The sequence below is a fragment of the Dendrobates tinctorius genome, unplaced genomic scaffold, assembly GCF_039654945.1.
Source record: "Dendrobates tinctorius isolate UK_male_01 unplaced genomic scaffold, ASM3965494v1 ptg000396l, whole genome shotgun sequence".
In the NCBI taxonomy this organism is placed as follows: Eukaryota; Metazoa; Chordata; class Amphibia; order Anura; family Dendrobatidae; genus Dendrobates; species Dendrobates tinctorius.
In genome coordinates this window covers 2585220-2830361 of record NW_027362062.1, presented here as the reverse complement: position 1 = coordinate 2830361, position 245142 = coordinate 2585220, and the positions used below count along the sequence as shown (strand labels likewise).

General features: G+C 43.8%; 2 protein-coding genes across 4 annotated transcripts; one reads left to right on the top strand and one right to left on the bottom strand.

Moving 5' to 3' along the window:
- The first annotated feature begins 49200 nt into the window (after window positions 1–49200).
- On the top strand, window positions 49201–241542 carry LRP8 (LDL receptor related protein 8). Of its 3 annotated transcripts, XM_073563707.1 has the most exons (19): window positions 49201–49382; window positions 50439–50561; window positions 142899–143027; window positions 173979–174107; window positions 213791–214159; window positions 214244–214366; window positions 214874–215002; window positions 215719–215838; window positions 222795–222920; window positions 226119–226290; window positions 226659–226886; window positions 227188–227306; window positions 227505–227644; window positions 228405–228546; window positions 228653–228805; window positions 231192–231425; window positions 232543–232611; window positions 233453–233631; window positions 234756–241542. In XM_073563707.1, exons 1-19 carry the CDS (start codon window positions 49307–49309, stop codon window positions 234792–234794), a joined length of 2799 nt encoding a protein of 932 aa, XP_073419808.1. In that variant the 5' UTR covers window positions 49201–49306; the 3' UTR covers window positions 234795–241542. The 3 variants fall into 3 exon arrangements, with proteins under 3 accessions (XP_073419808.1, XP_073419809.1, XP_073419810.1); XM_073563708.1 differs by lacking the exon at window positions 50439–50561; XM_073563709.1 differs by lacking the exons at window positions 49201–49382; window positions 50439–50561 and adding an exon at window positions 63253–63464.
- LOC141076304 (uncharacterized) lies at window positions 188712–196882 on the bottom strand. The gene is made up of 2 exons (XM_073563711.1): window positions 196738–196882; window positions 188712–190729 (listed from the first exon to the last, which is right to left on the bottom strand). Exon 2 carries the CDS (start codon window positions 190726–190728, stop codon window positions 189055–189057), a length of 1674 nt encoding a protein of 557 aa, XP_073419812.1. The 5' UTR covers window position 190729; window positions 196738–196882; the 3' UTR covers window positions 188712–189054.
- Window positions 241543–245142: the final 3600 nt, after the last annotated feature.

Below are 245142 nucleotides of genomic sequence, written 5' to 3'. Positions count from 1 at the left end.
TCAGTGCGCTATACAGTAAATTCACACTGACAGTTTTAATAAAGAAACGAAAGAATATATATATACATATAGAATACATATATTTATATTTCATAGAGTTCTTCATAGAAGAATAGCCACTAATTCAATTGCCAGTTTTTGTCAAATCATTCCCCAACCTGACATGAAATGACACATGGTTTACATACAGTAAACCATTTCATTTCATGTTTTGTTTTGTATGTCTTTCATTACTAATGAGATGAGGGTTGATGTGTAAAATTTGGGAGGTGTAGGTGTTCATTTAAGGGGTTAATTCGTTGTTAAAAAATGTGTGGGCTCCCGCATTGACAAATTACCGCGGGAGCCCACACATTTTTTTTCAACGAATTAACCCCTTAAATTAACACCTACACCTCCCAAATTTTACACATAAACCCTCATCTAATTACTAATGAAAGACATATAAAAAAACATGAAATGAAATGGTTTACTGTATGTAACCATGTGTCATTTCATGTCGGGTTGGGGAATGATTTGATAGAAGCCGGCAATTGAATTAGCGACTATTCTGCTATGTCAGAACTCTGTGAAATATAAATATATATAAATGTGTCTCCATGACATGCATGTGTGTGTGTATATATATATATATATATATATATATATATATATAATGTGCATTCTATGTGTCTATATCTATTCTTTCGTATCTGTTAGAAACCCTGTCATAGGGCTCCATTATATGTCCATTTTGCAAGCCGGCGAGAAAATCTCAGCATACGGATTACATACGGATTACATACGGATGCAGACATGCGCAAAATACGCAACCACACCTTGCTTATTGATGACATACGGAGCACTATTTAGGGGTCATTCATCCGTATTACGCCTGTAAACTACGGACCGTATTTTGCGTCGGTTAGTGTGACCCCGGCCATACTGAAAAAAACGGTACCGGAGCTATCCGTGTCTGTGTGAATACGTAGGCCATCTGTGTGCTATCCATATGTCCGTGTGTACCATCCGTGTGCTGTCCGTAAGCTGTCCGTGTGTCCGTGTATTGGAAAAATTAGTTTCAATGTTAACCCTTTGACTTTTAAAAACGCACACGGATCACACACGGACGCCATCCGTGTGCGGTACGTGTTTACACGGACCCATTGACTTGTATCCATTGACTTGTATGGGTCCGTGTGATCCGTGCTGTTGCACAAAAACGGACATGTCTGCGTGTTTTGCACACGGACACACGGTCTGTGAAAACACGCTGACATCTGCATAGACACATTCATTAGAATGAGTCTACATGTGTCAGTGTCTCCGGTACGTGAGAAAGCTGTCACTACACGTACCGGAGACACTGACGTGTGAAACTGCCCGAAGGAGAAGGCTTAGTGCACCCTTCGTATGCTGCAACGTGCTGATAGGACCCCATTCACCCGACGGTGGTCAAGTGTGTTGGTTTTTTTTGTGCAACATTCAATGCCTTTATTTCTTTTTTTGTATCCTTTTTGTTCCCAAGCAATGATTTATCGTCTTAATTTTTTGGATAACTCTTCTTCGGTAAACCCAAGAATATTAGTGAACTGGAGCCATTTGCCCATGAGGAATGGTCTAAGCTCCCTCAGTTTTGCTGCTAGAACCTGGTCTCTGGCCATACATCCGGCTTGCAGGTCATAACAGCCAGAGGTGCTCTACTAAGCACTAAAGATGCTGCTCATGGAGGGGGGCAGGAGTCAGTAAAAGTGGCATTTTGTGCTGAATTTAGAGAAACCTTGTTCAATTTCTTTATATTGAGGTTGTTGACGTTGATGTTATTTTCTTGCTTTTATTGCAAACAGCAGAAAGTTTGTACATTTTGAAAATAAACTTGATTTTCAGTGCAGGGAGGAGGGTGAATGATTTGATCTGTATAAGTCCATGAGTCTGATAATTTGGAGACCTGTGATGGGGCCGGGTATTGTGATCTAAGCACGGACCTGTATAATATGGATGATATTTCCAAGAAGAATACTATTATGTATACAGGAGGACCTCTCATAAATGTGGCTGCACTGAGCAGAGCCGTGGCTGTCATTCACACGGTGCATCCGTTTGCTGCTCTCGCCTCTCTATCCAATCCAGCACTGAGCACCCAGCGCACGTGTGGCGCCCCTGAGGGTTCAGTCGCCACAGAGGTACTGCACCTCCTCCTGAGGTACCTTTGGTGGCTCCCTGCTTGGAACACGAAACGTGCTGGGAGGCGGGTGGAGCTTAGTCTGCACCAAAAGAGCAGGAGAAGATTAGGACTAGAGATTCAGAGAAGATCCCCTGAGTGGGATGGATGGAAGGAAGTGCTGCAGCCGACCTCAGTGACCTGGGTCCGCTGGCACAGGAAAGAGAGATATAGAAAGCCTGACTCTCCAAAAGGAAGATAGTTTTGTACTGAACGTAAGGAGAAGAAGAGAACTAAGGACTAGGGTTAGAGCAGAGCCCTTCCTCAAGTTCTAGGCGCATGGCCGGGGTCTGGTCCCCGACGTTGTATTGATACTAATGGTCCTGCAGCAGACACCGGAGGAATAGAAGTTGTCACCACTTTATTCCCACACAAGACTTGGGGGCACAACAGCAACGTGAGTGAGCCGGGACTTAGTAACAAGGAGTCCCCGAAGCAGGCTACAGCTGTCTGCCGTACAAGTAGAGTTCATAGGAACATCTGAAAGGAGGAATTCCAGTGTAACTCAGTACTGTGAGTACCTCAAACTAGGGATGGGCGAATCTACTCGTTAGGACTCGTTATTCTGCGAGTAGTAGGGGACTCGCAGGAGTCGGTACGCTGCGAGTTTCCAAGCGATTACTCGCACAGTAACGAGTCCAATGCAAATAAGGCTAAGTGCACACGTACCGGAACTCTCGCGGAAATTACCGCGAGAATTCCGGAATTCCATTCCACGGGAAAATCGCATTTTAAATTCCCGCGATTTTCCCGCGGAAAAACTAGCATTTTGCAAGCGTAATTAGCTTGCAAAATGCTAGCGTTTTCCAAGCGATCTGTAGCATCGCTTGGAGAACTGATTGACAGGTTGGTCACACTCGTCAAACAAAGTGTTTGACAAGTGTGACCAACTTTTTACTACTGAGGCCGCCTATGCGGCATCAGTAGTAAAAGATAAAATGTAAAAAAAAATAAAAAATATTGTTATTCTTACCCTCCGATGTCCCGCGCAGCCTTCCCGCCTCTCCACGCATCCGTTCCCAGTAATCCTTTGCGAAAATGCCCGCGATGACGTCCGTTCTCACGGGATTGCGATGTCTCGCGGTAATTCGCGATGACGTCGCGCAAATGACCGCGAGACTTTGCGATCCCACGAGAACGGACGCCATCGCGGGCATTTTCGCAAAGGACTACTGGGAACGGATGCGTGGATAGGCGGGAAGGCTGCGCGGGACGTCGGAGGGTGAGAATAACAATATTTTTTATTTTTAAATTCCATTTTTTACAGGGATATGGTACCCAAAGCCCGGAGGACAGTCTCCTCCTCTCCTCCGGACCGTGGGTACCATCCGCAATTGTTCTGCTTACTCTCCGCATGGTGTGCACAGCCACATGCGGGAAGTAAGCGGAACAAAAAAAATGGCAGCACAGGAATCGCTGCAATACTCGCATCCCCATTCATTAACATTGGACTCGCTAGACTCGCAACGAATAGCGAGTTTCCGAGTCGGACTCGTTAGAGTCTAGCGATTCCGAGTATTTCAGGATTCGCCCATCCCTACCTCAAACAAGCGCTTATGAGGAGACGTTCAGAGAAGGCACATGTTGGCGGAGTGGTGGAACGGAGTACTTCATCTTGCCTGGAGGCTGACTGAACTCCTGACCTGGAGGACACGGCACGGATGCAGGCACCTGTATGTACAAGAGACTGTGAGTAAAGCTTTGGAACTACATGCCCTGGTGTCCTTCACTTATTCCCGCACCAACCTGTCCAGCACTGCTACATCTCTGTGACTAACACTACACCGTTCTCCCCTCCTCCCTATCTCTTCACCTACACTGCCCTGGGACAACAGCCCTGCCTGTGGAGGGCCACAACATCATTGCTGCACCACACCATCTGTCCCAGAGGATCTGTCTGCAGCGTCGGCTTAACATCTTCATTGCCGAACACCACAGATGGCGTCACGAATCATCCACTTATAAACTTTAATCATCAGTCACACAATTGCCTTTTACATGGACCCCCAGGGCCACGGACCGGGTCCCTGCTGCTGTGACAACTCCCATTGAAATCCACCGAGCCCGGCTCCGAGTACCCCACGGCCCTGGCGGGCGATCCACACGCGCCTCTCACTTATACCTCCGGTCCAAGTCCCAGTAGTAGGAATCAGACCCACAATTAATTTAATTTTTTGCACAGAAACCCTAATCTGACTTTGCTTTGCTGCATATAAAATCACCATTAAATCAGAATAAATGTCATGACAAGCAGTTTGCCATAGATTTTGCAGTTTCAGATCTTGATACCTTCCTCCGCGCCCATAGATAATGTGAAGCTGAAAATCATATGACCTTGTGATTCTGATTATCTTATACTGGTCTGAAACTAACAGAGTAAGATAAGATCCGGAAGATGCGAGAACGTTGTTTCCTTCCTGTCGCTTCTGCTCCTCAGCCTTATAATGCAGTATAAAGTATAATTATAGATAGAAATCCTGCCATTAATCAGATTATCAGAAATATGCATCATACATTGTAACTCAGACACTGGTTAATCTCTCATCACTCACATGTTTTACTACAAAATAATGGGGGAGGCACAAAATCCTAAATATCCTAAAAAAACAGTGAATGGGACCTGAGCTGCAGTACCTAAGAGTGGCCACTACACAATGTGAGGCGCTGCACTGGTCTGCTGCTTCCAGATGCAGTCAATCAGCTGATCATTTACGGAACCAGTGATGGCCGCCCTTTTACTCTGATCTAGGGATAGATCAATCATTGATGTTATAGTCCTGCACAAACGCCGCGTTTCCCTCTTTATTCAGGAAAATCCCATGTTCTAATGTTTTTACATTTAATGTTATTGGAGATTTGGATAAAAGGCGTTGCAAACATTATCCCATATTTATCAAAAAATGGCATAACCTGCGCAAAAATCTTCATTCTTTTCACTTCAATGCCGCCGCATCGTATTGATCACGTCGCGCCTTAATGATAAATTGGGTGCAGAATAAGTCAGCAAAACTTTTTGAACACTTTCCAATGTTGGATAAGAGCTGGAGACCGATGTGTCAAATGTGACCAATTTGTTTTGCACGGATATTGCAACTTTTTGTTAGAAAAGAGCAGCGGAACAATGTGTTAATGTTGCTCCTTCATGTAGAATTCTGTGCAAAATGTTGCAATTAAAAATGTATTCATTCCTCGCCTTCTTTAAGTCTGCTATGGCCTATGTAAAAAATGTAAAAAAAAAACTATTTTAAAGAATCGTATGTCGAAATGCAATCAAAAATATGTCTTACTTTGCCAAAAGTTTAACCCCATCTCCTTCTCTCATCATTTTTAAGTTTTGAAATGTCCCGATTTGTGCAAAAGTTTGGTGCAGATTAAATAATCCCTGTCCCCCAATGTGTATGAGCGGAGGCTCGATCAGGCATGGCGTCATCTTCAGTTAAAGTTATATGATAGAGACAGAGCATGGGACCAATCCCCTTATACCCACCTGACCACTGCAGACAAGCACTAGACTCAGCGGTACATTTCTCAGGTCAGTGATTGGTTGGAGCAACCAAATGGACAATTAGCCATCACCCCAGGAGATTTATAAAGCGAGTAATGCAAAGTACTACATCTGGGCAATAAAAATGAAAAAAGCATATACAGAATGGGAGGAATAGGGCTAAGCAACAGCACATGTGAAAAAGACTTGGGTATACTAATAGATCACAGACTGAATATGAGTCAACAGTGTGATGCAGCAGCAAAAAAGGCAAATGCAATTCTAGGATGTATTAACAGAAGCATACAGTCTAGATCACGTGAAGTCATTATTGCCCTCTACTCCTCTTTGGTCAGACCTCATCTGGAATATTGTGTCCAGTTTTGGGTGCCACATTTTAAAAAAGACATCAACAAACTGGAGTAAGTTCAGAAAAGAGCGACCAGAATGGTGACCGGTCTGCAAACCCTGTCTTATGAGGAAAGGTTGCAGGATTTGGGAATGTTTAGTTTGCAAAAGAGAAGACTGAGAGGAGACTTAATAGCTGTCTACAAATATCTAAAGGGCTGTCACATTGTAGAAGGATCATTTTTATTCTCATTTGCACAAGGAAAGACTAGAAGCAATGGGATGAAACTGAATGGGAGGAGACACAGATTAGACAGTAGAAAAAACTTTTTGACAGTTAGAGTGATCAATGAGTGGAACAGGCTGCCAAGAGAAGTGGTGAGTTCTCCTTCAATGGAAGTCTTCAAACAGAGGCTGGACAGACATCTGACTGGGATGATTTAGCGAATCCTGCTTTGAGCAGGGGGTTGGACCAGATGGCCCAGGAGGTCCCTTCCAACTCTACGATTCTAATGAGTCTTTTATTATTTTACACCTCCCTAAAAAAAAATGCAAAAAAAAAAGATGATAAAAAAAAAAAAAGACGATCAAAACGTCATCCATAAGCCAAAAACGTTAGCAATAAAAAGCAAAACCATGAGCTCGCCATGCAAAACATGAAAAAATGCAAAAAAAAGTTACTGGTCTGAGAAAATGGTGAATGATCACATTCTTTTTCACAATTTTTTTTTTTTTTTAAACTCACCACTTAAAAAAAAATAATACAAGTTTAGTATCGCCGTTATTGTACGGACCGGAAGAATCAAGTTGCCGGGTCATTTTTACTGCACACCGTTAAAGTCATACTTGCATTTATTTCCCCATTTTACAACACTTTTTGTTCCCCCTTTTACCAGTAGTACATTGTATGGTATCTTTCAAAAGCACAAAAAAAAACCCAATAAAACAAGCCGTCATGTGGTTATGTCGAGTTATGACTCTTGGAAGAAGGGGAAGAAAAAAAAAGGGCAAAAATTAAAATTTGCTGCAGTTAAACAGGACAAAAGTTTGGAAACGAGACTTTGCACATTTGATTTACGAAAATTTCCGTTCTTGCGTCCTCTGATTTCCGGGCGTGCGTTGCATTTCTATAGGTATTTTTCATTTATGGAGCATTTTAACCACAATTCATTTCTCCATCATTAGTGTTTTATATATTTACCACCCACCTTTCGTGTCTGCCTCTTTCCTCATAGACTGTAAGCTTGAGAGCAGGGCCCTCATTCCTCTTGGTATTTGTTATGATCTATGTGATTATTGTTATGCTGTAATGTCTATTGTCTGTACAAATCCCCTCTGAAATGTAAAGTGCTGCGGAATATGTCAGCGCTATAGAAATAAATATATTATTATTATATATTGGCAGTAATATAGTAATTGCAGTATGCACACAATATCCGCATGATATAACATTTCATGTGTCGGTGGATGGCGGGAGCCTCGTGAACACTGCGCAAACAATAACTGTGTAACCCGGCATTTAATGTGCGTCTAGTCAGTGGGAACATCATTCAAGGACAGCTCATCTCTCCGCACAATACCGCTTTGTCTCCAAGCCTAGCAGTAACTTTCTCATTAATTCAAATAGAGCAGAACTTATCTTGCATTTTTCAGGGATATCTGTGAAAACACCACTTGAAAGCTCCGGAAGCATGGACAGCAAATTGTCTTTGGTTCCTTTTTTTTTTTTTTGTTGTAATTTAATGGGTGCATTCAGCTGAGCATACGTCAATCACATTCACTGAGTTCTGCCACATATGACATGATCGATGATCATGAAAACTGTATATATTGTCATATTTTACCATAGGAAAAATATGAAAGTGGGGGAGGTAAAATGTAAGTGCTAATATTTACCCCCTTGCAACAAAACAAATGCTCTGATTGCATGGAGAAACACTGTTTATTGGGGTGTTTCGTGTGATATTGAACATATACTTGCAATGTTACTTGTTGCCACTAGATGTCACTGTAGTACCATAAACTATAAAAAGAGCTGAGCAGCAGGAAGTCAGTTAGGATGTGGCTGCAATCACATGGCATCCTGCTATCTCTGGAAAGGCAGACAGAATTGGTGGTGCCTGCACCACTTGAGTGGGTGCAGTCTGAGAAACTTGCTGCATATGCTGTAAGGGTGTCACACCTGTACACTCCCAAAATATGGGAATATGCATTAAGATCAAACCATCTTTTCCTCAACCCAAACCACACATATGAGCATGCAGGTCTTTGAAATATAAATCAATTGGAACATTTAGATTTTCTATATGCTGCTACATTCCGGCGTAAATAGCATTTTGATGCATAAGCAAATTAGTTGTTAAGTGCTCTGGTGAGGCATGACACAGCACTTCCCAGATCTATGCCTCCCAAAGTTCTTTTCCCATCCATCCCCAGCCTCTTTAGCTTGATTGGTAGGTGATAAATGTGTGATCATTGGGGGAGTTTCACCACTGGGACAAATACCCAAGAACAGGGTGTGATTCATATAGTAGTGCGCATGCTCGACTACAGCGTCATTCACTACTTTGACTGATGAAGACAGCAGTTCTGTCAACCTCATAGATGCACGCAGGAGACTTTGGGACCCAAGATCTCATCATCAGCGGGGTCATTTACCACCCAGAGACAGACAGACCTTGCATAGCCTAATAACTCATCATAATGCACCTCTTTATGTGTCTGTGCAGCTTTAGAAGTAAAATTGGGCCCCCTTACCTTTTGGACCCTTGTATGGGTTCTACTTACCTTTTGGGCCCCTGTATGGGTCCTTCTTACCCTTTGGGACCTTGTATCCTTGTATGGGTCCCCCCTTACCTTTTGAGCCCCTGTATGGTTCATCCTTACCTCTTGGGACCCTTTATGGCTCCCCCTTTCCTTTTGGGCCCCTGTATGAATTCCCTTTTACCTTTTGGGTCCCTGCATGGGTCCCCCTTACCTTTTGGGTCCCTGTATGGGTCCCCCTTACCTTTTGGGACCTTGTATGGGTTCTCCTTATCTTTTGTGACCTTGTATGTGTCCCCCTTACCTTTTGGGACCTTGTATAGGTCTTCCTTACCTTTTGGGCCCCTGTATGGGTCCTTTTTACCTTTTGGGCCCCTGTATGGGTCCCCCTTACCTTTTGGGACCTCGTATGCACCCCCTTACCTTTTGGGACCTTGTATAGGTCTTCCTTACCTTTTGGGCCCCTGTATGGGTCCTTCTTACCTTTTGGGCCCCTCTATGGGTCCCCCCTTACCTTTTGAGCCCCTGTATGGTTCATCCTTATGGGTCGCCCCTCACACCCAGGGCAGCGGGGTACTCTGTACCGGGCCGGTGTCAGGGGGATGTGTCACAGCAGCGATGACCCGGTCCGTGGCCCTGGGCACCCAATATCAATGGCGGTGATGTTACTAGTGTAATAGTTTATGGAATAGTTCGTGACGCCACCCGTGGTGTTTGGCAAATAAGATGTTGAGCCAACGCTGCATGCAGATCCTCTGGGACTGATGGTGTGGTGCAGCAAAGATGGTGAAGCTCCCCACAGGTGGAGCTGTAGTCCCAGGGCAGTGTGGGTGCAATGGATGAGGAGAGGCGCAGAATGGTATAGATGCTGGTACCCAGATGTAGCGGTGCTGAAGGTGTTAGCGGCGAATGAATGGAGGACACCAGGGCTTGCAGTTTCAAAGCTTTACTCATAGTTCATGGTACCCACTGGTGGCTGCCTCCGTGCCGTGTCCTCCGGGGTAGAGACTCAATCAACCTCCCGGGCAAGTCAGGCTTCTCCTCTCCAACACTCCGCCAACATGTACCTTTCCTGAACGACTCCTCTATTGCGCCTTTTAGTGTGAAGAGCTCCAGTACCGTGGTTACTCTGAAGTTCCTCCTGTCAGATGTTCCTAACAACTCTACTTGTATGACAGACAGCTGTAGCCTCTATCGGGGACTCCTCTCAGAGTCCTGGCTCTCTAATCAGTTGCTGTTGAGTCCCAAGTCTTGGATGGGAGTAGTGCATTTACAGTCAACTACTCCACCGGTGTCTGCTGCAGAACCATAAGTGTCCATACAACCTCGGGGACCGGGCCCCGGCCTTGCGCTGAGAACCTATAGGCAGGGTTCCTCTTCCAACCCACAACTCCTCTCTGTTCTCCTACTCCTTCGTTCCGCGCTGTTCCTTCTCTCTCTTATGGAAGCTTAGGTTGCAGGTCTACGTCCTTCTCTTTCTCTTCTCTTTCCCGTGCCAGCTGGCTCAGATCACAGAGGCAGCTGCAGCACTCTTTCTAAACTGAGCTCAAACTGAACTCAATACTAACTTCAGAACTGAACTCCTCTCGCCTGACCTCCCGTCAGACTGACCTACAATTCTCAACTTTCCCTCTCTTTTATACTAACTCCACCCACCTCCCAGCTCATCCCGTGTTACGGAGCAGGGTTCCACGAAGGGTGCTCTGCTACCCCCAGCCTGAAGCTGCTAGGTGGACCTACTGAACTGTCCTCTGTGTGGGATGCAAGTGTTGGAGTGTGGAAAGAAGTTCCCAACTTAACTAGGCGGTGGGGCACTACACCTTAGGAGAAGGTGCAGTACCTCTGTGGCAACTGAGCCTCAGGGGCGCCACACTTACCTCTTGGGACCCTTTATGGTTCCCCCTTTCCTTTTGGGCCCCTGTATGAATTCCCTTTACATTTTGGGTCCCTGTATGAATCCCCCTGACCTTATGGGCCCGTGTATGGGTCTCCCTTACCCTTTTGCGTCCCTGTATGACTGCGCTGGTTGCACCTATGACGTGTCCGCCCTTTACCACATGTACCATGGACAGGATGATGGATCGTCATTCAGTGTGAATTTTCACATGACTGAAATCTCTTGGAGTGAAAATCCGCCTCATTCATCTAAATTAGAAAGTGTTGGCGGCAGTCTCATGGATTTCTGCAAGTCCCGTTCAGATTGTGACATATACCTGCTACGTGTGAATATACCCATAAAGTGATGACCGTCATTTCAGGCAGGTAATACATTTTTCACAGTGAATGCTTGCAGTACAGATTCGGATGATTCGGGTGAGCGGGTGGGGGTTGTAGTCTCCGGAGGGTGACGGGGTGTGTGTGTGTGATCAGACAGCCGGGTGATAAAACATATTTTATAATGAAAAAATTCCAGAAATATTAAACCACAGAACCCCGGACAGAGCCCACATCTCAACGAGCTGATCAATAGGATAGCCACGCCGGCCCAATACGTCTTCTTGTCAGCCGCTAAATGGTCGGAATACTAAAAATCTCAACTTCTGGTACTAAAATGAAAGAAAATGTGTAAAGAAAATGCCTAATATTTCAGGATAGAAAGCAATGAAAAGAAACTGGTAAAATTATTTGAAAATGTTCACAAACGGATCAGATTTAATAAAGTGAAATTATGGAGAGATCTGGTTCTTGAGTGCAGATCTTGCAGTTACATCGTCATTTACAGAATATTTACATAGGTACTGCTGAATAAAAGACATTCCATGATCAATGTCAACCTCTGTCCGACCTGTTAGTTCCAAAAATGACGAAATATACTGTATATCATAGCTGTAATTTGATTTTGGGCCGGTGCAGAGGGCCGTAAATTCTTTCATCCTAGAGAATTGGGCTCATTAGGCAAATGGCACTCTGATCAGAGAGTGATCACAGTGTGATCCGTTTCTCTCCTATGAGAAGATGGAGAAACAAATTTCTCGATTTTCTCCATTCTGTGAGGCCGCAGAAATCGGACTGCACTCAGATGTCATCCAAGTGCAGTTCGATGTTTCCCACACACTCCTTGACTTCCAAGGCCGAGTGTAATCCGAATATCAGATCTAATTTGGGCGTTCAGCGATTTTTTTTTTTTCCTCAGACAGACATTGCCCAAGGAATAAATCAAATATCGACATGGTCCTATAGAATAACATTGGTCAGGATGCCATCTGATGATTTGTCCGATCATACTCGGACCAAAAATACACTCATTTGCATCTACCCTTTCAATGAGCACGTACTGCTCCTTTGTAGGAATAATGGCTCTTGCAGACACCTGTATTTTTGGTCGGAGTGCAATCCTACAAAACACTGGATCGCATCTGTACCAATTTTATACTATGGGGACATGCACATATCCGAAAATTTGCTGCATGCCCAAGTCTGATCCAATATTCGATTTTTGCGCACAGACACAATGGAGAAGATGGAGAAATTTTGTTCTCCATCTTCTCCTTATCCGACAGAATCAGATCACACTATGCCGACACTATGATCAGAGTTTGATCAGAGTGTCATCTGTACATTTGATCCGATTCTCTCGGATGAGAGAATCTACGGCTGTCGGCAGCTGCTCTTAAACAGTAAAAAAGTTACATGCGAGTTTTCGTCCTCTCGCCCCTGGTATGACTCTGAGCACAGTGTGCGCTACTAATGTAATGAATAAAGAAATACAGATGTCTGTGATCGTTGGGACTGTTACCCTTCAGGGCGGTGGTTGGTAATGTATCACAGTTGCATTGCTTTTTTGACAGCTCCATGTGAGATACGCTGGGTGCTGCTAGACCCTCCAACCGGATTCTGGCACCTTGCTAAGGCTGCAGAGATCTTTGCACTTTATCTCATAGATGTGGCGCTTCTATCTCTCAGCTTTGCACGCGCTCAAGCCTACAGACAATCATTCTTCTACGACCTCGACTTTGCCACACCATACACATTAGTCTAATGTTGGCTGACTAATCTATATGGGGGCGCCGGACAACTGGAGAGATGGCCGATTTCAGATTGCCAATCCCATTTTTCTGCCTGGGATCAGCCGCTGGCCAACGTGTATGGGAGAATCAACCAAGATGGCTGTAGGCCGAACAATCGGTTGATGCATCCGTTCAGTCTGCTGCCATCAAATGTGTATGGCCCCCAGCCTAGTGGCAACTTCACTCTCACAGTTGGTCGTTCTCCGACACCTGAGACAGTCATGGAGGCAATCACCCCTCCACACTACTACAGCATCGCAGGCTATCTCAGATTGCGTGGCACCCACCCACTGCTCAAGCCTTCTGCCACTGACTCTGCATGGTGGGCCGGCAAACACCTCGCTATAAGCCCTTAGTGACGCTCTCCACATGCATACTCCGCATAAAAAAGTCATGTCCCTTACTCGCACCTATCCACTTGACAAATATGTGAGCCATTTGGGCCCCTCACAGAATAACTCCCATGTGTTTTACTTCAGGACTGCCCATGTACTCACATAGAGAGACCGTCCGGCAATAAATGCCCATCAACCAACGTCTGTCACTCACCCCATTATCCCAGGGTATGTCTCCCAATAGCACACAAAACAACAGGCAATATATTAAATACAAACAGTGGGTGACACCATAACGAAGTAAAGCGCTGTCCTTGGAGTGGAGGACGTTCTTAGGTTCTGCCATGTGAAGCCTGGTGAGAAAGTCACTGTGTGGACAGTGAGCTACAAATGAGCGCCGATGGCTGGAGATGTGCTGCGCAATAAGTGAGACTTGGTGAGTTCCATGTAAGAAGCCACCTAACCAGTGATGGCTGAGGTGTATTGTCAACCCAGAGGTTACCTCTGTAAGTCTGGGGTCTGGAGGCACAATTACCAATTAGCCTTGTTAGGAACCAATCTGGCATCTTTTATGAGGTGTTTCCGAAAACCCTTGTTTGTCAAAAGGGACTATAGAAGAGGTTAGGTTGCCCTGTAGGTCTCAGGCATGGCCTACAGCAATAGGCCTGGACTGAACTTTACTTTCAGTTGGGTGGACCATGAGAGGTGAAGCATGCTTAGAGCCCTTGAGAAAGTCAGAGTCTCAGCAGTAGGTTGCCTGGTTGTCTATGCCCGTTTTGAGAAGAGTCCTGAAAAGAGGTCAAACCGAGTCTTTGGAAACGTTACTGTGGCGCCCCTGAGGGTTCAGTTGCCACAGCGGTACTGCACCTCCTCCTGAGGTGTGGTGCCCCACCATCCAGGTAAGGTAGGAACTCCTGACCACGCTCCAACACTTGCATCCCACACAACACAGTAGTTCAGCAAACCCACATTGCGGCTCCCTGCTTGGAGTGTAGCAGAGCACCTTTGGTGGCTCCCTGCTTGGAACACTAAACATGCTGGGAGGCGGGTGGAGTTTAGAATACATAAAAGAGTGGGAAGGTGTAGGATTTCAGGTCAGTCAGTCGAGGAGTCACTCAGAGCGGAGTGAGGAGAGAGGATCCCTGGAAGAGGGATGGAGGAAGGATTGCTGCAGCTGCCTCAGTGACCTGAGCCAGCTGACACAGGAAAGGAAAGAAGGAGAAAGACATTGAACGGAAACCTGATCTTCCATAAGAAGGAAAGAATAGTACGGAACGTAGGAGTAAAAGGGAACAGAGGACGTGGGTTAGAGGAAGAACCCTGCCTAGAAGTTCTAAGCGCAAGGCCGGGGCCCGGTCCCTGAGGTTGTATGGACACTAATGGTTCTGCAGCAGACACCGGTGGAGTAGTGGGCTGTAAATGCACTACTTCCATCTAAGACTTGGGGGGCACAACAGCAACTTTGATAGTGAGCCGGGACTCAGGATTAAGGAGTCCCCGAAGCAGGCTACAGCTGTCTGCCGTACAAGTATAGTTCTTAGGAACATCTGTCAGGAGGAACTCCAGTGTAACTCAGTACTAGGAGATCTTCACACTTAAAGGTGCTATAGAGGAGACGTTCAGAAAGGCACATGTTGGAGGAGTGTTGGAAGGGAGCGTCCTATCTTGCTTGGAGGTCGACTGAGTCCCTGACCCGGAGGACACAGCCCGGGGGCAGGCACCTGTGTGTACTACAGACTGTGAGTAAAGTTTTGGGACTACAAGCCCTGGTGTCCTCCATTCATTCCTGCACCAACACACCTGGTACCGCTGCATCTGGGTACCAGCTTCTACACTGCCTGCGCCTCTCAGCTACCCCTACACCTACACTGCCCTGGGACTACAGCTCCACCTGTGGGGAGCTTCACCATCTTGGCTGCAACACACCACCAGTCCCAGAGGATCTGCATGCAGCGTTGGCTTAACATCTCCCTTGCCGAACACCACAGGTGGCGTCACAAACTATTCATTCAAACCATTACATTTCACCCCCTTTTGCCATGGAGCCCCAGGGCCACGGACCGGGTCACAGCTTCCGTGACAACTCCCATTGAGATCAACGGGCCCGGTACCGAGTACCCCGCTAGCCCTGGCCGGGGCGCTCCATTTTGGCGTCACGAACAGGATGACGAGACCCGATGCCATCGGGTTCTGTGTGCCTAAGATTTGTTGGACTTAAAACTTTTGAGAATGTGCAGAAGACCCAATTTGATAGACTGTGAAATGAATACTAAAAATGGCCGACAGCCTGGAGAAGAAGGGCGTGATCATATGGGTGGTCCTAAGAAAAGAGCGCGGACTGTCCTGGGCCTCCCCTGTCTAAACGTCTATGCGACAGCAACATGGCCCACCCCCCGATGGGTTCGTATACTGGCTTGGTATGGAGGAGTTGGAAGAAGACGCCGCCCCCAGGAGGAGGAGCAGAAGCCAGTGGTGGGAAGGAAGCCGAGACAGGAAGAAGAACGCCAGAACGCCATGATGGAAGAAGAGGGAAGGAGGCCTGCGGAGCGCGGGGAGGTTGAGCTGGATCTCCCTGGTGCCATGGCTGAAGGCTCGAACCCTGCTTCTAGGCTGAATCGACGGCAGCTGGAGGAGGAGATTGCCCGACTAACCCAATGCTTGCGGCTGAGGCAGGAGGCCTTGTGGAGGCTGAACTGGCAGCACGCCCGGGAGGGGCCTACACCTGCGGTAACCGCCGCTGCTGCACTGGAGCTTCCCCAGGCAGACTCCACGGAGCCTGCAGCCGCCATCACACCACCGGCAACATCCGGAACCCCTTCGCTGCCGCCACAGGAGGAATTGTATGAGGCACCGGGAGCCGAAGCGGAGGAAGAGAAGCTCCCGCCCGGACCTGACGCGGCTGCGCAGGTCCCACCAGAGACCCCCGTGGGCCCGGAGCCACCATCCGCGCCGCTGTGGTCTGCTGCCACCGGCCAGCTCCCACCTGCACCGGAGCAGAACCCACACCGCCATGAGGCTCCAGGTATGTTTGATGTCCCTGCACCTGGGAAGGCCTTGGGGTATACCGCGGTCGCAGCGGCTGGCTAGGTCATGCTAGATCTGGTCTGGGACCGGGATACCAGCCCCCGGGGGGAAACACCAGAACCCCTGATAGTGGCGCCGCGGTACAAAACTAGTCTGGATCGGTCTCGGGAGGAACGGGAGGACGAGGAAAACTGGGCTAGCTGTCAAGTGACTATCCGGCAACTGGCAGCTGAACACCGAGACAGAGAGCGGCGACGGTTAGCTGTGCTGGGCCCTGATTTGGACTGCAAAGAACAGGTCAGAGCCAGTCACTACGGCCCCGAGATGCAGCAGGCTGGGGCCACGTCCTGAATGCCAATCATGAGAGGGAGGTTCGGCTTCATCCATGACCCTAGCCGAATCTCCGATCTGTTCTTCAATTGGAGGGACGTGGAACCCCACTTGAGAAAAGGACACCCTGCCAGAAACCTAAGCCCGGGAGATCATGTGACCTTCACCAGACATGAAGGATTGAGAGGCTGGTACGTGATAAATATCAGACGGGTCCCGGAGGATCTCATCAAGACCTGCAGGCAGAAACCGCCTACTGCCGCCATGTGCCAAGCTGGATCAACACAAGTCCCACAGCCAAAAGTACAGAAAACCACAAGTTTGACCCCACTGGAGGAAGAATACCTGAGGACTGCCAATGCGTTTCTCTCATCTGGAAGCAGTTCCAGTCCAGAAACCCCAGGAGGGGACAATCACTAGTTAAAACGCTCTTCACTTTAACTCTCGTTACCTAGGAGGGTATTTGCACAGTTGTGCTTTGTTTTCTATTATGTTTTAGTTTTGGTTTTCCAGTGTTGCCCTGTTTTGTTGGCAGCCTTCACACCTGAACTGTGGAGATCATGAGCGCTGAATGGTCCAGAACTGTTATTGTACATAGTTTGCACCTCTTTAGGTGCTCTCTCTTGGTTTTACATAGGACTCTCTTCATAAAAGAAGACCTACAGTACCTCGTTATAGGGACATTTCCAGACACGATGGCCGGACTAGTGTCTACAATTGCACTTATTGATAATGCTTAATGTTATTCTTTGAATGGAAATGAGAAAATTTGTATAATGAAAGTATTATTGACAGATTTTATGGAAATATCTTGAGAAAAAGACATAGTGAATATTTACAGAACTTTGAATAAAGATGTTGAGTATGTGAATGTAGAATCGAAAGTACAGGTGACGAACCAGGTATCCACGGTTGTCGTCCTACGTCTAGAAGAGACAGTAGAAAGAGGAAAATGTGAAAGGAGATGTGTTGCTAGCAAATGTGAATTGATATTGAGTTTGCTTATATAGCACTTTAAATTAGGTAGCATAATTTAAAATTTAGACAGCTAATTTGTTTGTAACATTCAAGAAACCGTGCCTCCTATATTAGGAAGTTTAGTATAAGAAATGTTTATTCAGCATTACAAAATTTTGTATGTTCCTGTATTGTTAACTCTTTTTAACTTGCAGCCCGCAGACGTGCTGTGTTTAACGGGGGGGAGTGTGGTGCCCCTGAGGGTTCAGTTGCCACAGAGGTACTGCACCTCCTCCTGAGGTGTGGTGCCCCACCATCCAGGTAAGGTGGGAACTCCTGACCATGCTCCAACACTTGCATCCCACACAACACAGTAGTTCAGCAAAGCCACATTGCATCTCCCTGCTTGGAGTGTAGCAGAGCACCTTTGGTGGCTCCCTGCTTGGAACACTAAACGTGCTGGGAGGCGGGTGGAGTTTAGAATACATAAAAGAGTGGGAAGGTGTAGGATTTCAGGTCAGTCAGTCGAGGAGTCACTGAGAGAGGAGAGAGGATCCCTGGAAGAGGGATGGAGGAAGGATTGCTGCAGCTGCCTCAGTGACCTGAGCCAGCTGGCACAGGAAAGGAAAGAAGGAGAAAGACATTGAACGGAAACCTGATCTTCCATAAGAAGGAAAGAATAGTACGGAACGTAGGAGTAAAAGGGAACAGAGGACGTGGGTTAGAGGAAGAACCCTGCCTAGAAGTTCTAAGCGCAAGGCCGGGGCCCGGTCCCCGAGGTTGTATGGACACGAATGATTCTGCAGCAGACATCGGTGGAGTAGTGGGCTGTAAATGCACTACTCCCATCTAAGACTTGGGGGCACAACAGCAACATTGATAGTGAGCCGGGACTCAGGAGTAAGGAGTCCCCGAAGCAGGCTACAGCTGTCTGCCGTACAAGTAGAGTTCTTGGGAACATCTGTCAGGAGGAACTCCAGTGTAACTCAGTACTAGGAGATCTTCACACTTAAAGGCGCTATAGTGGAGACATTCAGAAAGGCACATGTTGGCGGAGTGTTGGAAGGGAGTGTCCTATCTTGCCTGGAGGTCGACTGAGTCCCTGACCCGGAGGACACAGCACGGAGGAAGGCACCTGTGTGTACTACAGACTGTGAGTAAAGCTTTGGAACTACAAGCCCTGGTGTCCTCCATTCATTCCTGCGCCAACACACCTGGTACTGCTGCATCTGGGTACCAGCTTCTACACTGCCTGCGCCTCTCAGCTACCCCTACATCTACACTGCCCTGGGACTACAGCTCCACCTGTGGGGAGCTTCACCATCTTGGCTGCAACACACCACCAGTCCCAGAGGATCTGCATGCAGTGTCGGCTTAACATCTCCCTTGCCGAACACCACAGGTGGCGTCACAAACTATTCATTCAAACCATTACATTTCACCCCCTTTTGCCATGGAGCCCCAGGGCCACGGACCGGGTCACAGCTTCCGTGACAACTCCCATTGAGATCAACGGGCCCGGTACCGAGTACCCCGCTAGCCCTGGCCGGGGCGCTCCATTACCCTTAAAGGGGTTTTTCAGCGTTACGCCGGGGACACACTTGCGAGTGTGATGCGAGAAACTCGCGTGAGTCTCTCGTATCAATACCCGACACTGCCGCCGGCACTCAGACCGGAGTGTATGGCTGCACAGAAATACATACAGCTGCACACTCCAGTCCCAAGTAACGGCGGCAGTGCCAGATATTGATGTGAGAGACTCGTGTGAGTTTCTCGCATCACACTCGCAAGTTTGACCCCGGCCTTAGACTACAAATCTGCAGTCCCTCTATCTGACTGCAGTCTTGTTAATCCTCACAGTGCGCAGTGTACACACTGTCAGGATTTGCCTGTAAGCGGGTGGTCATGTGATTTGCAAACTTCTGGCCAAATTCCAGCTAGACGTGTCCAGCATTGCTCAATACACTTGCACCACGTCTAGTCGACACATGACCATATGTATGCAAATCATATGCTTGCGGTAATGTGCCTGCCGCTCCTGGCACCAGCGCCGGAGATTCACAAATTTGTAGTCACATAGAGTGACGGCAGACTTGTAGCCTAATACCGGACAACCCCTTTAAGACACAGGCAGCACAGATATAGAGACATAACTCTTAAGACTTACAGAACCGTGCTACAAAAAAGTAGACCGAAATCCTGGAGGGTATGGCCTGGGTAAAGGAGAAAACACTTTATGGGCTTGTTCACACACTGAGTTTTTTTCCCAGTACCAGCAAAATGAGTGAAATTTCTGAAATCTCCTGCACACGCTGCTTATTTTTTCCAGATTTGCATCTGCATCATATAAATTCTTTCTGGGTTTTGGCAACATTATTCAAATCTATATATATAAAATTCAAAATCAGTAGTGGCCCGCTCTATATAAATCCACAGTTCTCTCCCAATTTGGGTGAAATTTGGTACGCCCTCTCTCCACCCACAGGAGCAGAATACTGCACACGTTACATCTCGCTAGCGTCCCCCCGTCATGAGATTGGGGCCCCCGAAGTTAGGCCCTATACATCTAATGGAGAAATGTGAAGGTGAATGTAAAAGTGTTGAGAGGAAAACAACAGTTGTGATTGACAGGGACGGATTATAGCGACGGCGCCAAAGAGTCGCTGCTAAAGGGGCCGCATCACCACACGCAAACACCATACAAACATCACCAGGAAAGATCTTTGAACAAATTATTAAACAACATGTGTGTAAGTACCTGGATAAGAATGAAGTGATTAACCAGAGTCAGCATGGGTTTGTAACTAATAAGTCATGTCAGACTAACTTAATTTCCTTCTTTGACAGAATCACTGACTGGGTGGATCAGAGAAATGCTGTAGATATAGAATATCTTGACTTCAGTAAAGCATTTGGCAAAGTATCTCACACAATCCTTATTGAAAAAATGGCTAAGTATGGAATGGACAAGGCAACTGTTAGGTGGATTCATAACTGGCTTAGTGATCGGACCCAAAGAGTGCTTGTAAATGGCTGCACATCCAGTTGGAAGAATGTCTCAAGTGAGGGATATCTAATACTAGAGAAGAGAGAGAGAGGATTCAGAAAGATATAAATAAACTGGAGCAGTGGGCAGCAACTAACAGAATGATTTTTAACAGGGAAGAATGCAAAGTACTACATCTGGGCAATAAAAATGAAAAAAGCATATACAGAATGGGAGGAATAGGGCTAAGCAACAGCACATGTGAAAAAGACTTGGGTATACTAATAGATCACAGACTGAATATGAGTCAACAGTGTGATGCAGCAGTAAAAAAGGCAAATGCAATTCTAGGATGTATTAACAGAAGCATACAGTTTAGATCACATGATGTCATTATTGCCCTCTACTCCTCTTTGGTCTGACCTCATCTGGAATACTGTGTCCAGTTTTGGGCGCCACATTTTAAAAAAGACATCAACAAACTGGAGCAAGTTCAGAAAAGAGCGACCAGAATGGTGACCGGTCTGCAAACCATGTCTTGTGAGAAAAGGTTGCAGGATTTGGGAATGTTTAGCTTGCAGAAGAGAAGACTGAGAGGAGACTTAATAGCTGTCTACAAATATCTCAAGGGCTGTCACATTGTAGAAGGATCATCTTTATTCTCATTTGCACAAGGAAAGACTAGAAGCAATGGGTTGAAACTGAATGGGAGGAGACACAGATTAGATATTAGGAAAAAAATTTTGAAAGTTAGAGTGATCAATGAGTGGAACAGACTGCCACGAGAGGTGGTGAGTTCTCATTCAATAGAAACCTTCAAACAGAGGCTGGACAGACATCAGGCTGGGATAATTTAGCGAATTCTGCTTTAAGCAGGGGGATGGACCAGATGGCCCAGGAGGTCCCTTCCAACTCTAAGGCTGTGTGCACACGCTGCGGATTTTGCTGCGGTTCCGCAGCGGTTTTGGCTGCTGCGGACCCGCAGCAGTTTTTGCTGCGGTGTACAGTACCATGATTCCCTATGGGAATCAAAAACCGCAGTGCAGACGGTGCGGAATTTTCCGCGCGGATTATCTGCGGTTTTCAATCCGCAGAAAGAATTGACATGTCAATTCTTTCTGCGGATTCTCCTGCGGTTTGCCATCTCCTCTATTGAGGAGATGAAAAACCGCAGGACAAAACCGCAGAGCAATCCGCAGGTAAAACCGCAGGTCTTTTGACCTGCGGTTTCACCTGCGGATTTTACAAAATCCGCGCGGATGAATCCGCACATAATCCGCAGCGTGTGCACACAGCCTAACATTCTATGAGATCATAGATGCAAGATATTATGTGGAGAACACACTATAATGCTTCTATGATCACAAATATTTTCTGCGAGCGAAGCCGCGGGTATTCTACTAGTAAATCATTAAAAAAGTATGGATTTTACGCAGCGTTTTTTCTGGGGTTTTTTACTGCAGAAACTACTCAAGGTGTGCACATATGCAAAGGGCAGAAGGTGTACGGTAACTGGCGCCTGGTAAATGGTGAGAACAAAGAGTGAGGGACAGTGTGAGGAAACGTGGTGGGAGCGAGGATTTTCTTCCTTGAAGGGCAATATCGTTCGCCTCCAAATACCAATCCAGAGCATCTGTGGACGAGGATGGAGTATGGGACTCAGCTTACTGCAGTACGGAGGATTAAATAATCATCTTTCTGAGCACGAAACAAAGTTTGCGTCAAAGTTTAATCCTAGATCCATTCTGTCATCTCTCGGCGAAGTCCCACAATCTGGCGGCATCAATCACTGATCTGTCACGGACCCCCTGTTTAACGCATCATAAAGCCAACAAACTGGGGCAGATTTACAGCATCAGCCGCGCGATCTCTTCCTTTTATCAGATTTTCAGATGTGCTGATAACCAGACACAATCTTATTATCCGTTATTTATGCAACCAATACATTCCCCGGCGCTGTGCACAACATGTATCGCTCACATCGGGGGGGTCACAATTTCATTTCTCCCAGGGAAAACCATGCTATTTCTACAGTAGGTTTGACATGTATAGGATTTTTTTTAAACTTGTGTGTTTTTCGTATTTAATGGAATAAAGCTCGTTTTAGGGTATGAGAATCCTTTTGGATCCACACAACCGATTTTCGCTTATGTGTTCTATCATTTTTTATTGTGGATAGAAAAAATACCTATTCTAGTCTATAAGCCTCTACATTTATCATTTTTTGCGGACCATTGGTCTGCAAAAAACAAAACGGAGACATATCCGAATATGATCCAATCAATGGACCAAATTAGCACACATCAATGAATAGATCTGTGATGTATCGGAGAAACAGGGGATGGAAACTCTTACTGAAAAGGAGAGGAAACTAGAGTGTAAAATAGCCCCGGTCTATAACAATGACAAAAACTGAAAAATAAAATAAATAAATACTTGTAATGCAAAAACCTGATTTAATAAACAGTGGGTTATTTTCTGACAACACATTTCCTTTCTGGTGCCTGCAGACGAGCATATGAAAAATCATCAACATTTGGATGATTTTTTTCTAATTGTCACCAGATTTTCATCCGTGTGTCCGTTTTTTATGTCCTTGTTACATTCATGTGCTGTGTACGATCAGTGTTCATACAACTACATTAAATCGTGTACGAGATCACATCCAGTTTCCTCGGTTTATAATAGAAATGGATCTTAAAAATTGGATGCCGCTCTGATGGTCCGTGTGTGATCCGATTTTTTTTTTTTCTCACACTCATAGACGTAAATGTGAGTCTCATCCAAGACACCGATGCATTGTAAACTACTTAGATTAGAAAGCCTAAAACCATGGAGAAATTATCATTGGATAAATTTGGCACACACCTACTGGTTGGCTTACCGTACTTTGCCCCAATTTTTGCCTTTATTATTTTGGAAGAATTTGGCACATTTGGTCGCATTTAAGCTAGAGATCCTTTCCAATTAGCCACACCTTATTGCCAGACAAGATGCAAAAGTGTCTAAAACGTATTATAAATAGGTAAAAAAAAAAAAAAAACAAACTTGAAACACGTAATAGGTCTAGAAATTGACGGACCAATTTGTGCCAAAATTGTGATTGTATTCGGCAAATGGCGCCTGCAAAGTAGTGGCACAGAACCGGATTTGTGTTGTACAGACCCATAATAAACCACCCATAGCCTGTTACAGGGCCCATACTGTACCCCCACATGCCTGAAATTCCACATGCATGCAGTACAGGAGACCATAGTAGAAGATTTGCTTTCTGGAGATGCTATTTAGCGGTACACAAAGGGCCTTCAGTTACATGATATGGAACCACAAGGCTTCGAGCTTCTTTGCCACGTCACTATGACAGTGGCCCAAAGGTGCCAAATGTGAGGCTTTAATCAGACCACCGAACACCTGTAACTGTATGGGCAGGTATAACACCTGTATATTTTCCTTTGATGATTGTCATACTAAATCCCGCTCCTTTGTGGAGCAGATACAATTTCTATACTGTAACTGGGCTGGTCGTGGGAGGCAATGCAGCAGGTTCCAAGTTTTCTTGCCATGTGGAGAGATTTATGCCGGAATTAAAGCGTATTAATGAAATCCTCAGATAATAAGAAATCTAGTCTTTTGTAACCGGAGTCTGCTCAAACATAGGCTTATTGTGGTACAAACATAGAAACAATTGTTCCTGCTAAGCAGCTTGGGTCTCTTATCCACGTGTTGGCGTCTGGAAAGCGAAATCTCTTATGTATGGATGGTCAAGGTGCACATTACCTCCAGCATTAAGGGTCTCTATGGCCTCATGCACAATATTGGGCATAAAAAGGTCTTTGCAGGTCCTTATTATGTCCCTGCGTCACTATATGGTGCCATTGTATGGAGCCACACACTCTCTGGTGGTGTAGGGAGAATATCAGGATACAGCTTGTTGATGGGAATATACAAGATGGTAATACCCCTTTCACAGTTGATTTCTGAGGGTTACAAAGACTGGACAGCACTCCGACTCAGAACTTATGGAATAATTCACACATGCATATATTTTTTTTTTTTACAGAATCACATGTCTATTTCGAGAGCATGTTTCATTCGCTGCCATTTTTGCAGATCAGACTCTTTTGCGGATCAGCCATTCAAGTCTATAGAGATCCATACAAAATGGATGAAAAACAATAAGCATACCCGTTCTTTACACAAGCATTGTTGTCCTGTTCAGACTATTTACGTCCTTCACTTTTTAAAAAAATAGATGAGAAAAAACTGGATGCAAAACCGAAAGAAACGCCCATTTGTGACAGATGTATAACCGAAAATGGTTGTATAACTGGAGCCTTAGTTGTGACATGATCAAAAACAAAAGAAAAATAAGTGCCCACTACATAACAGAAAAAATCCAGTGGCCTAAATTTAATTGACTTTATAAAATATATTATATTATTATTAAAAAGTTACTGTTGCTTTTTACATGCGGTAAATCAATAGTACATGTGTCAATAGGTATTAAATATCATATTGAAGACATCTGATTATTTCTACTTCTGGACTGTCCTTTCATTCTCAAAATTCTCAATTTACAAGTGCAGCATGCATGGCTTATAAGTCTCCTCCCTCTGACATGGCATGTTTGGCTTATCTCTCTCCACAAAGAGAAATGTTACCCCTTAGACCGCAATTTACAGGTAAAATGTATCTTCAGTGAACACAGATTTTCCCATTACTGAGAAAGGAGATGACACTTGGTACTCATAACGTTCTATGGAGAACTGTATCTATTTGCAGAAGTATGTCTGTATCTGCCTCTAGCTCCTCCGTAGAATGTGTGTGTGTTCCTCTAGCTCCTCCCTAGAATGTCTGTGTCTGCCTCTAGCTCCTCCCTAGAATTTCTGTGTCTGCCTCTAGCTCCTCCCTAGAATATGTGTGAGTTCCTCTAGCTCCTCCCTAGAATGTCTGTGTCTGCCTCTAGTTCCTCCCTAGAATTTCTGTGTCTGCCTCTAGCTCCTCCCTAGAATGTCTGTGTCTGCCTTTAGCTCCTCCCTAGAATGTCTGTGTCTGCCTCTAGCTCCTCCCTAGAATTTCTGTGACTGCCTCTAGCTCCTCCCTAGAAAAGGTGTGAGTTCCTCTAGCTCCTCCCTAGAATGTCTGTGTCTGTCTGCATCTAGCTCCTCCCTAGAATGTCTGTGTCTGCCTCTAGCTCCTCCCTAGAATGTGTGTGCCTGCCTTTAGCTCCTCCCTAGAATGTCTGTCTATGCCTCTAGCTCCTCCCCGGAATGTCTGTGTCTGCCTCTAGCTCCTCCCCTCCATAGAATTTCAAAAGCACCAACTGTCATCTATCTCGGTAATGGTAAAATCTGTCTTTACCGAACACAAATTTTGCAGATTTTACCCAAAAATTGAGAGTGAAAAATCAGTCCAGGAGAAGAAATATTACAAAGTTGCTTATTTTCATGTGTACTATTGATTTATAGCGAACAAAAAAAAAAATGATGGTTACACTTTGAGTTAACGTCATGTAGAAATACATGGAAATGTAAATCAATCAGCCCTTGTGTAAGAAAACCGCAAGGTTATATTCTCTAACAGAGGGGCAGCAATTTATGCCGTCAAGCAGCGTTTGAGTGACAGGCTACATAAAAGGCTGTGGTAGGTCACGGGAATTGAAGTTTATAATTTGTCCTAAGCCTCCGCTGATTGTCTCGTGTCTCAGTCACAGCTGAAATTGCAATATGTATTCATCGGCTTTCTATGGTGAAAAAAAGCAAATGCAGAAAGAATCTGGGCTGGAACAATGGGTGGTATCAGGTGTTTGCCACCCAGCACAAGAGGGACGAGAAGCTTACAAGGAAAGCCTTATTGTTTAAATGTGATTTTACAACTACTAATCCCCCCTAATCCTGACATTATAATTGTACATCAGGGACTTAATGACACAGGACACAAAAAAAAGTTAAACCCACTTTATTTTAATGAAAAAGGAATTAACTGACTTTTCCTTAAAGCGACCCTGGTATGACCTGAGATGGTGCCAAGATTCCTGTGGTCGCTGGCCTTATACCACACCGTGACCATGAACAGGCAAAAGAACAAAGGAGGTTATTCTTCAATGACGGAGACATTTTTGCTTACATATTTATTTTTTTCATGCTGCCTATAGCGATAACATATTCCATAGTGCTGTATAAACTACACTTCGGTCCCTGTCCTCAATGGGACCCATCATCTATTACCTGTAGTTACTGGAAGTTCTTGAGTCGCAATCGGGTCAGAAATAGTGGCTACAACACATGTTTGAACATATGGACTCTACTGTATATAGGCGTGTGGATTAGGTCTAAGGCTGCATCCACACATTGCACTTTTTTTCTTGCCTTTGCAATAGTACTGCAACGTTTTTGCAGTCCTTACCGCTGGGATCCTGTAAATGAAAGGGCTGCAGTACCCAGTTGTCCCTGCGCTCCAGTGCTTGCAGCCACCATTTGTGCAGGGAGGTTTGACGTCCTCTGACTATTCAGCTTCGCCACAAAAATAACTGCTGCATTCCCTGCCTCTGCTTTTATACAGTCTATAATAGTCTTTCTTGATTGGCTGCACTATACAATATAATGTGACAGCTGTAAGGCATTATAGGTGAAGCCTGCCTGATGTGATGTGTAATTTGCGCGAGACCATTTTTGACAATTTAATGCACCTGACTCCAGGACCCTAAGGGGTCCTAAAGATACCCTAAGCCCATATAAAAAAAGACTATTTTTATTAAAAATCTGCAATATTTGGGGTCCGGACCATGTTGGAGATTTTGCATTGAGGACCACGCTCTTCAAGTTTCACCACCACAACATTTTGTTGTGTTTCTTTCATGATGTGAAGTTTGCAGTGAACTATTATGAAGACGTGACGTCAGGAGGAGCCTCCGACAGCTTCTTAGATGCATTTAGCTCCAAGTTACAGTAGAAACCTGCACGGCACAAAAGAATAAAAATCAATCTCTTGAGTGTTTACAACTCAGCCCAGCGCCGCCGAGGCTCCAGGAGACTCCGAACATATTAGAAAGATTGTCGCCAATAATTGGAGTGTTCAGTATAAATAAATGATTTACAGGAGTTATTGATCTGTGTGGTAGCTCTAGAACAGATCTATCACCATCTCAACGTCACAGGTTTCCTTATCACAGTATTATAAAGTAATCCTGCATTATCTCATATAATTAAGTTACTGTAACCACACACCCTGCAGCGCTACATTGACACTGCCGGTCATCTGATCATCGGGGATCTAGATTTTGGTGATCTATCAAGCGATGATACCTTTCAAAGAGTTATCCAGGGATTTTTTTTTTTACTACAGGCTATATGCTAACTACGCCCCTATTGTGACTGATGCCGATCTCCGTGGCACAGAGCGATCACAGACCTCCGTTCCTGCTGGTTAACAGAGTAGTGGCTTCTCTTCTGCTCTGCTCTGTTGACTGGGCGTGACTGCTGAGAAGTCATGCTGATTGACAGCTGGCTCCCCACTGCCTTACTGCGGGAAGCCAACGGCCATCAACATGACGCCAGCATTCATGCCCCATCCACAGAGCAGTGAGAAAGAGCTTCTCTATTAAAGGGGAGCAGCTAAAATGGTGGCAGGAGCAGTCATGACCGCTCTGAGGTGACGCCGGAAAGAACAGGGAGGTAGTTGTTATTCGTTTTTAGGCTCATAGATAAAAAAATAAAAAATAGACAACCCCTTTGAATGAATGTCTGTCCATATAATTAGTGGCCATGATGCACGATATATATGGTCCTCATGTCCTGTTGCTTTGCAGCCACTCTGACTTGGCCCAGGGTCACACGTGGAAGAAATCCGCACAAGTCTCCCATCTCAATACCTGGCACTGCCGCCGGCCGGCATTCGGGACCGGAGCGTTCAGCTGCATAGAAATACATGCAGCTGAGCGCTCCGGTCCCGAGTACCGGAGGCAGTGCCGGGTAATGAGATGCAAGACTCGTGCGAGTTTCTCACAAGTGTGACCCCGGCCTTACAGTGGGTACAGAAAGTATTCAGACCCCTTTAAATTTTTCACTCTTTGTTTCATTGCATCCATTTGGTAAATTCAAAAAAGTTCATTTTTTTCTCATTAATGTACACTCTGCACCCCATCTCGTTTGAAAAAAACAAACAAACAGAAATGTAAAATTTTTTGCAAATTTATAATAATTCTGTAACCAGGTAATAAAGTGACAGTGACCTTAAAACTATGGTTGCTTGTTACAGATTGACAATTTTTAGACCAATATCTGACGTATTCTGACATCTTGTGGTTCGGGAGATTATGGTTGAGTGCCCATAACCCCCAGTCAGATCTGTATAGGAGGATTATTGATTCCCTGGGAAGGAAATACTGTGACACCTACTAAGCCAGAATGATGACAGGTGCCATCTACCACTGCTGTATAAAACTTTGCAGACAGAGCTGTGAGCTCGTAACGCAGGGTGCAGTCCATAAGATGGCGCCATTGGGTCCTGACTTGCTCGGTCATAGCCAGTTTGTCTCAGAGTATTAGGATAACGGCTGCCAGGCTGGAAAGAGAGGAACAAAAGAGCGCTCTCTGGGGTTGTACTGTGCAACCGAGAGGAAAACCTTAAAGTGATGTGTATACCTACATCCGCTGTGCCAACGCAGCTACATCTCTACCGCAGGCAGATGGAGAAACGGTGAATGATACGTTATTGAATAAAAAGTGATTAGAATCCACTGAGAGAGAATATTTTTGCATTTCAGGTGTAGACAACGTCTACCTGGTGCTGAGTGATGCGGTGCACAACTTGGAGCTTTCATTTTGACACGTGCCTCTCCTGTCCACCATTAAAAAGGCTCAATTTCAGCCATAGACGTTAATATGGAGCCAGTCCCCACTTTACAGATATAACATCTCCCGCTCTTCAGGGAAGGATTTCTACAAAATTTTGGAGATGTTTGTCAGAATTTTTGTCCCTTCATCCAGAAGTGCGTTTGTGAGGTCAGACCCTGATGTTGGGGAGAGGCCGGGCTCACAGTCTCCATCCTAGTTGATCTCAGAGCTATTGGATGCGATTGAGGTCCGGGGTCTGTGCGGCCAGTCATGTTCTTCCAGACGATAGTCACCCAACCATGACTTTATGGATCTTGGGCACAGTCATGGGGAACCGGAAAGGGTCTTCCGCAAACTGTTCCCACAAAAGTGGAAGCTACAATTGTCCAAAATGTCTTGTGCTGCAGCATTAAGATTTCCCTTCACTGGAACTAAGGGAACTGATAACAGCTCATAGCATTATCCTTCCTCCACCAATCTGTACAGTGGGCACAATGCAGTCAGACGGGTATTGTTCTCCCATTATTCAGCAAACTCAGACTCCTCCATCTGATGCCAGATAGAAAAGTGTGATCCGTCACTGCACAGAATATGTTTCCTCCAGAGTCCAGTGGTGGCGGCTTTACACCACTCCATCTGACGCTCGGCATTGTGCTTGGTGATGTAAGGCTGTAGCAGCTGCTCAGCCATAAAGCTCCAGGCCGGGGCGCAGTGTTTGTGCTGATATTATACCAGAGGAGGTCTGGACTTTGCAGTTATGGGGTCAGCAGAGTGTTAGTAACTTTTTTTGCTCTCTGCTCCTCAGCATTCGGCACCTCACTTTGAAGCGTTACGTGGTCTCGATTTCGTGGCTGAGTTACTGCGGTTTCTTCCACTTCTCAGGTGATGAGGGAAGATTTAAGAGGAAGAAATGTCATGAATGGACTTGTCACCTCGGTGTTTGCTATCAACGAGATCCTGTAATATCAGTGAGCTCTGCACCACCGGCCAATATGCCACATGTTAGTAAAGGCAAACAGCAGGGCAAGGGGCGGGATGTTACACACCGGGGGTCAATGGACAGGATGTTATACACCTGGGGTAACGTGGTCAGATTTTACGCACCAGGGGGCAATGGGTGGGATGTTATACACTGGAGGTGACGTGGCTAGATGTTATACACTGGAGGCGACGGGGCGAAATGTTATACACTGGAGGCGACGGGGCAGGATGTCACACACCGGGTGCAAAGGACAGGATGTTATACACCTGGGGTGACGTGGTCAGATGTTACGCAACAGGGGGCAATGGGTGGGATGTTATACACCTGGGGTGACGTGGTGGGATATTATACACCAGGGGCGATGGAGCGGGATGTTATACACCGGGGGGCAATGGAGGGAGATGTTATACACCGGGGGTGACGTGGGCAGATGTTATACACCGGGGGCGACGATGGTGTGGGATGTTGTACACTGGGGGTGATGGGGCAGGATGTTACACACCGGGGGCAATGGATGGGATGTTATACACCGGGGGGCTGACGGGGTGAGATCTTATACACACGTGGCCATGGAACTGAATGTAGAACCTGAATTAACTGATTAGGACATGCAGCCCAATACTTTTACCCAGTATTGGGAAAAACCTCTTATTATACCCAGCTGGTATTAGCAGTTCCTACTTACTGATAGTTTCCCCTCTACATATCCATATCTCTGCTTATCTAAAGTTTTGTGCAATTACAGATAATTTTTCCTTCCGGTTGAGAGCACATGACGATCATAAAATAATCTAACTGAAATATTACCTTCTTTGTCATAGAGAACTGACTAATCACAGGTTATGGCTGGGTTCACATGTTCAGATTCTTTACTCCGCTTTTGAAGTCAAAAGCCTGAAATGAATTCAAGAGAAGTCTTTTTTTGTTCTTATCTTTCCATGCGCCTTCCACGTATGAACCGTAGGTGCGCTGATTCCAAAAACTGCACACAAAAAAGCCTTGACCTTAAGGCTGTGTGCACACGCTGCGGATTTTGCTGCGGTTCCGCAGCGGTTTTGCCCGCTGCGGACCCGCAGCAGTTTTTGCTGCGGAGTACAGTACCATGATTCCCTATGGGAATCAAAAACCGCAGTGCAGACGGTGCGGAATTTTCCGCGGTTTTCAATCCGCAGAAAGAATTGACATGTCAATTCTTTCTGCGGATTCCCCTGCGGTTTGCCATATCTTCCATTGAGGAGATGAAAAACCGCAGGGCAAAACCGCAGAGCAATCCGTAGGTAGGATTTTACAAAATCCGCGCCTAATCCGCAGCGTGTGCACACAGCCTAAAAGTGAAACCCCAAGATTCGGCCCATCAGATAACCGGAGATAACACTTCTCTAGGTTCATTAATCCAATCCCAACAGTCACACCTCCTCTTTGCATCTCTAAAGTTGCAATAATTTGCTTGAAAGACAGCACCCCACCTATCCATAGGTTGTGTGTCATATTGCAGCTTCGCTTCATTGAATCGAATGTGGTTGATACCATACAAATCCTGCAGTCAGAGGTGTTTTTGTATGAAAGCAGATATATTTATCTATTCCTGTACAATTTAATGACTTTTTGGCCTCCGATGATTTTTGCTGCAAAATAACTGTAAAACCTCCATAGATTTGATCTATGACTTACCCATAGACACAGCAGGCCTCTGCCTATAACGGACAGCACTTCTACGGTTTGCAAGAGCAAACATTTTTTTTCTACCTGTCTTGAGGAATCAGGCATTGAAGCCACCATAATCAAATCAGTCCAGAATCCCCCTTGGGGGCGTGTCTGTGCGCTCTGATTGAGTGCACTGACACGCCCCCTGTGCACTTCCAAGAGGACTTGCATATGGTTTCTAAGCCGGATTTCCCATGACTGGCGCATCGGATCTCATCAAAAAAGGTATCATTTTTTTATTGGGGAACAAGCGCCTATAAAAGTCATATGTAAAATGCGCTGATGGTTTGATTGCTATGTAGAATGACACCTAACAGCCTAAGAGAAAAGAACAGTGAATATTTCCACATTATTCTGCAATACTGAATATCCCCTCCTCCTCCTTCCTGCATTGACTCATCAGGGACGGCGTTAATCGGATATGTTATTACATTACGGTATATTAGTTGCCTTAAACACAGTCACTGAGAAGAAAGAAACTTCTATGATACTGATGTCGTGTCCTCCCCACCGCAGACATCAGCTCCGAGGCGACATTTTCCAGTCTACTAAGCAGCCGGCTTAACTGCAATTGTTAGGAGTCTATGGACCCAAAAAGTCACTGACTAATGCAATGTTACCCAAATCCCCGGAGTTATTATCAGCAAACAGGATGTGCGAATATTCAGTCACAGCCCGATCGTTTCTGACTCTTCTCATTTTATGTTGAATCTATTTTATTGAAAAAGAATTTAACATATAACATACATGACAAAAAGTACAAGATGCAAGTTTATACACGGATATGCACCAAGCCCTACTGAATCACAGCAATAGTGGTTCGTATTCAACAACCGTTTGCACATAACCTGTGAAGGTGTGTTGCAATACCCAAGAGAGAGAAGAATCAGAGAGAGAAAGAGAACTCACAAGAGGTATAGATATAAAAAGAAAGGAGAGAGAGACAGAGAGAGAAGAAAAAAAGAAAAAAAGGGGGGGGGGGAGGGGGGACAGGGGGATGGGTTTCAGACCTCCGAGCCGGCCTCTAAGAAGCGTTTTCCATCAGTCTGAGTAGTCCAGGCGTCTCCCTGAACACCAGCCAGGGCTGCCACGTTCGAATCAAACGGGAATTATCACCCTCCAATTCAGCCATCAACTCCTCCATACGAAAGATGTCTATAAACTCTGATAACCACTTTGCTATAGTTGGCTTTGTCGTCGTACGCCAGTGGCGTGGGATCACCATCCTTGCTGCAGTTATACAAAACCGGAGAAGGCTCTTCTTTTGCGTGGATATGGAACCCGGGAGAATTGACAAAATGGCAATTTGTGGGGAGGGAAGGACACATTTTCCAGAGATCTCCTGGTAGGCCCGGAACACCCCTTCCCAGAAGGGTCGTACAGCAGGGCATTGCCACCATATATGGTATAGCGTGCCCCTCTCCATTGTACAGCGCCAGCATATATCATCCACTGTTGGGAAAATGGACTTCAATCTAACGGGAGACAGATACCACCTAGTCAGTATCTTATAATTTTTCTCCTGAGCGCCCCCGGCCGGAGATATTTTATGTGTAAAAAGAAAGGCTTTGTTAAGGTCTTCCGTCGAAAATTTGCAACCCATCTCCTCCTCCCATGCGCGGATGTAACTTGGAACCCCCTCCGAGTCCCCCGAATGAAGTTCCTTATATAAAAAGGAAATCAGGTGCAAGGGAGGATCCTGCATTTGTAAGAGGGCTTCCAGCCGCATCATGGGAGGATGAGAGGTACGGTCGACCAAACGTCCCCGTATAAACGATCCCAACTGGTTATATTCCAACCAGGAGAGCGACCTATTGGGGAACTTTTCCCGTAAGGCATCCCATGTCGGAAACTTTCCGTCTACTAGTATCTGTCCCAGTCGTAAGTCAGAACTCCTATGCCAACCCAAAAATCGGTCTCTGTGACATCCTGGAGGAAAGTCCAGATTACCAAATATCGGTGACAGTGGGTTCAAATTGCTGATCAGTTTCGTTTTATATTTAACACGATTCCAGGTCTGTAGAACCTCTCGAGTCAAAAAGCCTGTAGGTTCCTTATAGTCATTTGCGACCTGTTCAGTACGCCTGATCCACGGGAGATGACGCAGTGGGACGCCGAAAGACGTCTGTTCCAATTGAACCCATTGTTTAGAGCAGTGGCCGAACTGCCAGTCAAACAGACGTGCAAGTAGGGAAGCTCTATGATAGAGTTCCAGGTCAGGGAGGCCCGCTCCACCTCTGGGTTTCGGGGTAGTTAGAATAGAATATTTAAGACGAGGTTTAGATGCCTGCCAGGTAAATCGGATTAACGCAGATCTAATGGTCTGAAAGAATGACCTCGGCGGCACAATCGGGACCGCCTGAAATAGGTACAAGAACCTAGGAAGAATGTCCATTTTAAATGAATTCATCCTGCCAAACCATGAGATGTTCTTCCGTCCGTATTCCCTCAACCGTTTCAGAGTCGATTCCAACAGAGGCACATAATTTAATTTATATAAGTCAGTCGTGTCAGTAGGGATTTGAATGCCTAAATATTGAATGGCCCCAGTCTTCCACCGGAAGGGGAAATTTCCCATAAGTCTTGTAAGTTCTGTCTGTCCTAGGGATATGTTAAGAGCCTCTGTTTTCTGAAAGTTAATCTTAAAATTACTGACCGCTCCGTATTTTTGGAACTCTTCCATCAATGATGGGAGGGTAATATGTGGCTGGGATATATACAGTAAGAGGTCGTCCGCATAGAGAGAGACCTTATAATGAATATTATCTACCCATAGACCGTGTACACCAGGGTTCTTCCTGATCGCCACTGCCAAGTGCTCCATAACTATTGCGTATAAAAGGGGCGACAAAGGGCACCCTTGCCTGGTACCGTTTTCGATGGTCAGAGCGTCCGAAATTGCTCCATTTACCCTGACCCTAGCCGACGGGCCAGAGTATAGGGCCGCAACCCTATGCAGGAAGCGGTTTCCCAGGCCCATCTGTCGTAGGGCCGAGAACATGAAGCCCCAGTGCACACGGTCAAAGGCTTTCTCCGCATCCATCGACAGTACGACCAACGGTTTACTTTTTGATTTAGCATAGGCAGTCAGGTTGAGGGTCTTACTAATACCGTCTCTCGCCTCCCTTCCCCGCACAAACCCCACCTGATCTGAATGTATTACCGAGGGCAAGAGAGGAGACAGTCGATTCGCCAGGATTTTGGCATATAGTTTTACGTCAACATTAATGAGAGATATTGGGCGGTAATTTGTTACTAATTTAGGGTCCCTCCCCGGCTTCGGCAACACCGTAATAAAAGCCTCTAAAGACTGTGGGGTGAACGGGGACTCAGCTGTGATAGAGTTAAACACCCACGTCATAATAGGGCTAAGTTGTTCTTGAAACATCTTATAAAAATGAGGGGAAAACCCATCTGGTCCCGGGCTTTTACCAGCCGGAGTATTCCTGATGACTTCAACAATCTCCCCTGTCGTAAAGTCCGAGTCCAGCGGGACAGTCAACTCTGTGGCCAGTGTAGGAAGGGCGGTGTCGTGAATATAAGATTCTATGCGTGGTTGAGGATCCAAGGGTGACTGAGGGGGACAATCTCCACCAATATTATATAATGCATGATAGTAACGTCTCATTATGTCCAAAATTTCTGTCGGGTTTGACGTCGTCCGACCCCCTTTTTGCTGGAGGGATGAGATGTATGTAGTCTGGTTACGTGGATGCAAGAACCTGGCCAGTAGACGTCCGCATTTGTTAGCTTGACCGTATAATATACTTTTAAAGCGGTTTCTGTGCTGTCGGTATTTTTCACTCAGTAGGGACTTCAGATCATCTCTGTATTTAAGCAGGTCAGTCAGCGTTTCCGTATCCTTGTCCGTCTTATGCTTCGTCTCTAACGTCAATATCTTTTCTGTCAAGTCTATAATCTCTTTACTTTTTATTCGTTTCAAGCGAGATCCATGCTTAATGAGAACCCCTCTAAGAACGCATTTAAGGGCCTCCCATTTAACAGGGGTGGCAGTAGTCTCTTCTCATTTTATAACATAAGATTCACCTAAAAAATCTGATCCCCCCGAGACCTGCAGTTCCCCTGATCAACTCTATTCCTGAAAATAATAGGAATGTTGGTATCACCACTGGTAGAAAATGGACACTTGGTCTTCACCAGGACCCTAAAGAGAAGGACACAAAAATATTGTTAAAATTCTACCTCTATCTTAAAGAGGTTCTTCTGTACCATGTTTGGTAGATGTGTGTCCATGTGCTGTGAGCAGCTTTTACCTAAAAAAAAATGGCCCTCGTTGGGATGGAGAAGTGGCCGCTTTACCATTTCCAGACCTCCGTGCACAATGGGTTCCCGTTCTCAAGAAAGATTCCTGAATCAGGCGCTGTTTTCTTTTTGTTCCTGACATGTGGTCCCCTTTTCCCTGTATATAAATCTAGTCTTCTTAGGCTAGTTTCACATTAGCGTTTTTTAGCGCTGCGCTTCGCGCAGAATAGAATTGCATACAAAAAAGGCATCATGCATTTTGTATGCGTTTGCTTTTTTTAGGCGCATGCGTTTTAACCAGTTTCTATCCATGTTAACTCTTAACCCGCATCCCATAGACTGTAATGTGATTTTTTTTTGCGCATTCCGTGCACATGCGTTTTTTTGAGACAGGTCGGACAGACCAAAAATGCAACAGGTTGCGTCCAGCGTCCAGCGTCCAGGTACTGCCTAGGTGCACACTACAACAAAAGTATGCGCACGAAAACGCATACGAACGCGTGCATACGCTAGACCATGCGCCCCCATGTTAAAGATAGGGGCGCAGGACGCATGCGCATGGACGCGCACGAAGTGCAGCGCTAAAAAACGCTAGTGTGAAACCAGCCTTAGGCTGAGTTCACACTGTGTGTTTTTGAATGCTTTTTTTAAGCTAATTTTCAGCTGCATTTCACAATACCAGCTATATCTATGAGATTTCAGAAATCTCATGCACACAGCTTGGTTTTCCTTTGTCATCGGTATTTTGTGCTTTGCTGCGTTTTGGAGAATGTCACTTCTTTCAGTGTTTTTCACCCATTGAATTGAATGGAAAAAATGCACCAAAAGCCCAGCAAAAAAACGCAGCAAAACCTGCGTTTTAGTTGCAGCTTCTTTCCTAACACACACTCAGGTTTTCCTGCAAAAAAAAACACAGCAAACGCGCCCAGTGTTTCACTGTCGAGATAGCTAAACTACACAGTGTAAACCATGGAACAGGGCACAATCACATTTTTCTTAAAGTGCATTCCACCTTTGCAACTATTTTTCATTTCTCCATAGCATCTAAAATACAAAATGAAGCAATGCTGTACATTGTCTTGGCTATAAATCTACCGTTTTGTGTACACAGCTCCAATGCAAACTTGCATCTGTTGGAGAAAACAAAATCTGAACAAGTGTACATTTTTTAAGGGACCGAGAGAAGGGAGGATGACTACAGGATTCAGCTGCATAAGGTTTGTAGTCTGTAAACGTGGAGACATATAGGTATGCGTAGGAGCTGTATACACAAAATGGTAGGTTACAAAAGGGAACTTGTTATGTCCCAAAACACTATTATGCTACTGTATATGTGGCGCCCCTGAGGCTCAGTCGCCACAGAGGTACTGCACCTTCTCCTAAGGTGTAGTACCCCACCATCCGGGTAAGGTGGGAACTCCATTCCACACTCCAACACTCGCACCCCACACAAAAGGGTAGATCTGCACAACCACATTGCGGCTCCTTGCTCAGAGGGTAGCAGAGCACCTTTGGTGGTTCCCTGCTTGGAACACTGGATGTGCTGGGAGGTGGGTGGAGTTAAGATACATAAAAGAGTGGGAAAGTGTAGGATGACAGGTTCAGTCTGACAGAAGGTTAGTCGGGTAGGAAGTCACTCAGACAGGAGTGAGGATCCCTGGAAGAAGGGATGGAGGAAGGAGTGCTGCAGCTGCCTAAGTGATCTGAGCCAGCTGGCACGGGAAAGGAAAAGAAGGAGAAAGATATAGAACTGAAACCTAAGCTTCCATAAGAAAGAAAGACAAGTACGGAACGAAGGAGTAGAGAGAACAGAGAGGACGTGGGTTAGAAGAGGAACCCTGCCTATAGGTTCTCAGCGCAAGGCCGGGGCCCGGTCCCCGAGGTTGTATGGACACTTATGGTTCTGCAGCAGACACCGGTGGAGTAGTTGGCTGTAAATGCACTACTCCCATCTAAGACTTGGGGCACAACAGCAATTGGATAGAGAGCCAGGACTCAGGAGAAGAGAGTCCCCGAAGCAGGCTACAGCTGTCTGCCATACAAGTATAGTTCTTGGGAACATCAGTCAGGAGGAACTCCAGTGTAACTCAGTACTAGGAGATCTTCACACTTTAAGGCGCTATAGAGGAGTCGTTCAGAAAGGCACATGTTGGCGGAGTGTTGGAGGGGAGAATCCTAACTTGCCTGGAGGTTGATCGAGTCTCTGACCCAGAGGACACGGCCCGGAGGCAGGCACCTGTGTGTGTGTACAATGGACTGTGAGTAAAGCTTTGGAACTACAAGCCCCGATGTCCTGCATTCATTTGTGCGCTAACACATTCAGCACCGCTACAGCTGGGTACCATTCTCCACACCGCCTGCACCACTCCTCTTCCATTGCATCCACGCTGCCCTGGGGCTACAGCTTCACCTGTGGGGAGCTACACCATCTAGGCTGCAACACACCACCAACCCCTGAGGATCTGCATGCAGCGTCGGCCTAACATCCTACTTGCCGAACACCACAGGTGGCGTCACGAACTATTCCATTAACTTCATTCCACCATTTACATTCCCCCATTGATTTGGGCGCCCAGGGCCACGGACCGGGTCACCGCTGCTGTGACACATCCCGCTGACACTGGCCCGGTACCGAGTACCCCATGGCCCTGGGAGGGCGACCCATATAGACATGGGGTTAATCTCCAGGTTAGTAGCATTCTAAAGTTCTTCCTCATTTAGTCATAGGGGTGCGGCCGGCACGGCTTCAGTCTTCGTTCGGTACATAGTCACCAGCGGCTGTAACCATGGCACTGCCAGGTTGGTGCCCAGGATAAGGGACATGTATACCAGGATGGGGAACATACTTTATATACCAGGGTGTGCCCAGGATGGGGGACATATATATGTGGCGCCCCTGAGGCTTCAGTCGCCACAGAGGTACTGCACCTTCATGACCACTCCTGACCACGCTCCACACCTGAATTCCACACACAGGATAGTTCAGTGGGGCCACCTAACAGCTTCAGGCTGGGGGTTAGCAGAGCACCCCTCGTGGAACCCTGCATCTTAACACGAGATGTGCTGGGAGGCGGGTGGAGTGAGATGATATAAAAGAGTGGGAAGAGTGAGAGTTAGAGGTTGGTTGGTTGGTTGGTTGGTTGGTGGTTAGAGAGAGAAGAGAGAAGATGGGTGTCTGAAGGACGTGCTGCAGCAGGTCCCAGTGATCTGAGCTGCTGGCATGAGAAAGACCAGAGAAAGAGACTGATAAGATTGATAACCTAACCTTCCATAAGAAAGATAGAACAGATCGGAATGAAGGAGAATAGGACGGTGGGAAGTTGGTTGATTGGATTTTTATGTCCGGCAACACACACCGGAGGAGTAATGAGCCGCTAACGCCTTGCTCCCATCATAGACTTGGGACACAACAGCAACTGAATAGAGAGCCGGGACGCAGTGAGGAGTCCCCGAAGCAGGCTACAGCTGTCTGTCATACAAGTAAAGACTAGGAACACGTAGAGAGAGGCATTCCAGGGTAACTAAGTGCTGCAGTGCTTCGCACCTAAAGGCGTATTGGAGGATTGGAGGAGTCGTTCAGAAAGGTACATGTTGGCGGAGTGTGGAAGGGAGAATCCTATCCTGCCTGGAGGTTGGCTGGAGCCCTGACCTGGAGAACACAGTACGGAGGCAGGCAGTTGTGTGAACTGAAAATAGTGAGTAAAGCTTTGGAACCGCATACTCTGGTGTCCTCCAGTTATTCCCGCACCACTACACCTGGGTAATAACATCTATACCATTCTGCGCTTCTCCTCATCCATTGCACCTACACTGCTCTGGGACTACAGCTCCACCTGTGGGGAGCTACACCATCTTTGCTGCACCACACCTTCAGTCCCAGCGGATCTGCATGCAGCGTTGGCTCAACATCTTACTTGCCAAACACCACGGGTGGCGTCACGAACTATCCAAATAAACTATTATACCATTAACATCACCGCCATTGATATTGGGCGCCCAGGGCCACGGACCGGGTCACCGCTGCTGTGACACATTCCCACCTTGACACCGGCCCGATACCGAGTACCCCGCTGCCCTGGGTGTGAGAGGGCGACCCATATACCAAGATGGAGACCAGGGACTTTACTACATAATGGGGGAGGGGGTGTTACTCGTATGTCCTTATAGGGTTTAGAACGCCCATACATCGGACCAACATGTGGAGGGTCGAGGGGGCCAGGTCAAAATTTTCTACTGGGTCATTGGATTCTAGTTGCGCCACTGGCGCTGACCGCACCTCAATGACTGAAAGCCAGAGGCCCCCGGGAGGAATAACGTTCATTTCCTCCTAGCAGCAAGGCTCTCAGTGCAGCGGCAGCACAGCTTTAGAATGCTATTAACCTTTAAATAACCCTGCTGGTTAATAGCATTTTGTGACATGACAGGTTCCCTTTAAAGGGTGCTTATCAGCTGATTCATGCTGCCCAAACCACAAGCAGCATAAATCAAAGTCTGGCTGCATGTAGCGTCAGCGTCCCTGCACGCTTTCCATCCTTACCTCCTCTGGCAGGGACGTCGACTCACTCACAGCCGAGGCCCCCATCCCACACTTACTCCTCCTGCTGCTACCCGGGGTCTGCGTACGGCTCACAGATCTACGAGCACTATGCTTAAGGCGTGCCATATCCTGGTCTCTTCAAGGTACAGCTCGCGCCATCCTAAAGTGTCCCCAGCGAATGGCTTCGAGACACTTATTATTTAAGGCACCTCCACCTATTGGGACATGCATGAGCAACGTGTATACACTGCTAGCCTGAACGCTTGCTAGTTCTCAGGTCCTCTGTCTGTTATTATCTTCTGCTAGTACCTGCCAGTATGTTCCAGTACTCGCTTGTTCTTGCTCGTTATTTCCTGTCCCTGCTTGTGACTTGCAGCATCTGCCTGCACTTGCCATGCCTGCATATCTACCAGCCGTACCTGTCTGCACCTGCCTTGCCAGTTTGTATTTCAACCATACCTGCCAGTTGTGCCTGTCTATACCTGCCTAGTTTTCCAGTATTCCTCCTGTGCCTGCCTGCACCAGCCAAGTCTACCCATTCCAGGCCGTTCCAACTCCCTGCTCCTTTGGGGCTCAGGTGCAGTGTCTCCAAGGTCTGTCCTGGAGCATCAGGTGGTGTCCATTCAAAGCTAAGGGTAACCCCACCATCAAGAGCTCCCCTAGTCACACCACTTCAGGCTGCCCTCGGTCCATGGCACAGTGGTTCCACCACTATGCCCATTACACTGCATGATCGTAGTCAGGTATATTGGTTAATGCTGCCCCCACCGCTTTAGGCAGCATGATTAGACTGACCGGTTGCCTTTAATTTCTCTACTGTCCTTATACAATGGATTTCTCTCATTGCGACAAAACATAATATGAACATATTAGGAATAGAACATTCCTTTTGTAAAAATGCAGTTTTTTGCCAGAGTGGTACCAGTTTCGGAAGCAGGCTTGTGTACTGATAAGTATTTTTGAAGCTGGCTGTGCTGCGGCCCCCTTGGCCCTACTAAATAATGAGTGAGCCCCCTACTGCTAGTGGAATAGCAACAGATAGCAACAGGGGTGAAAGCATTACCAGCCGCCTGGAGCAGTGGTGGCACCGCTGCGCCTCCATATACTGCACGCGCTTAGATCTGCCTCCTCGCTTCACTCTATTTGAGATCAATGATGCAGCGTGACAGCCCATTTAACATTTATAAACGCTGATCTTGTGTAGATCTAGCAGAGCCGACTCGGTGACATTCTAGTTCACTTCTCTAGGAACCGAGCGGATCAGAGACGTGACAAGCCATCAGCGCCACTTGGGGACTGGTAGGTAAAGGAGCCTCGGTTACCTTACAGGTGGCTTCCTACTATCTGTTCTACAGAAGGTGAATGCCATTAACGAATATCATGGCTCCCGACTACCGGTGATATATGATAAGCGAATCTGACAAAAATTAAATTTTGCAGATTCACTTGAATATTGTGAAAGCATAAGAAACGTAGGGTAAAAAATAAAATACTCACCTCTTCCCGGGCATCACCTTTTCGGCGGAGCCCCACACGTCTGGTCCGGTCTTCAATCACCGGTTACCCACCTTCTTCATGCCATGGATCCCAACATGCCAACAGGTCTTCGTGGCCCACTGCAACATAACTTTTAACATCCGATTTCCCCCCCATGTATAACAACCGGCCCCTCGCCCCCCGGTGTATAACATCCGCCCCCGCCATGCCATTTACTAACATGTGGCAGAATGGCCGATGGTGCAGAACTCACTGATACCAGCACGGTCCGGGGTAACAAGTTTGTTCATGACATTTCAGGCAACCCATGCATATGAGCAGGGGGTTGGACCAGATGGCCCAGGAGGTCCCTTCCAACTCTACGATTCTATGATTCTATGTTGCGTCTGTCAAACAGCAGCGAGACATGCAACCGCGGGGACTCGATATGTTTCAAGCACGCCGAAGACCCTCCGTTAGCACTCGAGCATACTCAGATAACACCTTATCCCAGCACGGTCGCTCATCACTGGTCCACAGCCATCTGCAGCATGAGATGTGTAGCTTGCACCAAACTTGGGTAAAGATGGTGCCACGCGATATGGGAAAAACGAAACATTAGGATTTTCACACTTCTGTACGCAAACAGGTTGACAAAAGCCGTAAATTGTGACCTCATTAGTCACAGGCAATCCATTAATACTACGCTATTAAGAACAAGTTACGGCGATGAGCCTTATATTAATGTAATTGGGAAGATTTTAAATATTTATCAGGAAATCATGAATGAGATAACCTGCGACAGGAACATTTAAAGGCATCAAAATCCCGTCTCATACTCGTCCTTTGATAACGTTCGCGCGTCACTTCAAAAGGCAATGGAAGCTTTCGCCACAATAAAGTAACTAATACACGTTTACTTGAAAGAGAGAGAGAATTCTCCGTCTTTTTTAATCTTGAAAAAGTAAATTTCAAAGTAATTTTTAAGAAAAGAATGGAAAGCGCAGAATTGTATCCAGGAGCCGCAATGAGCGTTAGGGTACGTGCACACGCTGCGGATTGCTCTGCGGATTTGGCCTCGCGGATTTTGTAAAATCCGCAGGTAAATCTGCAGGTCAAAAGACCTGCGGTTTTACTTGCGGATTGCTCTGCGGTTTTGCCCTGCGGTTTTTCATCTCCTCAATGGAGGAGACGGCAAACCGCAGCGGAATCTGCAGAAAGAATTGACATGTCAATTCTTTCTGCAGTTTCAAAACCGCAGAAAAAACGCGCGGAAAAATCTGCACCGTCTGCACTGCAGTTTTTTATTCCCATAGGGAATAATGGTACTGTACACCGCAGCAAAAACTGCTGCGGACCCGCAGCGGCCAAAACCGCTGCGGAACCGCAGCAGAATCCGCAGCGTGTGCACACAGCCTTAGAATTGTCTCATTTCGGAAACCGAGTCTCGAGATAAAGTAATTGCGAAAAATCAGAAATTCAAAAAACTTTGACAGTAAGGGCTCATTCCGACATCAGTTTTTTTAGCACAAGTTTTATCCGTGTCTTTACTGATAGTCTATGGCGCTGTTCACATGCCTGTGTATTTTTGCGGACCGAGTGGTCTGTACAAAATTGCAGAGACTTGTCCGATTTTGATTGGAGTCTCTAATTGAACTCGCCATGAAAAAATCGGACAGCACTCGAATGCCATCTATGTGCGGTATGTTTATCAAGGACTTTTTGGTAGGAGAAGGTACAGAAACCGGCTCCAACATTATTTTTTTTCATCTGAGAAAAAAAATGGATTCACTGATCCAACACTGATGATACTCGTTTTGCGTAAGCGAAAAATCACTGACGTCTGAACGAGGCCTTACTGAGCAGCTGAGTAAGGAAGAGCTCAAAGCCACCATGACTCACGGCTATGACCAGGTTCCATGTGATTGCTCACATCATCTAAATCCACAGAAGGATTAAAGGGGTTGTCTGCTACGTTGATATTGATGTCGGACCCCAACGATTCAATATAAAAATAGCAGAAACCCCATTATTCCACTATTCTGCTGAGTGGCCATCTGCCTCCTGTTGTATGGGCGACTGTAGTAATGGTGAGTAAAGATTTTATTGGAGCCAAACATTTAGGTTGGAAGAGACTTGGCATTTACGTTCCATGGGTTAGGGGGACCCAAAATATTTGGCTTGCCTCAAGCTCAGACACCCTAAGATGTGCCTCTGTAAAGCCATATCCAAATGTTCATACAGATCCACTTTTGGTCTCAGGAATAATATTCTTACTCTCTTGTAAATGTTAACAGTGAATGCAAGCTCAAATGAAGCAGCTGTGCATGGGTATGCTGGAGGAAAAAGCTGACAGTCATTACTGAGCCACCCTTAGGCCTGATGCTAGGCATCAAGTTTCCCCCACTGCACAGGGGGAATCTCAAGCCATGTCCTCTGTGGTCTCCCATTCTTCTGCAGCCACAGAGTGTCCTGCTCAACAGAGACGTCGGTCCAGGCATCTTGCCCAGACTAATGCTAAGTGTCTTGTTGCTCCTTCAGGCTCTTCCTTAACACCATGCTTGAGTCAGCAGTGAGCAGGTGCTCCTGGGACTAAGTCCTGTCTTTTCCCTACTGAGCATGCCCGTGGGACGACCTCTCATTGGAGGTCGGAGGTCACATGCGCAGGTCCTGTTGCTGCTCCGATTGGACCACTGGGAAGGTCCCGGAAGGAAGCCCCTATAAAAGCTCGGCCATGCGCTAGTATAGACTCTTACTGCTATGTGTGTGATGATAGATGCGTGAATCTGGTGACTGACTCATTATAACTCCCCTCCCTTGGATACGCGTGTTTGTAGGGTTTAGAGTCAGCGCCTACTAGTGGCTCCATCTTGTGCCACTGTGCTACCGTCTCACAGCACCTCACTCAGCACCATGCGGTGCCATCCTGCTCTGGGCACCTGTCATGATCCAGGTGGGATCTGACAGATTAAATGCACAAAGTAACCTTTTTTTTTCCTTTGGCTTTGTGCCAAAGGTGGTTTGGCCCCTGGTGGCCATTAGGGTCATTGCACTGTGGTGGTTCAGTTGTAGTTTTCCCCCCGGTGGCCATTAGGGTCATTGCACTCTGGTTACCTTAGTTTGTGCACGTGATTATGTAACAGCTGTGATTGCTCTATAAAAGAGTGTCAGGTGTGTCAATCACGGTTGGTGAAAGTTCCTCATTTGCAAGCAAGCCTGGGTAAAGAATGGAGCTGAAGGAGAGTCACGGGCAGCCCAGTCAGAGTGCTGGAGTAGCAGCTATGGTGTCTGCAAGGAGGGCTGGGATGGATTGGTGGAGTGTCAGCTATGGTGTCTGCAAGGAGGGCTGACATTGCTTGGTGGAGTGGCAGCTATGGTGTAGAGCTGCACTCAGGATGCTGGACTCGGTTGCGGAAACTGGACTCAAAATGTTGGACTCTTTGGCAGAAAAGCTGGACTCATTTGCTGGACTCTGTTTCTGGACAGCTGCACGCAGGTGTGGACTCTGTTTGCTCCAAGGCTGCCCTATGGTGCTGAGAAGAGTCCAGGACAACTCAGTCAGAGTCCTGAAGTGGCAGCTATGGTGTCAGCGAGGAGTTCGTGGAAAGCATGGTGGAGTGACAGCTATGGTGTCAGTGAAGAATTCTTGCAAAGCTTGGTGGAGTGGCAGCTATGGTGTAGAGCTACACTCAGTTGCTGGACTCTTTTGCTGAAGCTGCACTCAGGTGCTGAACCCCGTTGCTGGACAGCTGCACTCCGGTGCTGGACTCCGTTGCTGGACAGTGCACCCAGATGTTGGACTCGGTGGAGGAAAAGATGCACGCAGGTGGTGGGCTCTGTTGCTGGGAGTGTAAGCAACAGAGCAAAGCTAAGTGGTGTTCCCCTGTTTTGTCACTTTTCCTTATGTGTGTTTAGTGCAGTGGTGGGATTAGTTTCCGCCCCGACCAATTCCCTAGTGAGGGTTTAGGTGCAGGGCGAGTCAGGGTTTTTAGGTTCCTGATCGGCGCCCGGTGTGGAACCGGCCTAGGGTACGTTAGGAGTGTAGAGACACTGACTCAGGGGAGTGCAGGAGGTCTCCACTTCCTCGTTACCTATCGCAGGGCCACCATTGTTATTGTTACCCAGGTTTTCCCTATCCCCTTTGTCTTATTGTATTAGTTACCGGCCTGCGGGCCGCGTCACATAGGACAATTACACGTGCCGCGTCCTGTTGTATTAGTTACCGGCCTGCTGGCCGTGTCACTCAGGACGGGGCACGTGACAGCACCTCAGTACCGCATTAAGCGGTTGCATCCCCAGTGCGGCACTGTGCGCAAGTCTAGCGCTTTCCTCCCCAGTCCGGGTGGTTAGTGGCGGCCATCCGACCGGTGTAGTATGCACGTGGTGCACTACATTTCTGTTATCTCTAGTTTGCTCTGCAGTTGCGGCCCTGAGCGCTAGTGGTCTAGAGGGACTCTAATCCTGGGTCCTTGGGGTAGAGTCCTGTGACTATACACTAGCGTTCACCTTGCCGAGCTCTGTGAGCGTTAACAGGCTCCGGCGCAGGCCCGGATTGGCCATTTACCCAACCGGGCATTTTCCCGCTGGGCCGCCATTTTCAAAAGGTGATGGGCCGCTGGCGGCGGCGGCGGATCGGCCTCTTTTTTTCCTGCCGCCGGCCCTTTAAATTTTCTGGCAAGGCGGCAGGCAGCGGGGGTTAAACACGTGACGCGACGTGGTGACGCTGACAAGGCCCCGCCCCCGGACCGCAGCAGGAGCAGAGGAAACCTGGCGGCCGCGGCCATTTGTAATGAGGCAGCGGCACCGCTTGGCGTGGGTGGCGGGCGTCTGGACTGGGCGAGTCGGAGTCGCCCTGGGGCTGGGGCCGGGCTGCCTGGCGCTGGTGGCGGGCCCATGATGATGTGAGTGAGTGACTCTCTCTGTTGATAAAAAAATACTGCCCTGGGCTGGCGCTGGGCCGCCTGACCCTGGCCCTGCTCCGGCGTTTATTTCCCGCGGCTCTGTGCAGTAATAGTCCACCTCTGTACACATTGGGTGAAGCTAACCCGCCTGTGTTCAGTTAGTACAGTGCTATTTAGTCTCCGCCATTACCGAGCAGCAGATTACATCTCTGCACAGTGGACCCCGGCCTGCGAACGCACCTTGATACCATCTCTTATTACTTGGTGCGTTCCGCTAGCCCTAACACCCGATCATTTGCATGATGGGCCCCAATCGTGCCCGACCCTACATCTAATAATGGGCCCCTATGACTAATAATGGGTTCAATGAATAATAATTAGCCCCTATAGCTAATAAATGGCCTGATGACTAATAATAGGCCCCTATGACTAATACTGTGCCCGACGACTAATAATAAACCCCTGCAACTAATAATGGACCCCAATGACTAATCATGGGCCACAACCAACCAATAATGGGACCCTGTAACTAATAATGGGCCCTTGCTGACTAAAAATGGACCCCTGTGACTAATAATGGCTCACTACTTGAATCATAGTGGGCCCCTATGAATAATAATAGTCCACTACAACTAAGAATGGGTCCCTACCACTATTAATGGAGCCCTACCGACCAGGCTCGGACTGGCCCATAGGGTAACAGGGGAATCCCCCGGTGGGCCCCTGTGCAGATCTGGGCCCCAACCCCACTGTATGAGTAGTGCCTGGCATAATTCAATTGATTTTGTATAAAAAAAGGCAACATGTTGTCTTTCATTACTCAAACTACCCAGTTTATTATTATATAGAGACATAGGTAAATTTGTGAACGAGGGTAGTGTAATATTTGTATGCAGGTGGTCCCCTACAGTCAGTGTTACTGGTGGGCCCTTGGCACCCCAGTCCGACACTGCTACCGACTAATAATGGGTTCCTATGACTAATAATGGGTTCCTATGACTAATAATGCTCCTACGCTGCAGGCTCGGAGTGCCCCACAGGGTAACGGGGGAATCCCCGGTGGGCCCCTGTGCGGATCTGGGCCCCCAGCTCCACTGTATGGGCAGCACTTGTCATAATTCACTTGATTTACCCTGTACAGAAAAAGCCGCATCTCCGCATTCAATAACTAAACTACCTATCTTATTATTATTATTTAGAGATGTAGGTACATTTGTGAAGGAGGGTCGTGTAATATTTGTATGCAGGTGAGAAGTGGGCCCCCACAGTCAGTGTTACTGCTGGGCCCTTGGCACCCCAGTCCGACGCTGCTCCTATGTCTAATATTTGGCTCGGCCAAGCTCTCTGTCATGTTGCAGGTATAAGCTGCTGCACACTAAGGCTGTGTGCACACGGTGCGGATTTTGCTGCGGTGTACAGTACCATGATCCCCTATGGGAATCAAAAACCGCAGTGCAGACGGTGCGGAATTTTCCGCGCGGATTATCTGCGGTTTTCAATCCGCAGAAAGAATTGACATGTCAATTCTTTCTGCGGATTCTCCTGCGGTTTGCCATCTCCTCCATTGAGGAGATGAAAAACCGCAGGGTAAAACCGCAGAGCAATCCGCAGGTAAAACCGCAGGTATTTTGACCTGCGGATGAATCCGCACCTAATCCGCAGCGTGTGCACACAGCCTTAGAAAAAAAAATTCCCCTTGAATGTTTGCAAAATATTTAATGAAGATCCAAAAGAATTTCTAATGGGAACACCTGTTACAGTCCCGCAATGTTCCTGACTGATGCACTCAACACTGCAGTTTTCTGACATTTTACATGTGCTGCTTTCTTCACGATTTTTCCGAGCTCTCCTCTCCGACTGCTGAGACTTTTAGTCCGTGCAAAAAAAAAAAAAAAAATTATATCTCGGATGCTAAAGAGTTAATCCTACGGGATTTTTTTGCATTTCCTCCCTTTTCCCCGCCCTCGGAGGGGCGTGGCACACTGAGCAGGTTGACAGCGGCCACGCCCCCTTTTCTGATTGTGCACCGACGTAGCGCCGCCCACTCTATACGTGTAACCGCTCGCAGGTTCCTGGAGTCCCCGCCCCCATAGGACACACCCCCATTGGGCGGAGCCTTGGCCGTCAGTGCTCAGGCTGCCGGCTCCATGCGCTCCGGGACCCGGCGGAGGCACCATGAGGAGCGGCTGCAGCGGCGGGGCCCTCCCGGGTCTGCTACTGTTGCTGGTGCTGGGGAGCCGCACTGCTAGAGGTAAGGCCGCGGGAGGGGGACGGGGTCACTTGTCATTGTCATGTTCACCGTGCGGTGTCTCCTCCTCCATCACGTCCAGGCCGGGCTCCATCAGCAGCCGCTTCTCACTCCGACACCCCCCATCTCCACCATTATCACCAGTGGCTGCCTGTCAGGCACTAACCCTTCTCTGTCTGCGCGCATCTCCCTGCACCCTCTCCCCACACAGCTCAGGTCATATGATGCGACTTCTCCTGCGATTCCAGCAGTGCGACTTCTCCTCATCTCCATACATCTCTATGGGAAGGCTCCATCTGCACTGACTCCTATGGAATAGGTGGCTGCGAAATGGAATAGGTGGCACCACAATGGGCCAAGCTTGTGCCAGTGACTGCCCTCCGGATCCCATTAATGCCGCCATATGGTGCAATGTTGTACCTGGTACCTATGAGTGGCACAATATGGCGATATAGATTGATTTTTAACCCCTTCCCCACCATCGCTGACGCTTGCACCTTTTTCGGCTCCTCTCTGACCCCATCGTCCTCCCATAGTAGTGACCGGAATGTCTATAGGAGGGATGTATCGTTATGTGTAGTCCGTTCTGCGTTTCCGTTATTGGCGTCAGATTGATGAAAGTGGCGCGAGATGTTTGATAAAACGCGGTGCAACTTATCTCCAGAAAATAAATATATAATTTAAAAAAAAAAAATAATTTTCCCTTTATTTTAAATTAATAATTGCGACCAACTTATAAATGGTGCGATATATAGCAATAAAAAAGGCAAAATAGTTTTTGCATCGTCTTATGCAGACTTGTGCCCGGCGTTGGTCAGTTGACACATATTCCTCGGCTTGTGCCCATCGTTTGCCACTTGCATCAAATCGTTGCCCCGAGCCTGACTGCCCAGTCTGTACTGGGTATGTGACCACCCCACGTTTTCTCATCATCATCATCATCATCATCCTCATCACCCCCATCATGTACTTTCTTTCCATCACAAGTTGGCACATCCTCCATTCACCCCCCCCCCCCCCCAGCCTGTACCCCACTCACCCTCTGGCTTTTTCCCCCAGCGCTGCCTCCCTCCGATTGTGAGGAGAACCAGTTCCAATGCTCGAACCAGCGCTGCATCCCCAGCCTGTGGAGATGTGATGAGGATGATGATTGCTCCGATAACAGTGATGAGGAGGGCTGCCGTGAGTCTGGGGTTTTTGGATATGAGTGGGGGGGGGGGGGGGGGGTTAAGAATTTTTTTTTTAGTAATTATGGTGTAACACTGCTTCACCACCCAAGATGCTGCAGAACCTCTTGCGTAGAAATGCATCCAATTCAGTGTGTGCATTCCTGCATGAACTGAGATCTCCTTAGAGGCCAGTCATTATGGCACACAGTAGGACGCTGTTGGCACCGCATTGCCCGTATGGGCATATGTGCCGCTGTGGCACGCTGCATTGATCGGCGTGCAGCAGATATTACACTGATGAGAATGCGCAGGACGAGGCTCTTAAACATCTGGTGCAGAAGCTCGAATATTCCTAATTACATTCTGGGCAATTCCCTGAAATACTGTCACAATCTGGAGGAGATTGAGGGAGAAACCAATTCCCCATGGTCGCCCTCGGAACCTGTCGCCAAACGACAGCGCGCCATTTATCACTGCCCATACTGTGTCTGTGGGATGTAGAATAGAGACTGATGGAAAATTGTCTGTAGCCTGATTGCAGGAGATGGCTGTCGTTTTGTGTATTCAGGACTCCTGACAAATAATGTGGCTTCCCAGAAGAGGAGATTGGGCAATGGATTGTGATACATATCTGTAATATACTCTGAGATGACTTGCTAGGTGTCACTTCGTTGAAAAATCCTGAGTCAGAATTTTGCGGTTAGTGATCATCATAGGATTTCAGCACATTTCCAATTGATACAGATGGCGGTATGTTTCCTTGTTACGATGTTTCAGTGTTATTTGTAAATAGAGTTTACATGTAGCAAAGGTTCTGTTACATCTCAGTTTCAGGAGTAGACAAATGATGTATCCTTGCCATCAGAAGTGCAAAGAGAAGCATAGGGGTCCTACTGATTGATGTGGGGTCCACCTGGGTTGATTTTTTTTTAGTTTTTGAAGACGTTCTGCATGCAGGCCTGCTTTTCCCAATCTAAACAACAAACACTAAATGCAGTCCATTAATCAATGGGGCCCCTCTATTTCCATTTGCCTAATTGATTATTCCATTTGTCTTTTCCTGAAACAAAATTGACAATGGAAGTATGGATATGTGAACAGAGCCTTAGAGGGAGTGGCAGGAGGGCATGTGCCCCTGGAACAGCAGCCGTAAGCTATTTTCTCTTTTCAAGTGTATTCAGACACAGACCTAAGGCCGCGTTCGGTATTTGGTCAGTATTTTACATCAGTATTTATAAGCCAAAAACGGGAATGGAACAATCAGAGGAAAAGTATAATAGGAAAACGTCACCAATTCTGCATTTTTCACCCGCTCCTGATCTTGGATTACAAATACTGATGAAAAGATACTGATCGTGTGAATGTGGCCTTTGGCAGCAAATTGAACAGGGATTATATTGGTGAAATGAAGAATCGCCACTTGCCTGTTAAATCCGCTCTTTGTTTACTTGCAGTGATAACGTCGCATACATCTATGTGACCGCTGCAACCAGTCAAAAGCATCAACGGTCTTGTGTCGTATGCACTTGCATCCGCAGTAGTGGATGTAGCGATGTACAGTTAGATCCATGTATATTTGGACAGAGACAACATTTTTCTAATTTTGGTTCTAGACATTACCGCAATGAATTTTAAACAAAACAATTCAGATGCAGGTGAAGTTCAGACTTTCAGCTTTCATTTGAGGGTATCCACATTAACATTGGATGAAGGGTTTAGGAGTTTCAGCTCCTTAACATGTGCCACCCTGTTTTTAAAGGGACCAAAAGTAATTGGACAGATTAAATAATTGTAAATAAAATGTTCATTTCTAGTACATGGTTGAAGACCCTTTGTTGGCAATGACTACCTGAAGTCTTGAACTCATGGACATCACCAGACGCTGTGTTTCCTCCCTTTTGATGCTCTGCCAGGCCTTCACTGTGGTGGTTTTCAGTTGCTGTTTGTTTGTGGGCCTGTCTGAAGTTTAGTCTTAAAGGCTGTGTGCACACGCTGCGGATTCATCCGCGCGGATTTTGCAAAATCCGCAGGTCAAAAGACCTGCGGATTAGCCTGCGGTTTTGCCCTGCGGTTTCACCATCTCCACAATGGTGGAGATAGGAAACCGCTGCGGATTCCGCAGAAAGAATTGACATGTCAATTCTTTCTGCGGTTTCAAAACCGCGCGGAAAAATCTGCACCGTCTACACAGCGTTTTTTTTTTTTTTTTCCATTCATTTGAATGGTACTGTACACCGCAGCTAAAACTGCTGCGGGTCTGCAGCGGCCAAATCCGCTGCGGAACCGCAGCAGAATCCGCAGCGTGTGCACCCAGCCTAACAAGTGAAATGCATGCTCAGTTGGGTTGAGATCAGGTGACTGACTTCTTTGCTTTAATAAACTCCTGGGTTGCTTTGGCTTTATGTTTTGGGTTATTGTCCATCTGTAGTATGAAACGACGACCAATCAGTTTGGCTGCATTTGGCTGGATCTGAGCACACAGTATGGCTCTGAATACCTCAGAATTCATTCGGCTGCTTCTGTCCTGTGTCACATCATCAATAAACACTAGTGACCCAGTGCCACTGGCAGCCATGCATGCCCAAGCCATCACACTGCCTCCGCCGTGTTTTACAGATGATGTGGCATGCTTTGGATCATGAGCTGTACCACGCCTTTGCCATACTTTTCTCTTTCCATCATTCTGGTAGAGGTTGGTCTTGGTTTCATCTGTCCAAAGAATGTTCTTCCAGGACTGTGCTGGCTTTTTTAGATGTTTTTTAGCAAAGTCCAGTCTAGCCTTTTGATTCTTGATGCTTATGAGTGGCTTGCACCGTGCAGTGAACCCTCTGTATTTACTTTCATGCAGTTTTCTCTTTATGGTAGATTTGGATATTGATACGCCTACCTCCTGGAGAGTGTTGTTCACTTGGTTGGCTGCTGTGAAGGGGTTTCTCTTCACCATGGAGATTATTCTGCGATCATCCATCACCGTTGTCTTCCGTGGGCGCCCAGGTCTTTTTGCATTGAGTTCACCAGTGCTTTTTTCTTTCTCAGGATGTACCAAACTGTAGATTTTGCCACTCCTAATGTTGTAGCAATTTCTCGGATGGGTTTTTCCTGTTTTTGCAGCTTAAGGATGGCTTGCTTCACCTGCATGGAGAGCTCCTTTGACCGCATGTTTCCTTCACAGCAAAACCTTCCAAATGCAAGCACCACACCTCAAATCAACTCCAGGCCTTTTATCTGCTTAATTGAGAATGACATAACGGATTGCCCACAACTGTCCATGAAATAGCCTCGGAGTCAATTGTCCAATTACTTTTGGTCCCTTTAAAAACAGGGTGGCACATGTTAAGGAGCTGAAACTCCTAAACCCTTCATCCAATTTAAATGTGGATACCCTCAAATGAAAGCTGAAAGTCTGAACTTCAACTGCATCTGAATTGTTTAAAATTCATTGTGGTAATGTCTAGAACCAAAATTAGAAAAATGTTGTCTCTGTCCAAATATATATGGACCTAACTGTAAGTGATATCAGCACTGCAGCAAAGTGTATAAAACCATTGGGGACCACCATTTTACAGATAAGCATTAATTCATTATAACATATTTGTGTCCATACTGGACTAGGGATTGTGGAAATGCTTTGGGTTTGCAGTAGTTTTAACCATTTGCGTTTAATGTGCAACGAAAGTTCGCAGCTTCTATTGACATAATGCAGATTTCATATATGTAGCGCTGGTCAGATTTTCCCTGTGTCGTGTGGATCAGATTTATGGCGTTTCTGCCCCCTTTCAATATATTCTAAAAGTTAGAAGTACATCCAGTATCCCCAGGCGGACTGTGTGTGCACCCTGAGGTCATGTAGTGTATTCCATGGGAAGCTCAGGCTGACGACCCAGGACACGTGCTGATCATCACTACTTTATCTGTGGAGTATATTTCTGGTGTCACATGTATCTGAACCGATAATTGACATCCTGGATGAAATGGATTATTTTTTTTCTTGTGCTTTACTAATCAGCAAAGTCCATTAGTTCTCTCTTTGCGCTACATGTGACGAGCAGCGTTCATATGACCGCCTGGTGACGAGACACCTGTTGAATACCGCTTGGACGCTCTGCGGCATCCACCAGGACGTGCGCTTCGTCTTACGCACCACCTGATATCAGTGTTCATCAGATCCTCTGGATATAGCCGCTCATTCTGAATGAACACGATCACCCCGGACTCATTGGCTGCGGTACGGCATCAGATAAAGTCACATGTAGCCGAGGTGCCCAGTCATTACACCGAGTCTGTATACACACCCTCGACCCTGTATACCAGAGGGTGTTTCCAGCATTAACCCTTGTGAGCTCCTTCCTTCCATCACTGATCTAGGAACATGCATAAGACGACGATGGCGGATGACCAGCAGCATGTAGAGCGTCCATCACCCGGGCTTATACATCGCCTGTATCCGCAGTGATGTATCGCATTGCTGCTCCTGTGGTCGTCTTGCACGTCTCCTCTGTGTACACACTAACACTGCAGTTTCTGGTTACACGAGGAAATGAATGCCTGTCCTGCTTTGTCATGCTGTCAGGGCATTGTCAATCGCCACGCCTCATGGTGACATATGTGGCATTAATGCAGTCACACGTCCTCATTAGGAAGCTTTGATGATGTAATTTGCTTTTACATTTGCAGGATTTTTCCGTGTAATCTACTGATCTGTAATATATAATGTGCAGATATATTCTTCTACTTTACATAGCAATGTTATAAATTGGATTTGTGAGTGCAATGAGATTGTAGCTGGAACATCAGATTTCCTTTCTAGACACGTAAACTTGGTTCATTTAAGTGGGAAGAAAATGGGCATCAAGATGCACCTCGGCGCCGCTTATCCTTACTTGAATGGCCACTTTATTATATTTCCTTCTTCCATCACCTAGGAAGTGTTTACATCTCTTACTCATTTGATTATTGCAAAACCAAAGAAATGAGACGGAGCACAAGTTAGTATACAGGCAATGTATAAGAAGGATAGGTCCATTGGTATACATGCAGTGTATACTAGAGGATAGGACCATCCCAATTGGGGACACCCTTATCACGGTGGGATGGCTCTTACACTTTTTTTTTTTTTTAAACAAAAGCAGTATTTATCAAGTACCCTATGTTGTATACATGTACTGTTACAATGTATTTTCTTACTGTAGGTTATATTCTCATTTTGTTTGCATCTTAGCTTTTGGCAGATCAAGCCACAAATAATAGCCCATCTTCCATCAGTAAATTCACAAACTAGGATGCACCTTATGCAATTTGTTATGTTGCTCATAGTTCTTACACATCATACTGTATATAAGAGATTAGTTTTCCCGTATGTCTTTTAAGACCACAAACAATTGGACCTTGTGATATAAAGGTTCTTAGATAATGTCAACAAGTGTGTGGCTTGAGGGGGCAATTGGCCTCTGCTGCATGATGGAATGCCAGGATTTATTTCTCTATAGTGATATGTTCCTATTTATAATCCCAATGCTGCGATATTACTGAGGGCAAATGTTTACCCCTACTGTGGCCTCGCTGTGAGCCATCTTTTTGCCCCTCCCGTGACCTTCCTCTGGCCGTCTTTTTGCTCCTCCCGCTGCCTTCCTCTGGCCGTCTTTTTGCCCCTCCCGTGACCTTCCTCTGGCCGTCTTTTTGCTTCTCCCGCTGCCTTCCTCTGGCCGTCTTTTTGCCCCTCCCGTGACCTTCCTCTGGCTGTCTTTTTGCTCCTCCCGTGGCCTTCCTCTGGCCGTCTTTTGGCCCCTCCCGTGACCTTATTCTGGCCGTCTTTTGGCCCCTCCCGTGACCTTATTCTGGCCGTCTTTTGGCCCCTCCCATGACCTTATTCTGGCCGTCTTTTGGCCCCTCCCGTGACCTTATTCTGGCCTTCTTTTGGCCCCTCCCGTGACCTTATTCTGAAAGAGGGTGATCACACTGTCTGTACAGTATAAGGCATGTAAGGACCACAAGGTCTGTCACCTGAGGTTGCTCTGTACAGTATAAGGGATACAGAGCAGGCAATACAAGATGTTCTCTGGTCATTACCTAAAATTTCCTTCTTCATTGCTGCCAATATATGAAAAAGATCAAGAATAGAGGGGTCCCCACACTTTTATTTATTTAAATAATTATAAAAAAAAAAAAAGCATGCTCCCCCACCCCCATTCTTGACAACCAGCCAATCTATAGCAGGGAGCTGGAGGCTGGTATTCTCAGGCTGGTAAGGGGCCGTAAATGTTGCACCCCGCAGTGGCCACTTAAAAAGGCGCATCTATTTGACAGTTGTGAAATAGCAAACTTGTAAAAAAAAAAAAACTTTTCATGTCAACCATAGAGACCATAGTCTGTGTATAATTTGTATATTCATCATCAGAATCTGAACTTTTAATATTTGTAGACAAGATCATTGACCAAAACCACCTCTATTAAAGAGACCTGTTTGCACGTTTTTAGATATGGAAGTAGTGGTATGGCTGTATAGGCGCTTGTCCCCCAAATATAAATGATACCGTTTTTGATGAGATCCGATGTGCCAGTCATGAGAAATCTTGTGTAGAAACCATATTCAAATTGGATTGGAAGTGCACTGGGGGGTGTCAGTGCACTTGGAAGAACCGTGCAAGTGCACAAACACTCTCCCAGTGCACTTCCAACTTGATTTTCAAATTACTTCTATACTAAATTTCTCATGACTGTCACATCTGATCTTTACAAAAAAGGTATCATTTATATTGGGGGGATAAGCATCTATACAACCATACCACTACTTTTTGTGTAAAAAAAAAAAAAAAAAAGTGCAGACTGGTTCCAATTAATTCATACTGATGTTTTACTGTGATAACTCTGAAGTGCGGAGACTAGATGAAGCCTCAGACTTCTTGTGGAGATATGTGAAGTTATAATGCAGTCAGAAGGGGTTACGGGAATGTTAAACTGAATTATTAATGTGCGCTTCACTTGTCTGTTGGCTGGGCGTACCACTAATTGGTATTGGGTTTTAGGATCTGAGAGGAGATTTCTTTATGTAGAATTTTGACGTTGCTTGTGATGGCTCTGTATGTAGTTCTGCTTGGTGTGCAGTTATCGGATGTAAATATCTCGCTCTTCCATCTCGGCAATGGCGGATAATGGTAAAATACATCAAATACAGGAGGGAAATATGCAGATGGGCTATAGATGGTAATGTCGGGTGCTATTTTCATACTGTATAACTAATGTTACGTCTAAACTGTGCTAGTGGTACGCTTAGATCTGCTACATGGTGGAGCTGAATCAGCACCGTGCACAGAGGACAGGGCTTACATTGCTCCCAATGACTTCATTCTTCCAGGATTTAAAGGAACGTTTCTGAGACAATACATCAATATGTATTATGCAGAGATCTCATCTCATATATAATAGTAATAATAATAAAAAAAAAATCAGGTAGGCATTAATTGGTGTTCACAGGCATGGCGGTTTGGTCCAAATGTGCAGTTTTATTGCTTTCATAAAACTCCAGGGGATTCATAACCAAAAATGGCCTCTTCTAAACACAAAGGTATAATGGCAAATAAATGGTTCATTCAGCAGGCATATATGTCTGTGCGGGCTTACCCGAACAGATTAGTAATTTCTTCTGGAACAGACTGTACACACAGAAGAGGTACATGGTACCAGTTTCTGTATTCCCTTCAGCCTGTGTTCCAGTACCAAACAGAAGTGTTCAACTCCAGGCACAGTTCACACTGAACAGGCTGCAGCTCCAACACACAGACTGCTCAGCTTTCCTAGCTGACACAAGCAGTTTCTATTCAGAGAGGGTTCCTGGTTTGTCTCTCTCCCAGCTCACATTTTGGCTGGTCAATTTCCAGTAGTCTGACACAAGGTGAACCCGTTTCCTGGTTCTTGGTTAAAACTAGTCAGGTGCATCTAATTAAAGGGAATCTGTCACCCTTTTTTTTTTCGGCTTGCAGCTGCCGGCATAGACATCGGGGGCTTATCTACAGCATTCTGTAGTGCTGTAGATAAGCCTCCGATGTAACCTGAAAGATAAGAAAAACACGTTGTATTATACTCACCGGGGTGGGCGGTCCAGTCTGGTGGGTGTTGCGGTCCGGTCCGACGCCTCCCTTCTTCATGCGATGACATCCTCTTCTCCCGTCCTGTAATGGCTGCAGCGCAAGCTCACTGCTCTGCCCTGTTAAGGGCAGAGCAGAGTCCTGCAGTGCGCAGGCGTCGGGAGAGGTCCGGACCGCCCACCCCGGTGAGTATAATATAACGTGTTTTTCTCATCTTTCAGGTTACATCGGAGGCTTATCTACAGCATTACAGAATGCTGTAGATAAGCCACCGATGTCTATGCCGGCAGCTGCAAGCCGAAAAAAAGGGTGACAGATTCCCTTTAAAGCCTGCAGTACTAGAATTTTATCTCTGTCCAAACTGGCTTAGATAGATAAGATTTAGGAGTTCATGTGTTCAGATAAGTCATGTCTTCAGAGTTGTCCATGTTTGACAAACCCATTTTTGGGTATGCCATCACAGGATATCACTTTTGGGATGCCCATTGACCAGCTATAATTTATGATGGAGCCTGGTACAACATATTAAATTTAGAGCTGCGCCGACACAAGGGAACAGCGGCATAATTTTTAATTCATGGACAGAAAGAGATATGCTTTTTGTAGCTGCTCTGCATTGTTAATACCCACAAACCTTTTAAAGGGAGTCTGTCTGCACAAAATGACTGTTCAAACCAAGCACAGGTGCTCGGTGCACCCTTGGTGTGGCCAAGCAGTTCAGTGCACCTTCCCACCTACTTGTTTTTCCGTCTGTCTCCTGTAATGACCGTGCTGTCAATTAAGGAAAAGGGTGGAGATAAATGGAAAACAAGTACTGTATTTTTCAAACTATAAAGATGCATCGGACCACAAGATGAACCCGAAATTTTCAGGAGGAAAATAGGGGAAAAATTTAATGCGTCAAATGGGGGTCTGATTGGTTTGAACAGTCACTTTGTGCTGACAGACTCCTTATCACTTCGGATTCCCTGATTGGGTATTAGAAAATAGTTGCTCTCGTCTGATAGAGGCAAAGTTAGTGTCCTTTCCATTTGTCATCCATCATGTGCAGGTGATTTTTTATTTTTGCACTATATGGGCAAAAAATTACAGCGATTTAAAAAAATAAATTGTCTAGTTGCATCTTTTAAAAACAAAAAAGAAAACAAACCGTTCCTTTGACATGACACTTACATCTATGTTTGCCTTCCAGGCAACGCTTCAGTAGATCCTTAGCTTGAAGCCACTTCGGTGATGTGTGTCCGGTGTGGTTGTATGATGATACGTAGTGTACTACACGGCATGAATGCTCTGTTGCCGCGCCTACAGATAGGATTGTAAACTATTCTAAAATTCCAATTTTGTTTATTTTTTTTTCTAAAAATTAACCTTCTGCAAAGTCTACATAGAAAGCCTTTTGTCAACTGGCATCCTGTGATTTATATTGCTGAGGAAGGTATGCAAAGTCATACCCCATGTGTAGAAGTATATATTGATTTGGGAGACCATATTGTTGACCGATGTTGTGCTCCTACTTTTTTGTGCATTTGTTAGGCCAGGGGTGTAAAGACTGCTGGGCTGCTGCGTTCCACCATGCCGTATGAAAGTTGCCGATCGTCAGAAGACATAGTTTCCTGGCAGTTGGCTTGCAAGAAGAGATGCCAGTGACCGCACAGGCCCAGCAGAACCAGACGATGACCTGGTAGTGTGCATGGGGTGCTGTGCTGCAACTTTGGTTGAGAGAAGGTCATGTAGAAGGAACGCGTGTCCGTGCAGTATGACCACGTTGGATACCTGCAGAAGCCTGCTCATAGTTTGTGTGATGTAGTCCGGCATCCAGCCACTGAGGAGTGTGCCAGTGGTAGGCAAAAAGAAAGGTCTAACAATGAGACAAAGTGGCGTTCAAACCAGTTTTTCCAGGATGCACACGTAACCTGTAGATGGAGTCACTGCCGAATGCCGTGTGGACAGCCCATTGCTGTTACACGTGTACTATTGCATTGCTTGTTTTACAAATGTTAGGTGGTCCTAGACAGTGTTGAGCGATGGGCAGTTTCCATATGTCACTGTGGGTAGTTTGACAATTTCATTAATGGACGTAGCTTTGTTAATATCAGGATCCATATGGAGTGACTTGCGCCACCGCACAAGAATTGCCTATGCTGCATAATCTGTAGCAAGAGTTATTGCCTCCTGGTGATCCACCGTGGCACGTTTAGACCAGCAAAAGCACTGGTTGACATTTTAGAGTGCCTCTTGGTCCCCAGTCATGGTCGGAGACCATTTGGATACTGTTCCTACCTTCAATTTTGTTCATGCAACCATCAAGTCTACTGTGCCTCTAACAGTCTTCTACAACCATTAAATACATGCCACTGATGTAAAAGAATAAAGGTTTTTCTGTTTTATTGCAATTGTGTAACAAGTTTCCTAATGGTCGCCATCAGTGTGTGGAGGCATAGTTTGGTTTCCTGTTGCCAAGTGGCTCCCTCAATTATTAGCTGAAGATCCTGAGCCTAAAACACAGTGACGGACACAGACAAAAGAGGGCTCCTCTGCAAAAAGAGTACATAGGCGCTTTGCAGTCCAATAGATCACCATAATGCACAATTCCATCTATTTTACAGCTGAAAGTGGGCCCTCCTTACCTTGTGGTTTCCTGTGCAACTGCATAGGTTGCACCAATGCTAGGTTAGTCTGAGTAGAATGCCTAAAGCCCCCGTTACACATAGCGATATCGCTGTAAAGTCACCGATTTTGTGACGTTGCAGCATGTGATACTTACCTCCGACCGGCTCCCCCGCGAGAAGCTCCTGGACCATTCCTCGTCGGTCACTTCCTGCGGCGCCGACGAGCGACGCTTGGACGGGAGGACGCAGGATCGCCGCGTCTGACAAGTAAGTAGCGATCCCCGTCCCCAGCGATGTCGCTGGTGAGATCTGCCTGTGTGGCAGCTCACTAGCGACGCACCAGCGATCCTGACCGCGTCATATCGCTGGTGCATCGGTACCCTAAGAAATAACATTTCTACCATGTGCATTTAGATGGCCTCTTTTCCTCAGCAGTTCTCTTTTGTTGTGAACCTTCTGTTAGGTGTCGAGTTTCCCCTACTACACAGGGGGAATCTCAAGTCATGTCCTCTGCGGTCTCCCATTCCTCTGCGGCCGCAGAGATTCCTGCTCAGCAGAGACGTCGGTCCCGGCGTCTTGCCCAGGCTGATGCTAGGCGTCTGATTGCTCCTTCAGGATCTGCTGTAACACCATGCTTAAATGAGCAGCAAGCAGACGCTCCAGGGACTAAGTCCTGTATTTTGCCTACTCAGCATGCCCGTGGGACGACCTCTCATTGGAGGTCGGCGGTCACATGCGCAGGTCCCGTTCCTGCTCAGATTGGTCCACTACTGGGAAGGTCCCGGAAGGACGCCACTATAGTAGAGCCGCATGGCCGCTCGGCCATGCGCTAGTATAGACTCTCGTTGGTATATGTGTGAGTGATGATGGATGTATGTAACAGGTGACTGACTCATTATGATCCCCTCCCTTGGATACGCATGTGTTAGGTGCTGACTCTACTAGAGTTCCCTATCCCTATCAGTGGCATTGCCTTTGTGAAACAGTGCTTCCACTCACAGCACTCCACTTAGCACCATATTGTGCCAACTAGCACAAGGCACCTTTGTACAGCCGCAAGTAGCTGCAACTGCCAATAGTGGCGCCGTGCGCAAGCTGTGTGCTTTCCTGTTGTTCCTCCTGGCACTGCAGTTGCGGTGTCGAGCACTAGTGTGTCTAGAGGGACTCTAACCCAGCGTCTCAGGGGCAGAGTCCTGTGACTATACACTAGTGCTCATACTGCCGAGCTCTGTGAGCATTAACAGGCTCCGGCATTTATGTTTCAGCGGCTCTGTGAAGTAACAGAGTTTGCTCCTGTACACACCGGGCCAGCGGTTAACCCGCCGGTTTTCAGTTAGTACTCCGCCATTACCTAGCTGCAGTTTCCCATCTCTGCACGGTGGACCTCTGGCTGCGAACACACCTCATACCATCTATTTTAGTCGGTGCGTTCCGCAAGCCCCTAACACCTGCTTTCTTAATTTTTGCATTCTGGTCTTGATCTGAGGTTAGCTCCCATGGACCAGGCATCTGCTTTTGCTGTCCTTTTCCAGCGGTATCTGACTTCCAAGCCTCAGGTTAGGACTTTCCACCTGGGTAAGGTGAATTTGGGGGCCCATTGGATCCAAAGGACTTCAGTCTGGTCCTGGATGCACATCAGTCCCCTCTTTCGAAGACTATCAGAGACATATCTAGGCTCCGGTTTTCTGTCAAGGTGATTCTCTCTTGGTGATCTCTTCTCTATCAGGCGAAACTCCAAAGGGTGGTTTTTGCCTGTCTCTCTCCTTCACCGAGATAGAATGGATTTTGCGTCCAGCACCCTCCTTTTCTCTCACAGCTCCCTTCAGTCGTTCGAATGGTCTGACTGCCTCTAGAGCTGCCACAGCTGGCTGATTTCGATTTGTCTTTTCTGGAAATCGGGCTAAGCCAAGGGAGCCGCCAGCTGGTCACAGCTCTCGCCTCCCAAACTTGAGAAACCTCTGGAGTCGTAGATCTCCTGGTTTGTGGTCTTCTCTGTAGGGCTACTTATTGTTCAGTCCTCCTCTTTGCAGAGCTCTTACCTTTGTGTCGGCGATTTAAGTCTTGGCAAAAGGGTACTGAAAGTGTCAGTCACTCGGGTAGTAACCAAAGGTTGCTATTCCTCGACATTTATTAGGTTTTCCACCCCAGAGACTGTTTGTTTTTTGGACGTCCGATGGTTTTCTGTGTCCCCCTCTTCCCAATGACGGCTATGAGAGAGATTTTACGGTGAGTACCAAAAATTCTCCTTTTTCTGTAGAGGACCGCTCAAAGAAAATAAATCTCTTCAGGATATTTTTCACTCTTAAAGATACGGAAATTACGTTTATGTAACTTTTTTTTTTCTTAATTTTTAATTTGCAAAGCAGGACAAGTGGCTTATCGCTTCATATCCTTAAGCGGATTTGCATCGACTTGACTAGAAAACGCGGATAGAGTATTCTGTTTACCTAAAGATCTGGCAATTTCATTCTCTATTTATTTAATCCAATTTAATGTGCAGTTTTATAATAACCTTGTTGAATAATTTAATCCAATAGAGATTTTAAAAAAAAAGTGTGTGGTGCGCACATATAGTATATACCCAATGCGAAACATAATTAAGTCAACCTTTACCCCCCCAATGTTTCTATATTGGATTTTTTTTTTTCTTTTTAATACTCTCTGATCTATTTGCTGCGCTTGAGATGAGGCGTCATATAATCTGGAGTACTGCTTTTCAACTAGTTTTAGGTTAATATTTATAAAATCTGGCAATTTTGTTAGTACCGTATTTAGGACTTGTAAAAATAGGCCAACACTTGTCATCCAGGTTGTGCTGTCGGTGAGGGTGCCACGTGGATGCAGCAATCACCCTTCACCTTCAAGTAACATAATAATTACTTATTTAGAAGGGAGAGAGGTGGCTGGAATTTTGCTGCCACTAAGAACATGTCCCAATTCTCTCAATGTTCAAGGATTGGTAGTAGAAATGGGAGGGCGATTGGTCAAAAAAAAAATTTTGTATTTGGAGTTTGAGGGGGACAACTTCTCATTGTGTGTGCACAATCTACACTAACATCTCATTCTTGGGTTAAAAGCTTTCCAGATATTGGGATTTGCTTAATTGCCTAAAGCAAGAAACAAGTTTTGTTACTTTTTTTTATCACCTATGGTTTGGTGATTAATGTATATATGAATAATGGTGAGATGTACTGTATGTACCTGGAGAACGCCAATTTTTAATATATATTTGTCCCTCCCTAGTATATAGATGTGGACGCCTGACGCCGATCTTGCTGCACTTTGGTCCCCTGTGAGCATCTTTTTTTCTGAAGAACTTCTCTTCCATTAGTGAGCTTGTCTCTGAGGAAACCTATTCACCTGTATTTGTGCCATTAGTGGTCCTCGGTGAAGGACCCTTAGAACATGTCATGTGCATTAGTACACTTTAGTCTTGAGTAAAGATTGTGAATATCCCTTCACCCTTTCCTTGTACTTTACACTCAGATGACTGCCGTCAAATCAACATTAGGAGCGGGTAGTAACCAAAGCCAGAGACTTTGATACCGATGTTCAAAGAGACATCGTAAGTATTAAAAATAAATAAATAAATAAATTAAAAAAAAAAAAAAAAATTTTTAGAAATACAAAATAATCATAATAGACCTAGATTATAATTAATAGCATAAGTATATTTTGCACATGGAGTTCTGTTTCTAACAAACCGACAATCCCTGCATGTGTTGTGGCCGTCGAACAGCGAGACATGCAGCTGCGGGGACTCGAACATATATACAGCTCTGGCAAAAATTAAGAGACCACTGCAAAATTTTCAGTTTGTCTGATTTTTCTCTTTATGTTTTTGAGTAAAATGTAAATTGCTCTTTTATTCTATAAACTACTAACAACATGTCTTCGAATTTCCAAGCACTAAATTTTGTATTTATTTTCAGGAAATGAAAACTGGTCAAAATAACACAAATGCAGTGCTTGCAGACCTCAGTGCTAAGAACACAAGTTCATAATCATTTAGAAACCACAATATTAATGTTTTAACTCAGGAAGAGTTCAGAAATCAATATTTTGTGGAATAACCATGATTTTTAATCACAGCTTTCATGCGTCTTGGCTGCTTTCCTCCAGTCCTTCACACTGCTTTTGGGTGACCTTATGCCACTCCATGTACAAAAATTAAGCAGTTCTTCTTTGTTTGATGGCTTGTGACTATCCATCTTCCTCTTGATTACATTCCAGAGGTTTTCAATGGGGTTCATGTCTGGAGATTGGACTAGCCATGACAGGGATTTGATGTGGTGGTCCTTCATCCACACATTGATTTACCTAGCTGTGTGGTATGGCGCATTATCCTGCTGGAAAAACACAGTCCTCAGAGTTGGGGAACACTGCCTGAGCAGAAGGAATCAACTGTTTTTCCAGGATAACCTTGTATGCGGCTTGATTCATACGTCCTTCGCAAAGATTAACCTGCCCAATCCCAGCCTTGCTGAAGCATCCTCAGATCATCACCGATCCTCCACCAAATTTCACAGTGGGTGCAAGACAATGTGGCTTGTACGTCTCTCCAGGTCTCCGTCTAACCATTGGATGACCAGGTATTGGGCAAAGCTGAAAATTAGACTCAGAGAAGATTACCTTATTCCAGTCCACTATGGTCCAATCCTTATAGTCTTTGGCAAACTTCAGCCTGGCTCTCCTTTATTTCTCATTGATGAAAGGCTTTTTTCTATCTTTACATGACTTGAGCCCTGCCACTAGGAGCCTGTTATGAACTGTTCTTGCCATGTACTTCACCCCAGCTGCCATTTGCCATTCTTTTTTAGGTCACTTGATGTCATCCTGCGGTTGCTGAGTGACACTCGAATAAGATGACTGTCATCCAGGTCAGTGAAGCGTCGTTTTTGCCTTCTGCCGGTCTGTAGCTTTGTTGTCCCCAATGTCTGCTGCTTGACCTTGTTGTAATGGACTGTCGTCTTAGAAATTTTAAGGATGGAGGCAACATGAGGCTCACTGTATCCCTCTGCTATTAAAGCCAGAATTGAGCCCTTCTTTTCCTCACTCAAGACTTTTCAACTCCTTTGGCATGGTTAAAAGTTATTTTTTCATTCCTATTACTTTTGGGATATTACTAGCACTTGTTTTGCCATCCAGCTTGTCCTATTGCAAGAGGATTGTGAGCACCACAGCAGGGATTTTATACTTTCCTTTGTTAAATAAGATTTGGTTCAGGTGATCACCTAATTAGAAGCACATTAAGTAGAATGAGGTGTACTCTGGTTGGAATTCAACTGACACTGGAATGGAATGGCTGTCAGACATGTGGAGAAGCTGATTCTTATAAAACTGTGCAGTGGTCTCTTAATTTTTGCCAGAGTTGTATTACTCGAGCACACTGAAGTCACTCGGTTAGCTCCCGAGCATGCTCAGATAACACTTTCTCCGGTCACATTCGCTCATTACTTGTGATCAGTGATCATAAAAGCTCAGCTATAGCACTCTGCCAGGATTCGACAATCTGCACTCTTGTAGAGGGGTTGTAGAAGTTTACGTTAAGCTCGTAAAATCACATTAATCAAGGAAAAGTCTGTGGGTGCGCCCCATCCTCAGAATAGCCTCCTATTCCCCATGTAAACAGTAGCTGCTTCTTGCGCGGATGTTCACACGTGGTGTTTTTGCTGCATATTTTGCACAATGTATTGGGTGTGTAAAATATGCCTCCTTTTATTACAGTTCTAGCAAAATTAGATTTCTGAAATCTCATGGAAATGCTGCATTTTTGCTTAGATGCTGCATGTCACTTCTTTCAGTGTTTATGCATTACATTTCATCCATTAAAATGATGGCAACAAACAAACAAAAAAAATGCATATTGTCCGCAGTGGTCTTTCTGCAACCGCTTTTTTTTTTTTTAATGCAGAAAAAACAGTGGAAAAACACAACATGTGAACATATCCTTGGCAAGTGTACAGTGAAATATGTATTGCAGCACATCTGTCCGTTCAATGGGCGTAATCTGCATAGCAATAATCTGTCTGCCGTTCTTGTGGAACCTGTGATAAGTGGCATGGCACATATTTTCTTGAGGTTTTTTTTCTTCTTTTTTTGTGCGCAAATAATTTTCATTGCATATACGTAGACGGTATTGTAGAAACCCCACTCTTGTGCTTGGGATACTGATTGGGGTTATATTTTACATGGATTCCACTTTAAAAATCTGTGTCAAATTTCACATGTGTGAACACTGCCTTACAGTTTATTTGCGTGCCTACAGAATAATATATGGAACCTGTTGTAAAAGTTATGAGCCAAGAAATCTCTGATACAAGCATAAGAAAACTCGCCACCTAGAATAATGTAGACGTCATTGATGTGCCGGCGGTGGACCTTGCGACAGAGCTGTTCTCAATAAATATATATATATATATATATATATATATATATATATATATATATATATATATATATATATATATATATATATATAAAAAACTGAATGTATGTATGTGTGTATCACCAACCGATCACGAAGCATCTTTCATTTCACCAGAGCTGTTCAAAAGAAGCTGAGCTGTGATTGGTTGCTATGAGCAACAGTTTTCCTTGCAACCAATCACTAAGCATCTCTCATTTCACCAGAGCTAGTTAAAAGAAGCTGAGCTGTGATTGGTTGCTATGAGCAAGTTTTCCCACTTGACAACACCTCAGCAGACACTGACTGGGTGGGAGAAATCTGGCATCCCTGGGAACATAAGCTCCCAGCCATTGTCTTCCCCACAGAAAGGAGCATAGAGCACTTTGGTTTTGACCCCAGGCCTCTCTTAAATGGATCCCTGGTATGAAAGTTAAAACCGTTTCACTCAGCTCTGTGGTTCTGACTCCAGGGTCTCTTGAAGGGATCATTGGTATGGAAGTTAGGGCAAATCCACTCTGTGCTTTGGTACTGACCCCAGGCCTTTCTTAAAGGGATCTCCAGTATGGAAGTCAGGGTAAATCCATCCAGCGCTTTGGTTCCGACCCCAGGCCTCTCTTAAAGGGATCCCTGGTATGGATGTCAGGGCAATTGCCTTCAAATGCTCTGGTTCTGATCCCAGGCTCTCTTAAAGGGATCCCCGGTATGGAAGTCAGGGCAAAGCCACTCTGCGCTTTGGTACTGACCCCAGGCCTCTCTTAGGGTATGTGCACACGCTGCAGATTCACCTGCGGGTTTTTTCCCGCGGAAACGCAGGTAAAGTGACCTGCGGTTTGGCCTGCGGTTTTGCCCTGCGGTTTCACACCTCTACTATGTTAAAGGTGTGAAACCACAGCAGAATCCGCACAATTGACATGCTCCAGAAAAAAAAAAACGCAGCTTTTCCGCAGGTAAAAAACCGCAGCGTGAGCACTGCGGTTTTGAAAACCCATAGGCTAACATGGTGAAGTGCCATGTCTGCGGAACTGCTGCAGTTCTGCAGGGCCAAAACCGCAGCAGAACAGCAGCAAAACCGCAGCGTGTGCACATGGCCTTAAAGGGATCCCCGGTATGGAAGTTAGGGTAAATCTCTCAGCGCTCTGATTCTCACCCCAGGCCTCTCTTAAAAGGATCCCTGGTATGGAAGTTAGGACCGTTCCACTCAGCGCTCTGGTTCTGACATGGAAAAAGGTTATCCAGCTCCACGATGTAGTGAAAACAAATTTTTTGTATTCACTTCAATCGATACAGGGTAGTGGTTAAAATGCCAGCATAGAAGATATAGATGTTTGCGTTCTCAATGCGTTTCTGGTGTCTTAGTTACTATGCCCGGGCAGCGCCGGGCTCTTAGCTAGTACTTGATATTTATCAGTTTTGTTTGCAACGTCTGGGGAGATTTTGCACTGTAGTCATGAATTGCTGGAAGCTTGCATAAGGTGAAAAATGCAGGAGGGATTACCGGCTCCTTATAAATAAGCACTAGCACTATGGCGGAGCTCTGCGGCCATCACCTTTATCAATATGATGGTCCCAATGTGGGTTTTGAAAGGTGAACTGCGTTTTCCTAGAAGAAACCCCAGTACAGCACCAACTGTTCTGTGTTCCATGCTCGTTAAAGACCTCTCAATCTGCCATCCGATGATTGCCCTGATCCAGATCTGGAACTTGAATTGAGATTATTGGAATGAATATATATAGCAAATTGTCTAAAATTGCGGCCTCCCTAATGGGGCAGATGTGTATTTCTAGAATGGGAAAGCTTCTGACGAGATCCACTATTCACTGGGCTGGCTTAATTAATCAACCCTTTGGATATTTATTGTCTCTGGACTTTAAGGCTATGTGCACACAGTGCAGAATTACCTGCGGGTTTTTCCTCGCGGAACCGCAGGTAAAACCGCAGGTAAAGTGACCTGCGGTTTGGTCTGCGGTTTTGCCCTCCGGTTTCACACCTCTACTATGTTAAAGGTGTGAAACAATTGACATGCTGCGGTTGTAAACCGCAGCAAAACCGCACGGAAAAAACCGCACCGTGAGCACAGCGTTTTTGAAACCCCATAGGGTTTCATTGTACTGTACTTTGTCAGCGGAACTGCTGTGTTTCCGCAGGGCCAAAACCGCTGCGGAAACGCAGCAGAATCCGCATCGTGTGCACACAGCCTAAGAGATCTTCAGTGTCTTCCTTGAAAGGCGGTACAACATGTCAATGGGACTTTTTTCATTGTTCCACTCCGGGTTTGGCGTACAAATACTGAACGTGTGAACATGGCCTGACAATCGGAATATTACCGTACATTGTTAGACCGAAAGGACTTGTAGTACTCACCAAAGTTCTGTGCTCCTCCAGTCTGACTTTTTTTTTTTTTTTTTTTAGGTGGACACCCTTGAGAAAAGTTTTAACAGTTTTTTTTATTATTTTTTAAATTTTTTTTATACCTTTTACCCCAACATAGTCCCGTGAACAGAGGAAGGGGTCACTTTGAATATGTATACCATTGCAGGTATTTCCTCTTTCACTGGACCTCCCCTCCTTTTTGTGAACCCCCCCAGCACTTTAACATATTATTTGTGATGTTTTACGCATTCTTTTCCAATTTCAGACCTTTTCTTCTTCGTTTGACACTATTGATGAAACCTCTGTTTTTATCCCGCTGTCTCTTTTCAGCTGTAAGTTCCGCTTCAGGGTGTGTGACCCCAAATGGCTTTTGTTGTGGTGTGAAATCACTGATGATCCGTTCTACTGGGGTACAGACACAAAGGCTTTCATGGAGGAGGTCTGTGCCTTGGGACGTCTGTGAAGAGAAGTGTGAATGAATGGGCCTAGGTATTGGAGAATGTACCTCATCGTTGGTTTTCTTTTTTTTTTTCTTTTCTGTACGCTGCAGAATTATTGTTGCGTCTTTTTAATTGGTTCTTCTGTTTTACAGATTAGCAAATTGAATTTCTTATATTTTGCTCCTTTTTTAGTTAAACTAATTATCATGGATAACGCCATCCTGCTGGAGGAATCTTCAGTACCGGGATGACTTAAGATGTGATGTGCGCCTTTCTTTAGTATTCGGTCTCGTGATTCACGGAGGGATACTCTTACCTTGTAGCTGTCGTGCATTATTAGTTTTAATAAGTGGCGGCCTGCTTTATTAATGGTGGGACCAGCTACTTTTCTCCTAGATCAGGCTAATGTAGAAGGAATCATTGTCTCTTACTGATGCTTTATTATCCAACCATGCAAAACTAGAGCTGATCCAACGCTGTTACACATCGACAAAAGTATTTTTGCATTAACGTTCTTCTTTCAGAACCTGATAAGTGGTGTTATATAGGCGCCGCTTATCCCCGCCGGCCGCCGCATATCCCCTTCTATAGAATAGGTTGGTCACTGCTGGCTCGTGCAGTATTTTTTTTTTTTTTTTTTTCTCCCCCTGTATCTAAAACTGATTAAGTAATGTTTTTGCTCTCTTTATAGAAAAAGGTTCTTTAGCAGATGCACTAATTTATTATTACTTTTAGGTGTTTTTTTTTTTTTTTTTTTTAAATTATTTTATGTGCCTAATAAACATAATGTAGCAGTGGGCACCCTCAACTAAGAGGTGTGGGGAAGTGATCTGTATACAGCAGTGTAATTTGGGCCCGTCCTAGGCTCCAAGGCCAAAGTGCAGCTTTCTGCCCCTGGACATCATTTAGTTACCTCTCCGACTAAAGTGTTAATTCATCTCCGCTTTCTTGCACCATCTTGCATTGGGTATTAAAATACGCAGGTGAGACCTGTGCGTGAGGCTCCTCGGACACATACAGCGATAATTTCCTGGATTATTCTCCTCCTAGAACTTTATGGCAAATCTAAAGAAAGAAGAGGGTGCCATCTCTGGGACCTACAATTATTTCTAGAATACTGTAATTTTTTGCCAAGTGATGACCTCTTCACTTATAGCGGCCAAAGGCAAAACATGTCCCACACTTAAGACAAGCATCGGTCTTTTAGATATGCCATAAATGTCTAAAATGAGCGGACCCTTTTAACTACAATTTTCAGGGTGGCAGCAACATTTTTCACTTTTATTGATATCTTAAACAACTGTCAAAAGCTCCCCTATTGACATGTTTTACAGATGGAAGTAGGAGTATGGCTGTACAGGAGCTTGTCCCTCAATAAAATCTTTTTTTTTTTTTTTGCTAGTGCCAGTCATGAGAACTTCTCAGCTAGTTGAGTGCACAGGGGTGTGTCGGTGCACCTTAGAGATGCAGTCCAAGTGCATTGGCCCACCCCAAGTGCACGTCCTGCCTGATTTGCACTACAAGCATTATGAATAGGATGCTAAGAAATCTCCTCCAAAAAGTGAAAGCTGCTGCATTTTTAAACCAAAATCTGTTATTTATTTTCTTCCCCCTGTGGATTTTGCAGCTGTGATGACTTTTTAGCAGATAACTCATATGTATATGTAACCTAAGCGTGATGGCACGGGTTTGTATATTTTATGAGACATCAAGGGGAACTTTCTCATTATTCATGCCTTATGCCTTTTATTTCATGGGAAGTTTTTTTTTTTTTTTTTTTCCCAGTACAGTAAAGGTTAGAATCCTGGGGCGCATATGATTAGTATTTTTTTGCTAGGATCAGTATTCCGTTCCCGTGGTTCGTTCTCTTGTTGATCGTCCTCCTTTCCCTTTAACTTTCGGCACATTTTGCCTTTCCCACCGTAACTACCTGTTCTGGTATTCCTCCTGGTCGCACAGTCTGCTTTTTGTTTTTCCAGGGAGGTTATTTGGAAGGGGAAATGCACACAGGACGAGAGTTCCTCTTGTTTTATCTGCTGGGCTGTTAATAACAGTTCCCACATATATCCTACAATGAACAAGAAACTCCCCGCCGGGATAAATAAGGAGTGATGGAGATAGTCTCTGCGGGCGCTCGAGCAAAGCAGAACTTCTGAAAAAAAAAATGGAAGGATTATATAGCGGTAAGCATGCAGAAAGTCTGGAAATATTAGGGAGCAATGCCCGGCCGTTGTGGGTATTCTGCGCGGTCTTTTGTTCTCATATAAAAGCCTTAAAATCTATGGATCCTACATTTCCCACATGGTTTCCATGGGTGGTTCCTTTGTCCACGGCTTATGTGCCCACTCTTTGCACGATTATTATGCCCACGTCAGGTGTTTAGTTTCCCTCTTGTTGATTACAGTAGTAGCCGTTATATACATTGTTGCGGTTTGTCTAGATGTTTCTCTTAATTTAGTTTTCCTCTCTATGGATTACCAGTGTCACGTCCAAAATTGTCGTGCAGCCTAAATGGTTTAATCACAGACAAACCATTTAGGCTATGTACCCACGCGCGGATTTTTTGCGGAATTTTCCGCGGCAGTTCCGCAACTCGCTGCCGCGGGAAATACGTGAAAAATCCGCATGCTGATTGACAGGTTGGTCACACTCGTCAAACATAGTGTTTGACAAGTGTGACCAACTTTTTTACTATTGATGCTGCCTATGCGGCATCAGTAGTAAAAGATATAATGTTAAAAATAATAATCTACTCTCCAGACCCTGGGTACCATCCGCACATTTTCCGTAAAAAGAATGAGCCTGCTGCGTATTTTTCCGCGATACGATTTAGCCGCGGGAAGAATACGCAGCATTAGCACAGCATGTGTGGCATGCCATTGAATTCAATGGCTTGCTTATTTTATGCATTTTCACAGCGAAAAAATGCAGCAAAAATGCAAAAAATCCGCACATGGGTACATAGGCTTAGGCTGTGTGCCCATGTAGCGTTTTTTAGGCGTTTCCACAGCGTTTTTAAACACGCGATTCTGCAGCGGAAATGCTTAAAAAAAGCATTCCATGCATTTTTAATGGAAAACGCACATGTTGTGCCAATGGTGCGTTTTTTACCGCTGCGGAATCGCTTAGCGGTAAAAAACGCAGCATTTTCATTAATTTTGTGGAATCGCCCGCGGTTCCACATACCATCAATTATATGGGCAAAAACGCTTAGGAAAACACATGCAAAAACGCTTGACAAACTCTTAAAAAAACGCGTCAAAAACCGCATGCATGTTCCCCGGAGCAGGGTGTGCGATTCTGCTCAGGTTTATTCTGCTTCAGAATCGCTACGTGGGCACATAGCCTAAATCTCCAGCTCTTGAGACCGCTGTCAAACAGAGCGAGATTCATTTTCCCCTGCAACAGACAAAATATAGCATTCCGTGGGAGCCATCCAGATATTTCAAGGCTAGCAAAAAATAAATAAATATTATTAATTATTTTTTTATTTTTTTTATTTTTTTTTTTTTAAGGGGGAACAGAATCGTCTTGAAACTCTTAAAACTCCACAAATTCTTGGTAAATTAATTTACTTAGTGTAACATTTTCCAAACTTATAAGGAAACTCAATCAATTCTTGCATTGTGCAGTAATGGAGCAGCAAATTGGCGAAACGGATGAAAACAGAAAATCTATTTGCTCACTTCTACTTGGAAGATATTGCAGTACTCAGCCTAAATATTAAACATATTTACACCGTTTTTATGGTTTATATTCCAGGCAAATGTGAATGTAAATGTTTCATCTACTTGTCATGGCCTGAGGCGGTAATATCTTCTGCTACAGTAGTCTGTGTGCTAGAAAATTTCTGTTTCAGATGTTCAAAGTTGGTTTCATGCTGCAGAGTATCCATGCAAAGTACAGCAAGCAGCACAGAGGTTGTATGGCGGCACATACTGATTTATAGATCTCTGTGCCGCAGTACAATGTTTCCAGGGATGAAAAAGTTCTCTACAAATGGCATCTATTGTTTTCTGCCAAAAATGCCCATGTTCTTCTCTGGTTGCATTATTAAAAGCGCAGTACAAATGCCATCCAAAGATAATAAAGTTTTCCGATAACTTTGAGGTGGTCATCAAAATTCTTTGCCTTTCTGTAAACTAAAAACCACCTTGAAATAGTCACATTGTATAAAAGCAGCGAAATCTGGGTTTTGTTTTTCTCCACTTGTGAGCCATTTCTCCCTCCTAAGCGTACTATTCGCTCTGGGGAAAAAAAACAAACATGAAAACTTTCATGGTCAAAGCAAATCTGACTGCCAGCTCAGTAATCTATGAAGTGAGGAGCACTTGGCTCATTGACTAGAGAGATGGGAAAGATCCAGCTGCAGGTTCTATCATATTTATTTTAATTTTAGTGCTGGATTCACAGCTACACTGCTTAGTACCTCCTTATAATGTCTTCCTTCATAAATGCTTCTGTGCTTGTGCTGAACGAAGAAAGAAGAGCCAGTAATTGATTTCTCTGTATGGGAGACATCATAACAGCTAAGTGAGAGAGCCTGCAGAAAGAAAACAAACCGGTGAAAATGTGATCTATAATTTGTGTACAGCCTTGGTCACCAGCATTGTGTTACAGAACTATAGGCTCTAAGAAGGCCACCGTAAGGTCTCTGGCTCCATATTCTCCCTCCAGAATGCTCCTCTGTTTAGCATAAATTAGCATAAATCAGCCCTCACACACACTTAGGGACTTTATTTGATGGAAAGACTTGCCAAAATCACGACTGTTGCCAACTATGATGTAGTCACTTATTTTCCGCTTGTGTATGACTTCAAAATGAGGCCATTTAGGAGTCTAAAAAAAAAGTTGGCAACCAAAATTTTCTGTAGACTCCTGCTTTCAGGGGGCTTTCTATCCTGGGATAGCCCCCTGAAAGCAGGAGGTTACCATTGGGTAGTTGATAACTTTTTAGATTGCTGGGGGTCCGACCACTGAAAAGAGGGCACTTTCATCCATCCACTTTTTTTTGAGTTTTGCAAATTGGGGGCCTATGGAAATATCTGACCTATTGACCAGAAGCTGAAAATGTAGTGTGAATGTTGCCTAAGAATGGAAAGTTGTTGTTTCATTTTTTTTGCTTTTTTAGGTTTGAATTACTCTCTATGAATAGTTTTTTATTCCTATATTTTTTTTCTTCCCCTTCCACCACCACATTGCCACCAGTTTCACCATGCAATTAAGGATAAGGAAATTGATTTTTTTTTTTTTTTTTTTCGACACCAGAGAAGAAAAATGGCTACTGACCTTGTGATTTTAGGGAGGGATAGGAAATAGAATTGCAATAGTTCCTTTTTGTGGATAACACACACTCAATTAAATCCTCGTTTGAAATTTAAAGGAGCACAATGCCGTTTCTGTTTTGTGTCGGCTTTAATCTCCTAGCAGCTATTTATTAAGAGCGCTCCACTTCATACCCTGTTACTGCTGCCGCCGCCGTGAACGGCCTTTTGTATGTGGAGTGGGGCAGAGAGGGTCTTGTGAGCAGGAAGGGGGGCTTTGTGTCACGTCATTTGTATTTACATGCCCGTTGTGAATCCCCTCCCCACCTATATGTGGACGTATAGAACCGCTGCTCTCTGGACCATTCTTGTTTCCTTTAAAGATTTTGTTTCCCTTCTCCATGGAAGCCGTATGCTGCCATACACGTCATGCTAGAAATGCCCGGCTGGGCCTGAAGTGGACAAAGAATGTTGGAGTTTTCGCAGTTCCTGAACGCGATCAGACTGCAGAACGTAACTTGGAACAGGAGGCTTTGTGCCGAGGGGCATGTAGGCCAGCAAACGCCTCCGGAGAGGGGGGAAAGGATGGGAGGATTCAGCCTTTCCCCAGATTTGCATCACCTATAAATAAAGGAATTACCGTAAATGATTAGTACTGGGTATACCCACTTATAAATTATTTTGTGTGTCTCTTTGTAACTGTTCGGGGTAATGACAATTGACAAATTCCAACTTGGAATACATTGTTGTGTATGTAAATACTGCAAAGTTCCAATAGTCTGGCTATCGTGAAACCCAAGACTGTAGTTTGTTGGATTTTCCAGACTTCGGTGCATCCTTTTGAAGGGGGTGTTGGGGCTCGGGGCCGGTTCTGACTTCTCTTCACCCTGAAACCCATCTTCTAAACCAGAAACTGAGGTGTGGTGTTCTGTACTCGCTTATCGTTCAGGAGCCCTTATATTACCTCCTCGTCCTTGGGTATGGAAACTGCTTTGCACATAACAAGAGACATTTGGTCTGGTTGAACAGGTTCAGTTTTACTGTTCAATTTGGATACATATAGCTGCGGTATACCGAATGAGACAGAATCCCCTCCGGTTGGTTTTCCCACTGTCCAGTGTACTATCAGTTCTTGCCTCCGTTCTGCCTGAACTGCCCCTACCTCAACAGCTTCAGTTGGTACCAGGGACTTCCTATCCGGCATTACAGCTTCTGAGGCCCAACACCTTTCCCTCTCGATGAGACCCAACGAGCCTCTTCTACTCAGGGGAGAAAGAGCCATGGAATGCGATACCTCTTCTGGACTTTTTTTTTACCCTAGACCGCCCTGAGTTCTGCTTGAAATTTCAGATGTGTCCTACTGTTTGGGAGACTTGAAACTAATAGGACACCTATACATCCACTGACCTTGACCAGGTCACTCCTAACATGGTCTGAGATTTCCTTAAAGTAGGAAGTGCTTCCCCTTTCTGTCTGAAATAACCCATCCCAATATGTGGCGCTAATCCCAAGCTTTTAAGTATTTCTTATCCTGAATCTTGCTATACTGTGTCCCTATGTCTTGTAATAGTTCCCCTAGTGGCCAGCCCTCCCCCATTCCCTGGGGATGGCCTTGAGGTAAACCTCTAGAAAACCAAAACACAAACCAGCCATTAGAAAGAATAAAGATATACAGTGTCTTGCGAAAGTATTCGACCCCCTGGAACTTTCAACCTTTTCCCACATATCATGCTTCAAACATAAATGTAAATTTTTGGTGAAGAATCAACAACAAGAGGGACACAATTGTGAAGTTGAATGAAATTTATTGGTTATTTTAAATTTTTGTGGAAATTCAAAAACTGAAAAGTGGGGCGTGGAATATTATTCGGCCCCTTTAACTTAATACTTTGTTGCACCACCTTTTGCTGAGATTACAGCTGCAAGTCGCTTGGGGTATGTCTCTATCAGTTTTGTACATCGAGAAACTGAAATTCTTGCCCATTCTTCCTTGGCAAACAGCTCGAGCTCAGTGAGGTTTGATGGAGATCGTTTGTGAACAGCAGTTTTCAGCTCTTTCCACAAATTCTCAATTGAATTCAGGTCTGGACTTTGACTTGGGCATTCTAACGCCTGGATACGTTTATTTGTGAACCATTCCATTGTAGATTTTGCTTTATGTTTGGGATCGTTGTCTTGTTGGAAGACAAATCTCAGTCCCAGTCTCAGGTCTTTTGCAGACTCCAACAGGTTTTCTTCAAGAATGGTCCTGTATTTAGCTCCAACCATCTTCCCATCAATTTAAACCATCTTCCCTGTCGCTGCTGAAGAAAAGCAGCCCCAAACCATGATGCTGCCACCACCATGTTTGACACTGGGGATGGTGTGTTCAGGGTGATGAGCTGTGTTGCTACGCCAAACATATCATTTGGCATTGTGGCCAAGAAGTTCGATTTTAGTTTCATCTGACCAGAGCACCTTCTTCCACATGTTTGGTGTGTCTCCCAGGTGGCTTGTTTGAAAATTTAAACAACACTTTTTGTGGATATATTTGAGAAATGGCTTTCTTCTTGCCACTCTTCCATAAAGGCCAGATTTGTGCAGTGTACGACTGATAGTTGTCCTATGGACAGACTGTCCCACCTCAGCTGTAGATCTCTGCAGTTCATCTAGAGAGATCATGGGCCTCTTGGCTGCATCTCTGATCAGTCTTCTCCTTGTTTGAGATGAAAGTTTAGAGGGACGGCCGGGTCTTGGTAGATTTGCAGTGGTATGATACTCCTTCCATTTCAATATGATCGCTTGCACAGTGCTCCTTGGGATGTTTAAAGTTTTGAAAATTATTTTGTATCCAAACCTGGCTTTAAACTTCTCCACAACAGTATCACGGACCTGCCTGTTGTGTTCCTTGGTCTTCATGATGCTCTCTGTGCTTCAAACAGAACCCTGAGACTATCACAGAGCAGGTGCATTTATACGGAGACTTGATTACACATAGGTGGATTATATTTATCATCATTAGTCATTTAGGACAACATTGGATCATTCAGAGATCCACAACGAACATCTGGAGTGAGTTTGCTGCACTGAAAGTAAAGGGGCCGAATAATATTGCACGCCCCACTATTCAGTTTTTGAATTTCCACAAAAATTTAATATAACCAATAAATTTCTTCCAACTTCACAATTGTGTCCCACTTGTTGATTCTTCACCAAAAATTTACATTTGGTATCTTTATGTTTGTTTAGCATGATATGTGGGAAAAGGTTGAAAAGTTCCAGGGGGCCGAATACTTTCGCAAGGCACTGTATATTGCCCAATTTTATTTATATTTATTAATGCCCAAAATAAGACAATCCATTTGAAGTGGATGACGACTTTTTAAAAAACTTTTCTACTAGAACTGTTCAAACTTATGTGTATACTATGATATACAGTGATGGCCGAAGTGTTGGCACCCTTGAAATTGCTCAAGAAAATGTATTTCTCTCAATTTATTACAATTACACATGTTTGATATACACGTGTTTATTTCCTTTGTATGTATTGCGGCTAAACATTATAAAACATAGCGAAGAAAAGGCAAATTGGACGTTATTTGAAAAAAAAAAAAAAATGGGCCGGGCAAAATTGTTGGCACCCTCAACTGAATATTTGGTTGCACACCCTTTGGAATAACTAACTGCAATCAATCGCTTCCAATGACTGTCAACAAGCTTCTTACATCTCTCAGCTGGAATCTTGGATGACTCTTCTTTTGCAAACTGCTCCAGGTCTCTCATATTTGGAGGCACCTTCTCCCAACAGCAATTTTAAGATGTCTCCACAAGTGTTCAATGAAGTTTAGACCTGGCTGGACTAATTTCTGAGCACTTCAGAACTCCCCAGCATTTTGTTTCCATCCATTTGAGTGTTTCTTAAAGTATGTTTGAGGTTCTTGTCCTGCTGGAAGACCCAAACCCAGCTTTGACACTGGGCGCTACATTGCGACCCAAAATCTGTTGGTAGTCTTTAGATTTCATGATGTCTTACACCTTGCAAACAACCCCAAAACAGCTTTGAACATCCTCCATATTTGACTGTAGGTATTGTGCTCGGTAGGTCTCATTCCATTTTCAGTAAACAGTAGAATGATGTGCTTTACCAAGAAGCTCTGGTCTCATCTGTCCACGAGATGCTTTCCCAGAAGGATATTGGTTTACTCATGTAAATTTTGGCAAACTGCAGGCTAGCTTTTTTGTGTCTCCTGGTCAGCAGTGGGGTCCTCCTGGGTCTCCTGCCATAGTGTTTAATTTGATTCAAATGTCGACGGGATAGTTCTCACTGACACTGATGCACCCTGAGCCTGTAGGACAGCTTGAATTTCTTTAGGACTTGATTGGGGCTGCTTATTCACCATCTGATCCTGCCTTGCAACCTTTCATCAATTTTTCTCTGCCGTCCACATCCAGGGAGATTAGCCACCGTGCCATGGGTTGTAAGGGGTGTGCACACGCTGCGGATCCACAGCGGATCTGGTCCTGCGGATCCGCAGCAGTTTCTGCTGCGGTGTACAGTACCATTATAATCAATGGAAAATGAAATCTGACTGCCAGCTCAGTAATCTATGAAGTGAGGAGCACTTGGCTCATTGACTAGAGAGATGGGAAAGATCCAGCTGCAGCTTCTATCATATTTATTTTAATTTTAGTGCTGGATTCACAGCTACACTGCTTAGTACCTCCTTATAATGTCTTCCTTCATAATGATGATGCTTGTGCTGAACGAAGAAAGAAGAGCCAGTAATTGATTTCTCTGTATGGGAGACATCATAACAGCTAAGTGAGAGAGCCTGCAGAAAGAAAACAAACCGGTGAAAATGTGATCTATAATTTGTGTACAGCCTTGGTCATTGAGGAAGATAATCTAACATCCAGTGACTTATTTACCAACCTGACTTTTATCTTCCATTCACTCTAATTGGTCTACATGTTGCTCATCTAGCTGAGCTATAGCCCAAGAAGGTGCGACAGTAAACACTATAAAAATTTAAAAAAAAGCCACAAACTTTTCTAGATGTGTAAATTTTTTCAGAAGTGAACATGTTCTGCAGGAAAGAAGAAAGAGCACGGTAGATTAGAAATGTATGAGAAACTCTCTCATTATGTTCAAAGGGGTTGAGAGTAGCATTCAAACATGGTCAAGCCGAGTCAGATCTTCTCCGAATTGCAGCCCTTATTGGCCGTGAAAGGCGCAATTACCAGCATGAACTCGCTGGAGGTGAATATACGAGCATTCACTCGTCCTAGATGACAAGACAGCCGTATAGTAAAATAGACCTTCATAATGCGGATCTACTCTCAGCCATGTCAGACAGAGGTAAAGAAAGGCTTTAATGCTCATCAATAATTTAGGGAAAGGTACTTTAAACAGTGCGGAGTAGATCAAGGCAATATAATTGTCTATATACTGTATACCCATAGTTCTCGGTTAAGTGTTGGCCAAATGGTGCTCTGCATTCTCCAGAGTGCTATGTACATAAAGAAGAGAATAAAGATCAGCATTTTTTATACCAATCCAGATCAAAATTTAACATTGCAAATACTTTGAGGCTTTTTTTTTTTTTGTCTCCGGTTGCACCTAAAGTGCGGGTGAACATTTTGCTGCCTTCCAGTTAGCGGGGCACCGCAAGGTCACGTCCATCTGCAAGGTGTAGAAAAATCGTGCTCTAAAGCTGGCCATATTGATGAGATCCTAAGGCTGAACGTTCATCCAGCAGACTGCGATCTGTCCCAACTCCCCCATACACATGAGCTTTCACATCTCTTCAGTGGGAAGAGAGGAGACTGGTGCCGACCAGACCACTCTGGCCACAGCTTTTTCTTCCACAAAAAAATCCCTAAAGGGATCAGCCATTGAAATGCCAGTTGCTCAATCTTCCCCCAACCTCATCTATTGCGGGGAAAGAGTCAGGAGACCCCCATAGGTGATAGATTGTATGCTGGTCTTGCCTTAATCAAAGTAACGTTTATATGAACGGAGAAGAAAACATTAACTCAATAATATTCAAAGTTGCTTATTGTTTTATTTTTTTGTCAGAGGATAGAACCTGCCACTTCCTTTTGACATTCTTTTTTTAAAGGGGTTGATGGGTGTAGAAATTGGATGCGTTGGTTGTGTGTGTATATATCTATATATCTCACATCTGTAAACACTTGTTCAAATGCCTTTACTTTAAAAGAAAAAAATAATATATACATAAATACATACTCTTTCAAAAGATTTAGGCAGGCGTTGAAAAGTAATAGCAAGGTCAGAATGTGTTCAAAAGTACTGTATGTGTTTTTGTTCTTTTAATTGATAAAAAAATAAGTGATTTCACAAAAGAGAACTGTTAACCAAATTAATATTTGGGGTCCACCCTTTACCTTTATCACTTTTTTATGTGCACTTGAACACAGGATTTTGAAGGATCTTCGCAGGAAACTGTGGATGTTGGTTTGTGTAAATCCTTCTGTCTCTATTGATGTAATCCCAGACTGACTCGATGTTGAGATCGGGGATCTTTGGGGGCCGCATAATCGCTTCCAGGCGCCTTGTTCTTCTTTCTGCTATGGATGGTTCTTAACATTTGTTGTATGCTTGAGGTCGTTCTGCTTCAGAATTCATTCGCAGCCAATCGGACGCCTCCCTGATGCTATTACGTGATAAATGTATATGAATTTATTTCTTAGCATTGAGGACACCATTAATACTAAACAAGTCCACTTGCTGAAATGAAACCCCAAACTTGTACGGAATCGCCACCATGCTTCACTGATGCCTGCCGACTCTCATTATTGTTCTGCTTTGTAACTCTTTGGCAAAAAACTGCCTTCTGTTACAGCCAAATATTTCATAATTTGACGCCTCCGTCCAGAGCACCTGCTGCCATCACTGCACCCCAGGTCCTATGTTTTTAAGCTTAGTTGAATCACTCGGAATTGTTTCCATGTAGCTTTTTGCCCTCAGTTCTTCCACGAACACAACTTTTGGCCAGACTTCACACAGCAGTAGATGGTTGTAGCTGGGTCCCACTGGTTGCTGCCAGTTCTGAGCTGATGGCATTGATTATCATCTTCCAATTTTAAATGGACATAAGCATGATGTCTTTGAACTGCTGCACTAAATTTCTTTGGCCCATCACAGCATCCTACAGTCCTCAGTGTTGTCCAAGTCTTGATGCTTCTTCAAATGAGCTTGGACAGCACGTCCTGGAAACTTTGAATACTTTGAATTCTTTTCCTGGGAGACACCTTGCTGATGCAGTAGAACTACCTTGTCTTACTTGCTATGATCAATCTTAAAATGGTTATTTTCCCATGACATTACACCAGAAATGTTTTTGGTTTTTTTTTGAAGCAAGAATTCTGTATTACACCATGCTGTGGCACTTAAACCTGATGGTGCCTGTATCCTTTTTGTACTTTGTAGCTTAATAAAAAGAGCCATTGATGAAAATCTGTATGAGAGTGTCTGTTTGTTTTTCCACATTTATTATCGTATGGAAGCTGATTTTGAAAGAAGCATTTTTCTTGATTGTCTTTGGGGTTACTATTTTAAAGCCTTGGATACACACTTGACTAAATAACAAAAATCTATAAAACCATAAAGCCATGAAAAAGTGATTATATTACAAAGCGTAATAAAACGCTGGAGCTTTCCTAGATCTCCAACATAAAAGTGCTTCATATCTGCTGCAAATTGGCCTTAGATGAGAAGCCCTTTGGGCATGCTGACTAATCGAGGATATTTAGGGTCCAATGTCCGTGAACGTTCTTGATAGATTAATTAAATGTAATTCACATTCTTGACTGTCAGGTTTTTTTTTTTGTTTTTTTTTTTTCTAGCTGGTGAGGGAGTACTCCTTTTTTTTTTTTTTTTTTTTTTTTTGTCCTCTTTGTTATAATGGCAGGGAGCAACTATATATTTACTGTACCGCAGGCCGTAACGGATACTACTGCCTGCACTGACGAGGATCAAGTGTTGCACATGTGAAAAACTGATTCTTAATGATTCTCTCCAAAACTGTGGAGCATTTAGATGGGTGTCTTGGTTGATTTTAAATGGCTTCTTGTGATATTGGCCTCAGTGATTACTGTGCATGTGTCTGTCTGAGATGTGTAGTATAGATTGCGAACTGCAAGGGGGACAGAAAGTGATTTGAGTAAAGACAGCGCTGTGGTCATGCCTCAGTGATATTACCTACAGAGAAGAAGAGAAGGTGTGAACATCTAGTTTAAAAGGGTGCTCCAAAACGAACACTGATTTAAATCAAATGTCTTTGACTTTAATTTAATGGTCAACTCTAATTTATACATTAAAAAGTCCCAACCGTTACTACTGCTTTATTTATATTTGTACCTATTTCTTGTTTGACCCTTTTTTGGGGGGGGAATTCCCAATTTTGGGATACTTAAAGTGGACGTCAGCAGAGTGCAGAAGCTTTCGTCACTGCCTTTGTCCCCACTCGGAACCAAAGCGCCGTCAGTGACTTCTCTTTCAGGTGCTGAACTAGTCTCTGTTCTGCTGAGCATGCGCCGGTTGTCAATTCTAGCATATGCTCAGTACAAGCTGTCATGCTGGTGGGTGTGGACCCATGGTGCCGAGCTTACCTTGGAGGAGCGTAACTAAGCATCTACCTGGGTCTTCAATAGAGCCTCTGATGGTGAGGTTAGGCTTAATCTGCAGGTAGCAGCCAGTTACTACTCCAGGTCAGGCCCCGCTATTGCATCAGCTGAACCCAAGGGTCAAGGACGCAGGTACGGACTCGGCGTGTCAGGCAGGACAGGGTCTGGGTTACTCGTAGTATGAATATTGGTGTTGTTCAGATGGACTGGGTTTAGATTCTGACAGGACGGGTTCGAGATCCGATTCGGGTAAAGACTGTCTAGGTTCGGGTTCTCGATAGCAGAATAGGTTCAGGAGCATGGGAAAGACTCTGACTCGGGTACAAGGTCGCAGGGGATACTTGGACTCAGGACAGATTCTGGTACAGGAACACAGGGACCTAACAATGGACTAGTGGGCTAAGAACACGCTAGGTAACAAAGTTTCTCAGGCACTTCTCCTCAGGGGATGTGCCTTAAATGCCTAATGCCTCCCAGCTACAGGCTGAGGAAATTTCAGGAGTGCGCACACTGCTCTTTTAAGAAGCGCAGAGCGCGCACACCCTAAACACATTGCTGGGAGACCTGCGGGACAGGCACTGTAAGCTAGCAGACTGAGCAGGGGATGCCTTTGGAGGTGAGCATATCGCGTCCCTGCTGTGGGAGGAGGGAGCGGAACCGTGCAGTAATGCCGGCGTTATACAAGCTCCCTTGTCACTGTGCAATATTTTTTTTTCAATGCATAGTGACAGTGCGCTCCTTCATCAACTTTATTGAGAAGTGACGAACCGGCAAGAGTGCCCTGTCAGTGTGCATTTTTAGGAGAGAACATGGCAAGCATGGAGAACAGTGACCAGACCCCGAATGTGACATTGGATCCCTTCTCTCTCCATTTGACATGCTCTCTCCATACAGTGCACACTGACGTTGCGCTCTCTTGCCGGCTCATCACTTCTCTTTAGAGTCAGTGAGAGAGCGTGCTGACGCTGTGACAGACACTTACGAATAAAATCAATATTCGTTTCTTACTACCCCCTTTTTAAGGCCTATAGCCATCATAGAGAAACCACTCCTGTAATAGGACCCAAAGGGCAAAACGTGGTCACATATATAGACAGGTGTGCGCCTTTACAAATCAAGTCCTATCAGTTTAATTACACACAGCCGGACTCCAATGAAGGAGTAGAACCATCTCAAGGAGGATCACAAGGAAATGGACAGCATGTGAATTAAACATGAGTGTCTGAGCAAAGGGTCTGAATACTTATGACCATGTGATATTTCAGTTTTTCTTTTTTAATAAATTTGCAAAAAATTTTACATTTCTTCTTTTTTTTCCAGTCAAGATGGGGTGCAGAGTGTACAATAATGAGAAAAAAATGAACTCTTTTGAATTTACCAAATGGCTGCAATGAAGCAGAGTGTTATTGCTTTGCAGTATTACCGTATATATCATAATTTGCCATTTTTTCCCATTATAGCTTCAACCCTGTATTGGCATATACGTGTCCCTTGGGTTACTATACCATATGCTGCAAAATGCATATTATTTGTGCCCTACTTTTGACCAGGGCTGTGGAGTCGGTAAGCCAAACCTGCGACTCCGACTCCTCAATTTCCCTTACACCGACTCCAACTCCGACTCCGACTCCACGACTCCGACTCCGACTCCCACACATATTGCTTATATTTAAGTGAAAAATTTATTGTAGTACAATGTGAACCTCAGACATTTAATCATTTTTATGATCCCATAATCAAGATATTTAGAACAGAATATATATTGGTGTACTACCCGGTTTTCATTCTTTTTGGTACAGATACGATATGGATAGACAGATATGGATAAATGGATAGATAGAGCAGATTTCTAATCTGCTTTTGCTATTGAAAACATTATCTATGAGCTCAAAAACCTTTCAGGTGATGCGGTTTTTTAAATAGATGATCAGCTTTTGCAGCTGAAAAACGTATCCTCAAAAAACACAGGAAAAACGCTGTGTGTGAATGTAGCCTTAGATCAGGAATATAACAGCCATTTATAGGGCATTTCATAACTTTCCCAAACTCCTATGAAAAAATATTCAGCACATCCTGCATTTAATTACTGTACCCAATTTATTATATATTTTAGGAGTCGGTCCATTTTATACCGACTCCGACTCCACCAAAATGAGCACCGACTCCGACTCCGACTCCACGACTCCGACTCCGACTCCACAGGCCTGCTTTTGACCGTCTACAATTTTAAATAAAATAAAAAATTGTGATTGGCATATGCACATCTTTATAGACCTGACCCATTACTGAGCATCATACAAGCAAATGATTTAATTTTCCCACTACATTCAGCAATGACCCCCAGTGTTTACCGGCTTTTTCCTACTGTATAATGTAATTCTCTAAATACTCTGCCCTGTTAATTGAGTTCATTCAGCCTCTTCGCAGCGTCAGGTGCACCGCCGGTAGCTTTTTAGTATTCTCCCAAAGCTCGTAATTACATATGTTTCAGGATTGGGCTTTCATCATCTCACGCTTGCAAGGTGTGGCCTTCAGGGATCCAAGGTCTTCAGAGATGATTGCAATTTTTATAGTGTCAAAGAAAGCAGCAGCCTACCGGAGAACGATGAAGTTAATTTATCCATTATACTTGAAGAAGAGTGAAATATTTTATTATGTTTTTGAAAAGTCATTGACTGAGCGTTCACTTGCAGTTATAGGCTAGACATGACTAATCCAGTTATAGTTTATGACTAGTGATGAGCGAACGTGCTCGGATAAGGCGTCACCACTTGTGCCAGTCATCATCCACATTAGTGATCAATGCACCGCCGCCGCTGCATCCATTGATTGGCCTCGTGGTGGTCACATGTCCGATTTGACGAAATATGATGTACAGAACCGGTTTCTGATCCACATATATGCAATCGGTGACCAACAACTGCACTCTTGAGGTCAGCTGCAGCAGTCACATGGTTTTCTCTCCGGGATAACGAAGCGAAGAGACTAGCGAGGGGGCCTCACCGAAAACTATACTCTCGTTCCGTTTTGCTTATACTGTTGAAAATATACCGTTAAGCCTTTTTCTAGTAATTTTAGAGACGTGCAGCTCCAGGTAGCGTTACTAAGTATTGTACGGAGATTACTTCTTCATGAATCTGGCAAATAAAGAGCCAGCCGACTGAACCTGTCAGTATTCGCTCTGAAACTATAGATTTCAGGTTTATACAGTCTGTCTTGTGTTTTGTGGAATATTTCTGTTTTCATGTTTTCAGTTTTTCTTTGCTACGCTATCATCTACTATATAATCGTCTAATTCTGTCTATCTGTAACGGAAATCCCGCGTCGCTGATTGGTCGCGCCCGGCCGGCCGCGACCCATCGGCGACAGGCGCAGTCCGGCCGCGAGTCCCGCGTTGCTGATTGGTCGCGTCCGGCCGGGCGCGAACGACGCACGCCACCCACCGCCATCAGGTGCTTATCTACAGCATTCTGTAATGCTGTAGATAAGCCCCCGATGAAACCTGAAAGATAAGAAAAATAGTTAGATTATACTCACCCCGGCATTCGGTCCAGTCCGGTCCGATGTGTGTTGCGGTCCCGTCCGGCGCCTCCCATCTTCATACGATGACGTCCTCTTCTTCTCCCTCGGCTCCTGCGCGTGCGTACTTTATCTGCCCTGTTGAGGTACTAGTTTTAAATATTACCGGTCGTTTCGGGTAACTTTCAGTACGAGCCGTCGCATGTGCGCAAGAGGGAGGATTAATACAGTTTCTGGCCATTAAATAACTTGCATGGCATTTTTCAGTTTTCCCTCAATTCTTACATTTTAGTTGTCTATGAACTAGTGAGTGGCGATTATCTGATGTCGTCTCCTATTCACAGCACATTGACATGAAGGATTCCTGTTCTTCCGTCTCTATTTTGTACATACTCAGAAGCCGCATCCGTATGGCAGACAATATGGCATCCACAGACTTTCAATTTCATACAAACCTTATATGTATTTTTTTTTCAACAGATAAAACACTAATTCTCTTTTTTTTTTTTTTTTTTTTTTTTTTTATTTTTTACTTTCTATTTTTTTTACAAGTATATTATATAATAAAAATGAATAAAAAAATATGATTTTTTTTTAGGGGGGAGGGTGCTTTTGATTTTACTTTGTTAGTATTCTTATTTTTTTCCTATGTTAAGAATTCCCCATTTGAGATGTGTATCACAAAGGAGAAATTTCCTGCCTCAGGGATGCATTTTACTGTCAAAGCTCTGTGTACTTGAAACCTACGGACACATCCATACCTCGGTGTTTTTTGTTTTTTTTTTTCTCTTGTGTCCAAAGTGGACCAATTCTTATCAGTGTTTGGTCACTGTCAGTTTTTATGTTTTATCAATTTGTCTCGTGTGCAACTAATATGCGAAAAAATGGCCGTTTGAATTGAAATCCGCATCTAGATCAATGTTCAAATTCGAACTAAAGAGGATAGGGATTTGGATATTGTAAACATTTGATTTTGGATCTGTGCAATTCTACGTTGAACTGGTATTCCCTGGTCTGCGGTTTCCATATTGCTGACCATCTGTGATTGCAGCATATAAACCTCTATTCCCATCTCCGCCATGAATAGTTCACATTAGAAGGCCTCTTTAAAAAAAAAAAAAAAATTGTCAGTAGGTCAAAAGTGAGCAGTTTAGCCATTTTATTCCTGCTGTGGCTCTGAGTATTTAAGTTACCGGTATTTTTTTTGGGTGGGGGCGGTTCCTTATCCACCATACAGTTCCTGAGATATGGGGACACTTTATTTAGTGCTAATTTTTATGGTCTTTTTTAAGGGTGTGTTGCTCATGGGGTAAGATGGATATAAACCATATGTGACACCATAGGTAGAGATGTACCAGAGAGATCCAATACCATGTGGTTATGTCTCAACGGACATCTCAAAAGGGCACTCCTGAATACCATAATATGCCAACACAAAAATATAGGAGTACTACGTCCAATATTAATACAAAGTATGTTTATTGAACACTCAAATAGATGCAATATAGCTAACGTCAAAGACAATATCCAGATAAGATCATGTAGTATAGGCTAATGTCCTGACATAGGAAAATGGAAAACAATGCATATAAAGTGCCAAGTGCAAATGAACCAATGGGACATGGATATAATGGGGATAAGTAAATTCCTGTCTCGTAAGTATGTGCGCACTTTATTAATTAAACCCCATATAATCCAGCGCCAAGTGCTTACCTATGTTTTCAAACAAGTCAGGACACACGCTCCGACGCGCGTTTTGCTCTTCTTTATCAAGGTGCTCATTGGGTTACTCTGCATTATTACCCTAAGTCACACACCAGAGGATCCTGTGAGCTACACCCCGTTGGTAAAGCCCATAAAAACTAACACTAAAGCTAAATAAAAAAAAGTCCATATCTCTGGACCAGCATGACAGATTTAAAAAATAAATAAAGCAAATTACGAAGCTGGAATAATATAATGGCAAAAGATGGACACTTTTCACCTGCTGAAGTCTGTTTTTTTTTTTTTTAAACCTTTGGAGCACAGTGTTATCATTGGACTTTGGAAAAGATGTGTTAGGTGAATGTAAAAGTTTTCACATTCTATTTTTTTTTTTTTTTTTTTGTAATTTTGAAAAGGCAACATTTTTAAAAAAATATATATTTAATTGCAAAAATATATATTTATAAAAAAAAGTCAGCAGAGATGAATTTTTTGAAATTGCACGCAGGGGAATTTATGCATCTGGGGAAAAGGTACTTTTTAAATGTGTAACTTTTTTTTTCTTTTGGAGGAATAGCATATGTTTTTCGTCATGAATAGAGATGACCGTAATTATGATTTATGCCTTTGTCATCGGGGGTAGTTCTCTATTAACAAATCAGCCCCAAGAAAATGGGGGCATTTTCCATCTGCAATCCTCTTATTCTGCCTGATTAGGTCCCGACTCTTCCCATCCATCTCGTGTTTGGCATTTTTGCTTTGACTTTAAGTTTTCCCAAAACAAAAGGTTTTCCTTTTTGCTGTCAAATTCCTGCCTTTTTGCCCCGAATCGCTAAGGGTTTCTATTGAAAATAAAACAAACAGCTCTTAATGTCCTGTCTAGACCCGAACAAGAGTGTCATGATTGGGGCTTGTATTGGGGTTTGTCACAACCCGGCACTAAGACGGAAATAGGACATCCGTCTTCAGAGAACAAAACGGCAGCTATATCTGCAGCGGATCCCTGGACAGAATCAGCTCATTATTAATAGAGAATCGATGTAGAACAGAACAAGGACAAGCGAGGTGTGAGAATAGAGAAAACCCTATTGTTTGCTTGGCCATTGTGTGTCTGCTCTATAGACCCTGCACAGTGCTGTATTTGCTCCCATTTGTCACTTAGTTCAGAATCTTTAGCAGAATTAATGGGGTGACTATAAGTGCTATTCAATTGATATAATAATCATATGCTACAACCTCTCTTGCTCTGACACATTGGGAAGCCTCATATCAAGAAGAGTTTGTAATGTTGCATATAATTGGGACCAAAATGTACATGAAAGTGTCCTTGTCCTGTGCAGCGTGCTCCACTTATACCGACTTTTGGAGTTGATTCATTTTGTATCCTATTAAAGTGGGTTCCAAAATATAGGCAAAATATAGATTTAAAGTGAACCTCTCGTCAGGATTTTGCTAAGTAAACTACAGGCATTGTCATCTTGGCATTATTACACTGATTAAAATGATACCTGTGGGAAAAAAATCAGTCTTGTGATTCTTGTGTAATAAGTGTTAGAAGTTTTCAGTTAATGAGATGCTCGTGTTTTGGGGCAGGACTGTAGGCAGAGACTTGCCTTCCTGCTCTAAGCCAAAGAAACCAAGGAAAGACCAGCTCACAGGCCGTGCTGAAGCACAAACAGTCTGTCTCCCTCTGCCTCTATGATGAGGAACATGTTTGTTCTTTGGGGCGGCTGGTGGTCAGGTCTCTTTTTGGTTTCTCTGGCCTAGAGCACCAAGATAAGACTCTGCCTACTGTGTCGCCCCGGAGCACAAGCATCTCATTAACTCAAAACTTCTAACACTGATTGCACAAGAACAACAAGACTGATTTGTTCACCCCTTTTTTTTCTCATTTTCTCATTTATAATTTTAATCTGTATAACAATGCCAACATGATAATGCCTGTAGTTTACTTGGCAAAATCCTGCCGACAGGTTCACTTTAAAGAGCGTAGCAAACTTCTGTCTTCTTCGATCTGTTGTAGCCCCACTTTATAGCGTTGATACTCCCATCTATTCCCTTCACCAAGGAGCATAAGTGCTCCTTTTTTTCCCTTGAGAAGCAGCAGGGCATTGTACTGGCTCAATAGAATTACATTTTGGTCCTTACTACAGATGAATGAACCTGAACTTTTTAAAGGTGAAAGAGAGACTTTTCCAGTTCTGAAGTTCAGGTCCCCATACATTTCATTGTTGTTCAGGTAAAGTTCTGGTACCCGAACCCAACTTTGGACATAAAGTTCGGTCAAATACCAGAACCCGAACTTCCACGAGTCTGGTCATCCCTAGTCCTTGCATCACTCGTCTCGTGCTGGAGAAAAAGCATAGCACTTCCCTGGTTGGAGTTATTATCGGTGAGTGTCTCGAGACCTAGACACACCTGCTGATCGTCATTACAGATAGGGTCTTTAATAGATTTTGCTAAAGGAACAACTCCACCCTCAAAATAGTTCAACTAGAATCGCCGCTCATTGCCGGGGGTGCAATAGTTGGAACCGCCCCATTGATCAATAGAATTGAGGTCACATGTTACCAATTTTGAAGGTAGCAGCTTGTGAACATTTCTCTGTAGTCAGTCTTTTGGATTGACAAGAACAGCGCTTGGCTACCTCTTTCAGTCCTATAGATTTTTAATAAATCGCTGTAGTATATTCATAATGGGGAACCTCTATTCCTGTTTTAGTGATTTTTTTTTTCTTTGAAATTTATAACCCAAGTACCGAATACTCAAACATCACGTTACATAGAAGTATTCAAGACTATGAGCATACACTTCGCTCTCTATTATAAGTTTAGTGAAAGTTCCCCTAGAGACTTGACAGGTTGAGAAGCCTGGAGGTGGACTATGCCACAACAGCGTATTCCATGGTAAAACGGTGGTTAATCACTTTGGTTCATAGTTGGACGCTAACCGTCGCCTTGATCATGCCCATGAAGTCCGTACACTTTCTCCTTGATCAATGAAAATACTCCATCTTCAGACCACAATTCAAAAGAACACAGGTCAGGTCTGGTCCTATAAAATTGACCCTACCAAGTTCTTGGAGGGCTACGATCACTTTTTGATGTCAGGACTTTCTGCCATTGGATCCTTGTAATTTCTAATACCTAAAATTTCCAAACCCAACAATACTTTCTCCCTGGAGACAATTTAGGACAATCGGTATTTTAAGATTGAATGCATTCCTGTAATTTTGATAGATGGACATAGTTGGACAAGTCGTTGGCAAGAATCCATGCACTCCTTTCTTGGAAACAGGTGACTGTTTAAACCCACCAGTAATTCTAAAATTGTATGAGGGGGTTACCATGCATGACATGGGACTGGACAGTCACTATAAAATAGGTAAATTAGATTTTAGGCCCCACTATGATGTGGGTTAATACAAGTATGATTGCATATATTCAGTGCTATATAAGTGAGTAAGTACATGAGAAACTGATGCTTGGTGCACTATTGAAGTGATTCAATAAGTTTTCAAAAGGTTTTTTTTTTTGTTCTTCCTTTCCAGGAAAAGCGCCACTTTTATGGATAGGTTTGGTCTGGTATTGCAGCTCCATTCCATTCACCGAAAAGGGGCATAGCTGTAATACCGGACTCAACCCAAGGACAAGCGTGGCGCTGTTTCTGCAAAAAGAAAACTTAGATATGCTTTTCAATTTCTGTTCCAATTGATTCCACCATTAGGTCCATTTGTTACAGCATATACAGCGACTTTCATGTGCAATGAGCTACATTTTTTATGATGTACGTTTCAGCTTGCTGGAAACATAAAACTTTTTGTTTCAAGCTGCCTCGGAAGCCATTACTGTAAATAGTTGCTTTTTAATATTAATGATATAGTAATACAACGCTGGCACAAGTTCTATAGTTGTTCTGTTATTTATAGTACCAGGGAATCAATAGTATCTCCATCGGTCTCACACTGTGACAAACTGATCTAATTGCCGGTGACGGAGCACACTGATACATTCAGAAAAGATGGCTGAGAACATAGTAGATAAAAAAAATGAAACTAAGTTTAATACTAAATAATAAAAAAGTACAACACAAATCACATAACTTGTGAAAAATGGTCAAGGGCTTATTCACACTTGGGTATGAAAATAAGGATGCACAATATGGATTTATGGAACATTAAAAAATTATTATTAATGTACACCCCCTCCCTTAAAGGGGTTGTCAAGGCTTAGGGCTCAAGTCTGTAGTCACTCTGTGTGATTGCAGACTTGTGAATCCTCACAGCGTGCACAGTGCGCGCTGTCAGGATTCGCCAATATATGGAGAGGGCGGTCATGTGATCGCAAGTATGCAATTTGCATGCTTGCAGCATTGCTCGGTCCGTTAGTATCGAGCAAGACCGTGCATGTCTAGTTGGCACTTGACCGCATGTATGCTAATTGTAAACCTGTGGTAACGCACCAGAGAATCCTGACAGCACACGGTGTGTGCGCAGTGAGGATTCACAAGTCAGCAGACATGAGCCACAAGCCTGGACAACCCCTTTATATAAGAGGTGGTTGGTGCTGCTTGACCATTTCCTACTACAAGGACAAATGCTTCGAGGGCGCACTGAGCTGCTTGGCCTCGCCGAGGGCGCACTGAGCTGCTTGGCCTCACCGAGGGCGCACTGAGCTGCTTGGCCTCGCCGAGGGCGCACTGAGCTGCTTGGCCTCCCCGAGGGCGCACTGAGCTGCTTGGCCGCTCCGAGGGCGCTCTGAGCTGCTTGGCCGCTCCGAGGGCGCTCTGAGCTGCTTGGCCGCTCCGAGGGCGCTCTGAGCTGCTTGGCCGCTCCGAGGGCGCTCTGAGCTGCTTGGCCGCTCCGAGGGCGCACTGAGCTGCTTGGCCGCTCCGAGGGCGCACTGAGCTGCTTGGCCGCTCCGAGGGCGCACTGAGCTGCTTGGCCGCTCCGAGGGCGCACTGAGCTGCTTGGCCGCTCCGAGGGCGCACTGAGCTGCTTGGCCGCTCCGAGGGCGCACTGAGCTGCTTGGCCGCTCCGAGGGCGCACTGAGCTGCTTGGCCGCTCTGAGGGCGCACTGAGCTGCTTGGCCGCTCTGAGGGCGCACTGAGCTGCTTGGCCGCTCTGAGGGCGCACTGAGCTGCTTGGCCGCTCTGAGGGCGCACTGAGCTGCTTGGCCGCTCTGAGGGCGCACTGAGCTGCTTGGCCGCTCTGAGGGCGCACTGAGCTGCTTGGCCGCTCTGAGGGCGCACTGAGCTGCTTGGCCGCTCTGAGGGCGCACTGAGCTGCTTGGCCGCTCTGAGGGCGCACTGAGCTGCTTGGCCGCTCTGAGGGCGCACTGAGCTGCTTGGCCGCTCTGAGGGCGCACTGAGCTGCTTGGCCGCTCTGAGGGCGCACTGAGCTGCTTGGCCGCTCTGAGGGCGCACTGAGCTGCTTGGCCGCTCTGAGGGCGCACTGAGCTGCTTGGCCGCTCTGAGGGCGCACTGAGCTGCTTGGCCGCTCCGAGGGCGCACTGAGCTGCTTGGCTGCGCCGAGGGTGCACTGAGCTTGGTCTGATCAGAGATCTCTATTCATTTAAGTGAATGAGGAACCTGTGGCACCCCCAAACATGTGAATGAACTGGTAGTCCTCTGGCTTGGCAACTGTTCATTTTTTCCCCCCACCACAATACGTGAAATTTTATGCCATAAAAACAGCATTATGCCCTTGAAAAATTCTTTTTAAAGAGACAGCCAGAGAAAGAAAATGGAACATATGAATACAGTGTAACAGAACTATTTCCTTTTAAAGATGACTCTGCCATGGTACTAGGTACATGGTGGATATGAACATGTCCTGGGTTTCATTCCTGCTATTTTACTGACCCGAACTGATTAGTGTCTGGGCGTCTCAAACGTCTATACGGACAAATTAAGGCTATTTAAACCTGGCTCAATTCATATTGAAGAACCCAGGTTAAGTTGTAATAGGGCTAAATGGAAAAATTTACATTATTTGATTTGTATTTTGCAACTACTAGGTCTCTAAGGTGTAATTATTGACGATTTATTTCAGCTTTCGGGCGATTTCATATTTGTGTCTTTTATTCCTGATGTGCGCCGTATTTCTGGAGTTTGTGTATTTTTTTTCTTTGTCCCACTTGGCTCCTTTTACAAAAGACTTTTACAGCTACATCAAAACAATACAAGAGTCCAGGTATTGAGTCGTAATGATACAAGGAATGGCTCGGCTCCTTGTGTATGGAGCTTAATCCTGGGTTAACCTTTTTGCACATGGGGTCTCCTCCTGGCTCTTGCTGCCATAGAATGAAATGAGTGTTTGATTGCAGCTGGTTAATCCCGATCATCTCCTGCTTATCTCATTGCCTCAGATCAGGACATCTCACACAAACCTGACTTCTGCAGACAGATGGGAGCCAGTTATATAACTTGCCAGCCTCTGTCTTGCTCCTCAGTCTGCTGTTGTCTTGTGCCAGGTACCCTTCTGGGGTCTTAAGAGCTCGTGCCAACTTTGAGGTCCAGTTTTATTAAAAGTGGAGACTCATTGTTCAAAATACACTGTAAAAATAAGAATTAAGTAATTCTCGAGGCCCCTGATCGCCACAGTCACAGCATGCATGATGACGTGAGAGGAGTAGACCCTATAGGGGTCATGTTAGGGCATTAGATCACCTGGCATCTGCATAAGGGATCTCTGTCTAGTTCCCAGTGTGACACTTTTTCTAAATACCTGGTCATGGAGAGGTCTTCTTCCCATGGATGATGGCGAGTTTCATGTAAAATATTTAAAGTTATTGTTAACCGCTAAATTGACTAAACCTGAAAGGGCTATTTTTTTTCTTCCTCCTTCCTTCAGTCTTCCTCCTTCCTTCAGTCTTCCTCCTTTTTTTTCCCTCTTCCTCTTTTTTTTTTTTCCTTCTTCCTAACTGCTTTCTCCTTCCTTTCTTTCTTTCTTTCTTTCTTTTTCTTTCTTTCTTTCTTTCTTTCTTTCTTTCTTTCCTTCCTTCCTTCCTTCCTTCCTTCCTTCCTTCCTTTCCGTCCCTTTCGTCCGTCCCTTTCGTCCGTCCCTTTCTTCCTTCCCTTCGGCAGAAATTAAGAGACCACTTTTAAATGTTCAGTTTCTTATTTTTCTCTTTATAAGTATATTTGAGAGTAAAATGTAAATTGCTCTTTTATTCTATAAACTTCTGACAACATGTCTCCGAATTTCTAAGCAATAAATTTTGCATTTTTTTTTCTGACAAAGAAAAATGGTCAAAATTTAAAAAAAGAAAAAAAGGTTTTCCTCCTACTATATGGTATTTTTTTTATTTTTTATAATGGTTACCATATGCAGCTGTATGACATTCAGTTAGAGCTTTATGTGACCTGGAAAAATGAATGTTTTATAAATGGCAGAAAATATAGAGCGCAAAGCATTTGCAATGTAAAACACCATAGAAACACTAAATCAGCTATTATATTGTGCGGCGCCATTGAAATTTGTAGATCAAAGTGGGGTAAGCTTCAGTTTCCCAGGTGATGTGAAAGTCTGTATCCCACATGCCCCGCCAGCCTGAGATAATGCATCATTAAGAAGTAAATATATGGACGGCTTTTAGACTCTGTGAAGTTTCCCCTACAGAGGGTCGCCCCGCTCTCCTGATATGTTTTTGTTTTAGTAAATACTTTGCATTTCTCATCAAATGGCTATCCTGGAGCATCTTTTAGACTCTGCTTTGAGCTGCTCCTCTTTTGTCCTTCCTGTAAATTTTAGGAACAAATTGATAACTCAGGAACAAAATGTAGGGCCATGTCCTCTTAAGAAGGGAAACCAGTTTATGAAATCATTGGTAGAAGGAATAACAGAGGAACTTAACAAAACAGATAAGAAGATGGTAATGTCATTGGGGTAAACAAGTATCTATTAAAGTGGACATGTCAGGAAAGCTGACAGATAATAATTAACCTGTTAACTACTCATTATTTATATTTCCGCCCCCAGGTCTTTTTGTGTGTGTACAGAGTCAAGCTTGAGAACTGAACCCGCGCCATACTTGACCGGTGCCAGCTATGTTATACAGCCAGTGCCTGCCTCCCAGCAGCTACCGGAGTGAGCTCAAATCACTGCTGTTTTAATAATTTAAATTTGTCAGTCCGTGTCTAATAGTGGCATTTAAATGGCTGCTAAATGATGATGCACCCCTTCAGGTGCCCATTGGCTCAAGGCGATCGTGGGGTTTTGATGTGTTACCTTAGCCTCCAGAGGTTTTCTTAAACCTCCATCACCTCTGTTTTGGTACGACTATGAAATCATAGTCTAGGCTTCATGGGAGATCATTTGTATTGACTACTTTTATATACTGCAGTACTGAAGTTCAAGTAGAGGGACTAACCAAATGAGTTAATATTGATAAAAAAAAATTAAAAAAATATCTCTAAATAAATGCATTTAAAAAATAAAGATAATTGGTATTGCTGCATCCATAAAAGTCTGATGTATGGAAAAAGTAACGTTATTCAACGTTATAGGGTACAAATAACAATTAATGCACTCGTCCCAAAGACAAATCCTTAAAGTTCGTTCACTGGTTAGAAAAGTATATAAAAAAAAAAAAGTAGTTATGGATCCCAGAATATGGTGACGAGCCTATATTTTTTCATTTTATTTTTTTTTTCAAAGGTCAGATTGTTTTCAACCGTGCTTTGGCATCACTATAATCATACTAATCCTTTGAATCCTGCTGCAAAGTCATATTTACCACACAATGTCTAAAAAGAAAAAAGTTGACTCTCTGAAGAAGAGCAAGAAAAAGTGGAAGGGATAATGAAATAATGTCTGGGTCCCTAAAGGGTTAAAGAGCATTTTAACCAAAGACTTTACATTTAGGCTGATGGGGACCTCTTGTTTCCCCAAGTTAGTAATGGGATATATATTGAGGTTACCAGATAGAGGGCTTCCCAGAGTAGGTTAGTAATATGACACGAGTCACGTGTTCTGGAGGGAACTGTTTTCGGCTGTCATATTTCAGTAATTGGTTATTCTAATCCAGTTACTGTACCCATCTGTACATGGCAAGACTTGTGCATCAAGGAAAATTGGGGACATGCTGCTGGTGACAAGTGTCTAGCGGGATAATTATGTTTCAGTCCCAATTAGAGAACACCCTGCAGATGGCTACATCGGATTTTTGGCTTCCAGTATAATACAATATATTTGCACCACTTGTGTAGAGACGATGAATATTTTGGTTGCTTGTTGTGCATTACTCTGCATGAAATGTTATCACTTTATTTGTGATAAATGCCAAGCTGTCACCGGTGGGGGCCTTAAATGAACAGGTCGCTGTGCTGAAAATCATCTGATTACATTAAGCTTTAGAATAAATATTCAAGTCTGTGGTTCTCTACTCGCTGCATCGGGAAAGTGATGTCATCAGTAGGTCATGTCCAAACTTTAAAATATTCTTTTATTTTGGGGGTGATTATATATATATATATATATATATATATATATATATATATATATATATATATATATATATATATATATATATATATATACAGTGCCTACAAGTAGTATTCAACCCCCTGCAGATTTAGCAGGTTTACACATTCGGAATTAACTTGGCATTGTGACATTTGGACTGTAGATCAGCCTGGAAGTGTGAAATGCACTGCAGCAAAAAAGAATGTTATTTCTTTGTTTAATTTTTTTTTAAATTGTGAAAAGTTTATTCAGAGGGTCATTTATTATTCAACCCCTCAAACCACCAGAATTCTGTTTGGTTCCCCTAAAGTATTAAGAAGTATTTCAGGCACAAAGAACAATGAGCTTCACATGTTTGGATTAATTATCTCTTTTTCCAGCCTTTTCTGACTATTTAAGACCCTCCCAAAACTTGTGAACAGCACTCATACATGGTCAACATGGGAAAGACAAAGGAGCATTCCAAGGCCATCAGAGACAAGATCGTGGAGGGTCACAAGGCTGGCAAGGGGTACAAAACCCTTTCCAAGGAGTTGGGCCTACCTGTCTCCACTGTTGGGAGCATCATCCGGAAGTGAAAGGCTTATGGAACTACTGTTAGCCTTCCACGGCCTGGACAGCCTTTGAAAGTTTCCTCCCGTGCCGAGGCCAGGCTTGTCCGAAGAGTCAAGGCTAACCCAAGGACAACAAGGAAGGAGCTCCGGGAAGATCTCATGGCAGTGGGGACATTGGTTTCAGTCAATACCATAAGTAACGTACTCCACCGCAATGGTCTCCGTTCCAGACGAGCCCGTAAGGTACCTTTACTTTCAAAGCGTCATGTCAAGGCTCATCTACAGTTTGCTCATGATCACTTGGAGGACTCTGAGACAGACTGGTTCAAGGTTCTCTGGTCTGATGAGACCAAGATCGAGATCTTTGGTGCCAACCACACACGTGACGTTTGGAGACTGAATGGCACTGCATATGACCCCAAGAATACCATCCCTACAGTCAAGCATGGTGGTGGCAGCATCATGCTGTGGGGCTGTTTCTCAGCCAAGGGGCCTGGCCATCTGGTCCGCATCCATGGGAAGATGGATAGCACGGCCTACCTGGAGATTTTGGCCAAGAACCTCCGCTCCTCCATCAAGGATCTTAAGATGGGTCGTCATTTCATCTTCCAACAAGACAACGACCCAAAGCACACAGCCAAGAAAACCAAGGCCTGGTTCAAGAGGCAAAAAATCAAGGTGTTGGAGTGGCCTAGTCAGTCTCCTGACCTTAACCCAATTGAAAACTTGTGGAAGGAGCTCAAGATTAAAGTCCACATGAGACACCCAAAGAACCTAGATAACTTGGAGAAGATCTGCATGGAGGAGTGGGCCAAGATAACTCCAGAGACCTGTGCCGGCCTGATCAGGTCTTATAAAAGACGATTATTAGCTGTAATTGCAAATAAGGGTTATTCCACAAAATATTAAACCTAGGGGTTGAATAATAATTGATCCACACTTTTATGTTTAAAATTTATTAAAATTTAACTGAGCAACATAACTTTTTGGTTTGTAAGATTTATGCATCTGTTAATAAATCCTGCTCTTGTGTGAAGTTTGAAGGCTCTAACTTATTTGCATCTTATCAAACCTGCTAAATCTGCAGGGGGTTGAATACTACTTGTAGGCACTGTGTGTATATATATATATATATATATATATATATATATATATATATATATATATCATATGTTAAAGTTTGGGCACCCCTATTAATGTTGACCTTTTTTCTTTATAACAATTTTGGTTTTTGCAACAGCTATTTCAGTTTCATATATCTAATGACTGATGGACTCAGTTATATTTCTGGATTCAAATGAGGTTTATTGTACTAACAGAAAATGTGCAATCTGCATTTAAACAAAATTTTACCGGTGCAAAAGTATGGGCACCTCAACATAGAAGTGACATTAATATTTCGTAGATCCTCCTTTTGCAAAAATAACAGCCTCTAGTCGCTTCCTGTAGCTATTAATGAGTTCCTGGATCCTGGATGAAGGTATTTGTGACCATTCCTGTTTACAAAACAATTCCAGTTCAGCTAAGTTTGATGGTCGCCGAGCATGGACAGCCCGCTTCAAATCATCCCACAGATGTTCAATGATATTCAGGTCTGGGGACTGGGATGGCCATTCCAGAACATTGTAATTGTTCCTCTGCATGAATGCCTGAGTAGATTTGGAGCAGTGTTTTGGATCATTGTCTTGCTGAAATATCCATCCCCTGCGTAACTTCAACTTCGGCACTGATTCTTGCACATTATTGTCAAGAATCTGCTGATACTGAGTTGAATCCATGCGACCCTCAACTTTAACAAGATTCCCGGTGCCGGCATTGGCCACACAGCCCCAAAGCATGATGGAACCTCCACCAAATTTTACTGTGGGTATCAAGTGTTTTTCTTGGAATGCTGTGTTTTTTAGCCTCCATGCATAACGCCTTTTTGTATGACCAAACAACTCAATCTTTGTTTCATCAGTCCACAGATCCTTCTTCCAAAATGTAACTGGCTTGTCCAAATGTTCTTTTGCATACCTCAGGCGACTCTGTGGCGTGCTTGCAGAAATGGCTTCTTTCGCATCACTCTCCCATACAGCTTCTCCTTGTGCAAAGTGCACTGTATTGTTGACCGATGCACAGTGACACCATCTGCAGCAAGATGATGCTGCAGGTCTTTGGAGGTGGTCTGTGGATTGTCCTTGACTGTTCTCACCTTTCTTCTTCTCTGCCTTTCTGATATTTTTCTTGGCCTGCCACTTCTGGGCTTAACAAGAACTGTACCTGTGTTCTTCCATTTCCTTACTATGTTCCTCACAGTGGAAACTGACAGGTTAAATCTCTGAGACAACTTTTTGTATCCTTCCCCTGAAAAGCTATGTTGAATAATCTTTGTTTTCAGATCATTTGAGAGTTGTTTTGAGGAGCCCATGATGCCACTCTTCATAGGAGAATCAAATAGGAGAACTACTTGCAAGTGGCCACTTTAAATACCTTTTCTCATGATTTGATACACCTGGCTATGAAGTTCAAAGCTCAATGAGGTTACAAAACCAATTTAGTGCTTCAGGAAGTCCGTAAAAAGTAGTTAGGAGTGTTCAAATCAAGAAAATGATAAGGGTGCCCATACTTTTGCACCGGTCAAATTTTGTTTAAATGCAGAATGCACATTTTCTGTTAGTACAATAAACCTCATTTGAATCCAGAAATATAACGGAGTCCATCAGTTATTAGATATATGAAACTGGAATAGCTGTTGCAAAAAACAAAATTGTTATAAAGAAAAAAGGTTAACATTAATAGGGGTGCCCAAACTTTAACATATGACTGTGTGTGTGTGTGTATGTATGTGTGTATATATATATATATATATATATCTCTCAATCTAATGTGTTAATGTGTCAGCAACACTTGGTTACTGAGAGGGTTTTAATTAGACTGGATTTTGGATTCGAGATTTAGAAGTGGCCAAAGAGTGCGTGGGAAAGATAATTCCCAAACTCCAGCCTGGGTCTTTCAGGCCTAATAACAGCAGCTGGGTTAGCTCAGCAGAGTGGAGTTGTAGAGTTTGGGCTGGAGCTGAAAAGAGGTGTACCGGTATTTGTTTGAAGTCTTTTAAACTGATTAAGCTAATACTGCCTGGAATACAGAGATGGGTGAAGCGGCTAAATTTACCTTGTTTCATTGGGCCTGAAGAAAGGACTGGTTATGTTATTCACTTGTACTGGAGAAAGGTGGTTTCATTTTGGGGCTGTAAAGTGTATGATGGACAATAAACTCTATATACTGTGTTTGTATTTAATAACATGTGCCGGTGCGTATCCAAGTGGCTATCTGAGAGCTGAAACCCTACAATATGTCTTTATTGTAATGAGCAGAACTGTTGCACTTGAGAACAGCCATTACACTGTTCAGAGCTGTGGTGTTTTGACATTATGCACACCTTACATCTGTCTGCCATCGGAGCTGCAATCAGCCAATTGGTAGGGTTTCTGGATCGGATATTCATGACCTATCTTACCTTGAAAATAGGTCATCAGTATCAAAAGCCTGGAACACCCTTTAACAATCAGCATAAACTGTAATACAGGGGTCCCCAACCTGTAGCTCGGGAGCCACATGTGGCTCGCGGTCCCATGAATTGTGGCTCGCGACTGTCTGCCAGCTTGGTGCATTAGGTCCAGGTCTAGCAAACGGGTATGAAGAGCACATCTCAAAATGGTGAATTTTATGCGTAGCCGTGCAAAGAAGAGCAGATCTGGATGCAGATATACTGTCTTGGGGTTTAGAGATGTTTTAGTTATGGTACGCGGGAGGATGGTGCTACCTGTTCTAGGAGGTGCTCAAAGCTGGATGTGACAGTGTGCTGGGAGTCCTTGATGGGAGAATACTGAATGGAGGTACTGTGGGAACCCCTCGATCTCCGTGTACTGCTTTGGGGTGATTTCTGTGAAAAAGCTTTGGTTATCATTATACCTGTAATGGGGGCTTTGGTTGACACTACTTTGAAGGGGGTGGGAGCTGGATGTGGCTCTCGACACTCTCAGAGCTGAATGTGGCTCTCAAGGTCAGAAAGGTTGGGGACCACCGCTATAATACAACATATTGCTCTGATTAATGAGGGTCTGACTCCGGGGACCCTCTCTTATACTTAAAATAACGTGACCTAGTCACTGACCTTTTTTTATTTTTTATTTTTTCATTTTTTAACCCCCCTTTCTTCACAAGCTTTGCTACAACACTTCAAAAATGGACACATGACAAACTCACAATTACATCATTATTACCTCCCATCTTCAATACGTTGGGCATTTTTGGCACACCTTTTTCTAGACCATTTTAAAACTGTTGAGGTTCTCGAGAGTGTCTGAAGCTAAGGCCTCATTGAGATGTCGTTTCTTTTCACAGACGAGAGAAATGGTTATCAAATTTTTTTCTGAGAAAAATAATGTTTCTCTACTGTCATCCAAGTACTGTCCGTTTTTTTTTTTTTTCTTTCTGACTCCGTTTCATTACAGAGTTTGAGCCGATGTGTCCGTGATTTTGTACGGACTGCTCAAAAAAAATCACAAATGTAAACCGCCCCATGGACAGTCAAAGGTACAAATGAAAAACATGACTCGTTCACAAGTCCGTTTTTCGTGTACAAGGGGCACAATGTGGGAGAGGTTTTAAAACTGCTGCAAAGAGAAAAGTAAAGTAACCAAGAAATGCATGCACTGCTGAGCCAAGCGTACGGAGTTTCCAGAAGAATAGCTGGTGATATGAGCATTTAGCGGACATCCAGACAGCATGGCCAGCTTTATAATTTCCATTTGAAGATGTTTGTATTTTTCCATTCAAACAGTACAAGCTTTGGTTTATAAAAAGGAAATAATGGAAAGTGAAATTCTATTACTCACCGAAAAGATAACAAAAATGTATATTGGGGGAAAAAAGGAGCCCCCTGACTATAATCGGTGATCTCTTTCCACTGTGTTGTAAGAGGCCATTTCCCAAAATATTGGCTAATGCTGGATCTGTGCAATAGATTTTGTGTCACAAATTTTCGCTCTTGAAACCCATATTGATTATATAACCATCTTAAACATGTTTTAGTAAAGTGCAGACTCTCAGCTTTAATTTGAGGGTATTCGCATCCTAATTGAAGTAAGAGTTTAGGATTTACAGCTCTAATATGTAGCGACCTCTTATAAAAAAAGGACTAAAACTAATTGGACCATCTAACAAGCTCTTTTAATTGGCTGCATGATCTATTTATTCCCTTGTTCATTCATAATCAATTAAACAGGTAAAAAGGTCTGGAGCTGATTCCAGGTGTGGCATTTGCCATCAGCTCTCAATGGAAGAGAAACAAACCATCGTTAGGCTGGGGAAAAATAAGTAATCCATCAGAGAGCAGAAATGTTAGGAATGACCAAATCAACAGTTTGGTATATTCTGCAAAAGAAAGTGTTCACTACTAAACTTGGGAATTCCAAAAATGTGTGGACGTTCTCGGAAGATAAGTGGTTGATGATCACAGAATCTTTTCCATGGTGAAGGAAAACCACTTTACAATATCCACCCAAGTGAAGAACACTACAGGAAGTAAGCGTTTCGGTGTCTAACTCATCCATAAATAGAAGACTTCATGAGAGCACATACAGAGGGTTCACCACAAGGTGCAAACCATTACTCATCTGTAAAAATAGGCCAGAATCGACTTTGCCAAAAAACATCTAAAGAACCCAGCCTCATTCTAAAAAATAACATGTTTTGGATAGATGATGCGAATACCAACCTGTACCACAAAGATGGGAATAAGAAAGTGTTATGATGATTTGTATCCTGGAGATCTATAAAATGCTATCTGGAGACTTGGGTCTTCTCACATAATGGGAGTACAACCTAAGTACATAGTATGGAGTTAGAGGGATGGTCCATTTTATCTTTACTTTAACAAATGTGTTTTGGGCATATGTGACACCTACTCATATATATTAATTATTACAGCTCCTCCTCCTACACGTTAGTGCCGTCATCATCGACTGCACTGCTCTCCTGTTCTCAGATTGACAGTAGATGGAGGAGTATAAACAGGTATGTGGATGCAACAGCCCAGAATGAGGACTCAGTAGTAACTTACCTAACAGATATACAGTGGGGCAAAAAAGTATTTAGTCAGTCAGCAATAGTGCAAGTTCCACCACTTAAAAAGATGAGAGGCGTCTGTAATTTACATCATAGGTAGACCTCAACTATGGGAGACAAACTGAGAAAAAAAAATCCAGAAAATCACATTGTCTGTTTTTTTTTTCATTTTATTTGCATATTATGGTGGAAAATAAGTATTTGGTCAGAAACAAGCAATCAAGATTTCTGGCTCTCACAGACCTGTAACTTCTTCTTTAAGAGTCTCCTCTTTCCTCCACTCATTACCTGTAGTAATGGCACCTGTTTAAACTTGTTATCAGTATAAAAAGACACCTGTGCACACCCTCAAACAGTCTGACTCCAAACTCCACTATGGTGAAGACCAAAGAGCTGTCAAAGGACACCAGAAACAAAATTGTAGCCCTGCACCAGGCTGGGAAGACTGAATCTGCAATAGCCAACCAGCTTGGAGTGAAGAAATCAACTGTGGGAGCAATAATTAGAAAATGGAAGACATACAAGACCACTGATAATCTCCCTCGATCTGGTGCTCCACGCAAAATCCCACCCCGTGGGGTCAGAATGATCACAAGAACGGTGAGCAAAAATCCCAGAACCACGCGGGGGGACCTAGTGAATGAACTGCAGAGAGCTGGGACCAATGTAACAAGGCCTACCATAAGTAACACACTATGCCACCATGGACTCAGATCCTGCAGTGCCAGACGTGTCGCACTGCTTAAGCCTGTACATGTCCGGGCCCGTCTGAAGTTTGCTAGAGAGCATTTGGATGATCCAGAGGAGTTTTGGGAGAATGTCCCATGGTCTGATGAAACCAAACTGGAACTGTTTGGTAGAAACACAACTTGTCGTGTTTGGAGGAAAAAGAATACTGAGTTGCATCCATCAAACACCATACCTACTGTAAAGCATGGTGGTGGAAACATCATGCTTTGGGGCTGTTTCTCTGCAAAGGGGCCAGGACGACTGATCCGGGTACATGAAAGAATGAATGGGGCCATGTATCGTGAGATTTTGAGTGCAAACCTCCTTCCATCAGCAAGGGCATTGAATATGAAACGTGGCTGGGTCTTTCAACATGACAATGATCCAAAGCACACCGCCAGGGCAACGAAGGAGTGGCTTCGTAAGAAGCATTTCAAGGTCCTGGAGTGGCCTAGCCAGTCTCCAGATCTCAACCCTATAGAAAACCTTTGGAGGGAGTTGAAAGTCCGTGTTGCCAAGCGAAAAGCCAAAAACATCACTGCTTTAGAGGAGATCTGCATGGAGGAATGGGCCAACATACCAACAACAGTGTGTGGCAACCTTGTGAAGACTTACAGAAAACGTTTGACCTCTGTCATTGCCAACAAAGGATATATCACAAAGTATTGAGATGAAATTTTGTTTCTGACCAAATACTTATTTTCCACCATAATATGCAAATAAAATGAAAAAAAAACAGACAATGTGATTTTTTGGATTTTTTTTCTCAGTTTGTCTCCCATAGTTGAGGTCTACCTATGATGTAAATTACAGACGCCTCTCATCTTTTTAAGTGGTGGAACTTGCACTATTGCTGACTGACTAAATACTTTTTTGCCCCACTGTATATTTGGTGCTTACGGCACAATATCGAAGGGAAAAACAAACAATAGAAATACAGTAAATTATATAATGAGAATACAGCAATTTGGCTACACTGATTATTAACACAATTTTGTTCACGCACCATTGTTCTGTTAAAAGTGAATGACTGACTAGTATCCCCAGGGGTGTCGTAGACCTAATACCTCGGCCAAAAAAGCGTCACATTACTATTGGGCCCGTCACCGTCCTTACTCTTGGGCAATACAAACCGTCACACAGGCCTCAACGGCAGTCTAAGATGCTGTGCCTTTAGACCGCAAGTCTGCTATCAATCAGTCACTTTGCACACATTTTGTGCTGGCTGCCAGTTGTTATAACTCGCACGAAAGCCCCTTTTCTGTGGCCTAGTAGGCTCTCTCAGCCCTGGCTGTGCGTACACTCCTCAATTCTCCAAAGCTCTTGTCTGTAGTGGTTCTGGTCACTCGGTTCCTCGCTTGTATCTGGTTACTCAAGAAGGTGGCTGTAAGCCAACTACGCGGCACCTCATGTCCAGGTGCCATCTACCCCTCTACTCCGCCCTCCTTGGCCTTTTATAATTAATTACTAGGCCACAGCTGTTACCTGACCTGGTGTCCCTTCCAATCTCTTCCCCTCAGGAACCATGTACTTCATTCTACAATTCATGCTGATGCAGTTCCTGCTACCCCCTCGTGTCCTGAAACATTTGACCTTCAAATGGCAGAGCCTGCTTGCCAACACTCTAGTAGACCTCAAACTGTGGAAATCTCTCATTTGTTAATCTCATTAGGGGAACATGTGCCCAAACCTGTGTGTCAACTTTCTCCCGCAGAAAATCAGCATTCCCATTCTTCTATTCTCCCAGCTTCAATCGGAGAAGGCTGATGGACAGGTCTAGTCACATGCTGCTCCCTGACCTCCATTTTTTTTAGTCGCGATGTGGAACGCTACGCTAGCAATAACACTTTTTTAGTCGTAAGTGTCAAAAAGTTGTTTCTCCCAGTACATTTATTAAACGAAAGATAAAGTGGACAGCCCCTTTAAGTAGCTGAAATGGTCCTCCTTGAGAAGACATTCTACAGTCCACTTATAGAGCAGGATGGTTCATCCACAGACCGCGTAGCTATGCTACGGTATATGGGGCATTGATCGTACGGTATTACTACCACCAGCTCTCTGTAGATACATTTCCTATGGTGGAATGCTCCTTGAATTGTTCCTTTGGAGAAAAGCTGACAAGTACAACATATTCCAAGATGTTTGAAAGTCTTCCGATGTTCAATGCGATAATTTGCATAGAATGGAAAGAATTGGGTCAAAGCATTTGAGATGTCTCCTAATTGCCTATGTTCTTTTCTAGTACAGTCTATATTCTATACCGCACTCCCATATATCTACCCTTACATAGGGTGCATGTGCGTCAGTAACTGAAGTGACTCGTATGGAAGGAAACTCTATTATAGAGATGAAAGATGATACCAAGGGGTTAAAGTGGAAAATGTACAGAAAATAATACGGCTGCTGGAGAACCCGCTGTGGATCCTGTTATAAATCACCGTGACTGAATGCATTAATCACACAGGTAGAGAGGACTGTGCCACGCTCGCATACCGCCCTTACCCTGGTGGGTAGAGGAGCTGCCATTCCCAGTGGGGCTTTATTTCGTGCCCATTCTTAAAAATCAATTTTAATGAGCAGTGTCATTGTGTAGGGAATACGCATTTCCATTTCCCAGCTGCTCATTTAGCTGCGTATGTTTCATTATCACATATAATGGCCACACAACAAAATGGTGATTGTCTTTCACTCATGTAGACGTGAATGAAATTACTCTTTTAGACCAGTTTTAACGCTTTGTGGGCATGGAGCGATGTAAAGTGCTCTGTCTGCTCACATTAGGGTTACCATTAGTGATGAGCGAACGTGCTCGGATAAGGTGTTATCTGAGCATGCTCGGGTGCTAACCGGGTGTCTTCGGCGTGCTCGAAAAACATGTTTGAGTCCCCGCGCCTGCATGTCTCCCGGCTGTTCGACAGCTTTAACACATGTGGGGATTGTCTGTTCGTTAGTCAATCCTTGCATGTGTTAAAGCTGTCGAACAGCCGCGAGACATGCAGCCGCGAGGACTCAAACATATTTTTCAAGCATGCTGAAGAAACCTGGTTAGCATGCTGAGATAACACCTTATCTGAGCACATTCGCTCATCAATAGTTACCATAGATGGCAATCGGGCTATAAGCAAAAAAAATATATATATAGATTTGAGGTCTAAGGGGTAAGGTTTCTCCTTGGGGAGAGTGACATGCCAGCTCTGGCTTGTCAAGGTAAGGAGGCTTATTCGCCGTGCAATGCTCCTCTGGGAAAATAATATGCAAATTGCCTCTTCAGAGATTTGATTTACAATCAATATAAATCCTTTTAATTATTATGCTATGGATTTGAAAATTTAAATTGCAGTGCGTGTCAAAAGTTTAGACACATCTGTTTATGCACTCTGCATCGTTTTTGGGCGTACATGCTTCATGGAGGCGGACAGTCAGGTGCAGTTCACTACGTCTGTGTGTCCACCTCTAGGAGGCTTACACGCTCGAAAATGATGCACCTGTTCACTCTGACGACTCCATTATAGCCTATGTCCCCATCGGCACGCAAGTCCGAATCCTGTTTTGCTGGGGGGGGTTCAGATGAAGCCCCGGACTGGGCCACCGAGCACGTGCCAGAACGCAATATGAAAACCTATACAATAATGAAACTATGCAATAACTCTCTGGTGGCAGCTAATTTGGAGTCAAGCTGTTAAATACAGGGTAAAAAAAAAAAAAAAATTTTTTATCTCAAATTCAAAAAATTTGTGGGCCAATTATATTTTGGCCCCATTTGCAATGGTTTTAGTTGCCAATTTGAGCATCAATTTCTTTTCATACATAAAGTATGAATGTTGGGTAAAAATTCATGCTTCCATAAAGTGCTCTTCCTACTGTATGTTGGGTGTTTTTTGTTTGTTTTTTGGGTTTTTTTTACACCAGGCAATCCATTATTGAATTCACATTTACACATACAGACGCCTTCGAAGGCCAAATCAGTGTTCAGGAGAGTGCATGCTGTTGATGGACTGGCTAAATTGATCGTTGGCATCCTCCATGAGTATGAGTTCAGCTTACAAGTTGACTGTCTGCTCTGAATGGCAGCGGCCGGTGTTCTCATTTTTATTCTATGTATATTTTCAATAACTTGGGTTAATTTATGGATTTGTGACTAGGACAGGCTTAGGCTTGTAGTAGCCAACGTCTCGTAAAGTGTTATTCCCATCTCTGTTGCTGGATATTGTCGGATAGTGCTTGTAAGAAAAAATTTTTTTTTTGCAATTTACTACTTATTAAAATTTGCCGCTGTTCATGAGATAATAACACTTTTTTTTTTCTTTTGTTCGCAGCTTATTTCCTAGGAGACCGACCACTTCTGCAGTCTATCTTGAAAGCTGTGCTCTGAAGCTGGCCAGGGTCGGGAGGTAACGGCACGGTGCAGCAATCCTGACCAGATTAAGAGCAGCGTTTACAAGCTCAGTAGAAAAGCACTTGAAAGTGCGCTACTCATGTTCTGCGGTCCAGCAGTGGTGGTCGGTCTCTCTGGCAACAAGAATGGCTGCACATTTTAATAAGCGGTTAATTGAAAAGTCGCTTGTATTTACAAGCACGAAGCAACAATACTCATTTATGAAGATGGGAATAACCCTTTTAATGCTTGACTATTAATTCTTATGAAAATCTTGAGGCCTCGACTCAAGATTTGTGGCCTTAATAAACTGAATTTCTGACCCAAGTTTGCTCGGTGTGCTAACTGGCAATGCCTGAAAATATAAACTAATGATAAGAATTTCCTCTGTGGGGAAAAAAAGATGGATATTTTTGTTTAGTTGGTCTGAGGTGTTCTACCAGATCAAGGCCTCCTATATCAAATCTCTAGGAGTAAAACTGTCTATGTGGCACATAGCAACCAATCAGAACTCAGCTTTCATTTTTCCAGAGCCATTTAAGAAACAAAAGCGAAGTTCTGATTGGTTGCTACGGGCAGCAAAGATGATTTTACTAGTGAGGTCTAAAATTTTTATAGAGTAAGATTTATAACTTTCACTTCAAATTTCTGAACATTTTGGGAATTTCCAGATTAATAGTAGACAGAGATCATCTTTCATTTACTAAATTACTCTGAAAAAAAAATCATGAAAGCTGTGCTCAGATTAGTGGCCATAAGCAACAATGCCAGTCTTGCTATTAGTATTGATAAATGAGACTTATTTTTTCAGCTCCTTGTTTTTTTTTCTTAACTTTTACACATTTTTGTGAACAAAATACACTGCTCAAAAAAAATAAAATAAACTGAACACTAAAATGCCACATCCTAGATATCACTGAAATATTTCAGATACGAATCTTTATTCATTACATAGTGGAATGTGCTGAGCACAATAAAACATAAAAATGATCAAAGTAAATTGATTTGGAATGATACTCAAAATCAAAGTGGAAAATCAAATTACAGGCTGATCCAACTTCAGTGGAAATGCCCCAAGACAAGGAAAAGATGCTCAGTATTGTGTGTGGCCTCCATGTGTCTGTATGACCTCCCTACAATGTCTGGGTATGCTCCAGATGAGGCGGTGGATGTTCTCCTGAGAGAGCTCCTCCCAGACCTGGATTAAGGCATCGGTCAACTCCTGGACAGTCTGTGGTGCAGAGTGGCGTTGTTGGATTGAATGAGACCTGATGTCCCACATGAGGCCTAGCATCGTCATGCATCAGAAGGAACCCAGGACCCACTGCACCTGCATATGGTCTCACAAGGGGTCTGAGGATCTCATCCCGGTACCTAATGGCAGTCAGGGTACCTCTGGCTAGCACATGGAGGGCTGTGCGGCCCTCCAAAGAAATGCCACCCCACACCATTACTGACCCACTGCTAAACCGGTCATGCTGGAAGAGGCTGCAGAACCTTCTCCACGGCATCTCCAGACTCTGTCACATGTGCCCAGTGTGAACCTGCTCTCATCCATGAAGAGCACAGGGCGCCAATATTGAATCTGCTATCCTTAGTGTTCTCTGGAAAATGCCAGTCGCCCAGCACGGTGTTGGGCTGTAAGTACAACACTCACTTGTGGACGTCGGACCCTCATACCACCCTCACTGAGTCTGTTTATGACAGTTTGAGCTGACATATGGATGTTAGTGGTCTGCAGGAGGTCATTTTGCAGGGCTGTAGCACTGTTCATCCTTACATAAAGGAGGCGGTAGCAGTACTACTGCTGGTTTGTTGCCTTCCTACGGCTCCTCCACGTCTCCTGGTATCTACTGCATTATCTGGACACTGTGCTGACAGACATAGCTACCCTTCTTGCCACAGCTCACATTGATGTGCCATCCTGCATGAGCTGCACTACCTAAGCCACTTTTGTGGGTTGTAGACAGCGCCGCATGCTTTTGTAAGTATCTCTAGGGGTGAGAACAATAATAAAATGCAGAAGTGAACCAAAACAGTCAAAAAGGAGATCAGAGAAATGGTCTGTGGTCACCACCTGCAGAACCACTCCTTATAGGGGTTGTCTTGCTAATTACCTATCATTTCTACCTGTTGTCTGTTCCACTTGCACACCAGCTGGAGAAATGGATTCACAATTGGTGTTGCTTCTTAACACATAACTAGACAGGTTGATCTCAGAAGTGTTATTGCATTGGAGTTACATTGTGTTGTTTAAGTGTTCTCTCTATTTTTTTTTTTTGAGCAGTGTATGTACTCTTTTCACCATTTTTATTCTCCTTAAAGGAGTTGTTTGGGTCTTTAACAGTGATTGCCTATCCTTAGAATGCCATCAATGTCTGATCAGTGGGGGTGTGGCACCCAGCATCCTTGACCATAAGCTGTTCCCAGTGTTGCCGACGGCTGAAACTGCTAAGTTACGGAGCTGCACAGCTCCATCGACTGTATAGTGGCCACAGCCAGGTACTGCACATCCGCCTTTTTTTCAAATCAATGATGTGCAGCACATGGCTGCGGCCATTAGTCTGTCGACTAAGCTGTGCAGCCTGTAACTGAGAAGTTCCGGTTGCCGCAACCTCTGGGATCGGCTGATTGTCAGGGGAGCCGGGTGTCTCACCCCCACCGATCAGACAATGAGGACCTCTCCCAAGGCTAGGCCATGAATGTTAAAGTCCCAGACAAACCCTTTAAAAAAAAAAATGTATATTGCCATTGATCTGGGGAGTTTTATGGAGCCCTATTTATAAATAGAAGTTAGAAGTGTGTGGGGAAAACGCTGTGCTATAGCGTTCCACTAAATTTTATATGGTGCCTTACACTGGATCTTCATAATAGATTCTGTATACCTCTGCCAAAAAATATTGTACCATGCTCCATTAAATACACAATAATAGTTCCAAATGTGGAGTTCTCTGGAATATACATTTGCTGTATATAAACCAGAAATAAAAATGTTTCTGCATAAAATTGGAAGGATCTTGAGTTAGCATATAGCTAATCTCTGTAGGGGGTACAACCGGTGCAGGGATCTAAGAGGTTAGGGGTGTCTACGTCAACTTCCAAAGCAGCAAGCCGCTTCTGACATAGACGCATTATCGTACTGTACGGGGCTCATATACTGTTCTTGCAACGGGGTCCTATTATGTGTGTTCCTACTATAGGGTGTTTTATAACGACTCCATACAACTATGAGCATGTATGGAGCCATATTACAGCCAGGTCCTTGAATCCTTAGGTTTAGGTTACATGGTTAGGTGTTGTGCGACACTGAAATAATCGTTCAGACAAAGGTTTAGTCTTTGGCCTGTTTTCAGAATCTCATTTTATAGTCCCTTGAAGATTGGAGTAGATAGAATTCATACAGTTCCCGACAAGATGTTATCTTGGGGTCAGTTGCAGGTTGATAATAAGGATAGGTGTTTTAGATCCTGATGAAGGGGTCTGTCCAACCCAGAAATGCATAGATGTTGACCTCCCCAATGAAGTTTCTATTTGGCATACTCCAGTTGAATAATTTGCAAGCAGCATGGCCGCAATGTGTCCTGTTTTCAGCATTTTCTCACTGATTTGAAACCTCCTGCTAATTGAGAATAGGGATCCTTAGTCAAGCAGAAGTCGAGAAGCGATTTCCGAAAAGTCATCTGGAGAACGTGGAGGAGACTAATCCTACGCAGGGTTCCTATCAGAGAGAAGAACAAGAGAACAATTTCCCTTTCTAAGAAGCAGGTGTCACTTTTCAGTTCCCGATATTAATGCTGTCTAGCAGCTTCAGGTTGCTTCGATTGGCCATGTAATCAATGCACTTGTCTGATTCCATCAGCCTCTCCATCCATTATTTGCTGCAGAGTCTGACAGCCGCTGGGAAGACGGGGACCAAACCGAGCGTTAGGCAAACAGATGCTGTAAAAAAAAAAATACTTGCACGTGGAATTAATCTGGGTTGAAATTACTATAGGAATCCAACATCTCTGTGATATATAGATGTGTCTGTAGGGCTGGTGTGCACCTTTTAAGATAAATCCCAGTTTCATTTTGTTTTCATTACTCTCCATTCCATAACCAAGGTAAAGGCCAAAAATGATTAATTTTTGATCAAATTTACCAGTATAGTTGAGACCAATGCGCCCAGTGGTGCAGCAGATAGGGCCGGTCTGTAGATCGTAGACGACTTGTGTCTTGTATTTATGCCTCTTCTTTTTTTTCTTTATTATGTGCAATGACACACTTTGTAGATTTCAGATATAAATTGCTGTATTTCATAAAGATTGCATTTATATTATGTTTTATGACTATAGTAATATCTAAGATGTCAAGATGCTTTGGGTGTTTCCAACCCCTGAGATGATGAACTCTACATTTTTCATGTTAAATGTGATTTCTTTCTATGCCTTGCTTTACCGCCTTGTATCCGCCGTTTATCGGAGATGCTGGGAATACAGTCGCCTGAATATCTTTTCTTTGTCATGGGGTTAGTTTACTGAGGAGCAGGAAGGTGACCAGTCTGCTGTCAGCCCTCACACATTGCAGAATAAGATTAGTCTTATTAGACTGGAGACCTCCCTGGGGTAATCAGGGAGTTCAAGGTTGTTTCTGTTGAAGAATCTGAAAAGCATGTGCTTTGTCTCGGATGCTAAAAAAGTTGGGAACTATTAAACCTTAGCTTGTCTTTAGATTGTTATGTCTACCTTTTCCTCGCCAGTCTTATCAGTATTCTAGTATTGCACGTAGCAAATGACAAGTTATCTGGTGTGTTTTTTCGTTTTGTTTTTTTTTTAAATTTTAATTTACACTTGGTCTTATTTATAAATTAATCAAGACGTCTTGATTTAAAGGGGTTGTCTACTACTTGGACAGCCCCTTCTCAATCACTTAAATAACGCCTATACTCTCCTCTGGGGCCGGCACCATTCTAGCGCTATTATCATTGGTTCTCTTGGTCTATGTCATGCCACTAATGGCCACTCCACTCTCCCTTCTGTCAGACGTAATTGGCCTCTGGAGAAAGTGATAACATTGGCTGCTCACAACCTCCGGATGTCTGATTTGTCCAAAGGAGTGACTGTAAGAAGAAGGACTGGACCTGGGGGTTACCTCTCTTGCGCCGGGTCTGGAACTGCCGGGGCCATCACCTTTGTTGTCCGGGGGAAAGCTTAGAAACCTGGACTGACCTTTGCACTCTACAGCAGGGGGCATGGCTAAGCTAAAAAGGCCAGAGCTTGCAAAAAAGCAGGAAGACTTGGCGGAAACACCCAGCGCGCAGCAGGGGAAGTTTGGTGCTCTGCCCTCTGAGCACCGTGACCGCTCAGGCCTGCGCTATAGAGTACCTGCGACCACATACAGAGACTGTGACCAGAGACGTGCCGTGTGCCCGTTGGCACCTTCAGTTGCGGGGGCCAAATGCTCCGGCCAGTAAGTACTGCGCGTGTGCCGCTTAAGAAGGACCGGGTGACGCACCGTGAACTGTGCCCTTTCTCTCCCGCATACTGTCGAGCTACATTAAGCTCCGACAGTTTTGGAGACTGCACTTCACTCCGCACAACGAATCCTGGACCCAGGACCCCACACAAGATGTCAGGGACTCGCCGTCACCGCCGGGAACCGGATCATCAACGCCTTCAGGACGACACCGGACTCATCACGCGCTAACTGCGTTGGCGCCACCGTTTGAACATAGGATTCTACAGTCAGGAAGCAGTTGAACTGATAAGTAAAGCAACCGTTCATTATGGGTTAACTTATTACCGTTAGTGCTAATATCATCTGCTATACCTCTGTTTACCTCTTCTCCTCCCTACGTGGAGTACCCCTCTGTTCAAGTAAAATTAACGCTAACCCTTGCTCTGCCTCCTGTCCTTTACTGCATCCGGCAACCGTTCACATGAACAGTAAACTGGCTGCTAATTAGCCACAGAGATGGCGTGACATTGTTATTCCCAGGAGGGCCAGTGTCAACACTGCTGGAATGGCGCCTGCACCAGAGGTGAGTACAGGTGTTATTACGTTACTTGAGGTAAACATAGACAACCCCTTCCCAATCACTGAAAAGTGGAAAACCACTTGAACCCACAATGAATTTTAGATGGCTGGCAGCTATCTTGCCCATCTTTCCGTGGCACATGAGCACTCAGCTGAGTGCTCTTGTGTTCTCTGAGAAAGCCTCTGCCAGAGATGTTTGCCAGAGGCTAATCTAATGTCAAAGGGCCCCAATACAAATTAGTCTGTCAGCCAAACGCATTAATATCGGAATGTTCAGATGATAATAGCTTAGTGTGTATAGAGGCCCTTATAAGTCCCCATACCCATTAGAGACAAGTGGGCTGAACTTGCTAACTTTAGCGGGATGGCAAACTATCTAATGTGTGTGGGGGCCTCCAAACTTCCCAAAAGATTATGATGGGGAAAAGAAGTATCAGGCTGATTTTAACAAAAGTTGTGTAATGCTCTATTTATCCTCTGGAGGCGCTGCAGGGAAATTAAGCGCTTTCCACTTTTTTTTTTAATTTCGTTCTCTGAAAATGGCAACTCCTGTCTTCTTTTCGCAGATATACACTTCCCATTCAAATGCCAAAAAGATCCACAAACTTTTAATCCCATTCTAAAGGGAAAAGGAAAATGAATCGGCCCCTAAGACTGTTTTGTACTACTTTGTAATACATTATTATGAAGCTTGTCATTATTGACTTTGCTTTTAACACTGTCACACATTATGGTTGTATTGTATTTTTTGCAGCAACTTTTGCAAAACTTCGATTGAGCCGCAATGTTTAACAGCCTAAATGTGACAGTATTGCTACTTTTAGACTTTAGGGAGGTGGGAAAGATCGATTTATATATTTTAAGTGAGACCTTTCCGCCTGATGAGGCGCTGGTTACATTTTTAGCCGTGCTGTTAATTACAATACATCAGCAGAGATTGCGTTCAAGTTCACAGCAGACTAATCAAAGCCTGTCGCTGTACTTGCTGGCAGGTTAGAGCCGGAGGATTTTTTTATTTGTCAGAAGGTGTTTAATCAGTCGACTCGCTGTCCATTTGCTAGGATGGTGTTGCTTGTTTTCTGCAGGAGCAGCATTTTAATTGATTGGAAAGTATAGTTTGTTAAAGTGCCTGAAGCTGTGAAACTTTCTGATTATTTCAGCCTTGTGACGAGTGCAGGGACGCAGTCCTGATTCATCGCTGTCTTGGAACCATTTTTGCTCCAGAAATAGAAGGTGCAAATAGTCACTCTTTTTTAAATTTTATTTCTGCGCCTTATTCATTATTTTAGTTGCGCCATTTTCTAAGTTAACTTGACTTTGTCTTATTTATTTTTCTGCTGTCCTGGAGGTCCCATACTTTTGGTGGAATTTAACTCCAGTCTCCTACTGGAGTATAAAATCTGTTCACTATTAATTTTGAATAGATGACCGTTGATCAATCCAGCCAATGTCAGCGTATTCAGACAAATTTTAGGCTGTGTGCTCACGATGCGATTTTTAAGCGTTTTTGCCGCGATTTTCGGCGCAAAAACGTTTAAAAATCGTGTACAGAACGCCCCCCATGCATTCCTATGGCATTCCGCACATGCTGTGCTAATGCTGCGCTTTTTTCCGCAGCGGAATCGCATCACGGAAAAAATCGCAGCATGCTCCTTTTGTGCGGAATCGCAAAGAATTGCTGCGATTCCGCACCCATAGGAATGCATGAGAATCACTTCCCGCATGTGGCTATGCCCACCATGCGGGAAATTAAGCGTCTCATGTGCGGTTGGTACCCACAGTGTGGAGGAGAGGAGACTGTCCTCCAGGCCCTGGGTTCCATCCCCCTGTAAAAAAAAATAAAAAAATCGGGGTATATTTACCTTCCAACGTCCCGCGCTGCATTCCCGGCCTCAGCGTTCCCAGTAATGCCTTGCGGCAAGGTCCTGTGATGACGTAGTCTCGCGAGATCGCTATAGCAACGCGAGACCAACGTCATCACAGGTCTCGCAAGGTGTCGCTGAGACAGCGCGGGACGTCGGAAGGTAAATATACCCCCAATTTTTTTTTTTTTACTTTTTTTTTACCATTTTTAACATTCTATCTTTTACTATTGAGGCCGCATAGGCGGCCTCAATAGTAAAAAGCTGCTCACACTCGTCAAACACTATGTTTGACGAGTGTGACCAACTTGTCAATCACTTTCCAAGCGAAGCTTCAAATCGCTTGGAAAGTGCTTGAATATCGCACGCGAAAATCGCGGCAAAATCGCGATCATAATTGCGGTGAAATAGCGCGGAAAAAAAGTGCGATTTCTGGGAAGGAGTCCGGTTTTCCGTGTCCGGATTTAAACGCTACGTGGGCACATAGCCTTAGTCTAAAGACCTTGGGGCCTTTACTGGATCTATCCTATCAATCCAAGTCACCTGCTTTTATGTCATAATATTGCTTCTCTCGTCAGCTAATCTGAATTTTTTTTCTATTCTGTATCATGTTATGGCTCTTGCACATCTTGGATTGCTGCCAATATATATATATAATTTTGATATTAAAAATATTGACCGTTTTTTAAAAGATTGAATTGTGGAAAAATAGAGGAGCCAGGGACAGAACATTAACTCCACAGGTCAGGTTGCTGTTAGTTTGTAGGTAGTAGTACCTGGGCATCCATTAGGGAACATAGAGCCTTCAGTACTATGTTAGCACCATGCCAGATCCCTGCTCTGACAGGCAAGGTCTCTGGCGTCTCAGTTCACTCACCCGCGCTGCGGTCGGTTCCTCATGCTCCCAGCAGCACTTCCAGCCGTGTCCTTAGGGCACATGCGCGCCCAGCCTCTTAAAGGGCCAGCACGCGCCCTAGCTATTTCCTCCCCAGTCAATGGTTGTGAGGCATTATGTATATATTGCTTCCTCTCCACTGGGGAGGTGCCTGAGCAACCTTCCTGTTTTGCGGTCTAAGTTGTGTAAGGTTACATACTAGTGCCTGCTGCACTCTGGTGCTCCATGTTCCCTAAGGCTATGTGCACACGCTGCGGTTTTTGCTGCGGTTTTGGCCGCTGCGGATCTGCAGCAGTTCTGCAGACAGTGTACAGTAACATGTTATCCTATGTGATTTACATTCTGCTGTGCAGATGCTGCGGATTTTCAACTGCGGAAAAGCCGCGGTTTTGAATCCGCAGAAAGATTTGACATGTCAATTCTTTCTGCGGATTCTGCTGCGGTTTGCCACCTATTCCATTGTCCAGGTGGCAAACCGCAGGTAAAACCGCAAGTCATTTTACCTGCGGTTCCGCAGATAAGAATCCGCAGACCAATCCGCAGCGTGTGCACATAGCCTAATTGTTGCCCAGGTACTACTACCTACATACTTAACTGTAAATATTCGATAAATATATATATATATGTATGTATATACATGTGTGTGTATGTATGTGTGTGTATATGTATGTATGTGTGTGTGTGTATATATATATATATATATATATATATATATATATATATATATATAAAAATAAATAGGCAGCACTCAAATTAAATGTGAAGAAAGTGGATACTTTACTGATCCTCAGATGGCAACGTTTCAACGGTGACCTTGACAAAGACGGGTCACCGTTGAAACGTCGCCATCTGAGGATCAGTAAAGTATCCACTTTTTTCACATTTAATTTGAGTGCTGCCTATTTTTTTTCCTTTTGTCATTTTGGCTGTTTGGATACTGCTGAATAGGTTTTGCACCTGCTGTATTATTTTGGTAGTGCTGCCCTTTTTTCTTGCTATAGATAGAGAGAGATAGATAGATAGAGAGAGAGATATATATATATATATATATATATATATATATATATATATATATATATATATATATATATATATATATATATATATATATATATATATACACACGCCCTGGCTGGCGTATGGGGCCCGTTGGGCAGAGGGGTGGAGCCTGGGCAGAGTCTCAAGGGGGCCCTGAAAATTTTGCCAGTATGGGGCCCTGAAATTACTAGTGGCAGCCCTGCACACACACACGCTCTGGGTTCTTTAAATTTTTCACTCTTTCATTGCAGCCATTTGGTAAATTCAAAAAAGTTCATTTTTTTCAAATTAGTGTACACTCTGGGGAAAAAAACAGAAATGTAGAAATTTTTGCAAATTTATTAAAAAAGAAAAAAATGGAAAAATATCACATGGTCATAAGTATTCGGACCCTTTGCTCAGTATTGAGTAGAAGCACCTTTTGAGCTAGTACAGCCATGAGTCGTCTTGGAAATGATGCAACAAGTTTTTCACCCCTGGATTTGGGGATCTTCTGCCATTCTTCCTTGCAGATCCTCTCCAGTTCCGTCAGGTTGGATGGTGAACGTTGGTGGACAGCCATTTTCAGGTCTCTCCAGAGATGCTCAGTTGGGTTTAGGTCAGGGCTCTGACTGGGCCAGTCAAGAATGGTCCCAGAGTTGTTCTGAAGCCACTCCTTAGTTATTTTTGCTGTGTGTTTAGGGTCATTATCTTGTTGGAAGGTGAACCTTCGGCCAAGTCTGAGGTCCAAAGCACTCTGGAAGAGGTTTTAATCCAGGATATCTCTGTACTTGGCCGCATTCATTTTTCCTTCAATTGCAATCAGTCGTCCTGTCCTTGCAGCTGAAAAACACCCCCATAACATGATGCTGCCACCACCATGTTTCCCTCTTGGGATTGTATTGGGCAAGTGATGAGCAGTGCCTGGTTTTCTCCACACATACAGCTTAGAAAAAGTTCTATCTTAGTCTCATCAGACCAGAGAATCTTATTTCTCATAGTCTGGGAGAGTCCTTCATGTGTTTTTTAGCAAACTCTATGCGGGCTTTCATATGTCTGGCACTGAGGAGAAGCTTCCGTTGGGCCAATCTGCAATAAAGGCCCGACTGGTGGAGTGCTGCAGTGATAGTTGACTTTGTGGAACTTTCTCCCATCTCCCTACTGCATCTGTGGAGCACAGCCACAGTGATCTTAGGGTTCTTCTTTACCTCTCTCACCAAGGCTCTTCCCCCTCAATTGCTCAGTTTGGCTGGATGGCCAGGTTTAGGAAGACTTCTGGTGGTCCCAAACCCCTTCCATTTAAGGATTATGGAGGCCACTGTGCTCTTAGGAACCTTGAGTACTGCAGAAATTCTTTTGTAACCTTGGCCAGATCTGTGCCTTGCCACAATTCTGTCTCTGAGCTCCTTGGCCAGTTCCTTTGACCTCATGATTCTCATTTGGTCTGACATGCACTGTGAGCTGTGAGGTCTTATATCGACAGGTGTGCGCACCTTTATAAATAAAGTCCTATCAGTTTAATTAAACACAGCTGGACTCTAATGAAGGAGTAGAACCATCTCACGGAGGATCACAAGGAAATGGACAACATGTGACTTACAAATGAATGTCTGAGCAAACTTACGACCATGTGAAGTTTCAGTTTTTATTTTTTAATAAATTTGCAAATATTTCTACATTTCTCATTTTTCAGTCTAGATGGGGTGCAGAGTGTACATTAATAAGAAAACAATGAACTTTTTTGAATTTACCAAATGGCTGCAATGAAGCAGTCAAAAATTTAAAGTGGTCTGAATACTTTCCGTACCCACTGTCTAAAAATATATTGGTACATTTCTATTCACTCCTCTCAAAACTAGCAGTGATTCCAACTAAGACTCCACAGTACTGATGGTGACCATGTGCATGATGCCCTACAGATAAGAGGCAATATTGATTATATTATACCTCCAATTCTACAGGTCTTGTCACGCTGTGACTGTCTTCAGTAAGAAAGGGGTGCTTCAAACTGTCTCTTAAACGGGACCCTAACTATCCCTTTTCCGGGGGTACTACTTGAAAGTAGAGAGGCCCGAGTCTCTGACCTTACTATGCTCCTGTTAAACCCTGTTCTCTACCCTCACCAATCCCTGTTCTCTCCCCTCACCCACCTCACGAGGCATGGAACAGAAATGAAAGGTAAACAAGACACAAAGACAAAGTCGGGATAACAGAAAACCTCTATCATAAAAAAGCACTAACCAACAATAGGGAGGAGGATAGGGACAGGGAGGAGTAAACTAAATGGAAAACAGGCTCCAGGAGATAAATACACACATACCACAGAACACTACTACAACAACTCTACCCCAACCACTTAGCTTTAGCACACAGCACAGGAAGACTAATCTTTTACCGGCATGGATAAAAAGATCTGACCGGTTTATATCGGAAAAGTTAATGACAAGATCAGAAGCCGCTGAAATGGAGCTGCATGTTTCTAGCCAGCGTAAACCGGGTCGATAACCTCTTCAATACCAGAGGATACTAAATCTATTTAATATTTGACACAATTCACTCCGTCTGTAAAGAAAACTTGCAATTCATTACCCGTCATGACTGTCTAACTCCAGGTCTTTGAGGGGGATGTGAAAACCTTGTGAAAGGTCTTCATATTACACAGTATATGTAGGCCAGTATAAGAAGGAAAATTCGCTCTTTATTTTTTAGTTTTGTGGAGACCTATTGTTGAGAGTGCAGTCTGCAGCACTTTCCTATAAACTAGGAAAAAAAAAGATACTAACAGATTCCACCCCAATGGATGCTGGAAATACACTCTTGACCTCAGGTAGATGTACACAACCTTCAGACGCAGTGTGCATGGAGCCAAAGGCCGAATTCAGAAGTCCATATATCATGCTCTGAATACAGATTGCAATGTGCTGACTGGCTGTGCCTCTCCTGACCTGAACTTAGCAGCCTCATAGACCGTATGTCTATGAGGCTGTCAAGTTCGGGTTCGGAAACCTGCGGCCGCTCAGTGCAATGGGGTCCACAGTCGGACCGTGATATACAGAAGTCTGAACTCGGCCCTTACCCTTGGAACATGTGAAGGGTTCTGAGTTTGTTTGTACGGTCAATTTTCTAAACCTTACCAATTCCTCCAACCAGCTGGGAAGCAGAAGGTCTTCTGCCAAACCACTCCCAGGACCCATCTGACAAGCATGTTACTGGCGTGACTGGTACACATGGGACGCTGCCAACGTTATTAATAGGGCTGAAATAGATATGAAGCTTTAGACCTAGTAGACAAAGTAACTATGTGGATTCTTAAAGCTGTAATAGAAAACAATAGATCAAAATGCCTCTGAAATAAAATGGCACAGTATTCTACATACATGAAGTGATTAGATCATTTTACCATTTAAAATCTTATTTTTTAAATACTTGGCTGTTATTTTGCACTGTTTTTATTTTTTAATTATAGTCTGTTATAGCCTAGCTAAAGCTACTAATAGAAATCTGCTGGTTGCCCTTGGGAAAGGAATACATTTTCTACATTCTGCTGTCTTATGATGTAACCTCTCAGCTCTAATTGTGTTGTAAACCGTTTTTCATTAGTATGCTCAATCTGATTTTCATCCCCCCAATTTTTTTTTTCTCTGTGTCCATTTGTACGATCAGTGTTGTCCTTTCTTATCATTTGAAAAAAAGCAACATTTAAGGTTTCCTAGCTTCTACCTATTACATTGAAAAATGGACAGTACTTGAATACAACACGGATGGCATTTGCGTTGCTCGTTTTCTTTCAAGGACCCATTCACTTTAATGTACAGTTTTAATCTGCAAATCTGATTGTAATTGGACGTCTCCATTTACAAAAAAATAAAATAAAAAATAGTGTGTCAAAAGGCCCTTAGATTGTAATGGGTATCTGTTCTGTGAAAAATCAAAATGGACATCTGAAGGAGGCTTTGACTCTAGTTTGCCTACTTTCAGATATAATGTCCTTATTGCTTAGACTTTAGATTTTATGAAAGTAATAAAAGACAACGTCAAAGTTCCCAGTGAAACAGTAAAACAAAATATATAATGCCATAAAAGGTGACGTTTCGACCTATCAAAATAGGGCTTTATCAAGTACTTGAAAAAGTTCTTTTTGGTATGTCGAAACGTTGTTACTTATTATGGCAGAATAAATTTTGTTTTACTTTTTCACCCGGGAATTGGACGCTGTCTTTCATTACTTACTGGATTATATTCAAGTGGGTTCCTTGTAGCTTTCGACTTTGCATCCGTTGATGGCGCTGCTGGTTGCATTCTTCATTCCTTCAGATATTTTAGACTCTCGAAAAAGGCCTTCAAAAGGAGTTTCTACCTAGCCTATTCTTCATGGTGTGATCGCTTAGATTCAGTACCAGGTACAGCTTTCTATGTGATCTAGGAACACCACTACTTTCTGGTGACAGTCGATGGACTATGCAAGCCATGATGGCCAGTATAGAATGGAAGCAATCAATGTGTGGTTTTTGGAAAACTCCATCAATCAAGGACCTCTTATAGATGACTGCTATGAGAGCCAGATATTGGGGCTCTCTGTATTAGGGCGCACACATCCGTTTCTATCAGACGAGTGCTATCCGTGGTTTTGACGGATCACAATCATAGCCATGTTTTTGTTCGTTGCTTGATTTTCTTTTGCCTCAAACACAGTTGGATCAAAATCGGCAATGCACGTCTATGGGTCCTTGGAAAACATTGGAACCCATTAGGATGATATCCAAGTGTTGCCTGATTTTTTTTTTTTTTTCAGTCCAGTTTTCATGGACTGACCTAATGGAGTACGGTAAGTGGAAAAACTTTTTTTTTCACTCTTCGTCCAAGAAAATCTGATGCCACTCTCATCAGAATAATTGGACTTTTTTTTTTTTTTTTCCCCAGATGGCGAGAAAAGGGCAGTGAGAACGTATCCTTAGAGTTGGGGTTCTTGGCATATAGCTGAAAAGGACATTTGGGTTGAGCATTGCCGGGAAAGCTTTTCTCCACACATGAACCTTACAATTTGAATTAGTTTTTTTTAGTAAAGACAAAATAGTGTGTCCGTAAAGTCATAGTGCACTTTTGACCAGTCACAGGAAAGTATACAAGTATTCCACGATCCCCGGAACTGACGCCCTTAGAGCAGATTTCACATTTCTATCGTTTTTTTTTATTGCTTTCCAGTGACTGGTCAAAAGTGCACCATGACTTTATGGACACACTGTATTTTGCCCCACCTCTGAAGACACTAAGGAATAAGTATACTGATAGAGATATATATATATATATATATATAATGTGTATATGTGTGTGTGTGTGTGTATATATATATATAATATATATATATATATATATGTATGTATATGTATGTTTTGGTCTCTATAGACTTGTAACCAGGAGAAAATGGATGTCCCATGGCTGATGTTATGCTTATTTGAAATACACATGTGTATATTGCAGCATTGACTAACATTATCCAGAGATTCCCAATAGAGCGACGACATTATGCAAATATAATTATAGAAATGATCATTGTAATATCGCGGCATCTGAGGGCCGGTCACAGCTGGTTCAGCTTGGACAAAAACTTTATCATCCATGTTATTGAAATCTACAGTTTTGGCTAAATTCACAAAATGTTCTTTAGCACATGGCTGGATTGGGAGCAATTGGGAAGTGTGGGGTGGTATGAAGATTCTCTGCGCTAGATGGAGAATAATATAGATTGAACGGCACTTCAAACAGTTTGCAGTGAAGTGCGGCCAATGGAACCGTAATTAATGCACAAGGATCCCCAGGCTAAGCTTCTTCCAGCTCACCATGCTGTGCAGTAATTATTGGGAAGCGGAGTTATTACATCGCGCTGTCACTCAAGTTCCTTGATCCATTCTGTAACTGTTTTCTAGACCTCTTCAGAGGTACCTTGTGTGAAAGACCCTCGTCTCACTGCAGCATGATTAATTCTTGGGTGGGATCGCTTTAATACCTGCTGAACATTAAGAAAAGTGTAAGAAAGTAAGTGACTCCAAGACTGTTTCTATATAATGGCATTAACGAAGAGTTCATACCCATGAGTATTATAGGGCTTTGTAAAGCTTTTGAGCTCAACAGGTTCGTCCAGTCAAAAGATATCCATCGCCTATCCTTGGAGTCATATTGGATGAGTGGAGGTGCGGCACCTGGCACCCCCATGGATGGGCTCCTAGCTGCTCCAGCAGTGGCTAGATGTAAAACATTGAAAGATGCTGAACTTCTCTACTATATGGCCCTTGCAATCCGAATACCATCCAACTTTTCCTGTAACATCGGGATGCTTTGTGACTGTCATCAGATGGAGCCCTATCACACATTCATGGAATGTGAAGCTAGATAACGAAAGAGAAAATGGCCTGTAAGCAGGAAGCATGGCATTGGGGAAAAGCCTTATTAAATGTCGGCTAGTTTGTAAAGGTCGGCCAGGGCCGAGGAAACCGGGGCACCTGAGCCCTGACCTCCCTTCACAGACACACTGCACTTCTCTTGTAGTTCACTTGCCTCTACATTCCTGGCGCTGAAGAGGTCCACCCTCGTTTCGTGGGGTCACCTTTGACCAAGCCCGGCGTCAGCACCGGGCAAGTGCCGGGGCCCTGGCGAGATGGGGGGGTCCACTCATGCTGTCTCCTACAGTGCGCCACAGCCCCGTATTGATTTTCCCCTGCATCCTTGGGGCGGGCCATCCTTGCGGGGCTCCCGCCCCACCCTGCCCATCACTTCCTTGTTGTATGGAGGACGGGGTAGGGTGAAGCGGTGGCACGGCTCCTCTCACTGTCAGTGGGCGGGGCTGGGAGGACATAGCTGCTGCCTTTGCAGGTCAGACTCCTCCCCCCTCCCGGGCCTAGTAACAGTACAGCTGGGACCCAGGATGTGGACGCTGAGCCGGGAGCAGCCCGGCCTCCTGCAGCCTCAGCTCGTGCTGCGCCCCAAACCCTTCCCGGCACCGAGCGCCACGGAAAGCCCAAGTGAGCGGCCTGCATCGGAGACTGCCCGGTCCTGTGCCTTCTCTACTGTTATATAGGGGTCCTCCTCCCCCTGTACTTTGGTACTTTGGTATGTAGAGGTCCTCTGCCTCCCCCCGTAATGTGGTATATAGAGCCTCTATATACCACATTACGGGGGGAGGCAGAGGACCTCTATATACCACAGTACGGGGGGAGGGAGAGGACCCCTATACACCACAGTACGGGGGGAGGGAGAGGACCCCTATACACCACAGTACGGGGGGAGGGAGAGGACCTCTATTGGCTTCCACCTCAGGGGATGTTCACACCATGTTTTCTACAGGGAGGTGAAATTGACAAGAGTCATGTGGAAGCCGCCTCAGAAAACGCTGGCATTTTGCATATTTTCTTTCCTGAAGCGTCTACACTTTTTTTTTTTCGAGCGTTTCCTGAAATAGTTTGTTGGCGATTTCTTATACATTTATTGGGTTGATTTGCAGGCATTTTTCAAGTCTAAAGCAGTTGTCCAGGTTTGGCACGAAAGTCTGCAATCACTCTATGTGACCTGTGAAGCCTCACATGGTGCACAGTGCGCACTGTCAGGATTCTCCTGTGCCGGGAGCGAGCGGTCATGTGATCCACTAAGCAAAAACTGGATCTGTTACAAAAGAAAAAAAAAAGCCAATTAACAGATCTGGTTTTATATAAAGGGACCCAGCAAAGATCAGTTACTTAAAAACGGACTAAAAAGTTGTGTTTGCGCGACCTTTTTGCCAGCGGATTGCTGCAGGATCTCTTCTAACGGATGATTGCTGTACATGTGAACACAGGGCCGCGTCCCAACCCGCAGCTCCAGGGCAAGTCCTGGGACCCTGAGTAAGCGGGGGCCCACTCGCAGTTGGGGACATCGGCACGATATGGGGTCCGTGAGTTGGGGGAACCCAGTGCCATTGCTCGCAAGTGGGCCCCCACTTGCTGAGGGCCCTGGCACTTGCAATGCATACCTGCCAGCTCCGGTGTCTTTGGCGTCTCCTGACTGTGATGTCTCAGGGCAGAGGATGCGATGACATCACTACAGTGCGCCCTCTGCTCTGAGCAGTCACAGTGCAGAGAGCTGGAAGACTGCAGCACTGAGGAGTCGGGACCTGCGGCCAGCGAGGAGAGGTTCTTTATGTATAGAGCAATATATGGGGCCCGTCCTGTATGGGGTATTATATGGAGTCAATTATTCTGTATGCAGCCTTATATGGGATCCAATATTTTATATGGGGTCTATTATTCTGTATAAACAATATATGGTGCTCATTATACGGTATGGAGCAATATATGGGGCTTATTCTGCCTTCAGGCACGCTGACACAATGTGCAATCCAGCATACAGTATAAACCACACCTCTGTCTTCCAAAATAAGCAGACTGTTCTCTGTAGGCTAACTTGTTTATTTGTGAAGAGTATAGAACATGCGCGGTAAAACTACAAGGAAAACAAATAACATGCATAAGTATTGGACAGATGATCACAGCTAACACAATCACAGGAAGTGTACATTGTGATGCAAACATTACCTAGGAATACATTAGTTTATGATTACATTTACTGAGAACTGGCAACTAAAGGGTTAATGACATCTCTTGGCTGCTAGACAGTAAATAACACCTCTCTGAATCACTGCATTGCAAGAAAACACTGACTCTCACCAGATATGCTTTAGCCGGGTAGTGACTCAAGTAGAGAAGTTGCAGGAAAAACAAAGGTTGCACAGGAGGACAAAATAACATGTGCATCCTATGAGATCCACAGAAGCAAAATGGCCCTTCTTCATCCCAGAATAAATTTTTTCCTTCCCACAAAGCACTGCTTTAATCCCATAGTGCATTGCTTCTGTTAAAGTCACAGGCTTTATAATGCTATTGAAGACACTGCTATAAATTCAGCCACCACTAGATGGTGCTATAATTAACCCAGCAATAATAAAACATTCTTTGCCCTATTAAGAAGGCAGAACAGGGCTCATTATACTGTATGGAGGACTGTGGTGCCCATAAAACTGTATGGAGTATTATACTGGCTGGTCTAAAATGAAAATTTTTGAATCCCCCCACATCACACACTGTATTAGTATTCGCCGGTTTCTGATATATTGTAGAATTTACAATAGATATCACTGATGTAATGTAAGAAGTTAAATATTTGGCATTGTACTATGCCTATATTTCTCTACCGTACCTGTGCATCATGAATCATGGTATATGTTAAGGGGCCCACTGAGACTCTTTCGCCCGGGGCACACGAAAACCTGGAGCCGACCCTGCCTTTGACCAGAGACACAGCTGAAGTATAATTCAAAATGCAAAACTTTACTCTCGGAACTTCGCAGTACATCCAGATCCAGTACAGCATTTACAGCAGTATTCACATCACACAACACTTCTTCCTTCCCTTCCTTATTTGCTCTGTTACATGGCTCGAGATCGGGTTGTACCGTTATGTACGTTTCCTCTGTATTCTCCTTGTGCAGCCTGGCTTCCTTTGAGAATTCCTCCGGCCGTTCTGCCCCGGCCATGAGGGCGTTTGCTCATGCTAGGAACTTCCACGTGATGAATAAACTGCACGTCTGTCCTGCCATTTATTCCAATGTAGTTTCTTCACTAGAAACGTCTGTAGTTATAGCTATGCTACTTGCACTTCAGCTGTAACTTTACTGCTTATTGCTCTGGCTGTAGTGATACTGCTCCCCACGTTCTGGATGACTGAGCTCTCACTTCAGTATAACGTTGCGGGGTATCTAACTTGCCCGGGCCAGAGGCCACCCGAGCTCTATGGGTGTCCTCGCTCCCACTGTTCCTAACAAAGAAGCTCCCTTCCCTTAAACTAAGTGACCCCTCCTATATTAACTATCTACATTCCCACTATACCCTCTATTGCCCCCATATAGTGGCCCATTAACAATATTACATTAGGTAACCTGGTATACACATACTAAACAAAGCATAATTACAAAATTACGTAGCAACGAAATATACATGCATATTTACCTGAGGTTTTGATGTGTTGTCGGACTTGTTTTTGCAGGGCACGTTCCCTCTGCATTGTGCAAGAGGCCTAAGGCTGGGTTCACACGTAGCGGGACTCTCGCGGAAATTACCACAAGAATTCTGGAATTCCATTCCGTGGGAAAATCGCATTTTAAATTCCCGCGATTTTCCCCGCGGAAAAACTAGCATTTTGCAAGCGTAAATAGCTTGCAGAATTGCTAGCGTTTTCCAAGCGATCTGGAGCATCGCTTGGAGAACTGATTGACAGGTTGGTCACACTCGTCAAACATAGTGTTTGACGAGTGTGACCAAATTTTTACTATTGAGGCCGCCTATGCGGCATCAATAGTAAAAGATAGAATGTAAAAAATAATTTTAAAAAATATATTGTTGTTCTCACCTTTCGACGTCCCGCGCAGCCTTCCCGCCTCTCTCCACGCTCCCGGTCCCAGTAATCCTTTGCGACAATTAACGCGATGACTTCTGTTCTCGTGGGATCGCGACGTCTAGCGAATGACCGCGAGACTTCGGGATCCCGCGAGAACGGACGTCATCGCTCGCAAAGGCTTACTGGGACCGGGAGCGTGGAGAGAGGCGGGAAGGCTGCGCGGGACGTCGGAAGGTGAGAATAACAATATTTTTTATTTTAAATTCTATTTTTTACAGGGATATGGTACCCACAGCCCGTAGGACAGTCTCCTCTCCTCCGGACCGTGGGTACCAGCCGCAAATGTTCTGCTTACTTTTCGCATGGTGTGCACAGCCACATGCGGGAAGTAAGCAGAACAATGCATTCCTATGGGTGCGGGATCGCCGCGATTCCGCTAAATTAATGAGCGTGCTGCGTTTTTTACCGCGGCGAAACCGCTTCGCGGTAAAAACCGCAGCATTAGCACAGCATTGCGGAATCCCATAGGAATGCATGGGATGCTTATTTTTTGAGAAAAAAACGCCACGTGTGAACTCAGCCTAAGGGTTTGCGCACATGTTAAGTATTTGGTGCAGAAATTTCTGCATCTTTTGGCAGAAGGAAGCAAGCATTTTTGGTGCAGATTTTTCCCCACTCATTATATGAGTAAAATCTGCAGCCCCAACACTGAAAGAACATGACATGCCACGAATTAAATCTGCAAGGCAAGAATAAACAACGTGTTCATGAGACTTTAGGAACCTCATTCACTTTGCTGACATCAGGAAACCCTTCAGGGTATGTGCAGACGATCCGTAAACGCCGCAGATTGGACGTTGATTACCTGTGCAGCGTCTAGATGTTACAGCATAGTGGATGGGATTTCAAGAATTGCGGAGACTGACATGCGGCGCACCTCTCCCAGACCGCAGCATGCCAATTTTTCTTGTTGAGGTGTTAGTCTCCGCAAGAGAAATTGCACCCGTACAATGTATTGGCACGGTTCAGTGAACACATGCGGATTCACCCGTGTTCAATAGCGAATATGCGCTGCCTCCAAAGCGCTGCCACTTCCGGATCGTCTGCACATACCCTTAGGGTTTGAAAAAACAAAAACGCAACAAATCTGTAACGTGTGCACAGGCCCCGATACTGTCTGCATACGCCCCCAGATTGGATTATCTCGACATGTTCTCTGGGAATGTTTGTTGCACCTTTTTATAGGATTTAGTTAAAGGAGGTTAAACGCTCCATATTTGTAGGATTAAGGTGTTTCCTCTTGTGACCCTGCACATCCTGGATAGTGTGTACACTCCGGTAAATGATCACTTTGATGTCATCCGTGAACTTTGCAGTCTTCTATAAATTGTGTTTAAGTGAAGCTGCACCTCTCCATTATAGGGCTTCTGTAACAGTTACTCTTCGTCCATAGGAGTGTCCAGATAACAAGCAAGATTTTTAATTTTTTGGTTCCTTTTTATTGATCGATTTTTAAATAACAAAAAAAAATAGTACAGGCTGTGTGCCCACGTTGCGTTTTTTTAAGCGTTTTTGAAGCGTTTGTGCCGGATCAGACACTTCAGAAACGCTTAAAAGAAGCATCCCATTAATTTTAATGCATTCTGGCCTTTTTGTGCCAATTGATGCGTTTTTTTTTCCGCATAGGAAACGCTTAGTGGCTATAAACGCAGCATGCTCATTATTTTCCGCTTCAGTCTGCGTTTTTAGCCGTTTCCTATGAGTCCAGAAGACGCATGGAAAAAACGCGCGTTTTTTAAGCAAAAAATGCGCGTTTTCTGGGAAGAAGTCCAGTTTTCTATCAGTTTTAAAACGCTAACGTAGGCACATAGCCTTAAAAGGAATCTGACAGTAGGATCAACCCTCCTAAGCCGTTAATATGGTCATCTAGGTCATAGAAAGTCTAATAAAATGATACCTTGATATCTATGATGCAGTGTTTTATTCCAGAGTAATCCAAATTTTGCTTAATATGTAAACAACATGTTAAGATCTACAGGCAGGACAAAGATCTCCCCGAGAATCTGCCTACAGAGCGCATTTTAAATTAAAGGGGACTTACCAATGTGAGAGGTGGAGATCAGGAAAGCTGACTGTCAGTCATTACATGTCTCACACTGGTAACTTCCCCTTTTATTTATAATAAGCTCTGGAGGCAGATTCTTAAGGAGATCTATATCCGGCCTGCAGCACTTTAAAAACATTATCATCACTGTCTCCATTGGGGCTCACAATCTAAATTCCCTATCAGTATGTCTTAGGAGTGTGGGAGGAAACTGGAGAACCCGGAGGAAACCAATGGGAGAACATACAAACTACTTACAGATGATGTCCTTGGTGGGATTTCAACCCAGGACCCCCATTGAACTTTTTTTTTTTTTAAAGAGTAGCTAGTCTTAGGGCCTGTTACATTTAGCGATGCACCAGCGATCCCGACCACGATACGACCCTTTCAGGATCGCTGGTGCATCGCTAAATGATCGCTAGTGAGCTGCCAAACAGGCAGATCTCAGCAGCGACGCAGCAGCGGTCGTTACTTAACTGTCAGACGCGGCGATGATGAAGTCCTCCGCCCGCGTCCACGCGTCGCTCGTCGGCGCCAGCCGGAAGCCGCCGACGAGAAATGGACCAGGCCAATCTTGCGCGATCAACGATAGCCAGTGGGGGAGCCGGTCGGAGGTAAGTATCACACATAGCGATATCGCTGCTGCGTCACAAAATCAGTGACGCTTTAGCGATATTGCTAGCGATATCGCTGTGCGTAAAGCCCCCTTTAGACAGTATTTTTTACTAGTAGGCAGGCACTTTAATTGGCTGTAGATCGGTGGGAGTCCAGGTCCTAAGAATCCTATCGAACAACTCTGCAGGCTGGAGCACGCAGCAGGGTAGGAATAATGGGCGCCCTAATATTCAGTGCAAAACTAGCCATGTGCGTTTATTGAAATGCCTCCATCGCTGAAAGGGGAAAAAATAATCCAATAAGGACGCGCCATTATTTGATATTTTTGCATTTTCCTTGTTCCGAAGAGAGAGCCCCTTTTTTTAGGTTACAGTAGGGATTCTGTAAACCGTTGCTTTTCCTGTTCTATAATTTCTGAGCATTTTGTGTATGAAAAAAAAAATACACACACAATATTCTTTAGAGCTCTGTTATTTTCAACACTAATGCGCAATGATTACATGGACGGTCTATTCTATGGTCATTTTCTATTCACTTTGCTCTTTGCATTTCGGTCCTTTTGTTCCTTTTAACGTTTCCTTTTTGTATTAAACCTAAAGAATATGCTGCACGGTTGTCTCAGTTATTCCATTCGTCCAGTAAGAATCTCCCTGCGCCGTACTTTCAGAATTGCCCGTCATTACCCTGAATGAGGACTGGGAGGGAGGATACCCTTCCTGTGGACACAAATGATGGGGATTGTATCCCCACGGAGTATGTGTTTGTGTGTACAGTCTAGGTCAGAGGATTAAGGGGCCTAATTCTCCCGGCGGAGAAAAACAAGCCTTGCCGTTCAGCTCTGCGGGGCAGCATGGGCATCGGCAGTCCATGCTGTGGTCGTATTTAATTGCCCTTTTTTTTTTTTTGGAAGTTTTTGAGATATTAGAATGCATTAGGTATTTGGCATAAGGAGTAGAAAATGAGACGGGGAAGCAATTTGTTCACTTTGTTGCACACCTACGCAATGAGGCAACACGCAGCTGTAGAGCACGGTTACCGCTATTGCCTTTTTATTGTATCCGAGAGGCCTACGCAGTGACATATTGTCTCCGGCTCTATAGAGGCGTAGTGGGTTGGATAATAATGGCTCCGAGCAGTTATGTATTTTGGGTTATTTATGTTCCTGTCTTGGATTTTTTTTTTTTTTTTTTTTTTTTTTAAGTTTTGCAAACTCCCTTGGGTTTAATGGCCATAGCCGAGGTTACTATGTGACCCAGGCATTATGGCACAGTTCACAACCAAGTGACAAGCTCTGGACTCACACATGATGATATGCAAAGCCCCGCGCATAGCAGTTGAGCGATTGCTGTTCCCATGGAGCGAGGGGACAGTGTAGGACATTAATAACCTTTCCGCTTAGTATTGTGTTTGTCTACCGTGACCCCAATGACTCCCCTGTTTACTCAGTCGCCCCCTCACATTTGCATGCAGCTTTGGTGCTTGCTGCAGGGGAGGTGATTTGTATTCTAATGGCGGCTGTTGTCTTGACAACGGGCTGGAGACCTGGAAACTCGTGTAGCAAAAGGAAGTTTCGCTTCCCGATCCTTTTAGGATGAGGGAGAAATCCATGCTCCATGTCTGCTATTCCTAGGGGACCCATAGGTTGGCATAGGTTATCATCCTGTCCTGGGGCGCCTCGGTGCGGGCACATCATCCTCTAATCCCTGCTGCACTGAAGGCTTTACACATTATTAAAGTGTAATCCTCCTGTGCCGCACATGCCGGTTCAGAAGACCTGAGCGTATAGTGTGCGAGTTCTAGTATGTTACAGTAATCTACAGATTGATCTCCTAATGATGGACTCTCTTACATTTTCTGGTTACAAATCTATGGTCAACATGAACTCTTTGATCCTGGAAATATCAGGATGGAATTTCATGATTTATGAACATTTTGTAGGGTCAAACATGTATGGATTTTTTTCTGTAATTGTAATCAATAAAAGATTCCTTTTAGAACAACGTCGAAGACGTGTGTCATACAACAGTAAGTCATTGATTTCCACTCCAGTAGTGTGTAGAGCACATTGGTCTTTCTTCTGATGGTTCGACGTTGGGCCATCATGTCGTCATTCTAACGTGGATGAGTTTTACCTATTGTTGTTGTACAGCACTACCAACAATTCAGATATCCAGTTATTAGGATTATTTCTGGTTCGTGGCTGCCATGGACCACTCATGGTTAGGGGCTCACTAGCAAATGGGCAACCTGGTGGATCCGAAGATATTTTCTTTGGTGAGCAACTCTGTGCATCCTTCCCCCAGAGTGAACAGCTCTAAATACCCAGTGTCCTCTCTGTCCCTGTGTTACTATACATACACATAGACCCAGATAACAAATGTTGTGTGAAGTTTTGAAGTGGTCTGCTCGTCAAAAGAAATACTGTCCTGCAGAGCTGCCTGTTGGTGGATCCTACTCTTCTGGGTCAGGGCTCGGCCTCTGCGTCGCGTCAGGGTTGAGGCTCGGCCTCTGCATTGCGTCAAGGTCGGGCCTCTGCCTGCGCCACGTCAAGGTTGGGGCTCGGCCTCTGCCTGTGTCACGTCAAGGTCGGGGCTCTGCCTCTGTCTGCGTCGCGTCAAGTTTGGGGCTTTGTCTGCGTCGCATCAAGGTCAGGGCTCTGTCTACGCCGCGTCAAGGTCGGGGCTCTGCCTCTGTCTGCGTCGCGTCAAGGTCGGGGCTCTGCCTCTGTCTGCGTCGCGTCAAGGTCGGGGCTCTGCCTCTGTCTGCGTCGCGTCAAGGTCGGGGCTCTGCCTCTGTCTGCGTCGCGTCAAGGTCGGGGCTCTGCCTCTGTCTGCGTCGCGTCAAGGTCGGGGCTCTGCCTCTGTCTGCGTCGCGTCAAGGTCGGGGCTCTGCCTCTGTCTGCGTCGCGTCAAGGTCGGGGCTCTGCCTCTGTCTGCGTCGCGTCAAGGTCGGGGCTCTGCCTCTGTCTGCGTCGCGTCAAGGTCGGGGCTCTGCCTCTGTCTGCGTCGCGTCAAGGTCGGGGCTCTGCCTCTGTCTGCGTCGCGTCAAGGTCGGGGCTCTGCCTCTGTCTGCGTCGCGTCAAGGTCGGGGCTCTGCCTCTGTCTGCGTCGCGTCAAGGTCGGGGCTCTGCCTCTGTCTGCGTCGCGTCAAGGTCGGGGCTCTGCCTCTGTCTGCGTCGCGTCAAGGTCGGGGCTCTGCCTCTGTCTGCGTCGCGTCAAGGTCGGGGCTCTGCCTCTGTCTGCGTCGCGTCAAGGTCGGGGCTCTGCCTCTGTCTGCGTCGCGTCAAGGTCGGGGCTCTGCCTCTGTCTGCGTCGCGTCAAGGTCGGGGCTCTGCCTCTGTCTGCGTCGCGTCAAGGTCGGGGCTCTGCCTCTGTCTGCGTCGCGTCAAGGTCGGGGCTCTGCCTCTGTCTGCGTCGCGTCAAGGTCGGGGCTCTGCCTCTGTCTGCGTCGCGTCAAGGTCGGGGCTCTGCCTCTGTCTGCGTCGCGTCAAGGTCGGGGCTCTGCCTCTGTCTGCGTCGCGTCAAGGTCGGGGCTCTGCCTCTGTCTGCGTCGCGTCAAGGTCGGGGCTCTGCCTCTGTCTGCGTCGCGTCAAGGTCGGGGCTCGGCCTCTGTCTGTGTCGCGTCAAGGTCGGGGCTCGGCCTCTGTCTGTGTCACGTCAAGTTTGGGGCTCGGCCTCTGTCTGCGTCACGTCAAGGTCGGGGCTCGGCCTCTGCGTTGCGTCAATGTGGCAGCTCATCAGGGCCGTCTATTATCTATTCTTTTATTTCTAAACACTGTTTTTCTTTTACTTTGTATCCCCGTTCATACTGCACCCTCACTCACAAATGATACACCATTTGAAAGGTAAACTTGCCCCCTTCAGCAAGAAAATAGCTAAACAAACCACACATCCACGATTTGATCACAAAATACAGTTTAAACATTAATTTTCATAAACCTGCAGTAAGAAAAATGACCTGCAGGTGGCACCTCAACCGGAAAACGTTTTTTGGCTTCTACTTATCAAACCAATTTAGTGTAATATCAATCTACATATATAAATACCTGTCTGTGTTCATCAGCTCATGAAATACATTTACATTTGACCAGCTTGCTTTTTCTGACATTGCCTGTGCCCCTGACAACCAATGTGCGAAAATTTTGCACAGGCCAAGGTAGTCTTATATTATATTATTAGTTTATTGCTGCGTGACACAGCATAACCACTTCACACCGCGCAAGTAGCACATACCCGCCACCTCCAGTTGCTTTTTCAGATATTTGAGAAGCTTGCCAGATGAAATATATAATGCTTTGTCCTTGAAAAAAAGTTTTAATGGGGTCTTCCACTTTATTTTTATATTGTGAACAGACTCCACAAAGTTTAGGAAACTTAAATAATTAAAAAAATATATTTACTTTTTGATCTATCACCACATTGCCCCATTGCGCTCACTTGCTTTGCATGACTGCTGCAATCAAACCCTTTCTCAAAGGTGACCAATGTGTCATTGCTGTGGCCAGTGATTGGCTGCAGTGGTCATGAGCTGTCACCGCTAGAACGGTAAGGCCAAATTCACATGAGGAATGAGCGTGGCTTTAGTGAGAGGAAGGATCATTAGTAGTGAGTTGCAGTAGTTCAGTCCGTGATCTGCAAGTTCCAAATAACTTTTTTCTGTTGCCATAAGAGTTTAGCCTTCAGCCATTATGTAGATGACGCGTGCTGTCGCACTCCGTATGGTGTCTTCACACGCTGTAGCATGCTGTATTTCTGGGAGCTATGTCAGCAAGGCTGTGATATTAATGTAATGCTTGTCCTGGATGCTCAGCACTGCGGTATATGGTTTTACGAGGGTATTACAGAAGGAATTTAAATTCCTACATCTTACCTGCTGCTGGAGCCGCGCAGTGAAGAAATGTGCTCCCAGAATAGTAATGACAGGGGCAGATTATCTGGACCTCTTTGCTCCTTTATGACCTTGCACAAGTCACCTTTTTACCAATCTGCATAAACTGATCATATATTGCTGATCATTGCATTCAAATAAGGAGGATAGTGGTGAATTGAACAAACTGCGGTCACACAACGATGTCATATCCTAATGGTAGGATGATCTTAAAAGGCAATCTGTCATTAGTGGGGTTTTTTTTCTATGTAATCGGACACTAGCATGATGTAGGGTCTGAGTCCCTGATTCCAGTGATGCCATTTGCTGTCATTTTCACGCAATCTTTGTTTTCTCTGCTGCAGATGTAGCAGTGCTCAGAATGCTGAGCCTCGTATAATCCCGCCCACGTCACTGATTGGCAATTTTCTGTCACTGTACAGTGCACCTAGAAGGCTGCCAATCAGTGGTGTGGGCGGGGTCACACAGTGTAGTTGACTAGGAGACACGAGACTCCTAGTCCTGTAGTGATAATTTCCTACTGAAAAAAACACTGATCTTATTGTAACGGCAACACACAACCTAGTAAGTGACACATTGCTGGAATAGGGGTCCCTGCCCCTACATCATGCAGGTTTGAGATTACATAGTGATAACCTGTTAACAAATTCCCTTTAAATTTTCATTTTCATGTCTGAAATAAAAGCCAGCTGCAGTAAGAAGCACCGCAATTTTTTTTTTTTTTTAACCGGTTCATTGCATTTTTTATTGATTTGGTATATTTTAGGCTACCTGTATGCGACAAAGCAAAGAGGTGACATATATTTTACGCCAGAATTACATAAAAATTCTAATGGAAATCTAATAAATGTATTGGACCTGACCCTCTCAATAAGCTTGACTTAAAAAAAATAAATAAATAAATAAATTTTTATATATATATAGGAGGATTGGTTTTAATAAATATATATATATATATATATATATATATATATATATATATATATATATATATATATTAAAACCAATCCTCCTGGATCTGCCCTAAGAGGCCACCAGGGACCGACTGGAGTTGTGAGAAAGGGAGGGTAAGGCTCGAGATACATTTATAAATTAATGTATCTCGATTCTTGAGCCTTACCTTCCCTTTCTCACAACTCCAGTCGGTCCCTGGTGGCCTCTTAGGGCAGATCCAGGAGGATGATTCTGTCTTCTGTCTGATACCGGTGATACTTGTTGTCAGCATGCGAGGACCACACTGTGTTGCTATTTAAAAAAAAAGCTGTCGGGAGGTTTTTCTTGGTTTGTGAGATACCAGAGGGACCTGTCAGATCGGGAATCAAATGATGAGAAAATCTGCTACTACACCCATTACGTCTATGGTGAAAATACAGTTCTAAGATTCTTATAATGTCCTCGGGTGTCACAAAATAATTACATTATTATTCAGGGTCGGACTGGCCTGGCAAGGTACTGGGAGAATCCACGGTTGGCTCTTGGCTGTGGGAAGGAGAGGGGGATAAGAAGAAAAATAATAATGTATCTTAATTTTTAACATGTTTTATTAGTATTATTTTTATTATATGTCAAAAACTAAAAAACATTTTTTTTTTTTTTTTTTTTTTTGCATTATGCACCAAAATAGAGCCCTAAATAATGCATCAGGATTTAAGATGACGCTGAAGTTACTGCACCAAATTTATTAAGACGGGCTATTTTGTAGCTCAAATTTTTGGTGTAAAAATGTACACGATTCCGAGCATTCCTTGAGCATCTGATTTTCACCTACGTGTACTATCTGTGTTTTTCACATATAGCACGTGCACCTTTGACAGTCTATAGGGCCATTCACATGTCTGTGATTTTTTTGATGAAAATTGTGGAGACATGTTCTATTTTTGATTCAAGGGTCGGATCAAAATCTGCAATGCAAGTTAAAGGATCCGTGAAAAAAATCTGACTGCACTTGGATGACTTCAGAGTGTGGTCCAAATTTCACGGGATGTCACAAAGGCGAAGCTGGAGAATTTTTTTTTTTTTATTATTATGTCTCTATGTACGAGAAAACCTGATGATGACACTGGAACCAAACTCTGCTGAACATATTTGGTTTGTTTTTCTCCTACGTGAAAAATAACCCTGAAACCTGAATGAAGTACTTGAGTTATTTTAAAAATGTTTAATAAAAAAAAAAAAATCTGAATGTGACCTAAGGCCATATTAACATGTCCTGCGTTTGTTCCACTCCTGATTTTGCCTTACAAATACTGATGGAAAATACTGAATGTGTGAATGTGGCCTGACGCTGAGAATGGCACTGGGAGCTGAGACAGCGGAAGTGCTCTGCCCGATATGGATTCACTTGTGTTCTTCTAACCTACACACACGTAATCTGTCTGGTGTGGGGTACAATGAGTGAGCTGAGCGATTCCCTACAAGTAAAAAAGTATTGCCCCTGATGGTGTCCATATGATTTAATCCAAAATTTAATTCGGCTCATGTAGATTTTTTTTTTTTCTCCACCAATATGGAGCAATATGGTTTACGTGGTAGGATTATAGGTTGGATGTGGAGTATAACATGTCAGAAACTGAAATTGGTTGTTGCATCATTTTGGATAACATGGCAGTAAGAACAAAGTTTATTCTACACTAGATTGTGGCCCGATTCTAACGCATCGGGTATTCTAGAATATATATACAGTTTATTTTTGAAGATTTAATAATAATCAATAATGCACCCCCCAATCCTGGTATGCATGGTTCTCTCACCCCCAATCCTGATATGCATGCCACCCCTCAACCCCCTAACCTGATATGCATGGTCCTCTCACCCCCCAATCCTCGTATGCATGGTCCTCTTACCCCCCTTTTGGGGTATGCATGGTCCCCTCACCCCTCAATCCTGGTATGCATGGTCCTCTCACCCCCCAATCCTGGTATGCATGGTCCTCTCACCCCCCAATCCTGGTATTCGTGGTCCTCTCACCCCCCAATCCTGGTATGCATGGTCCTCTTACCCCCCTTTTGGGGTATGCATGGTCCCCTCACCCCTCAATCCTGGTATGCATGGTCCTCTTACCCCCTTTTGGGGTATCCATGGTCCCCTCACCCTCCTATCCTGGTATGCATGGTCTCCTCACGCCCCTTTCCTGGTATGCATGGTCCTCGTCGGCGCCAGCAGGAAGCCGCCGACGAGAAATGGACCAGGCCGATCTTGCGCGATCAACGATAGCCAGCGGGGGAGCCGGTCGGAGGTAAGTGTCACATGTAGCGATATTGCTAGCAATATCGCTATAACGTCACAAAATCGGTGATGCTTTAGCGATATTGCTAGCGATATCGCTATGTGTAAAGCCCCCTTTAGAACAGTATTTTTTACTAGTAGGCAGGCACTTTAATTGGCTGTAGATCGGTGGGAGTCCAGGTCCTGAGAATCCTATCGAACAACTCTGCAGGCTGGAGCACGCAGCAGGGTAGGAATAATGGGCGCCCTAATATTCAGTGCAAAACTAGCCATGTGCGTTTATTGAAATGCCTCCATAGCTCAAAGGGGAAAAAATAATCTAATAAGGACGCTACATTATTTGATATTTTTGCACCCCCCTTTCTTGGTATGCATGGTCCCCTCACTCCCCTTTCCGTGTAGCCGCGACCAATCAGCAACGCGGCCCTGTAGAAAAATAATATTAAAAAAAAAGTTATTCTCACCTTCCGACGGCCTCCTGTCTTCTTTCCACGCGCCCGGCCTCGCGTTCCCAGTAATGCTTTGCGGCTTAGACCGCTGATGACATTGGTCTTCTTTCTCGCTCTCGCGAGAGTGACGTCTGTCTTCTTTCTCGCTCTCGTGAGAGTGACGTCATCAGCGGTCTAAGTCGCAAAACATTACTGGGAACGCGAGGCCGGGAGCGTGGAAAGCAGACAGGAGGCCGTCGGAAGGTGAGAATAACTTTTTTAATTTTAATTCTCTTTTTTACAGATTAAGGCCTGCGCCTGCCGCTGATTGGTTGCGGCCTGGCGGGGGCCTGGCGGCCGCGATCAATCAGCAGCCCGTGATTTAGTTGAGGGAATATATGTTTTTAGTAAATGTTTGGCTTTTGTTGACCAGCTAAAGGTCTTCTCTTCCAATTCTTTATTGAGGATCCGTCACATCATACGTTTCTCAGGTACAGTGTTCTGGACCTGGTTTGCTCTGTTGTACTATGGATTACAACTGGGTCTAGATCTTGAATATTTTTTGATCTTTTTTCTTATGTATAAGATATTCTATCTCTGACTGGTCCTTGTTCCTCTTGCAGCTAAAACAACCTGCGCAGAGACCGACTTCACCTGTGACAATGGCCACTGTGTCTCAGCTCGTTGGAAGTGTGACGGTGAGGAGGAATGTCCTGATGGAAGTGATGAATCTGAGGCCACCTGCAGTTACAGTGAGTATGCTTGGGGGGTTGTTAAATGGTAGTCCATCCCATCCATAGGAGATATTGGCCCCATTAACGGTTAAAGTGTAACTGTCGGTTTAATTTTCTTTTACATAAAATAGTATATGTGAAAATAAAAAAAACTTTTTGAATAGAGAAAAATCTTTTTTTTTCTCCTCTTGGACTGATTTTTCCTAATTAATATTCAATTCACAGGTGGAATCTGGCTTCTGTGAACACAAAGCTTCCCATTACTATGATAGATGACAGTTGGTGCTCATAAAGTTCTATGTTGACCAGTAACTGTCATTCCATGAGAACTTGCTGCAGAATGTCTGTCTGCCTCTATCTCTTTCCTAGAATGTCTGTGTTCCTCTAGCTCCTCCCTAAAATGTTTGTGTTCCTCTAGCTCCTCCCTAGAATGTCTGTGTTCCTCTAGCTCCTCCCTAGAATGTTTGTCTCTGCCTCTAGCTCCTCCCTAGAATGTCTCTCTGCCTCCAACTCCTTCCTAGAATGTCTCTCTGCCTCTAGCTCCTCCCTAGAATGTCTCTCTGCCTCTAGCTCCTCCCTAGAATGTCTCTCTGCCTCTAGTTCCTCCCTAGAATGTCTCTCTGCCTCTAGTTCCTCCCTAGAATGTCTCTCTGCCTCTAGTTCCTCCCTAGAATGTGTCTCTGCCTCTAGCTCCTCCCTAGAATGTCTCTCTGCCTCCAACTCCTCCCTAGAATGTCTGTCTCTGCCTCTAGCTCCTCCCTAGAATGTCTGTCTCTGCCTCTAGCTCCTCTCTCCTCCATAGAATTATAAAAGCACCAACTGTCATCACCTATTCAGTGATGGGCAAATCTGTCTTCGCTCAAAACAGATTTTACCCTTGAAATGAGTGAAAGATCTACCCAGGTAGAAAGGAGATTTGGTATCAGTGCCTTCTCCTCAAGGCCAAATGGAACCAACAAAATATTGGACCTTTAGCGCTGCTCACCCTCAGATAATTGTCCATGTTTTTTTTTGTTTGGTTTTTTTTAAATCCTCCGATCTGATTCTTATGATAAACCCCGTTTGGTTTTCCCTTTTATGTTTTGATCTTTTGTACTTTTCACTCCGGCTAATCAGTGTGGAAAGGGCAAACATGAATGTCTAGCCTCGCGGTGTCGGATAATGTCTGATTCCTCGCTGTCCTGGAGCCGTGGGTCACGGCAGCAGATTCGGAGCAGATAATTCCCACGCTATTTCACGCATCGCAGCAGCCGTTCTCCGAGTTTCTCCTCCATCACACAATCTTTTGCATCAGAGCCGCCGAATCTGCAAGATCAGTTTTTTGGCGTTTTTTGTGATGCGTTTATTTGCCCTAATAACAATGGCTGAGACTTACATTATCGGTGCGAAGAGCGGCCTCGATGTTTCCGAGACTGTAATTAATCTGACATCTGTCTCCGGGACGCAGATCTGATCATAGACCCATCTCTTTAAATCTCTGGAGTCTTGGTGGGGGAAGGGTGGACTTCATAGAAAAATAGCAATTGTTTGTTTTTTTCCTTGAGAATATTGTTGGCGATGATGATGATGATAAAATGTCAGCGTCCCCCTGAGATGGAAGGTAACGTTTGTAATTTCAAAACACATTTCTTCTCTGGAGAGTTGCGCTGTACAATTATAGAAATCGAGGCTGATGACACACGAGCAGGACTCCTCCGTGATCTTCACTGGGTATGTTATTGCTCAATGACCCCATTTTGTACGGAGTCTTATTTCCGCCATATATAGAGCAATTCAACTGTCTCTTTGTATTACGGAGAGGACAACCTACCCCATACCCTTCCTTGTAATATGAGGCTATTTAAGGACTCCATATAGAGGCCAAGTCACAAAAATGACTTCTTACATTATTTACTGTAGGTGATGCTTTCTACTTACAGTCCCCACCTCGCCTACTGCAGAACCCCTTTCCAAAAAACAAGGGGACGTCCACACGGGACGAAAAATCTGCAGCAGAATGAGCAGTGGCATAGAAATTGACCTGCGGAGCGAATTTTAAAATCCAAAGCGCGTCAATTTCTTATGCTGCGTATTTCACGCGATCTTTTGTAAGTTCCGAGGCAAGTCAATGGGCCTTTGCGTTTAATCCTCCTCTCCTTGATTGCTTAATTCATATATTTCATAAGTTGAAAAGGACATTGGTCAAGAAAGGTGGAACTTTATGGGCTCATTATCTATTGCTCGATTTATTTATTATAGATGGAACGTTCACATTGATTAACCCTTTTCTGACATCGCCAAGATCATCTCCACCCACTTTTGACAGTGGTTGGAGAGGATCCTGAGACCTACTTGAGCGCTCCTGCTTCTGACAGTTGCAGCAGGAAACCTTAAGGAGAAGGCAGAAATGGTTTATCCACCGCTTCTGCCTTCCCATTTGTTATTTACATTAAGGTCTATGTAGTGAATATGCGCAATCGACATTGCCAGTGCTTCCATTGAACCCTGTGAGCACTGAACATTGGGTCTCTGCCGGGCACAACAGAGCTTCTGGGTCTCACACCCAGTCACAGTGAAAAGTGGAATAAGGAAAAAAAAAAACTATAATGTATTGGTATGTGTGTGTGTGTGTGTGTGTGTGTGTGTGTGTGTGTGTGTGTGTGTGTGTGTGTGTGTGTGTGCGTGCGCGCGCGCGCATTTATGACACTGAAAAAAAAGGAACCTCCCCTAGGTGTGTGTGTGTATATGTATGTATGTATGTGTGTGTATATATATATATATATATATGTGTGTGTGTGTGTGTATATATATATATATATATATATATATATATATATATATATATAATATGAGAGAGAGATATAGATAGATATCGGACCCAAAGAGTGGTCGTAAATGGCTGAACATCCAGTTGGAAGAATGTCTCAAGTGGGGTACCACAGGGCTCTGTCCTGGGCCCTGTATTGTTCAACATCTTTATCAACGATTTAGATGAAGGAATTGAGGGTAAACTGATTAAATTTAATGATGACACAAAGCTAGGAGGGATAGCTAATACTAGAGAAGAGAGAAAGAGGATTCAAAAAGATATAAATAAACTGGAGAAGTGGGCAGCAACTAACAGAATGCTTTTTAACAGGGAGAAATGCAAAGTATTACATCTGGGCAATAAAAATGAAAAAAGCATATACAGAATGGGAGGAATAGGGCTAAGCAACAGCACATGTGAAAAAGACTTGGGTATACTAATAGATCACAGACTGAATATGAGTCAACAGTGTGATGCAGCAGCAAAAAAGGCAAATGCAATTCTAGGATGTATTAACAGAAGCATACAGTCTAGATCACGTGAACTCATTATTTCCCTCTACTCCTCTTTGGTCAGACCTCATCTGGAATATTGTGTCCAGTTTTGGGCACCACATTTTAAAAAAGACATCAACAAACTGGAGCAAGTTCAGAAAAGAGCGACCAGAATGGTGACCGGTCTGCAAACCCTGTCTTATGAGGAAAGGTTGCAGAATTTGGGAATGTTTAGTTTGCAAAAGAGAAGACTGAGAGGAGACCTAATAGCTGTCTACAAATATCTAAAGGGCTGTCACATTGTAGAAGGATCAACTTTATTCTCATTTGCACAAGGAAAGACTAGAAGCAATGGGATGAAACTGAATGGGAGGAGACACTAATTAGATATTAGAAAAAACATTTTGACAGAGTGATCTATGAGTGGAACAAGCAGCCACGAGAAGTGGTGAGTTCTCCTTCAATGGAAGTCTTCAAACAGAGGCTGGACAGACATCTGACTGGGATGATTTAGCGAATCCTGCTTTGAGCAGGGGGTTGGACCAGATGGCCCAGGAGGTCCCTTCCAACTATATATATCTATATATATATATATATATATATATATATATATATATATATATATATATATATATATATATATATATATATGTGTGTGTGTGTATTTATTATATTCTCAACACTTTTTAGTTTGCACACATTGGATATCCAAAAATATAGGTTATTTAGTGTACAATGTGAATAATAATAAATTTTATTTCTATAACGCTGACATATTCCGCAGCACTTTACATTTCAGAGGGGATTTGTACAGACAATAGACATTACAGCATAACAATAATCACATAGACTATAACAAATACCAAGAGGAATGAGGGCCCTGCTCGCAAGCTTACAGTCTGAGGAAAGGGGTAGACACGAAAGGTGGGTGGTAACAGTTGCCCTGATTGTATGGACCAGCCATAATGTTAAGTGTGTAACAGTACAGACACAGAGGGCTAATGGATGCATAAAGCATGTGGGAACATGATGTGGGGAACCTGGTTATGGTAAAACTTTTGGCTGTGCCACACAGGGATAGATTAGGTTAATGTGTTGAGGCGATAGGCCAATCTGAATAAATGAGTTTTCAGGGCACGCTTAAAATTGTGGGGATTGGGGACTAATCGTATTGACCTGGGAAGTGCATTCCAAAGAATTGGCGCAGCACGTGTATAGTCTTGGAGACGGAGTGGGAAGTTCTGATTATTGAGGATGCTAACCTCAGGTCATCAGCAGAACGGAGGGCGCGGGTAGGGTGGTATACTGAAACAAGGGAGGAGATGTAGGGTGGTGCTGAGCCATGGAGGGCTTTGTGGGTGAGGGTAATAAGTTTGTACTGGATTCTGGAGTGGATGGGTAGCCAGTGTAATGACTGGCACAAGGTAGAGGCATCGGTGTAACGATTGGTGAGGAATATGATCCTGGCTGCAGCATTCAAGACAGATTGGAGGGGGGAGAGTTTGGTAAGAGGGAGACCGATTAGAAGAGAGTTACAATAGTCGAGACGAGAATGAATAAGAGAAACAGTAAGAGTTTTTGCAGAGTCAAAAGTAAGAAAAGGTCGAATTCTAGAAATGTTTTTGAGGTGCAGATAACAAGAGCGAGCCAGTGATCGTATGTTGGGGGCAAAGGAAAGCTCGGAGTCAAGTATGACCCCAAGACAGCGGGCATGTTGCTGGGGAGTAATAGTGGAACCACACACAGAAATAGCAATGTCGGGTATAGGTACATTAGTAGAGGGAGGAAACACCAGGAGTTCAGTCTTTGACAGGTTCAGTTTCAGATATAGTGAGGACATGATATTAGACACAGCGTTTAGACAATCGCCGGTGTTTTCTAGAAAGGCTGGCGTGATGTCAGGAGAAGAAGCGTATAATTGTGTGTCGTCAGTAGAGTTGAGCGATACCGTCCGATACTTCAAAGTATCGTATCGGATGGTATCGGCCGATCTTTAAAAAAAGTATCGGTATCGCCGATTCCGATACCGGAAGTCCCATTCAAGTCTATGGGACTTCCGGTATCGGAATAAGAAAAACCCTTTCCTGCCCTTGTACAGCCTCTCTGGGGTCTGTACGGGCCTTTCGGGGGGCTGTGCCGGCCTGCCAGGGGGTCTGTGCAGGCTCCGGTGGTCTGTGCCGGCCTGCCGGTGGTCTGTGCAGGCTCCGGGGGGCTGTGCCGGCCTGCCGGGGGGCTGTGCCGGCCTGCCGGGGGGCTGTGCAGGCTCCGGGGGGCTGTGCCGGCCTGCCGGGGGGCTGTGCCGGCCTGCCGGGGGGCTGTGCCGGCCTGCCGGGGGGCTGTGCAGGCTCCGGGGGTCTGTGCAGGCATCGTCCGATGGGACTACAAGTCCCATCGGGCGATGCCTGCTACCATGACAGTGATTGACACATTAGCCAATGATGGGACAGTAGTAGTCCCATCATCCGGCTAATGTGTTAAATGTAAAAAAAAAAAAAAAAATTACATGCTACATACATACAACATGCATACTACATACATGCTACATTCATACTACATACTACATACATGCTACATTCATACTACATAAATACTACATGCAACATACATACTACATATATACTACATGCATGCTACATACATACTGCATGCTACATACATACCACATATATACTACATACATACTACATGCATGCTACATGCATGCTACATGCTACATACATAACACATATATACTACATGCATGCTACATACATACTACATGCTACATACTACATATATACTACATGCATGCTACATACTACATGCTACATACATACTACATATATACTACATGCATGCTACATACATACTGCATGCTACATGCATGCTACATACATACTACATACATACTACATGCTACATATATACTACATATATACTACATACATACTACATACATACTACATGCATGCTACATACATGCTACATACATACCACATACATAACACATATATACTACATGCATGCTGCATACATACTACATGCTACATACATACCATATACATACTACATGCATGCTACATACATACTACATGCATGCTACATACATACTACATGCTACATACATACTACATATATACTACATGCATGCTACATACATACTACATGCTACATACATACTACATATATACTACATACATGCTACATACATACTACATATATACTACATGCATGCTACATACATACTACATGCATGCTACATACATACTACATGCTACATACATACCACATACATACTACATATATACTACATGCATGCTACATACATACTGCATGCTACATGCATGCTACATGCATGCTACATACATACTACATACATACTACATGCTACATACATACCACATATATACTACATACATACAATACATTCATACAATACATACATAGACATACAGTACATATAACATAGAGTAACATACTTACCAATACTTGTCACATTGTTCCCCGAAGCCATTGTCTTTTCCGGAATAAATATTAACATAACAAACCACAAAAATACTCACCCACGATCCGAAGCAGTCCACGAGTGTGTCCCATGACGATCTTGGGTAGAGAACTGCAGCATCAGCTGTTGCTGCCGTTCTCTACGGGCTGCAGGAATCCAATGACGGAAGGTAGGTATCCTTCCGCACTGTATTCCTCCGCCACTTAAAAAAAAAAAAAAGTCCCTAGTCTCACTTTATGCCATTGCTGTGTGGGAAATTCCCACGCAGCAATGGCATAAAGTGAGACTAGGGACTTTTTTTTTTTTAAGTGGCGGAGGAATACAGTGCGGAAGGATACCTACCTTCCGTCATTGGATTCCTGCAGCCCGTAGAGAACGGCAGCATCATCTGATGCTGCAGTTCTCTACCCAAGATCGTCGTGGGACACACTCGTGGACTGCTTCGGATCGTGGGTGAGTATTTTTGTGGTTTGTTATGTTAATATTTATTCCGGAAAAGACAATGGCTTCGGGGAACAATGTGACAAGTATTGGTAAGTATGTTACTCTATGTTATATGTACTGTATGTCTATGTATGTATTGTATGAATGTATTGTATGTATGTAGTATATATGTGGTATGTATGTAGCATGTAGTATGTATGTAGCATGCATGTAGCATGTAGTATGTATGTAGCATGCATGTAGTATATATGTAGTATGTATGTAGCATGCATGTAGTATATATGTAGCATGTATGTAGTATGTATGTAGTATGTATGTAGCATGCATGTAGTATATATGTAGTATGTATGTAGCATGTAGTATGTATGTAGTATGTATGTAGTATGTATGTGGTATGTATGTAGCATGTAGTATGTATGTAGCATGCATGTAGTATATATGTAGTATGTATGTAGCATGTAGTATGTATGTAGTATGTATGTAGCATGTATGTATGTAGCATGTAGTATGTATGTAGCATGCATGTAGTATGTATGTAGTATGTATGTGGTATGCATGTAGCATGCATGTAGCATGCATGTAGTATGTATGTAGCATGTATGTAGCATGCATGTAGTATGTATGTAGCATGCATGTAGTATGTATGTAGTATGTATGTAGTATGTATGTAGCATGCAGTATGTATGTAGCATGTATGTAGTATGTATGTAGTATATATGTAGTATGTATGTAGCATGCATGTAGTATGTAGCATGCATGTAGTATGTAGCATGCATGTAGTATGTATGTAGCATGTATGTAGTATGTATGTAGTATGTATGTAGCATGCATGTAGTATGTATGTAGCATGCATGTAGTATATATGTAGTATGTATGTAGCATGCATGTAGTATGTATGTAGTATGTATGTAGTATGTATGTAGCATGCATGTAGTATGTATGTAGCATGTATGTAGTATATATGTAGTATGTATGTAGCATGCATGTAGTATGTAGCATGCATGTAGTATGTATGTAGCATGCATGTAGTATGTATGTAGCATGTATGTAGTATGTATGTAGCATGTATGTAGTATGTATGTAGCATGTAGTATGTATGTAGCATGCATGTAGTATGTATGTAGTATTATTTTTTTTTTTTTTTTTAACATTTAACACATTAGCCGGATGATGGGACTACTACTGTCCCATCATTGGCTAATGTGTCAATCACTGTCATGGTAGCAGGCATCGCCCGATGGGACTTGTAGTCCCATCGGACGATGCTTGCACAGACCCCCGGACATCAGCACAGCCCCCCGGCAGGCCGGCACAGCCCCCCGGCAGGCCGGTACAGACCCCCACAGGGTGCACAGCCCCCCGGCAGGCCGGTACAGACCCCCGGCAGGCCGGCACAGCCCCCCGGCAGGCCGGCACAGCCCCCCGGCAGGCCGGCAGAGACCCCCGGAAGGCCCGAAATGACGGCGCATCATGATGCGCACACACCGCGCATCATGATGACGTCAGGCCGTCAATCAACTGAACTTCCGATTCCGATGCCGAATTCCGATATTGAAAAAATATCGGAAGTCGGTATCGGAATTCCGATACAGCAAGTATCGGCCGATACCCGATACTTGCGGTATCGGAATGCTCAACACTAGTCGTCAGTAGTGTTGAGCATTCCGATACCGCAAGTATCGGGTATCGGCCGATACTTGCTGTATCGGAATTCCGATACCGACTTCCGATATTTTTTCAATATCGGAATTCGGCATCGGAATCGGAAGTTCAGTTGATTGACGGCCTGACGTCATCATGATGCGCGGTGTGTGCGCATCATGATACGCCGTCATTTCGGGCCTTCCGGGGGTCTCTGCCGGGGGGCTGTGTGGACTGCCCGGGGTCTGTACCGGCCTGCCGGGGGGCTGTGCACCCTGTGGGGGTCTGTACCGGCCTGCCGGGGGGCTGTGCCGGCCTGCCGGGGGGCTGTGCTGATGTCCGGGGGTCTGTGCAAGCATCATCCGATGGGACTACAAGTCCCATCGGGCGATGCCTGCTACCATGACAGTGATTGACACATTAGCCAATGATGGGACAGTAGTAGTCCCATCATCCGGCTAATGTGTTAAATGTTAAAAAAAAAAAAAAAAAAAATGCTACATACATACTACATGCATGCTACATACATACTACATGCTACATACATACTACATACATGCTACATACATACTACATACATGCTACATACATACTACATGCATGCTACATACATACTACATGCTACATACATACTACATGCATGCTACATACATACTACATGCATGCTACATACATACTACATATATACTACATACATACTACATACATGCTACATACATACTGCATGCTACATGCATGCTACATACATACTACATATATACTACATGCATGCTACATACATACTAAATGCTACATACATACTACATATATACTACATACATACTACATACATGCTACATACATACTGCATGCTACATACATACTACATACATACTACATACATACTACATGCATGCTACATACATACTACATGCATGCTACATACATACTACATGCATGCTACATGCATGCTACATACATACTACATGCTACATACATACCACATACATACTACATACATACTACATACTACATATATACTACATGCATGCTACATACATACTACATGCTACATACATACCACATACATACTACATACATACTACATACATACTACATGCTACATACATACTACATATATACTACATGCATGCTACATACATGCTACATACATACCACATACATACTACATACATACTACATACATACTACATGCTACATACATACTACATATATACTACATGCATGCTACATACATACTACATACCACATACATACCACATACATACTACATACATGCTACATATATACTACATGCATGCTACATACATACTACATATATACTACATGCATGCTACATACATACTACATGCTACATGCATGCTACATACATACTACATACATACTACATGCTACATACATACCACATATATACTACATACATACAATACATACATAGACATACAGTACATATAACATAGAGTAACATACTTACCAATACTTGTCACATTGTTCCCCGAAGCCATTGTCTTTTCCGGAATAAATATTAACATAACAAACCACAAAAATACTCACCCACGATCCGAAGCAGTCCACGAGTGTGTCCCACGACGATCTTGGGTAGAGAACTGCAGCATCAGATGATGCTGCCGTTCTCTACGGGCTGCAGGAATCCAATGACGGAAGGTAGGTATCCTTCCGCACTGTATTCCTCCGCCACTTAAAAAAAAAAAAGTCCCTAGTCTCACTTTATGCCATTGCTGCGTGGGAATTTCCCACACAGCAATGGCATAAAGTGAGACTAGGGACTTTTTTTTTTTTTTAAGTGGCGGAGGAATACAGTGCGGAAGGATACCTACCTTCCGTCATTGGATTCCTGCAGCCCGTAGAGAACGGCAGCAACAGCTGATGCTGCAGTTCTCTACCCAAGATCATCGTGGGACACACTCGTGGACTGCTTCGGATCGTGGGTGAGTATTTTTGTGGTTTGTTATGTTAATATTTATTCCGGAAAAGACAATGGCTTCGGGGAACAATGTGACAAGTATTGGTAAGTATGTTACTCTATGTTATATGTACTGTATGTCTATGTATGTATTGTATGAATGTATTGTATGTATGTAGTATATATGTGGTATGTATGTAGCATGTAGTATGTATGTAGCATGCATGTAGCATGCATGTAGCATGCAGTATGTATGTAGCATGCATGTAGTATATATGTAGTATGTATGTGGTATGTATGTAGCATGTAGTATGTATGTAGCATGCATGTAGTATGTATGTAGCATGCATGTAGTATATATGTAGTATGTATGTAGCATGTAGTATGTAGCATGCATGTAGTATATATGTAGTATGTATGTAGCATGTAGTATGTATGTAGCATGCATGTAGTATATATGTAGTATGTATGTAGCATGTAGTATGTATGTAGCATGCATGTAGTATGTATGTAGCATGCATGTAGTATGTATATGGTATGTATGTAGCATGTAGTATGTATGTAGCATGCATGTAGTATATATGTGTTATGTATGTGGTATGTATGTAGCATGCATGTAGCATGCATGTAGTATGTATGTAGTATGTATGTAGTATATATGTAGTATGTATGTAGCATGTAGTATGTATGTAGTATGTATGTAGCATGCATGTAGCATGCAGTATGTATGTAGCATGCATGTAGTATATATGTAGTATGTATGTAGCATGTAGTATGTAGCATGCATGTAGTATATATGTAGTATGTAGCATATAGTATGTATGTAGCATGCATGTAGTATATATGTGGTATGTATGTAGCATGCAGTATGTATGTAGCATGCATGTAGTATATATGTAGTATGTATGTTGCATGTAGTATTTATGTAGTATGAATGTAGCATGTATGTAGTATGTAGTATGAATGTAGCATGTATGTAGTATGCATGTTGTATGTATGTAGCATGTAATTTTTTTTTTTTTTTACATTTAACACATTAGCCGGATGATGGGACTACTACTGTCCCATCATTGGCTAATGTGTCAATCACTGTCATGGTAGCAGGCATCGCCCGATGGGACTTGTAGTCCCATCGGACGATGCCTGCACAGCCCCCCGGCAGGCCGGCACAGCCCCCCGGCAGGCCGGCACAGCCCCCCGGCAGGCCGGCACAGCCCCCCGGAGCCTGCACAGACCACCGGCAGGCCGGCACAAACCACCGGAGCCTGCACAGACCCCCTGGCAGGCCGGCACAGCCCCCCGAAAGGCCCGTACAGACCCCAGAGAGGCTGTACAAGGGCAGGAAAGGGTTTTTCTTATTCCGATACCGGAAGTCCCATAGACTTGAATGGGACTTCCGGTATCGGAATCGGCGATACCGATACTTTTTTTAAAGATCGGCCGATACCATCCGATACGATACTTTGAAGTATCGGACGGTATCGCTCAACTCTAGTCGTCAGCATAGAGATGGTACTGGAAACCAAATCTACTGATTGTTTGACCAATAGGGGCAGTGTACAAGGAGAAGAGGTGGGGGTCTAGGACCGATCCTTGGGGGACCCCAACAGTAAGGGGAAGGTGAGAGGAGGAGGAACTGGCAAAAGATACAGTAAAGGAGTGGTCGGAGAGATAGGAGGAGAACCAGGAGAGAACGGTGTCCTTGTGGCCAATGGAACGGAGCATAGTGAGGAGGAGCTGATGATCCACAGTGTCAAATGCTGCAGAGAGATCCAAGAGAATTAGCATGGAGTAGTGACCATTTGATTTAGCTATTAGTAGATCATTAGAGACATTAGTGAGGGCAGTTTCAGTAGAGTGTAAAGAGCGGAAACCGGATTGGAGAGGGTCGAGAACAGAGTTATCAAAGAGATAGCGGATAAGACGGGAGTGGACCAGGCGTTCCAGGAGTTTAGAGATGAAGGGAAGATTAGAGACAGGTCTATAGTTAGCGGCACAGTTTTGGTCAAGGGATGGCTTTTTAAGTAGTGGATGTATGACGGCATGCTTAAATGATATAAAATAATAATAAGAAGAATATAAAAAGTGAAAATAGGGCCAAGAAGAAAACAAAAAAACAAAAAAAAAAAAAAGAAGGTATAGACCTTCAAAATAATAAAATTTCTCCTGCTTAAAACAAGTTTTCATACAGCTATCCTGCTGGAAAAATAAAGTTACTTCTTTGAAATTGGAACGCGCAAAAAGGGGAGAAAAAAATTGTCCGTCATTTTCGTCATTAATGCCTTTTTCGTTAAGGGAGTACATTTTTAAAGTTTAAACTTGCATTTGATTGAACAAAAAACGCCTTCCAGCCTACCACACGCTGTTTTAGGCCACGTCATGGCTGTGTCTCAACTGCGCCGTCTGGCCTTACCCCTCAAACTTTTCATGAATTGCATGTGAGATGTGTATTGCGATGCTGTGCTGTAGACGGGCTGCAAAATGGCTTTCCCTTAGTGCGGCTACAGGGATACAACACTTTCCGTAAAGTGGCCAGACAGCATTGTAACGGTATTAACCTTGAGATTTCCCCATATCTGCAGGATAATAGCCTTTGGGGACGAGACCGGTTCACTAAAAAAAAAAAAAAAAAAAAGAACGTACACTCTTCTGGTATTTTTTATTAGAAAGACACTCTGACTTGTTCACATTGACTTGTATGGTATAGCAATCAGAAGGCCTAAAGCATGTTTGGGTGGCTTTTTTTTAGCATTTTGTCAGCAATTTTTGCTTTAAATTTCCCCACATCTATTTTTTTTTTTTCTTATTTTAATCCAGAAATATAAAAATTACCTTGTTATTTTTCCATCGCTCTTTTATATATATTTTTTTTTTTAATTTTTTTTAAACAAAATACTGGTGAGAAAAACATTGAAAAAATACAAAAAAAACCCTAAAAAAAGACACTTTAGTTGTACAAACCTCAAGGAAAAAAGGAGCAATTCATGAAGCGCCTTCTGCTTGAAAAACACAAAGACGCAGTGTGAACATGCCCTTAGGTCACCTGTGCAAACACCCTCCGCTTCCTGGCCCATGGAGGTAATGAAATATTTTAGAAGTTTAGTTGTTACTGCAGTTTGGCGTTGAATCGGGTTCTCATTTTAATGGTAAGCTCTTCGGGCAAGGAGCTGCAGCTATTTTGGCCATTTTATTTTTATTCTATCGGTTGGGTTCAGTGCCCCTTGAATATTAACAAGACGTGACTCCGTCTATAAAGACACGGCAGCCGCATCTTTCTCCCTTCATCTTGGTGACTGTTTAGCGCTTCAGCATCTAAAAGTCACCATGAAGTCATACCCTCTATGTCTAATTACCCGGCCTACGGGCACAAACCTCTGTACCGAGGATGGCGGCGGTAAGGTGGGCGTAACATTTGATGTTTTTGTTTGAGCGCAGGCGTCTTAGTAAAATGTTTGTCTTCTAAATGTCAGGCCTTGTAGTGCGCTTCCCATTAGCATAAATGAAGACTTCAGGTGTAAAGTGTAATCTCCATAGGAAGCGCACAACGCTTGATATTTATGTCCTGTGCCGGCGATGATGAATATGGATATATTAACTGCTCACAGAGGAAGCAGACATTTTATCCTCAGTTCACTGTAATGTAGAGTACAAAGTCACTGGGAACAAAAGACATCATTAATCGGCCCGTAACATGCCCGCGACAGTAGCTCCAAAGCAATATATAATCTGCAGCTGTACTTTAGTGAGTGCCATTACCTTGGTCGGCGTTAGAATAGGAATATATACTAATCTTGTGGAGTATATAATATTACTTGTCATTAGCAATCTAATGGCATATATACTCTTACAGACCCATGGTATACATTGAGCATAATCCCTGATAGTCCTCAAATATATAGTATTCCTATTACTAGTGGTCCAGGGGGGTATATAGTAATTCTGTCACTGATATTCAAGGGTATTTAGCATTCCTTTCACTAGTAATCCTTGGGTATATAGCAGAGCCAGACTGGCTGTCGGGCAAATCTGGCAAATGCCTGACGGGCCGCATTGATTTCTACACTGTTAACAGTTTCCGTGTTCTCAGGAGCCACCAGCTCCCCTGCTCAGTCACTTACTCCACCATGTGACCTGCTGGAGGCCGGCACCATGTATGGGACGTCGGGCAGCACGATGACATCACTGCTTCTCGCCACTTGCATCTAATGCTAGACAGGATGTAAGAGGAGACGGCTGTTGCGGTAGATGGGAAGCCTGGATATGGTAAGTATAAGGTTGGGGTTTTTTTTGTTTTGTTTTTTGTAGTTGGCTGTGAAGATAATTGCACTGTGTGGTAGTGTGAAGAATATGGGGGCTATAATTTCTTGCCAATCAACTATCCTATCCTGCTAAAGATTATAGTCCTCTTACAAAGTTTGAAGAGGAGACCAGAAACCTTTCTCAGTAGGTGGCCGAGATAAATTTGTGCCTCCAGATAGCTATGACCAAGCTTTTCTTGGCAGGGTGGATCCCTAGTGAGAGTTTAAAGCTAATTAACTGAAGAAAGAATTCCCCCAGCTGGACTGGAGCCATGACTTCATAAGGAGTTATGGATTTATTGTATATATATATATATATATATATATATATATATATATATATATATATATATATATATATATATATATATATATATACTTGGCACACACCAAAGGTTTCTGATGCAGAAAGGTGATTTTTAATTATACAACAGTACATACATACACAGACGTTTCGGTCTAGGACCTTCATCAATGTACGATATATTGTACTGTGAGATTCTTAGTGACTGGGCTTTGTGAGACCAATCCTGTGAGGAGGCACATGAAGCCGTCCCAAGTGCTGGCGGATACTGCGTCCACACTCCACAAACCACCACGCAGTGGGACGGCTTCATGTGCCTCCTCACAGGATTGGTCTATCTCACAAAGCCCAGTCACTAAGAATCTTACAGTACAATATATCGTACATTGATGAAGGTCCTAGACCGAAACGTCTGTGTATGTATGTACTGTTGTATAATTAAAAATCACCTTTCTGCATCAGAAACCTTTGGTGTGTGCCAAGTTTATATATATTTAGTTCACGGATTGGGATCCTACTTGGGCACCACCTACAATTCTCAGGGTTGTGCCAACGGTTTTGTTCTTACATGGATTTTTTGTATGTCTTAGCTGTATACCGGCTACATTTTCAAGATTTCTGGAGCAAGCCGAATGCCTGCTTGAGGTCTCTACTCGTTCTAGCACCCAGGGGTAAGAAGATACGTAGAACAGCTAGTAGAACCCAGGTAACAAAGCAGTGTTTGGTCTCCAAGTGTAACGTGGGGCCCAGCCAGATCCAATGGCACCATAACCGCCGCCCTATGACCTTCCATAGAGAAGCTATGATCCATCATAGGTTTTGGAGTTTCAGCTGCCAAAGGAAGTGGGAGGGAAACTAGGACCTTCCCTTCTCTGCCAAGGGAGGTCACACCATGCAGTGTGTTGGAAGGAACCGGAAATATCTGACCCTCACGCCTCTTGTACAATCTGCTTATGCTTTTGTACTACCACCTGTATCTGCATATCTGACCATTGTGTGTATATATAATTATAATATACAGTGGGGCAAAAAAGTATTTAGTCAGTCAGCAATAGTGCAAGTTCCACCACTTCAAAAGATGAGAGGCGTCTGTAATTTACATCATAGGTAGACCTCAACTATGGGAGACAAACTGAGAAAAAAAAATCCAGAAAATCACATTGTCTGGTTTTTTTTCATTTTATTTGCATATTATGGTGGAAAATAAGTATTTGGTCAGAAACAAAATTTCATCTCAATACTTTGTGATATATCCTTTGTTGGCAATGACAGAGGTCAAACGTTTTCTGTAAGTCTTCACAAGGTTGCCACACACTGTTGTTGGTATGTTGGCCCATTCCTCCATGCAGATCTCCTCTAGAGCAGTGATGTTTTTGGCTTTTCGCTTGGCAACACGGACTTTCAACTCCCTCCAAAGGTTTTCTATAGGGTTGAGATCTGGAGACTGGCTAGGCCACTCCAGGACCTTGAAATGCTTCTTACGAAGCCACTCCTTCGTTGCCCTGGCGGTGTGCTTTGGATCATTGTCATGTTGAAAGACCCAGCCACGTTTCATCTGCAATACCCTTGCTGATGGAAGGAGGTTTGCACTCAAAATCTCACGATACATGGCCCCATTCATTCTTTCATGTACCCGGATCAGTCGTCCTGGCCCCTTTGCAGAGAAACAGCCCCAAAGCATGATGTTTCCACCATCATGCTTTACAGTAGGTATGGTGTTTGATGGATGCAACTCAGTATTCTTTTTCCTCCAAACACGACAAGTTGTGTTTCTACCAAACAGTTCCAGTTTGGTTTCATCAGACCATAGGACATTCTCCCAAAACTCCTCTGGATCATCCAAATGCTCTCTAGCAAACTTCAGACGGGCCCGGACATGTACAGGCTTAAGCAGTGGGACACGTCTGGCACTGCAGGATCTGAGTCCATGGTGGCGTAGTGTGTTACTTATGGTAGGCCTTGTTACATTGGTCCCAGCTCTCTGCAGTTCATTCACTAGGTCCCCCCGCGTGGTTCTGGGATTTTTGCTCACCGTTCTTGTGATCATTCTGACCCCACGGGGTGGGATTTTGCGTGGAGCACCAGATCGAGGGAGATTATCAGTGGTCTTGTATGTCTTCCATTTTCTAATTATTGCTCCCACAGTTGATTTCTTCACTCCAAGCTGGTTGGCTATTGCAGATTCAGTCTTCCCAGCCTGGTGCAGGGCTACAATTTTGTTTCTGGTGTCCTTTGACAGCTCTTTGGTCTTCACCATAGTGGAGTTTGGAGTCAGACTGTTTGAGGGTGTGCACAGGTGTCTTTTTATACTGATAACAAGTTTAAACAGGTGCCATTACTACAGGTAATGAGTGGAGGAAAGAGGAGACTCTTAAAGAAGAAGTTACAGGTCTGTGAGAGCCAGAAATCTTGATTGCTTGTTTCTGACCAAATACTTATTTTCCACCATAATATGCAAATAAAATGAAAAAAAAACAGACAATGTGATTTTCTAGATTTTTTTTTCTCAGTTTGTCTCCCATAGTTGAGGTCTACCTATGATGTAAATTACAGACGCCTCTCATCTTTTTAAGTGGTGGAACTTGCACTATTGCTGACTGACTAAATACTTTTTTGCCCCACTGTATATATACCATTGTGTATAGTCTGATTTGCCCTTAAGGCGATTAAATATATAATTTAACCTTGGGGCTGCTCTTTTATCTCGATCCACGAATCCATATGTGGGTGTTGTCTATTTTAACTTTCCATGCTACCGGGGCTGGTTTCTGGCTTGATATAATCCTGTTAACGGACCGGGCTGCAGTCCTATCTGGCTGATAAGGCTCTATTTCACTGGTGCTAGTGAAAGGGGCCTCTCGGGGTTGTGAGCGAGTGTAGTGCCACGTGATCGACTGCGTGGGCCACATGCTGTCCCTCCCCATACCTTCCTGTGCCCCTGTGGACAGGGGGTGTCTGTGTAAAACTGCACCAAGCTGACCTTGCGTGTCCCCAGAGCGTACAGAATGTCATGTTGGTGCAAGTAAGGAGACTGTACGTCGTGATCCCTCCGACGTAGTAGTGTTGTCAGGCAGGGTGGCGAAGTGCGAGTTCTTTAAAGATGGTCCCATCATCAGATTGTATGGGGTGATGTGGGGGGCACCATTTATACTGTATAGGGGGCTACGGGGGCCATCATACTGTATGAGGGGATTGAGGAGAGGACCACATTATTCCCACGATAAGTATTTGGTGTGTAGCGCAGGGTCTGTCACTCACTACATGTTCTCCATGTGCAGTGAAGTTTCTGATACTCTACCTGCCCTCCATGTGTAGTTTGGGTTCCGTCACTCTCTACCTGTCCACTATGTGTAGTGCCAAGTCTGTCACTCACTACCTATCCTCCATATGTAGTGTGGGGTCTGTCACTCACTACCTGCCTTATGTATGTAGTGCCAGGTCTCTTGCTTTCTACATGCCCCTTAAGATGGCCATGAATTTGAATGCAGATAAACCACATTCCTAAAAAGAAAACAAAAAAAAAAAAAACTTGTGTCATAGAATTAACAGATTGGCAAAGAATCAGAAAAATAACAGAATTAAAAAAATAGATTAGGTAGAGTGTAAAAGTCAGGTTTACTGTGAAGTTGTATATAGACATTGTCACTGGAGCATGAGGCATGATGTTACAGCAGAATAGTGAGTGCAGCTCTGGATGTGACTGGATTAACCTGATGTAATAGCAGAATTGTGAGTGCAGCTCTGGATGTGAATGGAGTATATGACATTGTTGGTAACGTGTAATCAATCAGTGAGAATCAAGAGAATGTAGAAATGCTGAATGTATTCTTCAGCTCTGCATATACCAAAGAGGACGAGGCATCTGTAGTCGATCCCAGCGCAATACATCATCCTATCTCAGTAATGTGAAATCCATTCTTCACTGAATGCAAACTTTACCTATGAAATGAGAATGAAAGATCAGCCCAGGAGGAGAAGGAAGCTGATTTCTCTAATAAGATACATTACAAAGTTGCTTATATTCATGTGTACTTTTGATTTATGAAATAATAATTAAATTGATAGTTACTGTTTAAAGTGTCCTGCGTGGTTACCTCTACTAAACGGTGCATGCTTATTGGGACCGCTACATGGCTGAGCTCCCCCATGACATCCAGCCTGTGAACATTGGTCTGTACCTAGGAAAAGGTATTGATTGATTGCTTCTTGCTGAACAAGTCCGTTTTCATACGGGGCTCCACACCTTTCATAGAAGGGGGTTCGACCTCTGGGACCTGCACCGATCGGCAGAATGCAGCCCCATGGGGAATGAATAGAGCGGCCGTCGAGCATGCGCATGATACTCCATTGTAGCGTACATAAAAGTACTTTATTCTTCCAATCATGTGGTCCCATCAGTTGGACCCCACCGACAGGGACGTTCCGTCCATGGCGGCAGACCACGTATATACAGTTGAATACAATGGTGAATCAGGGAGCCAAAGTGTCTGTGAACGGTCATTCAGCCTGCCTCTGTGCGTCTGAGATTCAGCATGATGCAGGCGAGATGATGTCACTGCTAGTGGTGAGCGAGCGTGCTCGAATAAGGTGTTATCTGAGCATGCTCGGGTGCTACCCGAGTGTCTTCGACGTGCTCAAATAATATGTCCGAGTTCCTGCAGCTGAACGTCTCGACTGTTCAACAGCCGCAACACATGTGGGGATTGTCAAACGGGGACTCAAACTTGTTTTTCAAATGCGTCAAAGTCACTCGGTTAGAGCACGAGCATGCTTCGATAACACCTTATCTGAGCATGTTCGCTCATCACTAGTCACTACATCGCGCGTGCTGTATGGGGTCCTCACACTGTATAGACCCGAGCACCACACGAGGGGAGCAGGGGAAGGTAAATGTTTTTTTTGTTTTTTTTGTTTTTTTTTTAACTTTTAAATGCCAATACTTGTGGGGGTCATCATATGCTATTCCTGGCACTGGTAGTCTTCAGGTATATACCATGGTATTCCTGGCACTGGTAGTCCTCAGGTATATACCATGGTATTCCTGGCACTGGTAGTCCTCAGTTGTATACCATAGTATTCCTCGCACTGGTAGTCCTCGGGTACAGTATATAGTGGTCCTGGAGCTGGAAATCCTTGGGTGCAGTATATAGTAGTCCTGGCGAAACGTGCGTTGGGGCTGCGTGTGCCAGGATGCTGTATAGAGGGACTATGGGTAAGAGTGGTCTCGTTACTATTATTTGTACTTGATGTATCATGGGGATCTTTTGGTTGCGCTGCTAGTGGTCTTTATAGCCACTTTGATCTGGTTAGAAGTGTTACTATTGGCCTTAGTGGCTTGGGTTTTTTTGTCCTAACTATATTTGCACTTTATCATCTTTTTGGGTGAACTATTTATTTTTTACATCTTGTTATTTTTGCATTTTCCACTGCAACCATTATGATTATTATTTAAATTAACTTTTATTGCCACTCCCCCACCTCGGTATATACAGTCATGGCCAAAAGTTTAGAGAATGACACAAATATTAATTTTTACAAAGTCTACTGCTTCATTTTTTATAATGGCAATTTGCATATACTCCAGAATGTTATAAAGAGTGATCAGCTTAACAGCAATTACTTGCAAAGTCAATATTTGCCTAGAAAATTAACTTTATCCCCCAAAACACATTTCAACATCATTGCAGCCCTGCCTTAAAAGGACCAGCTAACATCGTTTCAGTGATTGCTCCATTAACACAGGTGTGGGTGTTGATGAGGACAGGGCTGGAGATCAATCTGTCATGATTAAGTAAGAATGACACCACTGGACACTTTAAAAGGAGGCTGGTGCTTGGCATCATTGTTTCTCTTCTGTTAACCATGGTTATCTCTAAAGAAACACGTGCAGTCATCATTGCACTGCACAAAAATGGCCTAACAGGGAAGAGTATCGCAGCTAGAAAGATTGCACCTCAGTCAACAATCTATCGCATCATCAAGAACTTCAAGGAGAGAGGTTCCCTTGTTGCCAAAAAGGCTCCAGGGCGCCCAAGAAAGACCAGCAAGCGCCAGGACCGTCTCTTAAAAGTGTTTCAGCTGCGGGATCAGGCTACCAGCAGTGCAGAGCTTGCTCAGGAATGGCAGCAGGCAGGTGTGAGTGCATCTGCACGCACTGTGAGGCGGAGACTCTTGGAGCAAGGCCTGGTCTCAAGGAGGGCAGCAAAGAAGCCACTTCTCTCCAGGAAAAACATCATGGACAGACTGATATTCTGCAAGAGGTACAGGGAGTGGACTGCTGAGGACTGGGGTAAAGTCATTTTCTCTGATGAATCCTCTTTTCGATTGTTTGGGACATCTGGAAAATGGCTTATTCGGAGAAGACCAGGTGAGAGCTACCACCAGTCTTGTCTCATGCCAACTGTCAAGCATCCTGAAACCATTCATGTGTGGGGTTGCTTCTCAGCCAAGGGAATGGGCTCTCTCTGTCTTGCCTAAAAACACAGCCATGAATAAAGAATGGTACCAGAATGTCCTCCAAGAACAACTTCTCCCAACCGTCCAAGAGCAGTTTGGCGATCAACAATGCCTTTTTCAACATGATGGAGCACCTTGCCATAAAGCAAAGGTGATAACTAAATGGCTCAGGGAACAAAACATAGAGGTTTTGGGACCATGGCCTGGAAACTCCCCAGATCTTAATCCCATTGAGAACTTGTGGTCAATCATCAAGAGACGGGTGGACAAACAAAAACCTTAAAATTCAGACAAAATAAAAGCATTGATTTTGCAAGAATGGACTGCTATCAGTCAGGATTTGATCCAGAAGTTGATTGAGAGCATGCCAGGGAGAATTGCTGAGGTCCTGAAGAAGAAGGGTCAACACTGCAAATATTGACTTGCTGCATTAACTCATTCTGTCAATATAACCTTTTGTTACTCATAATATGATTGCAATTATATTTCTGTATGTGATAAAAACATCTGACAAACACACACAAAAACCAGAGGCCAGCAGATCATGTGAAAATATAATATTTGTGTCATTCTCTAAACTTTTGGCCATGACTGTACTTTGTGTCAGGCCTGGTTGTATACATTCATTTGCTTGTCCTGTTTCCCCTCTTGTCTATTTACTTTGTAATTATATATTTATAAGATCATGTGATGTTATTTGTATTGAATAAAATTCTGTGATTTTACTTTTCATGGACGTACACTCTGTTTCTTCTGTTATACAGTATTCTATGGGTGTTCCTATATGATTTATCCTAGGTCCCAATGCAATATGCTCTGGGGATTCTAAATGCTTTAAATACAATGTATTACGTTCTAATTTGCTTATGGGCTACAGTATATAGTAGTCCTGGAGCTGGAAATCCTCGGGTACAGTATATAGTAGTCCTGGCACTGGTAGTCCTCGGGTACAGTATATAGTAGTTCTGGAGCTGGAAATCCTCGGGTACAGTATATAGTAGTCCTGGCACTGATAGTCCTCGGGTACAGTATATAGTAGTCCTGGCACTGGTAGTCCTCGGGTACAGTATATAGTAGTCCTGGCACTGATAGTCCTCGGGTACAGTATATAGTAGTCCTGGCACTGGTAGTCCTCGGGTACAGTATATAGTAGTCCTGGAGCTGGAAATCCTCAGGTACAGTATATAGTAGTCCTGGCAATGGTAGTCTTCAGGTACAGTATATGGTAGTCCTCGGGTACAGTATATAGTAGTCCAGGCACTGATAGTATAGTCCTCGGGTACAGTGTATAGTAATCCTGGAGCTGGAAATCCTCGGGTACAGTATATAGTAGTCCTGGCAATGGTAGTCTTCGGGTACAGTACATAGTAGTCCTGGCATTGATAGTCCTCGGGTACAGTATATAGTATTCCTGGAGCTAGAAATCCTCGGGTACAGTATATAGTAGTCCTGGCAATAATAATAATAAAATAATAAAATTTTATTTTTATAGCGCCGACATATTCCGCAGCACTTTACATTTCAGAGGGGATTTGTACAGACAATAGACATTACAGCATAACAATAATCACATACAGTAGATTATAACAAATACCAAGAGGAAAGAGGGCCCTGCTCGCAAGCTTACAGTCTATGAGGCAATGGTAGTCCTCGGGTACAGTATATAGTAGTCCTGGCACTGGTAGTCCTCGGGTACAGTATATAGTATTCCTGGCACTGATAGTCCTCCGGTGCAGTATATAGTAGTCCTGGAGCTGGAAATCCTCAGGTACAGTATATAGTAGTCCTGGCAATGGTAGTCTTCGGGTACAGTATATGGTAGTCCTCGGTACAGTATATAGTAGTCCTGGCACTGATAGTCCTCGGGTACAGTGTATTGTAGTCCTGGAGCTAGAAATCCTCGGGTACAGAATATAGTTGTCCTGGCAATGGTAGTCTTCGGGTACAGTATATAGTAGTCCTGGCACTGATAGTCTTCGGGTACAGTATATAGTAGTCCTGGAGCTGGAAATCCTCGGGTACAGTATATAGTAGTCCTGGCAATGGTAGTCCTCGGGTACAGTATATAGTAGTCCTGGCACTGATAGTCCTCGGGTACAGTGTATAGTAGTCCTGGAGCTGAAAATCCTCAGGTACAGTATATAGTAGTCCTGGCAATGGTAGTCTTCGGGTACAGTATATGGTAGTCCTCGGTACAGTATATAGTAGTCCTGGCACTGATAGTCCTCGGGTACAGTGTATAGTAGTCCTGGAGCTGGAAATCCTCGGGTACAGTATATAGTAGTCCTGGCAATGGTAGTCTTCGGGTACAGTATATAGTAGTCCTGGCACTGATAGTCCTCGGGTACAGTATATAGTAGTCCTGGAGCTGGAAATCCTCGGGTACAGTATATAGTAGTCCTGGCAATGGTAGTCTTCGGGTACAGTATATAGTAGTCCTGGCACTGATAGTCCTCGGGTAGTCTTCGGGTACAGTATATAGTAGTCCTGGCACTGGTAGTCCTCGGGTACAGTATATAGTAGTTCTGGAGCTGGAAATCCTCGGGTACAGTATATAGTTGTCCTGGCACTGATAGTCCTCGGGTACAGTATATAGCAGTCCTGGCACTGGTCGTCCTCGGGTACAGTATATAGTAGTCCTGGCACTGGTAGTCCTCGGGTACAGTATATAGTAGTCCTGGCACTGATGGTCCTCGGGTACAGTATATAGTAGTCCTGGCACTGGTAGTCCTCGGGTGCAGTATATAGTAGTCCTGGAGCTGGAAATCCTCGGGTACAGTATATAGTAGTTCTGGCACTGGTAGTCCTCGGGTACAGTATATAGTAGTCCTAGAGCTGGAAATCCTCAGGTACAGTATATAGTAGTCCTGGCAATGGTAGTCTTCAGGTACAGTATATGGTAGTCCTCGGGTACAGTATATAGTAGTCCAGGCACTGATAGTCCTCGGGTACAGTGTGTAGTAGTCCTGGAGCTGGAAATCCTCGGGTACAGTATATAGTAGTCCTGGCACTGGTAGCCCTCGGGTACAGTATATAGTAGTCCTGGAGCTGGAAATCCTCAGGTACAGTATATAGTAGTCATGACAATGGTAGTCTTCGGGTACAGTATATGGTAGTCCTCAGTACAGTATATAGTAGTCCTGGTACTGATAGTCCTCGGGTACAGTGTATAGTAGTCCTGGAGCTGGAAATCCTCGAGTACACTATATAGTAGTCCTGGCAATGGTTTTCTTCGGGTACAGTATATAGTAGTCCTGGCACTGATAGTCCTCGGGTACAGTATATAGTAGTCCTGGAGCTGGAAATCCTCGGGTACAGTATATAGTAGTCCTGGCAATGGTAGTCCTCGGGTACAGTATATAGTAGTCCTGGCACTGGTAGTCCTCGGGTACAGTATATAGTAGTCCTGGCACTGGCAGTCCTTGGGTGAAGTATATAGTAGTCCTGGAGCTGGAAATCCTCGGGTACAGTATATAGTAGTCCAGGCACTGATAGTCCTCGGGTACAGTGTATAGTAGTCCTGGAGCTGGAAATCCTCAGGTACAGTATATAGTAGTCCTGGCAATGGTAGTTTTCGGGTACAGTATATGGTAGTCCTCGGTACAGTATATAGTAGTCCTGGCACTGATAGTCCTCGTGTACAGTGTATAGTAGTCCTGGAGCTGGAAATCCTCGGGTACAGTATATAGTAGTCCTGGCAATGGTAGTCTTCGGGTACAGTATATAGTAGTCCTGGCACTGATAGTCCTCGGGTACAGTATATAGTAGTCCTGGAGCTGGAAATCCTCGGGTACAGTATATAGTAGTCCTTGCAATGGTAGTCTTCGGGTACAGTATATAGTAGTCCTGGAGCTGGAAATCCTCGGGTACAGTATATAGTAGTCCTGGCAATGGTAGTCCTCGGGTACAGTATATAGTAGTCCTGGCACTGGTGGTCCTCGGGTACAGTGTATAGTAGTCCTGGAGCTGGAAATCCTCAGGTACAGTATATAGTAGTCCTGGCAATGGTAGTCTTCGGGTACAGTATATGGTAGTCCTCGGTACAGTATATAGTAGTCCTGGCACTGATAGTCCTCGGGTACAGTGTATAGTAGTCCTGGAGCTGGAAATCCTCGGGTACAGTATATAGTAGTCCTGGCACTGATGGTCCTCGGGTACAGTATATAGTAGTCCTGGAGCTGGAAATCCTCGGGTACATTATATAGTAGTCCTGGCAATGGTAGTCTTCGGTACAGTATATAGTAGTCCTGGCACTGATAGTCCTCGGGTGCAGTATATAGTAGTCCTGGAGCTGGAAATCCTCGGGTACAGTATATAGTAGTCCTGGCAATGGTAGTCCTCGGGTACAGTATATAGTAGTCCTGGCATTGGTAGTCCTCGGGTACAGTATATAGTAGTCCTGGCACTGGTAGTCCTCGGGTGCATTATATAGTAGTCCTGGAGCTGGAAATCCTCCGGTACAGTATATAGTTGTCCTGGCAATGGTAGTCTTCGGGTACAGTATATAGTAGTCCTGGCACTGATAGTCTTCGGGTACAGTATATAGTAGTCCTGGAGCTGGAAATCCTCTGGTACAGTATATAGTAGTCCAGGCAATGGTAGTCCTCGGGTACAGTATATAGTAGTCCTGGCACTGGTAGTCCTCGGGTACAGTATATAGTAGTCCTGGCAATGGTAGTCTTCGGGTACAGTATATGGTAGTCCTCGGTACAGTATATAGAAGTCCTGGCACTGATAGTCCTCGGGTACAGTATATAGTAGTCCTGGCAATGGTAGTCTTCGGGTACAGTATATAGTAGTCCTGGCACTGATAGTCTTCGGGTACAGTATATAGTAGTCTTTGAGCTGGAAATCCTCGGGTACAGTATATAGTAGTCCTGGCAATGGTAGTCCTTGGGTACAGTATATAGTAGTCCTGGCACTGGTAGTCCTCGGGTACAGTATATAGTAGTCCTGGGGTGCATTATATAGTAGTCCTGGAGCTGGAAATCCTCGGGTACAGTATATAGTAGTCCAGGCACTGATAGTCCTCGGGTACAGTGTATAGTAGTCCTGGAGCTGGAAATCCTCAGGTACAGTATATAGTAGTCCTGGCAATGGTAGTCTTCGGGTACAGTATATGGTATTCCTCGGTACAGTATATAGTAGTCCTGGCACTGATAGTCCTCGGGTACAGTGTATAGTAGTCCTGGAGCTGGAAATCCTCTGGTACAGTATATAGTAGTCCTGGCAATGGTAGTCTTTGGGTATAGTATATAGTAGTCCTGGCACTGATAGTCCTCGGGTACAGTATACAGTAGTCTTGGAGCTGGAAATCCTCGGGTACAGTATATAGTAGTCCTGGCACTGGTAGTCTTCGGGTACAGTATATAGTAGTCCTGGCACTGGTGGTCCTCGGGTACAGTGTATAGTAGTCCTGGAGCTGGAAATCCTCAGGTACAGTATATAGTAGTCCTGGCAATGGTAGTCTTCGGGTACAGTATATGGTAGTCCTCGGGTACAGTATATAGTAGTCCTGGCACTGATAGTCCTTGGGTACAGTATATAGTAGTCCTGGCTCTGGTAGTTCTCTGGTATATGCCATAGTAATTTTGGCACTAGTAGTCTTCGGGTAATCCAGGGGTATTTAGTATTCCTGACTACTGATGAGCGAGTATACTAGTTGCTCGGGTTTTCGCAAGCATGCTCGGGTGTCCTCCAAGTATTTTAGCGTGCTCGGAGATTTACTTTTCGTCATCTTATCTGCATGATTTGCGACTGCAAGACAGCTTGAATACATGTGTGCAACGCCTGTTTGTTAGGAAATTCCCACATGTATTCAGCCTTTCTACAAGTCGCAAATCATGTAGATGAGACGATGAAAACTAAATCTCAGAGCATGCCAAAATACTCGGGAGGACACCCGAGCATGCTCAGGAAAACCCGAGCAACGAGCATACTCGCTCAGCACTATTCCTGACATTGATATTAAGTTTTGGCAGTCAATTGTAATAAGAAGTAAAAAAAAAAAAAAAAACCCCCACTTCCCCAATGATGTTGGCTGGCAGACTGACTGATTCGGAAAGGTTTTTGTGAACTTTCACCTAGTGGTGAACACCCGTACTACAACCGACCCGCCCTCCAGAAGACGATTGCTGCTTCTTTCGGATACCCCTGATATATCTCATGCCTCATTAATGTTACAAGCTCTTAATGAATTGACTTGCTGTACCCTAATAAATCATTTGTCTTTTTTCTGCACTGAGACATAAATATCAAAGTGGCGAGTCGAGCCGGAACGCGGAGACAAAGGCCGCCACATTGCGTAATGGACGAAAGCTGGATACAAGGTCGTTCTGGGAGCCAAAAAAGCTTTTTTCCCTTTTGGAGATCAGTTCTTAGAAGTAATCTGGGCTTTATATTTAGGAAGTTCTACAAATATAGAACTAATTAACTGGCAAATCTCACATGAGGAAGAGCCTGCCTAATTCAGGGCTCCGATAGGCAATGCAATTAGTGGCATACATATTCATTAAAAACCCACTTGGATCCGTGACCATTGCACCCTGGCAAAGTGTAAGTAAAGGCGGACACTGGCCACGACCCAATACCATGCACAGATCCCTACTCTTTGCACTGGCTGCTATACCGCCACTCTCGGTTACCCCCTACTTCAAATATAATAATCTCTCTTTACTGAGCCGTCGTTGTAAATTATGTTTCTTTCTGTCTCCCGGATGGGGTTTGTTAACAAGGCTTGATCCGGAAATCTGGGCAAGAATGCCAACGTTAACATTCTCCATCCTTTTTTTTTTTTTCTACCTGCTGGGTCTTTGTCAGCAACGATTCAATTACTACAATGTAAATGGGTCGGCTCCCGGAGCAGAGAGGTGGTCGAGCAGTCGATGGATTATGGAGGGGAGGTGATAGTCGTTTTGTTCCGTAGGGAATGCAGTGCAGAAAGGCTGAACGTATTTACGATCACATAACCCATAGCAGTTTATGTACAAGATGCTTTTATAAGATACAAAGGGGCCAATTCATCAATTTGTACTGGATAAAAATGCTTGAAATTTAGCAAAAATGTTTTGCCCTCTTTTCTAGTGCCGAGATTGTGGCTGTGGAATCAGTTGGGGGGGGGCAAAAGGATGGAGTTTGGTTACACTGTTTTTTTTGTTTTTTGTGTTTTATTTTTTATTTTTTTTTTAGTTGAAAGTGTGTATGTGCTTACATCTTTTTCATTCGGACTTTCTTCAGAATCTGCCCAGAAAAAGCGCTGCAAAAATAATCATAATGCACAGCAATGTAAAAACAACATTGCTGTGCACACATTCAGTATTTTGTTACTACTTTTACCGGCTTTTTCCTGAATCGGCTTTGTGAACAAAACTCCGGCGGCTGCACCTTTTGGGATTGAAGACGTCATATGCATGTAGCCATGAATAGGAAACTCCAAAATCTCCCACCTGAAATTTTGATGTTTTTGCTCCAAAATCTCAGCAAAATGTCTCTCAAACTCAACCTTGACACAGAGAGGTTTAGGTCTACCCAGATCACCAAGATAGCCTCTAATAATGATTGCTGATTGCTTGCAAATAATGCAGATGGGAGGCACAAAATTGAAATCGGTTTGTTCTGAGGTCACGGAAGTTACACAGATACAGGTCAGGGTAGGCGGCAAATAAAAAAATGATGAAGTCCATACACAGCCCGGGCAGAATCCATTCTAGAATATGATAATCGCAACTTATTGCTTTGACAAGTTGAAGGTTGAATTGGCAAACAATCGTTCAAAGAAGCAGACCCGCTCCACCTATGTCCGATTTCGGTTAAGCCAAAGCAATCTGATCCGTTGACCCTTCTTAAGAAAATGGGCACAGCATGCACACTGTTCTTTAGCAGACAGAAGCATGAGCGATGGCCTGACATTAACAAAATATGGTCTGCCATGACTGTCTGTCATTAAAGTGGCCCATCATGAGAGATTTTCTTTAACGAGAGCAGTAAAGTTAATGGTTGATATTGAATTCCTGTCTGTTGTAACGTTGCACCGGCACTTCGTGAATGAATCCTTCTTGATTTTTAACCACTGACCTAACAGATTGGCTTGGCTAATTTGTATGTGTCCTCTGCATCCCTATTCCCTGGAGTAACCTGGCACTGCCAATCTTGGATGCAGCCAAGAATAAAATCCTCTATGGTCGGTTGGTTTGAGTTCCTCCGGTGAAGACTTCTAATAAGCTAAAATGGACAGACGAGACGCTTGTTAAGATGCACAAAACCAGTTACCGTTCATTTGTCCTTGTTGTCCTGAATTATTTTACGTCGAGGATAATTATCTCTTTGCTTTTCAATTTTGCATTATATACTGTGCCACCATATTGTTCAGTGGTGTGTACCAACACTGCACACCAGGCTTAAGAATTTATATGAAGCTGGTCCCGCTCCGGTTGGGAGCCCCATTGCTATTCTGTGCACTGCGGTCCGTGCACGGACATCTGCATGAACCCTTATTCTCAGCCCTACGTCCCATCACATGAACCGATAATCGCCAGAATGGGAGTTCTTAAAAAAGCTCCTTCCCTTTCATTGTTGGCCTAGGGATTAGCGGACCCGTGGATGTTAGGGCTCGTCGGGTTCGATGAACTCCACCCGAACCCTACAGGAGTCAGGGGCCCGAACTTTGGTGCTGTAAAAGGTCGATCTCTCTCTTTACAGTTCAGGTTCACTCATCTCTATTGTTGACATGTTTACAAGGGTCAATTGGCTGACAAAGGAGCATAATGCTCATTTTTTCAGCTAATTGGATCCTTTATGTATCCTATGTTGGCATCACATCACCGTGTGAAAAAAGGGGATGTGCTGCTGACAGTTGCTCACTGTACTGTCCCCATACCATTTGCTTCGGCCCCATTTGAAAGCCCTACGGTTAGAACTAATAGGTTATCGCTTTCCGTTACGTCTGCTATATACGACGCTTTGCCGCGGTCATGTTGTGCCCTTCGTCTCTCACTGCAGCTCATTATGTTCTGTGTTAGACTAAAGCAGAAATTAATTGGTATTCTAACGTCCTGACATATAATAATAGTAATCCTTTTATTTCTTGCTGACCACAGGCAAAGTAAGGCATATATTTTTTTTCTTTTTAATATTGCAGTGAAGCAGATCTGTGCTGCCGAGAAGTTTAGCTGCGGAGAGTCCAGCAATAAATGTATCCCAGCCACCTGGAGGTGTGATGGCGAGAGGGACTGTGAAAATGGTGTGGATGAGAAGGACTGTCCTACAGGTGAGTTACAATTAAGATTTATAATAGTAAAACTAATTTTTAGCGTAAGTTGTAAAACTTAGAACCGAAATTAAAAAAAAAAAAAAAAATTGAGCCAGAGCACATGTTGGTATAAGTGCAATGCATAGGTGCGCATTCACATGGTGGCCATTTCACAAGATAAGATAAAAACAAAATTAAATAGTTAGTAAATAACATGGGGTACTTGGTTAATATTGTTTTGAACAAGAAAAGTAAAAGCCATCCCACCACAACAAGGTGAACCCAATCGGGATGGTACATAATTCTCGTAGTTCACCTCATTATTTAGTAATGATTGAACATGCTTAGATAAGTTATCTGAGCATGCTCGGCTGCTAATAAAGTGTCTTCAGCATGCTTGAAAAATATGTTTGAGTCCCCACCAGCTGTTAGACAGCCGCAACACATGCAGGGATTCCCTAACAGCCACAAGACATGCAGCCGCAGGTACTCAAACAAACATATTTTTCAAGCATGTCGAAGACACTCTGTTATCACCCGAGCATGGTCTGATAACACCTTATCCCAGCACATTCGCTCATCACTACTCACTATGTGTCAGCAGAAGAGTGCAGAGTTGGACCAAGGTCCCGATTGCTCAGACACCTACCTGTGGAAAGCTATGGAAACAAAAGTTAGAACCGGTTGGATTTTTTTTTGCAATATTCTGTAAACCCCCTTCACCTGCATTATACTGCAAGGTAACAGCAGAAATCGATTCTTGGCCGTGTGAACTGTGTCATGGCCAAAGTTGCAGTGTTCCCCTAGCCTAAAAAGGTTCACGTTTTGAGATCTGATCACCCAATATTTTCTTTCCAAAATGAAGCTTTATTCTTGTAGCCCCAGAGAGTTGCCATGATCAGGAAGCCTGACTCCATGTATTGTTAGATTTCTTCTCCATCCTTTCTTTACTGTATGGGCAAGTACTTGATAGTCGCAGAAAGTTGGGTTGCTTACAAGACTGCTCCTCTCAAAGTCCCGATTAACGGGACTAGTATTCCCTTTGGTGCTTTCATAATGGGAAAAAAAAGTAATGAGCATCAAGTTGGTTTTAATTGGCGTCTCTTCCTACAACAAATAGACCAGACACATTTGGCCAGACACACATGGGTAAAAAAAATTCTACATGGATTATACAGACCAGGGCCCCTATGCCACAACAATGGGCATGTCTGGCATCGAATTGTTTTGGGAAGTCACCCGAGTTTACATAAAAGGCCAGGGTAATCTGGTAATCCACCATGATAATCACACTGTCTGAATGCTCCTTTCTGGAGCGAGAAGAAAACTCTACGGACCTGTAGGCTGAGGTTGAGAATGATACTTTATAGAGGGTTTACACAATGGCCACTTGTATGGTGCCCACCCGTTTTGTAGTTCAGTGATTGTAAGGACTAAGTTTAAGCAGATCACAGAAAACATTTACCATATCAATCATCCTATTTCGTTTTTTCGAGACTGTTGAACGCAGTTGGCCTTCAGATGACCATTTACTTTCAATAGCTGGTGTCCAAAAATTCAGTAGGCCAACAACTCTTCCAGATCCCCCACCCATACATGTGAATGCCCGTTTTGGATAAATGTATGTTTGGTTTTTTTTTTTCTCGATTGGTAGCGGGGAGTAAGGACACCACTGGTGATGAAATTCTTCATCCTCTTTCCTTATTCCACCTCCCCACCCCCAACATTGTCTTTCGAGGGAGAATCAGAAGGTCACCACTAAATAGTTGGCAGGTTCGGCAATGTTCCTGTGCAGACAAATTAATAGTATATTTTGTAAATGGGAGAAGGTGGTAACGTTTTGTTCCCTGGTGGTCTGGTGAAAATTGGGCATTTATACCTGTTGGGTGTACTTGCCTTTCCAAGTTCTAGAATTGTGTCCGGTTATTTAAGGAAAGTGGTCAGTGGAGTCTGGGGACATCACTTTTTTTAATTTTTTTTTCTCTACGTTGAATTTCCTCCACTCCACGATCTACTTTTCCAGTGACTAGTTTCCAAAGTCTGCCTTACTGGTTCTCTTATTCTCCATATGGTATAAGTGGTTCCTGGGGCTTGTAATGAGCAGTCGTGTCAAAGACCGAAATGTAGAATTCCCAAGAGAACCTCTAGTCAGAGATATTGATTGGGCAGAGTGAGCATGCGATAAGGTGCTCTATCGGAAGAGGACAACAGGAGGTATAGGGAGGACATTGTTGGAGAGTCATGCTGTAGTTTGCTGGATTTCAGGCATGCAAGAGAAGACTGATCCACTGAGAGCACAGTAATGACTATACCTGTCTGGTAGTCAGAAAAATGGTCACATAAGGCAAAGGCTGGAAGTGTAAGGTAAAACTAGAGGAAGAAAGCAGGAATAGATCTGGTCATTACCTCTCCCTATTAAACCTGGCCAGAACTTCTCTGCCATGCCAGTGAAAGCTTTGCTTCTTAGCGACGCTGTGCTGAATTGGAGATCGTTGTTGCTATCTATCTATCTATCTATCTATCTATCTATCTATCTATCTATCTATCTATCGTGTGTGTGTGTGTGTGTGTGTGTGTACATTTCTGTCCCATGCCTCATGGGGTGGAGGAAGGGGACAAATCCGGGTTTAACAGGAGCACAGTAAGGTCAGAGACCCAGGCCTCTCTACCTTCAAGAGTACCCCGGGACAGGGATAGTTAGGGTCCCAGTTTCAGGGACAGTTTGAGGCCCCCCCATTCCTTACTGAAGACCGTCAAAGCGTGACAGTAAAAGTTTTGATGAGAAAACAAAAGTTTGGCGGATGAGCTGAAACCTCCAGTGAAATCAGAACTTACAACCCGCCCGCCTCATTGCCCGTGATAGGGATTAATATACCCGCATGGCAGACATCAAATGCAGCATGGACTGTGGGAGCTGTCTACTTGTCCTGAGTATTTTACTTCTGTCAGATCTCGCCTCATGCAGCTGGCTTTGTATAAAACATCACAAGCTCAACTCATATATGTTTCATGGAAAAAAAACTTGGCACCAAATTCTCTGTCTACACAGTGAATGCAGATCAGGGTACCTACACAAGGGCTCCCCGAAGACTGCAGATTACTAAAATGATGAGCAAAACACACTGGCAGGAGCATTAAATAAACAAGATTCATTTGACAATATGCAGATTAGGACGTTGGAAGGAACAAATCCACATTTAGCTAAAAGTAAACAGCTCCTTACAAGGAGGCAAATCCACGCATACAGATTACATGTCCACTTGCCGTAGGCTAGCCTGCTACTTATTCAGACTCTGCAAAATGGCATAACGAGTAATGGATAATGTGAAGATGGATTTTGCCATTGTTTTTTCTCAATTTTGGGTTCAAGATGTAAGGCTTCTACTAGTGACCTCCAATTTGTGTTTCTCCAGCTGTTGCAAAACTTCAGGTTTTGCAGCTGCTGGAAAGTCATTGCATTGAACTTCTCTGGCATATAACAGTGGTGCCCAACTGGACTGCCAAGATGGTTTCTGAAGTTAAACTTAAAGCTTATTAAATTGGGAAAATCACAGATCAAACTTCAGGCTTGCCACTTCAGAATTGAAACTTGCTTCAATATTTCTCAACATCGAAAAGTCACTGTGCCCCTATTTATTGACCGCTGGATGAAAGCCAGGAAATGGATTATTGATGACCTTAGAAAAAAAAGTTGGTGTCAGCTTAAAATTTCTAATATTGATTGACTACAAGAGTTTTTATTTCCGTTGACCAAAAGCGATTAATTGAGCTGCTGGAGTGGTCCACGATCTACTGGTTACAAGAGTGGTACATTCCTTCCAGCCATGGTCTGACAGTTACTGGAATGGTCCAAGCACCAGATTTTGCCTTTGTGTTTCTGGAATGGTTCATGTTGGCTATTGTCTACTAGGTACTAGAGTGGTATAGGTTAGCCAAAGTATACCGGTTACTGGAATGGTTCAAGCCAACCATAGTCTACTGGAAACTGGAGTAGTCCAGGCCAGCTTTCATTTGTGGGTTACTGGAGTGGCCCAGGCCAGCTATAGTCTGTGGGTAACAGGAGTGGTCCATACTCACTACATTCTGAGTTACTGGCGTGGCCCAGGCCAGCTTTCATTTGTGGGTTACTGGAGTGGTCCAGGCCAGCTATAGTCTATGGGTTACTGGCGTGGCCCAGGCCAGCTATAGTCTGTGGGTTACTGGAGTGGGCCAGGTCAGCTATAGTCTATGGGTTACTGGCGTGGCTCAGGCCAGCTATAGTCTGTGGGTTACTGGAGTGGCCCAGGCCAGCTATAATCTGTGGGTTACTGGAGTGGCCCAGGCCAGCTATAGTCTGTGGGTAACTGGAGTGGCCCAGGCCAGCTATAGTCTGTGGGTTACTGGAGTGGCCCAGGCCAGCTATAGTCTGTGGGTAACTGGAGTGGCCCAGGCCAGCTATAGTCTGTGGGTAACTGGAGTGGCCCAGGTCAGCTATAGTCTGTGGGTAACTGGAGTGGCCCAGGTCAGCTATAATCTGTGGGTTACTGGAGTGGCCCAGGCCAGCTATAGTCTGTGGGTAACTGGAGTGGCCCAGGTCAGCTATAATCTGTGGGTTACTGGAGTGGCCCAGGCCAGCTATATTCTGTGGGTTACTGGAGTGGCCAAGGCCAGCTATAGTCTGTGGGTAACTGGAGTGGCCCAGGCCAGCTATAGTCTGTGGGTAACTGGAGTGGCCCAGGCCAGCTATAGTCTGTGGGTAACTGGAGTGGCCCAGGCCAGCTATAGTCTGTGGGTAACTGGAGTGGCCCAGGCCAGCTGTAGTCTGTGGGTAACTGGAGTGGCCCAGGCCAGCTATAGTCTGTGGGTAACTGGAGTGGCCCCGGTCAGCTATAATCTGTGGGATACTGGAGTGGCCCAGGTCAGCTATAGTCTGTGGGTTACTGGAGTGGCCCAGGTCAGCTATAGTCTGTGGGTTACTGGAGTGGCCCAGGCCAGCTATAGTCTGTGGGTTACTGGAGTGGCCCAGGTCAGCTATAGTCTGTGGGTAACTGGAGTGTCCCAGGTCAGCTATAGTCTGTGGGTTACTGGAGTGGCCCAGGTCAGCTATAGTCTGTGGGTTACTGGAGTGGCCCAGGTCAGCTATAGTCTGTGGGTTACTGGAGTGGCCCAGGCCAGCTATAGTCTGTGGGTTACTGGAGTGGCCCAGGCCAGCTATAGTCTGTGGGTTACTGGAGTGGCCCAGGCCAGCTATAGTCTGTGGGTAACTGGAGTGGCCCAGGCCAGCTATAGTCTGTGGGTTACTGGAGTGGCCCAGGCCAGCTATAGTCTGTGGGTTACTGGAGTGGCCCAGGTCAGCTATAGTCTGTGGGATACTGGAGTGGCCCAGGTCAGCTATAGTCTGTGGGTTACTGGAGTGGCCCAGGTCAGCTATAGTCTGTGGGTTACTGGAGTGGCCCAGGTCAGCTATAGTCTGTGGGTTACTGGAGTGGCCCAGGTCAGCTATAGTCTGTGGGTTACTGGAGTGGCCCAGGCCAGCTATAGTCTGTGGGTTACTGGAGTGGCCCAGGCCAGCTATAGTCTGTGGGTTACTGGAGTGGCCCAGGCCAGCTATAGTCTGTGGGTAACTGGAGTGGCCCAGGCCAGCTATAGTCTGTGGGTTACTGGAGTGGCCCAGGCCAGCTATAGTCTGTGGGCTACCGGAGTGGTGCAGGCTACCCATAGTCTACTGGTTGCCAGAGCGGTTCATTCTAGCCATAGTCTATTGGCAGTTGGGGTAATTCAGGAGTCCTAGTCCACTGGCAACTTTTTTTGCGTTCGTCCACAAACAAGATAACCTTTTTCTGGAGGGACTCTATTTCCACCAGCTATGTTTCTCCAGCAAATTTAAAGGGTGGGTAGGATGCGGTACGGGTGATATCTCACATTCAATATTTCATCCCTTTTTTATTTTATTTTTTTGTGATTATGCAGTTAGGTGGGACTCTATTTTGGGCAGTCAAGCTCTGTAATTTTGGCAATAAAAAGGGAAACCAACTGATGTCAATTAGTCCAGTTATTCATTGCACTATGAATCCTGTTTTTTTTATTATTATTCCCCATAGTTACCATTACTGTAGCAAATCAAAGGCCAAGCTCCATCAGAACAAATCTGTGCCTGTTTGTGTAGGACGCTCTCTTGGCGTTTTTTATTATTTGATTTTGGATTTTCTGCATTCTTTTGCTATTGTACGTTGCTGGCTTGCTCATAATCGTTGCCATGGTGACCGGCTCTGATACGGGGAGGACCCCCACATCCCCAAAGCACGTGTCCCTTTGTCTTCCTAGAAAGATTAAATGACTGACTGGCCGGGAGTCATGTGACGTGACACGAGGTCGCGGGATCACTGCTCCAGAGATACTCCCTCCATCTTTAACCCTTCTCTCCCTTCTGCATCAGTGATCCTGTCCCCTGTGTGTTGGCACGTGGCCGTCGTTGATATATTTTCCCCATTCTTGTTCATAATTTTACATCTAGTAGATCAGCAGCTGCGGGATTCATTTAGCCCTCCAAAATAAAAGAATCAATGAATATTAAAAATCTTAAAAATTTGAACCAGACTTGTACGTGCATCTATTGATTTTCAATAGGCAGCGTATTATTCTCCAGTTCTCCTGCGGGGGCGCTGCAGGGAAGTTCAACACTTTCCTAATGGGCCCATCATAGCTGGATTATGTGATCAGCTTTTTTTGGGGGGGGGCTCTAATAATAAATTGATTACTCAAAGCAAATAACCGCTTTTACCTCTGCCAAGACCAAGTCATTATCAGAATTGAATTCTAAAAGGGATTGTCGAATAAAGTCGTTATTGCCTATCTGCTGGATAACTTGCTTGATCAGTGGCGGTCCGACAGCTGGGACCAGCAGAACCGGGGGGAGCCTTTATCACCATGAGAATGGAGCGGCGTTGCACATGCTTCACCGTTGCTCCATTCATTACCTATGGGAACACAGAGCGATGCAATTGACTTTTTTTTCCAACAGCTCCATAGAGAAGTCATGAAGCGGCAGTCAAGCGTCCAACCTGCCACACCTTTTAGTAAAGAGGATAAAAGTTCCTCGATTTGTATTGGTCCCAGTGATCCCCACCAATCAGCAGTGAATATTCACTGGTCCAAAAAACTCCTGGCATTAAGTGTATGTGCACACGTTAAGTATTTGGTGCAGAAAAGTCTGCATCACTTGGCAGGAAAAAGTGCAGTGTAAAATAAGCATGTATTATTACTTGTGTTTTTTGGTGCAAATTGTTCCCATTTATTTGCATGGGTGAAATCTGCAGCAAAAATGCTGAAAGGATCTGCTCCAGATCTGCAAGTCAAGATTCTAGATTCAAAGAAGCTTTATTGGCAGGACTAAATACACATTAGTTTTGCCAAAGCAAGTGTACAAAAGGGAATAGGGATAGGGACTGTAGGGATGTTGGGTAGGGGCTGTAGGAAAGGTGGATGGGGCAGATCCAGGATGGGGGCTATAGAAGTCCATGGCATAGGGAAGGTGGATGGGGGGATGAGGCAGATCCAGGATGGGGCTTATAGAAGTCCATGGCATAGGGAAGGGGGATGGGGGCAGATCCAGGGTGGGGGCCATAGAAGAAGCAAAGTATGCAGGAAATCCTTCAGGTTTTATGAAAAAACGTGTCGTGTGCATGCTAAAGAAACTTTTTTTTTTTTGTAACTGCATGAATATACATTTTATATATGCCAGCCACATTCATGGCCTCTTTGCTAGTAGTGGTCTTCTTACTTTGAATCGACCGCAATAACCGTGTCCTCTGCAGTGCTGCTAGCACAGTGCCTGCCAGCGCCAGTGTCTGCAGATGGCCTCTTCAGGGATGGAAGATAAGAGCAGGGGATTGTAGTGCCACCTACTGGAAGGAAGTGTCTCTGCAGTTGGAGATTCTGATTTGGCTTTATAACCAGTCATGTGGCAAGGTCAATATTAAATTCTAGGATTGTCTCTTCCTATAGGTGGCGCTAGAGACCCCAAGGGGCTTCATGAAGGACACTATTTTTTTGTTTGCGTTCACAAAAAGGGACACAGCGGGATTTGGGTTGTGGCTTCGCTTTAAAATAAAAAAGAAAGGAACCAGAAAAAAAACTATTTATAAAGGAATCAGAGCTGGTCACATGTGACCATGAGCTGTAAAAGTCACATTCTTGATGACTGGTGCTGTGTGTACCGCCTGTGGTGCACTTCTGACTACCACACTACTGTACAGGCTCATGTTAGTTCCCTTCGCTCTCTACGTTGTCCGCTGTCACCTGTTTGTCTCCTCTGTTGCTTCTCCCTCTAGTGGTTGTTTTCTTGTATTACATTCAGCTTGAATGTGGGGAGGATGTTTGTTGAAACAATTGAACTACTACTTGCAGGTACATAAAAGAAAGTTTCTAAACTGTTCTGTTGCCACTTTGCCAGGATTTATGGCTCATTCTGTACTTGTTTTGCTCTGATCTGTACATACCCCTTGGTCTTTAAACCCTGTGCCCTTTCTCTGGTTGTACTTTTTCAGGGTAGGGTTAATGCAGAGGTTCCTAAATATTGTTTCCGAGGTGCAAATGTACATCATACATACTCCTGCAAATATATATACACCATCTAGGCTCAAAATGTGTCCCCAAGTAATGCTTCTCCTGGGACTTGCAGTTCCATTATATAGAATTCACGTGAAATAGAATGCTTTGTAAAGTTTTTAAAGGATATCCAATAAAACAAGTTTTAAGTTTTGGACTACATCCTATATTTTGCATTGAGGATCATCTGGGCAAACAGTACAGGAGTGAAGAATATATATAAATGTGTGTGTATGTATATATTATATATGTGTGTGTGTGTATATATTTTGTGTGTGTGTGTGTGTGTGTGTGTGTGTGTGTATATATATATATATATATATATATATATAATTTATTATACCCTTTAAAAGAAACTAGGGGAAATGCTGTCTGCACATGAATATTCATATTTCTTTCTGGCCAGTGACTTCAAGTGCACACGTAGTTTTTAGGTTGTGCGGATTTTAATGGAAAATCTGCAGGACAAAACTCCTGCGGTTTATCTGCGGATTAGCCTGCGGTTTTGCCCTGCGGTTTCACACCTCATAATGGATAGGTGTGAAACCACAGCAAAATCCGCACCAAGAATTGACATGCTGTGGATTGTAACCCGCGGAAAAATCCGCAGCATGTGCACTGCGTTTTTTTTATTTCCATAGGAAATAAAGGTACTGTACAACGCAGCAGAAACTGCTGCAGACCCGCAGGGCCAAATCCACTGCGGATCCGCAGCAGAATCCACAGCGTGTGCACACACCCTAAGGGGACATAGCAGAAATGCTACGTTTTTTCACCTCTTTCCCCCCCCTCCAAAATATGAAATATCCATCTGCACAACTTCTTGTTATCTATTTTTTGGGGGGATGTGGGCACTTTTTTTTTTTTTTTTTTTTTCTTCCTTTTTTTGTGTGCAGCAGTTTATAATCTTGAAATACAGTTGTGATTCTACATGCATCTTTCAGTTTCTCTATAGAAGTCTATGGTGGGAAAAAATGCAACAAATAAAATCTGTTCCTTGACATATTTTTACCTTTGAGTTATCAGGGAATCTCATCCCATCAGGATATAGATATATATATATATATCTATATCTATATATCTATATATATACACTAGCTGAAGAGCCCGTCGTTGCCTGGGCATAGTAACCAACAGTGGTTAGTTATAACAAATTATAATGATTATATTGCACATAAAAGCCATGCATCTAATCCTATCCTGTGTGATTGTTAACAATTCCGAAAAGAGGGAAGAATAGGAAGCATTTAAGGAAACCAGGATGGATGAACACAGAACTTAAGCACATGCTAAAAAGGAAGAAAAAAATGTTTATAAAATGGAAAGAGGGAGGCATATCTAAAGAAGAATATAATGCTGTCTGCAGAACCTGCAGGGCACAAATCAGATTATCTAAAGCTGAAAATGAATTGAGGCTTGCAAGACATGTCAAAAGCAATAATAAAGGATTTTGGGGATATGTCAAAACTAAAAGAAAAGTCAAAGATGCTATAGGATTTTTACAGGATGAAAATGATGAAATGGTAAGACAGGATGTTGAGAAGGCTGAACTTTTAAATTCCTATTTTGCAACTGTTTTCTCTCAGAAAGGAAATGTAACATCAACTGTTCTTCACTGTCCTATTAAGGGAATAGAAGAATCCAGGATATCTATAAACAGAAAGATAGTGAGGAAACACTTAGCTAACCTAAATGAATTCAAGTCTCCAGGTCCAAATGAATTACACCCCAGAGTACTGAAGGAGATGGCAGAAGAAATTTTTGAACCCCTTTCCATAATCTTTGAAAATTCTTGGAGAACAGGAGAAGTGCCAGAAGACTGGAGAAGAGCAAATGTTGTTCCTATCTTCAAAAAGGGGAAGAAGGTGGACCCAGGCAACTATAGGCCGGTGAGTCAGACTTCTATACCAGGAAAGATCTTTGAACAAATTATTAAACAACATGTATGTCAGTACCTGGATAAGAATGAAGTGATTAAACAGAGTCAGCATGGGTTTGTAACTAATAAGTCATGTCAGACTAACTTAATTTCCTTCTATGACGGAATCACTGATTGGGTGGATCAAGGAAATGCTGTAGATATAGTATATCTTGGCTTCAGCAAAGCATTTGACAAAGTCTCTCATACAATCTTATTGAAAAAATGACTAAGTATGGACTGGACAAGGCAACTGTTAGGTGGATTCATAACTGGCTTAGTGATCGGACCCAAAGAGTGGTCGTAAATGGCTGCACATCCAGTTGGAAGAATGTCTCAAGTGGGGTACCACAGGGCTCTGTCCTGGGCCCTGTATTGTTCAACATCTTTATCAACGATTTAGATGAAGGAATTGAGGGTAAACTGATTAAATTGGCTGATGACACAAAGCTAGGAGGGATAGCTAATACTAGAGAAGAGAGAGAGAGAGGATTCAAAAAGATATAAATAAACTGGAGAAGTGGGCAGCAACTAACAGAATGGTTTTTAACAGGGAGAAATGCAAAGTACTACATCTGGGCAATAAAAATGAAAAAAGCATATACAGAATGGGAGGAATAGGGCTAAGTGACAGCACATGTGAAAAAGACTTGGGTATACTAATAGATCACAGACGGAATATGAGTCAACAGTGTGATGCAGCAGCAAAAAAGGCAAATGCAATTCTAGGATGTATTAACAGAAGCATACAGTCTAGATCACGTGAAGTCATTATTTCCCTCTACTCCTCTTTGGTCAGACCTCATCTGGAATATTGTGTCCAGTTTTGGGCACCACATTTTAAAAAAGACATCAACAAACTGGAGCAAGTTCAGAAAAGAGCGACCAGAATGGTGACCGGTCTGCAAACCCTGTCTTATGAGGAAAGGTTGCAGGATTTGGGAATGTTTAGTTTGCAAAAGAGAAGACAGAGAGGAGACTTAATAACTGTCTACAAATATCTAAAGGGCTGTCACATTGTAGAAGGATCAACTTTATTCTCATTTGCACAAGGAAAGACTAGAAGCAATGGGATGAAACTGAATGGGAGGAGACACAGATTAAATATTAGAAAAAACTTTTTGACAGAGTGATCAATGAGTGGAACAAGCTGCCACGAGAAGTGGTGAGTTCTCCTTCAATGGAAGTCTTCAAACAGAGGCTGGACAGACATCTGACTGGGATGATTTAGCGAATCCTGCTTTGAGCAGGGGGTTGGACCAGATGGCCCAGGAGGTCCCTTCCAACTCTACGATTCTATGATACTGACTGCTGAGCTGTGTATCTAATCCTCTCCTGTGTGATACTGCCTGCTGAGCCATGTATCTAATCCTATCCTGTGTGATACTGACTGCTGAGCCGTGTATCTAATCCTCTCCTGTGTGATACTGACTGCTGAGCCGTGTATCTAATCCTCTCCTGTGTGATACTGCCTGCTGAGCCATGTATCTAATACTATTGTGTGATACTGTGTGCTGAGCTGCGTATCTAATCCTATCTTGTGTGATACTGACTGTTGAGCTGTGTATCTAATCCTGTCTTATGTGATGCTGCCTGCTGAGCTGTGTATCTAATCCTCTCCTGTGTGATACTGCCTGCTGAGCCATGTATCTAATCCTCTCCTGTGTGATACTGCCTGCTGAGCCATGTATCTAATACTATTGTGTGATACTGTGTGCTGAGCTGCGTATCGCGTATCTAATCCTATCTTGTGTGATACTGTCTGCTGAGCTGTGTATCTAAATCTCTCCTGTGTGATACTGACTGCTGAGCCATGTGTCTAAAGCTGGAGTCACACATAGCGACTTACCAGCGATTCCGACAACGATATCAACGTGTCATGATCGCTGGTAAGTTGCTATGTGATCGCTGGTGAGCTGTCAAACAGGCAGCTTCACCAGCGATGCCATATCCGTGTAAAAAAAATAGAATTAAAATAAAAAATATTGTTATTCTCACCTTCCGACGTCCCGCGGTCATTCGTGCAAAGGATTACTGGGACCGGAGCGTGGAGAGAGGCGGGATGGCTGCGCGGGACGTCGGAAGGTGAGAATAACAATATTTTTTATTTTTTACAGCTGATCGCTGGTCTCCCGCCTGTCACACGCAGCGATGCGTGCTGGCCAGCGGGAGACCAGCAACGAAAAATATGTCCAGAGGTTTCTTGCAACGATCAGCGATACCGGCAGGGGGGCCGATCGCTGTCACAAACAGCGATCTCGCTGGTGAGATTGCTGTTGTGTCACAAAAGTTGTGACTCAGCAGCGATATCGCTAGCGAGATTGCTATGTGTGACTCCCGCTTAATCCTCTCCTGTGTGATACTGACTGCTGAGCTGTGTATCTAATCCTATCCTGTGTGATACTGACTGCTGAGCTGTGTATCTAATCCTATCCTGGGTGATACTGACTGCTGAGCCGTGTATCTAATCCTATCCTGTGTGATACTGACTGCTGAGCCGTGTATCTAATCCTATCCTGTGTGATGCTGCCTGCTGAGCTGTGTATCTAATCCTCTCCTGTGTGATGCTGCCTGCTGAGCTGTGTATCTAATCCTCTCCTGTGTGATACTGTCTGCTGAGCTGTGTATCTAATCCTATCCTGTGTGATACTGCCTGCTGAGCCATGTATCTAATCCTGTCCTTTGTGATACTGACTGCTGAGCTGTGTATCTAATCCTGTCGTGTGTGATACTGACTGCTGAGCCGTGTATCTAATCCTGTCCTGTGTGATACTGACTGCTGAGCCGTGTATCTAATCCTATCCTGTGTGATACTGACTGCTGAGCCGTGTATCTAATCCTGTCCTGTGTGATACTGACTGCTGAGCCGTGTATCTAATCCTATCCTGTGTGATACTGGGCTCACCCTGCAGTCTGTGTCAGAGGGTGGTCTGTGTTGGCACGGTAATAAATTGTGTTATTTCCAGCTTTACAGAAGGACGATAACACCATAGAAATGATAAGAATAATAGGCCTCAGTTACCACAACTGTCTACAAGGAAAACTGTTGCTGATAGCAACCAATCACAGCTCATTATTCATCTTTTAAACAGCTCTGGGACAGCGTGGCGAGTTTTGAGTGGCGACTTTTGTGTTTGGACTTTTATGTGGCGAGGTTGGTGTATGTGTGGTGAAATGTGTGCTGAGGGTGGTATATGTGTTGGAGCACGTGGTAGTGTGTGGCGCATTTTGTGTGTGTGTGTTCATATCCCCGTGTGTGGTGAGTATCCCATGTCAGGGTCCCACCTTAGCCACTGTACGGTATATACTCTTTGGCGCCATCGCTCTCATTCTTTAAGTCCCCCTTGTTCACATCTGGCAGCTGTCAATTTGCCTCCAACACTTTTCCTTTCACTTTTTCCCCATTATGTAGATAGGGGCAAAATTGTTTGGTGATTTGGGACGCACGGGGTTAAATTTTCGCCTAACAAGATAGCCTTTGACGCTCTCTGGGTCCAGACGTGTGACTGTGCCAAATTTTGTGGCTGTAGCTGCAACTGTGCGGATGCCAATCCCGGACATACATACATACATTGAGCTTTATATATTAGATATACACACACATAGAAAACTATGGGAAACAGATTATAGTGGATAATCATTCATAATCCTTTTTTTTTTTTTTTTTTTTAAAGCACAGAACATGCCCAGAACACTAGAGGTGTCCAGCGAAACGTGTAGGAAAAACCAGACTTCAAGCTTTGGTTTCCATTTTTGCATCTGTTTTTGCTCTCTTTGTAGTGGATGCATTTTATTTTTAAATATTGGATCCATTACAAAATAATGACAACTGGACATGTGAACAGAGCCTTACTGCATTGGTGTGATCATCTGGTTTTTCATGCATCTTTCTTAACATGATCATGTGGACAAAAGTCGTGAAATTTTGCAATTTACATTTTCTTTTGGTCTGGTCAACCATGGGTACAATGCCCCCTTGCCAAAAAAAATTTCCCCTAACATCCCTCAGGAGACCCCCATAAATATTAGACCGACAACATTCCCCTTTAGAAATCCATAAGTTATTTTCTGACTAAGGATTCCTATTTTATGTGCTTACAGATATTAAAAAAAAAAAATCAGAAGTCATATCTTTTTATTATGTATAGATTTTTTTGTCAGCATTTCTTTCAATTTTCATGCTTATCCTAAAAAAAAAAAAAAAAAAATAATCAGATAAAAAAAAATTCCAGTTTTAACATGCACAAACATTTAGTGGTCAACTTCAGACTTCTTTCTCTCTTTACAGAACAACTCCTGTCCATTTGCGGATTCCGGGATTGCATTTCTTCCACTTTCAAGTGAATAAGCTCAAGTGCAATACCAGACTTGACCAAATAACAACAGATGGCGCCGTCTCCATCACAGAAGATTTTAGCAGCCAGATCATTTTTTATGTGAGGCCTGCGCTCATTAATTTAATTAACCGTTGTGGTTAGATGAGGAACATAACAGATTCTCTGGCCACAGAATTATTGGTTTTCGGTCATTGGCAGGAACAACCTTGATCTTAAATCCCTCTTTGTTGAGGAAGTCTAGCTTGAGTCGTTTTTCATTTTCAAAGCTGTCGGGGTCGTCCATGTAACGCGCGATCTCTGGACTCTCCACCTCCCATTCTACTTCTCTGTTTTGTAGCACACGCTCAAATTTATTCCAAACCTCTTTCATGGCTTTGAGTTCTTGAGTCACATGGCGATCTTCTTTCTTAAGAGGTGGAAATACATTGCTTCCAAAACGATAGGGTCTCTTGGCGCTATTTAGGATCTCTGCCATCCAGGCGCCATATTTGACGAATATCAGAATAGTGCAGCCCTCGTTTTCCGCCAAACTTGGAACCAAAAATCTGTTTCTCAGGACTTGCTCCTTCAGAAGAGCTAGTTCTTCCTTCAATTTGCCGTCCCACCGAAATGTACTGTCTTGGTTAGATAGATTGTTTAAAGTTTTGCTGAAAATGCCAAATCCTGGAGTATATTGGCTTGCATCCCTCAAACAGCCTAGGGTTGACCGTAAGTCGCTTGCATTTCTGGGCTCTTTCATATTCTTTACCTTCTGTAAAAAATCCCTACCCAGCGTAACTCCATCTTCAGTTACTTCTCTCCCTAGAAACTTCACAGCCGGCTGGCAAGTTTGGCACTGTGCTGGGCGTATTTCAAAGCAATTGTCTATCAGATGGTGCTGTAACTTATCTGTGAATTCTCTACACTCTTTCTCCGTTTCGCCCGAAATTAAGATGGCATCTATGTAGTAGGTCACACGCTTCCTCACATTCCCGGGCAATTTATCAAGTACCTTCTCCATAGCATCACTAAGCCTAGCGTTCTTATTTTGGAACCTTCCAGGCAACCTGTTCCAGACATATTGTTTACCCAGGAAAGTAAAGGCTGTTTTGTACTTGGTGTAGGTGTCTAGAGGGATTTGCCATTCTGCATAGAATAGATGAAAGACCGAATAATACTTTCCCAGGGTTATACCTTCAATGGCTTTTGGCCGATGTTCCCGTGGGTGGGGAAGCTCCTTCACCGAACTTTCATTCAAGTCCTTATAATTGAATTTAATTTTGACCTTTCCATTTGGTTTCCAATTAAGTGAAATGCGAGAATTGCAGATACTGTTGTTTCGTTCAACCAACCCATTTCTGACCCAACTAGCGATGATTTTCCTAGCGTCATATAGTAGTTCCATTTTTAAATGTCCTTGATGAAAACTGCCAGGATCCGAGACTACTTCTTTTATTACCACAGGAGGGACATCAATCACGTAACCTTGGTGCACATAGTCCTGCATCAAACCCAGATCATGAAGTTGCTTCCATCCAATTACGGTTTGTGGGATGTGCTCTACATATATGATCTGCTCACTGGTTGCTTGGTCGTTAATATAAATCGGGCCTAAGACAAATCTTCCATCTGCTTTTTCCTTTCCATTTTGGAGAGCAATAGTTAGGTCTTCTCCTAGGAACCTTTCTCCTGGAAATACATTCAGGATGGTGTAAAATGAATGAGGATCCACTATTGCTGTTATCTTCATTTCATTTCCATTCATGCTTATCTTCACGGTCATGGTATGGTTTTTCTGGTGGTTCCGTGCTTCCATCATTCTGAGAAAAAGTAAGATTGAGGTGGTTAGATCTTTATAGGGCCATAAAAAGTAATAGTCAGCAATCATATAGTCAATGTAAGTCTAGTCTGTACTAGAATTTTAGAAAATATAAAAGGGATTGCCAGTCTAAAGAAATGCGTTTTTTTAAAGGCATGCTTAAACTGTGGATAATGATCGAATAGTCAGAGGTAGTGTATTCCAAATAACTGGCACAGCACAAGAGCAAGAGAAGTTTTGGAGACTGGATTATTGAGGATGTTGGTCTTAGATTATTAGCGGAATGGAGAGCATGTGAAGAGCTTTGTGAGTGAGAATGATTAAGTTTATTTTTTACTGTATTCTGTATTTGATGAGTAACCTGTGCAATGACTGGCACAGGGTGGAGGCATCGGTGTAATGCTTGGACAGGAATATGATCTGGCTGCTGCATTCAGGTTTTATTGGAGAGGGTTATAAAGCGGGAAACCAATTGGTAGAGAGTTGAAAGTCCAGACAAGAATGAAGAAGACAAACCGTAAGAGTTTTTGCAGAGGAAAAGGTGGAATTCTAGAGTTATTTTTGAGGTGCAAGTGGCATGAGCGAGTGAACAACAGATCCGAGTCAAGTATAACCACAAGATAGCGAGCATGCTGCTTGGTAGTTGTGGTAGAACTAAACCCGAAATAGCAATTTTAGTTTTAGGTAGGTTAGTGGAGGGAGGAAATGTAAGGCGGTCCATTTTTACCAGATTCAGTTTTTACCTAGACGGAGGACATAATGTTATAGACAGCAGACAATAGCTGTTATTTTGTAGTAATGCAGGGGTGATGTCAGAAGAAGTGCATGATTGGGTGTCATAAGCATAGAGATGGTACTGGAAATGAAATTTGCTGATGGATTGTCCCATAGGGGTAATATATAAGGATAAGAGGAAGGAACTTGGGACTGAGCCCTGAGGAACCCATTTTTAACTGCCTTGCACTTTTGAAAAATATGACACTTATATAAGATCTGCACAAATGCCTTCCCCCTTGGCTCGGTCTGTATTTTATAGGGAGTTTATGCTTAGAACTAGGGGCAATTGAACTCATTTAACAAGTAATCAACTAGCTTAAAACCGTAGGAGGTGTATTGTAATGGGTTTATCATTTATAAGATTGTTATGGATAAAAGAAATGATTTGCACAAACTGAGTGATCAATTACTATTTTACTTAAGAATTTAAAAGAACATTTACAATAAAAGATTACAAATAATAAAACTGAAAATTAAACAGTAATTAAATCAATAAATGAGTAAATAAAAACTTACCGTAGCTTCGTATAATAATAATCCTGGATGGTATGAGCAACTAAAGGCCCCGTCACACATAGCTGCTGAGTCACAACTTTTGTGACACAACAGCGATCTCACCAGCGAGATCGCTGTGTGTGACAGCGATCAGCGACCGGCCCCCCTGCCGGTATCGCTGATCTGGCCTTTCCTGCAGCCGACTTTTTTTTTTTTGTCGCTGGCCACCACGCATCACTGAGTGTGACAGGCGGGAGACCAGTGATCTGCTGATAACTAATGTACACATCGGGTATCCAATACCCGATGTGTACGTTAGTTACCAGCTTCCTGCATCAGCGCGCTGGTTACTAACGTGCACAGCGACGCTGGGCGTCGCTGTGCTGATCGCTGGTGAAGCTGTCTGACAGCTCACCAACGATCACATAGCGATTCACCAGCGATCCTGACACATTGATATTGTTGTCAGGATCGCTGGTGAGTCGCTATGTGTGATTCCAGCCTTAAGGTACTGTCACACTTAGCGATGTACCAGCGATCCCGACCAGTGATATGACGCCGTCAGGATCGCTGGTACATCGCTAAGTGGTGGCTAGTGAGCTGCCACACAGGCAGATCTCACCAGCGACATCGCAGCGGTCGGGGGTCGCTACTTACCTGTCAGATGAGGCGATCCAGACGTCCTCCCGCCCAGCTCCACGCGTCGCTCGTCGTCACAGCAGGAAGCGCAGCAGGAAGCTGACGACGAGAAACAGTCCAGGACGTTCTCGCGCGATCAGCGATAACCAGCGGGGGAGCGGGTTGTAGGTAAGTATCAGACACAGAGATATCGCTAGCAATATCGCTATAACGTCACAAAAACCAGTGACGTTATAGCAATATTGCTAGTGGTGTGACAGGCCCTTTAGTTAAAAGCTTTGATCTATCCTTGAATGCCAGTGAGCAGACCCCCTGGAGCCAAATAGATGAGATTTCACCAGGTGACATTTCCCAATCTAATTACAGTAGTTGCTATCATCCTTGAATATCAAAGGTCCTTTGTTGGTAGATAAATGACCGGTCATTTACATTCCTTTGTCTTAAGTTAAGGGGGTTTTACACTAAGCCATATCGCTAGCAATATCGCTAAAACGTCACTGGTTTTGTGACGTTATAGCGATATTGCTAGCGATATCGCTATGTGTGATACTTACCTCCGACCGGCTCCCCCGCTGTCCATCGCTAATCGCGCGAGATCGGGCGGCTCCATTTCTCGTCGTCCGCTTCCTGCTGTGTGAGACAAGCGACGCTGGATGCGGGCGGGAGGACATCAGGATCGCTGTGTGTGAAAGGTGAGTATCGTGCGCTGCGTCGCTGCTGCATCGCTGTGAGATCTTTCTGTGTGAAAGCTCACTAGCGATCATTTAGCGATGCACCAGCGATCCTGACCGGATCGGATCGCTGGTGCATCGCTAAATTTAAAAGGGCCTTAAGTTTCAGTGACCTTTTGCTTACCTCCCTGGAAGTAAGGATACTGTATAGATTCTATATTAAACTGATTGAAACTATAAAAAAAAATCAATATCTAGGATTAAGCTGGAGTCACACATAGCGACTTACCAGTGATACGCACACCGATATCAAGGTGTCAGGATCGCTGGTAAGTCGCTATGTGATCGCTGGTGAGCTGTCACACAGACAGCTTCACCAGCGATCAGCACAGCGATGCCGAGCGTGCGGCATCGCTGGCCACCCCTGTAAAAAATAGAATTAAAATAAAAAATATTGTTATTCTCACCTTCCGACGTCCCGCGCAGCATTCCCGCCTCTCTCCACGCTCCGGTCCCAGTAATCCTTTGCGAGACGTCACGGTCTCACGGGAGCGCGAAGTCTTGCGGTCATTCGTGCAAAGGATCACTGGGACTGGAACGTGGAGTAGGCGGGAATGCTGCGCAGGACGTCGGAAGGTAAGAATAACAATATTTTTTATTTTAATTCTATTTTTTACACCTGATCGCTGGTCTCCCGCCTGTCACACGCAGCGATGCGTGCTGGCCAGCGGGAGATCAGCGACGAAAGAAATGTCCAGAGGTTTCTTACAGCGATCAGCGATACCGGCAGGGGGGGCCGCTCGCTGATCGCTGTCACACACAGCGATCTCGCTGGTGAGATCGCTGTTACGTCACAAAAGTTGTGATTCAGCAGCGATATCGCTAGCGAGATTGCTATGTGTGACTCCCGCTTTACAGGAGGCAATAAGATGCAAAGATAAACAAGCATTCAGGTCAACATGGGCCATAAAGTCTCAGAGGTAGGAAAGAGATGACCTTACAGGATTTGGGATCAGACTCCATGAAATTAAATGAACATGGTGCAAAAATTAATACTTTCAAATACAGGCTATTAGCGGTGGCCAATTTCCTCCTAGACAAAGAGTGCAGCGTTTACAAGTTCATTGCTGTAGACTGTATGCTGCTGGTCTAAATTGTCAATGCCCGGTGGCCCACAACTCCCTGTTAAAGAAGAAGTTGAGAGGTGGGGAACGGTGCACTCATGAAGATGGAAGATGAAAATAACCCTTAAGTGTTTGACGCCTGCATGGAATTATCAGCTGTGGTGAGGTCTTCTACTGAAGGAGTGCAGCGCTGGCAAGCTCTTTGCTATAGAACTTGCAATCACAGCTCTAAAGCTGATCAGATCGTGGGATCTGGCCGGCTTCCACGCCGCCTCGTGGGATCTGGCCGGCTTCCACGCCGCATTGTCAGATCTGGCCAGATCCAGCATCAGATGATTGGCTGTACGCTAATCCACCTGATCCATGTAAGCATGTATACTCGTGTCTGTTGCTATTACACAAATAAAAGAAAAAAATTCATAAAAGTGCATTTCATATCCTTATGATAAAATCAAATGAAAGGACAAATATGTTTTAAAATTAAAGCTATCAAGCTTGATATAAAGTCAAATGTAATATCCATGTAGATACTGATGAATTATAAATGGGAAACCGCTTAGTTCAATCTAAGGTGACGTGTCCAGACTTGTTCTCTCCTTCTTGAACTTTGAAATTGTAATAGATAAGGAATTATTAATTTCTTGTTCTAACTTTATATACGTTATTATTTTGTGATACCTTATAATAAAAAGCTTACCCATTTTTAAGAATCTAGTCAAGCATGTAAAGGTCGACAATTGTTTATATTGAGAATTTACAGGCATAAGAATTAAGAAAAGTTTTACTGCCAACAAAGATTGTCTATCTATCCATGTGGGATTGAGAAGTTTTGTTGAGGGACTTCCAAAATTAACATAAAAAAGAAGTTTTGGTGTTTTGGTTCTTTGCTTTAATATTTTATTTCTTATACCCCAAAATGTATTTGTCAGCAACAATGGAACGTCGTATCTTTTAGGTTTGCTCTATCAAGATATAAAATTATTTGTCATATATGACAACGGCCATAAAGCAAAATAAAACAAAAAAAAAGTTGTAAATCTCAACTCCAGAATTGTCGAATTTGATTGTTCCTACCACTACCCACCTACCGCAAAAAAAGAACAAAACAAATGCTAGACAAAGCAATCAAACATTTGGATGTAAGAAATCTCAAAGATAAATACAATCCTAAGGCTGTGTGCACATGCTGCAGATTTGGCCGCTGCGGATCCGCAGCAGTTTTTGCTGCGGTGTACAGTAGCATTCTAACCTATGGTTAAAAAAAACAAAAAAAACAAAAACCGCTGTGCAGACGCTGCAGAATTTTCCGCGCGGATTTGCTGCGGTTTCAAAATCACAGAAGGAATTGACATGTCAATTCTTTCTGCGGATTCCGCTGCGGTTTGCCATCTCCTCCATTGTTGAAAAACCGCAGGTCTTTTGACCTGCAGATTTACGTGCAGATTTACCTGCGGATTTTACAAAATCCGCGCGGCCAAATCCGCAGAGCATTCCGCAGCGTGTGCACGTACCCTAATACAAATTTATCAGCAGAAAAATAATACAATACTTATTGGTCTTTGGGGAAAAAAAAATCCTAGTAATAAAAACCCTGCTATACAAGTTTTTTTTTTTGTTTCCCAAACTTGATGTTAATTACGAGCTATGCCTGGTTTTCCTTTCACTTTCCCAGATGAGGCCTGGCTTGGCACATGGAGGGCTAGGATATTAGTGATGATTTTTGTGCTTATTTTCCAGACTTGCTGGAGGTCTCCTGACCCAAATCCAATAGTCTCATAGACCTATATCAGGCTGTTGTGTTTGAGTCAGGCGAAATCTGCAGCCGGTCTAGAAATCATGGTCCATTCAACGAAGACCACACGTTCAGTATTTGGTCAGTATTTTCCATCAGTATTTATAAGCTAAAATAAGGAGAGGAACAATCAGAGGAAAAGTATCATAGAAACACATCACCACTTCTTGAACGTGGCCTTAGCAGCATGCAGATCGTGTCAGTTTTTGCCGCTGATTCTCCTCCCTCCCCACATTTAAAGGGGTGAAAATCAACAACCGAAAGTGACAGACTTGAAAATATTAATGGTTCAACTTTCTTCTTGTGGAAATGTCCCACAGGTGGTGAAAAAGAACTGTTCAGACTTCTTCTCCATGTTGCCTGTACTGTATCCTGCTGCGGAATTTCCATGCGTAAAAACGCACTGCAAATCTTCCATCTTTTTTCGGCCTCCTTGTACACATCCGAAAAAAATGGCAAAATGGAGCATCATCATCATCATACATTAAATATTTGCGGTAGCATCACTTACTTCGATGTCTTGTTTCCGGATTTCGCAGTTCCGAGCTCTGTGAAGATTTTGCTGAAGGCTGTGCTGTGACTAATCAGACTTCTGGTGATCAGACTCCGGATCCACTAAAGAGCAAGACACAGTGTGAAACAATTGAGGAAATCCCCCACCACACCCCACAGCAGGATTCACCACCCACTATGGAGGGGAGGGTTCTGTTCACATCCTGGCCATAGATAAGAGAGAACAGAAGAAAGCAATCTGCTGCTTTATAACCCAGGGCTAATAATAATCTTTATTTTTATATAGCGCTAACATATTCCGCAGCGCTTTACAGTTTGCACACATTATCATCGCTGTCCCCGATGGGGCTCACAATCTAAATTCCCTATCAGTTGGGCTAATAGTTTGTCTATTAGGGAATTGCAGATACATCTGAAGCTTGGAGGTGATGCCCATAGCCGGGTAACATGATGTGGTCACAAGTTAATAATTACTCCAAGCTCAAAGTCCGGTTTGCCAAGTTCTCCAATAAGTCATCACTGATGAGTGTCCTCCAGCTGATACCGTATGCACCATTCTGTGCGATTTTTTCTTTGTCTTTTCTTTTCTACAATTATATCAAAGTATCCAAAGACTTTTTTCACGACACACTTTTTTTTTTTTTATTTTTTTATTTGACTTCAGTCTATGATCTGCTATTGTAAAAGTTTATTAAACACAAACGAGCCCAATGAAATAGACTTATAAGCAAAAAATGGTTATAAAACAAAATAACCAAGAAGTAGAACCCATACAAATATTTTTATTATAATCAAATAGTAAAAACTTTTTTTTTACAGTGCATAAATACTGCTGGGCATCTAACAAAATATGGGGACCAACATCATAAATCATATGAAGTAGTGTATTAAAGCCTTATCTAGCAGGATGTATCCAAAAACACACAACACCAATATCAGGGATCACATTTCCAACATATTAAAAACATTATGCAATCAAAACAAGCAGGATGGCAACACTTAACATGGATGTAAAGTAAGACAGGTCCCCACCGCCCCAATGCGCGTTTCGTATCAAAACTTCATCACGCCATGTATATGTTTTTAATATGTGGGAAATGTGATCCCTGATATTGGTGTAGTGTGTTTTTGGATACAACCTGCTAGATAAGGCTTTAATACACTACTTGAGAAGATATATATGATGTTGGTCCCCATATTTTATTAAATGCCCAGTAGTATTTATGCACTGTAAAAAAAAAAAATAAAAAAAATAAAAAAAAAAAATTAATATTTGAGTATAATAAAAATATTTGTATGGGTTATACTTCTTCTTGATTATTTTGTTTTATAACCATTCTTTGCTTATTTATAAAAGTTTGCAATTTTTGCGAAAAGTTTGACGTAATAGTTTAGATCGTGGTCATGTGGCCGCTTCTTCTTTTTGGCGATGTAAATTCTAACCAAATGTTATACCATAATGTTCATCTTTGCCGGCTTCTGTCTTCCTCCAATGTACATGTAGTCGTCACTTACGTCCACAGTAAGTGCATATGTGCAGTCATAGACGTTGCATGAGGGCAAGCTCTGGGTATTACTTCTGGCAGCAAGGGGGACAGAAAATCCAGAAAGTAAGTACTACAACGGGCAAACATTAAAGGCCCCGTCTCACTAAGGCCTGTTTCACACTTCCGTTTTTGTGTCCGCCAAACGGATCCGTTTCCGTTTTTTTGACGGAAACTGATGCAAACGGATCCGTTTTTTTAAAAACTGATCCGTTTTTTTGACGGATCCGCGGTAACCGTAATGGAAGTCTATGGGACAAAAAAACGGATCCTGCAAAAAATGGCGGATCCGTTTTTTTACGGAAAACAACGGATTTTGACGGATTTGAAAAAACGGAAGTGTGAAACAGGCCTAAGCAATCTCGGTAGCGAGATCGCTGCTGAGTCACAACTTCTGTGACGTAACAGCGATCTCACCAGCGAGATTGCTGTGTGTGACAGCGATCAGCGAGCGCCCCCCCCTGCCGGTATCGCTGATCGCTGCAAGAAACCTCTGGACATTTCTTTGGTCGCTGGTCTCTCGCTGGCCAGCACGCATCGCTGTGTGTGACAGGCAGGAGACCAGCGATCAGGTGTAAAAAAATAATAAAAAAAATTAAAAATATTGTTATTCTCACCTTCCGACGTCCCGTTCAGCCATCCCGCCTCTCCACGCTCCGGTCCCAGTGATCCTTTGCACGAATGACCGCGAGACTTTGTTATCCCGCGAGACTGTGACATCTCGCGGTCATTCGTGCAAAGGATCACTGGGACCGGAGCGTGGAGAGAGGCGGGATGGCTGAACGCGACATCGGAAGGTGAGAATAACTATATTTTTTTATTTTGATTCTATTTTTTACAGGATGGCCAGCGATGCCGGGCGCTCGGCATCGCTGTGCTGATCGCTGGTGAAGCTGTCTGTGTGACAGCTCACCAGCGATCACGTAGCGAGTCACCAGCGATCCTGACACCTTCATATCGGTGTCGGGATCGCTGGTGAGTCGCTTAGTGTGACGGGGCCTTAAGGCTACATTCCCACGATAAGCTTTTGGCGAGTTACTTAGGTTTCTGTGCATTTTTTTTTTTTTTAGTTATCGCTGCAGTTTTTGGCTGTTTTGATGTGTCATGCTTTAAATTTTTCTACTTTATTTTTGATACTTCCTGGTATTTGGCATTGATAAAAGTTTGATATACTTAAATGAGGATTACGTTAGTTTTTTATGCGTTTCCACTGTGGAAATGCACTAAAAATTTCCTTTGTTTTTTTCCCGCGGAATTTCCGTATCTATTGCAAGCATGTGTCAAAAATCCACACAGAAGAGAAATTGACATGCTGCGAATTTTAAACTCGTACCGCAGGTCAGCTTAAAAAGAAGCACGGGCTGAGTGATATTTCTATGAATCCCATCCACTTTGCTGGAACTACAAAAATATGCATCGTCAAAAATGTACCAAAAACTCATCATGGGAACGTAGCCTTAGGAATATAGGAAATGTATTTTGTGGCTTAATTTATGAACTTTTATAACGTTGCAAAATGGGTGGATCCGATAGTGTGTGATAGCGGGATCAAAAGGCGAGTGTGGGGATGAAAAAAAAGAGAGAATATGGAAATCGCACAAACCGTTGTAAAACTAGAATTCATACAAAAACACGTTGGCAAAGCTTTAGCCAGCTGACGAGGAGCCGAGGTTATCCCCAGATGGATGGAGAAGATGATGTCGGTGTCATTAGTGAGTATGGCTGGAGTCCAGAAAGACTCGTATGAACAGCTGCAGGGGACGCGGAGGGTTAATAAGTGGTGTAATATGGTAGTGAGGGGTGGATGTGTTGAATTGATTCAGAAACCAGGACCCGAGGGCTGTCGGTGTTTGACGAGTTATGTGAGTAGGCGCGAAGAGCAGTGATGCGAGTAATGACATTAGCTGAAAGGAAGATGGGCATTTATAGGATTATACTGAGGTTTGTCGCAATACTCCTAAATAGTGTCATGTCGTATCCTTGCTTGCTTTGTTCTAAAACGTATACCTCTTTTTCCACAATATGTAGTTTCCTTTGTCTAACCATGACTTAAAAGGCCTTCTACTGTAGTCAGACCCAGACCATCCACCGCTCTTTCATGTGTACAGCTGCGTGCAGGCTCGGACTGGCCCAAAGGGAAACCGGGAAATCCCCCGGTGGGCCCCACCAAAGCCATTGTTGCTTGATGGGCCCTTGGCACCCCAGTCTGACACTGCCTGTGTGTATGTGTAACCTGACTTCTGTATCTGTGTGTGTGTTTGTGTCATCATTACACAAGTACTTTGAGAACCAGTTTCTGGATTTCAGGGCAGGCTCTCGCTTACATTCAGCCTAGTGGAATATTTATCAGTATGGTTTAAGTTTTGGGATGTATTTAATAGGGAACAGTCATTTGCTCATTCCCATAAACTGACCGGCAAAAGGTTCGCTCATTAAACATAATGATTTTTAAGTGTGCGTAAAAAAAAAAAAAAAAAAAATCATCGTTCTCTGCAGCATATTGTCCAGTGAACATGTGCTGCCAAGAACAATCGCTCTGTGTTAGTGGCCATGTCTAAACAGGCCATTCAAAAAATGCGGATTGTCTTCTATGTTGTAGCCCACCGATGCTCATTTACAAGCCACGGGTCACCCGGTGTACACCCACCTTTAGATGGGGCCAACCTAAATATTTGCTAGATAATGGCAGTTAAATAATAGAGACTTATCAAATTTGACACCACATTCACAGTTGAGTATTGAGAAACGATCCTTAAGTTGGATCATGTGACTGTCACAGTTTTTGTTTTTCCGAATGGTGACTCCACGACAATTGTTCAATTCCTGTGCAGCGCCTCCGCAGGCGAAGTGAAGCATTGCACAACTCGCCTCTAAATTAGTGGACTGTGGGGACAATGTATGGATTCTCTTTTCTAAGCATTCTCCAATATGGCTAATAGGTAGTGATGCGGTATTGCACATTATCCTCTAAAGTTATCTAGTCTTAACCTGTGACCCTTCATCTGTTCTAAAACTACAACTCTCAGCATGCTCTTGTAGCCGCAGACCAGAGAGTCCCAGGTCGGAGACCATTTTATTGTACACCCGTTGTAGGTGACATGATTAGCTTCACCAGTTTAGCAGGAAAGTATTTCTGCAAATTATCGGAACCTGCCGACAATTTTCTAATGATCACATTCTTTGGTTGCTTCTCGCTCTACAAATTTGCTTTTGAGGATAAGCCGGTATGATGGACCGGAAACTAATGAGCAGCGTTATCTGGATAGTGCGGTGCAGAATGTTTCTCCTACAAATGCTTTTATTGTTGTGACTGTTCATGCATAGTAACACAGTTAGCAAGGCCCAAACAAGACATTGGTCCATCCAGTTCAGCCTATATTCCGTCAGAATAAATCCCCAAATCCTAATAACTGTAAGATACAATATCGTGACGCTCCAGGAAGACATCCAGGCCTCTCTTGAACCCCTCGACTGAGTTTGCCATCACCACCTCCTCAGGCAAGAAATTCCAGATTCTGACTGCTCTAACAGTAATAATAAATAATAAAAATACATTTTATTTCTATAGGGCCGACATATTCCGCAGCACTTTACATTTCAGAGGGGACTTGTACAGACAATAGACATTACAGCATAACCATAATCACATAGATTATAACAAATACCAAGAGGAATGAGGGCCCTGCTCACAAGCTTACAGTCTGAGGAAAGAGGTAGACACGAAAGGTGGGTGGTAACAGTTGCCCTGATTGTATGGACCAGCCATAGTGTTAAGTGTGTAACAGTACAGACACAGAGGGCTAATGGATGCATAAAGCATGTGGGGACATGATGCGGGGAACCTGGTCATGGTAAAACTTTTGGCTGTGCCACACAGGGATAGATTAGGTTAATGTGTTGAGGCGATAGGCCAGTCTGAATAAATGCGTTTTCAGGGCACGCTTAAATTTGTGGGGATTGGGGACTAATCGTATTGATCTGGAAAGTGCATTCCAAACAATTGGCGCAGCACGTGTATAGTCTTGGAGACGGGAGTGGGAGGTTCTGATTATTAAGGATGCTAACCTCAGGTCATCAGCAGAACGGAAGGCGCAGGTAGGGTGGTATACTGAAACAAGGGAGGAGATGTAGGGTGATGCTGAGCCATGGAGGGCTTTGTGGGTGAGGGTAATAAGTTTATACGGAATTCTGGAGTGGATGGGTAGCCAGTGTAATGACTGGCACAAGGTAGAGGCATCGGTGTAATGATTAAAGAATCTTCAATGTTGGTAGAAAAACCTCTCCTCCAGATGCAGAGAATGCCCCCTTGTGACCGTCACCTTCCTTGGTATAAACAGATCCTCGGCGAGATATTTGTATTGTCCCCTAATATACTTATACATGGTTATTAGATCGCCCCTCAATCGTGTTTTTTTTCTAGACTAAATAATCCTAATTTTGCTAATCTCTCTGGGTATTGTAGTTCCACCATCCCCTTTATTAATTTTGTTGCCCTCCTTTGTACTCGCTCTATTTCCATTATATCCTTCCTGAGCACTGCTGCCCAAAACTGTACACCGTACTCCATGTGCGGTGTAACCAGGGATTTGTACAGAGGCAGTATAATGCTCTCATTGTGTGTATCCAGACATCTTTTAATGCATCCCATGATCCTGTTTGCCTTGGCAGCTGCTGCCTGGCACTGGCTGCTCTAGGTAAATTTATCATTAACTAGGATCCCCAAGTCCTTCTCCAAGCGAGAGACAGAAGCGCATGACGAGGGCGACTTACTATTGATTTGTAGCAGTTTATAAGGATTGTGAGTCGGCGAGGTTGCCAAAAAATACAACATTGAGATCATAAGCGGTGTCAGTATGCCATGAGGGTTATACCCAAGTGGCCAAGGACATGGTGCTGGCACCCAAGATGTAGAAGTTCCTCCCACTGCGTAATGTCAATTTACCCTGTGATGGAGCCACTTACTCGCTTCCTCATATTGCAGCTGATCTCTGGGCTCTTATGTTGGCTGTACGCATTTACTAGCTGATGGACCAATGGTCATTTGGCTGTTGCTCCCATCTTGAAAATACACATGGATGCCTGATTTGGCTGAGGGCAAAAAGAAGTTCCTATTTCCAGACATTTCTGATACAGCTTACTTTTCTGTAGGATCTACCTAAAGGTGTGACGCGTTTCAAGCTTTTCTTTTTAGAATGGCCACATAAGAATTTTTTTGTTATTTCCTGAGGATTTGCTTCCATGTCTGTTAATTACCGCCTGAATGGTGGTGCAGAGCTCACAGATACTAGCGGCGGTCCTGTAATAGGAGCCACCGGGGTAACAAGTCTCTGACTCTGGAGGAAACATGTTCTGTGCAGAGACGGAACACGCTTCTCTAGCTAGCGTATAATGGACGAGTCTGGGTTTGCTGAATATCAGGATGTACAATAAAAAGTTTTATATTGTGGTTCTGTGTTGGCCAAAAAAATCATTGTAAATACTTTTAAGCCCAAAAATGACAAGTGTTTTGGGAGTGATACCTCTGTTGGCTAACGAGAAGAATTCTGTTTGCAAGCTCTCGGCATAGACTCCTTCAGGCATTTACAAATGAATTACTGAGACAAGAGGACAACATTTAACAGATATTACAGCAGGACATTTGTGCGTAGGGTGGATGGGGGTGATGCTTCCAAAAGATAAGCCAAGGAAATCAAATTAAGGTTTTTTGTTACAAATGGAGAGGTGATAATAGTGAGCAGCAGGAGGTACTGTAGAGACAGAGGGCAGAGAAGTTCCCAACACTCTGCTGACTCCATAAATGCAGAGTCCAGACCTCCTGTAGTAATAACATCAGCACAAACACCGCACCCCCGCTTCATGGCCGAGCAGCTTCTACAGCCTTACATCTCCAACTCATATCACTAACACATATCCTCAATGGGTTTGACTCTACTTCATCCTCACTACTGGACCTAATACCAGACAAACCCAAACAGGAACCTTCTACATGTTTCCTAAAATATGTAAAGAAGGTAATCCTGGGAGGCCAGTCATCTCTTCTATTGGGTCATTCGCTTAGAATATCTCTGTCTGGGTGGAGGACATTCTTAAACCCTTGGTGAGGCGCACACCCAGCTTTATCCGGGACACCACGGATATTCTCTGCAAACTGTCGGCCCTGGGTCCACTTCTGAATGTCACCATATTGGCCACCATGAATGGAGAGTCTCTGTATTTCAACATTCCTCATGATGGGATTACTATTTCTTTAAAAAAAAAAAAATCTGACCACAGAACCATTTCTACACTTTATTAGATTTGTGCTCCATCACAACCATTTTTTTTTTCTTTGAGGACCATTTATATCAACAGTGTATGGGCAGCTCCATGGGTAGCAAAATGTCACCACAATATGCTAACCCATTTATGGGGCTAATCTAGAGGAGAAGTAAAACTGTAAAGCGCTGCGGAATATGTTGGCGCTATATAAATAAAGATTATTATTATTAGAAGTATTTATCACCTTGTATTAGTAAACCGCTAGCATACTTCTGCTACATTGATGATTTGCTAATAATCTGGGCAGGCTTAAAAGATGATCTCTTTACCTTCCATGGTAACTTCATCACATTCCACCCAACCATTAAGGTCACCCTCAATTTCTCAAATTACCAAATACATTTTCTGGACACGACCATATGCATCAAAGAACATACCATACAAACCTCAAATTTACCATAAGCCCACAGGACGTCCGGCGTATCTTAGATGAAACTGCTTTCATCCAAGACACACAAAAAAATTCATCATATATAGTCAGTAAGGATGGAAAACTACACCTGCGATCACTGAGGAATATATTCCTACCATCCACTGGTAATAAATGAACCGATCCACAGAGCTGCAAGGAGCCTCCTGGAATACAAATCAAGAGGGAATAACAGGACACCTCTAGTGGTCGCATACAACCCCCACATGAGCATTCTAAGGAAGATTAATGCTGATCTTCAACCCATATTCCACAAAGACGACATACTGAAAGTAATATTCCCAGATCCTCCACTTTGCCTCTACAAACAGCCCCCTAACTTAAGGAATTTCCTTGTCCAGAAGTATCCTCTCCTCACCATCAGAGACCGGGAATATTCCCGTGAACAATAAAAAAAGCAAAACTTGTACCCACATATTACGAACAAATACAGTTGGCATACCCAACACAAATCAGGACTATCCAATCATGGCGCTCTTCTCCTGTACATCCTCCAATATTGTGTACACGATACAATGTACAGGAAGCTCTGGAGGTACTTACATTGGTGAAACGAAGCAAAAACGTCAAACAAGGATGAATCTACACAGGCAACCAATTAAGAATGAACTGGACACGCCTGTGTAAGAAAGTCCATTACTGGGAGCTGGAAGAGCCGAGAAGACGCTGTAGACAATTCTCCTTTTGAAGTAGAGGCTAAAGTTTATTCAGAGATATGCAACAGAACAGTTCACAGAAGGCAGAGCGCGCGGGCACGCATCGGTGACCGAATAAGAAAACCAACGCTGGGATGTTTGGCGGTGGTCTGGCCTCGAATTATATTATATTTTGACAACTGTATTCTTCTTCTGGTCTTCATACCACTAGAACAGATACTGCCATATGCTACCACTTATGTACTGTCCCAATACCCTGCAGCTGTTCCATTTTAACCTTTGTGTATGCCAACTATACCTGCTAATGGCTCTGATTTCATTTTATGTCTCCAGTCTACATCCCAGAAATACATCTCATTAGCTGCAGAATCAGTTGGCTTAAACTTTGCACAAGATGGCTGCTAGAGCCAACATTGGCTGTACAGAATATTGGGACTTGTCATTCTCTTACCACCCGTGGGAAAACATTTCCTCTGGACCTGGACATTGTGTCAGATTTAAAAGTCTTAAGGCCCCGTCACACTAAGCGACTTACCAGCGATCCCGACACCGATATCAAGGTGTCAGAATCGCTAGTAAGTCGCTATGTAATCGCTGGTGAGCTGTAAAAAATAATAAAAAAAATAAAAAATATAGTTCTTCTCACCTTCCGACGTCCCGTTCAGCCATCCTGCCTCTCTCCACGCTCCGGTCCCAGTGATCCTTTGCGAGAATGACCGCGAGATGTCACGGCCTCGAGGGATAACAAGTCTCGCGGTCATTCGTGCAAAGGATCACTGGGACCGGAGCGTGGAGAGAGGCAGGATGGCTGAACGGGACGTCGGAAGGTGAGAATAACTATTTTTTATTTTTTTTATTATTTTTTACACCTGATCGCTGGTCTCCCGCCTGTCACACGCAGCGATGTGTGCTGGCCAGCGGGAGACCAGCGATCAAAGAAATGTCCAGAGGTTTCTTCCAGCGATCAGCGATACCGGCAGGGGGGCCGCTCGCTGTCACACACAGCGATCTCGCTGGTGAGATCGCTGTTACGTCACAAAAGTTGTGACTCAGCAGCGATCTCGCTACCGAGATTGCTATGTGTGACGGGGCCTTTAATACTGAAAGAATGTAAAGCCTGTGCATTTATAATGACCGTGGACTAGATGAAGATAGTAGTCTCCAAATCTTGCAATGTGTTACCATCTTTTCAGTTAGCCATTAAAAGGTATTGATCACTGAGGACTCTCAATTCTTAATATTTGTTTTAATACTGAAAGGTCAATTTTAGGACAACGGATGAAAATCTGGGAATTCAAAGTGATAAGGATGTTCAACTCTTTGACAATAGGACTCCAATTAATCTCTGAATTTATGACTCGCTACATGGACACAGTTCACACCTCCACCGGACTGACTCCAGATCACTGTTATCACTACCACCACCTCTTCAACTGTAACAAAAACCTTTTTCATTTTGATTTCCTTGGCTTCTCTTTAGGAAGCCTCACCCCATCCACCCCATGTAGTGAACGTCAGGAGAATGTCACTCGTCTAACTGAATTGTGGCAACTGTACATTTGAGTGGAGAAGGGACAATGCCACTGGTTATGTTTTAATGGGTCGGCCTCAGTTCTCATAGTTCTGTTGAAGGGAACACTTAATGCTTCAGGGTCCAAGACGTTTTGGGTGAGGTTGGTGGGAAGAACATGACGGCCGCACAGACCTCTGACCTCAACTCCATCCGTTTCCATGATGGAGATATTAAACAATACTTTTGCCCATTTAGTGCATTGCCCGTTTGACACCAGACTATTGTGCAACTCTCTAGGAAGATGGTGATCACTCACTTTAGCCCTTGTCAGTTGGGGTCCGTAGACAGACCGGCCGGTGGCACTTTACAAACACAGATCTGTAAACTTTTACACACCGACATTGTTTAAATGCCAGGAGACCAAGGTAAATGATGCTCACTGAGCGACAACGATTTTTATGCTGCATAAAAAAAATCCTTTCACCGTTTTACTCATTCTTCAGTGGCCTCTTTACATGGCAAATTAATCATGAAACGAGCATTTTTAACAACGCTTATTCATGATTATCTTGCCCCTCTACTGTTTTAGTTTGTGGATGAAAACAAAGGAATTTGGGGAAAAAAAAAACTTCTTAAGGATTTCTTATCTATGAAGCCTCCTTGTTACTTTTGTTTATTCTTTGGTCTCCTCTTCCGATGAGATTTGTTTCAAAGAATTTGCTTGTGTATTCAGTGACCTTCACCTTCTGGGAATGATTATAAATCCTCATGTTTAATTAGAACATTCCTTTCTTGGGTACAGACTATTCCACCTTATCTCTTGTGGAAATGGACATTTTGAGGAGGAGAAAGAAAAATAATTGTAGTTCTTGTATCCTCCACATTGTATTAGTCTAGCCTGATGAAGAGACCTGAGTAGTCTCGAAAGCTTGCAATGTATTACCATCTTTTCAGTTAGCCATTAAAAGGTATCAACTACTGAGGACTCTCAATCCTGAATATTTTTCTGTAGTTCTTGTGTAACTACATCTAAAAGGTTGCTGAAAAAGTCAGAGAACACAGACATCAGATTGATAGATGTTAAAATGACACTTTTTTGTTTTCTTTTTAGTGGTTAAATGAGAGTAGACACAGTTTGTGTGTGTTTTTGTTGATTTTGTTTCCCCCCCCCCCAAAATGGCGCCACCCTTGTGCAAAGGCTGTGACTGGTATTGCAGCTCAGCTTTATGAAAAAAACATTTGTATACAGTTTTTTTTTTTTTGTTTGTTTTCTATAAATTTGGTGCTGAATAGTTCCATAAGGCCCCGTGCACACAGCCTTATTTTCGGTCCGAGTGCGGTCTGTGACCCAATCTGCGTTTGAAAAAAATCGCAGCATGCACTCCAAACACTTGACCAATGAGAAAAATGCTCGTTGATTCGGTGCAATGAATTTTAGGCTTTGATAAGATTATCGGCTGCACCGTGTGTACAGAAGATGTGCTGTCGGTTTTATTATGCTGTTTTCTAGAACATGAGTAAATTTATTCCAAACTTCTTTCTTTGCCTTGAGTTCTTAAGTCACAAAGCTGTTACACGGGGGAAATTCATTACTTCCAAAACAATAGGGCCTTTTGCCAGTATTTTGGAATTGTGTCACCCTTACAAATAACTGAATGGTGCAGGCCTCATTTTCTGCCAACCCAGGAACCAAAAATCTGTTTCGCAGGACTTTGCTTCTTCAGACGATCTAGTGCTTCCTTAAATTTACCATCACAAAGAAATACATTATCCTATTGGGATTGCCTGTTTAAAATTTTCCTGAAATTGCCAAATCTTGGAGTATTTTGACTTGCAGAACTCAAACTGCTGAGGATTGACCGTGTCGCTGGTCTTCCTAGGCCCTTTGATATTCTGCAGCTTCAGCATAAAATCTCTGCTCAGCGTATTTCAAAGCAATTGAATGGCGCGGCAACTTGTGGCAGGAGCGTGGCCAGACAGAAAGAAATACGCCAATTGCACAAATCCCAGATTCACAGCTTGGTAGAAGTAAAATCCAAAACACTATTTATCCACACATGCCAACAAAAAGAGGAGAAAGGACAAAGAAAATGGTAATAAGCCCTCAAGTAGACCAATGTATATAAAAGTATAAACTTTGAGAAAATATAGATCACTGTAAAATAAGAGTTAAACAGTAATATAATAAGTAATGTATACCTATAAGAGTAGTGGAAACATACCCTTATAAAGTCCTCTCGTGCTGGAATGACGCCAGCCCCGACGCGCGTTTTGCAGCAGGACGGATAATCGCTGGTCAGAGTCCGCTTTATTGTAGACAGTGTTGTGCGTTATAGGATTAGCTTCACCGGTTTTGGCAGCAAAGCATTTCTAATCACTTTTTTTGGTTGCTTCACGCTCTACCATTTGCTTGTGAGGATAAGCCGGCATGATTGACCGGAAACTAATGAGCCTCGTTATCTGGATAGTGCGGTGCAGAATGAGTGTCACGTTTCTCCTACAAATGTATTTCTATTGTTGTGGATGTTCCAAAGTTTGCAAAGAATCGATAAACTGCTTCAGCGAGAGATGTAAGCGCATGACCAGGGCGGCTTGCTATTGATTTGTAGCTGTTCTGTATGGATTGTGAGCCGTCAGGATTGCCAAAAATACACCATTGAGATCATAAACGGTGTCATTATGGCAGGAGAATTAGAGAACATCCTGGGAGGAAGGACAAAGTGCCGGCACCCCAAAAGTACACGTTTCTTCCAGTTCGTTGCCTGCCATCGATGGAGACACTTTTGTTTTGTGGCCACCCTATAAATGACAGGCAGGAAGCTGAGGTTTATGGTGCTGTCTGGATCATTGTGGCTTAGCGTTAATAGCGCTGGCATGGATTTGCCACTCTTAAGGGCTCATGTATTATCAGTCCTAGTACTAGCCCATAAACGTCATATCGCACCCAGACCAATTAGTCTATCGGACCATTACATGTCCAATTTTTTCCGTGGACAGAGTCTGTCCAAGGAACAAAATCCCTGCGTGTCCGAGTTTGATCTGATATATTCGGATTGCACTCTGCCTTGAAAGTCAATGGGTCCATTCACGCTATCAGACTGTACTCTGATGGCATCTGAGTGCAGTCCGATTTCCAAGCACTGACTGTATGGAGGAGATGGAGAATTTTTTTCTCTCTGTCTTTTCCTCATCCGAGATAATCGGATCACACTGTGCTCTGAATGTGATTTGCATAATTGACACAATTCTCTCAAATTAAGGAATTTCCATTCATGTGACCCAAGCCTAAAGAGAATATCTTGCACTGGAAGACCTGGCAAGTCTATATGTTAAGGCAGAACTCCTGTGTTTTCTATAAGAAAGTCACTGCCAGGCTTCTCTGGCAGCAGCTTATCTCCCAAAGAACAAAGAATTGGTCATTGGAGATCAAAAAGACCAGATCCTTATCTCCCCTGACATCTGTAGGAAGAGGGTTGGGGGCCTTTCCATAGACAGCCAATTGGGTTCAATGAGATGAGATGCATTGGAGCCTCCTGCTTGGTTCTTCCTTCTGCAACCTAACTCTTAAGTTTTAGACATACAGATTCTGTATATTCAGTATCTAATGCTCCTTTCCTCCCTACACACATGCATGCTTAGTTCCACTGAGGGTGCATGTGTTAGACATATCTGGTGGCAGCTTTTATTCTTTGAGGAATGAAGGACTGGACATGTTGACATTGAACATGCCCAATCTTTTTTTTTTTTTTTTTCTCTTGGCAATGGCCAGACAAATGTATGTTAAACATTAAGAACACATTAGATGTGCATGGCCAACCTGCATCCAGAAAAAGAAATGTGCAAAATGGGATAAGAGAAATTGACCGGTGACCATCCTGTTTGCTCACTGGTGTGAGGATTTCCATTTGAGGACCCTGCTAAGTATGATCTATTTCCTCCAACCCCGGTCAATATGACCAAGTGAGATAGAAGGATTAACTACAGTCTGTGCTGTACAGTCTATATATTAGAATATAATTATTTTTTTTTTTTTTTTTGCCGTGGAATCACTTTTCTACGTCGTCTCCTTTTGTATATTTTTTTTCCCTTTTTTTGTATATTTGTTTTGTTTTTAAGTGACCTTTTTTAGTATCCAACAAGAAGTGTGGCGTCTGTCAAGCTTTTCAAATAAGCACCGTGATTATAGCGTCCCTTGGTAAGGTTCTAAATATTCTTCTTTGCGCCTTTGACTATTGACATAAAATCAATAGCGCTCTCCTGACTCCATAACTGCAGAGTTCAAACCTCCGGTGGTAGAAACGTTGGCACAAAAACTGTGCCCCCCCACTGGAGGCGTAATGGTATGGGTTTCCATGGCCGATCAGCTGCATGCAGCCTTACATCACCAAGCACAATCCTGAACGTCGGATGGAGTGGTGTAAAGCTGCCACCACTGGACTCTGGAGCAGAGGACCCGTATTCTGTGCAGTGACGGACCACGCTTCTCTATCTGGCATCAGTGCCTCACAAGTGCTCTTCTGGATGAAGGGGCAAAAATTCCCACCTGATCTCTATGGAAATAGACATTAATGGAGAAGGAAGAAAAATAATTGGTGTCTTGTGTAACCACATCAATGTCTAAAAACGGGCACCAGATCGAGTACTAATTAAAAATTACCATTTTTTTTTCTTTTAAGTATTTGAATGAGACTAGAGATTTTGTATTATTGTTAATTAAGAATAGCGCCACTCATGTGCACAGACCGTGACTGGTATTGCAGTTCTGCTCTGTTCAAGACCCCTTTAAAAGTGCATTTGAATAGAATTCGCAATATTTAGCATAACAATAATAGAATGTTCAGAGGTTAATATCGGGCGCGTGACCAGAAGATGAGGCATTGGATGTCGTACCATTAACTTCTTGGAAAATTACATTACTGAGCTCCTAAATGTACGGTAATTCTTTCCTGATTGTGGCTTCTGCCTGAATCATGTGTTGCTTAATCAGATAACTTTTGCTGGCCGTAGGAATACAACATTAATTCCGAAATGAAACTTTAGTTCTAGCATAAAAAAAAGAGGCGCGTAGTATAAGGTGGAGGCACAATTATGCTCATATCCATTTTTTATCTATTTAATTTCGATCTCCAAAAAATTACTATGATGAAACTTAAAGAGGTATTCCCATCTCCAAAATCCTATCCCAATATGTAGTAGTAGTAATATTATGAAATACCTCCACTTAGAAATTTAGTATAGTTCTTCAGATTAGCTATGCCTCTTTCCCCATGTAGGGCATTGCATTAGCTTAGGTATCCATGGTTACAACCACTAAGAGCTGTCTAATTAACTGTCAATATATATGAATTGTCGTAACCATGGATACCTAAGCTACTGCAATGCCCTGCACATGGGGGAAGTGACAGTGAATCTGAAGAACTATACTACATTTCTAATTGGAGGTATTTGCTAATATTATTAATACTATACCTACTATATAATGTTATAGGATCTTGGAGATGAGAATACCCCTTTTAAGGCCCTTTAGGTGGGCCAATAACTGGGAACCAGGTGATGGCGTGAATGCTTTTTCTTAAATTATCAGCTGGCAAACACCTGCTGGCAAAATACTCGTTGGCTAATTGCGATGATTTTAAAGGAAGCGTAATTATCGGCAGCCTATCGCCCCGTGTAAACAGGACGTGCTGACGATTAACATGGTATTTTATGCACACAAAACGATGGTATTAATGATTGGTTTGTCTGGCTTGTATATATCCAACCAAAATTCTATACGCACAAACCAATCAGGGGTCTGTTTAAAAATCTCTCATGCGCGTTTATCATTTTTGAGTGACTGGTTCCTCTTTGTCAGTATTCTGCCAGCACTATGGGAGCCGGAACTTTCTTTACCTCTGACATACATTTCTCATCCACCTCTGTTATGCCCATGTGCAGTGTCTACGGACAGAAGAGCTCTTCCTCTTATTGTAATCAGTGTCAGCATCTTTGCTACCAAACACAGGTGACATATGACGGGTAGCGGACCGCAAATTAGGCAGACAGAAGGGAATCGCCTACTTTCCTCCAATTTGTAGTAATACTGCTGATACATTGAATTTCGTTGCTTAAAATGGAGCGTCACCAGAGGAAAAAATTGAGTTCACTGCTTCTCTCCGTCATCTGTCACAGCTGGGGAGCAATATTGTTAGTGGCACTGCAAGGCTATGTTCACATATGGTGTTTTTGTTGCTTTTTTTTCCTAATTGAATTTTAGCATTTTTTTTAAATCTGCAGCATGTCAATTTTTTTATGGGGTTTTTTTTTTTTTTTTTTTTTTCACCCATAGAAAGCAATGACGAGGTGCAAAAAAAAAAAAAAAAAAAAGCAGGATTTTTTTTTTTAAAGTGTTGGTGCGTAAAGCTAACTTTATAAACTTGTAGAAAAATTGCACCAAAAAAGCAGCGATTTGCTGCACTGTGTATGCAGTGTTTCTACTGCCAAGAGTCAATGTTTTGGCTGCGGGGGGGGGGGGGAATAGTTGCAAAAAAAATAAAATAAATAATAATTCCATGTGTGAAGACGTCACTGTTCTTCTCTTTATTTTACAGGTTGCCCGCGCGGCGAGTTCCAGTGCAGCAATAAGTTCTGCGTCTCCGCGAGCTTCGTGTGCGACGGCGTCGATAACTGCGGTGACGGCAGCGATGAAGAGGATTGCGCCTTAGTCACTTGTAAATCGGGACAGTTCCGCTGCGGAAAGGGGGTGTGCATCCCCGAAAAGTGGGTGTGTGATGGACAGGCCGACTGTGCGGATCAGTCAGATGAATCAGAGGATCGCTGCGGGCTGAAAAGTCAGCCGCAGGCGGTCACCGTGTGCGGCGCCCAGGAGTTCCGATGCGGCAATGGCAAATGTGTCCACCTGAGCTGGAGGTGCGACGGCGACCAGGACTGCAAAGACAAGTCCGATGAGAAGGATTGCCGTGAGTAGTATCACACTTAGGGGAAAGTGATCTGCAAGAATCTGGTTATAAATGGCACTGATCTGCACTTCTCTGCTCTCACAGCCCTGGTGTCCTGCCGACCAGATGAGTTTCAGTGTGGAGACGGCTCCTGTGTATATGGGATGTATCAGTGTAATGGCGTCCGAGATTGCCTTGATGGCAGCGACGAGACGGGATGTCGCACTGGTAATCCAGCATTTGCATTGATAGATGAGCAAGGATGGGGTTGCACTAACGTTTTCCTTTAAGTGGTTGTCCACTGCTGGGGACGTTTTTTTTTTTACTTTAGTATTTGGGGATAAAAATAATTTTTGCAATTTGGTTTCGCTAACAACGTTGCACCGTTTGCCTCCAGTGATTGACAGAGGCGCGATGTCAAATCAGTGGCTCTGCACCCCCCACACGGACACTGCAGCTGCGGCCATCATGGCCGTTTTACAGACCTCTGTCCCCATTGGGGCTGGTGGGAAATGGGGTCACCTTGAAACCCAGCAGGATTGCTGACAGTCATATTGAGGTCGCCTCCACTTGCATGTCCCAACGCAACCGCATTCCTTGTTATAGGACGCTGCAGCTCGACATTGGTCACGTAACATTAGGGTGGAAAAGTTAGTTTTAGTTTCTGTGAAATTGGGTAAAATTTAAGAACTTGCGGAGTCGTATTATAACGGTAACGCTGATTTCCCTATGCAGCAGTGGAAGCGCCGTGCGATGCGGAAGGGACGTTTCAGTGCAAGAGCGGAGAATGTATCGACATTCGGAAAGTGTGTGACTCTCGTCAGGACTGCCGGGACTGGTCTGATGAACCTCTGAAGGAGTGCGGTGAGTCTCTCCGCTTTGCACAAGTCTTCTGTGTGCTGATTCTACAGAACTCAGACATGTGATGCTTCCATAGTTGGATCCTACAGCCGCTCGATGCACTCGGGACCCAGCAGCCGCCCCGGATATCATTTACAGACTAAGCTAACCTCATGTAATAGTAATGTGTTGATTGTCTGTAAACTTGGATCCCCGTTCTCATTAATCTGTAATAACGCAAACAAAACTTCAGGATTTCTGCTTTTCGGCTCCCTGAGCTCAGACCGGCTGAGCTCCAAATGTCACAACGACCAACGTGTAGTGTCTAGGAATTACTGACGGATTTACACATTTAAGGGAACCTGGTCATTAGACTCGTGCTGCCCAAACTCTGCATTGGGCTAAAATAATTAAAAAAAAAAAAGAGCTGTCACTCACCCTCCCCTGGTCCACGGCTACCTCTACGCTGATGCTCCATCTTCGTGTTTGGCTGCAGCGGTGACCTGATGACTAAAGGGGCACATGACCACTACAGCCAGTGAAGTCAACGGCCCGCGTAGTCTACATCAGTATCACCTCTGAGCTTCGTGATCGGGAACCTCACCGCTGCAGCCAATCATTAACTAGTGTAAACTACGGCACACGAGTGCTCTTATGAAAGCTCATTTCCCCATTTTTGGCCCTTGTAGATGCACCTTATGCCTCATGCTTCAATGTTCACAGACTCTGTCGTTTTTTAGGTATCAACGAGTGCTTAACAAATAACGGCGGCTGTTCACACATCTGCAAGGACCTAAAGGTGGGACATGAATGTGACTGCCCCACGGGCTACAAGTTAATTGACAAGAAAACTTGTGGAGGTAAGTGATAGGTTTATCGGCCTCTATTATTATTATTATTATTATTATTTACTGTTATAGCGCCATTTATTCCATGGCGCTTTACATGTAAGGCCTCTATCCGTTTGCCTGTAGGAAGTTTTAATCCAGTGACGCAGAAGCATACAGCGCTGCCACATGAACGGCGACCCGTCTTTAAACTGATTCCTTCCGTCTGTTCTTAATATTTATTATGCAGCGGTCTTATGTGCGGACATGTTAATGATCTGCAAATGATAAAAAAATAGAAACCAAATTTTCAGAATATCTGATTTTATGCAATATTTGCACCATGTGCAGAAATCCCCGCAGTTGCTTTCATGGTCGTCTCCGGAGCTCCTGTTGAGCACATCAGAGACATCATTGGTCCAGAATTGTACAGTAGCTGCCAGCAGTGGATCTTGATGATTTGCCCAGGTGCATTCAGAGCAGCAGAACATTCCTCAGACGACCATTAAAGAAAATCTGTCATCAGTATCTTGCATGTTAAACTAAAGTTATGGGCATAAAGACGCCGTTATACTGATTTAATCGATACCTTCAATGTAGAAATCCTGAGCCTGGTTGTTTATCATTAGACGTTTGGGTACAATAAGCTCTTCGTTCATCGAGGCTGGACTGTGGGGCAAGATTGTTGGTAGGGTCTTTGGCTGTGCCATGGCTCCACCACTGCCTCTGGTGTCTGTATCTTCTTGCTTTTAAACTTTGTGCCGTCCTAACCGCGGGCGGTGCTTGCGCACATTGACTGGATGGTAATATGGTATCAGCGCATGCGCAGATTTAGTTCTGTGCTCAATGATGAACCGATATCTCAATCTGTGCATGTGCCGCAACCGGCGCCATTTCATTGAAGAACTCGGGGGGGTCAGTCTATACAAGCGCTCCCCGCGATTAGGCCGGCGCAAAATTTAAAACCGCAAGAAGATATGGATACCTGAAATGACGCACCCCAGAGGCCGTGGGATACTCGGCACCGGGCCGGTTAACTTCAATGGGAAGTGTCACAGTGGCAGTGACCCAGTCCGTAACCTCAGGCGGTCATGTAAAAGGGGTAGAATTGAATGGGGATAAAGTTTATGTAGTGATTTGTGACGCCACTAACCTCTGTGCTAAGATTCAACCTCCTAAACTACGCTCGGCCCACCTCCCAGCACTCTTCGTGTTCCAAGCAGGGAGCAATAAAGGGTGCTCTGCCACACTACTGGTGTGTGTGGGATGTGAGTGTTGGAATTTGGTCGGGTGCATTCACCTTACCTGGTTGTGGGATACCGCATCTCTGGGTGAGGTGCAGTACCTCTGTGGTGACTGGACCCGCAGGGGCGCCACATTAGCACACGAGCATGCTCACTCCTCATTACTATTCCTAATCTCTTTAGGTAATTATAAGGGATTTTTTTATGTTTTCTATTTTATTGATGATGGTCATAAGATTCTTTTGGGGTCTTCCAAGGTCTGGTCTTCATATCGTTGGCACGTGGCATGCTGCATGTATTGATTTTTCAGTCGTAAAAGTGGGTGCATGGATTATGTGCCCATGGTGGGAAGGGACTACTAACGCACATAAATACAAACTGGAATCCATCATTTTACAGTGAGAGAGATTATTCACAAGTGGAAAACATTCAATACTGTTAATGATCTTCCCAGGGATGGACATCCCACCCTGAAGGCCAGAGAAAGCAATCCTTTGATAAATTACAAGAACCACAGCTTAGACCCTAAAGGATTCAGTTAGCATGGTAAATGTTCAAGTTCATGGCCAAACAATTAGAAAATGACTGAATAAGAACTGTTGTTTGGAAGGATTGTCTTGGCAAAACACTTTTTTTTTTTTTTTTTTTTTTTTTATCTTAAAAGAACATAGCATGGCTAAAGTTTGCAAAGCTGCATTTGAACAAACCCACAAGACTCCTGGAACAATGTCCTTCGGACTGACGGCACCAGAGTAGAGAGTTTTGTTTTTTTTAATTCGTTTACAGAGTAGAGATATTTGGCAAAAATCAATTACAGTATATCAAGAACCCTGGTGCAGGGCATTATGGCCAAACATCTCATGAAAACTATCAAGGACAGTAGCGGGATGGGTGATGATTTAGGATTGTTTCGCAGCCACAGGACCTGAGCACCTTGTGGGATACAAAGGAGTCAAATGTGAGGCCATCTATCCAAAAGTTGAAGCTTGGCCGAAACGGGGTCATGCACAGGACAATTATACCAAGTGAACCGACAAATCTATTATCAGAATGGTTGAAGAAGAAAAGCATTTTGGGTGGGTGGTTGTAATGCCCCGAAAGTTCAGACCTCAGCAGCTGAAACACTGTGGTGTGAACTCTAGGGAGCTGTGCCCTCATTGCAAAATAAAGAAGAACGGGCCAAAATTTCTCCAGACCGATGTGAAAGACTGATGGTCACACAGAAAACCATTACTTGGTTTTACGCTTCTGCAAGGGGCGTACTTTTAATTTTTGACACCCTGATAAATAATGACACACTGTAATTTGTCGTATTGACCTAATTTTAAGACCACCCAAGGATTAGATGCTTAATATGTCCTGATACGTTACACCATAGAATTCAAAGAGGGTGTACTTAATTTTTCTCTAGCCTGAATGTGCGCACATAAAATAACACACACATACAGTGCCTACAAGTAGTATTCAACCCCCTGCAGATTTAGCAGGTTTACACATTAGGAATTAACTTGGCATTGTGACATTTGGACTGTAGATCAGCCTGGAAGTGTGAAATGCACTGCAGCAAAAAAGAATGTTATTTCTTTGTTTAATTTTTTTTCAAATTGTGAAACGTTTATTCAGAGGGTCATTTATTATTCAACCCCTCAAACCACCAGAATTCTGTTTGGTTCCCCTAAAGTATTAAGAAGTATTTCAGGCACAAAGAACAATGAGCTTCACATGTTTGGATTAATTATCTCTTTTTCCAGCCTTTTCTGACTATTTAAGACCCTCCCCAAACTTGTGAACAGCACTCATACATGGTCAACATGGGAAAGACAAAGGAGCATTCCAAGGCCATCAGAGATAAGATCGTGGAGGGTCACAAGGCTGGCAAGGGGTACAAAACCCTTTCCAAGGAGTTGGGCCTACCTGTCTCCACTGTTGGGAGCATCATCCGGAAGTGGAAGGCTTATGGAACTACTGTTAGCCTTCCACGGCCTGGACAGCCTTTGAAAGTTTCCTCCCGTGCCGAGGCCAGGCTTGTCCGAAGAGTCAAGGCTAACCCAAGGACAACAAGGAAGGAGCTCCGGGAAGATCTCATGGCAGTGGGGATATTGGTTTCAGTCAATACCATAAGTAACGTACTCCACCACAATGGTCTCCGTTCCAGACGAGCCCGTAAGGTACCTTTACTTTCAAAGCGTCATGTCAAGGCTCGTCTACAGTTTGCTCATGATCACTTGGAGGACTCTGAGACAGACTGGTTCAAGGTTCTCTGGTCTGATGAGACCAAGATCGAGATCTTTGGTGCCAACCACACACGTGACGTTTGGAGACTGGATGGCACTGCATACGACCCCAAGAATACCATCCCTACAGTCAAGCATGGTGGTGGCAGCATCATGCTGTGGGGCTGTTTCTCAGCCAAGGGGCCTGGCCATCTGGTCCGCATCCATGGGAAGATGGATAGCACGGCCTACCTGGAGATTTTGGCCAAGAACCTCCGCTCCTCCATCAAGGATCTTAAGATGGGTCGTCATTTCATCTTTCAACAAGACAACGACCCAAAGCACACAGCCAAGAAAACCAAGGCCTGGTTCAAGAGGCAAAAAATCAAGGTGTTGGAGTGGCCTAGTCAGTCTCCTGACCTTAACCCAATTGAAAACTCGTGGAAGGAGCTCAAGATTAAAGTCCACATGAGACACCCAAAGAACCTAGATAACTTGGGGAAGATCTGCATGGGGGAGTGGGCCAAGATAACTCCAGAGACCTGTGCCGGCCTGATCAGGTCTTATAAAAGACGATTATTAGCTGTAATTGCAAACAAGGGTTATTCCACAAAATATTAAACCTAGGGGTTGAATAATAATTGACCCACACTTGTATGTTTAAAATTTATTAAAATTTAACTGAGCAACATAACTTTTTGGTTTGTAAGATTTATGCATCTGTTAATAAATCCTGCTCTTGTGTGAAGTTTGAAGGCTCTAACTTATTTGCATCTTATCAAACCTGCTAAATCTGCAGGGGGTTGAATACTACTTGTAGGCACTGTACATACACTGACACATACACACACATTACACGTACACATGCACTTAGTTTTGGTAGACCTCTGTACCGGGCTTGACCTCTTCTTGCAGACAGGAAGGTTTCCAGTCCAGAGGTCTTATCTCCAGGAAAGACCGTGTAGAGAATTGTCATGGGTGGTGGGGGCGCAGGGCAGATGATTTAGTACCCCTATAGTCTCTCTTCAGATGATGGCTAGTAAGGAAAGGAGGGGGAGGGGGAAGAAATTCTGCAAAAGCAGAAAGAAAGAGGAGGTTGTCGTGTCCATATCGGGGGTTGTGGAGTACTGGAGGCCTAGGATGGGGCTAGAAAGTTCCATTTTTCTGAAAGCCACCATGGGGCTGGGCATTTGCTTGTAGAGATGGGTCAGACTCAATAAGGGTTTGTAGACGCGTTAACGCAATCCTACTCCTTCCTATGATCGTACCTTGGACACTTTGGCGCTGCGGATTTTGAATCATCAAAACCCTCATTCTATCGCAATAAGGGTCTCCGCAGGGGGGCGACTGGTCCACAGGAGATCCAGGGCTGGTGAGTGGGGTCTCCACTCTGAGCATTTGCCAGGAGTGGAGGACGCTGCCTGTATTTTCTTTTCTATTTTGAGCCTGGCCCAAGGGCCCGTGTCCCCCAGCCCAGCCTGCCTGTCTGTCAAAGAATCATATACCCATATAAAATATTGTTTTTATTAATTATCAATAAAAAAAATTTTCAAAATATTCCTCTATAAACATATATATTTTTTCATAAAAATAACTAACAAAGTGAAGGACACATGACCATGAATCTAAAACACTAACATATTCATATGGACTTGGGGTTTAGAGATTTTAAAGCTTTCAAAGCACTAAATATACCTATTGTGACACTATCATAGTGCTGGGCATTTCTAAAACAATAGCCATGGGTATTATCAACTATTATATAACCATCAATATGTCCCCATACAGACCCTAGAAATACCAAGGTAGCAATTCCAGCACAAGATGAATTCTCACCTAAGGGGGGGTTAGCCCCCTGAGGAAGCCAACGCGAAACGCGCGTTGGTGCTGCACATTCTGACCATTTACTGGGACTAATTTAGGTGAGAAATCATCTTGTGCTGGAATTGCTACCTTGGTATTTCTAGGGTCTGTATGGGGCCATATTGATGGTTATATAATAGTTGATAATACCCATGGCTATTGTTTTAGAAATGCCCAGCACTATGATAGTGTCACAATAGGTATATTTAGTGCTTTGAAAGCTTTAAAATCTCTAAATCCCAAGTCCATATGAATATGTAAATGTGTTAGATTCATGGTCATGTGTCCTTCACTTTGTTAGTTATTTTTATGAAAAAAAAAATATGTTTATAGAGGAATATTTTGAAATTTTTTTTTTATTGATAATTAATACAAACAATATTTTATATGGGTATTTGAACTCCTTTTTCTTCTGGTTGCATATGGTAGTTGGAGTATACTTTTTAATGGTGAGTTTTCTTGGTTTAACCCCTTCTTCTCTGGATTTTTACTCATTGTCAAAGAATCATGTAGTAAATTCTGCAGACATCACAGACAGTAGGGGAAGTCTACAGTGTACGTTCTGCTCTTCCGGGCATGCTCAGTATAAAAAAGTGAAATCCCGTTGGCAGATTCCATCAATTAACGGTTTGCAACCGATCTGTCGCTCATAGGCGTCCATTATAGCACATGGCGGAAAGCGACGGATCCGTTGCTATCCGCCGTTTCAACGTAAGCAAAAAAAGTTTCATTGTCCATCCTCTCCAGACAGCGGACGCCAAAATTATGATGGATCAGTCAAGAAACGGATGCAACGGACGACCATCCGTCGCAATCCGTCACCGATGTAAGTCTATGGCAAAAAAACAGATTCCGCCAAAAAAAATGGCGGATCCCTTTTTTTTTTTCTAAAAACGGCGGATTTTGACTGACGGCAAACAACTGAAGTGTGAAAGAGGCCTAAGGTAATGACTTTGTCATAAATATGTAATTTCTTTACCTGATGTAAACGCTGCTGATCTCCTGAATCCGGCATAGTTTTGCTTTTGTTCCTGCGCCTCTCCGTTCCTGAGATATGGCCCCTCTTCTCTGTATACGGTATAAATCTAGTGCTTTTAACCAACTGGGTGTGGTCCTTCACTCTTTTCTAAGACCTCTTCTTGAAGACCATGTCCAGTTGGCTAAAAACACTATACAGAGAAGAAGGGGCCATATCTCTGGAACAGAGAGGCGCAGGAACAAAAGAAAAACTACGCCGGATTCAGGAGAACTGCGGCATTTACAAGAGCTAATAAGTTAAGTATTTATGGCAAGTAACGGTATCTCTTTAATTTAATCTGTTCCACCTCTTTTGCTGCTTTGGCAGAGATCAGCGCTCAGGGGCCAAATTTTGATAGCTCGTGAATTAGAACTGGAGGCTTTGTCTGCGATTAGAAACTTTTTTTTTTCCAGAAACAGCGCCACTTCTTGTCCATGGGCCGTCTCTGGTATTACAAATTATCTTCATACTTTTACGTGCTCCTGAGCTGCAGTACCAGTCACGGTCATATGTCAGAGAGGTGCTCTTACTGAAAAAATAAATCCTTCCCCTTTTCGTCCCCTATAATTTTATTCTTGGCACCCCCACATTGATAGTGTTTTACTATTCATCGCATGTTCCCATATTTGGCTTTGTATGTTTGATTTTCAGATATTGACGAATGTGAGAACCCGGACGCTTGCAGCCAGATCTGCGTCAATTATAAAGGAGACTATAAGTGTGAATGCTACGAAGGGTTTCAGATGGACAGCGTGACCAAGACGTGCAAAGCGGCAGGTGAGCGCTGGGAACGATCGCGTCCTTGTGTGACCCGCGAGAAACTGCGTTGCGGCGTCAAGTGAATGACTGACGAGCGAACAACTCTGACCGTGGTTACTAGATGTAATGGAGTAAAAAAAAAAAAGTCTTTGATCCTGGAGGGAATAGCATCAATGGCAGGGAGTGAAGTACTATGTAGGGGGGCAGACACTGCGAACTACAACTCCCAGTATGCCCTGTTAGGTTTTTATTAATAATTCCATAATTTTCTCTAGCAGTGCATGTGTGTATAATATACGGTAGATCTATTTATCAATTTTTTTAATTTTTTTTGTACCCTACAAATAGGCTCAATGCAGATTCCCCAATCTAATAATAATAATAATCTTTATATAGCGCCAACATATTCCGCAGCGCTTTACTGTTTAACAGTTTCAAAACACAACAGTAATAAGTAACAACGTTACAATACAATAATTAAAGCAAAATAAGATGACCCTGCTGGTGAGAGCTTACAATCCATAATGAGGTGGGGGAGATACAAAGTACAGGTGTGTATTTACAATGAAGGTCCAGCCATCTTGAGGGAGTTGGGGATGGATAGAGATAGTGAATGGGCTACACATGCACACTTACACATAGAATGACTTTGATTAGTCAACTTGATAGGCCGCTCTGAACAAATGTGTTTTGAGGGAGCGCCTGAAACTATGCAAATTGTGGATAGTCCTGATGTCTTGGGGTAGAGCATTCCAGAGGATAGGAGCAGCATGGGAGAAGTCTTGGAGTCGGGAGTGGGAGGTGCAGATTAATGCAGGGGTTAGTCGAAAGTTGTTTGCAGAGCGCAGCGATCGGCTAGGCCAATAGACAGAATGGAGGGAGGAGATGTAGGGGGGTGCTGCACTGTGGAGAGCTTTGTGGGTGAGAACAAGTACTTTGAATTGGATCCTATAATGAATGGGCAGCCAATGTAAGGACTGGCGAAGAGCGGACGTGTCCGAGTACCGATTAGCCAGATGGATGACCCTGGCTGCTGCATTAAGGATGGTCTGGAGGGGGGATAGTCGAGTGACGGGGAGGCCAATTAATAGAGCGTTGCAGTAATCCAGGCGGGAGTGGATCAATGCTGCAGTGAGGGTTTTTGTTGTTTCCATGGTGAGAAAAGGGTGTATTCTAGAGATGTTCTTTAGGTGTAAGTGGCAAGAGATTGTATATGGGATGTGAAGGAGAGATTGGTGTGAAACATAAACAGACAGCGCGCCTGGCCTGCTGCTGGGGTGTTATTGTGGTGCCACCAAGAGAGGGAAATGTCAGATTTAGGGAGGTTAGTAGACTAAAATAATTAAAAAAAAAAGTGTATGTGTGTATATATATATATTACAGACCAAAAGTTTGGACACACCTCCTTCAAAGAGTTTTCTTTATTTTCATGACTATGAAAATTGTAGATTCACTCTGAAGGCATCAAACTATGAATTAACACATGTGGAATTATATAATTAATAAAACAATGTGAAACAACTGAAAATATCTCTTATATTCTAGGTTCTTCAAAGTAGCCACCTTTTGCTTTGATTGCTGCTTTGCACACTCTTGGCATTCTCTTGATGAGCTTCAAGAGGTAGTCACCGGAAATGGTTTTCACGTCACAGGTGTGCCCTGTCAGGTTTAATAAGTGGGATTTCTTGCCTTATAAATGAGGTTTGGACCATCATTTGTGTTGTGCAGAAGTCTGGTGGATACACAGCTGATAGTCCTACTGAATAGACTGTTAGCTGCTTTTTTTCTTGCCATAATACAAATTCTAAGTAAAGAAAAACGAATGGCCATCATTACTTTAAGAAATGAAGGTCAGTCAGTCCGAAAAATTGGGAAAACTTTGAAAGTGTCCCCAAGTTCAGTGTCAAAAACCATCAAGCGCTACAAAGAAACTGGCTCACATGAGGACCTCCCCAGGAAAGGAAGACCAAGAGTCACCTCTGCTGCGGAGGATAAGTTCATCCGAGTCACCAGCCTCAGAAATCGCAGGTTAACAGCAGCTCAGATTAGAGACCAGGTCAATGCCACACAGAGTTCTAGCAGCAGACACATCTCTACAACAACTGTTAAGAGGAGACTGTGCAGCAGGCCTTCATAGTAAAGCAGCTGCTAGGAAACCACTGCTAAGGACAGGCAACACGCAGAAGAGACTTGTTTGGGCTAAAGAACATAATGAATGGACATTAGACCTTTGGAAATCTGTGCTTTGGTCTGATGAGTATAAATTTTAGATCTTTGGTTCCAACCACCGTGTCTTTGTGCAACACAGAAAAGGTGAACGGATGGACTCTACATGCCTGGTTCCCACCGTGAAGCATGGAGGAGGAGGTGTGATGGTGTGGGGGTGCTTTGCTGGTGACACTGTTGGAGTTGCAGCGGCATGCTATTCCATCCAGTTTGCGTTTAGTTGGACCATCATTTATTTTTCAACAGGACAATGACCCCAAACACACCTCCAGACTGTGTAAGGGCTATTTAACCAAGAAGGAGAGTGATGGGGTGCTATGCCATATGACCTGGCCTCCACAGTCACCAGACCTAAACCCTATCGAGATGGTTTGGGTGAGCTGGACCGTAGAGTGAAGGCAAAAGGGCCAACAAGTGCTAAGCATCTCTGTGAACTCCTTCAAGACTGTTGGAAAACCATTTCCGGTGACTACCTCTTGAAGCTCATCAAGAGAATGCCAAGAGTGTGCAAAGCAGTAAACAAAGCAAAATGTGGCTACTTTGAAGAACCTAGAATATAAGACATATTTTCAGTTGTTTCACACTTTTTTGTTAATTATATAATTCCACATGTTAATTCATAGTTTTGATGCCTTCAGAGTGAATCTACAATTTTCATAGCCATGAAAATAAAGAAAACTCTTTGAATGAGGTGTGTGACTTTTGGTCTGTACTGTATATATAATATGTGTGTGTATGTATATATTGTATGTTTATATTATAATATGTATGTATACAAATATATATTATATATTTGTTATTATTTTAGAGATCGGTGAATCTGCAGAATTTATAATTAATAAAATAATTTATACATTATAAATATAATATTTCTAAGTGTGTGTTTGTGTAGATGTACATTGTGTGTACATAGTATTCCCCTATCCATACATTGAGCATCTGGCCACGATTTTCCGTAAGAGTTTGTGCATTACTTTTTGTGTCCTACAGGCCAGAGCCCGTATCTTATTTTCACAAACCGCCATGAACTCCGGCAGATTGATCTGGTCCGCAGAGATTACTCACGTCTCGCCTCACAATTAAAAAATGTTGTGTCTTTGGATGTAGAAGTGATCAGCAAAAAGATCTACTGGTGTGACCTTTTCCATCGCAAAATTTACAGGTGAGCGTATATTCACTTCTGGGTTTGGAGGTCACACTTGTGACTTTTGATGCCGTTTTTTGAGAGCGTCTTGTGCAACTCCCCATTGAAATCAATAGTTCTGAGCTCCCCGTACCGGCAGCTGCAGGCGGAAAGAATTGTGATATTTTAAAGGGGCTTTCATGCCTAGGATATTATCATTTGAATTTTTAAAAGTAGACCCGAAAAAAACCTTTAACTTTATCAGCGTGAAGAGACGCAGAGGTGTGTATCGGACAAATGGAGCACTCACCCCATATAGATGTATTTAAAAATTAAAGGGGTTGTCCAGAATTAGAAAAACTTGGCTGTTCTGTTTCAAAAACTGTCATTTTTATATTTTTTTGCAGTGCTCCTCTGGATCGTGCCGCAGACCCCACAGAACATGTAGTCTTGGTTAACAATCATCTTCACTCTCCCGAGGGTCTCGCCGTAGACTGGATCCACAAAAACATTTACTGGACAGATTCTGGAAATAAGACCATTACTGTCGCCACCGCCGATGGCTGCAAACGGAAAACGCTCTTTAACCAAAGCCTGGGGGACCCAAGGGCCATTGCGGTCGACCCTACATCAGGGTGAGTCCTAGTATGAAGAGGAAGTGATTGTTTTAGGGAATAATATTCCCTTTTTACAGGATAAGGGATACACTAATTATTGCTGGGGGTCCGACCACTGGGAACCCCAGAGATCCTGAGATTGGGGCTCTAAATGGGGTTGTAGAGCCCTGATCTTGGGATACTTGGGGGGGGTCCCAATGGTAAGACACCCATTCCGAGTCATTTAATGGTATCTTTCAGTCCAGCCGTGGCTACATTTCATATATCTAATTGCATTGGTTATTTTTTAACATTTGTATGTGTGCTCGCTCACTTTCAGGTTCATGTTCTGGTCGGACTGGGGAGACCCAGCTAAGATCGAGAAGGCCGGGCTGAATGGGGGCGACCGCCAGGTGCTGGTTTCTGATGACATTGAGTGGCCCAATGGGATCACGTTAGGTAGGTGACTGTACACCGGTTAGCAATCGGGATCGGCCACCTCCAGCTGACGCATTTCAAGTCTTTAGAGCCATTTCTCCAATCTATACAATTTTTGGCGATGACGCTTATATTTAAGGCAACATCGTCTTGTTTCGGCATCTTTGATGACTGAGGCTTCTGTGCTCCATCACTAATGATTCCATCTTCTCCCCCTAGATGTGCTGACCCACCGTTTGTATTGGGTGGACTCGAAGCTCCATACCCTCTCCAGCATTGACTTCAATGGCTCCAACCGGAAGCTGCTCATCTTCTCAGAGGAAAAGCTCAGTCACCCGTTTGGTCTGGCAGTTTTCGAGGTGAAAGCCTTTTATTCTCTAATATTTAGAACTCACGGGTTGGGTAACAAATGTGTAATTTATGGGCCCCACGGCACTTGGCGGTTTGCATCAGTCCCATGGACTTTACAGGGGTTGTCTGCCAAATTCAACCTCCTCCTCATTGCGGCCGTATAGTGAAGAGGGATAGTGGACTTTATCCGAAATCTAGTGAGGCCCATCGTGATCTGATGTTTTATTAATGCGTGTCTTTGAAAAGATGCAGTAAAGTAACAAAATTATAAAAGTCCTTGCTTTTTTTTTTTTTTTAACCTTTTTCATGTAGGTTTTTGTGCTTTTTTTCCCCCCTATTTTCACCTTGTTTTTCTTGAAATTTTTCACCTTTTTTAAAGTATTTTATATGTTCCCTCATTTTTGGTTTTTATTCCATTGTGGCCGACGTTTGCCTTTTTCTAGATATTTTCAGCTGATTCATCAATTGCAACTTTTTAAAAAGCTGCAATGTTTCCATTAGCTCAGAAGTGATTTTATATACTTCTATATATCTTAGCAGGGAGTGTGACTTTTTGCTCTAAAAGTCCCAAAAACAAAGGCTAAATCCAAAAATAAAAAAAAAAACAATTTTTTTTTAATTTTGTGCAACATTCATGAACCATGTGCAGCATTCAATAATTTGGTGCAAAAAAATAATAATAATCGAACACCACAAGACAAAATAAAGGAAAGGGATGAGTCTGATCCTAATTCACCTCTGTTAATCTTTCCCCTTTTCGGCTTCCAGGATAAAGTGTTTTGGACGGATCTGGAGAATGAAGCTATCTTTAGCGCCAACAGGTTGACTGGGAAAGATATTTATGTCCTGGCCGAGAATCTCAACAATCCTCATGATATTGTTGTCGTTCATCAGTTAAAGCAACCAAAAGGTACAATTTAATTCCAGGGGGGATGGAAATACCCATATGTAACCCCAGAAATATTCCTGCTACTTCGTGGTTCTCAGTGACCAGTCCAGGACTTCATGTTTTTCAGCTGTAAACGCCTGTAACCTGGGCCCTCTACCTAATGGTGGGTGCGAGTACCTGTGCCTGGCAGCCCCTCAGATTTCTGTCCATTCTCCCAAGTACACGTGTGCCTGTGCCGACAGCGTGGAGCTGGGTCCGGACATGAGGAGCTGTGGGAAACGTAAGAGACGATAATGGAAGGGGGTAAAGCATCCGGGACTATATTCTGTGGCTGGGTATTGGCCATGTTATAGGCAAGGGACGGAAACACGCTGTGTGAGGAGGGGGACTCTCGAGCTTTGTATAGGAGAGGGATCAGAACTCTCGAGCTTTGTATGGGAGGGGGATTGGGACCCTCAAGCTTTGTGTAGGAGGGGGATGGGGACCCTCAAGCTTTGTGTAGGAGGGAGATGGGGACTCGCGGGTTTTGTGTAGGAGGGGGATCAGGACCACTGGCTTTGTGTAGGAGGGGATGGGAACCCGCGGGCTTTGTGTAGGAGGGGGATCGGGACTCTCGAGCTTTGTATAGGAAGGGGATCAGGACCACTGGCTTTGTGTAGGAGGGGGATCGGGGCTCGTGGGCTTTGTGTAGGACGGGATGGGAACTCGCGGGCTTTCCCTAAATATGGAAGGGACAAAGTTGACTCTTGAGTCCTGGTGTCATTTCGGGCTCATGTAGATGAGTGTATTTTACGTACATCTGCAGTCTTGGATTAAAATCTGATACCACACTGACCAATGTTATTCCGCAACATTGTTTACATGAGTTATCGTAGCATGCTCTAGTCTTCCATGTTTTGGATGAGACTTGACCATTCAATTCTTAATCGGTGCCAGAAAATTTTAATGATCTCCGTGGTAACATCTGATTTTTATGGATATATTGCAATTATTAATATATTGAAACTACAGTTAGGCCCATATATATTTTGACAAAGACAACATTTTTCTAATTTTGGTTCTAGACATTACCACAATGAATTTGAAACAAACCAATTCAGATGCAGTTGAAGTTCAGACTTTCAGCTTTCATTTGAGGGTATCCACATTAAAATTGGATGAAGGGTTTAGGATTTTCAGCTCCTTAACATGTGCCACCCTGTTTTTAAAGGGACCAAAAGTAATTGGACAGATTAAATAATTGTAAATAAAATGTTCATTTCTAGTACTTGGTTCAAAACCCTTTGTTGGCAATGACTGCCTGAAGTCTTGAACTCATGGACATCACCAGACGCTGTGTTTCCTCCTTTTTGATGCTCTGCCAGGCCTTCACTGCGGTGGTTTTCAGTTGCTGTTTGTGGGCCTTTCTGTCTGAAGTTTAGTCTTTAACAAGTGAAATGCATGCTCAGTTGGGTTGAGATCAGGTGACTGACTTGGCCATTCAAGAATATTCCACTTCTTTGCTTTAACAAACTCCTGGGTTGCTTTGGCTTTATGTTTTGGGTCATTGTCCATCTGTAGTATGAAACGACGACCAATCAGTTTGGCTGCATTTGGCTGGATCTGAGCACACAGTATGGCTCTGAATACCTCAGAGTTCATTCGGCTGCTTCTGTCCTGTGTCACATCATCAATAAACACTAGTGACCCAGTGCCACTGGCAGCCATGCATGCCCAAGCCATCACACTGCCTCCGCCGTGTTTTACAGATGATGTGGTATGCTTTGGATCATGAGCTGTACCACGCCTTTGCCATACTTTTCTCTTTCCATCATTCTGGTAGAGGTTGATCTTGGTTTCATCTGTCCAAAGAATGTTCTTCCAGAACTGTGCTGGCTTTTGTAGATGTTTTTTAGCAAAGTCCAGTCTAGCCTTTTGATTCTTGATGCTTATGAGTGGCTTGCACCGTGCAGTGAACCCTCTGTATTTACTTTCATGCAGTCTTCTCTTATGGTAGATTTGGATATTGATACGCCTACCTCCTGGAGAGTGTTGTTCACTTGGTTGGCTGTTGTGAAGGGGTTTCTCTTCACCATGGAGACTATTCTGCGATCATCCACCACTGTAGTCTTGCGTTGGCGCCCAGGTCTTTTTGCATTGATGAGTTCACCAGTGCTTTCTTTCTTTCTCAGAAACTGTAGATTTTGCCACTCCTAATGTTGTAGTAATTTCTCGGATGGGTTTTTCTGTTTTTGCAGCTTAAGGATGGCTTGTTTCACCTGCATGGAGAGCTCCTTTGACCGCATGTTTCCTTCACAGCAAAACCTTCCAAATGCAAGCACCACACCTCAGATCAACTCCAGACCTTTTATCTGCTTAATTGAGAATGAAATAACGAAGGGATTGCCCACACCTGTCCATGAAATAGCCTCGGAGTTAATTGTCCAATTACTTTTGGTCCCTTTAAAAACAGGGTGGCACATGTTAAGGAGCTGAAACTCCTAAACCCTTCATACAATTTTAATGTGGATACCCTCAAATGAAAGCTGAAAGTCTGAACTTCAACTGCATCTGAATTGTTTAAAATTCATTGCGGTAATGTCTAGAACCAAAATTAAAAAAATGTTGTCTCTGTCCAAATATATATGGACCTAACTGTATATCTCCATCCCTATTGTGTCTTTTAGCTGCACTGACTACGACCAGTCAGGCAACTTTACCACCACAGACCAAGTCCCGGGCTACAGAGCCGATTCCCACTACAGTGACCAAGACCACCGCAAAGCCCCCGTCCACCACCGTCACTACCACCGAGATCATGTATACCTCCAGCCCTACTGATGCCCTCCGAACTACCTCCAGGCCCAGCCATAGAGGAATCCAGGTCACGACTACCAGGAACCACACTATATACCAGCACTGTAAGAGCCTCCATACTTTCCTGTATATAGTGACTGCTGCAAATGTAGACGTCGCCTAGATTATACGCAGGGTTGTGGTTTTGACACAATTTCTTGCCAAATGTGTGCAGACCACCAGACAGACGTTACATTGTGAGACCTATTGGCGATCAGCACGTACTGCGCTGCGGACTATGTGGAAGCCATGCTGAAGGATATACTGTAGTGGTCCTATAATACAGCATTATCATGGGAAGTATTCCCTAGAGCCGTAAATTTTTGAGTAATATGAATCTTGCTGCCAAAAAAAAAATGTAAAGGGTGATTTTTTTTTTTTCTTAAATGCATGCATTTGGGGAATAATTTTTACACTTGGGTTTCATAAAAAAATACTGCACCATTTAGCTTTTACAGGCTCTTTATTTCCCTGCACATTTAATGTTAATGTGGTCCATGGTCAAATCAGCGGAGAAGAGCTCGGAAAAAGACATATACAAGAGTAATAAACTCCCTAACAGATCGCCATAGCGAGCTCACTGACTGTTTCTCAGTTACCTTATTGTGCAGCCAGCAATAGACAAAGCAACACAAGCGGCTATAGAAGGCAAACGGCGCAAAATGATAAATGAAAACCAATTGGAAAAATTATTTTTTTAGCCCAAAAAAAAGCATTTAAATAAAAATATATATATATATATTATTGTCCAGAAAATTGGACAACCCATATTAAAGACTTATTATTTTCTATGGTGTTTAAAGGGGTTCTCCACTTTGGACAATGCCATGGTGCCTTAATAAGGTGTCCGCCTACGGAGATATCTTGCATAAAGTTGTAGGGCAACCTGGCATTAAGTTATTAATTTCCTTGCAGCGCCACCACTGGAGAAATTAAGCATTACGTGGTTTCCATTGCTATCAATGAGGTGACCTGTGTAATATAGGACAGGTTTTCCAGAAACAGAGACGCTCTACCTTCTTGCTTTCCATGAGGGTCCGGAACAGAGAAATTCCCTCCAGTCCCTGCAGGATTGCACTACTGACTCTGCTACCGGCCCTGTTTGCGCCGGTGGTACCCAGGTTTGATCTGCCATCTACATGCGTCACTCTGATATTTCTGACCTGTTTTATCTCTTGTTAGATGGTAATGCAGATTCTGATCTCCGGTCCACGCTGACTGCTGCGGTCATTGGTGTAGCGGTACCAGTGGGTGAGTACAACATAGATAACGGGGTATTGAGGGTTGGTTTTCTGAAATGTTGCTAATAAGATAAGCCCCAGATTTACAATTGAAGTTGGCATCATTTATTTGCATGATTGTGACACATATGTAAAAAAAATATTGTGGTTAATGTGTTATTTGACTGTAAATCGTCTGCTTAACAGCAGCATGCCAACTTATGTTCTGTCCACATCTGGGTCATACATGGCAAAAAAAATAAACAGACCCCATAATAAGTTGATGGAGTCTGTCAGACACCGCTGGTATTTGTCTAAAGCCAAACCTGAATCTCGATTTGTAAACAGCTGTTTAGTGATTTTTGCCCCTCATCAGTGCTAAATAAAAAGACGGGTTGGCTGGGTGAGAAGCCTCTGAGAGGGGTTCGAAAGTACAGAGAGCGCCAAGCAGGCAAAGGGCGACTTGTATGCCAGTGAATGCTATCCTACATCAAGTGGCAAGATTTTTTTTAAGGACTCAATATTGGCTGCTATGATTGGTGGCACTGGAGACCCTGCGCTCTTCTTCTGTGAAGAGGCTGTTTGCTTATGTTATTTCTCAGCTCCGCTTTTGCATTTCCTAGAAGTCATTCTTTGCCAAATTGGCGCTCTAAACAAAGAGAAACCTTTCTCTCTAGAACCCCTTTCAGAGGCGTCTCACCCAACCAGTCAGTTGTTCTTTGCACTTATGAGCGGCAAAAACCCTGAAACATCTCTCTGCAACTTGGGATTCTGGTTTGGCTAGATTTCCTAATTAAAGTGGTATATATTTCCTTGTGTAGCCACTTTTCCGTGCCGCCATTCCTAATGTGCCTTGTCTTCCTTTCCCCAAGCTGTTCTTGCGCTCCTCTGCCTGTCCGGATATCTCATTTGGAGGAACTGGAAGCGGAAGAATACGAAGAGCATGAATTTTGATAATCCAGTTTACCGGAAAACAACTGAAGAGGAAGAAGAGGAGGAGGAAGAGATCCACATTGGCCGAACAACTCAGATTGGGCACGTCTATCCAGCTGTGAGTACTACAAGTCACATAATAGAAGTACATTTACATTCTAGTACTCTGATACCTGGGGGGGGAGGATTGTGGGATTTTGTCTAGGATGGTTTTATAATGTACTGCCTAACTTATGTTGCCATACAGTGCTCACATAATGGCGCCATACAGTGCCCAAATGGCAAAACAGTATATTGTTCACATAGCCGTACCAAACAGAACAATACAAGCACCGTACAATGCTTATATAACAGCAACATATAGTGCTCCAATAACCTCACCCAAAAACTGCCCCATACAGTACCCTACTAACTAGCAGACAAAACACGAGGCTCCATGGTGAGGTCCTGGCGTTAGACACTGAAGAGTAGATGGAATCTGCTCACGTAGTGGAATAGTGCAGGTCAGGCTCAATTATGATGAGAGTAGTAGTTGCTCTACCCGTTCAAGCCAACAGAGTGGCTCAGTGAAACAATTGTGAGACGACAAAATTAGAAAAAAAAAAATGTGTGCGCCGTTGCCATGAAGACTAATGGGAAGGTGTAGGAAAACGACAAACCTTTTATTAAACGACCGCAACGCGTTTCAAAATCTATCAGGTAGCCTGAAGAAGAAATCCGATCCATTTTGAAACACATTTTTCTTTTAATAAATGATCGTTGTTTTTCTGCACCTTCACATTTGTCTTCATCGCGACCGCTCCCACCACAATGTTGTTTTTTATTTTTTTGCCTCACAGTACCCTATTAACGGCACTATACAGTGCTCAGATAACCGCACCATACATTGCCCCAATAAAAGCATCATACAAAAAAACCCCAAAAAACGGGATCTAAAGGCAAAGTCCTAACAGAACACAATGTCACATCGACACATATGCAGTTCCTATTTTTTTTTTTTTTTTTTTACACTTACCAAGCAGCAAAAAAAAGTTCTCTTTATAGTTTCTAATTAAAGTTCAGAAACCCAAGTGCGAGCCGCAGGTTGTCGGAGCCGGTGCAGACCCCCAGCTGTGCGCCATGATTGATGCGATGCTTCCTTCCCGGTGGACGAATCTCTTTGCCGAGCTGTCACTTCACTTTTACTCCCGTCAGTCGTTGCCTAACATCTTTCTCATCGCCTATTTTTTCCTTTTCCGCCAGCGAGTGGCATTGAGCCTAGAAGACGACGGTTTGCCTTGAAGATTGAAACGAGGACTGACTGCTTTCTCAGCTGAGCCGGGAACATCAGAAAATCTCTCTCTGGTCCCCGAGTTTCTCAGCGTGTGACAAGTCAATAATATCCTGTTCCTGTCTTGTGCCGCCACTGCTTCGGGGTCTGACGAGGAAGATCTGCCACCGATACGTGACACATAACAGATTGTAAAATGTGTCCTGGCTCCCAGGAATGACAAGATGTCATGGATCCGGTGTGACGGGCAGCAGAGAATTTTTTTTTTTTTTTATATATATATATACGACCACCACTGAATCTCCTAAACTCGCTGTTATTTATTTTTGGTGATGGACGACCACAAAAAATGTAATGAATCAAACATCCAAAGGATGTAAGGGTTACTATGTATAATCTTTTATACACCTTTTTACTTGATCCTCGGCCGAGGCATGCCCTCTTCTCTCTCCCCCTCCCTGTATATAGCAGTCTCCGGGGACAAGCCGCCGTTTTAAAATATTATATTTATAGACTTTTTTTTTTTTTTTTGTACATGACAAAACTTTTTTGTGGTTTTCCATCAACATATGCATTAAATTAATGATGAACATTTTTTAGAATTTTTTTCTGGTAGGATATTTATTAACCTGGGTGTGTTTCCGAGAAGGGGGGGGAAGAGTTCGCTCTGTATATATGATAGGGATGAGAGTATTTATTTTTTTGTATGTTTTTCCGGGTTTATATGCTTGCAGTAGAACAACTCTGATCTGAAAAGTTACTATAGGAGGAACTTAAAAAAAAAAAAGGAATTTAAAGGTTCTCTCTAAGTCTGCATTAAAACAAAAAATATATATATATAGTTCAGTTATAATCTGATTGGTGAAGGGGAAAAAAAAAAGAAAAAAGAAAAAAAAAAATAGGAATAAAAGAGATTAAAAAAATTAAGATAGAAGACAATTTTTGAAAAACGAGTTTAACCCTAAAGGCTTTTTTATTTTATAACTTATAATTTGCGTAATAGCGAAGTGTCTTTTGTGGAGCACAAGCGTTCTGGGAGTCGATGCTTAAAGGGCCGGCACTTGTGAATGCAAATTACAAAATAGCTGCAATGTCTTCAGTTCTAAAGTTTCCTTATTACCCCCTGACGGACCAGCGATCGCAGAGGCGGTACAAAGTTATGTCTACCAGCCGCTCCTATTGGCAAGATGTACGTCAGCTTTTTTTTACTTTAAAGGAAATGTATCATCAGAGAGTAACCAATTGTTTAAATTGGGTTTTTGTGTTAAATGTCATGTTTAATTTTGTTTGGCAATTTTTTATTTTTTTTACAATCTTCATAAGAAAAAAAGAAAAAAAAAATAACAAAACAATTTTCACGTTGGCCACTGGGGCTATTTTAGACTCTGGTTTCCTGTTGTTTGCAGAAGTCCTTTCAGGAGTCTCATTATCATCACAGACACAATTACAGTAACGGGTAACAACCCATTACATGGCTGCTGACACAAGATCCACCGATCACAATAGGCAATGTCACAGAACACCACCTCCTTCTGTACAATGTCAGTCAACACCTCTATACACAGCTGAAAACTCAGGGTCCACCAATCGCAATATGCGATTTCACAGAACACCTCTATATACAGCTGATCACACGGGATCCACCATTCACAATAGGTAAAGTCACAGCACACCTTCTCCCCCTCCACAATCACCTTTGCACACGCTCATTAGATGCTTAAATACAAAAGCTAGGGTCTGAATCTGTTCACTTTTGCTAATGTACATGTATTGTTTCCTGAAAGAACAAAATGATCAAAAATGTTTAAAAAAAAAAATACATCATTTAACATAAAAAAAAAAAAAAAAAAAAAATTTACACAGCAGGTAATTTCCTGATAACACTTTCCCTTTAAAAGTCTCCTTGTGAATGTAGCCTGATGGTAGACGTACATCATGTATAACACAAGTGAGGCAGTTTCCCCTAGAATTGATCAAATTCACAGTTTATTTTCACTTTTTTTTTGCTTACATGACTTTTTATACATTTTGCCTATGACGGGACGTCCATCATCCGCATATAATGAGTGGTGCAGGGAATACAGTCCCCTTATATTGAGGATATTCTGGGTGCTAATCGAATGTGCAGGTTGCTCTTTTACTCACATGAGGCTAACTTGTAATTTATTAGCCTTTTAACAACTTAATTGTATATTTCATTCAACCCCAAAAATACATGGCTGGAGTCATTTTTTTTTTTTCTTCAAAGGGGAGCAGGTGAGCGCTGCTCCTGAGCCATTTTCCTTGGCCTGTTAAGATTCAGTGTGCACTTCTTACATTTTGTGTAATCTCAGACCTCCTATCTGACTTAAAAGGAGAACTGTTTTTGACATTCCAATTACCTAAAATATTTGCTTTTCTTAATTAACAGCCAGAGCTGAACTCTGAATTCTGCTGTGCACCTCGGATCACTGAGCAGTGCATTATGGAAGTTCGGATGGCTATGCCCATGGTCGAGCCTGCACATAGTCCTTGTGTCCATACTATGGAGCCTCAGGCACATGTGCTGCTGTACAGTATCCCCGTGGTACACTTATCCTTGGGCGTCAGTAAACTGGTATGCGAACCCATAGATTTTCTCTTAAGCCCGTAAACAGTACTGATCACATTTAAAGATAAGCGTTTGGATGGAGGAGATCGGTGGGTCCCGGGTTGGCCACTTTTTTTTTTTTTTTTACAGACCCCTCAAGTTCAGGGACATAGTAAGAGGTGGAGGGTTTGTGGGAGCTGGGCTGCAGTACCCCAGTACAGCCACTAACAATGTTCAGCGCTGTTCTGGCTCCATTTCCTTCCTGCAGCTGCAATATCTGCAAACTGATCATTGGGGGGAATCGGGTGTGGCCCCCCCCCCCCCACCCCCCCCCCAAATCTAATATTAAATATCATCATCACCGATAATATATTCTATATAACTTCTAAAGGACTGACCCTGCGTCTACGGAGCCAAACATATTGTCGTATCCATCCCTATGAGGCTGTAAGTTCGGGTCAGAAGACCCCCGGTCAGTTTGTATACGGACCGTGAATTACCCCCGTCTGAAGCTGGCCCACCTCTCATATTATACTTATTACGGGTCACAGTCTACATAGGTGCAGTTACTCTACTATCACCGTACGCTGAACTAGTTCTACCGGCTCTATGCAATAGCTAGACTGGAAAAGTAGTGATGCACTGTAAAGCATGGGGGATGGACAGGAAACAGTCTGAGCCAAAAAGGTGAAAGAGTGTGTTTAAAGGCCCCGTCACACTAAGCAAGATCGCTAGCGATCTCGCTTAAGCGTCACCGATTTTGTGACGCAGCAGCGATACTGCTAGCGATATCGCTATGTCTGATACTTACCTCCGACCGACTCCCCCGCTGTCTGTCGCTGATCACGCGAGAATGGCCTGGGCTGTTTCTCGTCGTCAGCTTCCTGCTGGCGCCGACTAGCGACGCGTGGACGCGGGCGGGAGGACGCAGGATCGCCACGTCTGACAGGTAAGTAGCGACCCCCCGAACCCTGTGATGTCGCTGGTGAGATCTGCCTGTGTGGCAGCTCACTAGCAAACACTTAGCGATGCACCAGCGATCCTGACCGCGTCATATCGCTGGTAGGGATCGCTGGTGCATCGCTAAGTGTGATGGGAGCCTAAGGCTGCTTCAGTCTTGAATGTACAATTCTTGTCCTTCTATTTCTATATAGGAAGAATTTCCACTCAAAGCCCAGTTTAAGGCTGAGTGCACACGGACTTTTTTGCCCTGCGGATTTTTCCTTGCAGAATTGAAGAAATCCGCAGGTCAAATTACCTGCATTTTTCTTGCGGTTTTCCCCTGCAGATTTGGACAATGGAGCAGGTGGAAAACCGCACAAAAGAAGTGACATGCTGCATATTTTGAACCACAAGAAAACCGCGCAGAAAAATGTGCAGCGTCTGCACAGCGGTTTTTTCCATTGATTTACATGCTACTGTACATCACAATGCGGATATGCAGCGTTTCTGCGCGGTAAAATCTGCTGCGGATCCGCTGGATATCTGCATCGTGTGCACATGGCCTAAAGGGGATGTGCGGTGCAGTAATATTGATGGGCTGTTCTTCGGGGTAGGTCATTAGTATCAGATTGACATTGATCAGCTGTTCACGATTCCGGCCGGATGTGATCAGCTGCAAAGTGAAATTGCACAACTTCATAAACTGCATCAAGGCTGCAACCAGGTGCTACAGACCCGCTCCCATTCATTGGAATAGGGGCGGATGTGCAGCACCCGGCTGCGGCCACCGTACAGTTAAAGGATCTGTGCAAACCTGCAAATTATTACGTCTCGCCACTGTGGGTACCAAGGAACCGCTGCTCTGTTGGGTGCTGCCCCCATGCAGATGAGGAATGGGTAACCTCTCCTAAGGCTTAGACCATCAATGTGAGAGTCCCGGACAACTCCTCGTCTATGGTAGAAGTCTATTAGAACGGGATCAGACTGGTTAAAAAAAAAAAATATATAGCTCACCTCACCTGCAGTTCTGATTCTGATGCTTACCAGAAAAGTTTTTTGTTTTTTTTTCCCTCTGCATATTTTCTGCATCTTTACTGCATTTTCCTTTTTATGCATCTTTGATACACATTTAACAGATTTTTTTATTTTATTTATTTTTTTAAACGTGATTTGGTACAGATGTGCTGGAATTCTGCACTTAAAAAAAAAAAACATGGTAAAAATATGCAACTGCATTTTTTTTTTTTTTCATTTAGAAGCCCAGTGTTTTTTTTTTTCTTGTTTTTTTTAAAGCACCGAAAATGGCCGTCCTTTGAACACACAACAGGCAAACGTTTCCAGGAACTCACATCCGCTTTGAACCTTAGGCTGTGTGCACACTTTGCTTTTTTGCTACATTATTTTTTTAGTGCAGATTTTACAAAACCCTGGAGGGTTTCCTGATGTCAGCAAAGTGAATGAGAATCCTGAAGTTTCCCTGCACACGTTGCTTTGGTTTTTTTCCTTGCAGATATAACACTGCAGCATGACGATTCTTTCAGTGATTTTGCTGCAGATTTCACCTATATTAATAAGTGGGGGGAAAATCTGCACCAAACGCTGCATAAGGGTATATCCACATGTTGCGGATTCTGCTGCAGATTTTTCCGTACTGATTTTTCCAAATCCGCAGGTAAAATGACCAGCGGATTTAGTGCAGATTGCGTGCGGATTTACACCTGTGGATTTCTATAAGGCTATGTGCACACGTGGTGGATTTGGCCCTGCGGATCCGCTGCAGAACTGCAAGTGATGTACAGTACCATTGTAGTGTAGGGAAAACAAAATCCGCAGTGCACATGCTGCAGCATGTCACTCCTTTTGTGCGGATGTGCTGCAGTTTTCCACCTGCTCCATTCTAGAAATTCGCAGGTGGAAAACTGCAGTAAATCCGCAGGTAAAACGCAGGTCATCTTACCTGCGGATTTAGCAAAAGCTGCAGGCAAAATTCCTCAGCAGACTCCACACCGTGTGCACATAGCCTAATGGAAGAGGTGTAAAAACGCTGCAGAATACGCACAAAGAATTGACATGCTGCGGATTCAAAACCGCAGAAAAGTCTGCAGCATGTGCACAGCGTTTTTTGTTTTACATTGATTAGAATGGTACTGTACACCGCAGGAGAACCTGCAACGTCTGCACACACCCTAAATGTTTGTTTTATCCTGCCCAAGAGATGCAAAAATGTCTGCACCATATATTTAACGTGTGCACAAACCCTTAAACGCTACAGATTTTCAGCACAAAGTTAAATGCAGTGGAGAAGAAAAAAAATTACAAAGAAAAAAAAACAATTTATGCCATCTGGAAACATGGTCCCAGATTTTAATAGCCGGGAGGGATGATCTGGGACACGTGTGAGCCGCCATATATGTGACCTGGACAGGTGGTAATCTGCCATTTCCTACTAATTTCCAGCACGCGCCTGTTTAGTTTTACTTGTGATGCCACTTAAAGCCATATATCATAGATAAATCAGGAAGCAGCGCACCCCGTAAGCCTGCAGACGCTGGGTGACCGCGGTGCATCTGATGACCTCAGGGTAGGAAATAAGGAACTTTGAGTTTCTTCCCCTTAGAATACGGATGTAAGACTCTCGTTGTCTTCTTAGGGATATTAATAGGGCTCTCGATCAGGACTCATTTTGGTCTATCGGACATACTAATTTTTTTTTTTTCGTGGCCATAAAATGGTTAATTTCAAACTCAGCACAGATCTAATGCCGACCACTGCCCGGTTGGTATAAGTGTGTATATATATATATATATGTGTGTGTGTGGCTGATGGTGTGGATGTGTAATATATACTGTAGGTACGTACAGCGCACACCGTGCAGATCTGTCACTGGATGCATTGCAGGCTGGCCTAGCATTGTACGAGGGCACTTTACATGAATCTAACCCACATAGATACAGATCAACCAAAGCTGTGCAGATTTTTTTAAAAAAATTAAGGGTTGAATTTCTTAAAACTTTTACATATTTTGTTTTGTGTCTTTTTTATATATAATGATTATCCGGCATCCGCCATATTAGAGAGGTCATTTAACCCCCTACGTTCTCTCCCAGGGCGGTGTGATGAGTGACATTCTGGCTTGGTGCTGGGTTTGGCATGATACATCTGTAAATAATCACCATGTCATATTTTTAACTTGCTGTACAATTACGACCTGTTTCTACATAGAAAAAAATTAAACTTTTTTTACTCTACATGTTTGTGGTGTGTGCAGTTATTTTATTATTAAAGCTCCAACCCCCTTTTAACATGAATGTGTGTGTGTGTGTGTATATATATATAGTACTTTTTTTTTTTTTTTTACATGTTACAGTGGTTGGCTTTAGTTAATAAGAATGCAATATGTTTTTGTTCAGCAATCATTCATTTTCAGACCTCCTGATTAATGTTGTTTGCAGACTGGTCCAAGTATCAGATTATGGGAATGTTAATCCCTTTAATACAAGCTGGTTGTGAAGTCTGTGTGTATCCAAGGTGCTGAGGTTTACACTAGCTAACCTATCACACATCTCTATCTTGCAATTTCCTCCTTTTCGATGTTTTCTCTGCCCTCCCTGATATACTTTCTCCCCTTTCCATGCTGTGGAGATCTTTTGTCAGTGATAGCAGCAGGGAAGGAAAGAGGGGAAGGGGATGTACAGATAGAAAGGAGCAGGGAACAGAGAGCCATCGGGAGGCTCTGACAAATTAGTAATAATTTTGCTACATAAAACACTTGGGGCATGCTTGAAAAATACATTTGAGTCCCCAACGCTGCGTGTCTCGCGGCTGTTATAGCCGCAACACATGCAGGGATTGACTAACCCTCATGGTTAGCACTTGAGCTCGCTCGCTCATCACTAGGGCCCTACAATCAGCAGCGTTTGGCTGCTACACTCTCGCTTCCCTCTCGGACATGTGGAAGAAGTGAACACGTGGCAGCAAAAAGCAGTGGCTCCTGGGTTCACGTGGCGTCAGATTCCAGATATAAAATACATGCATTAATCACAAAGTTGGTTGCGAATGAGAATAAATACATTATTGATGTAATAATTTAAACAAGTTATGATAAAGGTGCTAGGTCATTAAAAGGAATGTCACCTCATTTTACACATATAAGCTGCGGCCACCGCCATTAGAGGCTTATCTACAGCATTCTGTAATGCTGTAGATAAGCCCCTGTTGTAACCTGAAAGATAAGAAATACGAATTATATTATACTCACCCAGGGTGCACTTTAAAAGAGGAACAATAATACCATAGAGTACCACATAGCACAAGCTATTTGAAACAGCAAAGCCCAATATAATGAAATACCTGAACAAAATCCTGAAGTGAAATCCAAGAATGTAAAGTGCAAACATGTAAACAGTGGACTGGAATGACTGATGTAGCAATATAAAAAAAATAGCAAAATAAGGCAGCAAACAAACTAAGGAAACAAGAAAGTGAAGTGGCAATCACAGAAACACTAAACCTGTACTAACAGACTGTAATGAAGATACGTGTCATGTTTAGCCAACAAGGGGTTACATGCCATGGATACTGCAAATTCAATGTAGCTGCTGTAAAGTAGCTATGAGCAGCACCTAATAATTCAGGTACATATGATGTGGCGATAACAGGGCATTCTTTACTGATGGTGTGCATGTGGTTATCCCAGGCATCCCTCTGCCCCGACGCGCGTTTTGCACTGCTTCTTTGGGAGACCTCCCTTGTTGACTAAACATGACATGTATCTTCAATTCGGTCTATGTTAAATAGGTTGTCCACTACTAGGACAGGACAACCGTTTCTTAAATTAAATGTTTGGTCCCGATAAAATAAAGCCTATAGTTGAGGATGTGAGATCAGCTGATCTGACTTCCTGTTCAGTTTGTCTAAAGGCGGAGCAGTGGCGCCAGGCATCATGTCATTCCTTTGCATCACAGACCCGGGGAGAGTGAGCGCAGACACCACAGAAACTGCGCCGGCACGGGAGGCGACTATAGGCTTTATTTTATCGGGGGTGAACATTTAGTTTAAGAAGGGGTTGACCAAGCTGAGAACAACCCCTTACAGTATGATTATCCCCATACAACTCCCTGTCTTTTCTTATAGAAAAACACAGCTTCTCATTTATGCCCTTTAGGAACCCATCAGTATCATTTTTTTCATATGGGGGTTAAGCATAGAGGTCTTTAAATTTCGTCCTCGCCACATGTTTATGCTGTTATGGAAATATGGTTAGGATAAGTCTATCCCTGTGTGTGCTGCGGCCGTTCCCAATCAGACTAAGTATTTTGAGCGCTCAAGAATGAAAACTGTACACACAGGGTGACAGAGTAACATTCCATCAATACCAATACTTTATTGTTCATATATGCATATAGTGTTATTGGCTGGTTGAGTATATGGAGGATTCTGGTTAAGGCATAACAAAGGCTGATTTAGCAATATATGATAACTGTCACCTTTTTCCTGCTATTCAGCAAAAATTGAGACATCAGTTTGGACATCTGGTGTTGGTTCCTGTTTTGATGTCTGGAACATACCAAGGAGCTGTCTGGTTTGCACTGGCCTGGTTCACTGGGTTATTAGGTCATTCTAAGCAATTGATTATAGTGAACATATTAGCTGTGAATACATGAGTATATATGCAAGTGAGATCTATATGAAATGTATATATTTCCATCACAAGCTTTCTGCAAAATCATGGGGAAGACAGTCTGCACAAAGGAGAAATCTTACAAAAATAAATATGCGATGATAAATCTGGTCTGACAGTCACACAGTACCAGCACGGACACTGAAACAGGGGCTTGAACATCTTTTTGCACAATTCTATAAACCAGCACCGAAATCCATTCCATTTTAGTTGAGGAAAATAATGCAGGTAAATTATTGGGAATATTACTAAAATGTCAGTATAAACAAGGTTTTAATTTTTTTTTATCCACGTATTTCAGCACCTTTCTCTAGGTCAAAAAAAAAAAAAAATCACCTTGACAAAGGCGCTGAAATGTGATTGAAAAAAAAAAAAAAAAACGAAAAAACATTCTCCATATCTTGTCCTTTCCGTGAGCGCAGCCCACACATAGCGATGCTCCGCTTTGCCAAACTGCAGTCTGGACGATACTCCCCTCTGGCCATGGGGCTGTAGCTGGGGCACATCAGGATGCTAAAGGTGTTGTATCCTTACACAACCCTTACAGATGAGCGCTACCATCATCACCCTCATCTTACTCCCTACAGTGCTGCCCTGAGCATTTGTCCCATTCAGCTCTTCCAACCCGGGAGCATTTGTCATTTACACTTTAACTAAATATAACAGGATTTAACTATTAATACTGATGAGCGAACGTGGTCAGATAACGTGGTATCCGAGCATCTTGGGTGTTAGAGTATCTCCAGCATGCTCAAGTCCCTGCAGCTGCATGATTCACAGCTGTTAGATGGCCGCAACACGTGGTGAGGGGGGGGGGGGGGGGGGATGGGGATTGTCTTAGGGCCGTGAATCATGCAACCGCGGGGACTCGTATTCGAGCACACCCGAGCATGCTCGCATAAGCACGTTCGCTCATCACTAATTCTTAACTACTTTGTTATAAGATTATCTAATTTTGCCTTTTTCATGCCTTATGCTGCTTTCCAATTGCTGCCCCTATTAGTAAATATTGCTAAATTCTACCTGTACTCCACTCAGCCCAGGTCAAGTACAGATATGTGATTTGGGGGACACACAACCCCTCAGCGGCGCACCCGCTTCACAGGTAAGACAAGCACTGTGTCTCAGAGGTGCTTCAGCACAGGATGTGGATGGAAGAGAGAACAAG

Coding starts and splice junctions, on each gene's coding strand:
- LRP8 (XM_073563707.1), top strand. CDS start 49,307: ATGAGGAGCGGCTGCAGCGGCGGGGCCCTCCCGGGTCTGCTACTGTTG. Junction 50,562..142,898: donor CAGTGATGAGGAGGGCTGCC/GTGAGTCTGGGG, acceptor TTCCTCTTGCAG/CTAAAACAACCTGCGCAGAG. Junction 227,645..228,404: donor TTGGTCTGGCAGTTTTCGAG/GTGAAAGCCTTT, acceptor TTCGGCTTCCAG/GATAAAGTGTTTTGGACGGA.
- LOC141076304 (XM_073563711.1), bottom strand. CDS start 190,728: ATGATGGAAGCACGGAACCACCAGAAAAACCATACCATGACCGTGAAG.